The sequence below is a fragment of the Homo sapiens genome, chromosome 5, assembly GCF_000001405.40.
Source record: "Homo sapiens chromosome 5, GRCh38.p14 Primary Assembly".
Lineage (NCBI taxonomy): Eukaryota > Metazoa > Chordata > Mammalia > Primates > Hominidae > Homo > Homo sapiens.
This window is the reverse complement of record NC_000005.10, coordinates 92,262,758-92,549,336: the sequence shown is the minus strand read 5'-3', so window position 1 is coordinate 92,549,336 and position 286,579 is coordinate 92,262,758. Positions and strand designations below refer to the sequence as shown.

General features: G+C 34.5%; 1 long non-coding RNA gene across 7 annotated transcripts, besides 2 other annotated features; it reads right to left on the bottom strand.

Annotated features, from left to right (window-relative positions):
• Positions 1-58,381: 58,381 nt before the first annotated feature.
• Positions 58,382-225,212, bottom strand: LOC105379080 (uncharacterized). Of its 7 annotated transcripts, XR_001742806.2 has the most exons (5): positions 219,966-225,212; positions 216,770-216,888; positions 148,276-148,422; positions 133,653-133,876; positions 58,382-62,579 (listed from the first exon to the last, which is right to left on the bottom strand). It is a non-coding gene; the product is annotated as an uncharacterized LOC105379080 (long non-coding RNA). The 7 variants fall into 7 exon arrangements; XR_007058867.1 differs by lacking the exon at positions 148,276-148,422; XR_007058865.1 differs by lacking the exon at positions 58,382-62,579 and having other exon boundaries at positions 132,208-133,876.
• Positions 246,158-246,667: an enhancer, noted in NCBI's record as "H3K27ac-H3K4me1 hESC enhancer chr5:91598487-91598996 (GRCh37/hg19 assembly coordinates)". NCBI's record gives its function as "activates a minimal SCP1, AML or CMV promoter by ChIP-STARR-seq in primed H9 embryonic stem cells {active_cell/tissue: H9 hESC(primed)}" and the evidence as "EXISTENCE:reporter gene assay evidence [ECO:0000049][PMID:30033119]".
• Positions 246,668-247,179: an enhancer, noted in NCBI's record as "H3K27ac-H3K4me1 hESC enhancer chr5:91597975-91598486 (GRCh37/hg19 assembly coordinates)". NCBI's record gives its function as "activates a minimal SCP1, AML or CMV promoter by ChIP-STARR-seq in primed H9 embryonic stem cells {active_cell/tissue: H9 hESC(primed)}" and the evidence as "EXISTENCE:reporter gene assay evidence [ECO:0000049][PMID:30033119]".

The following is a 286,579-nucleotide window of genomic DNA, read 5'->3' as shown; positions in this document are numbered from 1 at the left end:
CATGATGAATACTAATATCTACCATAGAGTACATACCTCTGTATGCCAAGTGCTTTGTATATGTGGATGTCATGATCCCTCTCTTCTATTATAATGAAATGAAGGCTCAGAATGTTTATTCCAAAAGCCTCAAACCACCCTGCTATAAAGTTTCAGAGTCAAAATTCAAACCTAATCTGTCAGATATCAAAGCAGGTTCTCCTCTGAATATGACACACTGACCCCTTTGACATATTTGTCCCGTTATCTCAAATTGTGTGACATGTAAAAAGTTGAACAATTCTAAAAAAAATTAAAATGCCCTCATATTGATGCCCACTGCTTTCTTGTATAGGCTGCTTAGAAGTGTTTCTTGAAATTCAAATGTATTTTCTTTTGCGTTGATGATCTTCCATTTTGTAGAAACTATTAAGGGTTAACTGAGTCATTCTAAAATAATAAGTTCCCCCATACCACAACACAAAACGAAACAAAAATGAACAACTCAGCTTCTTTAAATATTAACTTTGTTCTATAATGTTAAATATTATTTTTAATATAGGGGATTTTGTAAGGGTGTTAAAATGTAAGTAAAGAGATAACATTCTTATTTTTTGCATTGTATATAACTTTCAAAGCGACTGGGTGAATAAAATAATTTTAGAAGTGAAATTTGTATTAATCATAGAACTTCTAGGAATGGCTGGCAATGGGGAAAAAAATGATTTTCAGTCTAATTTCCCTAGGATACAACTTAACTTCCTTCAGGGATAGCTAAGCCAAGTGATCATGGATACAAACTGGCTGTGGTTGGGCAGGCAGCCACTTAACGTATCCCTTAGCTGATAATAAAGTGTATGGTCTGCAGCTGTTTTTAAAAAAGACAGAAAGAATAAAGAGGGAATGGAAGAAAGGAGTAACAAAAGCACCACTAGAAGATACTATGAGGGTGATAAAAACAGGGATACAATCTAATTTGCCTCAACATTGGATGTCAAAACATTTAAATAAAACAATTATACTTGTATAATACATCTTTATTATAAATAAATTCTTTAAAAGTTGTCCAAAATAGAGCAGATACTATTAAGAAAACTTTAATTATCTGCTGTAGTATATGCTGCTCAATAATATAAATCTGTCTATTTTCTTCACTGATGTGTGTAAAGTATCTGTATCAGGCCTGGATCTTAGTAGGTATTCAATAAATATTTTATGCTTGTCTTAATTATTTCATAATATTCTAATATTGTATTCTGATGTGAATAAAGAAATTCAGGAGAAACTTAAGTTTTACTTTTGAATATTTAAGCATTTTATGTGGAATTCTAATTTCATTTGAATAAATGTTTAATATTATGGATATTAAAGCTACTCTACCATATGGGATCTTGTGCCATTTTAGAGTGAGGACCCTGTAGTCAGACTGCCCACATTAGCATCCTGGCATTACCTTATAGTAACTTTGTGACCAAGAGAAAATGGCAGTTTACTTGGGACTTGGTTTCTTGTCTACACAAGATAGGTGTTATTCAGGTATCTATCTCATAAAGTTGAAAAACTACATATTCAAGAGGCGTTTAGGTTCTGGAATTGCATTCTATTTGATATATAAAATAGATACTCATTCACTGATGTATAAATGTGGTACCCATATATAGACAGTCCTACAAAAAACTTACTGAATTAAAGGATCTGAAGGATTTTTAAAGGGTTGGCCATCTTAAGAACATTCTCAATATCTTTGTTTTGGGGATTGAAATGTACATATTGGTACCTCTTTCAGGATATTCAGCTGATAAAAGTACACATTAAGCCATTGCCAGTTCAAACAATACTTCACATGCATTTGAAAGAATACCTAGACAAGAAGCAGAATTCGAAGAGAATAATAAAAGCTAAGGTTTATTGAGCACTTTCTAATGCTCTAAGCTGTCAAATGTCAGGTTAAGTTTTAATGTGATTTCAATGGGTCATAAAAAGGACATTGCTGGGGAAGAGAAAAGTCTCCAGAGAAGTAGGTCCAAGTATAAAACCACAGACAAGTTTTTTTTTTTTTTTTAATACTTTAAGTTCTAGGGTACATGTGCACAACGTGCAGGTTTGTTACATATGTATACATGTGCCATGTTGGTGTGCTGCACCCATTAACTTGTCATTTACATTAGGTATATCTCCTAATGCTATCCCTCCCCCCTCCCCCAACCCTATGACAGGCCCCGGTTTGTGATGTTCCCCACTCTGCGTCCAAGTGTTCTCATTGTTCACTTCCCACCGATGAGTGAGAACATGCGGTGTTTGGTTTTCTGTCCTTGCGATAGTTTGCTCAGAATGAGGTTTCCAGCTTCATCCATGTCCCTACAAGACAGGTATTAAAGCGATTATACCATATGAGATGTTGAGCTGGTTTAGAATGAAGAGCCTGGGAGTCAGACTGCCTGTAGTATTAATAGAATCTTGGCATCACCACATACTGATTTCATGAACTTGGAAAAAATTACTTTATGTTTGTGACTTAGTTTCCTCTCTGCACAATATGTTTTCATATGTGAGAATTAGGTATACTGTAAATTGATTAGAAGAGTTTGCTGATAGAACTTCAATAAATGTTAGCCACTAGTGCAGTCAAGAAGGCCCCATTCTCACAAAGGCCTGATGCTTAGGGTCACTATTTAGAAATTCTTAATAATTTTATCTTTTGTTTTTTGTAAGGGTAGTCAAATGGACAATGGAAAAAGTGCTGAGAGACTTGGAGTCCCTGAAGCCTCCCCACCTCCCCAGAACAGATTCTCAGACATCCAACCAGCATTCCAAAGCTGTCCTCCACCCACTGCAAGGCCTGGGCACAGAGATGAGGCAGGATGGTGTTGGCCACATGTACTCTGTGGCATCTAGGTGGGGCCTGGAGGCAGCCAACCCTATTCCCCAGGATGGCAAGTTCATTGGGCACCCTGATCCAGGAGCTGAGTGCATCTCAAATGTGGAGGTTGCAATCCTTCAGGGATCTCACCTGCTGCAGATTCTGCTAGCAGGCCCATGGGAAGGGGGTATTGACTTTCCCTCCCTTGCCAGCAACACAGTGTGTCAATCCAGCAACTAATGCCACTAACAGTATGGACCCCTGAGAGGCTGTAATCTGCACTCGCCCCCTAACTATCCCATTCCATGGGAGCATGACAAACAGCACAGAGAAGTTGAGAAAAAATAAATTCTGAAAGAAAAGAAGTTTCGTGCCTTAGTACCTTTAATGGTACTCTTTCCTGCTCTTTGAACTATACACCCTATGTTTTTACTTTTCAATGAGTTTTGAAAATTATGTAGTTGTTTATCTTAACTCCTAATTACTGAGTCTGATAAACAAGTTTGTTTATAGAATAGTTCTTGAGCATGTAACATATGCCAAGAACTGACAAAAAGGGAAACTGACAGGAAACCTGTGCTTATCTAGGCTTTGATAGGTGGTGGTGCACCTTGCTTTTGGCTTGCAAGGCATGTTAAAAACAGTAAAAACTGCTGATCACTTTGTAAATTACTTGACTGATCTCTCTGTCTCTCTCTCTCTCTTAACGAGGGTTTAGCTGGAAATAGTTCTATTACTAGAAACACTTAGAACAAGAATACAGTTGCTGAGAACTTACATTTGATTTATTCAGCAAACGTCATATAGAAAGCTTCCTGGCTTTGCTGGCCTAACACCATCTCCTCTCTTTGTTTCCAGCAAGGGCTATAATTTCTAATACTTCCAATAGTGTCTCAGGAATCAGAACTAATACAGAAAGAATATCAAATGTAAATGCAGAGCGGCAAATAATCGCTTATATGAGAGACAGTGTAGAAGGCTTGATGGAAAACCTTAAACAGTGAGACCATGGTTACATAATGAAATATTCAACTCAGTAAAATTATGCCATCCATTGATGGCTAAGGGACCAGGGTTTCTTCCAAATTCAGGGCAATCTTAGTAAACGTGTTCATTTCATATTTAAAACAAAGGACATGAATAGTATTTTTTGCATGTCAAATACATAACGTAATAAAGCTTTCATTTCATATAATGGGTTCGCTTAGTAGTTAGAACTTGAATCTTTCAAGTGAGTTTGGAATTTTTGAATTGCAACTCAACACCAACTGCTTCAGTGAGTTAGGATTCTTTTGATCTAAGAATTATGACACATTTTAAGAGATAATTAGGAAAAACAAATCCAAGTGGAACTAAATATCTAATAAGAAGCATAAAAGTTTATGTTAAGAGATACGTTTTCTTATTTTTCATCACTGTATGTGATTGTATTCTATTCATGGGTGGGCAAACTCTAGTCCATGGGCCAAATCCAGCCTGCCGTCTGTTTTTATACAGCCTACAAGCTAAGAATCATTGTATTTTATGTGGTTGATAAAAAGAATATTATGTGACATGCAAAAAATTCAAATTTTATTGTCTATAGATACTCATTTGTTTATGTATAGTCTATGTCTGCTTTCTCATGACAAGACAGAGTTGAGTAGCTGTGACAAAGTCCATATGGCCCACCAAGCCTAAAATATTTACCGTCTGATCCTTTGCAGGAAAAGTTTGCTGACTCTGTTCAAGCTCACCTACTGATCTTTCTGTGAAACAAAATACCACAGAAAATGAATGCTTGCACAATAGTCTGAGTCCAGGCAACTTAAGCAAAATAACTGTTTTCATTCCCTCTAGTACCTTAATTTTAATCAATGAGTAATAAAAATTTCCAAAGTAGTTATTGCACCAGTAGAAAAGTAACGCTAAAAGTGAAATAGATTTTTGCAGCTTGCAAGAGAAATATAGCCACTTCTGCCCAAAAAAAGTTTTTGGACTTTATGCTCAGCTTCAATCTAGACATGCCATGATTCCAACAGTGACAGCATATCATAAGAGAGGACAGAGTTGGCAAAAATCTGACTTCAGACCAGCTGCATGAATTTGCTCCAGTATTCCAGCGGGGCCCTGGATCAGTAGATCTCTGGTGAGAACGCAGATTAACTAGATGTCTCCTCAGTAGAGATCTGCTTTCTATTCTCCAAGCTACTTGACTTCACATAATTTAGAAGGTCATTTTTTTCCTGTTTCTTTCAGAGCCAGTACAACCATCCATTCTCAAGTATGTACCAATCCGTCACTGGAATGTAAAATATTTAGTTTCATGCAAATGTGGGCATATATCTGGAAACTTCTGGTTCCAACCTAATGGGCCAGGCTTTGAAAATAACTTTCTCAATGTGTTGAAGAATGTGTTCTCCATTTTTATGGCATTGCTTTACTTACTGTTATAGTGATTGTTGTACACCATTACACTTTAAATATATATTTATATCTTCACACACTTTGCTCATCATATGCACTTTAAAAAGATGCTTCTAAGTAGAATAAAAAGATATTTTCATTTATGACAATTCCACTCTGTGAGGCAGAGATGAGAGTTTGAATTCTTACATTAAGAGTCTTAAACAAACTTTTTAACTTGCACTTATTTCACTTATTTTTCTTTAAAATAATTACTTTGTAGGCAGAAGTTAATATCTTTTACTTGTAACTTAAAGAAGTAAGACTTTCACTAGCACTATAAAGTTGCGGCATTGCTTTTAATTATAGCTTGTAGATTTACTAGAGTGTTGGTTGAAATGCCAATGTAAATTTAGAGTGCCACTTAGAAAAATCATTGTCTTTGAAAAACAAATAGATCCTTAAAATCCTTATTATATGATCAGCTTAAAAAGAAATGGGGGTTAAAAATCAGATATTTTTAAAAAGATGTTTAGCTCTGAACCTACTGAAATACTTAAACTCTAAGTCAAGTGCTTAGATCATAGGAAAATAGTTCCAGGCCAATAGGTCTCAAGCTGTTCAAACACTTCCTAGTATGTAAAGAGAAACAATTTTAAAAAGAAAGTTTAAGCAACAAGTTTCTACAGTACATAGCAAGCCTTATATGTATAAAACCTGCAATGATTTGAGGCCTGCTGAATTCCAATCTCACATATACTTTTAGATTGGATCTAATTTATAAACATAAAACAAGTTTACCAGATTGCCAAGCAAATTAAAATCAGAAAAACAAAACCAGATGCTTTTTTGCTCACAAGGAGACACAGGATGAGAATCTCATTCTTGCTGTGTTACTAATAGAAATTCTGAGTTTATGGCCTTAATGTTCAAGTTTGGCCATATTTATTCTATTTTTAATGTATATATGTTTTCCAGAAAAATTAACTTGATAAGTAATTCCCTTTCTTTCCCAACTGATTGGTCTAAATTTCTGTTATAAAACCGAACAGGCGGCCGGGCACGGTGGCTCACGCCTATAATCCCAGCACTTTGGGAGGCCAAGGTGGGCAGATCGCCTGAGATCAGGAGTTTGAGACCAGCCTGGCCAACATGGTGAAACTCCATCTCTACTAAACATGCAAAAAAATTAGCCGGCCATGGTGGCAGGCACCTGTAATTCCAGTTACTCAGGAGGCTGAGGCAGGAAAATCACTTGAACCTGGGAGGCGGAGGTTGCAGTGAGCTGAGTTTGCACCATTGCACTCCAGCCTGGGTGATAAGAGCAAGACTTCATCTCAAAAAACAAACAAACAAACAAACAAACAAAAAAACCAGGCATTTCTTATACCATTGTTGAGTTGGGAATACCAGTGAATTTGTACGTATTAATGATATCTCTTATCAGTTGGCTCTCTCACCCTAAAATGAGAACTTTGGCCACTTGGTGAACATCTGTTCATTCCATCATTAGTTATTAGCTTTGCACTGAGAATCAATTTTTCTTTTTTTAAATTATACTTTAAGTTCTAGGGTACATGTGCACAATGTGCAGGTTTGTTACATAAGTATACATGTGCCATGTTGGTTTTCTGCATCCATCAACTCATCATTTACGTTACGTATTTCTCCTAATGCTATCCCTCCCCTAGCCCCCCAACCCCAACAGGCCCTGGTGTGTGATATTCCCCGCCCTGTGTCCATGTGTTCTCATTGTTCAACTCCCACCTATGAGTGAGAACATGCAGCATTTGGTTTTCTGTCCTTGTGATAGTTTGCTTAGAATGATGGCTTTCAGCTTCATCCATGTCCCTGGAAAGGACATGAATGCATCCTTGTTTATGGCTGCATAGTATTCCATGGTGTATATGTGCCACATTTTCTTAATCCAGTCTATCATTGTTGGACATTTGGGTTAGTTCCAAGTATTTGCTATTGTGAATAGTGCCACAATAAACATACATGTGCATGTGTCTTTATAGTAGCATGATTTATAATCCATTGAGTATATGCCCAGTAATGGGATCACTGGGTCAAATAGTATTTTTAGTTCTAGATCCTTGAGGAAACACCATACTGTTTTCCACGATGGTTGAACTAATTTACACTCCCACCAACACTGTAAAAGTGTTCCCATTTCTCCACATCCTCTCCAGCATCTGTTGTTTCCTGACTTTTTAATGATCCTCATTCTAAGTGGCATGAGATGGTATCTCATTGCGGTTTTGATTTGCATTTCTCTGATGAGCAATGATGATGAGCATTTTTTTCATATGTCTGTTGGCTGCATAAATGACTTTGAGCCTCAATTTTTCTAAATATAGTGCTGGGCATTTTTCAGTTTTCTTATTGGGATCATCCTTTAGTGCCTTTGACTTTGCATGTGCTGCCCTGGTCTTTCCATTTCAAGCCCATTCCCTACATGTAAAAGGGGGGAAGAAAACCAATTTTTTTTAAGGTACAGAAGTTATGCTCTGTATGAGAGAATGGAGAATTATTCTCTCATGAATTCAGCCACATTTTTGTTACCTCTCGCCAAAGCTTCTTTTCATATACCTGGTGTCTCAGAAAACTTCTCATGAAAATAGTTCCTCTGACTTTGTTTATTGTGGGTTTTTTTAACTTTTATTTTTGGCTCGGGAATGTGCAGGTTTGATATACAGGTAAATTGTGTGTCTCAGGGGTTTGGTATATATATTATTTTGTCACCTAGGTGATAAACATAGTACCCAATAGGTAGCTCCTCCCACTTTGAATGAACCATCCATCAATCAGCCCTCCTCTGCCATGCTTGCGTTCCTGCCACCAATCTAGAAAATAAAAGTTGTTGATCGGCAGTCTTCTGTCATAGAATTATTATTTTTTTTTTTAATTTTTGAGACAGGGTCTCACTCTGTCAGCCAGGCTGGAATACAGTGGTGCAATCTCAGCTCACTGCAGCCTCCGCCTCCCATATTCAAGCGATTCTTCTGCCTCAGGTTCCTGAGTAGCTGAGATTACAGGCCTGCACCACCATGCCCAACTAATTTTTGTATTTTTAGTAGAGACGGGGTTTCACCATGTTGGCCAGGCTGGTCTCAAACTCCTGACTTCAGGTGATCTGCCCGCCTTGGCCTCCCAAACTGCTGGGATTACAGGCATGAGCCACTTAGCCCTGCCTGTCAGAGAATCTTTTTTAAAGGAAAAAATTGCAAATCTTTATTACTGTAGAATAAGTGTATTGGTTACGTTTTTATTTTCTGTTTAGCTATTTATTTGAGAAATGCAGAAACTGGTAAAGATAATTAGAAGAAAAATAATGTACTATTTTTGTGAAAATGTAGCTTAAAATGAAATTAAAGCACCATATTTGTGATTTGTAACAGAACATTGGATAACTTTCAAAATCACTCAATTCAAGAAGTAACATTCTAAACTGGATTTGAACTAATGACCTAGATATAAAGACTATGTGAGTCACTAATTGTAGCCCTTAGACACCAAGTCCACTAAGGATAAATAGTGTTAATTTATGTGATCTTTAGGACAAGAACACTTAGATAAGGCAATACATTTACCAGTTTAAATTGATACAATCAATTGATTGTATTGATTTTCCAACACATCACATACATTCATTGAAGCTCAGCATGTGTGAGTGTTATATCCACATACATGTATAGTGTATATAATTTTATAAATTCTAATAAATTTTATAAATATAGTCTTTTCAGAAAGAATATAAATTTATTTTTATTAATAAATAATAAATAGTCTACTGTCACAATAACCGTTTTAACAGGATTGTTTAGTTCGAAGCATAAGGTGACGTTAGTAAAGGGCTGGTTTTCTGTAAATATTGGATTTTAGGACTGAATGTGAATAGAATTTGTTGGTATCCAATGACAGTTACAATTATGAGGCATTGCTACAACATGTGGTATGTGAAGTTAGAAAACCTGGCTTTTTAAATACTTGTTAGTTAGAGCAAATCAATTCACTTTATTTAAGTTGCTTTGATGGTAACATTTTTATCAGTTTTAAGGCAGAGGGCTAGACAAAGGACTTTTGAAAGTATATTTCATTTCTAAGATACAAAAGCATATGGTTTCAAATGACATTTCAAAATTAAAATTTGTATCAATCAAGAATTTAACAAAACCAGTTCCAAATAAAATTATATTTGTTTACCATTTTTTCTGAAGTTTAATTTGTATGCTAAAATATATGATGATCAACATTTATTTTATTTTTGACTTCTTTTGTTTAAAGTAAAGGAAACTTTTGCTAGCAGACATTTTATAAAACCATGTACAAATACAGTTTTGAGAACTGGATCAAAACCGATGTCATTAAATTGAAAAATTATTGGTTATTTATGACAGTGCAGAACAGATGCAAAGAGTTAAAACAGGGCTAGAATAAGTGAACATTTCTCAGCCCAGGAAATTTTTAATATTAAAGTCCATTGAAAAAATGGTTTTAAAATGTTTTAAATGATTTAAGTGAAATTCATCCTAGTGGTATGCTGAACTGAGGAGAATATTTTATACAATTGTTGTGCATAGAACTCTAGCCAATAATTTTGAATGTGAACAAATGTTCAGTAAGAGAGAAATAATCCAAACAGTTAAAATAAGAAAAGGGAAAGTGAAGAAATTGATTTACAGATTCAGTTCCTTTCAATAATAGAAAAGTTCAGTTTCTTTCAGTGTCTCAAGAGGGTGGCATGGAGGAAAGGGATAGTAAAGAAGAATCAAGTTTGTATTCATTCTCTTTTGAATTGCATTTGATTTGTTACTATCAATATGAATTTCTTATAATTAATAAAAGGCATATGCTGAGTGATCCAAATGAAACAATGTTCATAATCTAGGGGATTATTCTCTAGGAGAGAGACAGAACTATATGTAAAGGAGATATCTACTATACACCTGGATCAGGATATTCCAGAATGGTTAATTTGATTCAATGAGGCCATTGCATTAGTCAGCTTTGACTGCCATAACAAAATACTGTAGGCTGGGTGGCTTAAACACCAGAAATTTGTTTCTCATAGATCTGGAGGCTGAAAAGTCCAAGATCAAGGTACCATCCAGTTTGGTTCCTGGTGAAGGCCCTCTTCTTGGCTTGCTGTATGCTTAAATGAATATACACACAGACACACACACACGCGCACACACACACAGAGCACTCTTTCTCTTCTTATAAGACCACTAAGCCTATTGAATTAAGATCCCATCCTTATGACTGCATTTAATTCCTCTTCTTATAAGACCGCTGAGCCTATTGAACTAGGATCCCACTCCTATGATTGCATTTAACCTTAATTACCTCCTAAAAGCCCTATATCCAAATATAGACACATTGGGGATTAGGGATGAAACATGAATGTGGGGAGGATACAACTTAGTTCATGAATGGAGATTCTCTTAGACATGAATGGAGATTTTCTTTAGCTTTAGCTTTGTTCTGAAAGTTGTGCACATAGGGCTTCCATCCTCATGGGTCTAATTAATGTTGTCAGAGAATATTCATAACCTAGGAGTTACTGCTTCTGCTGCTCAATGCTAAGGCAGCTGGGTACTTGATGAAGTTGGTGTGACATTCTCTACAGGTAAGAACCAATGTTGTAAATAATTAAAGTTTCTAATCCAGCAAGCATGATTTGGGTTACAGAAAAAAATAAAACACCTTGATTCAGAAATTCAAATACTAAGAAGAGAAAAAAAAATCCAAAACAACAACAACAAAACTGAAAGAAATAAAATATTATTAATGGACTCGGGAGAAAAAAAAACAGAAAAATAATATAGGAAATGAAAGCTAAATTACATGGGGCCCAAGGATGAAGAAATACAAACAAGAAGTTAGTAAGATGCTTAGAGGAAAAGAGGAGAAACAACAGATAGAATGACAATGAGATGAAGAATAAAGAAGGCACCAAAATGAAAGGAAGACCCTAAAGAAGAAAAAAAAAGTAACTAATTTAATATTTAAACCATAATCCAAGAAAACTTTCAGGGAATTAAAGATAGGACATTACATATTGAAAAGGCCCAGATATTTCCTGAGAACACAGTCACACAGTTATCAATTCTGGGCTACACTCTAGTACATTTTTTAGATTTTAAAGATGAAGTAGAAAATCCTCAGGGCCTCCATACAAAGAAGCAAATAATTTACAAGGACCAAAAATCAGACTGGCAGCACCATTCTATTCAAAAGCAGCATACAAATCAATATAAAAATGAATCAGCATTGAAACACAAATCAAAATAAGGATAAATCAGTATAGAGGAAGCAGAGGAGAAGGAGGAGGAAGAAGAGAAAGCAGAGGAGGAAGGGGAGAGTGGGAAGGAAAGAAACAAAAAATCAGTGTCAACTAAGAATTTTATTTTTATTCAAGCTGTCCCTCTATGAACAAGATTTTAGACAGACAATCATTTTTAAGCATGCATGAACTCAGGAAATATTGTTCCAAAGATTCATCGTGGGAAATTTGTGGGTGTGTGTGTCTGTATCTTAAAGTTAATTTATAATCTTTATTCAATCTTACTATAAACATCAAGTTTTTTTAGCTAGTCAGGATATTAAAATTCACATGGAAAATAAACTTGTAAGACTATCTAGGAAAACACTATCCAATTGAAGCTGTGAGACAGACTGTCTTACAATATATTAAAACATGCTATAAAGCCTCTATAATCAAAATTGTATAATTGTATAGCTCTGCCTTTGAATTCACTGATCCTATTTTCTTTGCCATATCTAATCTTCTGTTATGAAAAGCAAGTAAGTTTTCCCCTCCACTTCAGTTATTATACTTTTTAATTCATTCTAGAATTTTTAGTTTTTCTTTTATAGTTTTGATTTCTCAGAGGAGATTCCTTATTTATTCAGTCATTAATACCATATTTTTCTTTATATACTGTGTGTATATCTATGTATGTATGTATGTATCTATCTATCTATCGATCTATCGTAGCTCTGTGTGTGTGTGTGTGCGTGTGTGTATGAAATAGCTGCTTCGAAGTAATTATCTGTGAAATCTAGTATCTAAACTACCTTGGGTTACTTTCTGTTAAACTTTTTAACTAGAGGTTACATTTTCCTATTTACTTAGATGTTGAATACTTTCAGATTGTATGTTGAACCTTTGGGGTGATACGTGGGATGATGTCTTCAAAGAGTTTTGCTTTGTTGTTTGTTTTCTGATTGACATCTTGCACAGAGATCCAAATTAGTGTGGATCTGTAGAAAGCCCAATGTTTTTCCAGGTTCCTCTCTTGGTGGAGTTCTACTTCCAAATTCTCTCTCCCTTGATGATTTTGTTAAGGCTTAGATTTGGGCTTTGTCAGGGCTAATCTAGTGTAACGTGATATTACTATGAGTGTGGTTCTTATTCCTAATTTAGAGCCTTTTTGGGGAGTCAGATGATTTCTTCTTTTCTGGCTGGGTCTGGAATTCTCATGTCTGTAAGTACTATCTAACTTCTATGGTCTGTGTTCATCCCGTAGCAGCGATTCTATGGTAAGCTCATGTCAGCGTCCCACTCTGATCTTTGCTTGATCTCCATCTTGCTGTAGAGATTCAGAACAATCATGGAGCTCATTTCATGAGTCATGCTTTTCTCAGGAATGGCAGTCTGCCCTGCCTGCTGTTTAATGTCTGAAATGGTTGCCTCATACATTTCCCCCCAATGTCGTGATTGGTTAGCATGCCAGGGTGAGTTTCGTTCCAGGTATTTTCTCAGAAGTAGAAGTCCCTTGTGTAGTTCTTAATTGTCTTACTTATTGGTATTTTGTAGATCTTATTCAATAAATTGAAATAGTTTTTCTGCTGGAAGATTCTTGCATTTTTAGGATTAAATCAAAATTGGTCAGGTTATGTTTCTCTTCTTATATGCTATTGGGTCAAATGTCTTAGTATTTTAACTGGTGTTTTATATAATATTCACAAGTGAAATTAATGTCTAGATCAATTTTTAGTGACTTTTTTTCTTTGGTGACAGAAAAGTGATATCTTCAAGAATAAACCAGAAAACTTGTTATGTGTTTTTGCATTTTAAAATCATTTATACAAAAGTTATTTCTTCTTTGAATAGTTGATAAAATTTTGCATATCATTTTAGATATAATCTTACTTCAGGGGTACATATTTACAATTCTTTGTTATTACAAATACTACTGTAATAATAATTCTTTTATGTTTTCTTATACAAGAGTTTCCTTTGAATACATAATTGGATTTGGAATTGTGATTTTATAGGACATAGACATATTACCAAAGTTTTCTCCAAAATGATAATAGCAATTTACATGTCTACCAGTAGAGTATAAGCCTCTTTATCCATGATGCTCACTCATATTTGTTATAGTCACTATTATAATTTAGAGAAATTTGACAGACAAGAAATATTTTATTCTGGTTTTAATATACATTTTCCTGATCTAGATGAAATTGAGGATCTTTTTATATTTTCATTTTCCATTGTTCATTCTAAACCTTTACATAATTTTCTATTAGGTGTTTAAAATATTTCTTCCTAATTATTAGGCGTTCTATATAAAATCTGAATGCCAAGCCAATGTCAAACTTTTCCCTTGCAAATATCCTTTACCACTGTGGCTAGTTTTTTACTTTGTCTCTTTTACTGGAGGTTGTTTTAATTTCAATGTAGTCGTTTTTATAAATTATCACTTTCCCATTTCTGGCTTTGTTTTCAGCATTTCTAAGAAATCCTTTCTTATTCAAAGGCCATAGAGACATTTTCTTAAATTTTCTTTTAAGATTCGTAAATTTTTATTTATAAATTTATTTCTTTACATGTTATCTTTTTATGTTATAGGTTTTGATTAAATTTTTATATGCATAATCAATTTTTTACCCCTAGTTATTAAATTGTTCACTGTAATCTCTTTAGGTTGGTAACATCTCTGATACAATTTCTATACCATATGGTATATTTCGGCACTCTCAAGTCTCTTATATTTGCCTTTTCTCTGAAAATATTACAGTGTTTAAGTACTAATGTTTTACAATAATTTGGATATTTGGATGACTAAGTATTCCCACTTCATTTTCCTATGAAATTTTCTTGCCTGTTCTTGGTCCTTTGCTCTTTCTTGGGCATTTATGGAATTTGTCAGGTTTCTATAAATGATTATTGTAATTGCACTAAACGTATTGATCATTTCATAGAAACTTGGTATCTTATTGAGTCTTAGGTTGTATGAAAATACTGTCTGTTGAAACTTATTTGGGATACTGTCTTATGTCACCATATTATATTATATAATTTTATCCATAAAGTTCTCACACATTTTTATTGGATTTAATCCTAACTTTGTCATGGCTTTTGTTGTAGTGGTAAATAGGATCATTTCTTTGTAACATTTTGTAGTTGGTTTTAATCAGTACATAAGATGATTCTAATTTTTGAATATTAATTTTTCAATTTAGATACCCAGTTTATCTTATTAAGATATAATATTTTGTTCAGAGATTGGCTTGATATCCTACAGTATTATATTAGCTGCCATTCAAGATACTTTTTTCCCTTGTTTTCCATCTTATAAGTAGCATTGTTTGCTGCAAGAAGAGACATAGTACCTTACAAAAGTAAGGAAGACTGGGAAATGTAGCCTTCCTGTATACTCAAGAACAGTAAATGGGAGTGGTAAGCATTCAGCCAGTGTCTCCTACTATCTGCACTTTGGTAACCAAATATGCATCTCTCTCTGCCCTCCCAATTATATACTCACACAAAATAAACTGCCTAACATGTCATCCAGGCGTTGCATTAAGTTCAAAGTCCAAGATACCTCTTTTGTGCCAGTGTTTGACACTATAAAAAAAGATACATATCACCACACCAAGTATATAGTGGTGGAATGGGGACAGGATCATTATACTAAATGCTTCTGAACATAAGGGAGTAAACTGAAGAGTAATTGAAATAGAGTAATTTGAAGCCATCACTGGACCAGCATTGTGAAGGCTCTAATTGTGCTTTCTAGGAGGAACTTATTTGCCCATTGTTTTCTGTAGCTTTAGTTTCTCTTATTTTGGAGGCATCTCCTTGCCCTCATCAGAGATGGATATTGGGAGCCTGGCTTCTTTGAAGACTATACAGAATTCAAAGTCTTCCTCCTGTTCATGGAAGTTTGAGGGCATAAGCATTGTTTTTAAGTCTCAAAAAGTCAAAGGCTTTTAAAAAATCTGAGCTTGTTTCTTTGGCACAGTATTCATTCAATGGTGTAGCAGGCAGCCAGGCGCGGTAGCTCAAGCCTGTAATCCTAGCATTTTGGGAGGCTGAGGCAGGCGGATTACAAGGTCAAGAGATAGAGATCATCTTGGCCAACATGTTGAAACCCCGTCTCTACTAAAAATAGAAAAATTAGCTGGGCGTGGTGGCGTGTGCCTGTAATCCCAGCTACTCAGGAGGCTGAGGCAGGAGAATCACTTGAACCCGGGAGACAGAGGTTGCAGTGAGCAGAGATTGCACGACTACACTCCAGCCTGGCAACAGAGCAAGACTCCGTCTCAAAAAAAAAAAAAAAAAAAAAAGTGTAACAGCCATCTCATCAATTTACTTTAGGATATCAAGTGCATTAACCACATCCACATCCATTGTCTTACTTCATGTTCTCTCATGCTGTCTCTCACGTGTTCTCTGTCTTCTCTCTCTCTCTCTATATATATATCTATCTCTAGACTCGTGGTGGCTACCATGAGGCTATCTGGAACAATAATAAGAAGGTCACAAACTTGGATCTGATTTTTGCCTTTGGTCTTTTAACTGAATTTTACTTGGCACCACACTTTTAATGCACTATTTTCCACATCACTTTATTCAACTGAAATATTTAGTAGAGCTGTGTCACTTTTGAATTTGTCACCTGCCATTTGGACTCCAGAAGCAGCTAGCCTGTTGGTGAACTCCACAAGGCCATAGCCTTGTCTCTGTTCTCTTTTATATCTACTGGAAAATGAGCCGATTCTTCACTGAGCTCAACTTCCTCTTGTGCATTGCCAATTTCAGGCAAAAATAGTCAACACATATAGTCTTCTAACTTCTTCTTTTAATGCTACAATTTCCTTAGCAATGTCATCTGCCTCCCAATTTATCTCAGGAAGTAATTTTATCTTAAGTATTCCAACTGCAAAACAAAGATCACTGGACTGCTGTATTAAGTATAGGCTATTAGGGTAAGTGGACTAGTAGGGAGAGGCGAAGGCAGGCAAAAGTGGAATCATGCAGTAAAAGTCAGGAAGCAATTGCAATAATTCAGGAAATAAATAATAGTGACTTTGACCAGTATGATGATAGTAGAGATAGTATGAGGCCATCAAATTATCATTATATATCTAAAATGGAGTCTACATTTTTTGATGATAGATTGAATAATAGATTGGAGAAAGAGAGTGAGGTATGAAAGGTGACTACAAGGTGTATAGTCAGAAAAACTGGAAGGATGTTTTTGTCATTATTTCAGATGAGGAAGATAATGGAAAGATTAGAATTGAGGGTAGGTAAATGTTAAGAGCTCAATTAGGGACAAGTAAGATGAATATACCTGTTAGATAGTAAAGTGGGTATTGAATGGAAAATTACATATACAAATATGGAGTTCAGTGAAGAATCCTAAACTGTAGAATTACATTTATAAATAAGAGCATCATTGGTATTAGATGGAATTTGAAATCATGAAATTACAATCTAGAGAATGAATGTAGATGAAGGGAAAAAGACACATATGTGTTACTATCAGTAGGGCTTATCTCCACTCTGAACCCTTTTCCTATTCAAAAAGACAGATATTTTCTACCGTTTTTTAATTAAAAAAATCTAAGGTAGTATTTTTATTGGAATAAGTTTAAGTTTGTGGTTAACTTAGGGATAACTTATATCTGTAAGACATCTTTCTAAAACTCAGTATGCCTTTGCATTTGTTCTCTTTGTCTTCACAGTCATTCTAACAGTTTGAAGAATTTTTATATAGATTTCTATGTATTTTAATTAGGTCCCTTCATAAGTATTCTTTTTCATATTTTAAAGTGAGATCTTTTATTCCATTTTATCTTTCAACTGGCTATTGCTTGTATGTAAGAAAATTATTGATTTCTATTAATTTTATATCCAGAAATGTTAAGTTTTCTTATTGGTTTTAATAGTTTTCCATCTCTAGTCTTGTGTTTTTCCTTTTCAATGTTAATACCTTTTTTCCTTTGTCAACTTATATTGGCTAGTTGCTCCAGAAAAAAAAAATGAGAGTGGAAGCAAAGAACATTCTTACCTTACTCCTGCTTTTAATTTTAATAGGAATGCTTCTAGCGTTTCTTCATTAAGCATGAAGCTGACTTTTAGAATGATAAAAGTACTCATCTATTTCTATTTTTAAAATAGGTGCTGAAATTACATCAGATATATTTTTAACATTTATGAAGGTAATCACATCAGTAACTCAAAACTAGTTTGAGCACTTACGATGCCAGGTTTTGTTCTAAATGCTGGTGATATAGCAATGATTAAGAGTCCTAGTCCCTGCTCTTAGGCACCTACCATTTCAGTAGAGGAGATAGATAATGAAGAAGTTATAAAAAGATAAATAAAATAGGGTTAGGTTGCAATTACTAGTAGGTAGGTAAATAAACAGGATAAGGGGTTAGAGAAAGATGCTAAGTGCTCCTTTAGAAAGGGAAGTCCATTAAGGCCTCTCTGCAGAGGGGACATGAGAACAAATACCTGAGGGCGAGCTTGAGCCTTCAAAATATATGAGGGTGAGGAGGGTGTTCTCAGAAAAGGACACAGCAAGGGCTTGATGTACTTATATAATTATCTTAACAGATTTCCTAATCTTGAACCATTCTTGCATTTCTGGATGAAACTCCACATAATCACAGTGTATCCATTTTTTGTTTTCCTGGAAATTGTTTCTTCTTACTCTTTCCCAGTTTCATTGCCTTGGTGCAGGCATTCTTTATTCAGACTCTTCTAGTTTGTTTTCATATAGTTGGCTCTAGACTGTTTTAATAGACTCTTATCAAGTTTCTTATTTCTATTCTTTGTTTTTCATCTCTTATACAATTAAGATTTTCTTTCTAAAACACAAACTTTGTTTGCATATCTACTTAAACAACTTTTTGCAGCTTCCCATTGCCTCACAAAAAATCCAAATGCACCAATGAAGGCATTTGGAGCTCTAATGTATCTTTTTTGACACATCTGCCTCCTCTCCTTCATGCAACATCCCTTCACACACGTGACACCTTGTATTTCTGTGATGTTACATGCATTAAGCTCCATAGATGTTGTGCTACTTCTTTTGATAAAATAGTTAATGAAGCATAGACCTTTCCTTCAGGAATAAACAGTATGGAAGCAGAGACAATATAGTAGGTAATCTGTATATAATATGATCAGCAGTTATATAAAATTATTCACTAGGTGGCTCAGTGAATTCTATATTATAAAAAAAATCATGCACAAAGTAGGCTTAGTGTTTTATGGATTTTTTAACATAACTAAAAAATCTTTTAATAAATACAAAAGATCAGATATTTAAAAAAAATTGCTGTAACCAGAAACCTACTTTATTCTTAAAGCAAATGGAAAGCTAATGACATTTTATTTTTTAAGTTTTTTAAAAATAAAGAGTATATATTAGGCTTTAAAATAAAAAAATACATTTTTTCTTGTTTAATTATTTGCATACCTGTATTTTCTATATTTTAGATATGAATTGTCTTTAATTTAATATGAGAAAAATTTAGTAACTGAGGTCTATACTTTTGTGCATGCCTGTAAACCCGTCAGCTTAAAGGACACCTCTGGGAAATTAAACGAATGAAGAATAAGCAAAACTTATTAAAAGTCACCAATAGAATGGGACAACTGAGTGAATCTACTTAACTGTAGCAGAGGTGACCTTTAATTTTTCCATATTTACAGTTTCTTTCCAAAAGTTTCTTACAGTTTCTTACAGCTATCTTACAGTTTCTTTCCAAAAGTTCTATCTAGAGGAATAGAAGTACTTGGATGGCCAGAGAAGGATCCACAGTCCCCGAACTTTCAGTGTAAGATTATGTATTACTGTGAATATGTTATTTTTCACAAAATCAAAATCTCAAAGGAGTTGGTGGCCATACAATATTAAGATACATTTGAAAGCATTTAGAATCTCTTTTTTCCTTCCTTATCTCACTAGTCCCCAGATTCTGGCTTTCAGGTGGTAGGGCTGGCTATGATGGGAGACTAAAAATGCATTCATAAAGATTAGCTTCTTAGAAAATCCTTATATTACACAACATTTCCAGTTCATGCGACTGACTCTTGTTTTCTGGAGGTGTTAATCTATTTCATTTACGGATTCTGCTTTCAAGAGAAACATCTGCTTTGTAGTATGGGTTTTAGCCAAGGATTCCATCACCTGGAGGACTGGTTTTGGCCTTAATCCTGTGACTAAATTCCTTGGTTGTGATTTAAGTTGTCTAATTTCCTCCTCATCTGTTCTGATCTCAGTCACTCACTAGACCCCTCACATATCTCAATCTTGTAGAATTATTTTGTGTTTTTCCTTAACCCTGCTTTGCTGCCATAACCTGGTGATGTTGCTTCCACAGACTCCTCTTACAGATCTTATCTTTTATTTACAGCCTATAATTTTTTACACATAATCTTTCTAGAATTCTTACACTAATTTATAGACTTAAACTCCATTTCATTCAGCAAACCCTTATTAAATACTAAATAATGTACCAAATATTAGGAAAACAAATATGAATAAGTCTCAGTGCCTTTCCTTCCAGAATTCATTTTTTATTCAAGAAAATAGATATACAACTAGATAATCACAGCACATGTAAGTGTGATTATATAATTATTAACAAGTACCCTGGGAGTATGCGGGAGGGAGTAGGTAACTTTACCTGGGCAGAAGAGGAAGAAGATAAGACTTTGCAGAGATGGTGACAGAGTGTAATTTTGAGAGATGACAAGGAATGTGTATAAGAGGTGGCCAGCATGGTGGCTCATGTCTGTAATCCCAGCACTTTGGGAGGCTGAGGCGGGTGGATCAAGAGGTCAAGAGTTTGAGACCAGCATGACCAAGGTGGTGAAAGCCCGTCCCTACTAAAAAATACAAAAATTAGCCAGGTGTGGTGGCGAGCACCTGTAATCCCAGCTACTCAGGAGGCTGAGGCAGGAGAATCTCTTGAATCTGGGAGGCAGAGGTTGCAGTGAGCCAAGATCATGCCATTGCACTCTAGCCTGGGTGACAGAGCGAGACTCCATCTCAAAAAAAAAAGAAAGAAAAACTAGAGGTATCAAACACTTCGTAAATGGAAAATTCTATCTCTTATCTTGGAGATCTCTATTGCCCATATTAGTAGTCTTCCAACAGACATAAGTGCCACCTCTATTGGTAGCAACTGTCAACATTGCAATCTTATAAGTTGGTTTTTCCTTCATGTTAATCTCTGGGATCAGAAGAGTCCTAGTTGGCTACTAGCTAGCTCTATGAATGTGGACAAAAAACAAAACAAAACAAAAAATCCTCCATAAAGTCTCAGTTTCTTTGGTACAAATCAAGGTGTGAACTCCACTATTGCCTAGGTGGATTTTTACCCCCAGATCTATGATTTGAGGAGAAAAAAAAATCAAAGATAAGTTGAAAATATAATTATTCGTAGATAAAATTTATGCATTGATAAATTTTGTCATGAGTAAAATTGTATTAAACAGTATCAGAATTTCTAATAAACAGATAGTTCATGACATATTTTCATTTCCTTGAACAGATTTCAGTAGCATAAAATGGTGAAAAATATTGACAAGCTTTATGAAAAAATTATCAAATTAATATTTACTATATTATTGTATTGAAATTAAAATACTATCATATTTAATAATTTAAACAAATTTTATATTTCTGATTATACTAATTTGTTGCTAGAGATAAAATGACACTTTCTTTATATTGTGCCTTAAGAACGGCTCAATTGTAATTTATGTATGTTTTAAAGATATTCATATAAGAAAAGATTGGGCATAGACAAAATCTAAAGCATATCTCACCCCAAATTTTGGAGTTGATTTGCTATGTGAGATCATCCATAATAAAAAGCAACAGTGAAATGATCTGGTTTGAAAGTATCATAAAACTCAAAGGCAAATCTATTTTTGGAAAATTCTAGTGATGTTTTGAAAACAACTGAGATGACTCATCTAGTGAGTGAGATAGTGTGGCTTCCTCAGAATTCTGAGCATTTGAGTATCTTCTTCACCTCACCCTCCCAACCCACCCACCCCTTTTTCCCCCTTTTTCCGTGCTTTTGCATCCTCATTGCCAGTGAATGGATAGAGGCTCAGGCACTTTTGTACCCTACCCTTTTAACTTTCATATTTCCATCCCTCTTCAGTTTTTACTCTCCTTGGGTTGTGTATTTACCACTTTGGAATTAAAGCCATAGTTGTAGAAGAGCTTTCTGTAGAGGCTGAAATGGATAGAGATGGAAGTTACGGGATTACAACATGGCTTCACATCCCGGTTTCATGTGATCATTGATAAATCATCTAACTTTACTGGGACTAACTTCCTTCCTTCAGCCTATTTAAAATTCCTTATTTATGACTCCTTCAGTGATATCAATTTAAAAAAAGTTTACCAGACATGAGTTAAGTGCCTACCAAGTACCCTGTATTGTACAAGGACACTGATACAGTCCTTGGCCTCCAATAGCAAAGATCTCTCATCAAACTGTGTGGTCCAGACGTATTCTGTTTCTTTCTTTCACCTATTGCAAGAGGGTAGATAACAAGAGAAAGATAATATGGCAGGAGAACATCATGTATCGCTCCTTTCTGTGTATATAAAATAGGAAAATGTCTTATTTGTGTAATAATAACTTACATTATTAACTTACATAAAATAGTTACTTGAGCCAAACCAGAGAGCCTTCTAAAACAGAACAAAATTCAAATTATTTTAATGAACTTATGTTTTATTTAGTTTTAATTACAAAGCAGTTTCTGTTTTTTTCTCCTAGAGTTTCTGAAATGTATTAATCCATTTTTAAGTGTTTTGGTTTAGAATGACCCATTTTGCTAGATACTTTCTCAATAACGTTTAAACTCCTGTATATTTTAAAAGAATGTATTCTATGTGTTTCTGATTCCTTTTACTTAATTTCTCCAAATATTGTTGTCTATGAATGTGCTAAAGAAAAAGGAACTTCTTTTATTTGGTGTTTGAAATGCCTTAAGATACCAACAATTTGTCAAGAAGTAAAGTAGCATCTAAAAGTTTGAAATTCTTGCTGTCTATGAAACACATATCGCTAAATTTATTCAAGAACTTAGTTTGAGAATCCTCACAAAAATAAGAACCACAAACTTAGCTAAATCATGACCTTGCATTCCCTTTCCTTCCCTAACTATATGGATCTAATTTCCAGATATTCATAATCAGACTTAACAACTTTCTTCATATTCATTTCTCTGTGTTTCAGACAATAAAAAGAAATCTAATGCATTCCTAAAAAGAAACTGACTTCAGTTGAGAATAACTGGGAAGCTGAATATGACTAGAATGGAAATGCTATTATTTCCATATGCCAGAGAATATTATTCAATTAACATAAAAATAACAAGGAGATAACAATATGCCTTCTTGAAGTAAGCGCGAACTTTCCCATGCTTTATTTGATCTATATGCTGAATATGAGCAACTGTGGCCTTCTCCTGTTTTTTTTTTTCGTTTCTCTAAAAAAACCCTTTTCTTCAGTTATGCACATAGATTCAAACAATAACAACACACCAGCAAGAGCAAAAAACCTTCATTAGGAGTCGGCTAACATGATGTAAGAACATGAAGAGACACAACTCTGTCCAAATCCAGCCTCCATCATTTACAAGCTGCTTGATATTAGAGGAGTCTTTCTAAACTTCCTGACATCCTCAGTCTCTCTCTCTCTTTTGTTAAAATCAGTAGAGATAATAATGCATATGATTGTTTTAAAAATTGGGAAAACTACCTAAAATATTATATTCCCCTCACTTCCTTTAAAAAACAGACCTTATTTAGTTCTAGGTGTTGATAGGCTACCAGATATTAGCTAATTCTTTTAAACTGTGTGTCTATAATAGATTTAATTTAATTATATATATATATACACACACAGACACACATATACATTAAATAAAACATTAAAGTTGCTGTTGTACTTTTATTAGTTTGTATGCTATATTCTCTAGCTAGATCACAGGACACATTATTATCTTAGTTACAAGTTTTTCATTGCAACTAAGACAGAATTTCTAAAGTTAAAAGATTGCTATTTTTGTGAGTATATGGATTGAGTTTCAATCAAATCAATTGGTAGCTAGCTGTCTTCTTTCAAACTGTCCAATTTTTGATCAAAATCAATTTAACTTATATTTATAGATCTGAAATAGCTGCTCAAAATTCGGATTGTAGGCAACGCTAAAAAAATTGTACATGATTTCTGATGAGAAAAAGTCCTTCAAACAATATTTGAGTAATTAAAAGTTAAAAGAATAACAAAAGGTGACAAAAAACATGTGCTAGCTGTCTTTTTTTAAGAAAGATTCTTGCAAGTTGCCATCAAATCTTTAACTTACATCTCATTGGTCAGAACGTAATTACATGGTCGCACAAAGATGTTTTGAATGAACTTGAAAATGTAATTTGAGTGTTCATGTGCCCTGCTGTCTTATACATTAAACATGGAAGAAGTTCAGAACAGATATTGTGAAATAATGTGCCTCTTGCCACATGACCCAAGCTTGATTCTTTTAAAAAGTCTCTTCCTAAAGTATTTCCTACTCATTTTAGTATAAGGCAATGCAGAAAAACTCTCTTGTTTTAAGAATATAACACTTCACTGTATGCTGAATCTCCATTAAAACATACAGAGGACACATATATTTAGTAAAAAAAAAAAAGGGGGGGGAAGCAAATATATTCTTCTACTTATTATATATATTACTAATTGTTACTCTTTTATAAAAGAACAAATATACGACTAATTTTTCCTTAAAATTTGCTATCATCTCTCTTTGGCCTCCCTAGTCAGGCTGATTATTTTTTTTCCTACATTTTCTCATTCTTTTTTTCAATTTTCCTCCCCTTTTTTCTGCTTTGATATTATAACATTTAAAAATATTTATCACTAATATCTGCATTTGTTTTCCAACAGAATAGCTTTTTTCTGCTTTGATATTATAATATTAAAAAATATTTATTACTAAAATATGTGTTTATTTTCCAACAGAATAGCATAGTGGAAAATTTATTTTCATAGTGGAAAATGTTTATCTGCCTGTTCACATTATAAAATTAATAAAATATTACTTATTTATCTAGAATAAATAGTTTGATTTACTTGCTATGGAGAATGTTGAAACATACATGCACAAAACACATAATGAACAATGCATGATCTTGAATATGACCATGCTGAATTTGGGGGTAAAGATTAAAATTCCTTCATTTAATCTTGAATAGGGAAATACAAAATAAATACAGAAAGACCCCTAGAAGTAGGATTTCAAGAGTTCTTCGAAGAAGGGCCAGATAGTCAAAAAGGAAAAGCAAGGACATTTTTGGAGATATGAATGAAATGAACAAAATAATAGGGGTGAGAGTGACCTAGTCAAGAAGCAGGTTACTCAAGGTTCTATCCAGACTAACGGAGAAGGCCGGGGGGAAAGAACGTAAGTTTTATAGGTGGTTTGGATAGAAAGCCTTCAAAGATTCTGAGTTTATCATTCATTCTGCATAAAACTAAAGTTAATTTTTTAAAACTTTTAAATTTTAGATTGGTGTTTGATTTACAAGAAAGTTATAAAGATAGTACAGAGAGTTCCCATATACCCATACCCAGTTTCCTCTATTATTAATGTTTTATAATAGTATGATACATTTCTCACAATTATGGCTCTCATATTGATACTTCAGTACTATATAAAATCTATATTTATTCAGATTTCCTTAGTTGTTACCTAAAGTCCTTTTCTGTTCCAAGATCCCTCCAGGATGCCCTATGACATTTAGCAATAAGGTATTCTGAAGGATACCTTATTACATTTAGTAATCCCTATTAAATGTAGTACCCATATTCTTTAGGCTGTGACAGTTTCTCAAACTTTCCTTTCTTCTGATGACCTTGAAATTTGGAAGAATATTGGTAAGCTATTTTGCGGAATGTCTCTCAATTGAGATTTGTCAGATTCTCTTTTCTCATGATTATACTAGAGTTTTGTGATTTGGGACGAAATACCCCAGAAATAAAGTGCTGTTCTCATCACATCATATCAAGGACACATACTATCAACATGACTTATCACCACTGAAGTTAATGGAAATCACCTGGCTGAGGGGCTGCTCCGCTGTCAAATTACTTTTTCCCACTTTCCCTACTCTGCTCCTTGGAATGAAGTCATTTTCTACAGCCCACACATAAAGAGCAGGGAGCAACATTCCACTTACTTGAAAGTAAAGAAACTGTATAAATTATTCAGAGTTATTTTGCATAGGAGATTTAGCTATTGTTTCTCATTTATTTAAATAAATCATTCTGTCATTCATTTATAATATTTTATATAATTACAAAATCAGGTATATTTATTTTATTATTTGGGATACAATCCAGTATTTCCTTATTTATTTTGTTGCTCAAACTCTTCTAGCTTTGGCAATAGAGAACTATTTCAGTTGGCTCCTGTGTCCATTTAACTTAGACCCTATCGTTTTGGGCTTTGATTTTGTTTTTATTGTGAACATTTTCTTATTTTCTGTACTACAATATACTCCAGCTTCACCCTGTGCATTCCTGGCCCTAGACCTAGAATCAGTCATTCTCCAAGGAGCCTTGATTCCTTTTATTGGAGAATAGTAAGAGAAACCGAGGTCTGGATGCTAGTTGTGTATTATGGGGCTGAATTGTGTCCCCTACCAATTCATGTTGAAGTCATTTCATTTTTATTTAATATATCTTGAGATATGTGTCTCTTTCACATTTCCTCTCTCCAAACACACAAACAATCAAACATATCATCACCATCACATATAAGGTTTACTTGTCCAAAACCAGATTTGGACACTAAGAAATAGTATTTTCACCCAGTATGTTATATGGGTTACTAACACATTGCCATGTTTCTATGTTTCATAAATTCTTGGTAAGAAACAAATAGATTAATAAGAAGAAAAATCAGGGCTCTAAGTGTTTTTTACACAAATGTGACAAAGATTTTTCCTTTCTAAAATAGGAGTGTGGTGGGGGGTTGGAGGGGTAGCAAGCACATAAAGTTTGAGTGGGAGAGCAGCAGGTAAATGGGCTACAAATTCCTCTTTAAAAATCCTTCATTTCTCTTCCAAATAAGGTCCTCTATATAATCGCAGCACAGTGGTAGATGTTGCAGAGCACAAGAGCTGCAGGTGCTCTGCACCAGAGACCAAAGTGTCATTACTTGAAGAACTGTTTGCTATTGGAGAACAAATAGTCGGGCATGCAAACTAAGAAGCTGTTACGACCTTCTACTCTCTGGTCCCCAGGGAGGCCATTTTATTAAAAAGAGGGAAACCATTGATTTTTTACATCAGACAGATACATATCACAACTAGTAGTAAATTGCCCATGATTCCCTGTATTATCTTCCCCAGGGAGTCTTCTGTAAGGAGAAACCAATGATTTCAACTTTTCAGGTGTGAAGTTGCCCTTAAATTATCTCCTTTATACTCTTAGTCCATACTGTGTCAATAACAGGAAAACAAAAAGCGAAGGTAGTTCAAACATATGAAGAATGGATATTTGATAAAAAAGAACAGGACAAAAAAATTACTTGGATGTGTTTAAGGCTACATTTCAACATAACTCAAAATTATTTTTCTCCATAAATATATGAATAGTTTTTGTCCCAGTGAATACATATATTCGTAATAAGACAGGATTAACCATAAATTGGGTTCCTACTCATCATCATCATCATCATCAAAGCATAATCCAAAGCTGGAATATTAAAATTGACCAAACATTTTAAAATTCTCATTTCTCATGAAATTATTTGAGTTCTTAAGTACCCCATTCTGTGGCATCTTAGAATAATTCTTATTCAGAAGAATTCTTAATTATATGTTCAGCTTAAAATGCAATGTGGATAGATAAAAAGATCAAGGAAGCTGAATCCAAAGACATATATATCTTTATTTACTACCTTATTTTTAAAATGATAATGTTTAGAGTATTGATCTAATATGTAAATAATGTAGAATCTGATTATTGCAATGGAGTCCAAAAATATGCAACTAATTAAGAACTATGCAGCACTAATATTTCTTAGAACTCTTAAAATTTGGCACCTCTTGAAAGACAGTGCTCCTCTCTTATTTCTTTCTGTATATTTTCATGAATTCTGTCTTTCATAGGATAGCTCACATTATCAGGTGCTTTTCCTCTTTTTCACATGATGGTTTCCAGCAGTAATGCATCTATAATCTGTCCTGTTCACAGCCACAACACTAAGAGATCTCCTGCATTAGGGATGCATCTGCAAAAGTCCTGCAGTTATTTCAGATTGGTTTGTTCCAGCGGTGGTGGCATGGCATAATCATGGTGGCTCAGGTGATATGACATTTTTATTGGACTGGCCTGACTCTAACGAAATTGTGAATGTGATCAGCCCTAAGTGAAATGCGTGGGTAGGGATTTTATTTAAGATAAATCAAGGTACAGACATGAAAAGATGGGGAAATAGTTGCTTGTCAGACAGACAAGTTTTCTACAAGTTCTGATATTTTGAGAAACGGGAACTGTTGGGATTTGATGTAAGTATGGATTCAGCTGTGCTTATTTAAAAACAATTTTCCCATCACCTATTTCTCATTATATTGTGAACTGGAGGCAAAAGTGTTATAAGAAGAAAAGTACCGACTGAGCTTAGAAATAGAAGAACTAAACACTAATTTCAGTTTTACCAGTGAACTGGGTCAAGACCGAGCAATCGAAAAGAAGAGGAACTGCCATACGATCCAGCAATCCTACTTCTGGTTATATATTTAAAGGAATTGAAACCAATACATAAAAGAGATATCTGCATTCCCATGTTCATTTCAATAGTATTTACGATGCCAATATTAATAATCAACATAAGTACTCATGAAGGGATAAAATAATAAAATGTGATATATATACATATATATACACACAATGGAATACTATAAAGCCTTAGAAATGAAGGAAAGTCTGTCATCTGTGACAACATGGATGAACCTGGAGAACATTATACAAAGGGAAATAAGCCAGCTATAGAAAGAAAAATGCCACATGATCTCACTTATATGTTGGAGCTAAAAAAGTCTAAGTCATAAAAACAGAGTGGTGGTTACCAGAGGCTGGAGAGCAGAGGGGGATGGAGAGCTGCTGATCAAAGGGTACAAAGTTTGTTAGAGGGAATAAATGTCCTATATCGATTGCACAGCATTGTTACTATAGTTAATAATAATGTATTTTATATTTCAAAATTGCTAAGATAGTAAATTCCAAGCATTCCCACCATAAAAACTGATAGCATGTGAGGTGATGGATTCACTAATAAGTTTAACTCAATCATTCCACTATGTATACGTTTATCATGACATCATATTTCACTGTATATACAATTATTATTTGTCAATTAAAAACAAAAATAAAATAAACCTATGTTATGAAAAAGAAAAGAAAAAAGGATTAGATTATTTCTAGATCTCTCTCCATCCCTGAGGCTCTGTAATCCATGAATATTGTCAATGATCTATTACAATGAATGTTGGAAGAAGGTGAAACCAGATGGGTGGCCTCAGATGAACAAAAAGGATGATGTCATGTAATCTCAATAGTTGAGAAAGAAAGACTTATTGTATTTGGGAGAATTCCAAAATTCATGTGTTATTCCAAGGCCTTGAATTTTTATTCATATATTCTTTATAATTTGTTGTAATTACTCAACAATTTCAAACACCACCCAAAATAGGCATTATAAGATTGCATTTTCATTTTAGTCTGCCGTGCTGTTGCATACCTAAAGGAAAATAAATAAAAACTCTGAAAAGCAGCCAATTCAAATATTGCACACCTGGCTCCCATTTGTTATAAGATTATCACTGAAAACAAAGATTCTTGACTTTTACAACTCTCAATTGTGTGGCCTCCTCAGCAATACTCCCCAGTCTAACCTGGCAGAAACTGAACCAAGAACAAAAGAAACCCCTCAAAAAGATCCACATTATGATCTCCCTCTCCTGGCCCTTGAACTCAATGACAGTATTTAAAACAAAAGTATATAAAAAAAGAAACTATGACAGCAAGAAACATGTTGGGGTTCTTCCATCCTCCCACCCACATGCAACAACAATAAAATTAAAATACGTCAAAAACATTTTCCTTTAGCAAGAGAAGTTTGCTTTTCTTTTGGAGATACCAAGGCCCCATAAAAGAAAAACATTTCCCTCTTGAGTTTTTTCAGTTTTAAAAATGTTTGAGTTTCTTAAATATGCAATTGGATTAGCAAATCCTGAAGAAAAACACAATAGAACTGAGTGCCAGAAGGGCTGCCTACTGCCTAGGTGTGTCTACATTTAACCATTCCGTTTTACTCCTACTCTAAATTGTAATTTCTAATTACAATAGGCTTGCCAGGTTCATTGGGTCTGTGAAAAAAGTAAACACAGAGAAGAGAATTCTAAGTATAGAATTCTGTTCAAAAATACTTCAAGATCCCTAAGACCAGCCCTCTGGCTCTAAATCTGACTGCTTCTCAAATATTTCAGATATTGAGCAGTATGCCATTTATTCCCTTTTTCTTGATTGATTGAAGGTCTAGATGCATATATTTGAATAATAACCTCATCTCATTTAAAAGCATCCACATGTCTGAAATCTTTACTGAAAGGAAATTGTACATTGTAGTTCATGTACAGCTATTACGTCTTTTTAAAGCTTTTTTTAAAAAAATCAACCCCACCGTATAAGGAGAACTACAATATTGTGTCTTTCTATGCTGTATACATTGTGAAAATATATTCAGGTATTACTTGTCTAATTGAAAACTGATCACCCCACACTTGGGCAAGCCTTTGGTAATCTGTCAGATGCATCTAGCCCAGACATAGGATAACGTTTTCTTTTTCTTCTCTCTGAGTATTCTAGATACACTGTTCTTGAACTCCCTACCTCCAATCTCCAATATAAGCAAGAATTGATGTTAGATATTATGAGTAGTTTAATCAGGACACAGGGAGTGCTAAGTGAATAGTGTGTTTAAGAACTGTAAGTGACTGTTATGTAAAGACAGCAGGCAATATGGAAAACTTTCAGCACTGTGCAAACGGGGAACTAGAAACATGAGAATAAACAGATGTAGAGGGGTTTGCTATGGGAGTTAGCCATTGAGGAAAGGCTGGAGGTTAGTGTGAATGGATATGATGCAGCATGACTTTTAAAGTACCTAGTTTTGCATGAGTAAGAAAGTGAGCAATAGTCTTTCAGGAATAGAAAGTGAAAAGTGAAGCTCAGTGTGGGAGTAGTGGCAGGTGAGGAGCCCCTTGTGGTGAATTGGAGTATATGCTTATAGTCGACAGAAGATAACAAAAGCTGAGCACAGGTCGGGTGGGAGTAGAATCTCTTCTATGAATTTACATTACCTCCTCTCAGTAAACCACCAACGCAGGTTGATAATCACAGTTTCTTCTCTTCTTCCTGCAACAGTAAGGAGCTTAATTACTGTACAATATCAATAAGACTTCCTTGATTGAATCCAGGGATGGGAACACTTGGTCAATTATCATTTGTGAAATCTAAAATGGAGAGTAGTTCTAAGGGCAGCTGTATTTCCAAAAGGTCTTCATCTATGATGTTTTCAATAATTGTTTTTAAAAATATGAAACCAAAATAAAGTTTTATTGAATAAATGAATTTACATTTTATTAAAAATTCTAGTACCCAATGTTGCCAAAAGTGAAAGACACATTATTTAACTTGAACAACATTGTAAGACCTAATGTCTTAAAAAAAAATTAGCCAGGCTTGATGGTGCATGCCTGTAGTTCCAGCTTCTTGGGAGGTTGAGATGGTAGGATGGCCTGAGCCCATGAGGCTGAGGTTGCAGTAAGGCGTGATCATGCCCCTGCACTCCAGCCTGTGCTACAGAGCAATACTGTGTCTCAAAAAGAAAAAGAAAATACAAATCCAACAACATATTGTCATTTACTATTTAGTTGGCATATAATATCTGGATGACAACTTGTTAATATGCGCAAACAGTTCTAAAAATACTGTAGCATTAATTCTTATAAAATTATCTTAAGAATTACAGATACAATTTAAAAATTGTGAATGTGACTTTTTAATTATTATAATAATTTGTATCTGTAATAACAGTTACAGATACAATTTTAAAATTGTGTATATGACTTTTTAAATTATTACAATAATAATTTAGAAACAGTCTATACGACCAATTATTAGAAATTAGATATTAAAAGTGGTTTATTCATGTTTCAGAATATTATCCAAAAAAGAATGTTTCTTGTATAATAAAAAGCAGGATATATAAATATATATGACTTATACTCTTTTAAGTTTGTAAAACAAATTGTAAAATATAAGACATAAACCAAATCAATAATATTATTTATTTACTCATTGATGTACTCAATAGTTATTAAACAACTGGAACTGAGTATATAAACTTCTGCTTTTAAGAAGTTTACACTCTTGGTTGGGCACGGTAGCTCACGCCTGTAATCCCAGCACTTTGGGAGGCCCAGGCGGGCAGATCATGAGGTCAGGAGATCGAGATAATCCTGGTTAACACGGTGAAACCTCTCTCTACTAAAAATAGAAAAAATTATCCGGGCGTGGTGGTGGGTGCCCTGTAGTCCCAGCTACTAGGGAGGCTGAGGCAGGAGAATGGTGTGAACCCGGGAGGCAGAGCTTGCATTGAGCAGAGATCTCGCCGCTGCACTCCAACCTGGGTGACAGAGCGAGACTCAGTCTCAAAAAAAAAAAGAAGTTTACACTCTCATAGTAGGTAGGAGATGTAAAATACAGTAACTTAAGAGAGGGGGATAGATACATAGATATGTATAATAAATTTTACATATGTGCATGTGTGACATACAATACTTTATCTCACTGAGTCTCCCTAATAGATGTAACATGGAAAATTATAGGTATCAACCTCATAGTAATGTGAATATTAAATAAATATCTGAAAAGTACCTAAAATAGTGAAGGTGCATTAAATGTTATGTGTTATTAGAAGTTTTCCCTTTTCTCTACCTACAGGTGAACTTTATTTATTTACTTATTTTTTGAGACTGAGTCTCGCTCTGTCACCCAGGCTGGAGTGCAGTGGCACAATCTCAGCTCACTGCAAGCTCCGCCTCCCGGGTTCACGCCATTCTCCTGCCTCAGCCTCCCGAGTAGCTGAGACTACAGGCGCCCGCCACTACGCCCGGCTAATTTTTTGTATTTTTAGTAGAGAAGGGGTTACACCGTGTTAGCCGGGATGGTCTCGATCTGCTGACCTCGTGATCCGCCTGCCTCGGCCTCCCAAAGTGCTGGAATTACAGGCGTGAGCCACCGCACCTGGCCCAGGTGAACTTTATAAATTAGGTCTTCTAGGCTTTGACTGTGGTAAGGCAAATTTGAGAAATTTCCACTTTCCATAAAAACTGGCTTTCAAACTTATTGTCTTGTTAATGTACTAAAATCAACCTTCTTGTCACCTATGGATATGGACTTCATGAATGAGTCAGAGAAGGTTAGGCTACAGTCAATCTATTTAAAAGGGGAATTGAAATAAATGAGCTTGATATTTGACAATTATTATACCTGGTACATCCTATTAAAGTGGATTGATATGTGGGTGATGGGTGAGAAAATAAGGAGAGAGATTTTTTTTTAAAGTTAAAATTGGGCTATAAAGAGAAAGAAAGACGTAGGTAGAGATGGGAAACGTTTGCTTGTGCACTTGATGTTTGATGATGAGTTTTTACAGGTGGAATACTGTAGTAGATCTCTGTTAAATATAACAACAACTTTCTTCCTCTTTTTATGTTTCCGCTTCTCATGCTTTCCATGAATTGGCAGAGTCTAGTTCCTTTCACCTTAAATCTGGGCTGGCCTTGTGACTTGCTTTGATCAACAGAGTGTGGTAGAAATGACACTATGGAATTCCTAACATAGGCTTGCAGAGACCTATAGCTTTCACTTTCACTGTCTTGGGATCAAGTCTTCATGAACAGAAACTCAGGCTTAACTCATGAAGGTGTACATGGAGAAAGAGGCTCAATCTGCCCTTATCTGTGCGGCCACCACAGATGAAGCACCACATATGAAGCACCACATATGTGAGTGAAGCTGTCTTGGCTTCTTCTTTTTCTTTTTTTAACAATTGAGCTTCCACTTGAAGACAATGGTATGAGTGACCCTGATTTATACCACACTGAAGAGAGACTAACTGTCCACGATATATTCTCACCAAATTTTGGAATTGAAAGCAATTAATCACTTGTTGTTTTAAATGATCTTATTTAGATTTAATTCACATACAATACAATTCACCTATTTAAAGTGTACCACTCAATGTATATTCACAGATAAGTGCGACCTTCATTACAGTCAATTTTAGAACATTTAGTCACCGCAAAAAGAAACTCCATACCCTTTAGCTATCATTTCCATATCCCTCATCTCTCTCCAGCCCTATGCAACCACTACTCTACTTTTTATCTCTATAGATCTCCTTATTTTAGACCTCCTTATGAAAAGAATTATGTAATACATGGATTTTTGTGCCTGGTTTCTTTTATTTAACATATTGTTTTAAAGGTTTATTCAAGTTGTAACATGTGAGGAAAGAAAGAATAGCTCAGAAAAGTTTGAGCTATGTGAGGAATGCAAAATTTATTAGGCCCAGACAAACATGATTATGGGACTTTAGTTATGCTCCCCACCCTCACACCCATGCTTGAGGCAATTGTTCAAAGTCATTTTGTTCCTTACTAGTTGCCTCACCCATTATCTTCCATGTTCCTAGAATTTGTAATGCAAAGAACAATATATAGTCAATCAATAGCTTATGTTATTTTATTGTAAATTCTTGGTAAACAACTTAGGAACTAACTGCTCCTTTTTTTTGCCTTTAAAAATCTAGTGGTAACTGCTGCTAATTGTAGTGTATATTCAGGGCAACTCAAATCTATGCTCCCAGGTTGCAATCCTCAAGGTTGGCCCAAATAAACTCTCTACTTATGTTAATTTAGCTCCTTTCATTTAAGTTGATACATGTATCAGTTCTAACAATATTTCATTTTATGTATGTAAAACCTTTTGTTTATCCATTAGTCTGTTGAGGGATATTGGGTTGTTTTGTTGAATAGTTTTCACTTTTTGGCTACTATGAATAACACAGCAATGAACATACATGTAAAAGTTTTTATCTGGATGTATGTTTTCAATACTTTTGTATGCATAAGGTAGAAGTGGAACATCATATGGTAACTCTATGTTTGATCATTTGAGGAACTGTCAGACTGTTTTTCTTTTCTTGTTTTTATGTTGAGACAGGATCTCACTATGTTGCCCAGGCTAGTCTTGAACTCTTGAGCTCAAGCAATTCTCCCACCTCAGCCTCCCAAGTAGCTAGGATTATAGGCCTGTGCTACTATATCTTTAGAAAGACTGTCTTACAAAGCAGCTGTACAATTTTTCATTTCTTCCAACAGTGTATGAGGGTTAAAATTTCTTCATATTTTCACCAATACTTCTTCTTATTTGTCTTTTATTTTAGCCATAATGGTGAGTGTGAGGTGGTATCTCATTGTGGTTTTGATTTACATTTTCCTCATGGATAATGATGTTGAGCATCTTTTCATATTCTTGATGGCCATTTGTATATCTTCTTTGAAGAAATGAAACTGTCTTTGCAAAAATTATAACAGTGAGATAAATCTTACTTAACTGACCCCATCTTGCTTCTAACATCACAAGTTAACTGCCCATGCTCACTCCTGGGCATAGACCAAGCTCACTTTGTGTGGGATTTAGTTTACAGTTTAACTTTGAGACAAGGATGAGAATAATCCCTCCCAAAACTGACCTCCTCTGGAGACTGTAACTGTCTTCATAAGACTAATGAAAGGCCACAAGGGTAAGATTATGGGAGGGGCCTAAATTCTGCTAAAACATAGGTATAGTTAAATGATACCCAGCCATTGTTCCCTACTTTTCTTTTGTTTTCTCTTTTTTTTTTTTTTGAGACAGAGTCTTGCTCTGTCACCCAGGCTGGAGTGCAGTGGTACAATCTCGGCTCACTGCAACCTCTGCCTCTTGGGTTCAAGTAATTCTCATACCAAAGCTCCCTGAGTAGCTGGGACTACAGTGCCCACAATCATGCCCAGCTAATTTTTTGTATTTTAGTAGATACAGGGTCTCACTGTGTTGCCCAAGGTAGTCTTGAACTCCGGAGCTCAGGCTATTTTCCCACCTTGGCCTCCCAAAGTGCTAGGATTACAGGCACTTTGCTTTTATATAATCGCTTACTGATCAAGAGTCATGTAGCCAGAATTCACAAGATTTGTAACTTCCCCAGTTGGTCCTACAGATAACATCACTATTTTCAAACCTAAGATTAGTCTTTGAGATGTTTTTCAAACTTTTACATTCAGGTGAACCAACTGATGCCACCCACACCTGTGACTCACACCAAAGAAATGACTCAAAGAAATTACAGTCCTGTGAGCCTCACCTAGAAACTGACTCAGCCTGCAAAGACAATTTGCATACTCATATGATTTCATCCTAACCAATCATCGATACCCATTGCCCAGAAACTGACTCAGCCTCCAAAGACAGTTTGGATACTCATATGACTTCATCTTAGCCAATCATCAGTACCCATTCCCTAGCCTCCTATCTGCCAAATATCCTTAAAAACCCTAGCCTCCAAGCTCTCAGGGAGGCAAATTTGAGAAAAATCTCCCATCCTTCTACTAGTCTGCCTTGTGACAATTAAAATCTTTCTCTGCTGCAATACCACTGTCTTAATGAATTAGCTTTATTTGTGTTGTAGGCAAGAAGAACCTGTTGGGCTATAACAGAAATGTCTATTCAGATCATTTATCCATTTTTAAATTTGGTTATTTTATTTTTATTTTCATTTGTAGGAGTTCTCTATACTTAAAATTCCTTATCAGATATATCACTGGTGAATATTTTCTCTCATTCTGTAGGCTGGTTTTTTCACTATTTTGATATTGTCCATTGAAGCACAAAAGTTTTTTGGTTTTGATAAGGTTATCTATATTTTCTTTGTTGCTTGTGATTTTGGATGTCACCTCTAAAAATTATTTGCAAAATCCAAGGTCATATAGAATTACCCCTATGTTCTCTGCTAAGAATTTTACAGTTTACCCCTCCATTTTCTTCTAATAGTGTTAGTGTACTAGTTCTTATATTTATGTATTTGATTCACTTCGATTCAACATATTAAATATTTGCTAATTTTTATATATAGTTTGAGAAAAGGGTCCAACATCATTATATTGCATGCAGCTAGCCAGTTTTCCCAGGAACATTTTTTCTTAAAGACTATTCTTTCCTCAATAAATGTTCATGGCACACTTACAAAAATCAGTTGGCCACAGGTGTTTGATTTTATTCTGGACTCTCAATATTATTCCATTTTATGACTATCTTTGTACCAGTACAACACTGTCTTATTATTATTTCTTTGTAAAACATTTTGAAATTAGGGAGTATGAGTCCTCCTACATTTTTTTTTTCAGAATTGTCTTGGGTATTCTGGGTCACTGACAATTCCATATGGATTTCAGAATCAGTCTTGTCAATTTCTACAAGGAAGTCAGCCAAAATTCTAATATAGATTGCATTGCATCTATAGATCAGTTTGGAAATTATTGCCATCAAAATTTTAAAACTTTCAACCTGTGAACATAAGATTCTTTTGAAAATGTAAGTAAATTTCTAACATTTCTTTTTGCAGTGTTTTATAGTTTTTAGAGTATAAGTTTTGAACTTCTTTTGTTAAATTTATTCTTAGATATTTTATTCTTTGTGATGCTATTATAAATATAATTGTATTTTAGATTTAATTTTCATATTGATCATTGCAAGTGTATACAAATTTGATTAATTTGTTTATATTGATCATGTATCCTGAAACTTGCTGAACTTATTTATTAATTCTAATAGTTCTGTAGGGAATTCCTTAAGATTTCCTGTATATTAGATTATGTAATCTGTAAATAGAGTTAGCATACTCCTTCCTTTATAATGTGGATGCTTTTTACTTCTTTTCTTGCAAAATTGCCCTGGACTTAAATTCCAGTACAATGTCAAATAGATGTGGTGAAAACACAACATCCATGTCTTGTTCCTGATCTCATGGAGAAAGCATCCAATCCTTCAGCATTAAGTACATTGATAGCTGTAGATTTTTTCATAGGTGCTGATATGGTTTGCATTTTTTTGTCCTTGGACAGAAACTCCAGTACAATTTAGAATACATGTGGTGAAAGCAGACATCCTTGTCTTCTTCCTGATCTTATGGAGAAATCATCTAATCCTTCAGCATTAAGTACAATGATAGCTATGGATTTTTCATACATGCTGATATAGTTTGGATGTTTGTTTGTCCTTTCCAAATCTCATGTTAAAATGTGATTCCAATGTTGGAGATTGGGCCTGGTGGGATTAGGTCATGGGAGCAGATCCCTCATGAATGGTTTAGTACCATCTCCTTGATGATAGGTAAGTTCTTGCTCAGTTAGTTCACGCTAGAGCTGATTGTTTAAAAGTCTAGGCCCTACTACCCACTTGCTCCTGCTCTTGCCATTTGGCATTCCTATTCCCCCTTCAATGTCCACCATAATTGGAAGCTTCCTGGAGTCTAACTAAAATCCAGGCAGATTCTGGCACCATGCTTCTTGTGCAGCCTGCAGATACATGAGCTAATTAAAACTATTTTCTTTATAAATTACCCAGTCTCAGCTATTTCTTTATAGCAACACAAAAACTGCCAAGCACAGAAAATTGCTACCAGGAGGGGACTTTTTCTATGAAGATACCTGAGGATGTGGAAACAGCTTTGGAACTGGGTAATGGGAAGAGTTTGGAAGAGTTTGGAGGGCTCAGAAGAGGATAGAAAGATGAAAGAATGTTTGGAATGTCTTAGAGACTTGTTAAGTGATTGTGACCAAAATGCTGTTAGAAATATAGATTGCAATGGTTAGGCTGATGAAGTCTCAGATGGAAATGAGAAACTTACTGGGAACTAGAGTAAAGGCTACCCTTGTTACACATTAGCAAAGAGCATGGCTGCATTGTGTCCATGGACCAGGGTTCTGTGGAAGGTTGAACCTAACAGTGATGACCTAGATTATTTGGCAGAAGACATTTCTAAGCAGGAAAGCATTCAAGATGTGGAATGGCTGCTTCTAATGGCCTACAATCAGATTCAAGTGAAAAGGAATGACTTAAAGTAGAAACGTAAATTTAAAAGTGTAACAGAGAATAAAAGTTTGGAAAATTTGCAGTCTGGCCATGTGGCAGAGAAACAAAAAGGATTTCCAGGAGAGGATACAGTCTTTGAAGCAACCACTTGCTAGAGTGATTAGTATGACTAAAAGAGTCAAGTGCTAATAGCCAAGATGATGTGAAAAAGACCTCAAAGGCCCTTCAGAGATTTTGGAGACTGCACCTCCCATCACAGGCCCAAAGGCTTAGGGGAAATAATGGTTTCAGGGGCCAGGCCATGGGCCCACTGCCCTGCTCAGCTTTGCATCAAGGCTGTTCCAGCTTCAGCTGAGTTCATGTCTCACATCCAGGGGACACTGGTACAAATGGCAGACTCCTAAGGCCTTGGACAGATCTGCTTCTGTGGCTATGCAGGATTCAGCTGATAGAGCTGATCTCACAGGCTGGAATTGAGTGCTTATGGCTCATGGCTTTTCCATGCAGAGGGTGCAGGCTGCCAGTGACTCTACCATTCTGGGATCTGGAGGACTGTGACCCTCTCCTCACAGCTCCACTAGGCAGTACATCAGTGCAGACTCTGTGTGGGGGCTCCAACCCCACATTTTCCCTCTGTACTGTCCTAGTAGAGGTTCTCTGTGAGGGTACTCCCCCTGCAGCAGGCATCTACTTGGACACAGGTTTTTCCATACATCCTCTGAAATCTAGACAGAGGCTCCCAAGCCTTAACTCTTGGACTCCAGATACCTTCAGGCTTAAACACCATGTGGAAGCCAGGGCTTATAGCTCTCAGCCTCTGAAGCAGTGGCCTATGCTGTACCTGGACCCCTTTGAGCCACAGCTAGAGCTAGAGTGGCTAGGATGCATGAAACAGTGTCTGAAGACTTCACAGGGCAGCAGGGGCACTGGGCCTGGCCCATGTAACCATTCAGTTCCCCTAGGCCTTTAGGCCTGCAATAGAAAGGGCTGCCACAAACGTCTCTGAAATGCCTTCAAGGCTTTTTTCTCATTGTCTTGGATATTAGTATTTGGCTCCTTTTTACTTATGTAAATTTCTGCAACCTGCTTGCATTCTTTCCTTGAAAGTGGGCTTTTCTTCTCTACCTCATGACCACAATGCAAAATTTCCTAATTTCTCTGCTTCCCCTTTAAATATAAGTTCCAACCTGAGGTTATTTCTTTCCTCACACATCTGAGCTAGGGTGTTAGAAGCAGCCATGCCACATCTTGAACACTTTACCGCTTAGAAATGTCTTCTGCCAGATACCCCAAATTATCACTTTCAAGTTAAAAGTTCCACAACATCCTAGGGCATGAACACAATCCAGCCAAGCTCTTTGCTAAGGCATAACAGGAGGTTTTTGCTCCAGCTTCAGTTCCCAATAAGTTCCTCATTTCCACCTGAGACCTCATTAGCCTGGCCTTCACTGTTCATATCACTATCAGCATTTTGGTCCCAACCATTTAACTAGTCTGTAGGAAATTTCAAACTTTCACTTTTGGTCCCATCCATTTAACCAGTCTGTAGGAAGTTTCAAACTTTCACTCATCTTCTTATCTTATTCTGAGCCCCCCAAACTCTTCTAACCTCTGCCTGTTACCAGTTCCAAAGCTGCTTCCACTTTTTCAGGTATTTTTATAGCAATGCACCACTCTCAGTACCAATTTTCTGTATTAGACCATTCTTACACTGCCATAAAGAAATACATGAAACTGGGTAATTAATAAAGAAAAGAGGTTTAATTGGCCACCATTCTGCAGGCTGTACAGGAGGCATGATGCTAGCATCTGCTTGGCTTCTGGAGAAGGCTTGGGAAACTTACAATCATGGTGGAAGGTGAAGGGGGAATAGGCATTTCAAATGTTGAAAGCAGGAGCAAGAGCATGAGGAGGGAGATGCCACACACTTTTAAATGATCAGATCTCACAATAACTCATGATCATGAGAACAATGTCAAAGGATTGGTACTAAATCATTGATGAGAAACCTGCCCCATGATTCAGTCACCTCTCACTAGGTTCCACCTCCAACACTGGGGATTACAATTTAACATGAGACTTGGGTGGAGACTCAGACTCAAACCACATTGATGATGAATCACATTTACTGAATTGCATCTGTTGAACCAGCCTTGCATGTCAGAAATGAAGCCTACTTGATTGTGGTGTTATCAGCTTTTTGATTTGTTCCTGGATTTGGTTTGCTAGTATTTTGTTGAGGATTTTTTGTGACTATGTTCATAGGAGATATTGGCATAAAGTTTTCATTATTCATTGTGTCTCTGCTAGATTCTGTTATTAGGCTGATGATGGCTTCATAGAATGAGTTAGAGAGCAGCCTCTACCCAAATTTTTGGAATACTTTCAATATGATTGATATAAGTTCTTCTTTGCACATCTGGTAGAATTCATCTGGTCCAGGGCTTTTTGTGGTTGGTAGGTTTTTCATTACTGATTCAATTTCAGAGCTTGATATTGGTCTATTCAGGGTTCAGTTTCTTCGTTATTCAATTTTGGGGGATTATGTGTTTCCCAGAATGTATCCATTTCCTTTAGATTTGCTAATTTGTGTGCATAGAGGTGTTCATAGCATTCTCTGAGGAGTTTGTATTTCTGTGTGACTAGTTGTAATGTCATCTTTGTCATTTCTGATTGTACTCATTTAGATCTTCTTTTTAAAGATAGCTAGCAGTCTATCAATGTTGTTTATATTTCTGAAGAACAAACTATTTCATTGATTTTTTTTGGTATGGATTTTTGCATCTCAATTTTATTCAGTTATCTAATTTTAATTATTTCTTCATCTAGCTTTCAGGTTGGTTTTAAAACTCTTTTCTTTTTAAATTATCTGGCCTCAGATATTTCCTTATAGCAATGAAAAAATGGCATAACACAGATACTCTTCATTAGTTTTATAAATTTTTCTTTTATTTCAAGTTTCTTGAGGGTTTTAATCATGAACACATGCTGGATTGTGTCAAATGGAGTTTGCTCATTTATTGAGATGATTATGTGACTTTGTTTGTTTGCTTGTTTTTGAGACAGTATCTCACTTTTTCACCCAGGCTATAGTGCAGTAATATCATCATGGCTCACTGCAATCTCGACTTCTCCAGCTCAAACAATCCTCCCACCTCAGCCTCCCAAGCAGTTGGGACTACAGGCACGTGTCATTACACCCAGGTAAGTTTTTGTATGTTTTGTAGATATGGGGTTTCATCATGTTGCACAGGCTGGTCTCAAACTTCTTGTTTCAATCAATCTGTGTGCTTTGGCTTCCAAAAGTGCTAGGATTGCAGGCACAAGCCACTGTACCTGACTGATTTTTTATTTTATTCAAGTGATACAATGCATCCCATTAATATAGTTTCAGATTTTGAACCAACCTTGCTTTATCCTGGCCTAAATCCCACTTGATCCTGTTGTGTAATTTTTAAAATATGTTGTTGAAGTCAGTTTTCTAGTATTTTTAATTGTGGTAAAATATATATAACATAAATATTTACATTTTTACCTTTTGTAAGTGTTTGCTCTTTGCATAATATATATTTTCCATATTTTTATTTTAGGTCTATTCTCAATCAAAAGTCTGTCACCTTTAGATAGTATATAATTGAATTTTTTTTATCCAACTTGAAAAGCTCTGCCTCTTCATTACATTGTTTAATATTTTCACATTTAATGTTATAGATATAACTGGACTTATGCCAATTACTCTTTGTTTTCTATATGCTCCAGGGTCCTTTTTGTTCTTTTATTTCTCTTTTATAGCTTTCTTTTGCATTAAGTAAACATTCTTTAAGTAGCATTTAATTTTTTTAAATTTTTTTATGGTTTATATGCTTTTAGCACTTGCTCTAGGGTTTACCATATACATTGAAATTTATCCAAATTAGCTTTAGATTTATCTCAGTTTGATTCTAGTGAGATACAGAATTGTTACTCCTATACAGCTCTATTCCCTGCCTCACTTTTTGTAGTATCCTTTTTACACATATTGCACCTGTTAATGTTACAAACTTAACAATACATTATTTTAAGTATTATTTTACCTCTTTTGTAATTTTAGGCCATTAAAACTTTACTCCCTTCCACCTTATTTGTGCTGTTATTGACAAATATAGCACACATGTTATATTTCTATATGCAATAGGCTCAATGTTATGTTGCATTATATACATATCATTTTATACCACTGCTTTTAAAATCAGGTATGAGAAGAAAGGAGGAAAATATGCCACTTTTTAAATAATTACATGATTTTTCTACAATATTCTTTATTTTTTCAAGTTGGACTGAAAATTCCATCTGGTGTAACTTGCTTTCATACTGAAGAACTTCCTTAAGTATTTCATATATGGCTGGTCTGCTAGCAACACATTCTCTAAGATTTTGTTTATCTGTAAAGGTCTTTCTTTCACTTTCACTTTTTGAACAAAAGCTTTCCTGAATAGAGGAGTCCAGGTTGAAACTTTCTTTGAGCATTTTAAATATATCATCCCAATGTCTCTGGTTTCTGTTATTTCTGCCAATAAGTCAGGTGTGTTAATCTTTTTGGAGTTTTCTTGTAAGTGAAGGGACATATTTCCCTTGTTGCTTTCAAATGTAGTCCTTGTCAGAGAGTTTCATTCTTTTTAATATGATTTGTTCATGGGTTACTTTGTGTTTATACTACCTGGAGTTCACTGAGCTTCCTGGATGCCTAGGTTATTGTTTTTCAATAACTTCGAGTAGTTTCAGTAATTTTTTTGAATATTCTTTTTCTTCTGTCTCCTCTCCATGTACGCTTCGTACATGTATGTTTGTGTGATTAATAATGCCTCACATTTCTCTGAGGCTGTATTCATTTTTCTCCATGCTTTTTTTTCTTTTTCTTTTTCAAGTTCCATAATCTATATCCATTTATCTTTGTTTGCTAGTTTTTATTTTGCCTGTTCAATTCTCTGAGGAGCCCCCCAAGTAAATTTTGTATTTCGATTATTATACTTTTTAACTTTGGTATTTTCATTTAGTTCTTTTTATTAATTTCTACTTTTTTGTCGATTTTTTTATTTGGTATAACATTCCAACATACCTTCCTTTACTTCTTTAATTATTTCCACTAGTTTTTGTTTTTTACTGTTAAATATGACATCTGTGTATTATTCCAGGCAGTTTCTGTTTCCTGCTGTTTATCCCAGCGTATGAGTCATGTTTCTCCATTTCTTTGAAGGTTTCATAATTTTTTATTGAAATTGGTCCTTTTAGACACTATATTATAGCAACTCTGAGTACTGGTCCTCCTGTTCCAGTGTTTCTTTGCTTGTATGTTTAATGACTGGATGAATTGTTTTACTGAAGTCTACCCCGTCTCCTTAACTGTGGTAAACCTTTGATGCTGTGACTCAGGGAAGTATAGTTTTGGGCATGCCCACAGTTATCTTGGGATGTCAGTTGTATTGGTAGGGTGCTCTTCCACTCTTTTCTGACCACATCCAGCTATTAAACTCCACTAGTAGCACCTACTGATTGCTCTATTGTTTTCATCAATATCCCGAGGCTTAAATGCCTCCATTAATTCAATCAAACCAATCCAATCAAATTGTGGTCCCTTTGAGTGACTACTTTCTGAGGTTAGTGTTTCATATTTGTTCTGGCCCCAGGAGTGCTCCTCCCAGCTGTCTTATCCTTGGGTTATTTTCTGCAAATTACCACCTTACATTCCAGGCTATATCTTTATTAGATCCATGAATCTTCAAATTGCCTTTCACCACAATGTCCAATATTTTTTAGAGTAGCTTTAGGTTAAAACTTCTCCATACTTTGTTGCAAATAAAGTCAGTTAATTTGGGGACAGATTAGGAGCTATTGTTTTTTTGTTATGCTTCTCCCCCAGGCAAAATCTCTGAGCCCAAGCTCTGAAGCTAGGGGTGGAGACAAAGGCAAGCTTTTTTCTGAGTGACACATCAACTCTGGGAGCTGAGCACCTGGTGGAAGGGGAGGAAATAGTAATGATGTCGTCTTTGCTTGCATTTCCTAACTTGGAAACACATGCTTATGAACAGGAAGAAGAGCTGTCAGAACCCCATTATTCTTAGCATACTGCACCTGCTTAGAACCTACCTTTCATAAATGGTGGGTGGGCACTAGGAGGAAGTCCCCACCTGTGACCACACTCAGCCGCAACAATAGGCAGCTGAGGACAGAATGAAACTGAGAATCCTTTATCCTCCTAGGAAGAGAGCCCTATACTGGGAGCTGATGTTAGAGTAAGTCCTGTGTTCTAATCTGCAACAATCTTCATTCAAATACTGTGGACTGTTATCTCTCTCACTGAATTTTTGTAGATTTTTTTTCACTAGATATTTATTTGCTGTTGCCTTTAGGACTATTTCCAGAAGCTTCATACAATTGCATTGTCTGCATAATTTCCATCAGTTTTATTGAGAAGTGGGTCAGGAGAGCTCTCATGTTGTTAAACCAGAAGTCAGTCCGTTGTTGTTTTAAACTATTCAGTTTGGGGTAGTTTACAGAGACACTGTAGATATTTAACATGGGAAATAACACAATTGGAGGAATAACTTGGTGTCATATGAACAGTGGGGGAAAGTGAGATTACAGAGAGTGGGCAGGTTTTGAGATCCAAAACATAGTTGACAGATTGCGTTATAATATGTGGATGAATAACTATTTTTTCCAGGAACAAATATTGGAAAAATTTGTGACATAGACTTTAAGAATAGGCATATTTTAATTTTTTTATTATGAAATAGGTCCACTGAGAAGAACAGTGGATAAAGTAAGTATCTGAAGTATTTTCTTTGACTAGGGAAACAGAGTTGAAGGGCCTATAAAATTTGGTAACTGAATTTATGGGTGTAGTAACAGTATTCCAAGTGATGTTATTTTCTTCAAAGCAGAAGTATGGGAAATATTTTGGGTTATTCCTGGAATGGGATTTCTCCAAATAGTTATGGTGCAAACATATGAGCACGAGAATTTAGGATATTAATTTAAAAAAACTTAAATCATGAAGTTTGGGATACGATTTTAAAATAAAAATGTGTATTTACAAACAAGAAGAAAGTTGAGGATTGTTGCACTCAGGGTTCCAAGGAAGTCAAAAGAATAGCTGTTGGGGAAGAATGTGAACAAGTGATCTGAAATAAGCAGTTGTTAGATAATTGTTTATTTGGTTGGGTAACAAACTAAGGCTTGATCACAAGAGTGTGTAGATAAGAGAGTGAACAAGCTCATTGGAAATGAGAGAAAAATCTATTTTAGGTATCGTCACATTGAAACCATTTTGGATAATGGGTGGTGTTGGGGTAGAGTACAGACCAATGATCTGGGTTACAATATGTTAAAAAAGAATAAAGAGAAGGAGCAAGGTGTCAGCAGATGGCAGCAACAAGGGATAGACTGTAAATTTCTAGTAGCACACACTACAAAAGAAGAGCTTTAAGTCTAAATATTCAGTGATGTGGAGATGGTTTAGTAGGTTAAGATTTTTCAAACATTAAGATAAGAAGGTCCCTTATTTTTAACATAGAAAATTTCCTATTACCACTTATCTGAATGAAAAACACAATATGACTTATTTTTTATAAAACTATAAATCAAACCAGAATAATGTTGACAGATATGCTTATAGTGATAATCTCTCTGTAGTAAGACTTTGGCTGATCTTTCTCCTTCTATTTTAATATCTTGTTTAAAATACTTATAATGAACACATTATTGTAAAGTTTAGCAAGGAAATAAAGCTATTTTTATTATGGAAAATAAAATATAATTGACCCTAATCTTTCATTAAACTATTTATTTATTTTTTCCATTGGAAATGAAAGTTGTAATCAGAAGTCATCTATATAGCTGTATATAAATTAGAATATAGGCGGGGATCACTAGGTCGGGAGATCAATACCATCCTGGCTAACAAAGTGAAACCCCTGTCTCTACTAAAAATACAAAAAAAAAAAAAAAAATTAGCTGGACGTGGAGGCGGGCGCCTGTAGTCCCAGGTACTCTGGAGGCTGAGGCAGGAGAATGGTGTGAACCCAGGAGGCAGAGCTTGCAGTGAGTGGAGATCACGCCACTGTACTCTAGCCTGGGCAACAGAGCAAGACTCCGTCTCAAAAAAAAAAAAAAAAAAAAAAAAAAAAGAAGGAAAGTAGAAAAAGTAGTTTCAGGAAGATTATATGCCACAATAGCAAGAAACTTCATGTGCATATTACTCAAAAACAAGTAAATTTAAAAGATTTGCACATAAATTACCATTTATGTACATATCTTTTGCTTTTGAGACAACTTGAACAAGCAAATGTATAGACTTCCTACTTTATCTAATTTGTAGCTAAATATCTATTTTCTCAACTGCAGATACATAATGATAAATCTCTCAATAAAAATGGCAAAAAAATCAATAGAATAAAATCAACTGGGTTGTTTTGTATCTGTTAATGAACATGTAGGAAACTAATCTTAAAAAATATTGGTTATATCTCAGGTTCAGGTAAAAGAAATTTAGTGACATGCTCAGGTAAGGAATTATACAAAAATGAGATTACATATTCCAACAATACTGCAAAGTATTGTTGAACTGGGAATGTAAGCCCTGAACTTCTTTCTCTAAGTTATTTCTTTCTCTAACATTTTCTTTCTTGAAGTTCTCTGGTGCACTTAAAAGAAACCAACCACCATCAGCATATGCCTTACTTTCTGTATTATATTTTATATGAGTAACTAAAGTTTTGGCCACCCAAAGCTTTGCCTTCTACAGGTACTTTATTATAGGTATCTACAGGTGGTAATTAAGTATCTGATTTACCAGTGCTTCCCACGGACTATGAGAGTTCCCTTCACAAATGGAAAAAGGATCATTAACACCTTTAATCTAGTCAGACCAGAGACCAATTCCAGAAATGTTGGAGCCAATTCTAATAACTCATTTCTAAGGTTCTATTCCTCTTGAATATTAGCGTCTAATAAAAATTCAAGGTGAGCTACAAATGCAAGCCACTGATGTATTGTTAAAATATTTAGTAGCCATATTAACAATGTAAAAATCAGCAAAATTAATATTTACTTAAACCAATATATCAAAAATATTATTTTAATATGTAGTCAATATATGGCCTATTAATGAGATATTTTCATTTTTTTCTTACTGTATTTGAAATCTGGCATGGATTTTATAGATATAGCCATTCTCAAACCTTACTAATAATATTTCAAGTGGTCAATAGCCACAGTGGCTAGTGGCTACTGATCTAGAACCCCTTCCATTAGCTGTTTCTGCCTCAGTCAAGGTTCAATCAGAGAAGCAGAACAATATTAATGATATAGAATAAGGGATTTTATATGTAGACTAGGCCTCACACAATTATGAAAATTGGAATAAGCATCTCTGCAATGCAGTTGTCTGGTATTGAGAGTGAAGCTATTAACCATCAGCCAGATTAGCAGTCAGAAAGGAAAACTAGATATGAAACACTCATGATAAGGGACCTACTACCTTAACTGGAACCCACATCATTCTCTCTCTGCCTTAAACTGCTGCAGGGTTGATATGCGGTGAACCTGCAGCTCTTTACCACAAACCTGCACACTCACTTGGTTCAGGACTTTAAAAAGCTGTAAGGAGGCTTTCTGATGGGGCCCATGTCAACCAAGTGAGACTACAGATCAGTGACAAGTGTGAGATGATGCAATGGATGACACTCTATACTAATCTACTGAGCATAAAAATATGGCTGCTACTTCATTTCTGCCTCTCGCATTTATGCAAATGTCTTTGGTAGCCAGTATGAACCCAGAACCTTATAGGAAAGGAAATTTTGGAAAATATTTGCAGCCTGGTGGCATAAAACTGGGGTAAATTAAACAAATAAGGAAAATATACTCATAAAATACATTTAAAATTATGTTAAGTGATAAAAGCTAGATACATTATTAGGTACATAGTTACAGTATAATCCCAATTAAACATTATAATGGCATATTCCTCCACATAAAAAAATTCTTGGAAGAAATATTTTAAAATGTTAACAGATATTGCTAGGTGATTTTTAATTATTTAATTATACTTTCTTTTCTAACATTTTTTAAATTTACATGTGATAGTCACTGAATTCTAAAACTAATCAACATTATTAAAAAATTTACATTTAATGGCATTTTTTTCTCAAACTGTTTGGTATACACCATATATTGTTATAACCACTTCTGACATGTAATGGACCAATCCTTTAGCTCCATTGTAAACTTTTCATGGAAATCTGATGATTTGTCCATCTCCCGCATTACTTCAATGAGTACTAATTTTTTCCTTATGTGTAAAACTCCTTTTGGAATATATGTAAAAATTGCATAGAGATTCCATATTTCACAATATGCGATCAGGAGTATATATCATTTAACTTTTACCTGGAAACTGGGAGGGAAGGAAAGAATTATTTTCACTAAATAAATACATAAATAAGTCTGAAGTCTGTAAGTAAATGTCTTAATTACAACTCAAAAATAAATTGTGTGATTTTAAGCAATACAAAAAGCACACAGAAATGCAAAGTTATGAGTACAGATAAATATGCTAGACTATTTTGACCTCCTACACCAAATTGTTCACACCCTTGCCTCTATAGTTTATTACTCTGCCATGCCTTTCCATCATGGTCCAAATGTGAGGTTTATCTTTTTCACAAGATAATCTTGCTACAGACAATCTAGTTATTGAATATCTTCAGCAAACAACAATCTTGTTAATAGCTTCTTTGTATCCCTTCAAACCATCTTATATCTGGAAAGCAGCTATATATATATGCACTTATACATAAACTTTCCTTCTTCAAGCTGATGATTACTATTTTGTCTGAAGTCATAATGTTTCACAAAAACACTTGCTCAGCTGGTATAGCTTTCTGAAGTCTTTGTTGTTATTTTTCCTTGAAAAGGAGATTGACAGAGGATTTATTCCAACAGCCAATGTCTTTCTCACTCAGAAGCACAGAGACCATTTTTATAGCATTTTTTGAACAATGTAATTCTTTATATCAGACTGATATGAAAAAATAAGGATTTTCAAAGCATCTCCTACATGTGTAAACTTAAATGCTACTTACTATCATCACTCTCATGTGTTTTCTACCTGAAATGGAAAGGTACATTTTAAGGCTTGCTCAAGGAAGGAAAAGACCAATGTTTGGTATCAAAGGAGAAGTTAAAATTTGATCTTTCAGATAATCCAAAAGACAAACTACAGTTCCACAAGGAATACTTCCCGAGATAAGTTTACTTACTGTCAAGATAAATGGTGTATTTGAAGGAGAGGGTAATAGCAGGTGTGAGTGTGGAAACTGTGAGCTTGATTCTGTGTCAGGGGACCAGTGGGAAGGTCTACAGTTAGTACGCAGCAGAGGCAATCAGTTCAAGTTCCAGAGAGTGGGAGTGAGAAACACAAAAGAAAACACTCTAATAAGTAGAGAGTTTCAAAAAAGCATGGTGCATGACATGACCAATGCATGCTGCCGAGACTATTCTTTTTGGAGTAAGAGTCCATGTTACTGACATTCACAGGGGCTTCCTACTTTGTGCTCTTGAAGCACTTTGAACACGTGTGTTGCCCCATTGATCTTAGTGCTTTGTTAATGGTCAGTTAAAAAAGTCAGACATGAAAATAATTTCAGTGAAATTATCTTGTCCTTCTCTATATTCTTAACTCCTAATCAGTAGTATATTAAACAGCTTAATCCTTAATATTTCTTTGTTTCAATTTGATTTTCTTTATTTTAAAGAATATGTGTGACTTGAAACTCTTGAGATTTTCTCTGTTCTTCTAGATTAGGTTGGAGGGATGGGGTTGGGCATATCTAAGAAGACAGGAAGATTATTTTAATTAAGGCTACCAGACTTTCCATTACCCAAGTAATAGATACTTGGTGAGAATGAGATGTTAATTGTTTAGGCAAGAGAAGGGATTTTGGAGGCTGATTGGGGGAAAATCAGATATTATAACATGGAATTTAATTAAGTTTCTGTTGTGTGGTGTATAATATAAATTCTCTTGTCCATTGCATTAGGGAACATTCAGTAAGATATTATTTTTATTGAGATATTTTGAAACTAGAATTGCTTTAGGAGCTGTATCCAAGTGCAAATCTTGAGTCAAGATAGGTGTTGGGTAAGAACAGAAGCAGTTCACAGGAACATTGTTAAAAACCAGTTTATAGTAAGCAAAATAGTTTCTCAGTAAGACTGACAGTTTTATAAATATATAATCATGAATGCCATTACTAATTTTTAAATAGTAGCTAACATTTACTGACTGCATATTATGTACTAGGCATATGCTAAGAACTTTCTGTGCATTGCAATTCTTCAGGGATCTAGAACTAGAAATACCATTTGACCCAGTCATCCCATTACTGGGTATATACCCAAAGGACTATAAATCATGCTGCTATAAAGACACATGCACACGTATGTTTATTGCGGCACTATTCACAAAAGCAAAGACTTGGAACCAACCCAAATGTCCAACAATGATAGACTGGATTAAGAAAATGTGGCACATATACACCATGGAATACTATACAGCCATAAAATGATGAGTTCATATCCTTTGTAGGGACATGGATGAAATTGGAAATCATCATTCTCAGTAAACTATCACAAGGACAAAAAACCAAACACCGCATGTTCTCACCCATAGATGGGAATTGAACAATGAGAACACATGGACACAGGAAGGGGAACATCACACTCTGGGGACTGTTGTGGGGTCGGGGGAGGGATAGCATTAGGAGATATACCTAATGCTAAATGACGAGTTAATGGGTGCAGCACACCAGCATGGCACATGTATACATATGTAACTAACCTGCACATTGTGCACATGTACCCTAAAACTTAAAGTATAATAATAATAAAAAAATAACTTTCTGTGCATTGATTTAATCCACACAAAAGGTCATCATAGTATTTTGCTACAGTAATGTCCTCTAGTGAATTATATCACTGTCTTTTCTAGTCCCTTCTAACAGTGACTCTAGCTTTGATAGTGTAACTTATTTGAACAATATGACATCAGCATACAGGATGAAAACAGAGACTTCATAAGCACTGGGACATTGGACCTTGCCAGCTTGAAATGCCGCTGTTATCACAAGGTGAAGAAGTCTTGCCTAGCCTCCCTAAGGATGAAAGACCCCAGAGAGATTGAGGCCCAGCCACCCTAGCTGAGTCCTCATCCAATCCATCATTTGAAAGTAGCTACATGAATGAGCCCAGACAAGATTAGCAGAATTTAATCTACAGAACTGTGAGAAATAATAAATTCATGGTGCATTAAGTCATTAAGTTTTGAAATGATTTGTTACTTGGCAATAAAAAACTGATACAGAAATGTGTACCATAAATGAGTGCCCTCTTAAAAAATCTAAATCATGTAGTATCGGCCTTGGAATGAGGTGGGAATAAAGGCTGGAAAGGAAAAAGGAGATTGTTATTGGAGGTGGTAAAATCAGTGGAGTAAACTACTGTTGGAAGGTAGAAAGATGATGGCCCATGTTTTGTAGTAGTGAAACAATTGGCAAAATTATCAGCTCCTATTAAGTGGAAGATAGTGGTCTGACAAAGGAGATTGCCAAGCACTGTGTTGAAAATGCAATTGACTTTCATAGCTGCATAGTTATAAATATTTGATACAATCCTATAGATAAATACCACTATTGTCTCCAATTTACAGTTGAAGAAATTAGGCTTAAAGAGGTAAACTTACTCAAGGGAACTGCAATGTTATCTCTTATATTGCAGATTCAGCTCTTTTTGTTTGTGGATTACTGTTATAGTGTCTATTATAGTGAGGATTTATTTATAAAATTATATGAAGTAGTTATATGTGGTTAAAATGTTGTGAGTCATAAGCCAAAAGGATGGCATAGTAGCAAAATTTGAATATAAATAAAAAGGTTGAATATTTCTTAGGTATTGTGAAATATTTTATGTGTTATATCCAATGGCGTATGTTTGCTTTGTCAAGTTCTTATAAGAAATATTAAAAAATACGTTCCTGGCATGTACAAGTCAATAAGATTTAGTCTTACATTTACTCATACTGTCTTATATTGTCTCTATTCTTTCATTAAATTAATACAGAGCCACTCAGCCACCTATAGTCTTATCTATAGCAATAACTACTTAAGAATCTTCCTTCTACTCAAGTCTTCCCATGCTAGTTCTTGTTGAATGTCTTTAGAAGAACATCTGAAAATACCATTTCTTAAAAGTCATATTTATGCTGAAATATTTTCAGCATTGACCAAATTTATTTATTCTAGCATTATGTAGCTCCTTAACCTGTCCTTGTCTCTCACTGTCCCTTAAGTAAGCTCTGCTTGTTTGCCAAATTGGCCTAATCATAGTTCCTTGGACCCATTTCTCATTTCCATGCATTTGTATATTGTGTTCTCTTATCTAGAATGCCCCTCCACATCCTTTGTTAATCCTTACTAGTCATTATTACCTGCTAGTATTCGTAAGAACATAAGAGCTACCAAACTGGTTTTAATTAGAACACTTCCTACGATCAACTGGTGTCTCTTCTTGGACTAATGCTTTGAAATTATTTGCTATTATCATACCCATGGTGAAGACAGATTTGCAAGAGACTCTGAAATTTGCTAAAAGCCCTGGGGAGAATAAAAACTATTGTCTTCATAGTGGTTAGTCTATTGACCAGTTCTGCTACAATATGATTTGTGAAGTAATTCAGAGAAAAGAGAGTAAATTTTTATGAGTAAAAGGCTTGCTTCAAACCTTCTCTGATTATATTACTACAGATATATGGATGCAAATTAAAATTTTTACCTTCTTAGCATTTGGATGTTTAAAGTTACAAAGACCAAACATTCAAGATTTTAAAAAGATTGACATTGATGAGATGCAGTCAGACATTATTTAAAACATTAGTATATGTTAAATAATTATTGCTTGTTCAATGGTTAGGTAGAATTAGTTGACAATGCTAGAAAGAGCTATAGGGAAATTTAACTTTACATTGTTATAAATATAGCTCAACCAAAAAGGAAGTTTGCTCAAGAGAAAATATAAAAAATTAATACTCTTAAAACATTTCCACATTAAAAAATAGTTACTGAAATATTCAAAACAACAGAGATTTAAAATGGTACCAGTTTGTTTTTATAACAAAATATTAAATTGAAATTAAATCAAATTTTAGACTCTAGAAACTTCACCTTTCAGTTACCCTGACAATTTAACATAACATAATTGTGAGGAATAAAATCTTTTTTTCACATAAAAGATAATTTTCATAATAGATTTCTATTCTAACTATTCATTTATTTTATATCAAAGCAACGGTAATGGTAAAAGTATAATGGTAATGATAGTAATGAATTTCCTTGTTTAATTACTGTCACAGGTATAAAATGAATTAAAATTAGCAAATATATTCTTTGATATTTTTTAATGGTTGAAGAGAAAAAGGCAAGAAAGGGAGAAAGTAATGGGAGAGGAGGGAGCTCAAGAGAGAGGAAGAAAGTCAATTTAAAATATATCATAGCCAAATATTGCCTCCTGAGGGTTATGTTTTAGAAATGGAAATAAACCATTGGCCAACTTTTTGAGTCAGGTGCTGTAAGCAATAGAACCTACCGAGATGACATTTAAAATATTGATTGGTGTTAAGCAGTTCATAGGTCTTTTGGAGAAAACGCGGTCATTGTGTTCCACATAAAGGCAAGGACTCTGCCTCTTACTTCCACATCCTTGGCCCAAGCACAATGCTCAACTCAGATGTGTATGTGCTCCACATATTTTGTGAATGAATAAATGGTATTTCTGATATTGCATTCACATCCAGTCCAAACAAAAATGAATATTTCTGTTCAAATACTTAGCATAATTCAGGAACTTTTTATGCTACAAAATGATTGACAAATATTTGCCTTCATTACTCACCAATATAGGAAGCCACAATGCTCATTTAAATATATATACACAAGTATATGCGTGTGTCCGTGTTAAAAATGCATGGATTAATCTTCAGAGAACTCTTTATTACTCAGATCAATCTGGCGTATGTACACCTTTCCCAGATTATCTGTTGCTCTCTTTTTTCTTACTTTCATCTCCCTCTGCAAATAACCAATAAATATCATCTAGAAAGAATTATAATTTAGTATGTAGTTGCAAGCACTGCCTGAAAACTTGGATGCTTTTCTAATGTTAAAGGTTTTTTTTTTTTGAAGTGCTAACATAGATGCAGAAAAGTTCACAAATAATAAGTGCACATATTGATTAACCCAGCAAATAAACAAACCCAACATGTGACTGGCACCCATATGAAGACATAAAGCAGTGCCAGAATCCCAGGGCTCTCTTCATGCCCAAATCACCCCAAGAATCACCTCTGTTCTGATTAGGTAGATATGGGTCTGAATTTTATGTAAACAGAATCATTCAATGTATATGTTTGGCTTCTTTGGCTCAACATTATGTTTGTGAGATTCGTCTATGTAACATGTATAGCTGCAATTTCTTCATTTTCATTGTGATATGGTACTCCATTGGATGAATGTATAATACAATTTATCCATTCTAGTGTTGATCAATGCTTAGTTGTTTTATTTTATCTATATTAAAAATAGTATGCATACATGCAGTTGTTCGTATTTTATGGGCACTTTTCTTGCCTTTTACAACTAGTTGTTTAGGTTCTTTTATGTCTTTTGGAGAATGCATACCTGTGTATCTTTGGGAGAGGAGTTGTTGGTTCATAAAGTTTGTGTATAATCATCTTTAGTAGGTTTAGCCACGGGTTTTCCAAAGTGGTTGTCTCAAATTGTACACCTGCTAGCAGTGTGGGAGGGTTTGGGTTGCTGCAGAACTTGGACATTTTTCATAAACTCTAATCTTGATCCTTAAGTCTGCTGAGCTACAATTGTCTTCTTTCCTTTGGTCATAAATTAGAAAAGTGAAACTGGGCAGATGTGCATAAAGGAGAGATATTTAAACTTCACTAAATTCCTGAAGTCAATTAATAGAAGTGTGCTATTTGCTCTGAAATTGGCTGCCTTTTAATTTTAACTATTTGATTAAAACAGATCAGATCTAATTAATTATTCAAAACAATAACAAAATGATTATATTAATTACTTCTATTTATTTTTTCTCTGTGAAATATCACACACATATCTTTATCTAGATCCTGAGCATTCACCAAGTAAATAAGAGTCATTTTTAGTATTGTAAAAGCCCCCACAAGATAAATAATACATATTCATAAACAAACAAAATTAGAAGTCAGTGTTCTGAAAAAAGGAGTGCTTGAAAAACACCATGATTTTAAGCTTTACAGAACATATCATTGTACTCAGTGTAGGAGGTGAAGACAAGAGGCAATTTATTCTGCAGCTGGTTTCGAAATAAACACAGCAAAGAAAGATAAGGAGTGAAAGAGGGATAAATCCGCTGGTAGCAAACTTGATGGACAGACAGGCTGCCATTAACAATGCTGTTGCCTTTGTAAGTACAGAGTGATGTGGAGATACCCTGGCATTTATACTGTAGACGTGGTCCTTAAAGATTTTACACCTCCAATTCCTTAGAATTATCAGCTATCTCCAGCCTGTCAGTCATCCAAGCAATCTTAGATTTTTAGCTTGCAGGCCAGGCAGATTATTGACATAGCAATCCTGGGTGATATAACACACCCTGACAAACAACAGTGAGGGGATTGTGTTTACCCCTTTCACTGCACCAATTCAGCTAAATTAATTCTTAACACTGAAAGTAAACTTTCTCTTGATAACCATTCACTCCCTACCAGTGTTGTTTTGCTACACAGTGCTAGCTCAAGTGGAGGCGTAATAGAGACCTGATGCAAGTAATTTAGTCTGGTGGGGACTAATAGAACCAGAAGGTATCTGTCTTGACAGCAAAAGGGTTAATGAGGGCATCTGTAAATATAAAACTCTGTGTTAGAATAGAGCTAAGGATTTGACTTAAGTATCAAAAAAATAGGAGATTTCTAAATTAAGTCTGCCACTCTGTTCTTAGTTCACTCCAGGATCTATAGAAATTGAGCACACATAACTCCCAGATTATGTTCCAAGTCTAATAATCAAAGGTAACATAACAAACAGCACAAAACAAACAGATATACAAACAAAAAAGATCAAACAAAATGTATCCTAAGCAACTTTAAAACAACAACAACTATATATATATATATGTGTATATATATATATATATATATATGTATGTATTTGCCCATAGGCAGTGTTAGCATTTGAGTAATAAACTCTTAAAGTAGGAGCAAGCAGAGGTTGGAGGGGGCAAAAAATAATATTTGAAGGCAAAGCATTGACACACCCTTAATTTTAGTTGTTGTTTGGGGCACTGCTAACATTTGGAGCTAATTTTTTGGACTATGTTAATTTTTAAAAGTATGTTACATGTTAAATCACTTATACAACGTAACTGCCATGTGTAATTGTTATGTTGAAATTACTTCTCTGGTCTCATAGAGTTTTTTAAGTGAATTTTAAGAGCATTAGACTAAAATTCACATGTTTTTAATGGATAATTCTAATGCTGTCATAATTATATGAAAATATGTCTTTCAAATGCTTTTGAAATATCTTGAGATATATATTTATGTACAGATGTTCCTCAGTTTTATAAAGCTAACATGAACATTGCCTCCTTTGAATCTAGAACTTGAACATAACTTTCATAAATGGTGAATTTTTATAGAATACATGAATACATTTGGTTAAAATTTATATTTTATACACAATCCCAACACAATGCATAATTAAGTTTTAGAGTCAGCTAAAATCAAGGTAATTAAAAATATGAAAATCAGAGAAATCAAGTGACTTGCTAAAATTTTATCACTTTAGATCCGTCTCATGCTCATTACATTTTTGGTGACATCTAGGATTTTTATTTGTGTATCTATACCTGGTTCCACTTTCCCTTTAAATGTAACCTAGACAAACACCCACATGTTGAGTAACCTTCAATACTATAACCTCACTGCTCTTTCTCATAAGTGCTAAGTATATTACCAACTTAAAGCTGTTATGCCTGCCCCCTGCCATTCCCAGATCTTTGCATGGTTAGGTTCTTCACAGAAAGGAGCTGGAATTTTGCCTTGCCTAAGACATCTTTACCAATACACTAATTAAAATGCCATCTTTTATTCATCTTCTATCCCCTTACTCTGCTTTATTTTCTTCATGCATATATCACTACTCAAAAATATACAATTTATTAATCTGTTTACTTGTTGATTACCTATTTCCCCCACTAAAATATAAGGCCCATGATGACTCTGTCTTATTGTCACTGGAGTGTGTCTATGATTGAGTGAATGTCAGCAAAACTCTGTTGAAAGAATGAGGAACTGATTCTGGTAATGTCAGTGAGAATGCACAAGGGATAAATGGTGAGAAAATTGGGATTGCATATTCAACACAATTTACTAGACTAATTGTAGAAAGCAAGAGCAAGGAAAGTCAAGATTACTATGTGTTTTCCATTATGACTACTTAGGAAAGTAGATAAAACAGTATACAAAACGTATTTATTGAGAATATGATACATTTACCTTTGCCCATATGTTGAGGCATCAAAGAGGCATCCATATAAGCATATCCTTAAAAAAGATTAGAAGGATGGTTCTCAACCAGGGGTGCTTTTGGACCTCAGAGGACATTAGGTGATATTTGGAGACAGTTTTCATTGTCGCAACTGGGGGTTGCTACTGGCATCTGGGGGATAAAGGCTAGAAATATTGCCAAACATTTCACAATGCACAGGACAGCTCCCCACAACAAAGAATTATCCGGTTCCAGTTGTCATCTAGAAACTGAGTTATAAAGCAAGATAATGTGATATCAAGAAACTGGGTTGGAAATACAGGTAAAGATTATATAAAGATAAAATGAGATCAGACAAGCTATCCAAAAGAATGACTGCAGATATGTAATAGTAATAACTGACAATTTATCTAACATTACTGACAGGCACAGGTCTAGACATTTTGCATATATTATCTCATTCAGTTCATAAAGCAGAAATGTGACATAATGGTCATTATTATCATTGTTTTTGAGATAAAAATATTAGAGCTCATAAAGTGAAGCAAACTTGCTCAAAATCATAAAGCTAGAAAATAGTAGCACTAAGACTTAAAACCAGAGAGTTAGACCTCTGATTTCAAACACAAGTTTACAAATTACTTTTACAGTAACTTTTTTTAAAGGTAGCAAGGGAGATACAAATAATTAGTTAGAAGCTCAGAAAACCTATGAGAACAATCTGAAATTGAAGAAGCTCCCAAATACTTCTAAAAGCAGCTATCTTACTTGTGATGTGCAGTAGTTTGAGGCAATATCAGGATGGGGGAAAGATATTTTGAGTTCCAGAATCTCAATCTTGAGAAGCAGAAAATAAGATCAAGTGATAAATGTTTTGGAATAAAATATGACCTCTGAGAGAGCAGAAAGCTTGGAACAATCCTGTGGAAAATGTACTAAGGGTCAATATGAAGTACATTTTTAAAATGTGAGTAGGCAGGTAAGAGCCCAGATGAAATACAAAAGCATAGGTTTTTACAAAACCAAAACATCAATTTTCTTCCCTTTTCCTGGAAAGATGTAATTGATAGTGCATACTACCTGATGCTCGGCTTGACATGGAGTATGATAAAGTATAATTGGTAGAAGAACATCTCAGTTGGGTCCAAATTCATTGATGAAATGGCTGGTTATAGAATGACATGATGAGAGGATAGTCTAGATAGAGGACGTGGCTGAGTAAGGTCTGGTTCTGGAGGTTGTTATAATAAATACGAGTTAGATTAAGGGGACTGAAGGATGAGGTATGGATAGAAGTGTAGTTTAAAAAACTCAGTTTTCATAATTTTTTCCAACTCACTAACTGAGAAGGATTTTGATGTGTTGCTATTGAAGTCATAAAACCCATTAAACATAACAGCAAACTTTCCTCTATGAAACGTACTGACATGAGAAGAGTTTAACATTTGAGCTAGATCCTTCCTACTTACAGTGTTTTTCTCTGACGAGCAACATCTTCATCTCCTAGGGTAGACATTACTCATCATAAATGCAGAATTTCAGGCTCCACCCCAGAACTACTGAATCAATATTGGCCTTTAAAGATCTTCTGTGATGTGTATACCCGTTGACGTTTAATAAGCACCTCTCTAGGTTACTGATTTTTTCATACTGATTTTCTTGTATTTTTTCTAAGCCATGGATTCTTCTTGTGAAATAAAATATTATGTTAAATTGGGGATAGGTGCATGGCTAATGTCATGTCTTCTCACTCATCCATACTGCTGTCTGAGACGCTCCTAGTGCTCTGCGAAAAAGAGTTTGCAAACCACTGGCCAAAGATGTTTCAAGATCCTTAATTGTAGGTTCACATGTTGTGATCTGTGACACAATACTTATGTGACATTAGCCTGGCTATTGGAGTGCTAAATTTCCTTCATTCTTGACAACTGGATAGTTTTTAGTTGATCTGCTGTTTGATAAAACTACAGTTTATCTTTTCTAATGTAACAGACCTAATTGTTAGACTTTAAAGTTATATATAAATTGTTTTATTTTTCAACTGAACTCCAGACTTTGTTTGCATTTCACCAGTTAGTCCTTAATGTTCTCTTTATGTTCCATGTCTAATTTGGGGTACTACCTTGCACTGGGTTATCTTGGCTTCCCAAGCTCCAATGGCCTGTGAAAGATTCTTAGGCTTTCTTTGTTTTTTATAACCTTGACAGTCTTGAGGATTACTGGCTAGGTATCCTGTAGAATCGTCACCCAATCTGGGTTGGTCTAATTTTTTTTTTCTCAGATTAGTCAGGATATAAATTTTTGGAAAGAATACCAGAGAGGTGAAAATTTCTTCTCATCACATTATAGCGGCAGAAAATGATATTTACATTAACATGACTGATAAGATTAACCTTCATCACTTGGTAAATGTAGGTTTATCAGGTTTCCCTACTAATAAAAAACTCCTTTCCCTACCCTATTATTTGGGAATTACTCATACTTCAAAGGAGGTAACATTAAGCTCCACTTCTTAGAAGGTGAACTATCATGTATGTACATTTTTAATTTGGTTGCTCACAACAGTTTAATATTAGGAAGTGAGCTCTGTAGTTGATAGGTGGCCTCTTGAATGTAGGGACCTCCCCGTAATCTCTGCATCCCTAGCTTTAGGCAAAATGCTAAGAATGCAGTACATATTTCATAATTCTTTGCTATTTGAATAAAAAAGTTATTTTTTATAAAGTAAAAGTGTCACAGATTACACAGCATTTCAATTTCCAAAAGAATAGTTCTCCTCAGGTGGCAAATTTAAAAGGTTCATTGTGTGCCAGAAATGTTTAGAGTCCATGCTGAACATATCAACCAAAGGATTGTGTTGAAACCTGAAAACTTGTCTATGTTAGCTTATTTATCACATCTATAGTTTCGTACTTACTGTTTTATAAAATATACAACATTGGAAAAATGGTCTAATGGTGTGTTACTATAGCAACTAAAAATCTAAAATGTTTTTCAAATTATTTAGTATAAATAAACACAGAAGAGTGACACTAATTTCAACAAAATAATGCATCTCACTATATCTACATTATATATAAATTTACATGTATACATACAGAGATCTATGCGATTAACTTTTTGAATAGTATATTGCCATTGATTTATTCTTAGGTATAATGGTAATTTAGTTTACAGAATAGCTCAAAGGTTATTAAAACATATTTTAGTGGTGGTAGGTGTTGGAGTTCTAACTAATATTTTCCTTACCTTCACTATATTTTGAAAAATAGAATCATAGTGTGTGTATGTACATATATAAAAACATTTATACACATATAGTAATGCAGACAATGACATATTTCTTTATCAATTAGTATGATAGATGCAAATATATATGCTCATAAAGACATATAAGCCATTGTACAAATAAAACTGAAAGACATTATGCCTTTCCTTATGATACATTAGAATAAAGAAAATCTGTCTGTGTGGCACAAGGTTAATCTAGGGGAAAGTTTTCTATTATTTCTGACCTGTGAAAAATTTTCTAGTATTACTAGGAGCAATGAAAAATGCTATAAATTTCCTTAAATCAATATATTTTTGAATCGATCACCAGTGCTCACAGAAAAGGAAACTGGCTGTATTGTAACAATGATGATTTGTACATTTAATTATTTATAAGAATACAACAGTCAAGTCTCTAAAAATCTTTCCATAAATATTTCTCAATATGAATCTCTGTTATACACAGTAATGCTACTTCATCCTTGTTTCCAGCCATGTAGCATAAACCTTTTCATTAGTACATGCCTTCACTTATGGGAATTGCTTTAACAAAGGGATCTAGCACATCATAATGACTTTTAGAGTTAAGAGAGGACTGTGGCAAAACAATAAATACCCCATCTTATTAAGACACGTCAGTTATGGCAGTACTGAGCTGTTTTATATTTGGTTTCCCCACAACACATTTCAGTTCAGGCAGAAACCCAGGGATGCACTCCAGAGAAACACATAATGAGGTCAGATGGAAAATCTTGTCTTGTTTCAGATATGAATTCAATCCATCCTTCCTTTCATGTGAGACAATATTCACAGAAGCAACTGCCGCTGACATGTTTTAACTTCACTGACACTGAAAATCTTTTCTCCTCAGTTGGTGCTTTAGTCTTCACCTGAAAAAAAAAAACTACACAGAATATTATTAGAAATAGCCACAGATTTTAAAAAATCAGGTTGTGCCGGTTTATTCTTTTTTTATATTCATACACAATAACCTTGACTACCATGCCAGTTAATTTTTGCCTTATAAAATATAAATAATGTAAATGGATGCTAGTTAAGGCCATTGTTGTTGTTGTACTGTGTCTTTCGAAGTCGAGATTCTTGTAAATTGGGCAGGAGAAGCAGAAGATATAATGGTGTGGAAAGGGATAAAGAATAAAATAATAATGGCTTTATGTTTTCAAAACCACAACCTTGGCATTTAGCTGTCACAAGGAGGCTGTTCATTTTAAAACCAGCACCCAGATGCATGCCGTGTGATTGTATGAAGTCAGCGCAATGTGTCAAGACCTGCTTCTCTGGTCTTTTCTGTAACTATTTGAAAAAGAGCTAAAGAAATAACTTAGCATTGTTTGAATTGAAATTATTTATATTAACATTCTAATAAGTGTTCTCTTGCACACTATATGTAATTTTGTCCTTACTAGTAAGGAAAACTAGAGCAACCTGAATCCAGTAATCAAGTTGCCCATAAGAAAACAGAGGAGATACTTGATGCAAACATGGCCTTTGTTAGAAATTACATAGCATGGTATGGAAGGATGGTCTAAAAGGCAAAAAATGTTAATGTTCCTTTGAATGCACATTCCATGGTTCAGAAGAGATCTGTGTATGAAGATTTTTCCCTGTAAAAAAAAAAATACCAAATTGTAGATTTCTTTTGTGATATTCCTGCCTCAGATTTACTGTGTCTTTCCTACTTTGTGGGCAACATGTTCACAGGGATGGAATAGAAATAAGAAAAGGCTGGAATATTAGCATGGTTCCTACATTCCTACATTGAGCCTTAGAGTCCTAATTTAGCCTTCAGGAGGCAGCTGTTCAAGTCCCACCACAAGGAGCCAGTCCTTGCCCTCTTGAAGTTTTCACTTCTTCATTTGAAAAAACATTCTTTGTAGTGTTCTTTCTAGAATTAATACTCCTTTTTTTTTTTTATTTTAAAAGCATCCTAACTCTAGTGATAGAGTTTATTCTGTGAATGGAAAACTAAAGTAGAAATCATTTTTCCCCAAACTCTATTCTGTATGTGTAAGTATTGATGGTGACTTACTTAATCTCTGTATTAAAAACCAGTACAAGACCTATTTTAAAGGGCAGTGCTATAGTTTCAATATTCCCACCAAAACTTACATTGAGATTGAATTGCCATTTTACCAGTATTGGGAGTGGGGTCTTAAGAGGTGATTAGTTCATGAGAGCTCAGCCTTCATGAATGGATGAATGCTATTATCACCAGAGTGGGCTCTTGATAAAAGGATATATTTGACCCCATTTCTCTCTCTGTCTCATGCCCTGGCTTGCCCTTCCATCATGGGGTGAGGCCCTTGGCAGGTGCTGGATTCATTCTCTTGAACTTCCCAGCCTCCAGATATGTAAGCCAAATAAATCTCTTTTCTTTATAAATTATCACTGCTGTGGTATTTGTTATAGCAGCAGAAAATGGACTAAGACAGAGAGATTTACTATCTCCTGAACAGTATGCCTTGAGTTTCATAGAGAATGTTGCAAATCATTTCAAGTTAATATCAAGTTATCTTGTCATTCCGAATATAATTTTGAAGATGTAAGTTTTATCTAACATTCATAGTGAATGTTTCTGACCAAATGGTTCAATTCTAATACTTCAGTAAAATTAGTAGCATTTGAATCTGTCTACCTTAGTAGAGACTGAGACAAAATAAAAATATAGCCAATAAATGGCAAAGGAATGGAAGAGTCTACTGATGTTGGGTAAAAAATCTAGCTTTAAGTATATATCCAACTCTTTCTACTTAATGAGTGACCAGATGAGAAAGTTGCCAGTACAAAAGTTGGCCTTAAGTTAGTACTCAGTCAGCATGAGATGAATGAATACATGCTGAATACAATAAAGAACATGTATTAGTAAATAGAAAAGTACAATAAAACTAGGAAATATACTTTTGTAGAAAATAGAGGACACCCATTATCTATGATGTCATCACAAAAATGTCAAGTTAAGCTGCAATCAATCTTTACAAATTTTATTTATACTTTTAACTCCATATTTTTATCATTAAATTTATGGTATGAGACCATTAAATAATCCATGTCATGATTCACAAAATTATGAAATAGTCTAGTTTGTTCTTAAATTAAAAAAGTAGCATTTTCTTTATAAAAATTCAAATAGTTAAAAAATCAGAAAGCAAAAATATACATCCACTTGACACCCTAATTACTTCTGGCTCACTTCCTAGAAGTTTCTTCTCTAGTCATTAAGATTTGTTTTATAGGTATATAAGCATATTTTAAATGATATTACCTTACATATTTTATTGTGGTAAAATATATACAACAAAAATTTGTATTTTAATTATATTAAGTATGCAATTCAGTAACACTAAATTGATTCAATTTGTGCAACTGTTGCCACTGTCTGTCTCCAAATCTTTCATCACCCCAAACAGAAACTCTGTACCCATTACTCAACACCTTCTCTTTCTTCTTTACTCCCAACCCATGCTAACTTCTCATCTACTTTCTGTGTGTCTATGAATTTGCCTATTTTATATAATTTATGTAAGAAGAATCATATTATAATTATCCTTTTGTTTCTGGCCTATTTCATTTAGCATAATGTTTTCAATGTTCATCTATATTGCAGCATGCATTATGAACTTCATTTTTTATGGCTAAATAATATTCCACTGTGTGTATACGTCACATTTCTTGTTGCTCATGCTTTTGCTCATGCATCTTTGTTGCTCATCCTTTTGGTGTCATACCTAAGAATTTGTTGCCAAATCCAGGATCATGAACATTTGCCTATGTGATTTTCTCTAACAGCTTTATGTTTTTCAGCTCTTATGTTTAGGTAACTGATCCATATTGAGTTAATTTTGTATATACTATGAGGTAGGAGTCCAACTTTTTTCTTTTGCATGTGGAAATCCAGTTGTGCTTGCACCAACTGTCAGAGACTATTCTTTACTTATCGAATAGGCTTAGTATCTTTGTCAAAAATAAATTGGCTGTAGATTAATGGTTTATTTATGAACTCTCAATTCTAGTCTATTGGTTTGCATGTTTTGCCTTATGCCAGTACCTCGATGTTTTGATTTCTGTAGTTTTATAGTAAATTTTGAAACTGGGAAGTACAAGTCCCTCAACTTTGTTCTTTCATAAAACTCTTTTGTCTATTTGGTGTACCTTGATACTTTATATAAATTTGAGGATAGGATTTTCTATTTCTGCAAAGAAGGCTGTTATCATTTTTTCAGCTTTATGAAAGTGTAATTGACAAAAATCATACATATTCGAGGAATACAATGTGATATTTTGATACACGTATACACTGTGAAATGATAAATACAACCAAGCTAATTAACACATTTATCACCTCACATAGTTACATTTTTGGTATGATGTAAATACTTAAGAAGTACTTAGATGTATTTCTTAACAAATTTCAAGTATACTGTACATTATGATTAACTGTAGTTACCATGCTGTATGTTAGATCTCTGGAACTTATTCATTTAATAACTAAAAGCTGGTACCCTTTGACTAACATCTCTTCATTGCCCCAACCCCTTTATCCCTGGTAACCAACCTTCTACTCTGTTTCTATGAGTTTTACTATTTAAGATTTACTATTTAAGATCCGATATTTAGATCAGGCAGTATTTGTCTTTCTGCACCTAACTTATTTCACTTAGCATAATGTCTTCCAGGTTCAGCCATATTGTTACAAGTGACAGAATTTCTTTTTTTAAAGGCTAAACAATGTTCCTGCGTGTGTGTGTGCACACGCATGTGTATACACACACAATGGAACAATAGTGTAATTTATATAATTACACACACACACAGAAACACACCACATTATCTTTTCTCATTCATCTGTCAACAAACAGATTGTTTCTATATTTTGGTTATTGTGAATAATGCTGCAATGAACATGAGTGTGCAGATATCTCTTCAAGAAACTGGTTTCGTTTTCTCTGAATACATACTGAGATGTAAAATTACTGGATCATAAGATAGTTCTATTTTTAATATTTTGAGAAACCGCCATACTGTTTTCTATAATGACTTTACTAAATTATAATCCCATCAATAGTGTACAGAGTTCTCTTTTCTCTAGCTCCTTGCCAACAATTGTTTTTTGACTTTTGAAAATAGCCATTATAACAGGAATGAGGTGATATCTCATTATGGTTTCAATTTGCATTTCTCTGATGATTAGTGATTTTGAGCACCTTTCCATATACCTGTTGGCCATTTGTATGTTTTCACTGGAAAAAATGTCTATTTAGGGTTTTGCTCAGTTTTTAATAAGGTTGTTTTTTGCTATTGTTATTTTTAATATATTTTGTATATTAATCCCTTTTTATAGACGTGGTTTGCAAATATTTTCTCTCATTCTGTGGGTTGCCTTTTCAAATTGTTTATTGTTTCTCTTGCTGTGCCAAAACTTCAGTTTGATGTAATTCTGTTTATTTCTGCTTTTATTGTCTGTGCTTTTGGTGTTACACTAAAAAAATTATTGCCAAGAGCAGTGTCAAGGACCTTTCCCCCGTATTTTCTTCCAGAAGTTTTACAGTATCAGAATTTATGTTTAAAACTTCAGTCCATTTTGAGTTGATTTTTGTGTGTAGGATAAGGAATACAATAAGAGTCCAATCTTAGTGTTTTTCATGTGAATAGCCAGCTTTCCCAAGGTCATTTATTAAAGACAATGTCCTTCCGTCATTGTGCATTCCTGGCACCTTTAACAAAGATTAGTTGACTTTATATGTGTGGGTATATTTCTGGGCTTTCTATCTTGTTCCATTTGTTTATGTGTTTTTATGCCATTTTCAACACTGTTTCAATAACTATAGTTTTGTATCAATAATATAATTTTGTAATCAGGAAGTATGATGTTTCCAGCTTTGTACTTTATGCCCAAGGTTGCTTTAGCTATATGATGTCTTTCATGGATCCATACAAATATTAGAATTGTGTGTTAGTCCATTCTCACGCTGCTGTAAAGAACTGCTTGAAACTGTGTAATTTATAAAGAAAAGAGATGTAATTTACTCACAGTTCCGCAGAGTTGGAGAGGCCTCAGGAAACTTAGAATCATGGCAGAAGGCACCTCTTCACAGGGCAGCAAGAGAGATAATGAGTGCTAAGCAAAGGGGGAACCCCCTTATGAAACTATCAGATCTGGTGAGAACTCACCCACTATTCATTCTATTAATGTGACTAGAATTTTAATAGAATTTACATTAAAGTCAGGAGACTTTTTGGGTTGTATCAATATCCTAATAACATCCAATCATAGAACATATTTTCCAATCATAGAACATGGATGTCTTCCCTTTTGTTATGTCTTCTTTAATTTTTTTTACTAATGTTTGTGAAGTTTTCTGTGTACATGTCTTTCATCTCTTTGGATAAATTTATTTCTGTGTATTTTAATCTTTTAGATATTATTCTAAATGAGATTTCTTTCTTAATTTTCCTTTTGGACTGCTTTTTGGTAACATATAGACACACAACTGATTTTTGTGTCTTGGTCTTGAAACCTGTAACTTTGCTAAATTTATTTATTAGTTTTAGGGTATTTCTTGATTTTTTTTCATTCCTCCTTTCTATAGGATAATATCATATGTGAACAGAAATAGCTTAACTTCTTCCTTTTCAGTGTGTGACTATGTATTTTTCTTGACTAAATCATTCTGACTAGAATCTCTAGAGCAATACTGAATAGCAGTGGAGAAAATAGGCATCCTTGTCTTGTTCTTGACCTAAAAGGGAAAGCCCTTATTCTTTCAGCATTAAGTGTCATGTTATCTGTGGATTTTTCATAAATGCCCTGTATAATGTTGAGATGGTGTCTTCTATTCCTAGTTTATGGAGTGTTTTTTGTTTATCACAACATGGTGTTGAATTTCTTACATGACTTTTTTGCATCAATTAAAATGATCATATGTTTTCTTGTCCTATTAATGTGCTGTATTAAATTAATTGATTGTCATATGTTGATCTAGTCTTCCATTCTTGAATAAATCTCACTTAGTCCTGGTTTATAATTCTTTTAGCATGCTTTTGAAATTGAATTGCTAGTATTTTATTGAGAATTTTTGTGTCTATATTAATAAGGATTTTTTTTTGGTAAATTTTTTTCTTCTGTTGTCTTTATGTGGTTTTAGTATCAGGGTAATGCTGGCCTCACAGAATGAGTTAGGAAGTGTTTTCTCCTCTTCCATTTACTGGAAGAGTTTGAGAAGAATTGCTATTAATTCTTCTTTAAATGCTAGATATAACGTACCAGAGAAGTTATCTGGTCCTGGGCTTTTCTTTGTTGAGAGTTTTTTGATTACTGATTCAATCACTTTGCTCGTTCTAGATCTGTTAAGATTTCCTGCTTTTTCTTGAGTTAGTTTAGGTAATTTGTGTATTCCTAGGAATCTGTGTATTTTATCTTGGTTACCTAACTTTTTGGCATATAGTTGTTCATAGTATTCTATTATAACTCCTTTTGTTTCTCTAAGATCAGTAGTAATGTCACCACTTTCATTTCTGATTTTAGTTATTATCATCTTCTATCTGGTTTTGTTGGTCTAGTTAGATGTTTGTCAGTATTTTGTACCTTTTCAAAAAAATATCTTTTGATTTCACTGCTATTTTGTGATCAAAGAAAATACTTTCCATGAGTTTAGTGTTTTTAAATTTATTAAGATTCATTTTGTGGTCTAATGTATTGTCATTTCTGGAGAGTGTTACATGTACACTTGAGGAAAAATCATGCCCTACTATTGCTAGTTGGAGTACTGTATATGTGTCTGCTATGTCTTGTTGGTTTATCATGTTGTTCAAGTACTCTATTTTCTTATTGATTTCCTGTCTACAGTTTTCCATTATTAAGAGTGATGTATTCAAGTCTCCAAATATTAGTGTAGACTGTCTGTTTCAGTCTTCGATTCTATTAATTTTTGTTTCATTTATTTTGAGGTCTTGTTTGGTACATATGTTTGCAGCTTTTGTATCTTTTTGATGAATTGACTTTTTTATCAGTATATGTATTTTACCCTTACGCAACAGAGGTTTGAACTGCACAGATACACTTACACATTTTTTTTTGCCTCTGTCACAACTGAGACAGCAAGATCAACCCCTCCTCTTTCTTCTCTTCAGCCTACCCAATGTGAAGACAGTGAGGATGAAGACATTTATGATGATCCACTTCAACTTAATGAAGAGCAAATATATTTTCTCCTTCTTATGAGTTTCTTATAACATTCTTTTCTCTAGCATACTGTATTGTAAGAAAGCAACATAGAATAAGTTAACATATAAAGTAAGTGTTACCAACAGTAGGCTGTAGTAGTTTAATTACTGGGGAGTCAAAAGTTATATTTAAATTTACAACTGTATAAGGATTAATTCCTCCATCTCCAGTGTTGTTTGAGGGCCAATTATAATGTCCTTCTTTGTTTCCTGTAACAGGTTTTACGTTAAAATATATCTTGTCTGATTTTAATATAGTCACTCAAACTCTCTTATGGCTACCATTTGCATCCAACATTTTTTTCCATCCTTTTGGTTTCAACCTGTTTGTGTCTTGGATTGAAAGTGAGTTGCTTGTGGACATCATATAGTTCAATCATATTTAAAAACTTCATGCTGTCAATCTCTGCTTTTTGACTGGACAGTTTAATCCATGTACATTTAATTTAATTTAATTACTAATAAAGACTTACTTAGCTGAAGTCAGGGAAAGAAAACAAAATTACAAAAACAAATAAGCAAATAATTTAACTGGTAGATGAAGATCAGAATCTGTTTTCTAAAAATAAATTTGAGCAAATCAGTTTCTACAATATGTGTGAATACATTTAATATTCCAATTTTTAAAAATTGAACTTCTCAGATGAGATATAAAATACACAATAAACAGCAATCATGTTGGTTTCCCATTACTGCTATAATGAATTACCACAAACATAGTGTCTTAAGACAATACAAATTTATTAGCTTATAATCCTACAGGTCATAAGGCTAACACGAGTCGCATGGCTCATCATACAGCCTTGTTTCTTTTGGAGGCTCCAGAGGTGAAGTTATTTTCTTGCCTTTTCTGGCTTATAGAGGCTTTCAATATTCCTTGGCTTATGGCCCATTCATTCATCTCAAAAGTCAAAAATGGTGAGTTAAGTCCTTCTCATGTTGCATCTCTCTGATCCTTCTTCTACCACTCTATACCACTCTCTGGCCACAGCCAGGAAAGTTTCTCTGCTTTTAAGAAATTGTGTGTTTAACTTGGACCTAACCTGATAATACATATTAATCATCCTATCTCAAGATCCATAATCTCAACCGTATATTGTTTTGCCAGGTATGGTAGTACATTCATAGGTTTTGGAGATTAGAATATAGAAATATTTGGAGCCATTATTCTGCCTACAACAGTCATATGCTGTATATGAGAGGGTAACTAAAATATATTGACAGAAAATTTGAAGGTAAAGGAATAAAAAAACTCATAGTGTCCCAATACTGGCCAAAATAATATTGGTGTCGATATGACATTATTAGATAAAATATTCTTTCATCTTAAAGCATTATTAAGGAAAAACATATATTTTCTTCATTTGATTGAGGGTACAGTTTAAATAGAAGTCAGTTTCCTCTGCTCACCTGCCTGAGAATGTCCAAGGCCTTACTTCCCATTTTTATATAAATATAAAAGCTCAAATACAAGTCATTGGTGCCATTTTAAGGACCTTATGCTTTTCTGATCAAATTAAAGCTTTACTACACTAGTTTCACTGCTTGGCCTACACATTTGGCCTAAGGAATGCCTAGTTATTGAGATTGTTTTGTTTCTAAAGTGATTTAGGTGTCATTTGCACTGTAATATCAAAATCCTTCAGCATAGGGCCTAGAGAATGCCAATTGCAAATGCGATCAGTGCTACCTCAGAAGGTCATACAACGCAAGGTGAAAAATCTGGGATTTGTTTCAAAACACTAGTTTCATTTAGTAAAGTAATCTTGTGAAAGTTAGTTAATTTCTTTGGAAACTCGCCTTATTTTTCAGTATGGTTAAAATTTGTAATGCAAATCAAGTAACCATCATCAATATTAAAGATGTTAAAGGAAGAGACTATAATGTTAATAATACATGAGATATATCACCTAGTATGGGAATATATGTGGCGCATATTTTAATGGTTAAGAGCATGGCGTCTGGAGCTAGACAGCCTGACTTTTAATCCTTATTCTTCTCCTTAAGCAGTGTGACCTTGGGTAAGTTACTTAACTCTTCTAAACCTCAGTTCCAAACCTATAAAGTGGAGTTAATAGAACATAACTCATAGGATTCTTATAACAATAAGGTATGTTACTATTTGCACAGCACTACTTGCAAAATAAGTACAATATAAATCAATACACTTTTGTACTTTGATCAAAATGCCAGGCAAACAATAAGTCTTTTTTGAGTCCAGTACCTATTACTGCTAAGAACTGTGCTGGCTAAAGTGAATTTTATATATATATATATATATGATATTTCATATAAAACGTGTCCTGAAAATGACATATATACTTTAAGTAGATTAGAAATATTCAGTTTATGCACTGTATAGCCCTAGATAAAATAGAATTCATAAATTTAGAGATTAGCTTAAATTTTATTATTTTATAAGGAGAGAACAATTTAACAGTATGTGGGGTCAGGGGGATGCCAAAGGAAGGATAGATCACTGTAATAAATCTATGGTACATTCCTTTGCTCTTTTAATGTTTCTCAGGTGCTGTAACTGCACAGGTAAAAGGCAAAAAAAAAAAGGGGGGTGCTGTCAGACCCACAATGTATTAATAAGCCACATGTACTTAAAGTAATAGCTGAGGCCTTTTTAGTGTAGGCAGCAATGTATCCTCCAGACTACAAGCAGAAAGTTGAACCTCTTACATTTAGCATACACTTGTAGGCCCAGTACTCTGTACTCAAGAATTTGAGGGATTATATAATAATGAGGGAAAACACATGGTTATTAAAGCTGAGAAAGGATAACAAAATGGCTAGAAGGAATTTTTAGGGGTATACCAACGATGTGTTTGAAACAATACAATGGCAATATTAAGTGCTTAGAAATGATGGTCCAGATAGACATCAATGATATCTGACTATTTCATCAAAGCAACATGAACACCCAAAGCATCCAACAAGTACAATGTCAGCAACATTCAGCAGCTGAAGTGTCCTAGTGTTAGTCCCTATAGATGATCATTCTTACGTAATCCAATTTAATTATTAAAGTTCTATATATTCACAGATAAAACAATACAAGTTTTCTTGAATTTCTCATTGATATCACTATCATCTATGCATGTAATTAGCATATCAACATATTTACCCCAAGATCCTCGGGGATATGCATTCTTTCATTAGGTTTCCTAATTGGAAAACCTCCCTAACCTTAAGATTTAGTCACTTGCAAAATAATGAGGGCAAGAGAAACTATTTGGTGAAAGCTTAACAAAGTTCTCTTCTTTACCATTTTAGATTTTTTTTTTTGCATCGCTGAAATGCAATTTTAAAATAAAATCAAACTCCTCAAGAGCAACACACAATTACAAAGCCTGTGTGAAATGGAAGATCAAGATGGCTACCCTGTGCTTCCCTTGTGGAAGTAAATCCTATTATCTATTGTTTTCTATCAGAAACCCACAGAGGGATTTCCTCAAGGCCCAAATACTGCTAGTATTAAAAGCTCTTCTAATTCACTGAAAATATAAGCATCTTTATAGTTTTATCAGTCCATCTCTTTTTCCCCTTTCTGTCTACTCATTGCAGAAAGCTTTTCCTCTCCTCTCTTCTCCTCTCCTTTTCTCCTCTTCTCGTTTCTCTGTATGTATGCATGTATGTATGTATATATATTTACATACATTTACATACTTTCTGTACATATAGATACTATATCTACACATTTGAAAATATCTCTGCTAAATTTATGTAATGAAAAAATCTAAGGTTTAAAGACCAATTTTTTAGATCTTTTATAAAGTTAAGGATGATATCAGAATATTGAAGTCAACTTGATGCTTTAAATTTTTAAAAATGGAATACTTAAATTTCTTTCACCTTACCCCTGTTTTAACTTTAAAAAGATATTTTACTATATTCTTGGAAACTATTTGAGCATGAACAACATTTACAATATAATTAAATTCTAAACTATCTTAGTCCATTTAATGCTGCCATAACATAATACTTGAGACTTGGCAATTTATAAAGAAAAGAGGTTAATTAACTCACAGTTCCAGAGGCTGGAAAGTTTAAGGGCATGCTGCTTCAACTCATGGCAGAAAGCAGAAGATGAAGATGGGTACAAGACGGATACATGCAAAGAGATCATGTGGCAAGAAAGGAAGCAAGAGAGACAAACCAAAGAAGCCAGAGTTTTCAGACTTTTTTTTAAACAACCCACTCTTTCAAGAACTAATCCATTCCTGTGAGATCACTAATTTGCATACCTCCAAGAGAAGACATTAATCTATTTGTGAGGAATCCACCCCCAAGATCAATCATCTTTCATTAGGCCCCACTTCCCAATACTGCCACATTGTGGATCAAATTTCAACATGAGTTTTGGTGAGACAAACCACATGCAAACCATAGCATTCTGTCTCTGGTCCCCTCAAAACTCATGTCCTTTCACATACAAAATACTATCATTTCAATCCCAATAGTTCCAAAAGTCTTAACTTGTTTCAATATCAAGTTAAATGTCTAAAGTCCAGCTATGAGCCTATATATATATATATATATATATATATATATATATAGTTTATTTCCTTCCATGTTACAATATGGAACATACATAGGATAGGCATTTCTATTCCAAAAGGAAGGAATAGGCCAAAAAAGAAAGAAGTTATAGGCTTCAAGCAAGTCCTTTACCAAGCAGGCAGAATGTTAAATCTTAAACTTATAGAATAATCTCTTTTGATTTCATGTTCCACACGCTATGTACACTGATGCCAAGGATGGGCTCCCAAGGCCACAGGCAGCTCTGCCCCCATAGCTTTGCTGGGCATAGTTCTCATGGCTGCTCTCATGGGTTGAAGTTCAATGCCAGCTGCCTTTACATGCTGAGTTTGCATGCTGCAGTGACTCTACAATTCTAGGGTCCCAGTAATGGTTTTTCCTCTGTGTTCATTGGCCATTGTCCCGGTGGAGGCTCTCTGGCAGCTCTGCCCCACATTTCCACTTGGCATTGCTCATTAAGGGCTTTCTGAAATGGTTCCACCCCTGCAACAAGTCTCTGCCTGGGCCTACAGGCTTTTCCATACATTTTTTTGAAATCTGGATGGAGGAATTCACACCTCCACAGCTTTTGCATTCTGTGGGCTTGTAAAGTTAATACCGCACATGGAAGCCATCAAGGCTTACTTCCTGTGTTCTCTGTAGCAGCAGCATGAGCCACACCTGGGGCTGCTTGAGCTATGGCTGCTGCAGCTACTGATCAGGATAGGGTGAGTAGCAGCACTCTGGGCCTGTCCCTGCAAACCATGCTGCCTTCCTAGGCTGCTAGGCCTGCAAAAGGAGAGAAAATCTCAAAGATTTCTGAAATGCCTTTAAGGCTTTTTCCCATTATTTTAACTATAAGAACTTGGCTTCCTTTTTGCCGTGCTAATCTTTTTAGCAAGTGGTCTCTCAGCCAAACCCTTGGATTCCTTTCTTGAAAATGCCCTTTTATTTTCTACCACATGGCCAGGTTATGAATTTTCCAATTCCTTATGCTCTGCTTCCCCTTTAGTTATAAATTATGCTTTTAGGTCATCCTTTTGTTGCCATAACTTAGCATAAGATATTAAAGGTGACCATGTAGCTTCTTGAGCATTTTGCTGCTTAGAAATTTCTCCTGTCAGATATACTAGAAAATCACTCTTAAGTTTTACATTCCATAAAGCCCTAAGGCATAGACACATGCAGGCAAATTCTTTGCTATAGTGTAACAAGAATGGCCTTTTCTCTAGTTCGCAACATCCTCTTCCTCATTTCCATCAAATCCCTCATTAGAATGGCCTTACTACATGTATTTCTATAAAAATTTTGGTTATGACAATTTAGTCAATCTGTAAGAAGTTCTGAACTTTTCCTTGTCTTTTTATCTTCTTCTGAGCCCTCATTAGAACACCCTTAATGTTCCATTTATGGCAATGCAGACTTTTTCTAGTTTGCTCCTCTAAATTCTTTCAACCACTGCTTATTGCCCACTTCCAAAGCTGCTCCTACTTTTCAGGTATCTGTATAGCAACACCCCACTTCTGGTACTAATTTTCTGTCTTATTCCATTTAGTGTTGCTATAACAGGACATCTGAGACTGGGTAATTTACAAATAAAAGAGGTTTGTTTAGCTTACAATTTTGCAGACTGAGAAGTTTATGGTGAAAGTGAAAGGAGAATACAGGTGCATGCAAAGAGATCACATAGTAAGAGAGGAAGCAAGAGAGAAACCAAGGAAAGCAACTCTTCTAACAACCTACCCTTATGGGAACTAATCTATTCCCGTGAGAAGAAGAATTTACTCACAGCCATGGGTCATTAATCTATTCATACTGGGTTCACCCACATGATCAAAATGCCTCTCACTTGGCTCCCATATTTCCCAACACTGCTGCATTGGGGATCTAATTACAACATGAGTTTTGAGGGGAACAAACTACATCCAAAACCATGGCTATCTTCTGAGAATTTTTGCTATAAAGTGAAATTGGAGTGACAAGATGCAGAACTAAGACATAAAAAGAAATACTGAAACAATAAGTTAATGTATAATACACATTATTACATAAAATTAAGTTTACTTTTATTCTGTGTAGCTTATTCATTCAAATTACTTAATGTAATTACTTATTTTACCACTGTTTATTAAGCTTTGACTTGCGCTAGACACAATGCTCATTCCAAGAACACAAAGTGAACAATACGTTGTCCCTTCAAGGAATGTAAAGTCTAGTAGAGAGAACACAGACAATAAACCAATTATAAAATTTTAAGTTGTTAAAATGAAAGAGATGCTTAACACAAAAGGGGAGTGGGAGAATGTAGTCTAAGAAAAGGTGACACCTAATTGACCTTAATATTGAGGGATAAGCTAGTGAAAGAGGTGATCATGCACCAAGTGCAGATAAAGGAAACATTTTATATGGGAAACTGCAAATAGATGATCATAGTTGAAAGAGTAATATTGAGGACTGAGTGATATAATTAAAGATGATGCTGGTGATAAGTGCAAGATATAATCTTCCAAGAAATATATGATCTCAAAGGCATTGCTAAGGAGTTTTGGTTGTATCCTGTTGGTAATGATAATGGGGAGTTGTATCTGGAAAATAAAGTCCAGGAGAAACAAAGAAGACACAATGGCAAGGCATACAATTAAAGTGCCTAAGGCTGCAAAAGGCCTAATGTAAATAATACCACATGGAAATATATAATTTTTTCTGAACTGGAAAAGTATATTTGTTTCAGTCACTTACAGAAATATATCTTGCATTATAAGGAGGCTATAGTTATGGAGATAGAATGATATTATGCATTCAAAATGACCCTAAAGTTTTTCTAATCCCATGAAAAACAAAGATGAGAGTGAATCATAGTTTCCAGACAACTCGGTATGTATAGAGATTACCTAATGAGCATAGTAATGTAAATCTAGGCAATAAAACAGCTCTTTGTATGGGTCTTTTTTATACTCGTAAACTATTAATCTCAAGAGTATCTTTGCTTTAGAGATTTATGTAAAGGCATGTTTTATCTACATTTATGAAGTTTAAGTTATGAAGACTGAGTTTAGCACAAATAACCCTGTTCCCACCACTTGTAAATACCTGTACCTGTCAACATCTTTTCAAGCCCATTTCCAGGAGGCCTCTCCTGATTTCCCCAACTGGATGTCATCTCTCCTACCACCCCTAAGTCCTAGAACTTTAATGTTAGCGCTCTTAAAAGTATGTATTTTACTACTCTTAAAAATATGTATTTTACTTCACTTAAAAAATATATTTTCACATAAGATTTTAAATTTATACCCAGGTCGCAAGATGCAATAGATATAAAATACCAAAGTGAGATACCAGGCAGAAATATGGATTCTTCAAACAAAATGACCTAGAACTATTTAGTGTTTCTCTGTTGGTGGCGCCTTTTTAGGTGTAATAGAATTATCCCATGTCTTTTCAGAGCATTTAGACTCAGATTCCTAGGGAAATGAGTAACTGTAACACCATTAACTCTTTGTAATAACTAAAATACGCTCCTGTCCATTTACTGTCACTTCTTCAGAACCATTGTGTAGGGTGACTCTGATATCCACAAGAAAGATTTAAAAGGGTTGGGAGAAAATTTGTGAGTAACATTTTTATAGAGAACTACTGAAGTGGCGTGAGTCTCATCCTTTCAAGTACGAAGGGGTAAGGGGTAACTGCCCCTTTTAACAAGAATACATTGAGAGCTTAATCAATGATATCTGTGGGGTGGCATAGTGGACTGGGCTCTGACTGCCCTCCTCCTTAAGACATCTAGAGATTGAATGATGGGCTGCTTTGGGGTGAAAGCAGGCATCAGGAGAGTTATGATATGGGTATGTCAGGCCTCAGGAGAAGGTGTTAGGAAACAGAAGCTCTCTGTGTTCCCCTGCCCCACTTCTACCTGCCCCTAGGTGGGGCTCTAATCTTCCCCCTCTTTTCTGATTGTGGATTTTAAGACCCTCTGGAGAGAGGGTTCCATCCTGTGCCCTGAGGGAAGGAATTCTTATGTCTTGAAGCTTCCATAAAAACCCAAGAGGACCAGATTCATGGAGTTTTCAAACAGGTGAACATGTGGAAGTTCCTGGAGGGTGGCATGAGCAGGGAAGGCAGGAAAGCTCCATGCCCCTTCTCCATACCTCCATACCTCCATACCTACACGTCTCTTCATCTGTATCTTTTGCAATATTCTTTATCATAAACTGGTAAATGTGAATGCTGGATTCTGAGAGCCACCCTGAGTTCTGGGAGTTGCCCCAGCAAATTAATCAAACCCAAAGAGGAGGTCATGAGAACCCCAACTTGAAGTTGGTCGGTCAGAAATTCTGGATACCCAAACTTGTGACTGGTGTCTGGGGCTGGGAGTGCAGTATTGGGGACTGAGCCCTCACCCTTTGGGATCTGATGCTATCTCCAGGTAGATTGTGTTGGAATTGAATTGGAGGACACCCAACTGGTATCTGCTGCTTGAATAGTGTGGGGAAAAAACCCTCACACTTGGTCACAGAAGTCTTCTTCTGAGTTGATAACTGTTGTGGTGGTGGTATGAGAGTAGAGGAAAAACACAGTTTGAGTGTTTTTTCCCCAAACAGTAGAAGACAAACAGCCTCTGGTCATCTGGGATTCTGTATGATAGCACTACCTAGAGGAACAGAATGACCCCAAGAGCAATTTTTAGACTGTGGAAAGAGGTACAAACAACATCTGGAAAAGTGAGGTACACCGTAAGTAATCAGAACTCCAAATAGAACTTTTTGAGGAACAGCTGAAAGCCTCCACAAGGGTCAGCTTTAATTTGCCACCTACTTTGTTCAGAACAAGTACTTCCCTTATGTCCCATATTTTATAAGCTTAACACTGGGGAGTCAGAAACCTAAATTATCAGCTCATAATAAGTATGGAATGAAAGAAGGACTATATTCTATCCCATTGCTAGCGGCTTGAGGAGAGAGGATTAGTAAATCAACTGCTAAATCATGTTGTGAATTTGCATTATTATTCAGGACTGGATTTCCAATTTTTGAAATAGATGTATATTGTATTTGAAAATTGCAGCTACCAAAAAAAAGAGATTATAACCTAACTATGAGAAAAGACTGTATGGGACTTGACCAAGGTTTTATTTAGGAACAGGGAAAGTTTACCCAGAGTGTATATATTTTACTTTTTAAGTAATCAAGTAAGATTGCTTTTTGATTGAGTCCAGTGCTATACTTCTATAATGTGCCTGTTACACATTCATCATATTCTGATTTGGATTACAATTTTTTTGTGCTCATATCTTATATCACCTAGTAGACTCACAGTTCTCAGGCTATTTTTTTCTTGCTTTTAAAAATGCTTTTTAAAAAGTATAATAAAGAGATGTGTAAATCACACATCACTATTGTACTCCGTTATAAATATTTTTGCCAAAAACAGCCCATCAATTGCATGTTTTTATCCTGCAAAGGAGTGTGAGATAGTACTCAGTGTGAAAATGTGTTATAATATTCTGGGTGCCAAAATAGAGAAGAGATAATACAAAGAGTTCATCCAAATCAACTTTAATAAATTTATATTCCCCATAGTCTAGTGCTATTAACTCTTTGGAAAATAAATAAATAAAAGCTTTACCTCTTTATGACAAAAAGTAGACATTAAAAGCAGAATGAGACACATATGCAAATACGATACTCATCCAGCCACTTTTACCTTGCTTTTACCAACGATTTCTGCCATCAAACTTGATATTTAAAAATCCGCATAAAATCAATGGGTGTTTCTATATTCATTTGAAAATTAGATGCACTATATTTTAGAACTTGTCTTTTTGCCCCCAACTAATGTAACGTAGTTTCAGAAAGCAGGCAGGCCATTTTTCATTGGTTTATAGCTCATCCTACGGAAAACTCTACTCTGTACAAAGCTTCCATATTATTAAAAAAATGTACATGCTTTTTCCTGGTAGAGGGATTAAATCACTCAGTGAGGTACACCATCCAAAATATTCGCCAGAGTAGATTTACAATAAACTAAACACATTTGGACAGAAATCATAGCCCAAGAGCACAGAGCATTTTCTGTGCTTGAATTCCATTCTTGATAATAATAGACAATCCCTCACAATTCAAAGACAGTTCTGTACTTTCTCAGGCTGACAACTGTTGTCCTTGTTGGGGTAGTACTCTCAAGATAAATTATGAATGCAATGTGAAAGCTGTAAAATTTGTTGTATCTTCTATTATCTCCATGTTAAAGGCCACAAAAGCTCTTCAGTGAAGTCAGCCATTAAGAAATGACAGGTATTGCTATCAGGCTTCTTTATTGCCTATTACCTGCAATGACAGCAGCTGCTACACCACCACTCTACAGCCTATCACATTATTTGCAGCTAAAGCCAGCTACTGTGTCATTTTGGCTCATTTTCTTGACAGTGCCATCATAAATCCATGCAGCTGCGGGGTAACTGTCGACTGTCTCGATTATCTTCATAGCCAGAATGAATCTTGAAATGTGTGTAACAGGCAATGACTGTTATGGATCAGGCACAAGGGCCATTCCCTATCCATCCTGTCAGGTCCGTGAAGCAATGCCTCCCACAAAGAGAGTTCCTAAACTACTGTCATGTAACCGAGTAAAGTACCTGAACTTGGAAAAATCTTGAGGCTCAGCTGGGGAACCAAGAGCTTTGCCTGGCCTCCCACTGAAGCCCTGGTCTAGGATCATGTGGCTTTCTAAAGGAACGTTTAAAAATGTAAAGTTTTTCTTCCTGTGAGTTTCTGAGGCCAGTATTTTGATAATAAGATAACTAAGATTATTTAAGGAAATAGGAAACATCAATTATTATTTTGGGGGAAAGCAAATATTTGCTGATGCTTATAGGATTCCTGCAAACTAAGAATGACAAATAAAACATTTTTCTCAGGGTCATGTAAATCCTTGATATTCTCTTTCAGCGGTTTTTAAATTGGATTCTGGTGAGTCCTTGGCCCCTGCAGAGCCGCCTAAGGGCACTGAGGGAGGTGAATCTGGAAAGCCTCTAGAGACTGACTTCTCTGCTTCACCCAGAACAGCTTCCCTTTCATCTTTCATATACTGAACTTCTGCATAATATTACTTTTCCTCAGTAAAAATGGTAGGCTATCTAAAAAAATAAAAATAAAACAAAAACTTTGGAATCTTGGAATGTAATCGTACCCAGTCATACTCTAATGACCAAATGAATGAATTTGAAGTCCTATGTGCATAGTTTTTCATCAATTGTGAAACCACCAACAGTTTTCAGACTTGGGTTTTCTGCTACAGCTTCTAGACGGCCTACTGTTACAATTTCATTTCTTTAAGTCTGATGAATGTGTCCAAAAATACCTTCATCTTGGTTGTTAGGTTCAAAATTTTACTATTCTCAAAAAAGTGAGAATTATTGGATACATGCTATGTACAAAGTTACTATGCTGCCCAAGGCTTCATTTATTGAAAGTCACATTTGTGCTAAAAAAATGCTTTTCTAAACAAAGATTTTTCCCTATTAAAATAGATTAGAAAACTATAAGTGTTATGGCAAAACGTATTGTAGAAGTGATGAGACAAAAACAAGTGTATAACATTATACAAATATTTTCCTTACTTTTAAAAATTATAACCATCACTGTTTAATCTAATGCTCCATTTTCCCACTCATGGTGAAAGAGAATGCATTCTTCTAAGGCAGTCTGAATTTTACTTGAACTAGATCTCATCTTTTTCTCGCCTCAGTTCTGAAACGTTTTATCGTTTTGCCATACAAAGCCTTGAATGGCTTCCTTATAGCATTTAATCATCAATCTAGTTACACAGTCCTGTTTCCTTGTTAGCATTGGTAATTACCATGACAACAGCCAAGAAACCATTATACTTTTCTATCATTATTATAATTATTATCACTATTCTAATTTAATTATTAAATAATTGAGAGTGGCTGTGATTCTCAAACTGTAGTGTGCTCATGTGCTTAAGAGTGCAGATGTAGGTGTATGGAAGCCACATCTGAGAAATGCTGCTATGAGGTCCCAATCATTTGCTAGAATGTAGTTTTTTTTTTTTTTTGTAACCTGATTGGAAAATCAACCATTTTGCCAATTCAGTTTAAACATTTCTGTTCCCCTGAAGTACTCAATTATGTACAATATAATTATGTATACAATGTATTTAGTATTTAATAAATTTTGAGGCAATAATAACATATAAAACATAGTGCCTTGTCTTTACCTTTAAGGAAATAATTTATTCTACACATACTTCTACACTATGAGCAGGAGCTTGTGTGCTACACTCGGGATCCCACAATAAATAATACAGACTTTCTAGTGTCAAGCCATTTGTAGATTAGTTGATGAAGAGAAATATAAACAACTAATGTCCATAAATTAAGTATAGGAAATATTCTGTATTATACAATATATAAGTTTTTCTAGAACATAGAATCTATATCTATCTAAATCAATAATGTGGAACTTCCCTTGTGAAGGCCACAATTATATGAGTATTTTTCACCCTTTGTCTCTAGCAGGTAACTATACATAAAAGAAATCCATAAATTTTTGTGAAATGTGTATTAGGGCATGCGAATAGAAACGAAATGGATTTTTTCAGAAGGAAAGTAGTTTATATGCACAACTAATGAAAACCTAGTAAGATATATTCTTAAGTCAAAATAAGAAAGAATTCTTTGGGGATAGGAAGAGTATATTTCTGCTGATGCACTCATATCTCCATTAAGTCACATCTGCTTTTAGAAACTGGCAATATTAATACCATATTCAGTTAACCTAACTTTCATGAGGTCTTCAAGTCCCTTCTGGGGACCAAGTGAGAAAGACTTAGTTGCTCATGCTCAGGTTCTTGAATACTGTGTTGACAACTTAAAAAGGTTACAATGGTTACATCCTGGTAAGTATAGCCTGGGGAAGTGGGATAGTCTGCAAAGCTTCCCATCTGAGAGGAAGGTGACACCACCTGAGGAAAGGGATAAATATTCTGTGAAGTGTCACAGAACAAATGAAGCCAAAGGGAGGCAGATCAATAGTTGCAAAGAGGAACTCACTGAGAAGAACTCAGTTTCTCTAAAACTCATAGCTCATTGATTGTAGTAATCATTGCCCTATGTACATATCAAAACGTGTTGTACACCTTAGATATATACAGTAAAAATTATAAAAGACAATAAATACACATGTATAAAAGAAAATTCTAAAAGTGCTACTTGTTTGCCATTTTGAGAACAGTGTTATTTCAGTGAATGGATGCTGTGACCACAAGGTAATATATATAGTGAGGTGTTTACACACATGTATCAAAAACAACATAAACAAAAATTCATAGCCAACATTATGACAGACAGATCAATACCTGGTGCCTGAAAGCAGAAAGGACAAATTCCAATTTGTGTAGCTCCTGACCATACATTTGTTAGGACTTTTTGTAGAATGTATATGTTTCCTATAACTCAGGCAACTATTTAGGTGGCAAATGTGTCTGGAAATTATAAAAGTTAGGAGGAGCTACAATATTTCCATAGTTCTAACACAGGAAGTCTATTTTACATTCTAGAGTCTCTAGTCAGGATGCTCCATTGACTAATTTCATAGGACACAATTCATTTCTACTTTAATGTAGGTCTTATAGCTTTATTTAGACAGATGTGATAAGGGGAAAGCTCCAAATGACTCAGTAATATAGAGATCCCACCAACACCCCTGTGTCTATTTATACGTATATTAACTTTCAGTACAGAGAAAAGTGCTAAAGAGCAGAGATTGTAATCACCAGGGCATGATCATGTAGTCACTTGTTTCTAAGGGTTTATTAAAATATATGGGTTATCTCCCCCAAAATCAAGTCAGTGTTTGTGATCTGTATAACCTTTTATACATAGGCTGCAATGACTTCATGTTGCCCAGTCTTGGACCTCTAAAACCACTCCCAAGCAGACTTATAGGAGAATAAATCTTGAGACAAATCTAAATACCCATTCATTTAAAAGGCTAAGGATATAATGGGATTCTAGATCACTATGAAAGGGGCGGGGGCTTGGCAACAGATAGTATCCTCAAACTAAGCAGTTGAAGAAATTTTAATAAAAGGACTATTTAAAACGTGTGGATAAAATTTTGAAAAACCAACAAGCAATAGTTCAGTAACCTGAGGCTTGAAAAGGAGGGATGGGAGCCAGGCGCAGTGGCTCACGCCTGTAGTTTCAGCACTTTTGGGAGGCCGAGGCGGGAGGGACACTTGAGGCCAGGCATTTAAGACCAGCCTGGCCAACATGGTGAAACTCCGTCTCTACTAAAAATACAAAAAATTAGCCAGGCCTGGTGGTGCCTGCCCGTAGTCCCGACTGCTTGGGAGGCTGAGACATGAGAATCGCTTGAACCCGGGAGGCAGAGGTTGCAGTCAGCTTAGATTGCTCCAGTGCACACCAGCCTGGGTAACACAGTGAAACTGTGTCAAAAAAAAAAAGAAAAGAAAGGAAAAGGAGGCACGAGGACCTAGGAGGCCTTTACCAAAAGCTACTCTGATGGGATAAGGGGAAGGGAACTTTACCTATATAGAGAGAGGATAGCTTGGAGGGGGTAACTCCATGGTAGCTGTGGCCTTCAGCAGAGATGCAGCCAAACCACAATGCCCAGAGAGGAGGGACCTGGGGAGTAAATGTCTCCACGCACCCATCCTCCTCCTTTCCTCTAGATCTCCTGTTATTGCCTCTGTGTGACTGAATCCAACCAGCAGAGGGAAAGGGAGCTTTTCAAGGCAGTCTGTACAGATCAGCATCCTGGGGCACCATTGTGAGAAGAAAAGGATGGAAAGTAGACCTTGAGGAAAGATTCAGCACAAAGTGTTTTCCAAAGTATGTTCCAAAGAATACTACTTCAGCAAAATGAGTCCCCATGCAAAAGGCCTAAGAGCACATGAGTTTAGGGAAATGCCACATAATGTAACCCCTATGTGTCCATATACTTTGTGCCGGGCAGTTTTTGAAAGACAGCAGATACAGCACTAAGAAAAATAATGACTGTCTATACCTTGATGAAACTTACAGTTTACTGGGAGACACATGTGGATTATTTCATGACTGAATAACACAAACTTAAAGACCAGTGCTATGAAGAATTTTAAAAGCTTATTTTTACATTTACATTTATTTGTTTATTTATTTTAGAGACAAGGTCTTGCTCTGTGACCCAGGCTGGAGTGCAGTGGTGCTATGATGGCTTACTGCAGCCTTAACCTCCTGGCTTTAAGCTATCTTCCTGCCTCAGCCTCCTGAGTAGGTGGGAATACAGGTGTGCACCACCACACCCAGCTAAATGTTTCTGGAGAGACAGAGTCTCACTATGTGTACCAGGCTGGTCTTGAATTCCCGGCATCAAGAGATTTTTTTCCACTTTGGCCTCCTGGTAAGGTTTGGCTGTGTCCCTACCCAAATCTCATCTTGAATTGAAATTCCCATAATCCGCACATATCCTGGGAGGGACCCAGTGGGAGGTAATTGAATCACAGAGGCAGTTTCCCCCATGCTGTGCTTGCGATAGTGAGTGCGTTCTCACAAGATCTGATGGTTTTATAAGGGGCTTTTCCCCTTTTGCTTGGCACTTCTTCTTGCTGGATGTGAAGAAGGATGTGTTTGCCCCACCTTCCCCCATGATTGTAAGTTCCCTGAGGCCTCCCCAGCCCTGAGGAACTTTGAGTCAATTAAACCTCTTTCCTTTATAAATTACCCATTCTCAGGTATTTCTTTATAGCAGCATGAGAAAATACTTGGATTACAGGTGTGAATCACAAAAATTTATTCTTGATATATTAATGTTCCAGAATCCACTATTCTATTAAATATAATTTGGGAAAAATTGATTTAATAAAAATATGATTTTGTAATAGGGAAATTATGACCCTGTCATAATTAATTGAGACATTTAAAAATTTTAATTATATATGGTTTCATTTCAATGTGAAAATAGATAAACCAGATATCATATTAAATAATTTGAGCAATTAATAGGACCTATATTAAGAATAAGCTATAAACTCAAGCCCAAAATTAATTACAATGTGAAAATCCACAAAATAAAAAAGTGAAAAATGTAAATTAAAATTTTAAATTACGAGTGACAGAAAATTAAAGAATACGATATTCCATGAAATTTGGGCCAGAGTTCAAATTTTGGTTATTGCTCTAATCTTACAAACCTGGTGTCCTTGGATTCGAACATAAAGCTAAACTGGAATAGTTTAAAGCATTTTTTTTTACATTTGTCTCATCCCTTTATTAGATTATTATATATTATTCTCTAGGGTTTCTTGCTTTTCCTCAAAAGTGGCCATACATTAGTCACTTTCATAACTGCAGTGTCTGGGCCCATATTTTGTCTTGTGAGTTTTTCAAAATATATTTTTCAAATTTAATTAGTTTAATAATTATAATAATAATTTGCAGTAATAATGATTATAACAACAACAACAACAATATATTTAACTTTATTACATGCGTGCTTTGTGCCAGATATTGGTCTAAGCGCTTACGTGGATGATTTCATTAGCCTTCACAACAACCCAATGACATGGATACCATTATTTTCCCTACTCTATAGATTAGAATACTAAGCCATTAAGAGTTTAAATAACTTGCCCACTGGCACACAGGTAAGAAATAGTGGAACTAGGAAATCTAAACCCAGAGCCTAAACAGTTAATCATTTGTGTTATAATTCAAATAATTTTCAGACTAAATCTAATTAATTTAGGCCTATCTAACTAGGTAACAATTTTTGACACCTTCAACCTTAGAAAGCTGGATTATAAAAATATACTAGAGTTCAGTATGTTAGAAAAATGAGGGGATATATGTTAAAGTAATAGAAATAAAGAAGCAGTTGAAATTCAGAAGAGAAAAATTAAATACAAGTGAAGTAAATATCTTTGCAGTTCATAAGAAGAGGAAGGTATGGATATTATATTCAATAGAATTTAGAGGCAATTGTGGGATAAATTACACTGGAGCATTATAAGTGAAGGCAATGCTTTTTTTATATCTTATGCTATGACATTTACAGAAAAATAAAAATTTTAGTGGCATACTAGTATTTTTACATAAAATAAATACAAAAGCCTAGTTAAGACATAAAAATTCCATGTACCACCAGAGATGAGGGAAGCATATTTAATTCATGTACTTTCAAATGTGAGTACCATGGGGACATTTTTATCTGAGAGTATTTTTCTTCTACGATGCATAAGTTTATACATACTCTATCGTGGCTATATCAGCCATTTTAAAAAATAATTATCCAACCTTAAAGTTTAAACACTTTTATTCACTTAATTATGCCATTAAAATTAAAAGGTTTATGTAGAATTAAAATAAATCTTAAATAATCCTCTGAAGAGCTTTCACCAAATGTAGGTAGCTTCTACCAGCTTAAATATATTTACCACTGACTATTCTAAAAAGTAAAAAAGGTAACACAATAAAATGCCAGAGAATAATTGAAGCTATATGATAAACTTAAAGCAATATACTATTTAGCTCCATGTACACTGCCACCACAGAGCAAGGCTCACTAGAGGGTCTTTGTTGATGACTATGGTGATTATGATGGTGTTGACTCTTCCCTTCAACCTTGCACAATCTGGTTGTTACACAAATCACTAAGAAAGTATTACTAGTGTAATCTATTTCATTATCTGTATATGCAGAATGAATTAAAATTAATATTCTTCTTTTTTCCTGAAGACACTATTATGTATAGAAAACTATGTACTGTCAAATATTTTCAGTTAAAAATATATAGCATAAAGAGTAGAGACCGTAATGAAAGTGGATTACATAGATACAGAGATGAAATATCATGATAGTGACAGAATGGTGATAGTTTTCATGTTACTATAACCATGGTAGAAGCATAATTAGCAAGCAGAGTTGTCTTTATTATAAAACTGGAGCACTTATTGGTTAAAAATTATTTTACAAAAATTCTTTGTTTGGTCTAGATTAACATAAAAAAGACTAATTTCAATAAATAGACGACTGAAAATCTCCTGAATGGGCCCACTCACTGCCCTACCAAAGCATTGCATGTCTCTGAATTGTGTTTACTTGACGCCAGTAGAAGTTCACCTGTTAAAAATTTCACTTGGTTCTTCTCACTGTGACTCATAAGGACACTGGCTTGGCTAAAACTGGGGGAAGCTACATAGACTGGCTAGGGTGATAGAATGCATGAAATTTTTCTCTGAGGCTTTAGACACATAGAACTAACCAAAGAAAATTGGATTCATCTAGAAAATCAATTGGATAATTCAATCTCAATTGCCCTTTTCCTTAACAGAAATAATTTACCTGTGAACTATCTGGTTATGCAACCTTCTTTATCTTTACAAAATATTTCTATGGTCTCTGTATATCATACTATCTTCTCTGAAAACTAATAACCCTTTTCTTGAATCTCTCTTAAGCACAGAACACTTTGTACACAAGGCCAAGCCATAATGGGTGGTTTGGAGCCATGTTGGAGGCTGAATACTATCTCTGCCATTTAGCTGTCTGGTCTTGTGTAAATACTTAACCTCTCTAAGATTCAGTTTCTTCATCTGAAATTAGGTTACTTATGCCTACTTTCAAGGTTACTGAGAAGATTAAATGAAGTAATGTAAATTACCATTATGTATTAATAATCCATAACAGTCAGTAAAATATTAATTTGTGTACAAAATACTATGACTTTTGTCTATGACATCTTTTCTACCAGAATAAAATCTGAGGACACATCCACATTTTATTTTTCTTTGCGATTCTCACAGCTGCTGGCTCAATGCTGTATACAAAGGTACTCAATAAATGCAAGCTGCCTGAGCATATGAATGGATGAATAATGCAGTATTGGTGTCATTGTTCTGTCTGACTTTGCCTTTCGATACTCAGAGATTTTTGCTGCAGGCCTGGGTGTCATCAGGATCAAGAAGGCAGAGGCAGGCAGAGCACTGCAATTTTTCCTGGGTTGTGTTGGATATTCATGTGCCTCACTGCACAGCAGTCCTGTGCAAAAGACATCTGCTTTGAATAATCTCATTGGATTTTTTAAAAGATATATCACTTAGTAGTATACTGCCAATATAAAACACAAAGCTATATGCATAAAATTTCTAACACTGGTTTTAGCAAACATTTGTTAGAAGAAATAAAGTTTATTTAACTATTCTTCAAATTCTAAGAAGAATCTTATAGAATATTCATTTGTTTTTAAAATTATGATTATATTGAATACTTTTTATAATCTTAGGTAAAAATAGTTAGAAGACATATTATGAATTCAAATAATGTAACATGTGTGCATCTGGGAAAAAACTCAAAGGGAATATTCAAAAATGAATATGCTAGTAGTGAGACTACAGATATTTTTCATACTCTTGTTAAAGAACATTATCAATTATTATAGGAGTCACAGGGGAAGGAGGAGAGGAAGGGCAGAAGAATTTTCAAGTAGAAGCACTTGTGACACCCCCAGAGTGACCTTTATGAAACCCGATGTTTAAATGAAAGTTTTTAGCTCAACTACATTGCAAAGTGAGGTGATAGCCCAAAATGTCAATAATTTCAAAGACTAAAATGTAAATAATTTCAAAGAATTCCAGAGTTAATAGAAAACATGTAGATCTCTCACCCATTCCAGAGTGTAAACATAGGCAATTGGGGACAGAATCTAAAAAAGAGACTTAGGTTCTTTAGAGTTATTCTGAGTCTCAACCTACCCTTTGCAGAAACACAGTAGACTGGTTTCTGCAAAATCATGCCAAAGGAACCTAATGGGTTAGATGCTGGCTGCCTTGAACTGTGGTAGCTGAGTCAAAAACTGTGTTTTGAGAAATAACTGGATCCTTAGAGCTTCTGGGGAAAAGGAAGATTGGTTTTTCCCTCTGACAAAAGGGCCATTCTTGAAAGGGAGCTGTCTAAGAGCACAACCAAGAGGGGCTAGGCACTTCAGGGGAAGAAAGCTGGAGGTAGACTTCCAGATAGCACAGGGCTTCTAGTGAGGACGGTCAGAGTGGAGTTACATTTCTTTACTTAAGGGAACTGTGGATGAAGCAACGGCGAAGGAACTCCACTGATGCCCCATGAGAGTCAGCTTTAAAATCCTGCCCAATTCAGAAAGGGCAGAGTACCAATGGAGTAAGAACTTTCACACTGTCTTTTATTTTTATTTTTTAATTTAATTTTAATTTTTCGAGAGGGAGTCTTGATCTGTCTCCCAGGCTGGAGAGCAGTGTCACAATCTTGGCTCACTACAAACTCCGCCTACTGGATTCAAGAAATTCTCCCTCCTCAGCCTCTGGAGTAGCAGAGATTACAGGCGCCTGCCACCACGCCCAGCTAATTTTTGTATTTTAGTAGAGACGGGTTTCACCATCTTGGTCAGGCTGGTCTTGAACTCCTGACCTCAAATGCTCTGCCCGCCTCAGCCTCCCAAAGTGCTGGGATTACAGGCTTGAGCCACCACACCCGGCCTGTCCTTTATTTTTATTTGCTGCCCTTGCCACGCCTCCAACCCTGAAAGGATTAACTGAATGAGAGAGGAGGATCAGTCCATAGATGAGGAAAGAGAGAAGCAACTAAACCAGCCATCTTCTTCCCTGAGTGTTGCTGGCAGCAGGCCTGAGTTTGGGGGTAGGAAAGGAGGAGAAAGCCACAACTGACAGGTGGGTACAGAGGTTTGATTTGTACAGAATGCTGGAAATTGTAAATACTGAACTGTGTTTTGGTTTAATTAATAAACTGTGACTATAGAACTTTAATTACATAAGCATGATAAGAAAAGTCATGGGGCCTACCTAGGATTCTATCCAGCCAAGGTGGGAGGACCACCCTTAATGAGAAAATGTGAAAGTATGGTGGAAACAAAATTAGTGTCGCTTTATGGTTACATCCTAGAATCATTCTGTCAGTGTAATAATTGTGCTACTTAACATACTTGGGTTGGATGTAAATATAAGTATTTATATCACAAATAAGGGTTTTGATCATACACCATTTTTGTTACATAAATTTTTAAAAATTATTTATTCTTATTTTTATTTTTGAGACGGGATCTCACTTAGTCACACAGATTGGAGTGCAGTGGTGTGATCTCAGCTCACTGCAACTTCTGTCTCCCATGTTCATGCGATCCTTTCACCTCAGCCTCCCGAGTAGCTGGTATACCACAGGTGCAGACCACCATGCCCAGCTAACTTTTTTGTAGTTTTGGTAGAGATGGGGTTTCACTATGTTTCCCAGTTTGGTCCCAAACTCCCAAGCTCAGGTGATTCAACTGCCTCGGCCTCCCAAAGTGCTGGTATTACAGGCAAGAGCCACCATGCCCAGCGTATGAACATTTTATTTATTCTGAATTAGGTTAATAGTAAATTCAAAGATATGCTTATTTAGTTTTAGAAATGTGTAACTGAATGGAATGTGATATAAAAGCAAAACTGTGCTATTACTTGAGCTCTTTGTCCTAGCGATGGACTGATAAAATGTCCTTATGGATGATAGTATAAAATTAGTTAATGAATAAGATGCTATTTTATGTTTTTTTCTTATATTTTTAAAATTAAGCCTTTTCGATGGAAGTATAATCTACTCTTAGATTTGAATATCTTTTTATAGAGGACAATCTATCTCCTTTACACGTGACATCATTTTATAACGCAAAGAGTTATATTTTCCTTGTCTTTCCATCTTACAGTCATATTATGTTTGCCTCACTTATATGAATTCAATATCTTCAACATTCACTGATTCTTTTTTTTTTTTTTGAGACGGAGTCTTGCTCTGTCGCCCTGGCTGGAGTGCAGTGGTGCAATCTCTGCTCGCTGCAAGCTCCGCCTCCCGGGTTCACGCCATTCTCCTGCCTCAGCCTCCCCAGTAGCTGGGACTACAGGTGCCCGCCACCACGCCTGGCTAATTTTTTTTGTATTTTTAGTAGAGACAGGGTTTCACCGTGTTAGCCAGGATGGTCTTGATCTCCTGACCTCGTGATCTACCTGCCTCGTCCAGGCCTCCCAAAGTGCTGGGATTACAGGCATGAGCCACTGCACCCAGCCAACATTCACTAATTCTTACACTTGTTGCATTGACATACAATTTATCAACTACTATTGAACAGTGATACTTGGACTTCGGATTATTGAATTTTTCTCTTTGATATACTATATATTTCATAAATTTCAAGTATATGATCAGTGAAATGATATATTAATGTGTGACACCTCAAAGAATTAAGGAACTCACATTGAAAATGTGTACAGCCCTTCAATAAATAAATACATACATACATAACATTGGGGGCTTTAGGAAGCTATATGTTCAACTAAGAGGGGGCATTTCTAATCTAGCTAGGAAACTGAGGAACCATAAATGAAACGATAGACTTCTTGTATCTGTGGGCATGTATAACTGGCAGAGCTCAGAACAATTGTTTGCATACTAGTTTCAAGGGAGGCTGTGCTTTGTAAGCTGGAGAGGCAGATACACTCACCTGAGACTATATCAGAATTGAGAAATATGAAGAAACTGTTCTTTCGAGGAGGTTCCTATGTTTTTGGTAGTGTCCTCTTTTCAGCGGTGTTAGTAGATGCATGGTGGAGTTCCTGGGGCAGAAATGGCATGGATGGCAGTGGCTGTTGCAGTCATGTGAGGACTGTGACTTTTCAAACTTGGTGTTGAGTGTACCAGCGGTAGCAGCCTCATCATCAGGCCAGTTCTGCGGAATGGTTTTGGGTGTTGTTCCTAGAAGCTCAAATATCTTCTGTTCCTAGAAGCTTCTGTTCCTAGAAACTTCTGTTCCTAGAAGGCTCAAATATCTTTTTCAAGCTCCCTGATTATTGTGTGAGCCATTAACTAGATGACTATATCATCCACCAGGACTGTTTCAAGAGTGAAAATAGGATGGCATTGTGCATTATCCTCAAGACAACAACCTTAAAAACAGGAATGACCCAACTGTATAATCACTTTACCTACTGACTTTTAGTAAATTCAGTTTCTGCTTAAATATACCAGCATGTATTCATTTATATAACAAAGAACCTTTAGCAGAACCAAAATGAATTGTGGTATATCCATGGTATAAAATGTTGTATAGACATTACCTAGAATTAATAAGGCTAAAAAGATTTTCTTTGGAGGGATGTCCATGTTGCACTATTCAGTGATAAATGAGCAGAAGTTTATAAGCTCAGGTAGAATAACATAGTGGCTTTTTAGATTCTAACATCCCCCAATTTTCCTCTAAGTTATTTGTAAATAAGGGACATACACACTCAAGACCAGAAAAATTAGCTCCAGATGCCGGTCAGAAGTAGAGGGCTTGGGAAATGCATGGGACCAGAGATAGTGGCCCTGAAAAGTCAGTGCTTCCATGGAATAAAGACACCTATGAAAATGAAGGGGTCCTTAGTGTCTTGAAGGGTGAAAGAAAATAAAAGGACAACTGAAGAGGATAGTTCTATTGAGACAAGACAAAAACAAAGAATTAGAAGATGTTAAACAAAATAAAGTGTCACGTATTTAAAACAAACAAACGAATACACACACACAAAGCTGTCATTTATAGACATAGTAGAGGAAGGAGTCCTTTAAATCAACCACCAAGAAAACCACCTCCTCAGTGTCAGTTCCTCAAAAGTATATGCTGCAATTGCTGGTACAGGAAAATCCACACCAAACAAATCTGACAAAGAAAAGTAAAACCCATCAAAGCAAAACCCAGACGCCACATAAAGATACTCTGAAAATAAATTTAAAAAAAGCTCTTTGCCAGGTGAAACACATCAGTTAAGGCAGGTCAAGAAGCAGAGGAAAAGCAAAACAGAAAACTAAGGTTGAAATTAAGGAAAATTAAACAAAAAATTGCAAATGTGACATAACCAGGTGAATCAGAAATTTTAAAAGTGAAAGCAAATGAACAAAGTGAAATGATATAAAATGTAACTAACTGATCTAAAAGAATATCTCAGAATGTAGCTCAGAAATGACAGAATTATTAGTTACCTACAAAAGAATAATACAAATGAAAATACAGTGAGAAATACACAGAGAATAAATGAGAAACCACAAGAAAATAAAATAGTAGCACTAATAATAATAATACTACTAAACAGAATCAGTGAGAAGGTAATAGATGTAGAAGATAGCAAAGAAGATCCAGCATAAGATTTGTTGTATCTGAAGCAGAAAAACAACCAATGGAACCAAATTAATATTTCAAATTAGAGTTAAAACATGTATTAAATAAGAATACAATATGAAGATTCAAATTTTCCCACTATGTACCTGAGAATATTAAAATAATTTTTTTTTTTTTGAGACAGGGTCTTCCTTTGTCATCCAGGCTGAAATGCAGTGGCAGGTGCATAGCTCAATTGAGGGATTGAGGCTGCAGTGAGCCATGAGCCTGCCACTGCACTCCAGCCTGGGTGGCACATCAGCCTCCCAAAGTGCTGGGATTATAAGTGTGAGCCGCCGCGTTTGGTGACTGAAACAGAATTTTTTACTCTGAGACATGTCATTACTAAGCTTTCATCCCTTCCTTCAGGATAAAGACTAAATCACTTATTTTACATTCCAATTGCTCACTGCTGATATATACAATAGCAATTTAATTACGTATATTAACCTTGTATCCTGTGATCTTGCTATACTCACTTATTAGTTACAAGAGGGATTTTTGGGTCAATTCTTTGGAATTTTCTACATATACATGATGTCATCTATGAATAAAGACTGTTTCATTCTTTATTCCTAATCTTTAAAATGTTTATTTCCTTTACTTATCTATCTTACTAGCTAAGACTTCCTATACAATATTGCTTAAAGGTGATGAGAGATAACATCCCTGTATTTCTCCCAGTCCTGGAAAGAAAGTGTCCTGTGTGGCAACCAGGAGGCACAGTTGAACAGTTGATATGGGGTTAAATTGAGATATACTGAAAGTAGAAAATACATACCAAATTTCAAAGACTTGGTATGAAAAAAAGAAAATAAAAAATATCATGTATAACTTTTTATAACGATTACACGTTGAAATTATATATTAACATAATTTTAGTTGTTAGTTTTTAATGTAGGCTAGTTAACACTTAACATTATATATGTATAACATTATATAATGGCCAGGCACAGTGGTTCATACCTGTAATTCTGGCACTTTGGGAGGCCGAGGTGGGCGGATCACTTGAGACTAGGAGTCTGAGACCAGCCTGGGCAACATGGGAAAACCCCATCTCTACTAAAATTACAAAAATTAGCTGGATGTGGTGGTGCATGCCTGTGGTCCCAGCTACTCGGGAGGCTGGGGCAGGAGGATCACTTGAGCCCAGGAGTTCAAGGCTGCAGTGAGCTGTGATTACACCACCCCACTCCAGTCTGGGCAAAAGAGCAAGACCCTGTCTCAAAGAGAAAAGAAAAGAAAAGGAAATCAAACCAAAAACATAGAGATGTGGCTCTCATTTTATTTTTAGTGGTCAGTGCTGCATCCTACTTCCTGGAAAGTTGATGTGATAGCTCATTTTGGCCTATGAGGACAAAAGTCATATCTTAAGCTTGGATGAACGATGAGCTAGAAGGACATTTGTGCTAACACTTTGAGGAATGGTGCCTTACTGGACTTGCATGAATAAAACTAAAATTCAATTCTATTTGTGTCACATTTATTTTCAACTTTCTGTCATAGAAATATCTCATTTTTATAATTGTGTGTGAATGAATGTATGTGTATATAGGTAGGTAAGTAAAATATATTCACCAAAATCCCATGTTGGTGAAGTGAGCTTTCCTTTTGGGTATTCATGCTTTTTAAAAAAATATGAGCATCAATTCATTTGTTAAAAATGAAGGTCTGAATAGCAATACAAAATCTTAAAAGTTTTGTAAATAACCTCAAAACAATGGGCTCTCCAATTTATTTTAAAACTGAGAACTGTTTAATTACCCGTGATTTAAATGTCATCCTTGACAAACTGAGAGCAGTGTTGATAGCAGGATGGAATGAAATAACAGAACTGTGAAGGTATTTTCGGTATTTATTATAATTCTGACTCAGTTTTCGTTGAACGGATTCCTTTTTAAAAGATTCGAAATCACTTAAAACACTATAATGCTATTTTAACAGTGTTTTCTTAAAGTAGTCTGATAGACAGAAGAGGTCACTATCAAAACTCTACACTGAAACTCATAATGTTAAAAATAAAGGATCTATTATATTTTTTTTCTTAGGGAGAAAAGCCTCTAAAAAGTCACATCAGTATTAATAAAATGTCTAGCATTCAAAAGCCATGCTATATTGAACAATTAATGGGTGTTTATAAAATTTCATGTTTGGAGAAAGTTTGCTTTTTCTGCATGGTAAAATTTATGACCAGATATGTTCAGCACTATAATAAACCTGCTTTAAAATTCCTGCAGAAAATTGACATTCAACCATGTTCTAACAGTTCAGATACTGGCAAGGTCTACAAAGATGCCACTGAAAAATATATATAGTGCATAATTTTCATTTCTTTGCTGTCAGGGTAACATGTGTGCTTCATATGCTTTAGTGAAGTCTAGCAGTACAAATGTGTCAAAAAATCATAAAAATTTGTCTTCTATGACTAACATATAGGATTTAGGACCCTAGTCTTTTGGATATTTATCTCTAAGTAGGAAAAGAAGAATTTATTCTTGGACAAACATATATACTTTATGTTTAACACATTTTCCCTGTGGGATTTAATGAAACAACTTTAGCAGAAGTCACCATGCTCCTTGTCGAGTTTCTTCCCCCATTGCTGTAATAGCCTAAAAAATAGCATAGGACTTTATGTTCAAGGATTTCAAAAATGGTATCCAACAAAAATAAAAAAGGTATTAATTAAACTTATGACCCAGGAAAGGAAATTATCTTCTACTAAATTTGCTTTATAACTCTATTAAGTTGTTTGCCATAGAAGATAAATAAGATGAATTATTGTATTAGTCTGAATTCTTTTACTGCAAGTGGCAGAAACCAAACCCCATTTAGTTGAAGTAAAAATTTAGTAACTCCCATAAATGGGAAGTTGCAGATGGAGGTTGGTATGAGATAGAGCAGATAGGACAAGAGTTCTGTCATTTATTCCTGTGGTTGCTCTGCTTATTTTTTCTTGTCTGTGCTGGACTTTATTTTTCCGGCTCATTTTCTCCACATGGTAGGCAAAATGACCATGGCCATGAAGTGCCACCAGCCTCGAAAGTCCAGTAGAAAGAGTCTATAACTAATAAAATATATGGTCTCATTTGTTCGCTGAAATATGAAGGAATCTGCTATCTCGGTTTGTGATGTTTTAGAGCATGATACCTCTGCAATTAGGCCTTTGCTCTAAAACTGTGATGGAAAAAACAGCAAAGCTCTAATGCCACAGCTTACAGGACAGACTTTCTCAGGAAAAATAGGCAATGTTTTTCAGTTCTTCCCTCTTGGTCTAATGAGCTTCTGCTGAGGCTCATACTTCTTATCAAATTTCTCATATCTTTTGCTTGTGTTATTAAATGTATGATTAGTAAGAAACTACAATATACAAACATATTTGTAGTTATATATTTCTTCTTCTTGGGAAATATATTTACCTAGGTTATCTTCATACAAAAATATATGAGTTATTAAGGGATCCTTCTCTTTCCTTTCTCTTTATTTTGTTCCTACTTTTTCATAATTTTTGTACCCATTCTTGTCTTTTGCCACTTTCTTTTTTCTTTCTCTTTCAAGATTTATTAAAACTAGTCCAGATCATTTATCATTTTTAAAATAGATATTTTCTAGCAAATAGATTGTAAAACATACTTCTATAAAATGAATACTATTTTATACTCTTGTTTTGTTTTTATGTACTATATATATTTTATGATTAAGGATGTGTTAATCTGGAAAAAGCATCACTTGTAGTTAACATTAAATTGCATTTAAGAATGTAACAAATACTTTCATTCATACTTTTTTAAAGTAACTGAAAAAGTCAAATACAGTTTCCAGTCCTTTGTGTTTGGATATCTAAATGTTCATTTTGCATCACTGAATTAGTTCTTATCTTGAGCTCAGTGTGGGAATATTTAACACTCTTGTGGTATGAGATTTTTATATTTTTAAAGCAATATACAATTTAGGTATGGAGGGTAGAGGAGAATAGATATGATAAAATAAATGAATATAAGAAAGAAAATCTTAATTTTTATTCAACTATTTATTTAGAGTAATATTTCCAAAAGCAAAATTCCCATGACCTTTACAGGGGTCTTCAAGGTCAAAACTATTTTCATAGTATTACTAAGATGTTATTTGTCTTCTTCATGCTCATTCTCACATGACTGTATGGTGAAGTGTTTCAGAGGCTGATATATGATAACATCATTGCTCTGATGGCATAGAATGTGTGCTCATACGCTCTCATGTCTTCAAAATTTTTCTAAGGTGGTAGGTAAGGTAGGTAAGGTATAACGTGTATTTTCAGAGATTAACTTGGTTTGTTCTTGGTACTTATACTTTGATCTTCTAGTTAGCCTTAGTTATACTTTTTCTAATCTCTGTATTCTTATATAATCCCCTCAAAAATCATAATTTTGAAATCCTGAAGTTTTCCTTATGCCTATGTTGAAACACAATAATTAATTATTAATTGTATTTTATCTTGTTTTGCAGTATATTTAAATTTTTTCTAAATTTATCTAAAACAGTTATTTTAGAACTTTGAAATATTTTATTTAAATAAAATATTGCCATATATTTGTCTTATGTTGAATAATAGATCATTTACTTAACACAAGGGAGATTAGAAGACTCACTTTATCAACATGTAACTGCGCCAGCTACCTCTAAAGATGCTGAAAAAGGCAAAACTTTAACATCAGAGAGATATCAAACTCATAGGAGGGAGAAAATGATTCAAAAGAAACTAGTGAAACTATAAATAAGAAATAAAAATATGATGAAATTTTTATTTCATTTGGGATTATAGATACTAATACTTCATCTTATTGTGTTTTATGCAACAGAATATTTTTGAATAGTGTTATAGTGTCAGTTATGATGTGATGCAATATTGAAATCAAACATTTATAATTTAAGGAAAAAAATTTAATATTTTAAACAGACATGATAAGCTCCTGCTACAGCATTTCAAACTAGAAAAGAACAACTAAAGACTCTTAGAGACTAAGTTATTGTAATGTGTTGGCTGGAGACCTGTACACAATAGTTAAAAGACTAAAAAAAAAAAAAGCTTCGTACAGTTGACATTAATGAATACCTTCTTGATGAAGAGTCAGTAAAAAGAATTACAAAGTTCCACTTTCTGATGATTCAGTAACTCATTGAATTAAAGATTCATCTATGAACATGAAGACTGTCTCACTTGCAGAATTGTAACTACAAATGAGTAAATCTCCAAATGTGGCTGGACTCTATTCAACACCAGCTAATCACTGAATATGATTCTTTATGTAAATGTTTGATAACAAACATAAAAGGAGCAAATAGCTAAAGTGTTAAATAACCTTTTTGACTTTCATGGCTTATCCTGCAACAACTATGTTGACATGTGCACTGATAGTACAAATGCAATGGTAGGTGAACTGCAGGTGCTTCAGTGTAATTCAAGGCATTAGCCAAACACTATACTCACTATACTGTTTTCTTTATCACCATACATTCACAGAAAAATAAGAATTCATTTCCTTTAAGGATGTCCCTGATGATGCAATTAAACCATATTAATTTTGCTACATCTCAAACCTTGAGTATAGACTTTTTAATATACTGTTTGAAAAAACGGGAACCATGTAAAACACTTTGCCGCATACCAAAATACAATAGATGTCTCAAAGAAAAACCTTTGTTTAATTGAGGTGTGAGCAATAGTAGTAGATACTTTTTTTGTGGAACACATTTTTATACCTAAATGAATGGATGACAGAAAACTATGATTATTCAAATTTGAGCATTTGGCAGACATTTCTTCAAGAACTATGTCACTTTATTAAGCGTGTAAAGAGTTCCTCACACCGAAAAGCCTGAGTGTATCGATATTACATTTACCAGTGACTCCTCAGAATTTCTTTGCATGGTTCATAAATTTGCCACATACAAATGAAACTTCTAATCTTTCCATATAAGACTCCTTCATGCACCATCGGTCCTCACACTCACCTCTGCTCATCATATTACCACTTTCTCAAGTTCATGTAGATTTCAAACTAAGTAAAATAAGATACACACAATCAATAACTTGATCTTTTAGCTTTAATAAATAGCCAACAGCACAAAACTATTTTGTTCATGATGATTTATAGACATGAAATGAGAAAACAGCATCAGTGCTCCAACTGATAAACAAGTAAGTGGACCAATATTTGTTTACACAGGATCTTATACTTTCTCAAACAACTCTCTAGAGCCTAACAGCAAAAAGAACAACAATAATTATATGTGGTTGTTAAAGCATTTACTTTAAGAAGAAGGTACAAACAGGGAAAATGACTTCTGTTAGTCATGCCTTTGTTAGTTCTTCAATATCACTGACTCCCTAAAAAGACCTCAGGTGACAGCTGTCTAACTGGTATGTGAGCGGAGTTCCTTTTACAGATCCCCCTCTCATTCCAGTTGGGCTACAGCAGTCTCAAAAGATGTGGAAGTCAGAAAATGATCACTATGTGAAGTTTCGAGTGGTCTTTGTAGAAAAAAATGAATATATTCAATATGATAAAATAAATATTGAAACATGGCAAAATTCACATGACGTTGATCTAGCTTTTAGTATTGTTCTGATAAGGCTATTATCAAACCCGCAAATTGCAATTAAATTTAAACTAGATCCAGCTATGTTTTTTTGCAGCAGAAGCAACTCTAATAATTCTATGGATATGGATGGCAGAAAGTTCTTTTTAAAAAATGTTATTCTATAACAATGCCTCATTAAAATCACATCTAAAAATGATTTGTTGCAATTTTAGAAATCTGGAAGAGAGTAAAATTTTTTGCAGGGGAAGTTTTAGTTTATGAACATCTATTCAAGGGACTGAGATAGAGGCATAGTATATGTCTTCAATGATAATAGTAGGCAAGGATTGCAGGAAGATTGTTCTAACTGTTCACTTAGAATATTCTTATTAACTTGAATAATCCCCTATTTCCTAGAAAACATCATTTTTAGCTGTGTAGTCTGTAACCTGTATGAGAAAAGACCTATGAGGTCTTCAGAGATAAAATGAAGTTATGTAATTAATTGCATATTAACATAGTCATCATTTTACAGTAAAGCAAAATGATGTTTGTGATTGAGAGGAATGGTAGGATGTAGAGGCCACCATCCAACAATTATGGACATGCACTATGTGTCAGAAACTTTTTATGCATTATCTCATTAAATCATCACACAATTGAGGCAATTTGACCATCTGCACCTTTCTTAACTTATCCATGTATTCACTGTGTGACATTTAACAAATTATTAAACTTCTTTGAACCATTGTTTATTTGTTTGAAAATTTGGGAGTAATTTAGAATCACCAGGATGATCAACACTAGTCAACCAGACTACCTAAAAATTAGTAATAATTGAGCAATCTGAAAATAACTTTAAAAAAAGTATATTTAGAATTCTCTACAAGATAAAGCAGAATCTAGGCCCCCTAAATGAGAATAGGATATTATTAAGCAAGATTATTAAAATAAAATTTGAAAATTTTGAGACAAAGTAAACAAATAACTATTAATTTCACAAAAACATTATAAAAATAGGAAGGAAGAACTCTAACTTCGTAGAAAAGGCCACAGAAAATATCAAAAGTATGTTAGGATATGGAAGGCAGATTAAAAGCCCAATTACATCAATAGCATTTAAAGAAAAGTGAATAGTCCAAGATTAATAAGAATACTGAAAATGATGAAGCCTGAAATGTTTCCAGACCTAAAGAAAGTTATGTGACATCATACTGACAGAACAGAATAAATAAAACTGTAAAATCTACATCAAAATAGTTCTTTAAAGTTAATGAGGATGAGAGTACCAACTGAAAAATGAGCAAAGTACATGAACCAAAAGAAGAATAAGTATATGTAATAAACCACTGTCAATCTCACCAGTTTTTAATAAAAAGAGATTAAAACATTATTGAAATAATTTTTAAACTAATTGATAGATTAAAAATATAATTGTGATATCCAATATTTGTGAATGTGTTGGGAAGTTGGTTACTCTCATAGATGTTATTTAGGATGTTATTTCATTCTATCTAATAAAATCTTTGTAAATAATCACATAAGAAAAGAATCTGAAAAGTGTAATATATATGTTCATTGTATTTCCATAATAGGGAATCATTACAAACAATCAAAGTATAACTATGAAGAAATGAATTAAATAAATTACGGCATATCTACATAATTGAAAATAAATTAACATTGAAAACAATCCAAAAGAATATTCACTGACATGATAAAATCATCAGGATACACTACTTAAAAGCAGTTTACAACATCTAATGTATGTATGATACTAATTTGTAATTTATTTAAATACATATGTGTGTATGTGAATCTGTGTGCATGTGGTATGTTCATATATGTATAGCTCTATGTATGTACATTTAAGAATGGGTACCCTATTTTTCAGGAAAATATACTGAGATGGGAAAGGTCAAATTGTTCATACCCTCCTAGAATTGCTTTCATAAAGGACTAGATTTAATAAATAACAATTATTTCTTCCAATGCTCTTATAACTGATGTTATAACTGAGATATTAGCAAATGAACAATTCAAATGTGAACAATTAAAAGATGATACTTGAACATATGTTCTTACTCAGCTATTTTGGATTCTCTATCAACAAGAAATATATTCTCTGGATTAAAAATATTACAGCAGAATGCTTTTAATAAACTCAGAATGGTCTGTGCTTAATCATTTTGCTCAGTCTTCACATATTCAGGATTTATTTCCATTTCTGATTACAAAAAAGGCACTTCTTTTCCCTGATTAAAGGAATAAGAAAGAAAAAGGGAAAAACAGAGGAGGAGGGGATGAGTGGTGAGTTAAAGGACAGATTGAGTGTATGTATTTTAATCTGGCAGTTGTCTTGTGTAATTTTTTTTGCCAAAAGACTGCTAATTTCATACAAAAATTTAAATATTGTAGCAGTCACCCAACTTAAACATTTGGCAAATAGTTATCCTATTTTAAAAATGGAAAATATTTCTCAAGTGCTTCTGTTTTCAAAATACTGTCTCACGCTATTCTTTATGTTTGTTTAATCATTTTTTTGGAGGAAATTCTCCTCTAAATTTGGGATAAGAGTGATATATATATAAATGTATATATATTTATATATATTCACACATACATACACACGTACATTTTTTTCCTATCACATTCAATCAAGACTATCTCAGTTTAATCAATTAGTTAAAGGTGAAAGAGTCTTTTTTTCCTTCCTCCCTCCCTTCCTCCCTTCCTTCCTCTCTCTTTCTCTCTCTTTCTCTCTTTGTCTTTCTCTCTTTCTCTTTGTTTTCTTTTCTTTTCTTTTCTGTCTTTCTTTCCTTCTTTTTTTTCTCTCTCTCTCTCTCTTTTATTTTTTTCTGATGGATTATATCCACAATCTTTTAAAACACATAGGAGTTATACAGAAAGGAACATCGCATTCCTGGGGTGTGAAATACATTTTTAGCAGGAAGACTTGAGAAAAATTGTACAAGTTCTTTTATATTTGCCTAAATTTGAAAAACAAACCAACCAACTAACAAAATAAAAAAAACCACAAAACCCACTTGTCACAGATATAGATGTGAATCGTCCCAAGGGAATATTTGCTAGATTCACAGGGCTTCAGGCACCATATTCTCAATCCCATGAGTGTCTTTTGTTATATCTTCTGTTCTCAAGCTGACATTTGCAGGAGCATTTTTTTTTAATGAAAAATGAAGTTGGAGTGTAAAAGTTACACAATCTGCTCTGCTCCATTTGACCATGTTATTGTCGAATCTAAAATAGTTTCTAGAATTCCTAAGAAAAAGTCTTCTAAAATTCTGACTTTATATACTTAATATGGAATGGTGGACCTGTTTGTTATTTTTCATTTAAACAAATGGACATAGCACTTAGTTTAAGAATAAGGAAAATATTATGTAAAAGTTTACTAAAACTTGGATTCATTATAACTTATGATGTTAGTAAGAGGAAATGATATTATAGATCTGTAAAAAAAAGGCAGTTCGATTTTTTTTTCTACTCAGAATCTCATGCCCTCAACAAAAGATGTAATTTTGAGAAATATCCAAGTAATTTCTCCCAGCACTAAAATATACTATTGTTGATCAATTAGCTCATTTAGAAAGAGCACTAAATTAAGGTAGTATGTTCTCAGACTGTGCTAATAATCTCAAATAGCTATTTCACCAATACTAGTCAGAAGGATGGTTTAGTTCTCATTTATCCCCGCACTAGAATGACAGCTCATCAAAAATATGAACTGACCATAAATCTTTGAAAGAAGAATGATTGCATTCTAATGTAGTAAGGAGCAAATACTCCTCATTTAAGCTTCAGGGATCTTAATTTGCATTGACCATTCCAAGGCTATGGGAGGAATTCCATAATATAGTCCTTTGGTCATGTACTTCTGTAATATTTAGAAAAGCAGACAATTTAACTGCAATCAATTAAGACTGCTGTCTCCTTTCACTCTGACCTTCCCTCTGTCATAGTTGACATTACAGTATGGGCATTTCGGGTGTCTTGCTAGGGAAAAGTTGAGTTGGATACATTCTTTTTTTGTTTAATGGGCATGTTTAAGTAGTTTTCAGTTATTTCTATGTATGGTTAAATTATTGCTAGTTTTTCCAATTTCATGACCCAAAGACATAGAGACCAGAGTTCCATTATATGATGATATAAACATGTTCTAGGCACCCAGTACCAAAATTATGTGGGTAATAGAAGACAGAAAAAATGTTTTATATGCATGGGAGACTCTAGTCTCTAGAAAAATCTTTTAAATTGTATACAAAAGACTCATATACAAGAAGCAGTTGATAAAGTTTTTCTGTAATGTGACAGGAATCCTAAAAAGTCATATAATGATACCAATAATGTTAACTGAATTATAATTTTCTATGATATTAATAATAATAAACAATCTATCAGACATTCTAAGGAAAGTAGTATCTTTCCGTCTCTCTATAGTAAATATTATAAAATTCTATTTATGTGAAGAAACAAAGAGCTTACATCTTAACAATTTTTAAAATGCATTACAGAGGTAGATTCAGAAATTATTTAATAAAAATAACTATGTTATTTATCGGAATATTTTGTTGTAGGGATATTTTTCAGCTTTTTGACTTTTGTGATTTCACTTTAAATTAATATTTTCTTTTACACCTGATATGGTTTGGCCCTGTGTCCCCACCCAAAGCTCATCTTGAATTGTAATCCCCATGTGTTGAGGGAGGGACCTGGTGGAAGGTGACTAGATCATGGCGGCTGTTTTCCTCATGCTGTTCTCATGATAATGAGAGAGTTCTTACAAGATTTGACGGTTTAAAAGTGGCAATTTCTCTTGCGCACCCTCTCTCCCTCCTCTGACACCTGTGAAGAAGGGACTTGATTCTCCTTCACCTTCTGCCATGATTGTGAGCTTCCTGAAGCCTCCCCAGCCATGCACAACTGTGAGTCAGTTAAATCTCTTTTATTTATAAATTACTCAGTCTCGGTTAGTAACTTTATAGCAGTGTGAGACCAAACTAACACAACATCTAATTTTGTAATTATAATTTTGTATTCATTTTCCTAAAAAGGATTGTAAAATGTTATGATCTTTGGATCACACAGAAACTAGATTCTTCTTGAACATTTTAAGGCAGTATTGACTACTAGATCTGGAAGATAATCTAATAAACTCCAATTTAATGGTTGCAGTTTTCCAGAGGTGCCTCAGATATCACATACAAGGAAGAAACAAATTTAGTGCAACACTCTCTGTTTGTTTACTTTGATTGAATTACAACTCAAGTTTTCTTTTGAAGAAATGCTTTCATGGCTTAAGTAAAGTATGGAAGTACTTGTTCAACAGTCAGCACATGATCAGAAAAAATATGAAAGTACTTGTATTAGTTTTCAATTGCAGCTATAAAAAATTTCCGCAAATAGGAACCAAAACCAATAACCACTTGTTATCACATGGTTTCTGTAGGTTACGAGATACAGTGTGGATTAATTGGTGGCAAAAGACAAATCAAGGTTTAAGTGGCCTACGCTCTTATTTGAAGGTTTTTGAGGGGAATCTGCTTCCAAGGTCATTACATTTATTGGCAGGGTTCAGTTCCATAAGATTGTAAGACTCAAATTCCCATTACTTTGGATGCTGTTGACTAGATGTTGTTCTCAGCTTTTAGAGGCAGCCCACATTCCTTGACTCCTAACTATATCTTCCATGTTCAAAACTAGCAATTGTGGCTAGACTCCATATTTTAAATCTTTTTAACCTCTTCTTCCATCTCATCTCTCTGCTTTTCTCTTCCACCACAGCTCACTGACTGACCCTTCTGTCTTATTTTTCTATATTTAAGTGCTCATGCAATTACACTGGCTCCTTGTGAGTGATCCAGAATAAACTGCATATTCAAAGGTCAGATGAGTATTAACTTTAATTGCATCTGCCAAATCCCTTTGCAGTAATACGTAGATAGGTGTTTAACTGTACAAAGACTTTGAAGTCTTTGGGGAGGAACATTTTTAGAATTCTGCTTACCATAGTACTGATTTAGTCCAAACATTTGATTTTAAAATTTGGGTAGTTTAGGTTAAAGTGGTTTATCGAGGGTTCTATCCACAGTTTTTAAATAATATTAATAGATAAATGAGACTACATTTCCTTTTTTAAGTTTTCTTCTAAAAAAAGGGATACATGTGCAGAACGTGCAGGTTTGTTACGTAGGTATACATGTGCCATAGTGGTTTGCTGCACCTATTGACCTGTCCTCTAAGTTCCCTCCCCTCATCCCCCACCCGCCAACAGGCCCTGGTATGTATTGTTCTCCTCTCTGTGTCCATGTGTTCTCATTGTTCAACTCCTACTTTCCTACTTATGAGTGAGAACATGCAGTGTTTGGTTTTCTGTTTCTGTGTTAGTTTGCTGAGGATGATGGCTTCCAGCTTCATCCATGTCTCTGCAAATGACGTTATCTCATTCCTTTTTATGGCTACATAGTATTCCATGGCATATATGAACCACATTTTCTTTATACAGCCTATCATTGATGGGCATTTGGGTTGGTTCCATGTCTTTGCTATTGTAAATAGTGCTGCAATAAGCATAGGTGTATATGTGTCTTTATAGAAGAATGATTAATATTCTTTTGGGTATATACCCAGGAATGAGATTACTGGGTCAAATGGTATTTCTGGTTCTAGATCCTGGAGGAATTGCCACACTGTCTTCCACAATGGTTCAACTAATTTACATTCCCACCAACAGTGTAAAAGTGTTCCTATTTCTCCACAGACTCACCAGCATCTATTGTTTCCTGACTTTTTAATAATCCCCATTCTGACTGGTGTGAGACGGTATTTCATTGTGGTTTTGATTTGCATTTTTCTGATGATCAGTGATGTTGAGCTCTTTTTCATATGTTTATTGGCTGCATAAATGTCTTCTTTTGAGAAGTGTCTGTTCATATCCTTTGCCCACTTTTTGATGGGGTTGTTTGTTTTTTTCTTTTAAATTTGCTTAAGTTCCTTGTAAATCTGGATGTTAGACACTTGTCAGATGGGTAGGTTGCAAAAATTTTCTCCCATTCTGTAGGTTACCTGTTCACTCTGATGATAGTTTCTCTTGCTTTGCAGAAGCTCTTTAGTTTAGTTAGATCCCATTTGTCAATTTTGGCTTTTGTTGCAATTGCTTTTGGTGTTTTAGTCGTGAAATTTTTGCCCATGTCTATGTCCTGAATGGTATTGCCTAGGTTTTCTTCTAGGGTTTTCATGGTTTTAGGTTTTAGATTTAAATCTTTAATTCATGCTGAGTTATTTTTTGTATAAGGTGTAAGGAAGGGGTCCAGTTTCAGTTTTCCACATATGGTTAAACAGTTTTCCCAGCACCATTTACTGAATAGGAGATCCTTTCCCCATTGCTTGTTTTCGTCAGGTTTGTTGAAGATCAGATGGTTGTAGATGTGTGGTGTTATTTCTGCTCCACTGGGCTGTCTTTTTAGGTACCAGTACCATACTGTTTGGTTACTGTAGCCTAGTAGTATAGTTTGAAGTCAGGTAGTATGATGCCTCTAACTTTGTTCTTTTTGCTTAGGAATGTCTTGGGTATACAGGTCTTCTTTGATTCCATATGAAATTCAAAATAGTTTTTTTCTAATTCTGTGAAGAAGGTCAATGGTTCTTTGATGGGAATAGCATTGAATCTATAAATTACTTTGGCGGTATGGCCATTTTTATGATATTGACTCTTCCTATTCGTGAGAATGGAATATATTCCCGTTTGTTTGTATCTTCTCTTATTTCCTTGAGCTGTGGTTTATAGTTCTTCTTGAAGAGGTCCTTCACATCCCTTGTTAGCTGTTAGCTGTATTCCTAGGTATTTTATTCTCTTTGTAGTGATTGTGAATGGGAGTTCATTCATGATTTGGCTCTCTGCTTGTCTATTGTTGGTTTAAAGGAATGTTTGTGATTTTTGCACATTGATTTTTGTATACTGATACTTTGCTGAAGTTGCTTATCAGTTTAAGGAGTTTTTGGGCTGAGATGATGGGGTTTTCTAAATATAGAGTCATCTTGTCTGCAAACAGACACATTTTGACTTCCTCTCTTCCTATTTGAATACCCTGTATTTCTTTTTTCTTGCCTGATTGCCCTGGCCAGAACTTCAATACCATGTTGAATAGGAATGGTGAGATAGGGCATCCTTGTCTTATGCCGGTTTTCAAAGGGAATGCTTCCAAGTTTTGCCCATTCAATATAATATTGCCTGTGGGTTTGTCATAAATAGCTCTTATTATTTTGAGATATGTTCCATCAATATCTAGTTTATTGAGAGTTGTTAACATGAAGGGATATTAAATTTTATCAAAGGCCTTTTCTGCATCTATTGAGATAATCATGTGGTTTTTGTCATTGGTTCTGTTTATGTGATGGGTTACATTTGTTGATTTGCATATGTTGAACCAGTCTTGCATCCCAGGGATGAAGCTGACTTAATCCAGGTGGATAAGGTTTTTGATGTGCTGCTTGATTTGGTTTGCTAGTATTTTATTGAGGATGTTCACATCAATGTTCATCAGGGATATTGGCCTGACGTTTTTTTGTTGTGTCTCCTCCTGGTTTTGGTATCAAGATGACGCTGGCTTCATAAAATGAGTTAGGGAGGAGTCCCTCCTTTGCAATTGTTTGGAATAGTTTCAGAAGGAATGGTACCAACTCCTCTTTGTATTTCTGGTAGAATTTGTCTGTAAATCTGTCTGGTCCTGAGCTTATTTTGGTTGGTAAGCTATTAATTACTGCCTCAATTTCAGAACTTGTTATTGGTCTACTCAGGGATTTGACTTCTTCCTGGTTTAGTCTTGGGAGGGTGTATGTGTCCAGGAATTTATCAATTTCTTCGAGATTTTCTAGTTTATTTGCATAGAGGTGTTTATAGTATTTTCTAACAGTAGTTTGTGTTTCTGTGGGGTCAGTGGGGATATCCCCTTTATCATTTTGTATTGTGTCTATTTGATTCTTCTCTTTTCTTCTTTATTAGTCTGGCTAGCGGTCTATTTTGTTATTTTTTTAAAAAAAAAAAAAACACCTCCTGGATTCATTGATTTTTTGGAGGGTTTTTTTGTGTCTCTATCTCTTCAATTCTTCTCTGATCTTAGTTATTTCCTGTCTTCTGTTGGATTTTGGATTAGTTTCCTCTTGCCTCTGTTTATCTTTTAATTGTGATGTTAGGGTGTTGAGATCTTTCTAGCTTTCAGATGTGGGCATTTAGTGCTATAAATTTCCCTCTTAACACTGCTTTAGCTCTGTCCCAGAGATTCTAGTACATTGTCTCTTTGTTCTCATTGGTTTCAAATAACTTCTTGATGTCTGCCTTACTTTCATTATTTACCCAGGAGTCATTCAGTATCAGATTGTTCATTTTCCATGAAATTGTGTGGTTTTGAGTGAGTTTCTTAATCCTGAGTTACAAATTGATTTCACTGTGGTTTGAGATACTGTTTGTTATGATTTCTGTTCTTGATTGCATTTGCTGAGGAGTGTTTTACTTTCAATTATGAGGTTGATTATATAATATGTGCCACGTGGCACTGGGAAGAATTTATATTCTGTTGATTTGGGGTAGAGAGCTCTGTAGATCTCTACTAGGTCCACTTGATCCAGAGCTGAGTTCAAGTCGTGAATGTTCTTGTTAATTTTCTATCTCATTGACCTAATACTGGCAGTGGGGTGTTAAAGTCTCCCACTATTATTGCATGGGAGACTAAGTCTCTTTGTCGGTCTCTAAGAACTCGTTTTCTGAATCTGGGTGCTCCTGTGTTGGATGTATATATATTTAGATTAGTTATCTCTTCTTATTGAATTGTTCTGTTTACCAGTATGTAATGTACTTCTTTGTCTTTTTTGACATTTGTTGGTTTAAAGTCTATTTTGTCAGAGACTAAGATTGCAACTTCTGCTTTTTTTTGCTTTCCATTTGCTTGGTAAATTTTCCTCCATCCCTTTATTTTGAGCCTATGTGTGTCTTTGCAAGTGAGATGGCTCTCCTGAATACAGCACACTGATGGGTCTTGACTCTTCATCCAATTTGCCAGTCTGAGTCTTTTAACTGGGGCATTTAGCCCATTTGCATTTAAGGTTAGTATTGTTATATGTGAATTGATCCTGTCATCATGCTGCTATTTGGTTACTTTGCACCCTAGTTGATGCAATTTCTTCATCGTATCATTGGTCTTTATATTTTGGTGTGTTTTTACAGTGGCTGGTACTGGCTTTTCCTTTCCATACTTAGTGCTTCTTTCAGGAGCCCTCATAGGGCAGGCCTGGTGGTAACAAAATCCCTCAGCATTTGCTTGTCTGGAAAAGATTTTATTTCTCCATCACTTATGAAGCTTAGATTGGCTGGATATGAAATTCTGGGTTGAAAATTCTTTTCTTTAAGGTTGTTGAATATTGGTCCCCACTCTCTTCTCACTTGTAGAGTTTCTGCTGAGAAGTCCACTGTTAGTTTGATGGGCTTCCCTTTGTAGGTGACATGGCCTTTCTTTCTGGCTGCCCTTAACAGTTTTTCCTTCATTTTGACCTTGGAGAATATGATGACTATGTGTCTTGGGGTTGATCTTTTCATGGAATAGCTTAATGGTGTTCTCTGTATTTCCTGAATTTACATGTTGGCCTGTCTTGCTAGGTTGGGGAAGTTCTCCTGGATAATGTTTTGAAGTGTGTTTTCCAGCTTGTTTCCATTCTCCCCATCTTTTTCTGGTACTCCAGTCAATCATATGTTCAGTCTTTTTATGAATTCCCATATTTCTTGGAGGCTTTGTTCATTTTTTTTCACTCTTTTTTCTCTAGTCTTGTCTGCATGCCTTATTTCAGCAAGGTGGTGTTGAAACTCTGATATACGTTCTTCTGCTTCATCGAATTGGCTATTGATAGTTGTGTATGCTTTATGAAGTTCTCATGCTGTGTTTTTCAGCTCCATCACATTGCTTATGTTTTTCTCTAAACTGATTATTCTAGTTAGCAATTCCTCTAACCTTTTATCAGGGTTCTTATCTTCTTTGCATTGGGTTAGAACATGTTCCTTTAGCTTAGCGTAGTTTTTATTACCCATCTTCTGAGCCTATTTCTGTCATTTCGTTCATCTGATCCTCCGTGCAGTTCTGTACCCTTAATGTAGAGATGTTGCGATCATTTGAAAAAGAAGAAGCACTCTGGCCTTTTGGATTTTCAGGAGTTTTTTTGTTGATTCTTTCTCATCTTCTTGAGTTTATCTGGTTTTGTTCTTTGAGGATGCTGACTCTCGGATGGGGTTTCTGTGGGGGCTTTTTGTTGTTGTCGTTGATGCTGTTGTTGTTGCTTTCTGCTTGTGTTTTTTACTTTGAATAGTCAGGTCCCTCTTCTGTAGGGCTGCTGAAGTTTGCTAGGGGTTCACTTCAGGCCCTATTCATCTATTAGCTCCTGCAACTGGAGATGTCACTCAAGGAAGCTGGAGAACCACAAAGATGGGTGTCTGCTCCTTCTTCTAAGACCTCTGACCTCGAGGGGCACCAAACTGATGCCAGTAAAATCGCTCCTGTATAGAGTGTCTGACAACCCCTGTTGGAGGGTCTTACCCAGTTGAGTGGCACGAGGAACAGAACCGATTTAACAAAGCACTTTGTACTTTGGTGAAGGGGATATGCCTCACTGGGGGGAAACCCACTTGTCTGGGCTGCCTGGATTCCTCAGAACTAGCAGGAGGAAAGGTTAAGTCTGCTGGTCTGCAGAGACTGTGGCCACCCCTCCCCCAGGGGCTTAGGCCCAGGGAGATCCAGATTCTGTCCCTGAGCCTCTGGCTGGAGTTGGAGATCCTGCAAGAAAGACCCACCCAGTGAGGAAGGATGGGTCAGGGTCAGGCCTGAAGAGGCACTCTGACAGCAGACTGCCACAGCAAGTGTGTTGGGTGGTGGGGGACAAGTCTTGGGACCAAGCCGTCCAGCCTCCCTGGTTCCACCAGGGGAAAAGTGCAGCCTAGAGCTATAGAGATGGATGCCACCCTTCCCCCACCCAAGTAGCTTAGTGTGTTGTTGGGTAGTTGCTAGTCCCACTGCTGGCTGCTGCCCCTCCCACAAGGAGCTTAAACAGCTTAGACAGCAGATGGCCCGAGCTGTGGTGCTGGTCGCCCCTCCACCTGGGAGTTTAGTGGGCTTAAGCAGATCCCAGCTGAGAGGCTGTTGAGAACCTGCTCTTGAGGAAGGTTGTCTTTTGCTTTGTGGTATGCTTAGCATTCCTAGGCTCTGCTCACTACATGCTAATAGCACATCCAACAACTTGTGACAACCAAAAATGTCTCCAGAGATTATAAAATATCCTGTGGAAGGGGTGGGGGCTAGAAGAGAACCACTGATTTATACAGAAAAATGCACAAGCTATAAATTAACAGCATTGATTAATTTTCATGATGTCAGTACAACAGTGTAATGGATACACAGATCAAGAAATAAAACATTGTGAGCATCCCACCAAGTCCTTTCTTGCCCCGTTCACCTTACTACCTCCCATAAAGATAAACACTTTTATGGATTTTAAGACTATAGATTGGTTTTCTGTTTTTGAACTATATATATAAATGGAATTACACAAAATGTGCTTGTGTTGTTTTCAATCAACATTATTCTTTTGAGATCTATTCATGTTGAGCATAATGATAATTCTATTTTTATTGCCATATGTCATAATTTATTTATCTATTTTTCTGTTGAGGGACATTTTGTCTTTCTTAGGTCCATTTGTGGGAATATTTTAACTGAATTCAATTTCCTCTATTCAGATTTTTCACTTCTTGTGTCACTTTTCTTAGATTGATTTTTGAGGAATTTGTATGTTTTATTTAATTTTCCAAGAGTATTGGCAGAACATTTTTCAAAATATTATCTTAGTGGCTTTTAGTTATTGTAGAATCTATAATTATTTTACCCCCTTTCATTTCTGGTATCAGTAAATTGTGCTTTTTCATCTCCCTTGAATAATTATGGGTTATCATTTTACTATTCTTTTCGAAAATCACCATCAGGCAATATATATTTGTTATCTATAACTTCATTTTTTCTCTTATTTTCTCTTCTTATTTATCTTTTTGCTTATTTTGCTGTTCTTTTCCTAACTTTATGATATTATATAATGTATATGAAATCTATACATCACTGAATTTCAACCTTTTTTTAAAAAAAGTTTCTATTATATACTTTTATTGGTTACAGAATTCTCTGTAGGCCAACCTTTAGCTTTATCTTACAAATTTGTTATTTCATATTCATTATAATTAAGCTCAGAGTATTTTTAATTTTCCTCGTAATATATTCTTTAACCATATGACCATTAAATAAAGTGTATTTCCAAATATTTGGGAATATTCTAATTTTTGCCATTTATTATTAACCTTAATTTTGCTGAAATAAGGCAGTATATCTTAATGAATTTGCTAGAATTTTCATTAGATTTTCTTTATATTCTGGCATATATTGGATTTTGGGAAAATTTTGATGTGCAATTGTAAAATGTATGTTCTGTTGTGGTTGGCTGCATTATTTTACAAATATCAGTTACTTAAGATTGATTAATTCTGTTGCTCAGATCTTTTTTCTTATTGACATTTTTTGCCTGGTTTTATCAATATTGAAAGCAATATGGAAGTATTTCACCTAGATTATGAACTTGTCTATTATTCCTTTTAGTTCTGACATGTTTAGCATTATATAATTTTTAGCTATGTTTTTAACTACATATACATTTACAATGGTTATATTTGCTGGGCAAACTGACCTTCTAGTCATTATGAAATTATCATCTTTATATCTGGCAATACTTTTTAAGTCTATTTTTTTCTGACATTAACACATCAGCAAGAGTTTTATTTTGATTTGTGATTCATTTTTTCTCTGTACTTTTATTTCAATGTTTCCTCATTCTTATATTTGTTATAGATCTCTTGGAACATTGTATAATTAGACTTTCTATTTTAATTGAGTCTGAAGTTTTTGTGTTTTAATTTGAATATTTAACCTGTTTACATTTAGTGTAATTATTGACATATTTGGTTTTATATCTCGAACTCACTATTTATTTTACATTTATCCATCTATTTATAGTCTCTTTTCTTGTTTTATAATTTTTTATTTTCTTTCCCTTTAGCATGTTAAATTATTTCACTACAGATTATAATGCATCAATTATACATTATTGTCCATTTTACATTGGAACTTATACTGTGTATCAAAAAATATAACAAAATTTATAACAGAAAAATAACAAAAACATTAATTACATTAATGTCCATTTTACATTAGAACTTATACTATGTATCAAAAAAATAACAAAATTAGAATATATTAATTCTAATTTCAGTGTTTGTGTTCTTGTTATATGAATTTTAATTCTTCACATAATTTGGACCCAATACATTATTAAAAGTATTATTTTGTATAGTCAATTTCTATGCATATTTACTCATTTACTAACTTTATACATTGCTTTTCATTTTTTTGTGTATTTCCATGCTTCTTTCCAGCACTATTTCTCTTATGCTTACAGATCTTCACTAAGCTTATTTTTGTGTATGTGTGTGTGTGGTGGTGGTGGGTGGGTGGGTGGGGGTTCTGGTGACAAATTTTCTAAATTTTTGTTTGTCTGGCGAAGTCTTTACCTTGATTTCATGTTTAAATGACAGTTTCACTAGGTATAGAATTGTACGTTGGCAGCTATTTTCTCTCAGCACTTTAAAGATGGCATTCCTTTGTCTTCTAGTCTCCATTATTTCTATTAGAATTGAGCTGGCTGTTAGTCTTACTGCAGCTGTTTTGAAGATAATATGTCTTTTTCTCTCCAAGATCTTTGGCTCTTCTACTTTCTTATATCTGCAAATCCTGATTGCCTAAGCAGCTGTGAACTACAATATTGTCTTTCTAGCTTCTTGAGATTCCCAAATATACACTAATTTTTCTGCGTTTTAGTTTTAGTCACCTGAATAGATTATCTGTTTCTTATCCATCACCAAAAAGATTAGCAAATACTGCAGGGGAAAAGATTCTCTTAAAAGATCAGTTTCTTATATTGTAATTCCTTTGTCTTTGAATTAATGGACTCTCAAGTATAGGTTGCCTCTGTAGTTTTCAGGTATCTTTCAATATCTTTTATCTGGACTTTTAGTTGTACTAATTGGAGTGTCTGTTTCTTCAATATTCCTAATACTTAAACTTTTGAATTAAAGAAAGTTTTGTTAATTGAAAAAAATTACTTCTCTTTTTGTTTTTGTTTTGTCTCTGAGACAGAGTTTCACTCTTGTTGCCCAGGCTGGAGTACAATGGTGCGATCTTGGCTCACCGCAACCTCTGCCTCCCGGGTTCAAGTGATTCTCCTACCTCAGCCTCCTGAGTAGCTGGGATTACAGGCATGCGCCACCATGCCTGGCTAATTTTTTGTATTTTTAGTAGAGATGGGGTTTCTCCGTGTAGGTTAGGCTGGTCTTGAACTCCCGACCGCAGGTGATCCGTCTGCCTTAGCCTCCCAAAGTGCTGGGATTACAGGCGTAAGCCACCACACCAAGCCTACTTCTCTTTTTAATTTCCTGAAGCATTTCCAAATTTAGGAGCTTAAGATGTCAGTTGGAGATAATGTAAGTTAGTTGTGAATTATAATGTCTTGTTACATCAAAACTTTAGGGCCTGTAGTACTCATTTGAGGCCAGGCTTTAGAGTGGTTACAAATGCATAATCAAAAGTCTTAAGACAACAAAGATTTATTTCTCAACATGTAAAGTGCAGTGTGTGTTTGTATACCCTCCAGGCTATCTGCAATACATGACTCTGGAAGCTAGGGTGCTCTATGCTGTGATGCTATCAAATCTTCATGGATTTTTCCAGGATCCTCAAAGTATGTGATGATAAAAGGTGAACCACTCACATTTTCTCTTAACTTCTCTGGCAGTGTCATGTAAAACTTGCACTTTCAGCACATTAGCATGAACTACACACATGGTCACAGGCTAACTGCAAGGGAGGTTGGAAAATATAAGGAAGCACATAAAATATTTAGCATTAGTATCTGTGCCAAAGTAATCATCTATTATACGTTGGCAGTAAAATGTTAGTGATAATTCTAATAGATCAGATAAAACAATAATAAATCTATGTGGTCATTTATTTTTAGAGGGAATATTTTTATCAAACAAAGGGACCTGAGAAGACATTTAAATCTTTATTCCCCAAAATGTTGTTTCTCAGATTGCAGATGGAGCATTTATAATCTGATAGATCCATAGCAATTGAATTTCTATAGCAGTAACTTATTCTTAGGCAGGTAGTAAATGTAATACCTGGCTATTCCACTTTCTTAACCTTTTTTTTTTTTTCTTTTAATTTTGGAGAGACAGGGTCTTGCTTTGTTGCCCAGGCTGGTCTCAAACTCTTGGCTTCAAGTGATCCTCTGGCCTCAGCCTCCCAAAGTGCTGGCATTACAGGCATGAGCCACTGTGTCCGGCCCCTTAATTCTTTAATAAGCTAGGGAGAAAAACAATTTGGCATTTTTGATGTTGCTTTTGTATGGAGAACATTGAAGGTGAGTAGAAGTGCAAATTGAGGAAATGACATAAAATTATTTGTAGTCTCCTAAGTAATTTTGAGAAGAATAATTTGAAAACTACTAGTCTAATGAAACACAAATAAATATTTGAAAAGGCAGTGTAGAAACAAATTCTTTTTTATTCAGTTTTATGTGTCATGAGCTTCAGGAGTTGCTAAGTAGCCAAAAACATGCCATTCATAAGTCACCCTTGTGTCTGCAGAAAATTTGAAAAATTAATAAAACAAACAAAAAAACCCACAGAAAAACACACAATAACATGCCATTCATTGAAACATACTAGTGTTTCAAAGATAAGGAAAATGAGAAAAATTAATGTAATCATTCTTATGCTGCAGTAACTTTATGCATAAATAAAGACAATGCTTCATCAAGAGCAGATAGGGCTTGTGACTTTTTTGAAATTGTTTTTCAAATGTTGGTAATAAATTTTTATTAATTTATTCATGCATATATTGATACCACATGACTCCCCTTATGAAGAGAAGAATACTTTTCTAACCCATCTCTTGGTTTAGAGAAGTTTATTTTGAATTATGAGAGAAAAATTATCTAATGTATATATGGATAAAAGGTATGACCTTTGCAATATTAATATCATATTTTAGCCTAAATCTGTTGGACCCATCCAATGCTTCTATTTATATATTGCAATTACGAATATTGTCACCTTTCAGCAAAGGAATGGGGACTATAATATTCTGGAACTTTTCCCAAAGTCCTTTAATGAGTAAATATTTAAGACATACATAGGTGTTTTCTGGGTAACTCAAATTACAGAGCTCATTTGATTTAAAATTTTTCAACCAGTGCATTTCACTTTGTATTAAGTGGATAAAAACACTAATTGCAATCACCTAAATTGGTTAGATAAATATTACTTATTAGAAAAGACTGTTGAAAATGATGCTGTTAGAAAATCTTTGAAAGACTCTATACAAATTATTTACCAAACATGTGTATGTATATGTCTGTGAATGTATATATGTACATATTCATATAAAAGCAAGAGTAAGCATACATACTTTTAAAATAGAGGTATCAGATATAAATAGGTGAGAAATCTAGGAGTTCAAGTTTGCTAACAGAGTTGCAGTTGAATAATTATTTATTTGCAAAGTCTGTATTATGCTCCTCCTCATGTGTGTGCATACAAGTATGTGTTTCCAACTCCCAAAACAAATCTACAAATGTTAAAGATAAGATGATATAAAAACTTTATACATTATTTTATGAAAACTGTGAAAATCTTTTAAGACTCATGAGAATAAATCTCCTGTTAAGATGAGATTGGCACTATAAAATGTAAGGGGATGATCAGGGCTATAATTGAAAAAGTGTAATAAAAGTGACACATCATTTTTTATGCCATAATATAGGATTCTTATATACCCCTACTCCCACAAAAACATAAAACCCACTTAGTTCAGAATATTCTACCATTTCTTAATTGTTACTCTGGTCACATTTCCCACCCTTAATCCTATTCTTTGAATCTTAAAAAAAAATCTGCCGAACACTAATTATTTAACCTTGCCTCCTACCTACTTTCCCTCTTTATTCTGAGGTTTCTTAAGGGCTATAATGAGCTGTCCCCACACAAACAGGCCAAATTAGTGGATAATTACTGCTGGGCCCGTGAATGTTCTCACTCCTCCTTTCTTATAGTTTCACAACATTACCAGAATGGTCTGTCGCCTCCCTACCAATTAGGAACAATTACTACTTTATAACATTAGTGGTGGGAGGCTTATTATGTTCAAGGATATGTAAAAGTAAGGTAAGAGTAGGAGAGAACTGCAAGGCCAAAAGGGGTCACTGTCACATGAGGGATATCAAAAGTTTGATAGTTTTAATTTCATTTTTTTAGGAATACAGCTGCAAAGATTTATATTAACTCTATTAAATGAAAGTGAACATCATATATTGCCGAGGTTGTGTTTTTCTCCTTTTGTTCAGGATATCTCATTTTGATGGCTTGAGTTTTCAAAATCATGGAAATGACTCTACATCCTTCTATGGGAGCAAAAAGGGTTATTTATTTTTTTGGTTTCCTAGTAAACATGTCAACATATCTGTGTGTGTGTGTGTGTGTGTGCATGCTCACACACATGTGGAGAGTATGGTCTTGGCATCTGAATTTAGTTTCTTAAGCTACGTCAAGGATGCCATTGAAAAGTAAGGTACTGTGATTCAGAAGTGTAGGTAACAAACATTCCTTTTCAATCTGTATTTAAATAGGAAATTGTAGATCAAGATAAACCTGCATCGAATCTTCAGAATGAAGTGTTTTGAAAGTTTTTCAAGACTGCTCAATGGGTACTAAATTACAGTTGGATAGGAAGTATAAGTTCCAGTGTTCTATTTCACAGTAGGATGACTATGGTTAACAATATCATATTGTATATTTCAAAATAGCTATAAGAGAAGACTTTGAATGTTCTCACCACAAATAAATGACAAATGCATGAGACTATGAGTATGCTAAATACCTTGGTTTGAATTGTATACAATGTATACATGTATTGAGACATCACACTCTACCCATAAATATGTACAATTATATGCCAATTATAAACAAAAGTTTAAAAATGTTTACTATATATGCAGTTGACTTTTCTCTTTCTGGAGAGATGGAGCATAAAAAACCTGTTCATAAATTCTTTATTTTTTGATGCAATATTCTTATTACTTCTGTAAAACATTTTTTGAGGTTGTGAGTGATATTTATTTGGCAGTAAGAGGAATAGAAATGAAGTCAGGGTTCACCCTGCAGCAAAAATAAATTAATAAAATAAAAGGCTCACGTGGTGTTGTGTATGGGTGCTCTCTTTCATTCAGGGTATATGCCAGAAATTCACTGAAATGTGATGCATGTTAATGCATCTGGCCTTACCATCCCTTTTGACACTTGGTTCCTGTTAAGGCGTCCGCTCCATGGTCAGAGAACACAATCCTAAATCTTTCTTTCGATGGCATCTTAATTAGTCTAGCTGATTCATGCTTCAAAAAAAGGAGCAACATGGAAACCCTCACAGGATGGAGAAGAAACCATCTAACTTGAATATTTATTTCAAGTAAAACAAGAAACTATTCTAGATACCCCTGACAGGAGAAAATTTTTAGATGAAATCGGTAACCAACTTTGACAGTAGTGTCAGAAAGCATGACAATAGAGAGACTGTTATTATTATTATTATTATTATTATGGAATAAAAAGACTACTGTTGTCAAAATTGGAATTGTCATTTTAGCTGAGTGGTAAGAATGAAAAATGCATTTCAGAGAGTTAATAAAGGATTAGCTTGAAAGAAAGTGAAACCTGAGGTTATGAACCACACATATGAAAAGTTTGATAATTAAAAGGAAAAAAAACTTCAAGAGTACTAAATAAAATAATTTTGCAGAATGAGGTTTTGTATATTTGAAGGGAGAAAAGGAGAAACTAAATGAAGAAGGAGAGTAAAGAATTATAAAGGTATGGAATCTAAGGTGTGTATTACCTTCCACAATTGGAACGTGTTTACATACACACATTCTTTTATGCTGGTTAAGAAGTAATAAAAAATGAGAACAATAACAGAAGTATCCTGAGATAAGAGGACATATATTGAGTGGGCTCTTTCTTTTCAGTGAATTAGAAAGCAAAGACTGTGTCTCATTTAGAAAATTGAAGCACATTCTGGAGAAAAAAATGTTGCATAAAGGATGTAGCCTTGACTGACAAGCAACTTAAAAAAACATCAAGATCAATAGTTAACTCTCTGGTTGTCTGGAACTAATAGATAATTCAATTGTTCAATAAAAACATCAAACAGTATGTTCTTTGTAATGCATTGCAAATAATTAGTAGATCGACTGCATTTTTTGATTGTGTGTGTGTGCGTCAAATACCCATGATCACAATATTGTCTCTCTAGATAGAACCAAAGTTGACCGAATCAAATGTTCATTATGTTGTAGTTATTAAACAAGTTCTATACATTACCTAACAATACAATACTTATCTTTTATGGAAACTCAGTTTCATAGAGACTCCAAGTTTCCATTTCCGCCAACATTTAATCTTTTAATAGTTCCTCAATATTAAAATGTTTTTATGGTGTTTGTCTCAAAGAAATAAAAACTTATGTTCACACAAAAGCCTAATCATTAATGTTCAGAACAGCTTTATTCATAATAGCCTCAAATGGGAAACAACCCAAACGTCCTCCCATGTGTGAATAAACAGACACATTCATGCCATGGAATACTATTGAGCAATAAAAAGGAGCCACTATTGCTACACCCAATAACTTGGATGGATCTCAAGAGTATTACACTGAATTTAAAAAAAAGTCAATCTCAAATGGTTACGTAGCATGTGATTTCATTTATAATACATTTTTAAATGACATAAAATGCAGAATAGATTAGTGGTTGCTGGGGATTAAGGAGTTAAGGGGGAAAAGATATGGCTATGGCAAAAAATAGTAGCACACGGAGTACTTAGGATGGAACTGTTCTGTATCTTTATTATGGTAATAATCATAGAAATCTACAAATGTGATAATATTATAAAGAACCAAATGCACACACAAACACAAATGAGTGCAGCCAGGCGCAGTGGCACATACCTATAATCCTAGCAATTTGGGAGGCTGAGGCAGGAGGATCACTTGAGCCCAGGAATTAGAGACCAGCCAGAGCAATGGTGAAACTGGTCTCTACAAAAAATTAGCTGGGCATGGTGGTGTGTGCCTTTGGTCTCAGCTAGTGGAGAGGCTGAGGTGGGAGGATTGCTTGAACCCAGGAGGTTGAGGCTGCAGTGAGCCATGATTGCACCACTGAACTCCAGCCTGGGCGGCAGAGTGAGACCCTGTCTCAAAAATAGATAAATAAATAAAAGTGTATGTAAATGTGGTGAGATCTGAATAGGGTTAATGGATTTCATTGACATCAATTTTCAAGTTGTAATACTGTGCTATAGGTATACAAAATATTACCATACAATGATTCACAGACTTTTTCTGTCATATTTCTTACAATATATATAAATCTACAATTATCTCAAATTTAAAAATATTAAAAATAAATATACTGTTCATGTTCAAGAGCAAAAGAGGTAAATTCTAGCTAACAGACTAGACCAAGACTAATGGAGAGAGTGTTATTTGAGCTAGCATTAGAAGTTGAATATGATCTTTGTAAGTGGAGAATCGTGTAGAGCAAAATATTTCAGTAATGAGAACAGGCCAAAGTACTGCATTAGCAATAGTTGTTCATTATTTTAATAATTATTTATTGAGAATTACTAGACGTCATGCATTTTGTGCAGGATATTGAGAATATAAAGTAAGCAAAACTGTATTTCCATGAAAATTGTATATTCCTAGAGTGTATATTCATGGAAATTTCAAATTGTTAGTTTAATATAATCCAGTATTGTACAAATGTATGTAAAATTTTCACTCCAAGTATTATGGAGAACAATATGGAAGAGAACAATTTTCAAAGATGTGCAGTCATGTAGCCAGAGGAACTGGTAATGAATTTAATTTTAATGAAAAAAAGGCATGTAGAATAATAAATACAATTAAATGTCAGAAGTTTATGTTATTGACACATGTTGCCTAGACTGGAGTGCAGTGGCACGATCTCGGTTCACTGCAACCTCTGCCTCCTGGGTTCAGGAAATTCTCGTGCCTTAGCCGGCTGAGTATTGGGGATTACAGGTGTGTGTCACCACACCTGGCTGATTTTTGTATATTTTAGTAGAAATGGGGTTTCACCATGTTGGCCAGGCTGGTCTCAAACTCCTGGCCTCAAGTGATCCGCCTGCCTCAGCTTCCCAAAGGGCTGGGATTAAAGGTGTGAGCCACCATATCTGGCTGAATTCCTGGAACTTCAGTGAAAAGACTGACTGATTTGCCAATCTGCTAACCCAAGTAGAACAGAAACTAATTAAATACCAAGAAGATACTTTGCCACTTTTCATGCTAAAACAGCCAATACTGAAATTGTTTAGATATACAATTTGAATGAACTCTGTGGTCTAAGTTAAATTATCTATGATAAGCCATCAGTTGTCAGTGCTATGCACCTAAATTGGGGAAACAACTGGTATTCAAAAGGACATAAGTCCAATGTCAAGCATGGAGAACCAGGACGGCTGCCTTATCCTTCCTGAGTCCTGCATTCCATGACTCATCATGAAAATGATAAAAATGACCCAAATTAAATACATATTGCTGTGGTAGCTTATAAACTGCTAAAATAGTGTATGACCAATGTTTGGTTTGTCAAACCAATATTCCTGGGAACACAAAGCTTCAGGTACATTCCACAACATGATAGGCCACTTAAACATTTATAGAGGGATATCATTCAGTTGTCATTTTCAACACATGTTTTCTGGTTCTATAAAAGATTTTCCATTCAAGAGAGCTGATGTTATAACAGTAGCTTATTATGCCACTGTGTATTTTCACCAGTTACAGAAAGCTTTTCATGGTTCACTGACTGAGGACAATCAACCCCTTCATAATCCATAACCCAAAGATTGAACTGTCTGAGAACACCAGAGAAAGACTGCTCCTGCCATCCACATTGCAGCAAACCTTCAGGACCTTGAACCTTGGGTTCATAGTCTTACAACTCAGAAGCATCCCTCCACACTCTCAAAACTGGACATCCTTGGGAACCCTTAAGGTAAAGCTAACCAGGGAAGATTTTCTGCCCAGAAGATGGCATCCTTTTCCCCAAGATCACAGAAGCTTTTTCCCAAGATCACAGATCAAGACTTCTCTAGTACCATGAGACTCTTATCTTTGAATTTTTCCCCTTGCTATGCCTCTATAAACAATAGAAGTAAAAATGGAATCTGTTGTGTGCACTCATGGGGTATACTTTTATTTGTGAAGGATGCTGCAGCCATGCAGACTTATACATGGATAACAGATATGGTTTGGCTCTGTGTCCCCACCCAAAACTCATGTTGAATTGTAATCCCCAGTGTTTGTGAGGACTGGTGGGAGGTGATTGGATCATGGTTGTGGTTTCTAATGGTTTAACGTGATCCCTTTAGTACTGTCTTGTGATAGAGTTCTCATGAGGTCTGGTTGTTTAAAAGTGTGTGGAACCTTCCTGTTCACTCTTTCTCCTGCTCTGACAAGTGAAGATGTGACTGCTTTTCCTTCAACTTCTGCCATGATTGTAAATTTCCTGAGGCCTCTTCAGCCATGCTTCCTGTACAACCTGCAGAACTGTGAGTCAATTAAACCACTTTTTTTTTATAAAGTACCCAGTCTCAGGTACTTCTTTATAGCAATACAAGAACGGACTAATACAATAAACTTATGCCTTGATAGATGGAAGATGAAGGCCCAATGTAGGTGAGAAATTTTAATGGTATGTACATTGCTCCATAATCAGTCAGAAAGAACTCCTCTCAACCTACAGTGTGGGTTAAAAGAACATTGCCAGAAGGTCGTCATTCTTCTAGAAGGGCATCATTTGTTAGGTACTTTTTTCCATAGTTAGTAAAGGAGGCAATGATTAGAAATTCATTCCTCACCATAGGCTTCATAGCAGATTCTCCTGTAAGAGCTGTGATTACACAACAGACTTTAAATTATCTCATGAAAGTGATGCTGAATAATAGAATTTCTCTAGATTACTTCCTGGCTAAACAGAGAAGTAACCGTGCAGTTGCTGGCACTTGTTGCCCATGGAGAAATATATCACATTGGGTATTACAGAGATTAAATAGTAGGGGATTAACGAAGAGACTGCTTAGTTAAAGCAAGTAGACTCTTTATCTAGCTCATTCTTTGATCTATTGATTTTAGTTTGTTTGCTTTATGGAGACCCTGGGTAAGAAGCATACTCAAAACTCTTGGTATTATCCTCCTGATAGTCATAATAGTAGTCTCCCTGGTGCACTGTGGTCTCTGAAAAGCTTTACAAGTTTGCATGCAGCCATCTCTAGAGTATCAAGTGGTCTCTCTTCAACTGTAATGACAAGAATGAAAAAATGTGTGACCATGAGGGCACCATAACCATAAATGACATTCTGAGACTGGAAACCCAAAATGATGGTAACTGAGAGTGACACTAAGGCCATAAGTGTTGGTCACACTCTTACCTAAGGAGCATTTGACTAAATGGGGGATATTTTTTAAAGACAATTATTGGAGGCCATTTTTTTGGAACTGAGCTCATGCAGTAGGCCCCAAAAGACCAGATCAAACCAAAATGGAGTCACTTATGCTAAATGTGACATAATCAAACTAAGACTTTAAGGAAACACATAGATCCTAGAAAAGACAGGTTTAGGTTTTTTTTTTTTTTTTTTTTCTGTAAACAGGATGTTCCGGCATAAGGAGATACCCTCTACTGGAACCCTTTTAAAACAATGACCTGAAGTCCTTGTTCCCATCTTACAAAACCCGTAGTTCTATTTTCCAGTGGGTTTCAAGAGCAAATAAGTACAGTTACAATGATGATAGTGCCATCAATCACTGAACTTTTGGTCATCCTCTCAAAATTGAGAGGATGACCAAAAGGAGGGGATTGTTAAATCAAGTTTAGTCTAAAACTGCCTCCTTACATATTTTAAGTTTGGCCTAAAAGTTTCTCTGTACATCATGAATCATAGCCTAAATAGAAGTGTAAACAGACTATACTGTACTCTTGTGCCAATCACTGAATTTTGGTCAATCAAATGTGGCCAACTGTTTAAATTGTGTTCAACTAAGACAAACACCGAGCTATAACCAATACAGCAGTTTCTGTCCCTCGCTTCTGATTTGTGTACATCACTTTCCTTTTTCTGTCCATAAATCTTCTACCACATGGCTGCACCAGAGTCTCTGAGCCTACTCTGGTGTGGGAGGCTGCCTGATTTGCAAATCGTTCTTTGCTCAATTAAACTCTTTAATTGGGCTGAAGTTTTTCTTTTACCATAAGGAAACTTTTTGTATAATTTAAAAATCTTAAAATTATTTTTAATGTTCCTTTGATGTTTGGGTCATTTCCAATTACTAGAGGGTTATGATATGGGAACACATGTTTTAAAAAATTATGGAATGTTTTCAGCTATCAAATGCTAACATCTGATAGTTGTTCAGGATTTATTGCTTCCTAGACTTTCACTAAAATTTAAGGTTATAATTCTGTATATAAAATGTGCTAAAGAAGATGTGTTTTTATTGAGGAAAGGAGTAATTTTATCTAATTCAGAAATTATCTGTTTATTCAAATTATGAATTATGAAAATTTTTGTAATAAAATAAAATGACTGGTTATCAAAAAGAAAAGAATTTAGGACAAAATAGAAAGTCAAAGCATGTCATAGATGGTCCGTGTAAGTCATATGTACATTTATTCCTGTTTCTCTCTGTGTTTATCTTCATGTACATTCAGAGAAAATAGGAACTTGAAAAAGTTTAGTTAATAAAACATTCTTTAAGACAAGATGGAAAATTGGAAAAATTCAACTAATTAACATTGCTCATAATCAAAGCTCCTAATCTTGATAAAGGTAAAATATGAAATAATGTAAAGAAATATGCTGGTGTTTGAAAATTTCTTTTTAGTATAGGTAAGCACAAAGCCAGATTTACCGTGGAAACAAATTTCATAAAGATGCTTTCATTGTTTTGTTTCATACTGTATTTGCTATTCTGCATAGATAGTACTAGCACTAAAATGTTTACTGGTTATGTGCTTGAAGTAAACTTCTTAATTGCACAAAATGTATGTGGTGTTGGAAGACTTAAAGACGTTAATTTATGTATCAGGAACAAAATATTCATCTTTTTTTGTATTTTCTTTTTTAGACTCTGGGTAACACTGTAGCCTCTAAGGTAAACTGAGTAGGAGAAAAATTTGGGGTTAGTTTTCTGTTTAGTTGATTTTGCTTTTAATTTCCATTTGTTTACTCTTTGATCTCCTTTGGGTTTCACTTATATACACATATATAAAACAACTATTTTATTTTTTACTTTCTGCTGGAAGGCTTGTATTTGGTTCCATGAATTGTCATTTGTTTCCTATGCATTTCCAACAACTCATCATTTGCTCTATTTATATAAAATTCCCAAGCTACCTTTGTCAAGCCTCCAAAAAATGATACTACACACCAGCTATTTAAAACTGGATTGGTTTTGCTTACTTCTGATGATCTAGAGAGCTATAAATGCTTTAAGTTTCCTGGAAAAGAAAATAGGCTTATCTTCATAAGTTCTGAACAGAAATAGTACATATATTTTACAGAACAGAAATAGCACACATATTTTATTATTTGGAAAAGTAGGTGAGAGTAGAAATGTTTAAATGCTGTTTATTTCCAAGGTAATTAAATTAAATCAGTAATTTGAATTGGATTCAGATCTTCTCCTTTAGGTAATGAGGAAAAACTGTGTTATGGTTACACTGTTGTAATAATCAGGAAAGATAGGCCTTATCCTAAAGAATATTGTATTCCTATGTGACTGAAGAGAGAGATTGTGTTGCAGAAGAAAACTATAGAATTAGATTAACCATTAATTCATGGGTGGCCACGTTTGGAGCTGTCCACAACACCTCTCTTCATCATAAAGCAGCCAGAGAAATTGATACCAGATTCTTAATAAATAGAAAAGGGGAGACTGAAACCAGCCCAATTGTCCTGTAGAACTGATCTTTACAATTCCTTCTGAATAAACATAGAAATTGACCTTCCCAATATTAAAAATTGAGAAAGTTTCATTTGTGTAATCTGAGTTCCTTTCTCAGGAAAATAGCCATCAGTCCTCCCAGATGGTATCAAAGAACTGAAACTTAGCAAATCACTGAAACTAGACAATAAGTCACCAGGCCCTTCACCTGTCATAATCTTCAACTGATTATCTGCTTCCTGTTGACCAACATGTCTTCCTTATCCCTCCCTAACTGCTGTTTTCCTGCACATAGTTACATTTCTTCACTGCATTATAAACCCCTAATTTCATTCAGTTGAGGAGATATGAGATTGTTCCCCCATCTCATCTGTAGCACCTGATTAAAGCCTTCTTCCCAGGCAATACTCATTGTCTCAGTGATTGGCTTTCTGTGTGGCAAGCAGCAGGGCCTGGAACAAACCCCTGGTGTTTCAGTAATGATGCTACTTCAAAGTGCCTCAGAATATAAACACAATCAAAGTATGGGAAATGTGTGATTGGTTGATATTATGTTTTTGTTACCTGAAGAAATAAATGGCAATGTTATGTAGATACTGGATTTGAAAATTTTAAAAAATTAAAGAAATATATATATATATATATATTTGCACCAGAGTAGGACTAAGAGGGGGAGTTGAGATGGTATCCAATCTCAATTCTCTCTCTTTATGTATATATAAATTTATAATTTAAATAGTTCTTCATAAAATTAATATAATTGATAATTAAAGTAAATAATTATAAAATATGATTTATAAAATTATCTAAATATAATTTCATATTTATATAAATATTTCTCTCTTGCATAAATATAAAATTATATATTTTTTATTTTTGTACACTTCAGTTGAGATTTTGGGATGTCCTTGAAGAACAGGTCATTTTAGAACTAAAATCTACAAGGGATGGAGACCAGCTGTACTTCACTGCTGGTGTAAGAACAGAGGGTGAGGTGAAGGCTCTCGCATGACACAAACTCTAATTGCAGAACTTGGACTCCAGCTCCTGATAGAACAAAGGCCAGTGCTCCTGTTGTCATGCAGCACATAAATTTTATAGTTTCAGGACAAGGGCCTTTTTCCTAAAGTCTAATACCTAGCCCAGTTAGATCCCTGTGCACTATCCAGAATATAATGGGTCTGGTTATACTCTCTCATTTATTTGACAGGTTTTTACCTTTTACTTTAATTATTGATGATTGCCTGAAGTATGCCTGGAATTGTTAAGTACTTTGGAAGCTAAAGTTAGAAAAGCCCCAGTGTCCTCTTTTATAGCCATTTGTTTCCCCAACATAGGCTATACACTGTAGTGAGTGGTTCTTGGTTCAGTCTCAAAATCCTCTAGTTTCCTGCTCTGTGCATATTGATTTGTTTCCAGTTTGTCCCTTGACTGTTCCAAGGATAGTCTATATGCAAAATCCTGCACATAAAACTCATGTATAAGAAAGTGTATTTTTCCCTGAAAAAATTTTCACTTGTTCTGGAAATGGGAAAGGACTTGGGACTGAGAGAAGGGCAGAATTTCCTCCATTCTGGGGGCAGGAAAATGTGAAAGAGGACTCTAGAAGCAAATGTAGCTGAGAGTGGATGCCGCCTCAATTTCCCTTCCTAATCCTACTCTGGTGCTAAAGGCTTAATTTGGGAAAAATAGTTCAGCAGGGCTCACTCCTGCTGCCAGTACTGAGATCCTGGGATCCCTGAGCAGAGGGCAACAGAGGAAAGTGAATGGCTGGGGACTTCACTCACTTTGTCTTGTGACTTTAAGTGGGTAATTATAGAAAAATTTAAAGCAGTAATGGAGGAGAAAAAAATGATTGCTACCATAAATTGTATGTTGCGAACATCATCTGTCTCATAAGAAATTGATCAGTTTGTAATTATATTATTTGGCATTATTATTCTAAGTTCACATGGGAAGAAATTGAAACCTAGGGCTATTAAGCTACTTGCTCAAATTTGCCCAGTAGATATGGGCCAGGGTCAGGGCACGGATTTAGTTTCTTCAATTCCAATCCATGTTCTTAATTCTCCTATTATGCTGCCACCCGAGGAAAGTGGCAACAGGCCTCAATTTCCACAACTGTCAAAGGGGGTGATCGGACTTTAAGTGCTTTAGTGTCTCTAGCACTAATATGCTATCATTTTTCTGGAGACTTACAGCAACATTATTCCCATATAAAACACCTGCAAAAGCTCTATTTGTGAGCTTGCCATCTGTTTTCAGCAGAAAGCTTACATTTATTTCCCCATGGAGTAATGTACTAAGAAATTTTTTTGTAGGTTGGTGTTTATGATAAAGTATTTCATATGATTTTATGTTTTTAATATGTCACATTAAATCTTAAGAAAGTAATGGATAAAAAGAGAACAAATATCTCGTAAGGAGACTAAATTGAATTGCCTTCTGTTCTAGGTTATGCACATGACTAAAAAGAAAACTATGATTGTTATTACAAAACACACGAGAGTCCAAGAATATTTTCAAGCATCTAAATGATGCATGTTAGTGATTACTATAAGACTTAAAAATGGAATAAAGTTTACAAAAGTTTGAATAAATAAGTTGATAAGTAATTTTCAAATTTTCAACCCCACAAATTTTTTACAATATTTATAACACTTCGGTGGTGTTTTTATTTTTACATTCATTTTTAAAATCTAGAATCCACATTTAGAGTATCACAAGTGTTATCATTTTATTTGGTTTAAATGACTTCCTTGGATTTTTTTTATATTCTTCCCTCACTCTACCCGAAATTTTCCAAGAAAAGAAAAAGTTGAATATGGAGCCCAATAGATGCCCAGGCACTACATTTGATGTGTATTATTTTCAATAATAATCAATACTTTTGCTTAGGCAACGAGTTTTACCTGGGTGTAGAAACAGAGCACTGAAGAGCTGCGACTCATCAAGTGAAATCAGATCAACCACTCTGTTCTTCTTTGGGCCATTTAATCCTACTCTGTGCAATCATGTTATCTGCCAACTCTCAGGTAATAACAAAAGCCCTCTGATAGGCCAGGTGCCGTGGCTCACGCCTGTAATCCCAGCACTTCAGGAGGCTGAGGCAGGTGGATCATGAGGTCAGGAGATCAAGACCATCCTGGCTAACATGGTGAAACCCCCTCTCTACTAAAAAATACAAAAAATTAGCTGGGCATGATGGCGGGCACCTGTAGTCCCAGCTACATGGGAGGCTGAGGCAGGAGAATTGTCTGAACCCAGGAGGCAGAGCTTGCAGTAAGCCAAGACAGTGCCATTGCACTCCAGCCTGGGCGACAGAGCCAGACTCCATCTCAAAAAAAAAAAAAAAGTCTTCTGATAACTTTTAGTGACAAATAACCAAACTCTCAGTTCACTGATTAATATATATGGCACCAGTGCTGTCTAATAGAAAATTTTAATATCTGCACTGTCCAATAAAGTAGCTGCAAGTAGTTATTGAGTATTTGAAATCTGGCTAGTGTGACTGATAAACTGGATTTTTAACCTTGTTTAATTTTAATTATTTTAAATTTAAATTTAAGTGGTTGCATGCTGCTAGTGGTTACTGAATTGGCTAGTTTATGTTTAGACCAGAGTGATCTTTAAAACCTCCAAAATTTCAAAAGTCAAACTCATAGAGGCAAACAGCAGAATAGTGGTTGACAGGCGTGGTGGGGAGCACAGAGCAGCTCAGGAAATTTGGTCAAAGGGTACAAACTTTATTATAAGATGAATAATTTCTGGGCATCTAATGTATAGAATAGTGACCTTAGTTACTAATACTGTATTGTTTACTTGAACTTTGTTAAGATAGCAGATTATAAGTGTCCTCAACTCTCACCACACTCCACAATGGTAACTATGGGTGGTGAAGGATATGTTAATTACACTGTGATAGACAATATATAATGTACAAGCATATTAAATCATCATGTGTGTACCTTGATTATATATAATTTTCATTTGTCAATTAAATATTTTAAAATTTAAAAAGAGCCTCTCAGCTGGGTGCAGTGGCTCACGCCTGTATTCCCAGAACTTTGGGAGGCCAAGGTGGGCTGATCACCTGAGGTCAGGAGTTTGAAATCAGCCTGGCCAACATGGCAAAGCCCCATTTCTGCTGTCTCTACTAAAAATACAAAAATTAGCCGGGTGTGGTGACGGGCACCTGTAATCCCAGCTACTCAGGGATGCTGAGGCACGAGAATTGCTTGAACCCAGGAAGCAGAGGTTGCAGTGAGCTGAGATTACGCCACTGCACTCCAGCCTGGACAACAGAGGGAGACTCCATCTTAAAACAAAACAAAACAAAACAAAACAAAAAAAAACAAAGAGCCACTCCTCTCTCACTACAGGACCCTTTGAGCTTGGAAGCCTGTGGCAAGTATGGAGAGTGTGGTCAGATTCTCTTTCATCCTGTCACTTGGCTGGATTCGATCTCCTTTGCACACCACCCAAGAGACTCAGCTTCAGTGATTGGAGTGGTGGGGAGACAAGTACATGAACAAGGACAGACACCAATAGAGTATTGGTTACTTCCAGCTGTGACCAGTATTTATGATGGATTCCTTTGGGATTGATTATGATTCATGTGGCCTCCTATTTTTTTGGAGTGCTATTGGAAACCTTCTGCAGTGGTCCCCAAATTTAAGCAATACTTTTCCTTCAGCTAGCCACTTGTGTTCCTTCTCTCTCCTTTTGCAATCCTGTAGTCTTCCTCTGTCTTTTGTGTGTGTGTTGGCAGGTGTGTGCGTAGGAGGGGTGTTCACCTTGACTCTCCAGGCAATCTTTGTATAGAGGATTTGAGTTGGTTCTGAGCCTATGCTCTCAAACTTCACTGTGGTTCATGAGAAACAGTTATGCACTCTCTTTCCTCTCTCAGGTAAAATGTAGATTTCTGTTCCATTTGTTCACTTCTTCAAGAAAAACATTCAAGCATCCTTGTCCTTATCTCAAATGGAAATGTAGAAAGCTTCTGGAGCTTCCTGACTTTTTTCTTTCTTTTTCATCTCCGCACTGGCGAGTTCATGCAGTTCTCACATATACATATTTTAAAGCATGGAGCCAGCCCTAAGCTCTCAGTACCACAGATGCCCAGGACCAAAAGTCAAACTCATTTATTGTGAGACAGAGGACATCTTACCTCTCCTGGAGGGTAAGGTTGAGATGAAACTGACAGCTCTTTGATGAAACTCTCCCGCTGATATCCAACACCTATTCTTGGCCCCTCCACTTCTTTATAGGTTTGAGGTAAGTGATCAGCTCAGCTAAGGATCTAGGCCACTTTCTTTGCAAGTCCTACTTAAATGATCCAGACCTTCTCTTCAGAATGTTGGAGCAGTTCATATAGTATCTCAAAGGCCTCAGCTGAAACAGAAAGAGAAAAGATCCAATTTAAAATTTTGTTACCTATATATGCAGTTACATCATACATTCTTTATCCTAAGAATTTTCTATGTATTATTTCATAACAACACTATATGGAATATTATTAATATAACCTATTCACAAATGAGGAATCTAGGTAAGATAAACTAGGTAACCTGCCAAGGCCATATAGTTTAGAAAGAAGTGGCAGATCTGGGATTAAAATCTGCAACCCTAATTTTTCTTTTCTTTCTCGAAATTCAATCTGTTGAACTACCTTTCCTAGGTTAGTTATTTTAAGCATCAAATGCTAAAACTTCAAAGAAGTAAGTTGTGTCTGAAGCTGTTAACATGGTGTAATATATGTGTGTGTGTATATATATATGCATTTACATACAGATGGAAAATATGTACATATTTGTACAATTAAATATGCATATATATATTTCCTTTTTTCTAAGTCACAGTCTTTCCTCCTATATTTCCACATATTATAAATGTGAGTCCTTCTTAGAATCAGTGTACACTCTTCCTTAAAAAAATTAGTGCCTCTTTTCTCCAAAAATGTCATAAACACATTAATGTTGTATTTGATAATTTCTTATCTTAGAATCCAAAACATATCAGGATCAATGAATCACTCAAAGAGAGACTCTATGAATACAAGTGTGCATTGACCCATTCTTGATGCAGAAAAAATATCAAGGATCAAGAGGAGATAATTAACATTTAAACACACTCTTACGAGTGTCAGTGGCCAATTGAATGCATTCTTAGGGTTAGATCAATTTAAAAAACAAAAAAACTCTTAAAGGTTTCTTTTGAGATATGTTATCTTTGAACATATAGTTTTGCAGAGTTTGAAAGAGAAAAAATGTAAAACTAGTTCTTGTTAGTGTAAAAGTAGTGTATTCTGCTCATTATCCATTGATTAATTCAACAAATACTGCAGTTAAATGTATGATATTATGCAAGTCAGAACCAATAATCTTAAAGACTGGGCAAGGAAAAAAAAATTCAAGCTTTTCAGTAGGCCTGTCTGAAAATTGATATGCTTAACCAGAAAAGAGACATGTGAACAACTCCTTATAATTTTATATTTATTTTAATATTACCCAAATACAGTTAAAAGTTCATTAATTTTATCTTAACTAGTTGGCTTTAAGAATATAACAATGCAAGACCCCCTTTATTTTAAAGGTGCGGGTACTGTACTATTGCTACAAGCAAAAATAAATCTACATACAACACTTAAAAGTTGATACTATAAACATGTCACGATGTATGAAGCTGATTTCACATCTCTATCATGAGCACATCTTGTTCTATGAGCGTGATAAATTTATTAGGTGTGTGCACATAGAACTTTATAAGTGAAATAATGAAGTGCCTCATTTTACATATAAGATCTAAGGAAGTTACATGATTCTCCTGAGTGCTAGTGCCAGTGGGTAGCAGAACAAAACAGATGCATTTAGGATTCTTTTTACATACACAGAGAGAGCATTTTAAGATACACAGGGAGAGAAATGATTCTTAGTTTCTGGAATATTCTAGATCTATAACCTTATATCACTTATATTATACTTCTGTTGGCAGAATATAACTTAAGTACTTAACATAGCCAAACACATACAAATGCATTTAGATAGTGAACAAAAGGTTGTATTGTGGGAGTGAATATGATTAATGGGTATTTGTAAAGAATCATCTATGCATCAGATGCTTTTACATATGAGAGATACATACATGCTCATCAGCACAAGACAATTATAACTCTCCTCCTCACATTCTTACTTCCCTCCTTCTAGGTCAACTGATACTTATACTAAAATCATTGTTTTTAATCTCCTGATCTAACCAAGCCCCAGCCTTCATTCAGTGTTCTAACCTCTTAGAACACCCAATTAAGGGAGAATTGATTTTCTTCTCCAAGATGGTTCTCTCTGTTTCTCCCATACACAAAATTTACTGTGGGTACATGGGATGTGAGCGTTTTCCTGACATATCTCTTTACTTCCTGAGGTTTGCAGCAGAGAGAGATTTCAGTCTGTTTAGTGAATAGCAGTTGGGGATATAGGGCAATTGGGAGGTAATCACAACTTTTTCTACCACTTTTACTCTGCTGAATATTCTAATTTTCTTTCTAGTCAAAGAAATGGGTAAAATGTAGGCTCTGCAGCAATACTCAAAAATTGTCTTCTGAGATTTGGAGACTTTCTCTAATAAGATGGTGAAGGAGATAAGAGGTTTGTGAGAATTGCACTTGCTTCATATCACATGCTTTCAAAAATTATTTATTCAAAATTGCTAAAAATATAATATCCTTGAATCTAGTTTATATAATTTAGATGTTTTGTCCCCTCCAAAGCTAATGTTAAAAAGTGACCTCCAATATTGGCAGTGGCTCTAGTGGGAGGTGTTTGCATTGTGGGAACAGATTTCTCATAAATGGCTTGGTGGTGTTCTTACAGTAATGAATGAGTTCTCACTCTATGTTCATGTGAGATCTGTTTGTTCTAAAGAGTCTGGTACCTCCCCTCTCTCTCCCTCTTGCTCCGTCTCTTGACATGCTATACACTGGCTACCTCTTGCCTTCTATAGATATAGAAGACCCCAGAAGCAAAGAGAACATTGGGTTGAAGGAACTGAGACACTTTCCTTATTGCTAGATAGCAGAGCTGGTGTCTGAGATGTGGTAGAGAGATTAGCAGTGCTCATACTGTTCAGGGCAATGAAGAACTATCAAAGGGTTCTATGCAAGAGGTGACATGTTCATATTTTCCTTTCAAAATATTACTCTATCTTCATAAAGTGGATGGAGTAATGATAACATTAAGGGAATAGAGACCTACTGTAGTTGCAGTCATCCAAGTGAACTATGATGGGGCCCTGAACAAAATTAGTGATAGCGAGGACGGGGGCCTACAGAATGGATTTGAAAGATCCTTCGGGGTGGAATTAGAAGTATCTTGTAGTTGAAGGGAAGTAAAGTATGTGGGCAAAGGAGCGAAGGATAAAATCAGATGTATGGCTTGTTCAGGAGTTTAGCAGGGAGAAATGCAGGTTTCGGAAAAATGGGAGGTAGTCAGTTAAATTATAGTATATTAAATTTAATGAAACTATGGAACATCTAAGAAGCATGGAGGAGGCAATTCAGTAAATGGGTCTGAACCTTAGGAGAAATATGGGTGACCTTTGTCTAGAATACCCATCTCAGATCTCACTAATTAAAATTCAAATCTTGTATTATCTCTTTAATGCCTGGGTTAACTCCATTTTATGTTTTCCATAGGAGGGATGTTTGTCACAGCTCTTACTATCTTTTTCAATTATTTGTTTTTTCTTATCATAAAGTTAACATCCTCCAGGAAAAGAGAAATATTTGTTTCTCCATCCTGCTCAGTTTCTTGAAGACAGTAACAGTGCCTTCTTTCTTGGGCCATCCTTAATGTTGGGAACAATTCTAGACACATAGTAGGCAACCATAATAAATGTTTATTGAACTGAAAATTTACTGATTAGAGCAAAGATTTGTTTAGTTATATAAGCAATAGAAATTAGGTTGGAGCCAGATTGTTCAGGGTCTTATATGCTAAGTCAAGACTTTGAATTTATCGTTTTCATTTTGACTACCACTCTAATTGTTAATGTGTGAAGGAGTTATTTTATAATGATTTATGTGCAGTTTACTGGACATTTATTCCTATAGTCATGAATGTCAGATATGAATTATGTGTAACCTTGGGAATTACCAAGTTCCATATACTAATGGCTAATGATAAGACAATGCACTGGATTTCTTTTTTCCTTTTTTCTTTCTTTCTTTTTCTTTTCTTTCTTTCTTTTTTTTTTTTTCTAAGCTAATATCACCTTTCTCAGCCTCTTTGAAAAGGGTACAGAAATAAAAGAACCTTGCTATTGCCTTGGTACTCTGGAAAACTAGGCTGTATTTTGGGTTAGCCAATTAATTTATACAAACATATTCTCTCTCTCTCTCTCTCACACACACACACACACACATACACACACACACACATCATACATCTTAATCACTTCATCTATAAAATTGGGTGGTTGGGTTAAATTATACCTAAAATGTAATAGGATTAAACTACTGACTATATCCTTCTGAATCAAATCCTGTTATCTTTTGGTCATATATTAAATTCCCTATGTTTAAACTTGCCTAATAGTAACATACCTGTTCGATAGGCTTTTAAATCAAAAACAAACTGAACTCCTCCAGTAAAATCTTCAGTAAAAGCACTAATTATAATGATTACTTATCAAACTTATAACAGATGTGTTTTAAATGACCTGCTTTGTACTTTTGTTTTAAAAATTCTGTTAATATTATTCTGAGTAAGACAAGGGTTTATAGTTCTAATTGAGAAATTCACAATGATTATGAGGTAATTTGATAGAATGCCAAATGAATATTAATTTTGATGCTTGTGAAATGTATTATTTCCATGTTTAATTGAAAGAATGATAACAGACCATTGTAGCAATCCCATTATTTTAAGTGGCATGCATTATGAATTAATCAAATGGATGATAATAATTTGTTACTATCTACAGCACCACTCTCATATGTAAAACCATAAAATGGTTTCATTTCAGCATTCCTACAATAAAAAGAACTTTAGTAGTCTTTTTGATTATTGAAATAGTTATTGTTTATGTAAACCATACAAAAATGTAAACATAGACAATAATATCAAGTATTTTATTATCACAAGTTCCCAAATTATTTTCAGATTTAGTTTAGAAATGAATATTAGTCTATACTAATACTATGGTATGATATAGCTGTCCAAACAGTAGCACCTGGCCACACTTGAAATGTGGCAAGCATTACTGAAGAACTAAATTTTTAATTTTATTAAATTTAGGCTCTTTTAATTGATTAATTTATCTGGAAATGTAATTAGCTACATATGTCTGGTGGTTACTGTATTGGCCAGCACAGATCCATAGATTTAGAACCATACTGCAAAAATATGTGATCACTATTTTCACAGCATTTGTTTTATATACAATTCTAAAATTCTTAATTTTTAAAAGGAAACTTCAAAAAATAATTTTTTTTCAAGACAGGGTATCACTCTGTTGCCCAGGTTGGATTCCAGTGGCATGATCATGGCTCAGTGCAGTCTCGACTTCTGGGGTTCAAGCGATTCCCCCATCTCAGCCTCCTCAGTGGCTAGGATCACAGGTATACACCACCATACCCAGGTAATTATCATTATTTTTTGTTAGAGATGGGGTCTCCTATGTTGCCCAGGCTAGTCTTTAACTCCTGAGCTCAAACAGTCTCTCTGCCTTGGCCTCCTAAAGTGCTGGGATTATAGGCGTGAGCCACTATGCCCAGCCTTACATATTTTTTCAAGTAATAGAAATGCTTATAAACGGAAATATACATTTTTTAGCTTTTAATTCCATCATGCATTCTTAAAATCCTATGTCTTAACTGGAGTCAGCATCTGAAAGAGGAAGGATATCTTTGATTTATGGTTTTTGTGTTCATTCTCTTTTAGCAGCATTAAGATGTAAATGTACTACATGTTTAGCATGGTCATTTCTTGATATTTAAATACTTTCTCAAGCTTGCTAATTGTTAAAATTAAATACCAGGCCCTCCTCACTCTGGCAAAGTAACTTTAATTCACTTAGAAACACACACACACACACACACACACACAAACACACACACACACTGCTGTTATACTGAGAGTAGTTTACACATTATAGTCAACCGAAGCAGGCTGAAATCCCCTCCAAAACAGAAAGCTGAGTAAATTCCTTCCATGCCATGCCGTTAGATAGCATTCTCAGAAGCTAAAGAACATTGCCAGCTTCCTCCCCACCTAGAATAAAGCACACAATGTATTTTGGTAGTTTATTCCACAAGCAAATGCCTGATTATCCTTTGCAGTTCTGAGAGCCTGAATATCAATGCTGCATAAAGGGTGAAAATGTCTGCTCTTCATATTTTGTTCTTATAAAATAACATTTCAAATTATTACCCTTTAAAATTTCCCTAAATGACCACTCAGTACAGCCTCTTCCTTTTGCACCAATAGAGGCAAGAAAGGCTGTGACAGCCTGGGTGTGGCGAAAGAGGATGAAACGTCTAAAGATTGAATCATTCTAATTCCCTAAAGTAGTGAAACTGGGAACAACTCCACAAACAAAAAATGGAAGAGTTCCTAAATCATTGCTTTGATCCTGTTATTCCTTTGCTCAAGAAGTTTCAGTTGCCCCTTCCTTCTTTGCTTAGGACTATGATGTCAAGAATTTTTGATCATGCAATTCCAGTTGAGAAAAAAATATGTATATATTAAACATACATCCAGATGTATAATTCTCTCTAAATTATATATGTGTAGCTACTGGGTGTGTATAGTTAATACTAAGTTTTATTTGTTTATCATATGATTGTTATATTTAGGAAAATAAATGTTAAAAATTTGTTTTTATGATTGCTTCCTCAATGGTTCATCATTTGCAAATAGAAAATAACTCATTTTTTGGAGATGACTGACTCAGAGAATAAACTTTAAACCCCACATCCTTGCTTTCTAGGACCAGAATGAGGGTTCATCTTTTTCTTTCCTGCTAATTTTCCATACTACTTCTCTCCATAATCTCTTTCTACTACACCAACTAGTTTCAGATTCTTTTAGTTTGAATTGAATTTCTTTTGTATAGTTTTTCAACATTTTAATGATTATTATAGCTTTAAGAAAAAAGTATATAGAAAAATTATTGAATATCTTTAATGAATTAATTGTGTTGCAAAGATAATTCAGAGCTCTCCATGAAGTTTACTTGGCTACATTTATGGATATATTTAATGTTCTTCTAAATATGCTCTCTCTTGAGAATTTTGCCTCTGTCCTTCAAAAAATATTGTTTCTTCTTCAGCGATCGTCTTTTTCTCTGTCCTCTCTTTTTCTTCCATTCTTTATTCCTTAATTGAAACATATGCACATCCGTGCAGTTAAAATTTAAAGGTAAACATTCTATTGGTACTTACATAAGCCAGGAGCAATTAAATGCCAACTAGATTGGCTTGGCATAGTCCACATAATAGGATCACAAAAATGTATGCAATAGAAAAAGTAATGTGTGGTATTTTGAAAATATTATCCAATAAACACTATACTGTAAGTTTTGTTTGCTTAACATGTGACATTTACGTTTAGGAAAAGAAATATGAGCTGTTTTTAGATATTTTAGTGATTTAACTTTGAAACAAAAGATTTCCTACTAGAAATAATTTCAATGTTCTTAGGAATCTCTGCAGTCAGCAGTCTGTTGTCCATTGCCTGAAAAACACTGTTTTATATATTTTGCTCAGATTTCTAGTTATTTAAGGTAGGACGGTAAATCTCATTACTGTTTTTCAATCATGGCTGGTAGCAGAAGTCCCTGATTTATTTCTGCATTTATTTTAGTTTAAAAAAAAATGAAGAGAGTAAATCCCAATTCACAAAGAACTGTAGTTATAGAATTATTGTATTAGTCCATTCTCGCACTGCTATAAAGAACTACCTGAGGCTGCGTAATTTATAAAGACAAGAGGTTTAATTGGTGCATGGTTCCACAGGCTGTACATGAAGCATGGCTGGGGAGGCCTCAGGAAACTTAGAATCATGGCTGAGGGTGAGGGAAAAGCAAGCACGTCTTACATGGCTGGAGTGGGAGGAAGACAGCACAGGGGGAGGTGCTACACACTTTTAATCAGCCAGATCTCCTGAGAACTCACTCAATATCACAAGAACAGCAAGGGGGCAATCCTCCCCCATGATCCAATCACCTCCCACCAGGCCCCTTCTCCAACACTGGGGATTACAATTCTACATGAGATTTGGGCAGGGACGCAAATCCAAACCATATCATTTCAGCCCTGGCCCCTCCCACATCTCATGTCCTTCTCATATTGCAAAATACAATCATCCCTTCTCAACAGTCCCCCAAGTCTTAACTCATTTCAGCATTAACTCAAAAGTCCACAGTCCAAAGTCTCATGAGACGAGGCAACTCCCTTTCACCTATTAGAGAGTCAGCCTGTCCTTTGAAGCTTTGAGGCCAGTCATTGACCTCTCTTTTCTGTGAAAGTTCTTGATGGCATTATCTTCTAATTGAAGGCTGTTTTGTCTACATAGAAAATATATTGTTTAATGTAGCTACACTCATCAAAGGTCTTAGCTGGATCTTCTGGATAGGTTGCTGCAATTTCTGTATCAGCACTTGCTTCTTCACTTTGCACTTTCGTGTTTTGGAGATGGCTTCTTTCTTTAAGCCTCATGAACCAACCTCTGCTGGCTTCAAATTTTTCTTCATCAGCTTCCTCATCTCTTTCTTTCAGCATTCATAGAATTGAAGAGAGTTAGAGTCTTATTCTGGATTAGGCTTTGGATTAAGGAAATCTGGCTTGTTTGACCTTCTATCTAGACCATTCAACCTTTCTCCACATCAACAATAGGAGTTTCTCACTTTCTTATCATTGTGTGTTTGCTGGAGGAGCACTTTTAGTTTTCTTCAATAACTTTTCCTTTGCATTCACGAATTGGCTGTTTGGCACAAGGGACCTAGCTTTCGGCCTATCTTGGCTTTTGATATGCCCTCCTCACTAAGCTTAATCATTCATAGCTTTTGCTTTAAAGTGAGAGAGATGAGATTCTTCCTTCCATTTGAATGTTTAGAGGTTACTGTAGGGTTATTAATTAACCCAATTTCCATAATATTGTGTCTCAGGTAATAGGGAGATCTAAGGAGATGGAGAGAAATGGGAATGACCCGTTGGTGGAGCAGTCAGAATACACAGAACATTTATTGATTAAGTTTGCCATCTTATTTGTCCTGTGGGCACAGTTCAGGTGCCCCAGTACAATTACAATACAATTACAAAAATAACATGCAAGATCACTGATGACAGATAACAGTAACAGATATATTAATAATAAAAAAGTTTGAAGTACTGTGGGAATTACCAAAATGTGACACAGAGACAGAAAGTGAGGACATGCTATTAGAAAAAGAGCACTGATAGACTTGCTGGATGCAGAATTTCTATAAACCTTCAATTTGTAAAAAACATAATACAAAGTACAATAAAATAAAGTGCAATAAAATGAGGTATGTCTATATTTTTATATTACATACTAAGCACTTGGTGGGGTGCATGTCACACAGGAAATAGTCATATAGTATTGGGGAATAAATGATCAAAATAATCACATAAAATATACTTATGCTGTTTATTATGGTTTATATTACCTTTACTTTTTCAATATTAGAACTATCACAGACAGAAATTTTGGCCATTTTTCTAAACTGAAAGTACTTGGAAGGGAAAAACATTCCTATTGTATTTTTGAATCATTGAATTTCTGTCTTCACCAGTATATAGAAAGTATTTAGATTGGTGCAAAAGTAATTGTAGTTTTTGCCAATGAAAGTAAGGCCAAAAATTACAATTACTTTTGCACCAACCTAATACATATAAAATATGTTACAATCGAACAGTATCCACGCATCTCACTCTGCAGATGAGGTAACTAGGGCCAGGGAATACAAACTAGTTGTAATTACACTAGGTTGCCTGAGTCCTGTTCCAGCTCCCATTCACTCATTCAGCAAATAATTATGAACTCCCATTTTCTGTCTACTATTTTCAAAGTTAAAATTATTGACGATTCTGTAATGGGTAATTGCTGGTCATGGGTTGATAGTCTGGATTGACCTTTCAAATTTAAAGAAAACACTGTACAGAACTACATTCAGTATCATATTCAGCATGCTGAGTAATTTTGTTTGGGTTGATTAGGTTTAATATTTTAGAATAAAAGAGATTTCTAATGAAGCTTACATTAAGTAAACCCTCCCTAGGTCAAATTTTATTAAGTTTATGTTAATTATGACCTTTATTGGAATACCACCTTATTCTTAAAATAATTATTTTTTAAAAGCATGAGAAAACGGTTTCCAGCAACTTTTTAATATGAAAAGTCTCCATTAATGAAACTTATCTCTTTCTAGATCTTTTTGAGAAAATATGTTTCTTAGAACAAAGATTAACTTAAGTAGTGACAATTAATAAACTAGATGTTAAAAGTGGTGGCCAGAGGCCTTAGAAATGTAAAGAAAACAGTAGAAAAGCTTGTATACCAAAGAAATTAGGAAGCTGCATTGCTCACAGAGGCAACAGCTGGATAGGAATCCAAAGGGAAAGAGGCTTGGTCCTATTATTGGCTACTATTGATCTAATGACTTAATATTTGCTTGGAAATCGATGTCTGGGACTGACCATTGATCTTTTCACTTCACAGTGTATTCTTGAGAGTAATATATGGTTCTTAATCATCTGAGTATTCATAATATCTGGCTCTGCATTAATAAATACACAATTTAATGAATGAATAAATGAATGGATGGACAATAATATGAAAATGCATAGTTTTTTTTCTTATAGGAGCAGTTAAATTTTGAGTCAGCTTCCATTATGTACATACTCAACCTGAATAGTAGTTTCAGTAACACGTTAAAAGTAAATGTTGGCCAGACGCAGTGGCTCATGCCTGTAATCCCAGCACTTTGGGAGGCCAAAGTGATTATTGTATCACTTATTTGTGATTATTGTATCACAGCCTTACAAATATTCAATTATTTGTGTAGATCAAAATGAGAATCAAAGGGGTAACAGCCTTATTTGTAACATTTTAGATTTTTATCAGGAGGAAATATTACTGTATTCCTTATGCAATTAACATCAATTTGAATGCTTTAAAATGAGAATCATTAGCAGAATGGAAAATTATAACAAACCTTCGATGTACAAGAGGAAAAGAGATAGGTTTTAGGTAAATTCTTTATTTTTTCGTAATGAGAGCAAAATTAATTGTTTTAACAATGATTATATCAGGATACAGATGAATAGCACTAAATTCTAAATAGAATTGGGGTGAGACTAACAATGTTATTCTTGGGAACGGACCTAGAGGTAGGCCGGAGATTTCAGTTTCTGTTACTCTGTTACTGTTAATTGTCATTTGAATGCCCCTTCCTCCCCAAATAGGCACATACTTATGTATTCAATTGTGAAACTATTAGTAGTTTTTACATAATCTTAATGAAATACATACTCCTAGAGGTGGCCAAAGAGTTTTGAATTATATGTCTTAACTAATAAACGAAATGAAAACATTTGACACGGCAAAATCCTTTCGTAACATGCAAGTCATCCATGTTTGGGCAAATCTCAGAAAACTGGCATCCAGCTACTTCCACCTACAAAAAGAGACAGAATGAAAAAAAAAAAAAGCTCTGCTGGGCACTGCATTAGCCCGACTCATCCTGAAATAAATATTTATTATCACTGTCCCAAATAATTCTTAAAACTCTGATTCTTAATATATAACTCTTATTAAAAGGCAATCAAAATGAAGTAAAATGATTTAACTCCACCAGCAATGATCCTCTATCTTGTGGTCACTGGTTATTATTCTGGATGTACTATTTATCCAATAGCAGTTTTTAAATCGACTATTATATGCACAGCTTGGGGGCTTGTATGTTTGAGGCTTGAGGGGATGTGGATACTGATGTGTGTGTGTGTGTGTGTGTGTGTGTGTGTGTGTAGCATGGAATTCTACGTATATAGTTCATTAATCTATTTTCTTCAACTTTCTGTTAACAATTCTATCAATCATAATTTAATGCAGATACAAATAATTCCTTTAAAAAATGAGGATCCCAATTTTGAGCGCATGCAATACCAGGGATCCGGCATCTGAACAGGAGGCTTTCTACCATCAGTTTGTTGCTCTCCTGTAATCACTCTACCTCCATCAGCAAGTCTTTTTAGAGAGTCAGTGACCCATTGATAGGTGCACTCATGGTGTACACAGCACTATTGTTTAACACTGTGAAATTCTGCCTGCCAGACGGTGCCACAGGGAAACAGCATCACTGGCAGGTGGCTGGTTTGCCTTGATGTTTCGATACCTATTTCTGGCGAAGATTCTTTCCCCTTTCTATTTTGCTATTTTCTCTCTTACAAAAAGCTGTCTTCCCAAGAGCCTTCCACCAATGTCATGAACCAGAGTTCATTTCTGTCAGTTCTCAGGTTGATTGCCCATCACAGAGTAATGTCCAAACATGAGAAATTGTGATAATTAAACTTCTTTTTTTTTTCTTTGCACAGAATAACTAATTGTAAAAATTGGCAGTCAGCCTGCCATTTGAAAGTGAAGAAAACATCTTGTTTTAACATCTGAGCAGGGATTTTTTTTGTAATCTGTAAACAATTGGACCATATGTAGTGTGATGGGAAACATGAAGGCTGTGATAGAACATCATTGAAGGAACCTTGTGTTTAATCGCTGTTCTTTGATTCACTGAAATAGAAATTAGCTTTTTAAGTTCTGTGTTTTACCACGATTTTAAAGAGACAGTTTTTCTTAAAAGATCAGACCATACTGACAATTTACCAAGTGACGACCGAGAGAGGAAAGGGAATTTCAATTTTTTAAATGTAAATATGTTTTAAAGACACCTAAACAGGTAACAGATGTAGCCATGGGCTTTTACAGCCTTTGTTTTGGCCAGTAATTCACTTCAGGGATACAAAGAATCTTCACACAATATGGTTCAACTCTTAGAAGGTGAATTTTTTTCCTAAATAACTTCTGTTGATGAAACTGAAGTTAAGTAAAATTACCACCACTGATTAAGTTAAAACTTAAAAAAATAAGGTATGCCCTCTCCTAATTTTGCTATATTTTCCAGCTCATTATGTATATAGCAGGACAAATTAACTATGGTGTTAAAAAAAAAGGTGGCTGTTGAAATTCAGAATAACTGTTGAAATCCTTGTATCTTATGATACATAATTATATGTATCATTACCTTATGATACATAATTATATGTATCATTACCTTATGATACATATGGTATATATGGTATTATAGGTACCATGGTTACACTTCTTTACATTCAGTTGATGATACTAAAGAAAAATTACATGACCAAGTGAATTTTGAAATAATTACAAGGGAAACCGTCTGTACCATTGTATAAAAAGGAAAATGTTTGAAGCAGAAACAGAGCTAGATTCTCTGCCTGACTCACCATTAGCTGGACTTCAAGTTTTCTATGACTAACTTTATCTTTCTTTCCGTGCCTTGGTGTCCTTTTCCCTAAAATTAGCTGATTAGATCAGGTCAGTGATTTTTTTTAAAAGAAGAGGAATTGAGACCAATCAGAATCACCTGAAGAACTTTTGCAAAACATTGCTGGGGGAGAATGTCTCATTTCACTTCTATTTTTTCCTTATGTCTCCCCAGAGTCATGCAGGGTGAGCCATTCTTGCCACTGAGAAGTATGTCATATCTGAGAACAACTGACCCAGATAATTGCTCAGTAAGAGTATATTTGAGATTATTGAAGACTTAAAAGCATCTCATTATTAAATGTGCTATATCATGTTTTTCACTTTAGGCTCCAAGTGTTTTTGACTTGATAAAGTTTTGTTGTGTTAATTTTGATCACTTTAATCTTTTATTGGATCATTTTCCCACATTAAATTTAAATAGGAAGAACATATGTACTGCTGTTTTGCCATAAACTCTGATGTGCCTCAACTGGCTTCCAACTTCAGTCTGTTCTGGAAGGCTGTACTTACAGGTCTCAGCCAGCAAGCTGAAACTGACAAAGGAGCGTTCCACTTCTCTGCTGTAAAAGTTGTACTTACCTTGTTTTCATGAAACCAATCTCCGTTTCCAAGGAAACAAGAACAAAAAGGCAGTTGGCAGCTAGCATCTGGGACTTAGAAGAACTCTCACATGTCAATTTCAACTGCTGGCTGCCGGCTCAAACGTAAAGATGTGGGGTATTAAAATCACCTTCAGACTTGTAACGTACAAAAGAATATTAAGGTTTTTTCCTTAGTGTTTAAATAATCAAGTTTAATAGCAAACCATTTAAAATATCCTTTGAAATACTATAACAAATATTATAATTGTTAAAAATTATCTAATACAAAAACTTGTTTTATTTAAAAACAGTAGGCACATATATTGCAGATATTTTCTCAGTTTTACACCATAAATTTTTGCCACTTTTCCCCTTTTACTTAATCATTTCACTTTCTCCTTTTTAAATAATGATTCATATGGTCCCAACTACTTACTCCTTTCTCTTTTCTTTTTTTTTTTTTTTTTTTTTTGATTCATGCAAAATATCCAGATAGTGTCTGTTTTATCCGTAAAGCTTTGTGGCCATGTTTAGTGTTTTAATAAAGTGTTTTAATGATGAAACATGAAAATGCACATTGTCATTTTTCTCTTAAAAATATAATTTCATGATTCTAGGCTTGGACACCTACATTAACACAACCTGCTTCTTCCGAATAGCACTTGTTCGTTTCACATGGGTAGGCACTTCAGAGTTCACTGCAGTCCTCATCATTCCATGCAGTCTCCAGGCCTTCTGTGTCATGGCTTTTAGATACGTTTGAGTTTTTAGACTCCTGCTAAAAGACAAACCTGGTTGGTAGGCAAGATTTGCACAGGAATGGGAAAGATACTTTTTGCCTGGAAAACAGAAACTTGTGGAAATTCTTTAGGCATTTAGATATTCCTATGAAAAGATGAATAATTTTTTTAATACATATATATTATTATACTTTAAGTTCTAGGGTACATGTGCACAACATGCAGGTTTGTTACATATGTATACACGTGCCATGTTGGTGTGCTGCACCCATTAACTCGTCATTTACATTAGGTATATCTCCTAATGCTATCGATGAATAATTTTTAAGAAAATGGAATTTCAAACTGATACTTACACTCTGCCTTGGGTTATATTATTTTATATTATCCTACTATTTAATTACTAGCTTTAAGTTAAAAATGTAGGTCTTTTAGAATTTCCCTCTTTTGAATGTTTTGTCACTTTACAGTATACTAATGTCCTTTGAAATCCAGGATGCCAGTGAATAGATATTAGTAGGTGAAATATTATGAAAAATTATACAGAAAGTAATTTATCAGATTTGTGATGTGGACTTATTTTATTACATTTTATTGGTACCGCATTTGTAATGGGCTCTAAGGATAAATTTGTATAATTTTGGAAACTGTCATGTTAGACTTCTGCAATTAAATATGCTTACTTTTCTACAAAATAGAAATATGATCAATAGTAAGATAATAAACTTAGGAAGGAACATTTTTATTGTAACTTCACCTAATTTCTGTGTTCCCAAATCTGTACTTGTAAAAATCTTTTATTGTATTTTCTTTTCTTGGCACAACATTCCAGTAATTTACATTTCTCACTTGTAAATTCAGATAATGTTTAATATTTTCACATTTTCTGGACTAGGCATATGAGATGCTCATGATCAACATCTTTTGCTACTGTTGGAAAGTCAGCTTAGGGGGACAGGTGCAGTGGCTTATGCCTGTAATCCCAGCACTTTGGGAGGCCGAGGTGGGGGATCATGAGGTCAGGAGATCGAGACCATCCTGGCCACCATGGTGAAACCCTGTCTCTACTAAAAATACAAAAATTAGCTGGGCATGGTGGCTCGCCCCTGTAGTCCCAGCTACTTGGGATGCTGAGGCAGGAGAATCGCTTGAACCTGGGAGGCAGAGGTTGTAATAAGCCGAGATTGCTCCACTGCACTCCAGCCTGGGCAACAAGAGAGAAACTCCGTCTCAAAAAAAAAAAAAAAAAAAGTCAACTTAGGGGAAAAACCATGAGCACTTGCTTGAAAGCCATAATAAAGACTACTCAAGAAGTAGTTGCAAAGAATTGATAATGTTATAAGTGATAAAAATTTATCTCCTAAGTTTGAGAAACCTCCAAAGTTGGAAAATATTGCAAACTTTACTCCAAAATACAGTCAAATTAAAAAATAAAACCAAACCCCAGTATTACCGTTTTTAGATTTTTTAGTTAATATATAAGTCACTTATCATAAAATTCACCACTTAAAAATGTACAATTTATGGTTTCAGTATATTCACAATGTTGTACCACCATCACCTCTAGCTGAAGGAATTTTTTTTTGTCACCCTAAAAAGAAACCCCTCACTCATTATCAGCCACTCTCCATTCCCTTCCTCCATTCTCTGGCAACAGATTTATTTTCTTCCTCTATGTATTTGCCTATTCTGGATGTTTCATGTAAATAAAATTACATAATATGTGACCTTTTGCATTTGGCTTCTTTCCTTAAGCATGATATTTTCAAGGTTCATCCATGTTGCAGCATATAGTATATCAGTACTTTGTTCCTTTTTATGTTACATAAAATTCCATTGCATGAATATAATAAATTATATTTATCCTTTCATCAGTTGATAGCATTTTCTGTTGTTTCTAATTTTTGGCTCTTATGAATAATGTTGATATGAACATTCACGTACATTTTGGTGTGAACATATGTTTTTGATTCTCTTGGGCATACACATAGGATTGGATTGCTGGGCCATATGGTAATTCCAAAATATTATTTTAATTGAAATAATACAAACAAGTTTTTGTAATGTTGGAAATGGGACTGAAGGTAGAAGAGTATACAGTTTTACCCAAAAATTGCTCTTAAAAGCTTATCAATAACAACAAAACACAAGCAAACACCTGTCAAGTATAGTTGTTTGTAGAGTGATGCTTCTCTTTGTTTGTTTCTGTTTGGGTTTTTGTTCCTATTTATATAATAAGATTTTAGTAACAAAGGATTTAGCATCATATATTACTCAGAAATCAGATGTGCTAATTTCAAGTTTTGAAAATATAAAAATATAGGCTCAAAATATTTAGATAAATTAGAAGCAGAGATATTATGAAGCCTAGTAGTCATTATACATTACTATCTAAAGTCAAAGGTCATAATTAACATCTAACATAAGAAGAAAATTAGTTTGTTTAAAATACAGAAACCAAAGGTACAATGTGTTCAGTAAGAAAACACTTCTCATTTTCTTCTGCTACTTATTGTCAACATACACGGTTACTGTGAAAATGCTTCAAATCTGCTATTTCATTGAAATAGAAAATTTAGCCTAGTAATTTTACTGATTTGTTTATTTTTCTGTAATAATAATATGTACCTGAGATTGGAGTTTCAGACTTCTCTCTCTCTCTCTCCCTCTCCCTCTCTCTCTCTCTCTCTCTCTGTGTGTGTGTGTGTGTGTGTGTGTGTGTGTACGGGTATGTTTTAAAGTATGAGTTTATACTTTAGAGCATATATATACACACACATATATGTATGTATATGTGTGCATGTACTCTCTTTTTATAATTAGGAAAAATTTCTTACGTGAATATCTCTGTTCTGTGGTGACATTTACCTGTGCTCAGCAATTTGCTTCCTTTTATATAAAGTTCATTTTTTACAAAAATCTTATTTAATTTAATATTCCCCTCTTGAAAAGGGATGACAATAAAGTCACATACAAAAAAATTAATCCAACTGGCCTTTCTTGTTTTTCTAAAAACTTTTCATTCAAACATTTCTTATTATCATTTATTGCACATAGCATGGATTAATCAAATAAGTTTAAAATAAAATAATAGACTAGAGAAAGGTGCTTTATTTTAAAAACAGAAACAAAAAGAAGGTACGTGGATTATCTGATGCTACATCACACTCTGGGAGAGACTTCCCTTCTTTCAGAGAGCCTCTCATTTCTTAATGTGGATCATTTTGCTCTTTCCCCCTGATAATGCTCACTTACTCTCTTTCATAATCTCCCCCTCTTTCACTTGTTCTTTTCTTTCCAATCATCCAATGATCCATCAAGGTACTTTGGTGTTCAGTGCTTTCTCATATGGTTCAACTCAGATCATGTAGTCTTTCTCACCCAACCAATTCAACTACTGTTTCCTGAGACCCCACTATGTCCTTGACTCTGTAAGGAGTTCCTGAATACAAAAAAAAAAAAAAAAAAAAAAAGAGAGTACTCCAGAAGTGCAAAATAGGATATCATTTTTGCTTTCCCATAAATATAATTTGCTTGTATACCAAAAATGCGGAAAGGTAAGGATATGAGATAATGTCTATTTATAAAGACAAGAAAGTGAGATACACAAACTGGACTAGGGCAAGACACTTTCAAGGGAGATAAAATAGGATAAGTAAGTAACAGAGGGGTAACTATCTTACCATGTCTTAAAGTAAGAGTGGTCCCATTTTACAAAATTTTATAAATTAATACCATAGTAAGGGGATAAGGCACCAAAACTCCCCAAACTTAGACAGATTAAAGAAGGTTACTGCAATGGAAAGTAAGAAAACATCTAATTTGAATTACACCATTATGGAATGTAAGACACTCTGATGGGAAAAAACTGGTCCAGTAAGATCAGAGATAAGTTGGTAGCAAAATGTTTGAGCAGTGGATACAGCAAATGATGATATATGTTCAGCCTTGGCCATTATATAAGTCAAGTTTTGGAGGTCTGAAAAGTCAAATGTCTTACTCAGAGTCACACAGTATATTAAAACACAGTAAAACTAGAACTCAGTTATTAACTTTTGCCTTTTTAATGTGGATGTTTACCCACTCTGTAGTGCATGGGTGAGGCTTGTACATGGTATAAATGGAATACACCCCTTGGGAGATTGTTAGAGAGACATACATGCCAACAGTAAAAGTAGCACTGAGGTCAGGATTTCTTACCCTGAAACCATAAACAAAGACAACAGTTATATAAATACATATGTACTTATATAAGCTTAATAATATATAATGCTATTTGTTGATCATTTCGTAAGCTCCAGGCATTAAATCAATGCATAATATATATTTTCTCATTTAAATCTCACATTAAATTTGTTGGAAATGGAGCTTAAATGAGTGAAGGCACTTGTTCTTTTTATATATCTGTTTTCTTAATTTTAATACATAAATATTTCTCGATAGATTTTTCTAAAGAAACTATACCAAAACTGTGTATCTATTCATTTTAAATCACAATAGATACATGAAAAAATATGAATCTTAGACAAAATATGATAACAACATATACAGTTATACCGCACAGTATTTTTATAGAAGTATTACATTTGTTTATTAGATTATTCATTTACTTTGAGAGAAAGCCATTAAGAAGATAAGGGATTATTGGTGATGTGTAGTCAATATTAAATTTAATGCAATGTGTTCTTTCCATAGTTTTAATCCAGCCTCCTTCTATGTCTGTAATTTCTCTACATTATACAGTGAACTACTGAACCCTTAGTAATTATATAAGAGAGAACAGAGGAAATTTCTACCAAAAAACCAATTCTTAAAAAATGCTTAGTTATATTATCTCAGTGTAATCAACTTTTGAGTGAAAATAATTATTTGAAGTTCAGAAATACCTCTGTAATTCCATTTTATGTGTTAGTTTCAATTGCAAATCTCACCGAATCTGTAGTCCCAGTAATGCAAAACTGTAAAATTGACTGATTTGAGCCATACCTATATTCTTCTCCTGCCCATCAGATGTTAAAGGTGCTAATGAACTGTGAAATGGCCAAAGGCAGACAGCCAGAGGGAAAAAAGAAGAGAAGCCACAGACCTGGGTCATCACAAAATGAGTAATTAGCCATTGAATAATGAAGAATTTAAATACGTTAAGGCTCTGCCTGCTACATGCATTTTTTATTAAAATTTTCTAGAGATGTAGCTCAAAATCTATTTTCAGAAGTTCTAAAGACTTTGTTCATTTCATTGACTATAGCTGAAAAGACCCACACACTCAGAATCCTCAATATGGGTTTAGAATGGAATATATATCCATTCCTTTCATGAAAGGAAGATCCTTAGATGATATAAGAAATATAAATATTTTGCAAGTAATCATATTCCGAATTGTAGAATATATTATTTACACAGATATGTATCTAATCTACACTGAAGTTATAGATACTGTATTTAAACTCTTCACATCAGCACAAGATTTTTATTATACTAATCTTTATTACTTTGTGTGATCCTATCAATATAAGTAGCAATTTTAGTTGTAGATCTATTAGTCCACAATTAATTTCAAATTTTATCAGTCTTATGTTTAGAAAATAATAAAATTTATAATTTATTGCTTTGTGTTTATGTGTGAGTGAGCACATGGATGAGCACACATGTATGTGTGTGAATAGATTTTATTTTGTGGTACCAAGAACCACTGAGGCCAAAAGAAGAGAATGTGGCAGATGGCTTAAAATATATTTGCTCTCCATAATGAATGTAAATATAAATATAAAATAGGACTCCTTAGAAATGAGTTATTTATTTCTATTTTGCTGAGTCAGGAATCACTTGCAAAAAACTAATACTTATAATTTTTGGATATAATTTTGACCCTGAAAAAGTACTCTACAAACATTCGAGTTCTTAATTGTTTTCCACTCTGAGATTTTTTTCTGGTTTTCAAGCTGAATCACTATTTTTTTTTCTTTTTTGCTTGTGGAAAAGGTGTGCTTTGCATCTCTATCATCTTGGATCTCATTTAAAAGAAAATGAAAAGCAATATATAGATATATCCCTCTCTTTCCATCTTGTTTATAAATTTTCAGTATTATTTTTTCCCGGACACTTGACAGAGTGACTGGTAACTACATGTATACCATTGATTTTTAAATTAAGATCTTTAGGATAAATGAGATATGCAATTTTAATTGTAGATGATCTAAATATTCTAGTCCAATATCACTGACATATGTCATTATAGAAATATAAACAAATGATTTCATCAACTATTGCAGGCAATCTCTAAAATTTAGTGTAATGAACATAAGTTTTATGGTATAGAACTCACTTTTATGCATTAATGTTTTATTTGTATTGTCAGTGTCTTAAATTAAAATGGTGTTTATTAACGTGTTCAGGTTAAACTATTAACCAATTGACTGTAATACAAGTATATGTATTAATATTATTCAAATATTTATCTCCAAATCATCTTCAGGGAATATGTTTTGAGAACATCCCTTGTTTGATAACCAAGATTCTAAACATTGGCTGAGTTATTTTAGTGCTGATCACTATTACTGGAACTTTTTTTCTCACTTAGTTATTTTAGTATTACCTTAATAGAGACTCTCACTTTTCCTAGATCTGATAGTTCCTCCTTTGTTTGAGATATTATCTTATTGCACTTTAATAATAGCTATACTCTAGACAATCTCTTTAAAATAAAATATGCTCTCCACCTTGGTATTTTTGATTTACCATTGTTGTTACTATTATAATTTCTACTACGACTACAGTTACTACTACTCTTGCTGAGGCGTCATTGCAGTGAAGCAGGAGGCTGCCAATCCCACCTATGGATGCTAAGATGTGTAATTCTGTATGCAACCTGATTTCCTTCCCTGGCCACATTTATTCTTTTTATTGGAATTTGGGACCTGAATTCAGGCATACATTTATTCCATGTGAGTACAGATTTTGTAAGATAACAGGGACTCATGGCTTGGGGATGCCTTTTTGGAACAGCCATCACTACCAAGTGGACAGTTTCTCAGAGAACTACAAAGATAAACAATTATGCTGACCACAAAAAGAAGATCAAGTGAGTAGTGGACTAAACAAATCTAAAGTTCCAGTGAGTACTGACATTTCATTTCATCTATGAAAGATGCTGCTGTCTTCACTAACAAAGACTGTATCCTGTGTTTTTTCCTTGTTTTAACTTAAATTACTTTGCACTGGTTTCTGTTTCTTGAGGTTAAATATGCCTTAAGACTACACTTAATGGAGCTTAATTATACTTTTATAATTTCTGAGTTAATTGGTTGACTCGGTTAAATTTCTATTTTCTTTAAAAATTTTCAAATCTTTATCAATAATTTGTTTTCACAAGGTACTTTTGGGGTTCATTAAACTGTTCTATATCTTGATTACAGTAGTGGTTATGTAATTCTATGCATTTGTCTAAATTTATAGAACTGTATGCTAAAAAGAGTTAATTTTACTGTATGTAAATTTTTTTTTTTTTTTTTTTTTGAGGTGGAGTATCACTCTTTTGCCTAGGCTGGAGTGCAGTGATGCAATCTCGGCTCACCACAACCTTCCGTCTCCCGGGTTCAAGCAATTCTCTTGCCTCAGTCTCCCAAGTAGCTGGGACTACAGGCGCGCACACCATGCCAGGCTAATTTTTGTATTTTTAGTAGAGACTGGGTTTCACTATTTGGCCAAACTAGTCTCGAACTCCTAACCTCATGATCTGCCTGCTTCCGCCTCCCAAAGTTGTAAATCCCAAAGGAATTAGAGGCGTGAGCCATCGTGAAAGTATTCTTAAAGTATGCTTTTTAAAAGGATATTGAATATACTATCATATAATTTTGATGTCTCTATCAGATATCTGATAAATCAAGGAAATATGAAATCAGAATTATCAATATAATTATCACTTTTTTGTTTTAGAATATGAGCTTCATGAAAACAGGGCATTGTCTTGCTTTATGCTTTGCCCTGATACTTAGCTCATTATAGGCACTCAAGAAATGTCATTGACTTAATAAATTAATTAATTCTTGAACATTATAGGATATGTAATAATGGCTATCATATATTAAAGGCCCAATTTCGTCAATCAAAATACCAAATACACTTTTGAAGAATATATACAATTTTTTGTACCACATATTTTAAACTATAAAGACACACAGTAGGTACCAATATCAGTTTCCATTTATTTATTTTTGGACCTTTAAGATTCTGACTATATCGTCTCTCTCAAAACCCTGGCCTCAGACGATCCACCGGCCTTGGCCTCCCAGAGTGTTGGGACTGCAGGTGTGAGCAACCGTGCCTGGCTGTCATGTAAAACTAAAAAAAAAAAAAAAAAAAAAAAAAAAGATTCTGTCCACAATTCTTCACAATGTGGCTTAGAAAATCACTCTTATCCAGTATGTACTTTCTTGTCAGCATACTTTCCTTGTTATTCATTCAGCACATGCTAACTAGTTTCTAACTTTGCATCAGGTAATGCACTGGTCCCATAGGATATGGAATACAATGGAATGTCAAGTTCATGCTTCAGAAATCTCGATACAGTGAGTTAATTTTCGTCTAAGTACTACTTCCAGTTATACTCATTTGAATGATATCCATGTACCACCTTGTTTATTCCTAACCATAAAGCTATAAAGTAAATATTATACATATAGACCTTATAAATGAAAAGGTAGAATAATTCATGTTCAGATAACACATGTCCTGACTCCCAAACCCATTCTAATATGAAGGTACTCATTCAAAATGTCTCTGGCTATGATCTGTTGTTGTTGTCATTTCTTTTTAAGATTACCCCTGCCAAAATGATTTCATCTTTCCTTGGTCTAAGTTCTCATTTTACTTATTCTTTAGCTTGATCAAATATTACATTATATTTACTAAATGTCTACCATGTGCAGGAACATAGTATTCTCCATGGTACACAGATTGACTTGTCATCATTAACTTATTTAGTAATAGATCATATGTTCACAACAAAATTAAGTGGAAAATAGAGATTTTCCATACACTCCCTTCCCCACACTTGCATAACCTCCCTTATTAACAGTATCTCCCACCAGAGTGACACATTTGTTACAAATGATGATGAAGCCACACTGACACTTCATTATCACCCATAGTCCATAGTTTACATTAGGTTTCACTCTTGGTGTTATACGTTCTATGGGTTTGGACAAATGTATAATAACATATATCTACCGTGAGAGTATTATACAGAGTAGTTTCACTGTCTTAAAAAGCCTCTGTGCTCCTCCTGTTCATCCATCACTCTCCACCAACCTCTGGCAAATACTGATTTTTTTACTGCCTTCATAGTTTTGTCTTTTCCAGAATATCATGTATTTGGAATCATACAGTACATCACCTTTTTAGATTCACTTTTTAAATTTAATAATATGCATTTAAGTTTACTCCATGTCTTTTCATGGCTTGATAGCTCATTTCTTTTTAGTGTTGAATAAGGTTCCATTGTCTGGACGTGCCACAGTTTATGTATCTATTCTCTTACTGAGGGACTCCTTGATTGCTTCCAAGTTTTGGCAATTATGAATAAAGCTGCATCTTTAAAGTAAGTACTTTCTCCTATTGTCTTAAGCAAATGGTTACATATATTGTTTGAAATATTTCAATATATAGACTGAAATATTACTTCAACCTCCAATCTGTAATAAATAGGTGTGTTACAGAACACAAAGAAAGAGAATACCAGCCAGAGTGTTTACAATATGAGCTCCTTAAAGCACAATTGTACCCGATCATCGACCACTTTGCCTTTGAACTGATATCAGGTAAATGCATATGAAGATGCGTGGATACACACTCTTCTAGGTACACATTGTTATGTCAACCAGCATTCCCAACCTGGTAACTTCTTGGCATCCACATAAGTTACTAAGATCACTTATTTTAGTATATGAAGTGAAAAAAGAAAAAAGACAGTCTTTCAGCAAAGAAGCTTCAATTAATTTAAAACACACAATAATGGGCTCTAAAATAACAACTGCATTTTAACCAGTAAGTTCATTAAACATTTTCCCAAACTCATAACCATTATTTTGCTTAGTCAGATGTTTTCTCAAAGGAGAGTTCATTCATTTTAACTGCTTAAAATACATGATGAATGAAGCAATTTACTTTTTTATTTACATTTTACCACTGATAATATTTTATTAAAAACACCACCACAAAAGAGCACGTTGTGACTTTAATCAGTGCTTATTTTCTAGGGCAAGGCTTTGTTTTATATTTAAAACTGTAGAGTTATGTTTGTGAATTACACATAATAAGATGTTCCTAGAAATTATGAGAATATCCTATGTTAAAATTAATATATGTCCATTGTTTAATATAAACATAAGAATAAATACAGATTAGTGATGTCTGTCATGCAATATTTTTTAAGAGGCAACTGAAAATTGCAATATTTGGAATAAAGATAAATTATATTGTATTCAAATGAGATGGTATAGCAATGAATTTTTTCTTATTTTTTCAAGTTTGAGAACAGATAAATAAAAACAGATCATCTGAGATTTCTAAAGCACCATTATCAATATCATTCTTATTTTCCCAAAAATAACAGTAATCCTACATTTTTTTTTTGGTTTTGTTCAGGAGAGCGTAAAAAACACATTCATATTGGCCATTATTGCCTAATTAGTTCATATGCACATGCAATTTCCTGTTACCACCCAAAACACTTACAAAATCTGAAAAATACATATTTTATTATTACTTGTAAATTATTGAAGAAAGATAGATGAGTGAATAACTAAACAAAGACAAACCAGGGTATTGTGAATGTAAGATTTTTAAAATCACATTTTGAGTGTAGCTCATATTCATTGTTTTTATGTTAACCTTAATTTCCTATTAATTGGAAATTTCTTGGATGATTTTCTTGAATTTTCCAAGTAGATAAATGTATTATCTGTAATGATGAAAGTCACGTTATTTTAAATATCGTACCTCTTATTTCTTTAACTTGTCTTGCCGAATGAGGTAAGCCCTTAGTACAATCCTGAATAGCAGTTTTGAAGGGGGCAGCCCTATCTTGTTCCTGAATTTAATGGTAATGCTTATAATGTATCTTAATTAAAGTGACACATGCTGATAATTTCTGGTGAATAGCTTTAAAGTCAAGGAAATTTTATTTTTATTCCTAGTTAGCTAGGAGTTTTTTAAAAAATAAAGAATAAGTATTGAGTTTTATCAACTTCTTTGTAAGATTTATTAAGGTGATCATAGTTGTTCTTTAAGATGTTTATGTGAGTAATTATATTAATACATTTTCTGATATTAAACTGAGATTATGCTATGATAATGGTCATAATGTATGATTCTTTTTAATAAACAAGAGTATCATTTTAATAACACTATTTTACTAGATAATGTTGTGCTAAGGATTTTTACATCCATCTTCACATAAAATTAACTTTCCTTGAGTATTTTTCTCGCCCAACTTTTAAATTAGCATTATGATAGTTTCAGAAAATTTGCAGAATAACCTCTCCTATCTAGGTCTCTCTCCCTTTCTATTTCTCTCTCTCATTTATTCTCTGTTCTAGAAAATTTACTTAACAGAAAATTATTTGTTCATTGACATTTTGTTAGAGCTAAGCCATTGGGCTTGGTGTTGTTGATAAGGATATACCCCTGTCTTCTATTTATTGTTGGCTATAATTGTTGGCCTATTTGGAATTTGTATAGATATATTGAATTGGTGATTTCAGTTTTCCTAGAAAATAATTCATTTTAACTGTATTCATATTAGCGTAGAAATACATTTATATAAAGCTGTCTATATTAATCTTACACTTTTTGAAATATCTGAAACTATACTTATGTATCCCTTTTTTCCACAGACTACTTGGTCAGACTTTCCAAAGGTTTATCTTGTTTAGTGGTCTTTTAGGGAGAGCATCTTTTTGTTTTATTAATAAATTCTAATGTGTATTCTGTTTTCTATTTTATGTACTTCTAATTTATTTTTTACTTTTGAGTTTTTCTTTGTTAAACTTTTAGTTCATTTTATTTTATTTATTTATTTAATTTTATTATTATTATACTTTACATTTTCGGGTACATGTGCACAACGTGCAGGTTTGTTACATATGTATACATGTGCCATGTTGGTGTGCTGCACCCATTAACTCGTCATTTAGCATTAGGTATATCTCCTAATGCTATCCCTCCCCCATTCCCCCACCCCACAACAGTCTCCAGTGTGTGATGTTTCCCTTCCTGTGTCCATGTGTTCTCATTGTTCAATTCCCACCTATGAGTGAGAACATGCGGTATTTGATTTTTTGTCCTTGCGATAGTTTGCTGAGAATGATGGTTTCCAGTTTCATCCATGTCCCTACAAAGGACATGAACTCATCCTTTTTTATGGCTGCATAGCATTCCATGGTGTATATGTGCCACATTTTCTTAATCCAGTCTATCGTTGTCGGAGATTTGGGTTGGTTCCAAGTCTTCGCTATTGTGAATAGTGCTGCAATAAACATACATGTGCATGTGTCTTTATAGCAGCATGATTTATAATCCTTTGGGTATATATCCAGTAATGGGATGGCTGGGTCAAATGGTATTTCTAGTTCTAGATCCCTGAGGAATTGCCACACTGACTTCCACAATGCTTGAACTAGTTTACAGTCCCACCAACAGTGTAAAAGTATTCCTATTTCTCCACATCCTCTCCAGCACCTGTTGTTTCCTGACTTTTTAATGATCGCCATTCTTACTGGTGTGAGATGGTATCTCATTGTGGTTTTGATTTGCATTTCTCTGATGGCCAGTGATGATGAGCATTTTTTCACGTGTTTTTTGGCTGCATAAATGTCTCCTTTTGAGAAGTGTCTGTTCATATCCTTCACCCACTTTTTCATGGGGTTGTTTGTTTTTTTCTTGTAAATTTGTTGGAGTTCACTGTAGATTCTGGATATTAGCCCACTGTCAGATGAGTAGATTGCAAAAATTTTCTCCCATTCTGTAGGTTGCCTGTTCACTCTGATGGTAGTTTCTTTTGCTGTGCAGAAGCTCTTTAGTTAATTAGATCCCATTTGTCAATTTTGGCTTTTGTTGCCATTGCTTTTGGTGTTTTAGACATGAAGTCCTTGCCCAGGCCTATGTCCTGAATGGTATTGCCTAGGTGATTTTCTTCTAGGGTTTTTATGGTTTTAGGTCTAACATGTAAGTCTTTAATCCATCTTGAATTAATTTTTGTATAAGGTGTAAGGAAGGGATCCAGTTTCAGCTTTCTACATATGGCTAGCCAGTTTTCCCAGCAACATTTATTAAATAGGGAATCCTTTTAATAAGAATACAGATTTTAAGATTTATATTGTCATAACTTTCTAAGATGTTTATAACTAGAAAGTGTCTAAGTTGAACAGATGTTACAACACCCCTCTTTGACACACACAATCTCTATACACACACTGTTGTTTAAAGAGGTTTACATTTACTATTTTTTTTTTTTTTTTTGAGATGGAGTCTCACTCTGTTGCCTAGGCTGGAGCGCAGTGGCACGATCTCGGCTCACTGCAACCTCTTACCTCCCAGGTTCAAGCGATTCTCATGCCTCAGCCTCCTGAGTAGCTGGGACTACAGGCACCTGCCACCACACCTGGCTAATTTTTTGTATTTTTAGTAGAGACGGGGTTTCACTGTGTTAGCCAGGATGGTCTCGATCTTCTGGCCTCGTGATCCACCTGCCTCGGCCTCCTAAAGTGTTGGGATTACAGGCATGAGCCATCGCGCCCAGCCTATGTTTGCTTTCGAAACCTCTCAACATTCTTGCTGTATTTACATAGGCCCCAAATTAATCTCATGGGGTTCTTTATATCATATACTACCACTCAACGTCACAGAAATATATCACTTGCCTCAAGATTAAAAACCATAGGAATTCATACAGGGGATATATTGGATTAAGAAAAGTATTTGAGATACAGCAAAGGTATAGAATTACATACATGAATTTATACCAATTTTATAGATGAGAGGGCAATTTGAACTAGTTATGTATAAGGACAAAATATGTGGATGAGAATATGTTCACCCTTTAAAAAATTCCTCAAACCTACACAAATTTTGTCTTTGCCCTCAAGTTACACATAGTTTAGGGAGTGATGTGTTTCCATGTATAAGGCAGTTTTGAATTGTGAAATTTATGTTTCTTGAATGATATGCTACTGATAGCACTATTTCATCAGACATTAATCTCCTATTATTGTGCTTTCAATGGTTAAATTCAGTTGAAAATTAAAAATTAAATATCTTTGGGATTTCTAATGAAATGGTAGCTACCAGTCGGTGATAGTATCTTCCAGACTTGGGGAACAGAACTCTGATGAGAAGAGATAGAATTATACAGATATTTCCGGGTACTAATAACTTAATTCTTATCTTTCTTCAGAAATATATGAAGTATTTTTAGTGTTCTAAACAATTATCAAAGTTGCCTTTGAATTCTATGACTCTCATCTTTACTTAACACTGGGAGTCATTATATAACGATTAACTATATGGCTAAACTCTGGATTTTGAGAAGGAAGAAACAACTCTACATGAGACTCACTGTCTTAATATACACTTATCTTAGAAGAAAGAAGGCAAGATTAACTGGAGTAAAATACCAGCATATCTTTGTGCAGTTATCAAGTAGAGACGTGGAAAGGCAAAAATCAATTCCTCTCTTAGGATGGAGTAAGAGTGCTTCCCAGGGAACACTTGTGTCTTCTATATCCAGATTATTACCTTCTCCAAGACATCACCTGCAGTCCCTCATCCTACAGTGCAAATAAACACCGAAGCCTCCTCACCCTCTCCAATCCTGATTCCTGATGGGAGGGAGAAGAGAACCACATCACCTGAGTCAGTGGTTACAGTTTAGATTACTTTGCCTCAGGATTTGGATTTTTTTTCATACTTCCTTGTCACTATCTATAGGTTACATAGTGTTCAGAAGGTAGAGAAGAGCGCCTTTATATTTTAGTGTTTGCAAATCATAATGAATGCTACATGAAAAATGAAAGTAATCTGTTTGTGTTTATGGTTACCTCTATTCAGCATTTCTTGCATTTGTTGGTATGCCAATAACACTTCATGATTCCAGTGTTCATCCAGTTGATGTTATTGGAATCTGTGCTAAGGATACTTATTTACTGTTGCTCATACATACAGTGATTTCTACTTATTTTTATAAGTGAGCAATATAAACTCAGAAATGCATTGTTTTATTTACCTAGTAATTTATTCACTCAGCCAGTTTCTCACAGTGTTAGTTAAGGTTATGTGTGCTCCCTTAATAGAAAAACTATGAAATCCCTATGGCATAGCACAACAGAAGTCTCTTATTCAATAAGTCTAGTGTAGGGCTTCAGAACAAAGTGTTTCTTCTGATGTTAATTTCCTTGTCACTTGCCAGCTGACTGCTAAAACAACGCAACCTATTTTAGGCTTTTTGTTATAACCTAAGGTATCATTTTCAATAATAATAACAATAAGAATGCTAGCTGCTGTAATAGATAAACTCAAGGCCCTATGGCTTAATATAATGCCAGAAGCATGTAGAAATTAATAGAAAATATATATATTGTTCACTCACACAACTGTCTCACACTTATTCTTCATGGCTTGACTTCTACATTGTGATTTTGTTATCTTTCATCTTTTAGAGTCAAGATTATTGACTTTTGGAATATCTGGAGTCAAGATTATTATAGAAAGGAAAAAGTGGAGAGACAGCAGACTCACTTTTTAAACCCATTAGATCAGAATGAACACACATTGATAATGTTAATTTTCCACTGGCAAAAATTACATACATATCCCAGGTGTTCTATGCAAAATTCTGCCCCCAACCATAAGATGGTCAGATCCTCTGAATTAGTGTACATGGTCAAAGGACCTTTGCAGATGTGATTAAGAGACTAAATATAAAGAAGATTAGTCTGGCTTATCCAGGTGAACCCAATATAATCATTTCTTTATATAGGAGAACCCTCCTGGCATGGTCAGAGGGAGGTATGACTATAGAAGAATGGCCAGAAAGATGCAATGTCGCTGGCTTGGAAGCTGGAGGAAGGAGGCCACAAGCTTAAGAAATGCAGGAAGCCTCTAGCAGCTAAAAAAAAGGATGGATATGGGCCGGGTGTGGTGGCTCATGCCTGTAATCCCAGCACTTTGGGAGGCCAAGGTGGGTGGCCTGAGGTCAGGAGTTTGAAACTAGCCTGGCCAATATGGTGAAACCCCGTCTCTACTAAAAAAAATACAAAAATTAGCCAAGCGTGGTTGTGCACGCCTATAGTCCCAGCTACTCGGGAGGCCGAGGCAGAAGAATCACTTGAACCCAGGAGGTAGAGGTAGCAGTGAGACGAGATCATGCCACTGCACTCCAGCCTGGGTGACAAAGTGAGACTCCATCTCAAAAAAAAAAGGAGGGTTATGGATTCTCCTTAAGTTTCAAGAAAGGAATAGAATTCAATCAGACTCTTTGATTTTTAGCTCTGTGAACCCATAAAAGAACTGTAAAGATAATAAATTTGTGTTGTTTTATAACAGTGAGTGTATGATAATTATTAAAGCAGGAATAGAAAACTAAAACACAGATGTTCTAAACCTTGCTACTGCTGGTATTTTGGGCAAGAAAATTCTTTGTTGTAGGAAGCTATTGTGTGTACTATAGAATGTTTAGCAGTATCACTGGTCTATACTCACTAGATGCAGATGCCAGTAGCAACCCACCTTCTTCCAAGTTGTGACAACTAAAAATGTTTCCAGAGATTGCCATATATCCCTGGGGTTAAAATTATTCATGATTAGGAACCACTACAGGCAGTGGATGGGGCAAGGGAAGTAGTCCATGGCCACACAGTTACCCATCACTCTACAATAACTCTATACTACGGAAGGGTCAGGAACTTTTGGTGATCATCTCTACCATACTCCTACAGCAGATATTTAAAGAGAGCCTGCATTAGGGCTAACAGCCTATGTTCTTCATGATTTTGGGTTTACACTGGTGAACAACATAGCTTCTGTTCCCATAGAGGTTAAGATCTATAGAGGGGATAGGAAAAAAAACAACAACAACACAATTTTATAGAGAAAATTGCAAAAAGTGGTAAGTGCTATGACTGAAATGGAAAGAGTACAGTTACAGAGATTTTTCAGGGGGAGCCGCATTAGCCAGAATGATAAACCTGAGATGAAACATTTTGTCAGGGGTCTTATATAAGAAACAAATCAGGAGAATTACTGGTGAGGAGAAGGAAAGAATAGCATTTCAGAAAGATATAACAGTATGGGGAAAACTTTGTACTGAAAAAAGGAAAAAGCTTGGCTTGTGTACAGCAATGTGTGGGTAAGTGGATCTTATTTAGCAAAAGGGAGAATTACATGTTTGAGATATGAAAATCAGGTCAACTCCAGATAATACAAGTCTTTGAAAATTTTAAGTTGGGTGTGGTGGACATGCAGATGTCCACTCAAATCCCCTTCAAGGAAGGACTTGCTCCAGCTATTGCGAGTGGTGTCCACAGAGAGCTTTCAGCTGCCAGCCCCTTCTTCAGGGATTGCCTCAGCTGCAGAGCAACACCGCACCGGAGAGCATGCCTATCTGCGCCCCCTTCATCCAATAACTGAACAAAGCAGATGTTAAAGGCCAATCATTTGGACTTTTTTCTCTTCCTTTTTTTTTTTTAACGTTTACAAGGTGATCCTGAAAGAACTTTGACATGGCATATTTTCATATGCGTTCATTGCTAAACAAATTCACCTGAAACATTTTGTTCTAGAACATGATTCTCAAAGTGTAGTCACTGGATTAGTAACATTATTATCAGATGTAAACTTATACAACTAGTGAGCGCTAGTCTACACTTACTGAGTCAACATCTCTGGTGGTAGGGTCTAGCAATTTGCCTTAACATACCCATCAGGTATTTCCAGTGTTGTTAAAAGTTCGAGAACCACTGGGACAACCTTGAATTACTATTGTATCTTCATCTATTTCTGAAACAACTAGTGAACCATATAAATTTTTCTAAAACTGAGGCCTATGGGACTCTTGTTAATAAGAATAATATGGATCAAACATTCTGATAAATGAATTCCTTACTCTCCTTCTCGAAAGTGGTATAATGTAAAAGATTGAACAATAGTTGCGTGTTAGTGGCAAAACTACAAATAACCAAAAAGTGCCATTACCCAAATACATTCCCAGGTAAGTGCATTGAATTGGGAAATGTTCAAATGCTTCATAGATACTCTGATTTCTAGAAATACAGGATCTGTATTTTCTAAATATCAGTTTTGGCAGCAAGAGAGGATGAATAGATAGATATCAGAAAATTCAAATAATGTAAGTATATAAGTAAGCTTAGTAGAAAAAAAGGCAGATGAAAAACTGAATTATTAGTAGTATCAACAGCATCAGCACTTACCCAACTGGTTTTATAAAGCCCAATAATATGTCTTTCATAACATAAACAATGTTTTTAAGCCTTCCTGGGGATTTTTAGTTTTATTCATCTTCTATAAAGCCAATTGACACTAAAATAATTTATCATCTTACAAAGAAAGGTATACCTTGCTTTCATCCCATTCACTTGAAGGTATTTTCAGATTGTGGAGCAGCAGTTCTTAACTTCCAATCTGTCATTATATTATAAAGAACATACAACCATACTCTTCACCACTAATGCATACATATCACGTCAAATTAATATAAATATAAGGATTTTAAAAGTAGACCATTGAAGAAGTATGCTGGAAACAGTATAAATTTAGGTCTCAAACAGGAAGCTCAAATTCTAATGCTGTTGTTGTATTGAACAAGTCAATCAAATATACCAAGTCTCAGAAGCCTCTACTACAAAATAGATTTCATAATATCTATTTTGTAAAGATTTTGTGAGGATTGAATGAATGTACACAAGAGGAAATAAATGTTAATTAATATCTGTAATAGGGAGGTGGTAGTTGAAACAAACTGCCCAACTACAGTAGGTAAACCATTAAATATATATTTCTCATGTCTTTCTGATATGTTTAGAGCTTGCCTCCTAAGAAGTAACTCAGAAATCCAAATTACTCTTATACTATGGCCCCACTTTTATTTATCTGGCAGAAATGGAGAGAGTCTTTAGTGGTAGTCTCTATCTACATAAGTATCTACCTCAACCCAGAAGTGACACACATCAATTCATTTCATATTAATTTGGTAAGAACTAGTCACATGGTTAAGTTTAAATGCAGAGTATACAGAATGTCTCTGGCTTGACAGCTAAGCATGAATGAGTAGGAGTCAGCTAGCTATCACTGAAACAATTTAGCACTTACTTTTTCCTTTTACTTCATTTTCTTGGCCATGAAAAGAGAATGTTGCATTGAATAGTGACAAAATTAAAATTATATGTTTTTTTTCCCTAAAAAAAGAAAGTTTACAATTTGCTCCAATTCTTTCATTATATTTCTTTCATTTTCTAATTTTCGTTCTTTCCAGTTCCTAGGGCCAGGCCGCATTCTATTTTCTCTCTTTAACCTTGGAAGCTAATTATCAATTAACCCATACAAATATCAGAAGTAGGTAAAGTGTTCACATAGTACAACTGAACATATTTTATTAGACTCTACAAGAACTAAAGTTATGTTAGAATAAAAAACATGTATTTTTAAAGATGTTTTATTAATGTAACAAGTACTAGTATTTACTGAGAGATTATTCACAGGCAGCAGAGTGTATCTGAAGAGTCTTAATTCAAACCAGGTAAGCGATTGCCTGCCTCCAAAAACGAATCCTAAAAAAAATGTTCATCTCCAAGCAGAATATGGAAGGGAAATTTAACTACAAAATGATATCATAAAAATATTTTTGAGTAACATACATTATGCAATGTGGGGGCACTTTACATTTTTTTCTAAAATAAATACAGCATTTAAATATTATTATTTATTTGGAAGGAAACTATTCTGAAGGACACTAAAGAGCACAGAACCTGGATACTTTGACATTTTAAATTGAAAACCTCAAAAATCTGTTTTTATGTAATGGTGTCCCAAAAATGTTAGGTAATACAGACTAGAAAAAAATACTCAAACAAGCCCAATAAATTAAAATTATGCAATTTTAAAAGTCAATATCTAGATATGCTTCTTTTTCTGGTGATTAATTACAGATTTTGTCAAATACAAAACAAAAAGTTAACATGACAAGTTTTGAAGAAATTAAGATTCAAACACTGTTATAAAAACTATTTCTGGAATCTCAGTCCCAGTAATTAACTGCTGGAAAACACACACACACACACACACACACACACACGCAGCACCCTACAACCACATAAATCACATAGGGTGAATCATGCCAAACACAGATGAAGACTGATTTAAACAAGAATAAGAACATTAAATGGAAACTGCATGTTGTGTTGATATTTAAAAGGTCTTAGCAGTCCCACATGCAGGTTAAATCCTCATCTGTGGCATGAAGGAGCACAATTATTTACTTATAAACTGTCTGCTTACATACAAAGATCACATAAGTAAATTTCTGCATTATGCTGCAAATGTCATGCAAGAAATAACAACTGTCTGATTGATATGCAAAATGTTTGCCAGGATGGTGACAGCCAAAGTAAGTTCAAAGTCACAGGAAATGTTGTCATCAGCCTAGTGTAAAAATGTACAATTACTTGCTATTCTCTTTCTGTTTAAAGGTGACTACTACTGTCTTTTCCCTAGGCTACTTGTTCACTGTAGCTTATTATCATTACAAAGTATTAAAATGGATTAGCTTTTCCATATTGTGTTCATATTGGGAAGGGCATTTTTAGACAGCTCACTGACAAGATTTTTGAAAAAAGCATTTATTTCTCCACTAAAAATTACCAACCAGTTTGTTTTTGAGAATAAAAATCTCTAAACTGCATGCTTGCAAATTCCTCTTTCCTGAAAATTCACTTAATATAAAGAAATCAGAGAGAAGTGAGCAGTATCTAATTAATATCTTCTAATGCCCAACTAATGTCAAGCATGACTCCAATTTATAACTGAACTATATTTTTACATTGAAAAATTCAATTACATTTACTGACAGACTTTGAAATGCCACATTATTTATATTGGCAAACTTTGCAGGCTCTCAGTGTATTTATCAACATTCTTTCCACAGAATAAAGCATATATGCAATACAGATCACTGCATTCTTCATTTTTTAATCTTTCAAAGTGATATGTATATCTACCAGAGCAGCAAGGGGCTGCTTCAGCCTAAGAGAGCCAAAAGACCAAATAGAGGCAGACGTAATAATGTGCCCTTCCTTTTAATTCTCCAGGCAAAACAAGGTAACCTTGACATTTCAGTATCCTCTCTGTCTCCTGCTTCCCTTTCTCATCCTCTTTCTCGGGTGCTTGCCCCCCAGTCCCTCTGCAGTTCATCCCTGTTCATACATGCGTTCAGTACAACCACAGGGCCCTCCGTGCACACATCAACAATTCTGAGCTGTGAAGAGGTTCAATTGCCACATTGGTGACTCAGTTGCAATGCACAAATCATTTACTGGGATAGCTTGAGGACATGACAATGACAGAGAGACATCTGTTGGGTAGATAGGAGGGGAAAAGGGGGTTATTCACAGCTGGTGCATTAGTCCTGCTAGCCACTAGGCCACCACAGTGTCCTCGGTCGTCCGCTTCCTTCTCCGACTTGCTGCCTGCGCCCTGCTGTCAGCTGCCAAAAGATATCTGTTCTCACCCTTTGCTGAATGAAAAGGTGCTAATGCATGACTTCAGGATATGTCAGAACATACAGTACTTACAAGTGTTTGGAGATGCAGGCAACCTGACCATGGGGAAAGGAAATGAGTAACTAAAGAGTGATTTTCTTGTAAAGGAGAGGAAAAAAATAGTCAAGAATAGTCAAGGGTTTTTCTTTTTTTTTTTTTTTAACTATACACTGGGGGCTGGGATGATTGGGAAGTAATCTTCTTTAGCTTCAAGTCATATCTCCACTTCTCTCTCCCTCTTCAAGATATCCAATATATTTTGCAATCCATACTGACCAAAGAAAAAACATTTTCTGCAAAGCGGTCTTGGTTTATATTTTTGTAATCTGATCTTGGCAAATATACCAATTCGCATAAAAGATAAATAATTCAAAATTATTATGGAATTACTTTAGGAATACTAGTTGACAATTTTTTCTTCCTTTAATATTCTAAAGAGGAAGAGATAAAATTAGAAAGAGATTGAAACAGATATTCTACTTTCCCCGTGGTAATAGCTGTAATCAGATGACTCATTGCCATGTATTAATCAAATGTTTCTCTCTCCTCATATAACACCTAGAATGTAGAATTCATTCATTCACCTCTAAGAAAAAGGAATTCCCTTTGGTACTGATGAAACCTGAACAACTCCTTTAACATCCAGAATTCGCATCCAAATCTTCAGCTGGTTTTTGAAATCTGATAGTCCAGATGAGATTGGAGGTTTATCAAAAAACAAACAAACAAACAAACAGAAAACTAAGTTACAATGCTGGATAAACGCTACAAACAATGACACATATGCTACTAGGAGAGCAACATTTCCCACAAAAAAGTCACAGATCTAAAATGCAAAACACAATTTTAAAAAACCATATGTAGCATAAGTAAGAAAATTTTATGTTGAGCAACAATGCCTGCCAAATATAGCACCACACAAAGGGTTATCCTCAAGAGTCTGCTCTCAGGCCTTGAAACACAATTGTCAAATATCATCTCAATTTACTGATTAGTTTTTACCAATTTTCATAGCATTCTTACAGCTTAGTTGGTAGAAAGAAAAAAAACAAGTTTGAAGAGTTTAATTAAGAAGTCATATTATCAAGTAAACTGAGGTCAAATGATCCCTTTTAAATTAAATAATATGGTCATCTGCACACCTTCAATTTTACAGGGAAAAAACATAAGATTTGCTTCTTCTGAAATGATAAACAACTAAAATCAAAGGAGTCTTTGTGCAAGAGTTTAATCCACTAGTTTTGAACCTTAAAAAGAAGTGTAATTTTCATGTATAGAAAGCCACATTTTAGTCCTATTTTTGAAAGTTTAGCAAAGCCATCAAATGTATTCAATTTTTTATTTTGATTATTTTATCTATGTATTTCTAATTTATTGAGTATTTTTAATTTTGTATATCTTTTAACAGAAAAATTGAAAAGTGATAGTAAATATGAGACTAGTGTGCATCTATCTGTACATTATGCAAAGATGGGATTAAGCTATGCAAAGAAATGTTAATCTGCTAGGAGGACTTATAAAAAACAACAAAATAGCTGTTTTAACAGTTTCAATATAGTAGGAAATTGGCTAAATTGCTGTTGTTATTGTAGTTGTTAGAAATGCCTTTGAAACGCATTATCCAAGACTCTTGTAACCGAAATAATGAATTCACTTTCACCATATACCTCTGTTTATTAAGAAAACTTCTAATAGAAAAATAAGTTCTTTGTAGAAAACTGAAAATTATTTATATCAGCAACACATTCTGTGATGCTGCAAACAGAAGAAAAATTTAAATTGTTTTGTTACATTAATGTTATTGTATTACAAATTAACTATATTTGGATGAATAAATGCAATAAAACATGTTCTTTCCTTTTTAGTTTTTTTGAGACAGGGTCTCACTCAGTCACCCAGACTGGAGTGCAGTGGCTAGATCATGGCTTGCTGCAGCCTCCTTGACCTCCCAGGCTCAGGACAGCCTCCCACCTTACCCTTCCAAGTAGCTGGGACCACAGGTGAGAGGATAATTATACACCAGGCTTGGATAATTTTTTTAAAAAACTTTTTGTAGAGATGGTATATCCCTATGTAGTTCAGGTTGGTCTCCACTCCTGGGCTCAAGTGATTCTCCCATCTCAGCCTCTTGAAATGCTGGGATTACAGGAGTGAGCCACCGTACCCAGCCAAGAAATTTTATCTAGAGAAATGTGAAATACAAAAGCGGAGCCTTATCTAAAATATGCAGTATTGTTATATATAAATCTATTATATGTTATATAAAAATTCAGTTTTATTAGTGCTCTTTATTATGCTTATTAAAATGACTGACAGCTTTTATATGTAGAAATTTGATTTAATGTAATTATTAACCTTTTATTAGCTTCAGCTTTCTATCTGTACATTTTGTGTTATTTGGAATTAATGATTCCTTTGATGATGAATATTGATCAATTCTTTTCCAGTTTTGCTTGCTATATGAAAAATAATAAAATCATTATTGATGTGATAAAATCTTAGTTTGCAAATACTTCAATGTCAGATAACTTTGTGGAATAAATACTTCGTATTTATTTTTTATTATAAATTATAAATTATTTATTTATAAGTATATCACAATATACTTTATATTTTTGTTGTATTTATACTTTCCTAAAAAATGAAGATTATTTTCTTATTATATCTAGTATACAACATAATTTCATTAAATAGAATGTTAATTGCTTTTAGAAGAAAATCATCTCTGGGTTAAAATTATACCTGGCTGTGACACATACTTGTACCTAAAAGATTGGTAAGTAATAATATTTTCTTACTCAATTATTGGATATTACCACAACGAGGCATGATAAACCAAAGAAGATAGTTAAGGGAATTAGTAGAGATAACTTAATCTCCTTCCAAAAGCTACTTTAAAGCAAAAGGATATCAGTACTATATTAATAAAATATGCGAATTTCGGAACTGTCCACTTCTTGTTTGCCTACCATAATTCTTTGGTTTTATCATTCCTGTCCATTCTTAAAAGCAAACTAGGAGAAAATATAGATAACTTAACATAGGTATCTTGTAGGACATTGAAACACACACCAATTTGAATATATAAAAGAACACTGATAAGCTTAAATGAGGGAAAGAAACTCCTTTGCAATAATTCAGAAAAAACGCATGTTGGGCACTGTTCTTGGCTCTATGTATGTTCATTAAAACCCAGGCTTAGATAAAAGTTAAGACATAAAAAAAATGAATCATACAATTTTCTTATTACACTATTTCCTTATGGTTGATGACTATGTCTATATAACGGGTATTAGTTTCGTGTCCACAAATTGTACATTCAAATTTTGACAACATGATCTTCTATAATTGAAATAATCATAAATGCTTTTCTTTTATGTCATTGCTTTCTGAATGGCGAATGGTGAAGCGCCACATCAAGACATTTCTATCCCATATGTAGAGCATGACTCCTCATATGTGGCAACTAAGGGGTCAAAATTTCAGCCTGCCTTTCTTCTTACTGAATATAGAGCTTGCAGGCTAAAAAGTCTTACTGTTGGGTAAATTAATTTTTTTCATGCGTTTAGATTCTAGCTACATTGTTTATAGTTATTTGTAGTCTCCATAATACATTTCCTCTGCCTTGAATAGAATAGGTTTTGAATAAATATTTGCCAAAGAAGCCTATTGAGAGGTGACAGCGTCCTGACAGCATGCTGGCAGCCCTCGCAGCCCTCGCTCACTCTCGGTGCCTTCTTGGCCTTGGTGCCCATTCTGGCCACGCTTGAGGAGCCCTTCAGCCCGCCGCTGCACCCTGGGAGCCCTTCTCTGGGCTGGCCGAGGCCGGAGCTGGCTCCCTCGGCTTGCCGCGAGGTGTGGAGGGAGATGCACAGGCGGGAAACGGGGCTGCAAGTGGCACTTCCAGGCCAGCTAGAATTCTGGGTGGGCTCCGCAGGCTCCGCACTCCCAGCGGCTGGCCAGCCCACAAGCCCCAGGCAGTGAGGGGCTTAGCACCTGGGCTGCAGGTGGAGCTGCCTGGCAGTCCCACGCCGTGCACCCGCACTCCTCAGCCCTTCTCGCTGGGCCTTAGCTGCCTCCCCGCAGGGCAGGGCTTGGGACCTGCAGCCCGCCATGCCTGAGCCTCCCCCCTCATCCCCCTGCGGTGGGCTCCTGCACAGCCCCAGCCTCCCGGACAAGAGCGGCTCCCTGCTCCACAACGCCCATTCCCATCCACCGCCCAAGGGCTGAGGGGTGCGGGCGCACGGCGGGGGACTGGCAGGCAGCTCCACCTGCAGCCCCAGTGTGGAATCCACTGGGTGAAGCCAGCTGGGCTCCTGAGTCTGGTGGGGACTTGGAGAACCTTTATGCCTAGCTAAGGGATTGTAAATACACCAATCAGCACTCTGCATCTAGCTCAAGGTTTGTAAATACACCAATCAGGACCCTGTGTCTAGCTCAGGGTTTGTGAATGCAGCAATCAACACTGTATCTAGCTAATCTAGTGGGGATGTGGAGAACTTTTGTGTCTAGCTCAGGGATTATAAATGCACCAGTCTGCACCCTGTCAAAACGGACCAATCAGCTCTCTGTAAAACAGATCAATCGGCTCTCTGTAAAATGGACCAATCAGCAGGATGTGGGTGGGGCCAGAAAAGGGAATAAAAGCAGGCTGCAGGAGCCCCAGTGGCAACCTGCTCTGGTTGCCTTCCACAGCGTGGAGGCTTCGTTCTTTTGCTTTTGGCAGTAAAACCTGCTGCTGCTCACTTTTTGGGTTTGCACTGCTTTTATGAGCTGTAACAATCACGGTGAAAGTCTGCAGCTTCACTCCTGAAGCCAATGAGACTACGAACCCACGGGGAGGAAAAAACTCCAAACACATCCGAACATTAGAAGTAACAAACTCCGGACACGCTGCCTTTAAGAACCGTAACACTCACCGCGAGAGCTCGTGGCTTCATTCTTGAAGTCAGTGAGACCAAGAACCCACCAATTCCGGACACACTATGACAAATATTTATTCAAAATATTTGAAGCCTATGCAAGGAGGCCTGTTTTTCCAAAGTTAAAACTTAAAGAGACAGTTATAACCCTCAACTGAATTCAATTATTCCTTCACACTATTTACTCTAATGTCAGGTTTTTTTTCAAGTTAAACGTTAAGCTCAAACATTACACAGGTAGATTTACGATGTGACAGACTTAATCTCATTTCAAAAAAAGCAACAGATCACATCTCTATGTTATTTTATTGAGATTGCATATGCTGTTGATTTTGTGTTTGTTTGAAACAACAGTGGAGAGAGAGGACAGCAAAGCCCTTGCTATTACTCGCTCATAATACTTCATGGCTACATCTGCGGTTGACAATTTTCTGAAAAAAAAAAAAAAAAAACATGGGATACACTAGCATTTAAATGACATACTAATGTTCCTATGGCACAAAGAATCTCTGGCTTCATATATTTAACAAAAGGAACAAATAATCTTGAACTTATTTCTAACTCTTGCCTTGACTCATTACAAGAAACAGAGTTATGTGGCAATATGCTTTGGGAGAATGAAAAGCATCTTGATTTTCCTATCAATAGATGCAAAAAGTGTGTTTTTTCAAATGGCATGAAACATGAATAGAAACTTTTGTAATCGTCAAGTGGCACCATTCTTTAGTTTGGGTATGGCATATGTACTGCAATCATCATTCAAGTTAATGTAATTCATCCTACTAAAAATTTCATGAATTATGTGATTTATATTATTTTCTAAATGCTAGTATCTTCTGAAAATCTATTCTTTAAAATTTCCACAAATTTTAATTCCAATCAATAATCACTTAGTTAATAAATTTCCTTGATTAGTAAAACTTAGATTGATTTTATCATGACAGAATCTTTACCATAAGGCAGAACTCAGAATATCTTATAAAGAAAATGTAAACTGCTAGACACAAATTTCCACTTCAGAGTAGCAGCTTTTAAATACAAAAGTCTGGTTTCCTTGCAATATTTGTATATATTTTTAAAATTTTAAGATCTGAATTATATCTTAGAAATTTTAAGATAGGAATTATCTCCTGTCAACTCCACAAAATTATTGAAAATTTTAGCGTGTACTCCAATAAGTACACTATGTTAATACCTCACCTCTCATTGGAAAGCATGCAAGACATCATGACTAACTTTGTGGTTTAATGTGACTCAATGAAATGATGATTAAGCCACCTGCCATAAAATCTCATACAATTTTGCTACTAATAAGACATTAAAAATGCATGTAAACTGTACCTATAGATTTCTAATATTGTCATTACTAATAAGAAGAAAAAACAATCTTATTTATGTAAGTTATTCAGGAAGTTACAGACAAGATTAAAATGTAGTAAAACAATTTTTCACCAACTTTTAAAAAGTTCTCTTGGTGTAGTAGAGGTACACAGCTCTAACTATCTATAAGAATTTGAGTTGATATAAAATTCATAGTTAACTATATCAGTATTTTTATCAATGCAATTTTGATAATATTTAAATGGCCAAAACTAATCACTGAAACCAAAGAATTAGAACATAGGCATTGAAACTAGAAAGAAAGGTTTGCTAATTAACTTCAGTAAGTTATACGGGAGAAATGATAACAGAATATCCAAGAAAAGAAATACATGATGTATAATTTTGAGTGTTTTGAAATAGTAACCATATAAAGTCAGACATTTGAAGTAAAATGATTAATGCCAAGCACTATTATCATCCAATCTACTGGAAAAAATTGTGGAAAAAATCTATTCATTCATCCATACATTAATTCATCTTATGTAGATTTTTTCTTGATGCAAACAAAAACATAATGCTTCCTAGTCTTTGAGATGAAAAGAGTTTTAGGTGGAAATATAAAGCTGAGAACCATACCATAAGAGCAGAAGTTCAGATATCACAGGTGACTAAGAAAACCAACAAAGCGTTTTCAGGGATGAATGTTTTTCTTGATCTATTCATCATAAAATGTGCTACTCCAATAGCCCTTTCTAAAGAAAACTGTCCTACACAAAGCCCTTGCTAGAGGGGCAGGCCAGCCTGTGACTTCAGCCTTTCTCCTGAGTCATAGGCCAGCCTCCTTAGGCCAGCAGGTTGTATGAGCTGATTGAAGAGAAGTTAGGAAGTATAAGGATAATTGGACAGTTTGTGAGAGACAGGCGAATTGCTTTCCACAAATACAGAGTACAGGCCATGGTAGTTTATAAATAAGCTAAAACTGAGAGGCAACTGAAGCCATGAGCTAGAGAAAACATGTAGACTACAGGGAAAAGAAATCACTTGGCACAGGGAAGAGTAGACACATAGAAGTAAACACCAACAGAGTTAGCTAAATTTCATCAAAGATTAACCATTAGTGTGATGATTCACGAACTCCTGTGCTCAGGCCCAGCAGAGAGTCCTGGATCCAGTCTTAGATGTAGTAATGCCTGGTCCTGCTGTATTTTTGTCCTTCCCATGGGATCTCTGGTCCTTTTGTGACAATATCTGTATCCTCCCTTCTTGAAAAACCTGGTAAGCCCTATCTCTACATATCCAAAAGAATCTCACTAAAATGCCTGTTCAATGCCATCCAGAACATTATCTTTGAATATACTTCTAACTTTTCTTTTCTTCTCTATCTTACTAGATACTCACTTTTTTTCTATGAAAGTTTATATGCAGATCCTGCAGCCTCCATATATATAATGGATTCTGCCCTCTAACTTTCCCTGTGTTCAGTGACGGGATAGGGGGAAATTGTTCCACTTTGAGTCATTAAAGGAGACCTTTTATTCTGCTAAGTGTGCTGACATTCTTTCCCTTTCTTTCCTGTATACCTTCTCCTCTTGATCTTTTTATCTGAACTATTCATTCTCCTTGCTCACAGTCAACCTGATTTCCTTTTTATATGCAACCTTCAAGTTAACTGAGAATGAAACTAATTAATTAGCATGCTTGATTTTCGATCTTTAGTGTCTTCCAACAAAATATAAGTGGCGTTGATATATGAAGAGATAGATATATTAACCACCTTTATGTGCCGTTGAATCCTTTTATATTAATTACTACTCCACCTTATGTTTTATTCATGTATGAAAATTGTTTGCATTAGCACATATTTCCCAATAAAATTATAAATAATGAAGGATAGAAATGCTTTATTATGCCAAATGAAACCTACTGCTGCATTAACTTATTTTTGTTCCAAATTTAGTAGTTAATATTAATAGATATATACTCTATCTCTTTTCAAAGCGAAAACATACAAATATGTACTAAAAATGTTCAAAATGTTTTTGCAATGGTATAGAAATTATGAATTTAATTTATAATTCTGAAAGCCAATCAATAGTCTTATCAGGAACACTTTTAGAATTTGTGACTCTGTGATGTGCCAATATTGTTAAGATAATATAATTGATTAAGGAGGTAATGTACAGACAAGGGCTCTATAAACTTTATAGTGCTATCAAAATATAAAAGATCAAACTATGTCTCTTTTTCTGAATATATGACTATAAAAGCACAAAATAAACAACCTGTAGTAGCTTGCTATACCCAAGACTTCAGAAACAAAGATAATATCTTGAATGTTCTTTTTTAGAGAAAAAGAATGACTAGTATTCTCACAATCCTGTAATCTTCATATTTTTAACATTCAGACTTGTAACACACACTGTGTGTTTCTTCACAAATTCTAATTAACAACTTAATCGAACAGTGCCTTTCTAGATATGTGTAAATTGTGTGGTGATCCGAAGGTAATACCCTAACATTAGTGGGTCTTCCCATAGTCTTTCGCAGCATTGAAAGTAAGATTGATATATTTACTTGCATGAATGCTTGCCAGGGAACTCAGCCTAGGTATTTGGAAATATTTACCTATGATTTGGAGACTTTACTGAAGATACACCTTGTCACTACAGTGTTCCATGACAAATATCAGGGATGTATAGTAGTGAGGATCCTCATGTTGGAAGGGAAGAGCAGTAGTTGCTGTTCTGTGCTACATTAATCTTGAAATTTGTTTTAATCAACTGACCTTACTCTAGATTTCTGAGGGTTAGTTTTCCTTGGGCTTGGACAACAATCTGACTTCCTGTTGTTGGAAAAGAGAGGTGAGAAATGATCAAAAGAAAACAGTAACAGACTAGTTTGACCAAGCTATACCCAGATTATGATGGAAGACTAGCAGTCCTCTTTGGGTTAAAGACAAACATCTGTTTTGGGGAAACTTTATAAATGTTGTAAGATATTATAAAATGATAAGGGATATTTATATAGAAGACAACACATGTTATGTGAAGGGAAATGGACCTTGATCTGTGTTCATAATCTGGATTCTGGCATGCACAGATAAAACTGATGAGTACTGCACAAGGGAGTAGCAGAGGAAACTTAACTGTAGGGAGGGAGAAAACCCCTGCCGATATGGAGGGTGGGCATGACTGAGAAAGTCAGAGGTCCTTAAAAGTACTGTGAGAGTTGTGTTGGATCAGTCCCACACCTAGAACCCTTCTCCCTGATAAGGAGAGACTGAGTTAAGAATTTAAAATTTTTGTCATAAAGGCTGGAGCTGTGAAGCAGAGGCAGTGTCCTATAAGAAAAAGACTAGTCATTGGGAGAGAGGAATCCCAGAGAGCTGTTCTTTACAGTTTTGTTTCTTGTTTAAATTCGAGAACTAAAAATCCAGTCCCAGAGTGCGTACATAGTCAAAGCAAACATGGAAAGTTCAGAAGTTATGCAGTGAACCATCAGAGCCTATTAAGAATCTAATCTTTCTCCAAGTAATGTTGGGGTCAGGCAGCTAACTGCAACCTAGCCTTTGGTTTAGTTACATTTTGATGTCTCAGGACCTCTCAAAAAATTTTGATCTGCCATGTTTTCTCCATATCCCTTTATGTCTCTCCAAGATTACTAAACTATGCATAATAAAATGTCATTATACTTGAATTGCAAAAATTGGAAAGATTCATAATACCAAGTGTTGGCAAAGATATAAAACAACTAGAAATTGAATACTTTTCTGGGAGATTGCAAAGTGGGTCAGTTATCTTGAAAAACAGTTTGATAGTTTTGTTTTAATAAAGTTAACCATATACTTACCATACAATCTATCCATCCTAATTCTAGACATTTCCCAAGATAAGTGAAAACATGTTTACACAAATACCTGTAAGCAAATATTCATAATAACATTATTCTAAAACTGGAAGAAACGAAAATGTTTATGAACTGATGACTGAATAGACAAGTAATGGAGTATTTGTACAGTGGAATACTACTCAAAATAAAAAGAACACATTAAAACAATGTGTACAAAAACATGGATGAGCCTCATAAACAGGGTGCTGTATAAAAGAAGTACTCCATAATTCCTTACACATTAAGGTATACCATCTTAGAAACAGTACAGCTGTAAAGGCCAATTCTTACATGTCCTTAAACTACCCTTTGAACATTATACCTTCCTCTGACACCAGAGTCTAAGCTTTTCCATTTATTCTGCTTTTGCCAATCTTTCTCTCCTGGATCAATATCTATCATCTTTTAAAATCAAGCCCAAATGCAAGATCCAGCCTTTCCTCAGTCGCCCACATGTTTCTTTACTCTCGTTATTAACCTCTACAGCACCATTATAGCGTCAGCACTGGATAGGCAGGCTCAATTCTTGGCAACAAACATTTAGCTCACTTCATTGTGATAATTTGCTCTCTCCAAGAAAGGACTCCTCAAGATTAAGATCTTCATTTGCTTTTTCTCTGTATCTCCTGGTTCAGAGTGTCCTGCATAGAGTGAGCATCCAATTAATCTTGAATGTGTTATGTTTAATCCGTTTTGTGCCTTTGTGATTACTCAAAAAGATGACAATATGAACCACATACATATAAAACAATAAAGTTTTATAGTGATGATTATTTTTGTTTTTCTGTATTGATCCTAGTATGTAGCAGGGCTATATTATGAAAGGTGAGTTAACATGAATTTTTCTTTTAATGTTAAGAATGGTGCCCTTCACATTACAAGCTATTCCAAAGTTGCAGAGAAAAAATAGGTCTTTGAAACTTTCTAGAAAATAGCAGATAGTTTATTTAATTACTTTAGTTTTCCTTTAGCTATTATTTCTTAAATATAATTGAAAAATGAGTTAGCTCTTATACTTTTAAGAATATATACAAGCTATTGTACTAAAATGTTACTGTATTAAGTAACAAGAGAAAAATAAGTAAAAACAAATGAACTTAATTCTAATACTGACAGAAATATTGGAAAGTGGAAATAAACAGTTTTTCTGTCTAAACTCTTATAAAAACCTTAGTTTAACTTATATTTAACAAATCTAAATAGATTTAACAAATTTAACAAATCTAACTTAGATTTTTAGCAAGGTACAGCTCCCCTGTAGAAGCCATGCTCTTTCTGAAGAGGTCTGAAGCACAGCATATTAATAAAGGGATTCTACGAGTTCTTAGCTCCTTTGCTGTCCTCTCCTCTTCAGCCTATATATAGTTAGGTTTGTTAAATGTATTTTTACTGAAAAATACATTCAGTAAGACTGATTGATGTAATCGACTCTAGCATGTAGATAGGGAGAAGAAATGGATTTATCATTAGTTTAGAAGGCTGTCTGGTATTATAGATTTACTAACAAAAAGTACAAACGATGCCTATAAAAATACTTAGATGTTTGATGTTTGAATAGTTGCTCAAAATTTAAGATTCAGTAATAAAGTCAGCTCAGAAGACTCACTAAAATATGAAGAGTAAACAGTCTGACCTGAGAGCAGTAGACTTGGATGATTTTATGAATAGTTTTGATGCCAAGGTAGGATGCACCTTTTATATTCAACGTTAAAATGTGAGAGAAAAAGTAATTAACAAAATAATGTTCACTGAAGCCTGAATCAGAATAATACCCTTAATAAGTACAAATTCTAGAACTGCAAAAAAGGATAATGCTTGAGAATGTGACGGGTGGGATCCAGCACTTCGAATACACATAGAATTAAAATCTTTAGTATAAATTTGTCTTAAGATATCAAATGTGTCTGATACTAACTAATATCTATTATATCCAAACTATTCAGACATTAATTACAAGTTCTTAAGACCAAGGTCTTATGTAGTTCTGTCTTAAAGAGTCTCGCAGAGTATTTTGCTGGTAATAATCACTTGATAAGTGTTTGCTAAATAAATTATTCAGTTGTACTGAAATTTGGTTGTTTGAATCATGCTAGAAATAAATGGGTTATCTCACAGATTGAAAATATTTTGTTGTAGAAAATTATCTATTATAATATGGCCTATGGCATTTTGTTTCAATAAGTCTTCTGAAAACATTATTTTAAAGGTCTACGTTTATGTAGGCAACAACTAGAGTAATTCTCTGCATGAGTGTTTCCATGTGAGAAGTTAGAAGATTAATTATATGTAATAACAGATTGGTGAAGAGTAAAAGGAAATTGGAGTAATTTAAATGAAGACTGAAACCCTAAAACCATCCTTAACAGTACTTTACAATATATAAAGGTAGAAAATGGTGATTTTATTAATTTTACTGTGAAAAAGTAACATGACTAACTTAGAATATACTGGATGTAAGAAATATATTTCTTATTATAAGTCACAAGTTGCCAACAAAATGAATTCTGAAATTAATCTCTGAATTATTCATAATAAAGATTTGTATGTTTTGTTATTATGGAAGCAGTATCTTTTCATGTTATATTTCATGAACATTGCAACTTCTATCTAAAACCATGAGGCCAAGCTATCCAGTCTATCCTGTATTGACTCAGCAAGCCACTATCAGCAAAAAGACACGTCTTTTGCCCGTCTGGCCCTCAGTTATTGTGGCTCAGCATGAGGGTCCTGCTGCCTGCACTGAGAAGCTCCAGATAGACCCTGAGAAGTTCCAGCTACACCCTCTTCCCACCTGTAGCTACTTCCAGGTATGGTCCTCCCACATCCTTGAACAACAGTACACTACTTCTATGGACCAGAGCCAACCACACCCTATGAAACATACGTAGCCCGTAGCAAGGTACAGCTCCCTGTGGAAGTCATGCTCTTTCTGAAGAGGTCTGAAGCACAGCATATAAATAAAGGGATTCTACCAGTTCTTAGCTCCTTTGTTGTCCTCTCCTCTTCAGCCTAGATATAGTAATTGCCCTTTGGAATCTGCTATGTCTCTGGACCTCCAGTGTCCTTTTCCCTCCTCTCATCAATTAACCAACTTCTACCAGTACACAATCCTTTCTATTAATTTTTTTTTCTATTTCAGTAACCAGTGTGGTTTGAGTCACCTGACTGAACTCTGACTGATACAAATATTTAATAGTTGGCTCCAGTTTGCTAAAAAACTTTCTGCAATGTAATTCAATTTGTTGATGGAGTGTCACCCTATATCGACCTGTATCCTCCATTGACGTATCTGAATTGATGAGTTACATGGCAATGCTTAATTACCAATACTCATCTCTATAAGAATCACAAAAACAGGAAACATCAGAGCTTAAAAAAAATGACTCTTTTCTAACTTCATTGCATTATATCATCCTGAAGATATAAGAACCGAGAAAACACTTTGTACTTTTTAAAATGTGGCTATCATTTCTATAGCACCCTTTCTTACACGCCCACTTACCAACTATTGGTCAAATTCTTTCTTTGGAACCAACATTTGGAGTCTCTTATTCACAGTATACATAGAAAATGATTACTTTCTGCTTGCTACCTTAGCAGAATAATTGGAACAAATACATTTTAAGACTCACTCCAAGTGGTTCATTTGCAAGTATAAGTAAGTTGCTCGATGGATTTGGAAGTGTATCTTTTGTATGGCCAACTGTTCTTTTCTTAAAGTTAGTAAAGTTTCACAACTTTGAGGTTTGTGAAAAGGGAAAACTGTAATTTTAGCAGACAGTGTTGTTCTTAGGCGTGGACAAACTTGGGTTCTTGCCCAGCTTCCCAACTGTAGGATTGTGCTGCTCTGGAGCTTGCCAGGGCCTCTGTTTTCTGCTAATAGACCACAAGTTTTCTTGTGGGTTTTCTATTGTAAAGGATGATAAAAACAGATTCTTACAGAAAACTCAGTTGAAATGTACAGTGCTTATACCAGAAACACTGAAAAAAATGTCTTATTTTAGTATTCATGGCATTTCTCTTTTTTTTCATTTTTGGCAGAAAACAGAGGCACAGGCTGGCTCGGCTGGCACCTCAGCTCAAAAAAAAAAAAAAATAGACAAAAAAGAAAAAAAATAAAAAGAAAAATCAGAAGAAAGGAAAATCGAGGCACAGATGGCGCCAAACATTCTCAAAGACTCCATCATGAAAAGTTCTGAGAATACTCAGGGATTGGGCAGTCATCCTTTTAATGAAAGGTTTTTCAAAGATCTCTTCCTCCATTTAGGTTAGGGAAAGGAGACAGGTTGGGAAAGACTATTTAAAAAAGAAGATTAAATCATTCAAAATGAAAAGAGGAAAAGGACTTCATAGAAAATATTGTTGGCAACCTGAAATTCCCTGGATAATTACTCTAAGTGAAGAGTGAAAAATAGTCCTGGCCTCGGCCCATTTTTACTTCTTTTAGGTAGAACGTCACCAAAGTATGTATGAAAATGATAGATATATCAAGCACTTTCATTAGATACTCTAGATACATGAAGTCCAAAAAGGAATATATTAATCATTCTTGATGCCCGATCTAAGAAGCAATGATGCCATGATACTCTGATAGTTATATGAACGGCTCCCTTGCCCTACTCGACAGCATTGAATAGTGTAGAATAAAAGGTTTTAGTCATGATTCTGAAAAAACTTACATTCCAATTTCAAATAATTGCAAGCAGCCAAGGAAATAGAGTATATCTACTTATAAGCTTTTACTAAATTATTACACAATGGTAAGATTAAGGCTTACTTCCTAGTAATTTAGTAACTATATCACCTTCAAAAAAATAAATAACAGCAAGTAATATTTAATTGATGTAGAGTATCTATTCTCAACTTTAAGAGCCCCCTGAAATCCATTGATTCTGAAAGTCAGAATGAATTTGTGATTTTCCACAAGAGATAGCTTTCTTATTAAGAAAACAGTTTTAAAAGGCTGATTAGCAAATATCAAAGAGCTGCTGGGACAGATCATATTTAATGCAAGTGAATCAGGCTCAGTGAATACATTCTATTTCTTTAAAATATCATCCATCTAGATACCTTTCTACTCTCTGCCTAAATCTTTCGTCTGACTCCAGCACCCCAAAGGAATGTTTATTTCTTTCACACATCATCTCCAAGATCCAGCCCTCAGAAAGTGCAATAATACCTGTGATACAAGCCTCCCTGACTAAATACATCCTGCTGATTAGATACTGCTCATTTTCACGTTCTCAAAGGCACACTGGAGATACTTTATCTACAAACGTGTTTTTACAGGGGGAATCTCAAGCACTGTGGAGGATGATATGGGAGATTTGGGGAAAGGTAGGACCTTGTATCAATCTCAGATTATATCATTTTGCATCATAATCTAAATATACATATATGATGACCACATAGGTCCCAGAAATAAATTATGAAGTGTGGGATAAGAAGAATGTAGTCAATGATAAAATTAACACTGTGTCAAAGAATGCAGCTTCTGTTCCATTGAGATTATCATTACCATACAGAATATGGAGAAAGTGTTAACAGAGATTTCTATTTATCAAAATAAAGTAGAAATCTAGATTTGTATATGAATCCCCAGTTTTTAATTTGACTTTCAAAAAATTAATTGTGTAAAGAATGGTCAAAAAATGACTAAAAACTGAACACAACTTTTGACCATCGTTCTTTTAGGGGAAGCTGCCAACATGAAAGGCATTTCTCTGATAAAAGATTAAGGATCTGAATATTTCATGGCAGGAGGGGTGACTGGTTGGTAGGCACAAAGAAAGAGCTCCTAAACTTCAAAGTCAAGGAAATTCGATGAAGTCTGTGTGCTAGTCTGTATAGTTGATAACATTTAGTAAATGTAACAGCTCTCCAAATAATTTAGGAGCAAATGATTAATTACAAATTAAAACATTTTGATATAAATAATGATCAAGTAGATTAAGATTTTTCTTAAAGCTAAAAAACTTCTCTGCAAGTGATCCTTTCTTTTACTTGTTCCTGAATGATCATATCCGCCCATTGGCAGAGACAGAAAAACTAGCAAAAAAGAATAAAAGTTTATTGGTTGTTGTTGCTTGTTTGTTGCAGCATCACAGTGAAAAGCCTAACAGGCCAAATTTGCCATTTTCAAGTATTTGTGTGGCTTACCAAGGTGCACAGTGAAGATGTCTGTGGTACAGCGTTGCTTTTTATCTTAATGCTTTCTTTTTCATATCAAATTAAATTTTAACATTTGCTATTCTAGTTTCTATTCTAGTAGTAGTATCAAATAAGGAGGCAATAAGTGGAAAGACTGAGGTAAAATAAAACGGGTTAAATACAGAGATCATCAGAAAATAGCATGAACACATTATCCAACATTAGGCAAGAAAATTAATTATTTAATGTCATTGTCTATTAACCTAACAGTTAAAATAGGACCAAAATATACATAAAAATGAAATAAAACAATTAGGTAACACTTTAAATGGTTCATTATTATTAATTCATTTAGTATTCATTGTAACTGTGCTGGTCATAATGAATTCATTTGATATTAATGGGAATGTTCAGCAGCAATTTCATTATAATGCAGTTTTAATTCATGTGCTGTTAAAGTAAAGCAATACCAAAATTTTATTTATTTTTTGAATACTGTACATGATTTTTAACTTTTAGAAACATTATGACACTGATTGCATTTTTTAAATTGGGGTGAATAGCCCAGATTTAGGACAAATTACAATGTCTGCCTTGAGCAATACCAATGATACTGAAGTTGATAGAGGTTTCTGTAATTAAAATGTTCTATGACATTTGGAAAATGTAAAGGTTAATGGATACTATGAAATTTGTCATACATCAATATTTACTAATATTTAACTGTTTCGTGCAACAAAAACTATTCAGCATTTTGATATTTATATGGCAATAGCAAAGATCTTTTGGACTTTGCATCCTCTGCTTTTGTGAAAAGTTGGGAATAAATTATACATGTTGGGCATTTCATTGGAAGAGATTGTGATTTTAACCACCTCCAAAACTATTATCCAAACTTAAAAAGTATAGTTGATCTTGTGAGAAAAAAAGTCATCCTTTTTAGTGAAGGGTACTAAATTATTTATGAAAAATATTGAGTTTCTTATGTAAAATGTATTTATAGAATTGCAACCAAAAGGTTTGAATTAAAAACTTCAAAATGGCAGCAGAAATGTATTCAGTAGCATGTTTACTATTACTTTCTATACTATTATTTCATTCAGGGTGCAGCCTGTAAACCATTTTGCTAAACCATGTGGGAACTAATGACAACAGACAAACAACCAAAATCCACAGTCCAATTAACAGGCCCACTAAAAGAGCATTTAACCCCTTGGGCAATTATTCAGCAAGGCATCAGAAAGTAGCTGACCTTGAAATTTCTTAGTTGAAATGTTATGCTTTAATGCATTGTTCACAGACTGGGTGGCCTAGAGGTATAGTATATATAATTTTTGTATTCATCGTTATGGAAATAATTAGTTAGAATAAGGTTATCTTAAACAGCAATAGAGACTGCTTTCTGTCTCTCCAGCCTTGACTAGGAACTAAAAATTATTTAGAAGCAGATTTTATAAATTTAATCCATGTTGCTAATTTTCTTGCTATTTAAAATAATTCAGAAAGTAAATTAATAAAAATATCATGAAAGGAATAAAATAATTCATTTGAATATTATGAATTAATATTATTTAAGAAATAGACTTACCCTACTGTGTGGAACAGTTAAAATACTGGGCAAAATATGTGAAATAACAGTTTCATATCAAAGCAGACTTCAGTTTAGGGCTATTTTGCCTGATTCCTGAGGCTATAATAGACTTCTGAGTATTCCACCTGATGCCTGTCAATAATTTGTTTTCTTTCTTTTAGAGACCATAGTCCTGGTTGCCTATCAAAACTTTTCTACCATGGCTGGTATGGACAAAATGCATTCTTAGCACTTTACCCTAGACAGTTGTTCCCTCTCATTATTATGCAGTTATTTTCCCAGCCTTTGTAGTTTATTTGCACACATACACCGATTAGTACTTAGATGAAGGCTGATGGGGACACTGTAGATTCGTAAGGTTCTCTCTCTCTCTTTCTGTGCACTCCTCTCCTCTCTAGTACTTTGCTCTGTGAACTCTAGCTACATTGGTGTTTCCAAACTTTTTGTCCTCAGGAATCAAGCAAAATAGCCCTAAACTAAAGTCTGCTTTGATATGAATTAATGAAGCCTAAAAGCAAGTTTTAAAGGATAAACCTATTTCCAAGAAACTTAACTGTGACTAAGAAAAAAGTTTAGTGATATTTATAGAAATGCTTATAAAGTATCTAAGAAGATAGAATTTATAATGTATAAACTATAAATGATAAAATTAGTAGACAAAACCATTAAAACAGCTACTATAACCATGTTTCATATGTTTAAGAAGATAGAGAAAAGATTGAATATGTTAAGTAGAATTATGGAAAATTAAAGAGAGATACAAATCAAATGTCTAGAAATGAATATTACAATTCCTAAGGTGAAAAATACACTAAGGTTAGCAGAAAATTAGTTATTGCAGAAGAAAATAATAGCTTGAGAAAATAGCAATGTCAATTATTCAAAATTAAAAGAACCAAAAAGAAAAATAATGTCTCAGTGAGCTGTAGGATACTTTAAATCTGTCTAATATGCATGGAATTGGATTCCCAGAGGACAGTAGAAAGGGAAGGAAAAAAAATGTTTAAATACTTTTCCAAATTAGAAGAATAGTATAGCCACACAAATATAAGAAATTCAATGAACTCCACAAAATCACGAAAAAAGACACACTAAGGCACATCCTAATGAAATTCATTAAAACCGGTGATAAAGAGTAAATCTTAAAAGTAGATAGAGAACAAAGACATTATGTACAACGTAACAGATTTTTTGTCAGAAACAGTGCAAGCTAGAAGGTAGTGGAGAAATATTTTAAAATTCTGAAGCAAAACACACCCTGTTATCTGTACCCACCAAAAGCATCTTTCAGAAACAAAAGTAAAATAAAGGTTCACATATACAAAATATTTAAAAATTAGAGAAAGTAGATTGACTTCCACCATGTAAAATCTTAAAAAAGTATTTTACCAAATGGAATATAATACTAGATTGTAAGCTGGATCCATACAAATTAAAGAGCCCTGGAAATGGCATGCATGTTAGTAAATATGAAATATTTCATCTTATTTTTCATCTGTATAAAAATAATAGACTTCTCATCCAATTGTCTAAGTTTCTTGTAGATTCTGGATATTAGACCTTTGTCAGATGCATATTTTTTGGAAATTTTCACTCATTCTGTAGGTTGCCTGTTTACACTCTTCAGTTTCTTTCGCTGTGCAGAAGCTCTTTAGTTTAATTAGGTCCCATTCATCAATTTGCGTTTTTGTTGCAGCTGCTTTTAAGGATTTAGTCATAAATTCTTTACCAAGGCTGATGTCCAGAACAGTGTTTCTTATGATTTTGTTTCCCTAGGATTCTTATAGTTTATGGTCTTGCATTTAAATATTTAATCCATCTTGAGTTAAGTTTTGAGTCTAGTGAAAGATAGTGGTCCAGTGTTATTCTTCCACACGTGGATAGCTAACTGTCCCAGCACCATTTATTAAATAGGAAGTCCTTTCTCCAGTGCTTATTTTTGTTGACGTTGTCAAAGATCAAATGGCTGTAGGTGTGTGGTATTATTTCTGGGCTCTCTATTCTGCTCCGTTGGTCTTTGCGTCTGTTTTTGTACCCATACCATCCAGTTTTGGTTACTGTAGCCTTATAGCATAGTTTGAACTCAGGTAATGAGATGCCTCTGGCTTTGTTCTTTTTGCTTAGGATTGCTTTGGCTATTTGGGCTCTTTTCTGATTTCATATAAATTTTAGAATTTTTTTCCAATACTGTGAAAAATGATGTTGGTAGTTAGATAGGAATATTGTTGAATCTGTATATTGCTTTGAGTAGTATGGCCATTTTAATGATATTGATTCTTCCAATCCATAAATATGTAATGTTCTTCCATTCGTTCTTGTCATCTATGATTTCTTTCAACCGTGTTTTGTAGTTCTCCTTGCAGATATCTTTCACCTCTCTTTGGTTAGATGTATTCCTAGGTATTTTATCTTGTTGGGTGATTGTAAATGAGACTGTGTTCTTGATTGAACGCTCAACTAATAAATAACCCCATTAAAAAATGGGCAAAAGACAAGAACAGACACTTCTCAAAGGAAGACATACAAAAGGCCAACAAACATGACAAACATGCTCTACATCACTAATCATCAGAGAAATATAAATCAAAGCCGTAATGAATAGCATCTCACACCAGTCAGAATGGCTATTATTAAAAGGTGAAAAAGACAACAGATGTTGGGTAAAGCTGCAGAGAAAAGGGAATGCTTATACACAGTTGGTGAGAAGGTAAATTAGTTCAGCTGCTGTGGAAAGCAGTTTGGAGATTTCTTAAAGAACTTAAAATAGAACTGTGTCTGGAGTTGGTTCCTGTCAGTGGGTTCATGGTCTTGCTGACTTCAAGAATGGAGCCGCAGACCCTCGTGGTGAGTGTTACAGCTCTTAAATATGGCATGGACCCAGAGTGAGTGGTAGCAAGGTTTATTGTGAAGAGCGAAAGAACAAAGCTTCCACAGTATGGAAGGAGACCGGAGCAGTTTGCCACTGCTGGTGGGAGTGGCCAGCTTTTATTCCCTTATTTGCCCCCTCCCATGTTCCATTTTTGTCCCATCAGAGTGCCCTTTTTTCAATCCTCCCTGCAATTGGCTATCTCTAGGATCCTGCTGATTGGTGCGTTTTACAGAGCACTGATTGGTGCGTTTTACAGAGCACTGTTAGGTGCATTTTACAGAGTGCTGATTGGTACATTTTTACAGAGCTCTGATTGGTGCATTTTACAATCCCCTTGTAAGATAGAAAAGTTCTCCAGGTCCCCACTGGACCCAGGAAGTCCAACTGGCTTCACCTCTCAGAACTACCATTTGACCCAGCCATCCCATTACTGGGTATATATCCAAAGAAAAACTGCCAAGTAATATTACCACAGTAACACAGGCATGTTCATCACAGCACTATAAACAATGGCAAACCATGGTCAACCTAGGTGACCATCAGTGGTGGATTGGATTTTAAAAACTGTGGTGCTTATATACCATGAACTACTATGCAGGCATAAAAAGAACAAAATCCTGTTCAAGCAATTCTCCTGTCTCAGCCTCCCGAGTAGCTGGGACTACAAGCGTGTGCCACCACATCCACGAAATTAATTTTTTTATTTTTAGTGGAGATGAGGTTTCTCTGTGTTAGCCAGGATGGTCTCAATCTCCTGACTTGTGATCCGCCTGCCTTGGCCTCCCAAAGTGAAAAATAGATTTCTTAAAGCAAAATAATAACAATTAATTTTGCAAACAATAGCAAGTGTAGAAATAAATGTTTGACAATAACAACATTAAAGATGGGGGTAGTAAATAGGAAGTACAGTATTTTCAATATCTTACATATAAAATAGTGAAATATCAATTAAAGCTATAAAGTGATAAACTAAGAATCTACACCCTGAAGAATCCGCTTTAAAAGAAAACAAAAGAGTTATAGCTGATAAAAAAGATTTAAAACAAAACTTAAAAAATGATTGGAAAGAATATTGAAAAAGGGGAAAAGGTAACAAAGAACAGACGGGAAAAATAAACAAATATGTTGGTAGGTTCAATCTCAATTATATCAATAATCACGTTAAATGCAAATTGCCTAATCACCCCAACTAAAAGGCAGAGATTGTCAGACTTGATTTTTTTTTTTTTTTTTTTTTTTTTTTTTGAGACGGAGTCTCGCTCTGTCGCCCAGGCCGGACTGCGGACTGCAGTGGTGCAATCTCAGCTCACTGCAAGCTCCGCTTCCCGGGTTCACGCCATTCTCCTGCCTCAGCCTCCCGAGTAGCTGGGACTACAGGCGCCCGCCACCGCGCCCGGCTAATTTTTTGTATTTTTAGTAGAGACAGGGTTTCACCTTGTTAGCCAGGATGGTCTCGATCTCCTGACCTCATGATCCACCCGCCTCGGCCTCCCAAAGTGCTGGGATTACAGGCGTGAGCCACCGCGCCCGGCCCAGACTTGATTTTTTAAAAAGACCCAACCATGTTACTAAATAGATTAAATGCAAATGATGTTAAAATGATACTCCATGCTAACACTAATAATCAAAAAGAAGCTGGAATGACAATATAACTATTAGAAAAGGCAGATTGTGGAACAAACTATATTACAATAATGATAAAGGGGTCAATTTATCAAAATGACAAGAAAAATCCTATACATTCATATAGTTAATACAGATTTCAAATACATAAAATATAAACCTATAAATCTTTAATATATCTGGGAAACTCCAAATATTTAAAAACTATGTCATATATAATTATTTGTAAATATTTCAAAATAAGTATTTGGAAAGTATATAATGTTAAACTAAGTTTAATCGGTGGGCCAAAGAAGAAATAAAAAGTGATAGTCAAAAGTATTTTCAACTGAATGAAAATAAAAACACAATATATGAAATCTGTTAGATACTGCTAAAGCAATGATTAGAGGGCAGTTTTTGCTCTAGATGCTTATATTGAAAAGGAAAAGGGTCTCAAATCAATTACCTCAGCTTCCACTTTAAGAATAAAATAAAAGAGAGAAAAAATTAAATCCAAAGTCTGTAGAAGAAAATAAATGTAAAGATAAAGGTGGAAATCAGAAAAACAACAGAAAAAAAAAAACAGTGAAAACTACTAAATCTTGTTCTTTGATAAATTTAGTAAAATTTACAAATCTCTCTTTGGACTTATCAAGACAAAAAAAAAAAAACAAATTACCAATATTATGACGGAAAGATGTAACATAACTAGAGATCTTAGCGATATTTAAAGCCAAGGAGGTATTATAAGCAACCCAATACTATGGTGTCTTAGTAAAGGTGTCAATTCCACATAAACTCTTTGAGAAAACTAAAAAGAAAGTTAGCATTACCCTGATACCAAAACCAAGCAAAGACAACCAAAGGGAAAACTGTAAGCAAATATATTCAATGAATACAGATATAAAAATTATTAATAAAATGTAAGCACATTAAATTCAGCATTTTATAAAAAGACTAGTACTTTATGATCGTCAGGTTTGAGAAATGCAAAATTGATTTAACATTAAAAAATCAGTCAATACAATATACTCTATTTAAAGGCTAAAAAAGAAAAATTATATGATTCTATCAATATATGCAAAAAATTCAACAAAACCAAAATTCATTCCTGTGAAAAACTCTCCTCTGAGAAAACTAGGACCACAAAGTAACATTTTTAAGCAGATGAACCTTGAAACCTACAGCTAATATCACGGTTAATGGTAAAAGGGTGAATGCTTCTCCTGTAAGATCATGAACAAGGCAAAGATAGATGCTTGCACCACTTATATTAAACATTCGGTTCTTTATAAATCTATTTTCCCATTTAATGTTAATTAAATAATACATTTTAAGCACCAGTGATGAAAAAATTGTATTAGCTAATCTAGAGGTCATTTTACAAGAGTAAAACTAGTGTAAACTATTATTATTATTTTTGAGGCAAGAGTCCTCAAAAACCAAAAAATTCAGATATGCTTAGGTATTTAATTGCAGGACTTAACACAAGGAGGGCTTATGAGAACAAAAGCAGGATGGAGCAAGTAGAGCTGCTGTTATATAATTCTCAATGTTTTTGCATCATCAGCAGGATGCTAATGGTAGGAAGTATCCTTCTGTTTCTCCCTTGTTACAGCCCATACTGCAAATACTCCCCCTGACTTAACAGCCAAAACAGGACAATTTATTCCATCCTCCTTAAATTCACTAAGTTTCCCTACTCATAAAACGGCACCACTATCTGTCCAATTAGTTCCTTACACCAAAACCCATTGTGATCCTTTCATTTTAAACTTTTCTTCACATCTAATATTTTGTTCAATAGTTAAGTACTATCTACAAGAAAAATTAATCCTGAATCCATTAGTTATTATCTTCAATATAATCTTAGTCCTAGATATTATTACCTCTTGCCTGAACTACTGCGGCAGCCTTCTCTCCGTTTTCACTGTGATGCATTCTCAATTTACAATAACCCTCCCTAGAAGCATGCTCGAGTGATTTTCTAAATTACAAGTTGGATAATATCATGCACCTACTTAAAAACCCATCAATGCTCCCCATCTCCACCAGAATAAACTTTAAACTCCTTACCATGGGCTACAAGGCTGTACAAGATTCAGACTTGTTCCTGTTCCTTAGACTTCAGACTTCATCTTTCTTTTCTTTTCTCTTCTCTTTTCCCATTGCTCATCCACACAGGCTTTCCTTCTGTCTTATTAACACATATGCTCTTGCCCATCTCATAGCTTTTGCATTTTGTGTCTCTTCTGCTTGGAAAGTTCTTCTCTACATCTTCACATGACTACACCCAGTCTTACCTAACCACTTCTTCTATGAGACCTTTCTTGATTACCCTAACTCAAGCACAGTCTCTCACTCCAGCTGTCACTTGCTATCACATTATCATCTATTTAATATTACTTAGAGGGCAAGGTCTTAATCTCACTTGCCCCACAGCACCTACAACAGTGACTGGCAATTGGTAAACCCTCAATAAAATGTATTCAGTGAGTGACCAAGTAACAGTGACTCAGGAAAATGCAGGAACTCTATGAGGTATAAAATAAGCTATGTTCTCGGTAAACAACAGTAAACAACTGGCAGAAGTAAGAAAAATGAATTTCAAGTATTCAGTTTCTTTATTCTTAAATAAAAAGCAGAGTAAACTTATTGGTAATGACATACTATATGAGGGTCTTGCTCTCTAAAAACGGCCTTCCTCCTTCCTGACTTACAGATTGTAAGTCTGTGTTTTTAAAGTTATAATTCTCTGTGAGAAGATGAATTATATGCATGACTATTTTACTGTTGTTCACTTTTGCATCTATCAACCTGAGGAGAAATGTCTTAGAGACAAAATAAACTGGTTTTAATCTCTTATTGATTGTTTCTTGTGTTTTTGACTCCACGGACAGTATTCTGCAATGGATTAACGTGAATGAGGTCAGTATTGGCTTCTGGTTGTTGTTTTTCATTCAGGTTCAAGAATAAGGGTCAGTGAGAATGTTCTGTAGGGAAATCAAATAAAGTAGATTTGTATCTTCCATCCTCCTCCTATTAGCATATTTTAATGACTTAATATCTTATGGACACAGCCAGGTCATTCATTAAGTGAAGCTGCTACTATATAACTTAAAAAAATTGGAAGCCAAAAACATCATTTATGTGAAATGTCTTTGTGCTCCCTTTACATAGATAACAAAGTACCTTGCAGGAAGGTGAGTTAGCCTCCTTCTCCTCTCCCCCAACACTTCGGAAACTGGTGAAGTGAGGTCATAAGTGAGTTAGCAAACAGCCAAAACTTCAATTAAGGACATCTACATGTAATCTCCCATACAGGTCTGCAATATAATGGTAATTTATTATGAGAAAATCTAAATAATTGCATTGTGCCTCCTCTTATCGGAATAGTATTTCAAAGTGGTGAACAGCCTAGAGCTGCATTTCCCAATATGCAAACATTAATAGGTATGACTAAAGTATGGAGTTCAAAGTCCATACTCTAAAACTGACCACATAATTGGACATAAAACAATCCTCAACAAATGCGAAAGAACTGAAATCATACCAAGCATACTTTCAGACCACAGTGAAATAAAAATAGAAGTCAAGACCAAGAGCATTGCTCAAAACCATGCAATTAAATAAAAATTAAACAACATGCTTCTGAATTATTTGGGGGTAAATAAGAAATTAACATAGAAATCAAAAATTTCTTTGAAACTAATGAGAAAAAAGAATCTCTGGGACACTGCTAAGGCAGTGTTAAGAGGGAAATTCACAGCACTCAATGCCCACATCAAAAAGTTAGAAAGATCTCAAATTAACAACCTAACATCATAACTGAAAGAATTTGAGAAACAAGAACAAATCAACCCCAAAGCTAGCAGAAGACAAGAAATAACCAAAATCAGAGCTGAGCCAAAGGAAATTGAGACATAAAGAACCATTCAAAAGATTAATGAATCAGACAGATAGGCAAAGAGCTACAGTAATAAAGAAGAAAAGAGAGAAAATCCAAATAAACGTGATTAGAAATGATGAAGGGAATGTTACCACTGACCCCACAAAAATAAAAATAACCATCAGAAACTACTCTGAACACCTCTATGCACACAAACTAGAAAACCTATGTTTTAGTCCATTTTCACACTGTTGATAAGGACATACCCAAAACAGGGCAATTTATGAAAGAAAGAGGTTTAATGGACTTACAGTTCCACATGGCTGGGGAGGCCTCAAAACTATGATGAAAGGCAAGAAGGAGCAAGTTACACCTTACTTGGATGGCGGCAGGCAAGAAAAGCTTGTACAGAGAAACTCCGCCTTATAAGGCCATCAGATCTCATGAGACTAATTCACTATCATGAAAACAGCACGGGAAAGACCTGCCCCCATGATTCCATTACCTCCCACCAGGTCCCTCCCACAACACATGGGAATTCAAGATGGGATTTGGGTAAGAACAGAGCCAAACCATATCATTTCATGCCTGGCCTCTCCCAAATCTCATGTCCTCATATTTCAAAACCAATCATGCCTTCCCAACAATTCCCCCAAAGTCTTAACTCATTTCAGCATTAACTCAAAAGTCCACAGTCCAAAGTCTCATCCTAGACAAGGCAAGTTCCTTCCACCTATGAGCCTGTAAAATCAAAAGCAGGTTCATTGCTTCCTAGATATAGTAGGGGTCCAGGCACTGGGTAAATACAGCCATTCCAAATGGAAGAAATTGGCCAAAACAAAGGGGCTATAGTCCCCATGCAAGTCCAAAATCCAGTGGGGCAGTCAAATCTTAAAGCTCCAAAATGATTTCCTTTGACTCCAGGTCTAACATCTAGGTCATGCTGATGCAAGAGGTGGGTTCCCATGGTCTTGGGCAGCTACACCCTTGGGGCTTTGCATGGGACAGCCTCCCTCCTGACTGCTTTCACAGGCTGGCATTGAATGTCTGCAGCTTTTCCAGGCGCATGGTGCAAGCTGTCAATGGATTTACCATTCTGAGGTCTGGAGGATGGTGGCCCTCTTCTCACAGCTCCACACGGTGGTACCCCAGTACAGACTCTGTGTGGGATATCTGACCCCACATTTCCCTTCTGCACTGCCCTAGCAGAGGTTCTCCATTTGAGCCCCACCCCTGCAGCAAACTTCTGCCTAGACATCCAGGCAATTCCATATATCCTCTGAAATCTAGGCAGAATTTCCCAAACCCCAATTCTTGACTTCTGTGCACTGGCAGGCTCAGCGTCATGTGGAAGCTGCCAAGGCTTCAGGCTTTCACCCTCCTTAGCCACAGCCCAAATTCTATGTTGGCCCCTTTCAGCCATGGCTGGAGCAGCTGGGATGCAGGGCACCAAGTCAAGAGGCTGCAGACAGCATGGGGACCCTGGGCCTAGCCCAAAAAACCACCTTTTCCTCCTATGCTTCTGTGCCTGTGATGGAGGGGCTGCTGTGAAAATCTCTGAAAATTCCTGGAGACATTTTCCCCATTATCTTGGTGATTAACATTTGTTTCCTTGTTTCTTATGCAAATTTCTGCATTTGGCTTGACTTTCTTCTCAGAAAATGGGATTTTCTTTCCTATTACATTGTCAGGCTGCACATTTTCCAAACTTTTATGCTCTCTTTCCGTTATAAAACTAAATAGCTTTAACAGCACCCAAGTCACCTCTTGAATGCACTGCTGCTCAGAAATTTCTCCTGCCAGATACCCTAAATCATCTCTCTCAAGTTTGAAGTTCCACAGATCTCTAGGGCAAGGGCAAAATGCTGCATTCCCTTTGCTAAAACATAACATGAATCACTTTTGCTCCAGTTCCCAACAAGTTCCTCATCTTCATCTGAGACTACCTCAGCCTGGATTTCATTGTCCACATCATTATCAGCATTTTGGTCAAAGCCATTCAGGAAGTCTCTAGGGAGTTCCAAACTTTCCCCCATTTTCCTATCTTCTTATAGGCCCTCTAAACTGTTCCAACCTGTTCCTGTTATTCAGTTCCAAAGTCACTTCCACATTTTTGGGTATGTTTTCAGCGGTGCCCCACTCTCTTGGTACCAATTTACTGTAGTTATTTTCATGCTGCTGATAAAGACACACCCAAGCCTGGACAATTTACAAAAGCAACGGGTTTAATGGACTTACTGTTCTACATGGCTGCGGAGGCCTCACAATCATGGTGGAAGGCAAGGAGGAGCAAGTTACATCTTACGTGGATGGCAGCAGGCAAAGAGAGAGCTTGTGCAGAGAAACTCCATCTTATAAGGCCATCAGATCTTGTGAGACTTATTCACTATCATGAGAACAGCACAGGAAAGACCTGCCCCCATGATTCAGTTACCTACCACTGGGTCCCTCCTACAACATGTGGGAATTCAAGATGAGATTTGGGTGGGGACACAGCCAAACCATATCAATCTAGAAGAGATGGATAAATTCCTAGACATGTACACCCTCCCAAGACAGAACCAGGAAAAAATTGATTTCCTGAACAGACCAATAAGGAGCTCTGAAATTGAATCAGTAATAAATAGCCTACCAACAGGGAAAAAAAAATCCCAGGACCTGATGGATTCACAGCTGAATTCTACCAATTATGTACAACGAGCAGCTGGTACTTTTCCTACAAAAACTATTCCACAAAAATAAGGAGTAGTAACTTTTTCCCAACTCATTCTATGAGGCCAGCATCATCCTGATACCAAAACCTATGAGACACAACAAAAAAGAACACTTCAGGTCAATATCCTTAGTGTACTTTGATACAAAAATCCTCAACAAAATACTAGCAAACTGAATCCAGCAGCAAACCAAAAACTTAATCCACCATGATCAAGCAGGCTTCATCCTTGGGCTGCAAGATTGGTTCAACATGCAATTCAACAAGTGTTATTAATCACATAAACAAAACTAAACGCAAACACCACCATATCTCAATCAATCCAGAAAAGACTTTTGATGCATTTCAACACCCCTTCAAGTTAAAACCTCTCAATAAACTAGGTATTGAAGAAACATAACTCAAGTAATAAAAGTCATCTGTTTCAAACCCGCAACCAACATCATACTGATTGGGCAAAAGCTGAAAGCATTCCCCTTGAAGACCTGAACAAGGTAAGGATGTCCTCTCTCACCACTCCTATTCAACACAGTAGTGGAAGTCCTAGCCAGAGCAATCAGGCAATAGAAAGAAATAAAGGGCATCCAAATAGGAAGAGAGGAAGTCAACTATCTCTATTTGCAGACAATATGATTCTTTATCTCGAAAATCCCATAGTCTCTGCCCAAAAGCTCCTTGATCTGATAAACAACTTCAGCTAAGTTTCAGGATACAAAATCAACGTACAAAACTCACGAGCATTTTTATACAACAATAACAGCCCAGGCAAAAGCCAAATCAGAAAGGCAATCCCATTTATAATTGCCACAAAATGAACAAAATACCTAGAAATACAGCTAACCAGGGAGGTGAAAGATCTCTACAATGAGAATTATAAAACACTGCTCAAAGAAGTCAGAGATGACACAAGTGGAAAAACATTCCGTGCTCATGGATAGGAAGAATCAATATCATTAAAATGGCCATACTGCTCAAAATAATTTACATATTCAATACTATTCCTATGAAACTACCAATGACATTTTTCACAGAACAAGTAAAAAGCTAATTTAAAATTCATATGGAACCATAAAAGTGCCCAAATAGCCAAAGCAACTGTAAGCAAAAAGAACAAAGCTGGAGGCGTCATGCTACCTGACTTAAAACTACACTACTATATTATACTACCAATGACATTTTTCACAGAACAAGAAAAAAGCTATTTTAAAATTCATATGGAACCAAAAAAGTGCCTGAATAGCAAAAGCAATTCTAAGCAAAAAGAGCAAAGCTGGAGACGTCATGTTACCTGACTTAAAACTGTACTACAGGGGCACAGTAAGCAAAACGGCATAGAACTGGTATAAAACCAGACACACAGACAAATGGAAGAGAATAGAGAGCCCAGAAATAAGACCACATACCTACAATCCCTGATTTTTTTTGACAAGCTGACAAAAATAATCAATGGGGAAAAGACGTTCTGTTCAATAAATGGTGCTGGGATAACTGGCTAGCTATATGTAGAAGACTGAAGCTGGACCCCTTCTTTACTCCATATGCAAAAATCAACTCAATATGGATTAAAACTTAAATGTAAAACCGAAAACTATAAAAACTCTGGAAGAAAACCTAGGGAATACTATCTTGGACACAAGAAGGGACAAAGATTTCATGACAAACACACCAATCGCAACAAAAGCAAAAATTGACAAGTGGGATCTCATTAAACTTACGAGATTCTGCATAGCAAAAGAAACTATCAATGGAGTAAATAAACAACCTACAGAATGGGAGAAAATATTTGCAAACTGTGCATCTGAGAAAGGTTTAATATCCAGCATCTGTAAAGAACTTAAACAAATTTACAGGAGAAAAACAATCCCATTAAAACATGGGCAAAGGACATGAACAGACACTTCTCAAAAGAAGACATACATGCAGGCAACAAGCATATGAAAGAAGCTCAATATCACTAATCATTAGGGAAATGCAAATCAAAACCATATTGAGATACCAGCTCACACCAGTCAGAATAGCTATTATTAAAAAGTCAAAAAGTAACAGATGCTACAAAAATTACAGAGAAAAGGGAAGACTAACACACTGTTGGTTGGAGTGTAAATTACTTCAACCATTGTGGAAAGCAGTATAGTGATTCCTTAAAGAGCTAAAAGCAGAACTACCATTCAACCCAGCAATCCCATTACTGGGTATGTACCCAGAGAAATATAAATCATTCTACCACAAAGACACATGCACAAGAATGTTCATTACTGTACTAACACAATATCAAAGACATAGAATCATCCTAAATGTCCATCAATGGTAGATTCGATTAAGAAAATGTGGTACATATACACTATGAAATACTATGCAGCCATAATAAAGAAGGAGATCATGTATTTTGCAAGAACATGGATGGAGCTAAAGGCTCTTATCCTTAGCAAAATAACACAGGAACGGAAAACCAAATACTGCATGTACTCCCTTATAAGTGGAAGCTAAACAATGAAAACTTATGAACACAAAGAAGAAAACAACAGACACTGGGATCTACTTGAGGGTGGAGGGTGGGAGGAGCGAGAAGAGCAGAAAAGATAACTACTGATGCTCGGCTTAATAACTTGGTGATAAAAAAGAAAATCTGTACAACAAATCCCCATGACATGACTTTACCTGTGTAACAAACCTTCACATGTACACCAAAACCTAAAGTAAAAGTTAAAATGACAATAACAAAAAGAAATAATGGCAAAACCTTCCTTACTGTGTTGCAGGAAATGTACATCTAGATTCAAGAACTCCAAATTTCCCAAGTAAAATAAGTCTAAAGAAGATCTCACCAAGATAGATAATAATCAACTTGTCAAAACTCAAAGACAAACAGAATTTCAGGAGCAGTAAGATAAAAGCAACTAATCACATACAAGAGAGCTTTTGTAAGAATACAAATAAATTTCTCAGCAGACATCTTATAAGGATTGTGATTATCTTTTTGAGGTGTTAAAAGTAAAAAATAAGCCTGCCAACTAAGAATACTACACTCATCAAAACTTACCTTGGAAAATAGTAGTGAGAAAAACTATTTCTTATAAACATAAGCTAAGGGAGTCTACCACTAGATCTACATTATAAGAAATGTCAAAGGGAGTCTTTCAAGTTGAAACAAAAAGACAGTAAACATAAAACAAAAACATAAACATAAAAACAAAACAAAAACATAAAAACAAAAGCACACAATAATATAAAGCCCACGGACAAAGATATATATATATCTTTGTATATATTATGTATATTATATATTGTATATATTATGTATATTATATATTATATACATAATATATATTATATATTATATACATAATATACAATATAATATATTATGTATATAATATATATTATGTATATAATATATGATATATATTATGTATATTATATATTTTATATATAATATACACTATGTATAATATATGTTATATAATAAATAATATATATTATACCTAATATATATTGTATACATAATATATATTATACATAATATATAATACACATATATATTACACTAATATATATTATATATAATATATATTATGCATAATATATATTATATATAATATATATTATGTATAATATATATTATATATAATATATATTATACATAATATATATTATATATAATATATATTATACATAATATATATTAAATACATAATATATTATATATAATATATCATATATATTACATAATATATATTATACATCATATATATTACATAATATATATTATACATATTATGTATAATACATATGTATATGTATATGTATATGTATAATACATATACATAAAATTATGTATAATATATTATGTACATAATATATTATATATATTATATATGTATGTAATACATAATATATAATATATTATATACATATTATATTATATATTATTATTATTAATTATTAATATATACAAATATATATTTTATATATATTTATATGTAATATATGTTTATATATTATATATAATATATAATATATGTTTATACTTTATATATAATATATAATATATGTTTATACGTTATATATAATATAAAACATATGTTTATATGTTATATATATTATATAATATATGTTTATAAGTTATATATATTGTATAATATATGTTTATATGTTATATATTATATAATATATGTTTATATGTTATATATATTATATAATATATGTTTATATGTTATATATATTATATATAATATATTTATATATATTATAGATATTATATATAACATATTTATATAGATTTTATATATTATATATATGTTTATATATATCTTATATATTATATATAATATATGTTTATATATAATATATATTTTTATATATTATATATATTTTATATATAATATATATATTTATATATTATATATATTTTATATATATTATATATGTTTATATTATATATATATTTTATATATAATATATATGTTTATATATTATATATATTTTATATATAATATATATGTTTATATATTATGTATATTTTATATATAATATATATTTTTATATATTATATATTTTATATAATATATATATAATATATATAATATATATAAAATACATATATATTATATAAAATATATAATATATATAATATAAATATTTTATATATATAATATATATATTTCATATATATAATATATATAAAATACATATATATTATATAAAATATATAATATATATAAAATACATATATATTATATAAAATATATAATATATATAATATAAATATTTTATATATATAATATATATATTTCATATATATAATATATATTATATAATATATGTAAAATATATATAATGTATAGTTTATATTATATATGTATTTTTATATATAATATATATTTATATAAAATATATTATATATATTATATATATTATATAATATATAAAATATATTATATATATTTATTATATATATAATATATATTTTATGTATATAATATATTTATTTTATATATTATATATTTTATACATAGTATATATATTTTATCTATATATTTTATATATAATATATATATTTTATATATATTATATGTAATATATATTTTGCATATAATATATTTTATATATAATATATATTTTATCTATTATATATTATATATAATATATACTTTATATAATATATGTTATATATAATATATGTATTTTATAAATAATATATGTGTTATATATAACATATATATTATATAATATATGTTATATTTAATATATATATTATATATAATATATATGTTATATTTAACATATATTATATAATATATATGTTATACATAATATATATATTATATAATATATGTTATACATGATATATATATTATATAATATATGTTATACATGATATATATATTATATATCATATATATGTTATACATGATATATATATTATATATCATATATATGTTATACATGATATATATATTATATATCATATATATGTTATACATGATATATATATTATATATCATATATATGTTATACATGATATATATATTATATATCATATATATGTTATACATGATATATATATTATATATCATATATATGTTATACATGATATATATATTATATATCATATATATGTTATACATGATATATATATTATATATCATATATAGGTTATATATGATATATATATTATATATCATATATAGGTTATATATGATATATATATTATATGACATATGTTATATATAAAATATATATTTTTATATATGACATATATGTTATATATAAAATATACATTTTATATATGACATATATGTTATATATTATATATATTTTATATATGACATATATGTTATATATAATATATATTTTATATAACATATATGTTATATATAATATATATTATATATAATATATATGTTATACATGCTATATATATTTTATATATAATATATATGTTATACGTAATATATATGTTATACCTAATATATATGTTATATGTAATATATATGTTATACGTAATATATATGTTATATATTATATATGTTATACGTAATATATATGTTATATATTATATATGTTATACATATTATATATGTTATATATAATATAGATGTTATACATATTATATATGTTATATATATGTTATACATATAATATATGTTATATATATTATATATGTTATACATATAATATGTTATATATATTATATATGTTATACATATAATATGTTATATATATTATATATGTTATACATATAATATGTTATATATATTATATATGTTATACATATAATATGTTATATATATTATATATGTTATACATATAATATGTTATATATATTATATATGTTATACATAATATATATGTTATACATAATATATATGTTATACATAATATATATGTTATACATAATACATATGTTATACATAATATATATGTTATACATATTATATACATTACATATATAGTATATACGTTACATATATAATATATACGTTATATATAATATATACGTTATATATAATATATACGTTATATATAATATATACGTTATATATATAATATATACGTTATATATAATATATACGTTATATATAATATATACGTTATATATATAATATATACGTTATATATATAATATATACGTTATATATATAATATATACGTTATATATATAATATATGTTATATATATTATATATACGTTATATATAATATATATGTTATATATGTTATATACGTTATATATAATATATATGTTATATATGTTATATATATTATATATAATATATATAATATATAATATATGTTATATATGTTATATATATTATATATATTATATATGTTATATATGTTATATATATTATATATATTATATATGTTATATATGTTATATATATTATATATATTATATATGTTATATATGTTATATATATTATATATTATATATATTATATATTATATATAACATATATTGTTATATATATAATACATATTATATATATATACACACACACGTATACATACAAATAAGGAGATATGTAATACTAAAACAGTGGTGCATAATTCACTTTAAATTCTGGTATAAAAGTTAACAGAAAAAAGTATTAAACATTATAACTATATAAATTATTAATGAATACACAACATAAAAAGATGTAACTGTGACATCAGTAATACATAGTGTGGATACAAAAGAGGTGAAAGTATAGAGGTTTCCTATGCAGTTGAAGTTAAGTTTTGATCAGATTAAATATATTATAATAAGTATAAGTTGTTTTATGTGACTCCACGTAACCATTTCATAAATGTCTATAGAAAATCACAAAAAATAAGAAAGATATCAAAGCATGTCACTCCAAAAAAAAACCCCAATGAAATACAAAAAAAGACACAATGAAATACAAAAAAAGATAGCAATAGAGGAAAATAGAGATGGATTAAACTTTGCACCCAAGAAACATAGAGTGGCTGAGTGGGTTATTTTATTAAAGATAGCCAACTCTATTCTGTCTAAAAGAGACTCACTTTAGCTGTAAAGTCACACATAGGCTGAAAGTGAAATAATGGAAGAGAGATATTCTATGCAAATGATTACCAAAAGAAAGCAGAGGTGGCCATATTTATATAAGACAAAAGAGACTTTAAGTAAAAAATGTGCACAAGAGACAAAAAAAGACACTACATAATAAGAGCATAGTCAATTCTCCAGGATAATATGACAATTATAAATATATGTGCATGCAGCATCAGAGCACTTGAATATGTAAAACAAACATTGACCTAACTGGAGGAAAAAATAGAAATCCACACCATAATAGTAGGAGATTTCAATACCCCACTTTCAATAATATGTACAATATTAATATGGAAGATCAAGAAAGAAACAGGAGACTTGAACAATGCTATAGACAAAACGGACATAACAGACATACACAGAATATTCTACCCAATAGCAACGGATGACACGTTCTTCTCAAGTACATAAAGAATATTCTGCAGAATAGATTACATGTTAGGTCACAACAAGTCTTAACAAATTGAAAAAGATTTTATCCTTTTTCTGTTTTGAAACAGGATCTCATACTATTATACAGACTGGAGTACAGGGGCACTATCATGGCTCACTGCAACCTCGACCTACCATACTCAACTGATCCACCTGCTTCAGCCTCTGGAGTAGCTGGGACTACAGGTGCGCACCACCATGGCCTGGGAATTTTTTATGTGTGTATTTCATGTAGAGACAGGATATCTCCACGTTGCCCTGGATGGTCTCAAAGTCCTGGGCTCAAACGATCCACCCGCCTCAGCTTCCCAAAGTGCTTCAGTTACAGGTGTGAGCCACCACACCCACCCAGGGGATTGAAACTATAACAGGTATCTTTTCCAAACATAATGGAATGCAACTAGGAATCAATAGCAGATGGAAAATGTACAATTCACAAATATGTGGAAATTGAACATACTCTTAATAACAAATGGGTCAAAGAAAAAATAAAAGAGGAAGTAAGAAAACATCTTGAGACAAATGGAAATGAAAACACATTATATCAAGCATATTCAATTCAGTAAAAGTAGTACCAAGGGAGAAGTTCACAATGATTAAATGCCTACATTTAGATAATAGGAAGATCTTAAAGAAGCAACCAAATTCTATACCTCAAAGAATTAGAGAAAGAAGAACAAACTAATTCCAAAGATAGCAGAGGAAAGAAAATGATAAATGTTAGAGCAGAAATAAAATAGAGACTAGAAAAACAATAGAAAAAAATAAACTAAGAGTTTATAAATCTTTGGTTAAACTTAAAAAAAAGAGAAACTATTCAAATAAATAAATTATCAGTAATGAAAGAGGAAACATTTCAAATGATGACCAGAGGAAAAAATAAAAGAATTATGAAACTGCTAGAGAGTGAATCAGTAATCAAAAACCTCCCAAGAAACCTCCAGAACCAGATGGCTTCATTGGTGATTTCCACCAAACATTTAAAGAATAACTAACGCCAAACTTTTCTAAACTTGTCCAAAATTTGAAGAGGAAAGGACACTTTTGTACTCATTTAATGAGGCCAGCTTCATCTGATACCAAAGCCATACAAAGACACTGCAAGAAAAGAAAACTGTAGGCCAATATTCCTAATGAATACAACTTTAAAAATTTTCACAAAATATAGCAAACTGAATCTAACAGTACGTAAAAGGATAATACACCATGGACAGGTCGGATTTATTCTTGGGGGTCAAGGGTAGTTCAAGATACCAAAATCAATTAATGTGATACACCATATTAACAGACTAAAGGGTAAAAATCACATGATCATCTCCTTAGACACAAAAATAAAGTTTGACAAATTTCAGCACCTTTTCAATATAAAAATGCTCAATGAACTAAGAGTAGAAGGAAAGTACCTCAACATAATAAAGGCCACATATGAAAATCCCTCAGTTACCATCATGCTCAATGGTTAAAGAAATTGTAAGAGAAGAAATAAAATTATTGGTTTGCAGATGACATGATCTTTTATGTATAAAGTTCCTAAAAACTTAACGACAACAAAAAGCCTCTTAGAAATAACAAACAAATTCAATAGCGTTGCAGAATACAAAATAAATATATAAAAACAAATTGTGTTTTCATACACTAAAAATGAGTTTAAGAAGGAAATCAAGAAGAAAATCTTATTTACAATAGCATCCAAAAGAATAAAATGTTTAGAAATAATCAAGAGGCAAAAGATCTGCATGCTGAAAACTACAAAACATTGTTGAACAAAATTAAAGACAATATATATTGGAAAGACAATACATGCAGTGGAGGGACATCATCGTATGTTTATTAATTTAAAGACATTATTGAGATGTCTATACTACCCAATGTGATCTACAAATTAAATAGACTTCCTATCAAAGTCTCAATGGTGTTTTTTACAAAAACAGAGAAAACAATCACAAAACTCATATGGAATCCCAGCAGACTCTGAATAGCAGAAACAATCTAGAAAAAGAGCAAAGTTAAAGGCTTTATAATTCCTGGTTTCAAAACACATTAAAAATCTACTGTAGTCAAACTATATGATGCTGCCATAGAGACAGACATATCAATAGAATAGCATAGAGAGTCCAGAAATAAATTCATTTGTACACAGTCAACTGATCTTTGGCAAGGGTGCCAAGAATACACAATTGGGAAAGGATAGTCTCTTCAATAAATGGTGTTAGGAAAACTGGATCTCCACATGCAAAAGAATGAAATTGGACCTTTATCTTATACCATACACAAAAATAAACTCAAGATGGATTAAAGACTTAAATGTAACACCAAAAATTGAAAAATTTCTAGAACACAGGGGAGAAGATCCTTAATAGTGGTCTTACCAATGATTTCTTAGATATAATGCTTAAAAATGTAGAAAATAAAAGCAAAAATAGAAAAGTCTGACTATGTCAAATTAAAAAGCGTCTGCATAGCTGAATATCTGTATGAATTCAAGTATGGACCTAGGCTACACATTTCATAGAGCAAATCAATACAGTGCAGGTGGGAACAAAACTATCTCTATTACCCAAATGGATTATTGATATTAATTCTATTTTATTATAAGGGTTTGATGCATTCCATATTGAGAGCAGTTCCAAAACATTTTTTGACAGGTGATCATCCATAAGTGTCAACCTAGCCAATTAAAAAACCATTTGCTAAACTAAACTGTGTCATCATTCAGAAGTTTTTTTGGACCATGGACTATAAGCTTAACTCTTCTGATCTAAGTTATGAATTTTATATGAGCATTTAACTGCTTAATACCTCTCATGAGCTTCAGGCTCATATTCTCCAAAGATTTCTCAATATCATTTATTGATTGTCTATAGATATCTTAAATTCTATATTTTCTATATTAAATTCTATATACCAAATATCGTATTGCTTTTATTTCTACTAATATTAATTGCTTCTCTCCAATTCCCTTCTCTACACCCTTGTTGTTATTGCCAGAGTGGTCCTTCTTTAATTTTACCTGAATTATTCCAATAATCTTGCAACAAAATAACAGAAATCATTTCTGAGCCTTTTTCCTCTATTTCTTTACAACTGAAAGATATACATGCTGCCATAAATGCTAGTGGATCACTAAAACAATAATTCTCAATAAAGTAGCACTTTGATCTCCAGAAACATCCCCTATTATCTTCAAGGAACAAAAAAATTCAACATGCAATGGCTTAAATAAATGGCAGTTTATTTTTAATTAGTTTTTTAACAAGAATTCTGGAGTAGGGCTGCCGTAGACAACTAAAATATGTCAGCTGACTATAATTTTCTTGGATATTCTGGACACAAAGTGGCTGTGCAATTCTAGGAATCACCTCTTTATTCAAGACAGAAAGAAGGATTAAGGAGAAGTACCAACAGTATGCCCCTTTAATCAGGAAAGTTCTCCCAGAACTTCTGGGCAGACTAATGCTTACATCTTATTAGCCTGAGTAGCCACATACACAATCCTCCTTGCAAGAGAGACAAGTTAAGTATCATTTTTTCACCCACCACAGTGGAGAAAAAGAAAAAGAAAAGGTGATTGAGCTAGCCAATTCCTGGAGTCTGCCATGTCACCCCAGAAAACTGTGTCCCATCTATGTTGAGAATTACTGTATGAAGGTCCTCACTGTAATCCCTCTATTCTCCATCTCTGCCACCAGTATCCCCTTTTCTTAAAAAAATGTGACCATGCACAATTTTGTCTAAAATATTTAGTGGACTCTTCCCTTCTACACTAACAGCAGCTTGGTCCACTATTGTGTTAATAGTACAATGATGTGAGATAATTGTATCAACAATTTTGTGAATAACTTACTAAATCAATTTGGGGAAAATAAAAGTTGTAATAATCCCATTTTCATTGCTTATTTTTATATTATTTCTTAATTTATATAAGAAAAAGACAGCAAAGATGGAGTGCAAGGAATTACACTGTTCTTTGGCTCTGCTTGTGTAGTGTGTCATGTACGTAGCTGTCATCTGTCCTATGTGCTACAGAGAAACACATGTTGAAAACTGCTGACTTGCATGATAAGATCCAAAACTATTCTCGTGAACCAAAAGATTATTTGAGGTCTGAGCATTACAAATATTTTGAACAACTCTGCTCCTGCAATTAATCACCAGGTTTTTAAATTATGCAATGCATCCTGGTCTTTATGGCTTTATTTTCTGTTTTTATACATTTTTCCTTCTCTGGCATGGCATTTTCAAAATCTTGTTTAGTCATTTTGAAGAATGCCTCTGAGACATTCTTAAACCTCAGGTCAAACATAATTTCTTTCAGAAAGTTCTTGACCTCCCAGTCATAGGTAAATTCTTTTCTCCCTGTAGCTCCCAGGGTGTCTTATTCATACTGCTATAAAGGTTGTGATTGTTTTATTTCATGTCTCTCCTCTTTTCACTCTGAAACCTTGTGAAAGTCACAAGTTGTGCTCTATTAATCTTCATATTTTTAACCACTGATATTTTTGGCACATAATAATAGACATTCATTCATTTATTCATGCAGGAAACATTTATTAAGTCAAAATAGACAGACTTCATTGGGCATGAACAACTTGCACAAGTACTCAGCCCTAGTAAGCAGTAGGCACAGCTAAATTATGCTTATGCTTATTTTTAAATTCCTATTATATTTCTATTTAAAACGACCAGAATTTGAAATGGTCAGAATCAGAAGCAGCAAAAGTCCCTCTAACTATTAGCTGCCAATGTAAATCAGAAAACAATATTCAGAGTGTAATCATTGAAAAGAAAGGCCTGTTTGTAACCAGTTTTTTTTCAAACACTTCCTCCCAAATTAAAGCTATGGTTTATATCTATCTTATTATTTTAATACTGAAAGATTGGCTGTTTGAAGAAGGAATCTTTGAAATATGATTTTAAAAGAACACTTTGTTTTGAAACTAAGGTTTTCAGATGAGTGTATCATAATGATGACAATTGCCTTAAAAACATACAACATACATTCCGAATTTGCCAAGAGAGCTCGAAAGCTGCAGAAGCTAGGCAATCTCAAGCTATCTTCACAAAATCAAATGAAATATAGCTAGTTATCATTTGGCTGACATCCAAGACGTTAACAAGTAAAATGTACAAATACTGAGTTTGGGTGGAAAGTTTCAACACCTGAAGGAAATTCTGACATGACCAAGGGATTCAAGGAGAATCTTGTGGAAAGTCTGAACTGCTCAAATTTTAACAGTCCTAACCTCACTGAACACACACACACACACACACACACACAGACGCATGCATGCACACACACACACGCACGCACACGCACACACACACACACTTCTGCTTTCTAACCCTTGTTCTCTTTGCTCCTGTGTTTGTTTGTTTGTTTGTTTGTTTTTTCATCTTATAGCCCTGTATGTCCAGGTCATTTCTAGACCTCATAAAAGAAGAAGACAGGGTAATCTCTTATTCCGTTCCCACAACAAGGGAGTAGTTACTAGAGATCAGCATTATTCTCTGTTAAAATTCTAATGAGGCAGCAGTGATAACTAGCTAACTTGCCTCAATTTCCTACCGCAATGATGTGAAGTCAGTAGCTCAACTGAGAGAATATTTTGTGCAGTTATTCTGTTTATTGTTCATCAAAATATATGAGGTTTGGTTGAGAGGTTCATGTAACTGAGGAACCAGTTTGTTTCAATGACAAGCCACTATATTAATCACACTTAAAGTTGAATATATTCTGTAGTTTAACTCTTAGGAGGTCAGTTTGCAGGTCAGTTTATTTTGTGGCTAAATTTGTTTTGTATTTTATTTCTTGGCCTCAGCATCTGCTAAGTAGCTCTAAACCTTTAAGTGTCTTATGAAGTTTTCTAAAGTATTTTTTAGAGACTTAGAGTTTGCTTAGAAATTTAATTAAAATATTGTCCTCTGGATCAAAACATGGGTGAATTTATATTTTATTAATAAAGGAATGAAATGTAGAACTAGTTGTACCAGATTAATTATACAATATAACATTACTATGAATAGAATTAATTTAGAAGACTTTAAAAAATAGGGCACTATTATATGCTCATAATCCAGCATACTATGTAATTTACAAGGCTGCTTCAGACTTTAGAACATACAAAACTACATTAAGGTCATAGTTCTCTGAAATATTTATTAAAAGCCATACACTCTAGTGCACAAGTTAATAAAAATAATTATGTGATATTTCTTATTAAAATGGTCAATAGATATATGAGATATTGTATTTGTTCACATAGCTATCCTGCTCTCCATTTCCCAAACTATGCTGCTAAAATGTTTTGATTGGGCAGAAAAAGAGTTCTATCAGTAGAGAATATCCATCAAACAAATGCTGGTAAATGGGGAATAAGAAGCAGGGAAGATATGGAATATAAGTAATTTTGAAATTTATCACACTTGTGATTTGTCCTTGTATATGTATCACCTATCCAAGATTTGCTGCAAGGCCTATCAACCTGCTTTGTCTCTTTATTAGCTTGTGAAGTAGTGCTCAAATAAAAAACCCATAACCTTTTATTTTCATTCAGCTTCTGGATGCTTTCCACCAACTTTCATTGCCTTGGGATTATACTTCCCACAAAAGCATTAACGCTTAAATTTTGCTTCATGCTTATTTTCTAGGAAATGCAAGCTAAAACAATTAGTACCAGAAATGGCATGACTTTTTTTTTTTAAATAATGCTAGATGCTTTGGGGAAAAAGAAGAAGAAACAGAAAGCTAAAAATTCTTATCTTAATACATAATCTGAAAAGCAAAGGGCTCCTCTAGCAGTGTTTTCCTAAAGCTGTCATCTCACAGCCACAGAAAAGAATGTGTTGAAAATCAAGCCCAGAATCTGTTTTTGAGTGTAACTGAATTGCATATGAAACTAATTGCTTACCATAAGACATTCACATGCGATGCACCCTAACAGTTAAATCTAATATTAAATAAATGAACTGAGCAAAGTTTCAGGATATAAGATCATTGTACAAAGTATTTTTTCTATACATACCCATGAACAATACAAAAATTTAAATTAAGGAAACCATAACATTTATAATATTATCAAAAATAAAATTCTTAGGTATAAATAAACAAAAGAAGTATAAGACTTGTACACTGCAAGTACCAAATATCATTAAAATAAAATAAAGAAATCCTAAATAAATAGAAAGGAATTCCATGTTCATGGATTAAAGACTTGTTAAGATGTAATACTCTAAAACTTCATCCACATATTTAACAAAATCTTGTCAAGTCCCAAATGCATTTTTTGCATAAATTAACATACTGATGCAAAAATTTAAATACAAAAGAACTGAGAATTATCTAAACAATCTTGGAAAGTAATAAGTTTGAAAACATATACTCGCCAATTCCAAAGCTTACTATAAAACTGCTGTAATCAAGACTTTGTGGTACTTGCATAGGATAGATGTATAAATCAATGAAATAGAAATATAAGTACTGTAATAAACCCATACATTTATGGTCAATTGAATTTTAACAAGAGTGTCAAGAAAATTTTATGAGGAAAGAAGAGATTTTTTTGACATATGGTGCTGCAAACATCTGCATATCTACATGAAAAAGAAGGAAGTTGTAATCCTTCCTCACATTATATGTAAAAATAGACCCCAAATAAATCAAATAACTAAAAATAAGCATTAAAACTATAAAACTCTTAGAAGAAATCATCAGTATAATTATTCATGACATTTATTCTAGAAATGCAATATTTAAACATAATACCAAAAGCACAAGAAATCAAAGAAAAAATAGATAAATTGGACTTCATCGAATTTAAAAGCATTTTCACCTCAAAGTAGAGTATCAAGATAGTGAAAAGGTAACAAACAAATGGGAAAAAATATTTGTAAATCACATATCTGATGAAGGTCTAATATCCAGAATATATGAAGAACCCTTAGCTAGAGCTCAACAGGAAGATCAAATAATTCTGTAAAAAAAAAAATGGGCAAAAGATTAGAATAGAGATTTTTCTAAAGAAGATGTACAAATGGACAATATATTCCACATCATTGGCCAACAGGAAAGTGAAATGCATTAGGAAAAGCCACAGTGAGATAACCACTTCACATACACTAGGAGGTTTCTAAGCAAAAGAGCAGACAATAAGAAGTGCTGGCAAAGATTTGGAAAAATATGAGCCCTCATACTTTTGCTGGTCAGAATATAAAATAATGCAGCTACTTTGAAAAACAGTTTGGCAGTTCCTTAAAAAGTTAAGCATAAAGTTCCATATGATCCACAGATTATACTGCTATGTATATATCCAAGATAACTGAGACCACATGTCCACACACAAACTTGTTTGAAAGTTAATAGCAGCACTATTCATAAAAGCCAAAAAGTGTAAACAATCTAAATGTTTATCACAGCACTATTCAAAAGAGCCAAAAAGTGCAAACAATCTAAATGTTCATTATCTGATGAAGGAATAAATAAAAGGTAGCATATACATGCAATAAAACATTATTCAGCCAAAAGAGAAGGAAAGAAAGCAGGGCCGGGTGTGGAGGCTCATGCCTGTAATCCCAGCACTTTGGGAGGCCGAGGAGGGAAGATCACAAGGTCAGGAGTTTGAGACCAGCCTGACCAATATGGTGAAACCCTGTCTCTACAAAAAAAAAAAAATTAGCTGGGTGTGGTGGCAGATGCCTGTAATCCCAGCTACTCAGGAGGCTGAGGCAGAGAATTACTTGAACCCAGGAGGCGGAGGTTGCGGTGAGCTGAGAGCCTGCCACTGCACTCCTGCCTGGGCAAAGAGTGAGATTCTGTCTCAGAAAAAAAAAAAACAAAGAAGAAAGAAAGTAGTGATTTACGCTACAATGTAGATAACCCTTTAAAATATTACACTAAGTGAAAATGTCAGATACAAAAAGCTACATATTGCATGATATTTTTATATGAAATGTTTAGAAAAGGCAAGTGCACAGATACAGAAAGTAGATTATCTCTTCAAAGGTTTGGAAGGGAGAGGAGTGATTGCTAAAAGGTATGAGTTTTTTACTGGGCTGAGAATATCCTGAAACTTGATAGTTGTGACAACCATACCACCTTGCAAATATACAAAAAAATACTGAATTCTTTACTTCAAACAGGTGAATATTTTAGTAGGTAAATTACATCTAGAAAAAAAACCCACACACACACAACACACATACTGTAGCAATTAGAGCTAGTATTAAAGAAGTCAACAAGAACAGTACTATGAGAGTTTTGGGGAAAATGCACCTAACCAGCAAATTACTAAAGCTCTGGACCGTTTTGAATTAACCCTACAAGGAGGAAGCAAATAATGCCAAGTTGGAGGGAAATTTATAGATTAAAATCACTCACTTCTCTTTGCTAACCTAACTGAGTCATTCTTAAATGAAGAAGGAGTTAATCCGCTTCAGCTAATCTATAAAACTATTTGGCATTGATACATGTAAATATTTAATAAAACAAAATATCCATGTATTAAATACTGAGTGACAAGAGATGAATACAACTTAGCTCTATTTTTCAATGACCATATAGCCTAGAAGTTAAGGTAGATATTATTTAAGGCATGAATATTCTATGCCTTTGCAAACTTACTTGTGTGTTTGTCACCATACTCCAACTTACAGCAAAAGCCGTAAACAGTCAACGAGTAGTTAAAGTTGTAGCAGGTATCAACTAAGTGTTGAGTTTCAGTAACAGAATCTTTTCAGCCTCTAAGAATGAAAGAGAAACAGGCTATCAAAGGAATCTGGTAATAACCAACATTCAGATGCTTAATGATGGCTTAGCTGAAAATGTGGAGAACAGGATAGTGGAGGAATGATATGCCATGAATTCTGAGGATCTGAAGCAGAATTCCAGTGTTTAGGAGTGCCTAAGAGCAAACACGTACAAAATGATCCCCAAAATAAGGAAGTAAGGCCAAGAAGTAAGGCAATGACTCAGAGATGAGAAGTCAAGAGGGTTACACAGCTACTTGAGTCTGCATGCAAGGTCAAATAAGGCTAGTATTAATCTGATTCTTCTAAGTTACCAGTGTTCAGCTGCATAAGGAATCACATCTCATTCACTCCTTGTCACTTCTACACCAAGTGGGAAGCTTGGCATATAGCGGGCACTCAATAAATATTTATTTAATAAATGAAAGAATGAATGTAATGACCCCAGCTGTGATAGTTAGAGGGACACAGGAGCAAAAAGCTAAGTCAACCATGATACTTGACTGTCTTTGTGCAGCCAGGCCTTTTAACGACATTAATAGCTTTCATGAGGTCAATAAACATAGTGTGGGAAATTATTCTTTAATTTCTGCAATTTACTACCAAGAATCAAGTCATTCAATTACCCTTCAATGTGGCCTCAGGCTTCTCTGTAATTCTAGAAGTATAGTTAACAAAGAGCATCCAAAGTTAATGCAAGTAATCTGGCCCGGATTCCTTCTTCAATGCAGCATTCTAAATATGGCTTACATACATGCATAGGCTATCAAAACATCAAAAGACTGGCATTGAAAAGTATTTGATCTGCAAAGGCAAAATTCATCCTATTTTGTTATGTCAAATTCCTTACATTTCAAAATTATAGCAATTGTGAGTTTCCATATATTTACTTGGGTGTTTATTAAAGTTCTTCTATCATATAGACGATGTCATCTATATTCTAAAATCATAAGACCCACATATGCTGCCTTAGTTGTGGAAGCTATCCAAAGAAGATGAGATGACCTGTGTTGTTTTGGACTGCAGTTTGCAGTTCATCTAGGTTTTATTATCACAACCTAAGCTACTTAGTATGTAGGGTCTTGGACACAGTTAAAAGGCACTATCCGATTATTGGTAAGGCATTCTTTGATGTTTTGACCAAACTTCTTTGGTAAATTGGCTATACTGATGTAACAAAATCCATTGCAGTTATGACTACTGAGGAAATGATATATTGGTGCCCACTTGCTGTGTAATACCTGTAATAAATAGGAGATAATAAAGTTTAGTTATTATCATTTTCAGTTAGAATTTATTCCTCTAATAAGCTATTTAAAGACCAAGAAATTGAATAATTTTTTTGATATTTTAAAATTGTTCCTACATTGAAAATCAACACATATTCATGTATTCATTCAACAAATTTGTGTTAAGTGTCCACTAAGTGGCAGGCACTTAGTGGCATATATAGGAATGGAAAAACAGCAATATTATTGAAAATGGTATATTTTCAACAATGTTTAAGATCTGTTAAACATCATGGATGTTAAGAACATGTTGAAAAGATTTGGAAGAAAAACTATGTAAGAAAAACTCAGATTTTATCATATATTGTATAGCAGCGATATTTTATAAGGCATGTAGATAATCAAAATTTTAAAAAGATTTTCTTTATTAATGTCTTATTTCCTGACTAACTAACAGTGCCAGATACTTCTATACATTTATTCCCCATTTCCCAGTACTCTCCTAGGTTTGTTCCTCCTTATATTAAAACCTGGATGATAGCTTTTGAGAGGTTTTCCCATATCCCTACTCAAAAGTAAGTACCATAAATATTAAAATAACTATTTATGACATGGCATTTTAGTTGAGGTATAGTCATAGTATCATCTGTTGCCAGGGCTTTAATCAAGTTTTCTCTCTGCATTATCTGTCCATTAACAAATTCAGAATTCTCAGAACAGAAATCACTCCAATAACTCAAAGACAGTTTATGAGTAGGTATATTTTATGTAATACATGTATAGTGCTATCAATATAGTACAAACAAATAAAAGTCTTGAAAAAACATAGTTTACCACTTAACAGAAGCTTTCAGTGAATCCTTTTGTAAAGATAAAAATCGCTGACATTTAGTCATGTGTGTAAATATAGATTTTCTTTTATTAGGTTTGCTTTATTATGATTTGTTCTTTCAACTCACAAGTTCCCCAAACTTTTGAATCTGTATTTACTGTTATTTTTATATAACAAAGCAGCAAAATACATGTGTAAGAGCACTGAATATAAGAGTCAGAATTGTATATTTCTGTGAACTTGAGTGTGTCTTTTATTTCTCGGACCTAGTCCAAAGGAATTATATTAGATGCATGTTCAATTTCTTCCAATTCTAAAATGTGATGATATGTTGTGATGCAACAGCTACTTCCGTTATGTTAGAAGCTTTTTATCAGTACCTACAGTACAAAAATAGAATTGACTAAAAGTAATCATCTGGTGCTTTTCTTCTTGATGTGATGTAAGCTATTCTTAGAACACATTCTAGTCTCTGTCATATGCATAATTCTAAATAGAGTTTTCTGACTGTTCAGATATTCAAAGAGCTTCAGTAATTTGTGCACTATGGAATTCTACCTGGGCCACAAGGTAGTGACCGATATTCTGATCTGCTCTTTTGAGGACTTTACAATGAACCTAATTAAGCTTATTTTCTCTTATATCATTAAAACAGATTGTAAGACCAAAGTTTAACTTGAAAGGTGACTATATGCTCTTTTAAACAGAAAGCAATATTTTATTTTAATTGTTGAAACATTTGTCATGTTTCCATTCCTATTGATTTTTTACATCATTACCATTGAATAATTTTTCCAAAAATTATACTATAAGTTTAAACATAAAACTTGAAGTTCATAGCTATATCAAAGATGCCATAGCACTGATCTTGATATAGAATTACAGCCATTGACAATTGTAAGGGCATTTACATGAGAGAGTTTATAAATAATTCTTAGCAGATCAATTACGTTAGAAGCTATTGCAAGAAACAAACAAATAAACAACTCGACAAGGCTCAGGACAATTACCTGATTCTTACCAATGGGCGGTACAATCGTATCAGAGAACATGGTGAGCCCCTGCCTCCATTTGCAACTGAGATTGCATACTTTTCTTCCTCTCTATGTTTCCTCCCATTTAGGAGAAATAAAACCACAGAGCTTGTTGTACCTCACTGCCCTTGTTTAGTGCCTTCTTGCATCTTTAAAATGTAAACTTCCTAATCCAGAAAAGGGATTGTCTTTTCTAGCATCCCAAGTTTAGCTCAATAGCTGGCACATTGCGGGCACTCAGCCAATGTCTGTGAATGTCTTTAATCCATAAACGGGAAAACTGAGGCCCAGAGATAAGTAAAGTGGCTTGTCTGAAGCCACTCAGCTTATTTGCTGGCAGAACTGTGAGTCCTCACTCTTGTAAGTCTAATAATCTTTCCACAGAACCACACCACATAAAGCAATGCAGTTAGCCTATGTACATTCCGGTTATTTCAATTATGCTTTTGTCCTCTATCTGCTTTATAACAATATTCTGAACAGACTTGCTCCTTGAACTCCTGAAAACCAAAACTTGCACTCATCCATGAATATATCACCTTTGCCCCTACTCTATGCTCTGCTTGTTTTGCACATTTTGGAATCTTGCCTGTGCTTTCAGAGCTAAGAAATCTCCCCATTGTAATTGCCTGAGTGTCTGCCTGATGGTCATTAGCCACATAATCCCAAAGCAGCCAGAAAGCAAAATTTCACTTATCACGTATTTTATCTTTATTGATACACAGTGTGATTATACCTCTGAAGAGTTAATGCTCCAGAAATATTAGGTATGTTCATATGAGATCCATGAGCCATTTCAGATGATAAAAAAGTACCACTTTATGGAATTCAAACCAGTCCATTAACTTTGCATTGCCTAAAACTATCAGGTTAGGATTTTTACTTGAATGGGCTTGAACTTTCTTAGTGGCTATTTCTTCCTTTCTATATTAAAATCTCACCCTTATTGCTGCTGAGTATATAAACAAGCATATACATATACAAACACTCCACTTAATTAAAACCAGAAAGCTCATTCACTTAATTAGTTAGTGTGAATAAAGCACCCTTTGGAAAAGATGCTACTTTTCCCACTTTAGAAAAGCAATTTAACAAATATTAGTGACTCTCTTTGGCTCGGTGTAAATTGTGTTCAGAAATGTGCCAATATTTACATGCACACACACTTCAGATGCCTCAACAAGACATTAAACAAATTCATAGCATATATAATCAGAAACATTTTATCATTTGTAGAAAAATTAAACTAGTGAAGAACTTCTTGATTTTTCTTTTTAATTTTTCTCTACAGTTTAATAAGCAAACCTGTTGGCTGTTAAACATAAGTATTCTTCTAAAATGCTCCACATGAGCTATCTTCTGACAATGCTAACAAAAACATTATAAGAGAGTGTAACTATTGCCTCCACATATAGATGAGGGAACTGAGGCACATGTAGGTTAAATAATTTGCCAATGGTGGAGCTTGAATTTGAATCCAGGAAATCTTGATTCCAAAGTTGGTGCATTTAATCATTGGCCTGTACAACCGTGTTAGGCAAAACAAGTGTAAACTTTGTATTTTATTTGAAAACATATTTGCCTAACTATTCGCAGGTATCTATGAATACTGCAGGTATCTTTCACTGTTCAAATGTAAACCTTTCTGTGATTTAAATTCTGCTGGACATTGCACAACACATCTAAAATAATTATTTAGTCTCTCATGCATTGATTTACCATGCTCCTCTGTAATAAGGGAAACTTTTCCCTAAAATGACTTAAATCATCTCTCTGATTGCTCATTACTTTGATTTTAATGACTCAAATATTATTTTTGATTTCCTCAATATTTTAATACTACCTCAGTTTGGGAACCTCCCCTAAATTATTAGAAAATTCATGGACTAGGTATCTGAAATACTTTACAGCTTTAGTATGAGCTAAAGCTACATAATACACTTGTTGGAACCACGTTTAGGAATTTATAAACTACTGTATCACTCAAAGCTTAAGCTGAATAGTGTTCTGATTTTCAAGCCCATCCGGAATTAGAAACTGAAATCCACAAGAAATGGACGAGTAAAGTGGAAGCGACCACTTGGTACTAAAGAAGGAAGCTTGGACACACAAAAATTCACACAGATTTGTGTTATTACAATGTTTAATGATAAATATTCAAAATAAGAACACACATTATCAATAAAGAGCAAAATGTGTTTAATTATAGTAGTCTGAAAAATTATAAATAATATGTATTACAAAAATGATGATTAAAAAACAAGAAATAAAAATTGTTGGCAAGGGTGTGGAGAAGAGACAACCCTTGCACACTGTTGGTGGAATGTAAATTGGTACAACCATTATAGAAAGCAGTATGGAGGTCCATCAGAATAGAGCTGTCATACAATCCAGCAATTCCACTTGTTGGTAAAGATCAAAAGGAAATGCATCACTCCTACTTATAAGCTGGTTGTTTGGAACTCTTTTTTTATTCAGTTATTAAATGGCATGTTCTGTTTTGCTCATTTTTCTGACCAGTTTTAATTACTCTGTTAATTTCTGAATCTCCTCTGGAATTTTGTCAAAAATGCTAGGAGTAAAGTGAAAAAAACCTATAGCCAAATTCTAATGAATAAGAATTAAGTATCTACCATGATAAAACCTTTCTAGGCATTGTTGGGGATTTACAAATTGTGATAAAATAGGTATTATACATACATTAAAGCAGTGCAAGCAACGAGGAAAGGCATCATCTTCCTCTATAATTAATTAATTTCTATTGGATATGGATCTGATTCTATTATTACCAAAGACAGAATTAAAGTAAGCATTCAATCTTTGGAAATAGGCTAGTCATTATATTAATTTTCAGCATGCTATTAAAATATACACACATGATTAAATATTTCAAGTCAATTTAACTTCTAATAACAGAAATGTTATAAAAGTAGAATAATGCTTCCCAAATGTCTGGGTAATACAAATATACTCAGAATGATGAAAAAACAAAAAGCAAAGAAATGATAAAAGGCAAGATGAAGAGTAAAGGGAATCAAATAAGATAATTTAATGAAAAAATCTAGGAAAGGAGAAGTAGAAGAGAATACAATAAGTCAAAGATAATGAGAATGGAGAAGAGAAATTAGCTGTAGAAAAAGGTAAATTCTGAGATATGAATTTAGACTATTTACAGTTCCATTTTGGGTGGATTTAAACAAATGGCAAATGTCCACTAAGTAACCTTGAGTATTATGATATTTCAGATATAATAAGGTCAGGAAAATAGTGAGCCTGTCTGAATTTGTGTCTGTCTTAAAAATTTATGTTAATGTACAAACATCACAGGCATATATTAATGAGGTTTTCTCCTACACATTTTAAGTGTTCATAACTCTCTTGTTACCTTGAGCTACCTATGTGTTTGAGGAGGATTTAAATTTTTTAAACTGTCATGTAAATAATAGTAAAAATAAATAATAGCAATAAGTAAATACCAAACAAGATATTTTAAATATATTAAAATCACTCTATGCTAATGCAGTACCTTTAATGCTTTGCATTAATGGATACCATAGATTAGCTCATTTAGTATCTATGTCAACTTCTTTCTATTGTACTTTCTTGAAGTACAGATTCTGATAAAGATTATATTTTTATATTTTCTTATAACTGGGATTCAAGATTTTATTTAGCTCCCATCCATTATATGTTCTCATGCATTCTCTGAATTTGGAATTGTACAAAGTGGAAAAAGTCAAGGTGTGATGCATCCATTCTATTGAAGCATGTCACCAGCAATATGACTCTACAGTTAATGACCACTTGATTTAGAGAATTTCCTTAGTAATAGCAGCAGTTTCCTGAATGTGGCATCATTCTGAAGTAAGCAACTTCACGATTTTGAACCATGGAACTGCATCTTGCAGTGTGATTCTGGAGATTAAGAGTTGTTCCTGGAATTTTGGCCTGAAGCAAGTTCTATTGACGATATTTTCAGCCATTAAATATCTGGCAATGAATCATTTTCTTTGTAGGTTTGGAAGAGTTGTCTGTGTTCTCTATAACAAACATCTAACTGATAAACTATATGAAAAAGAAAGGATTAATACATATCCTCTGACAACCAAAGTAGGATTTCCAAGTTCATAGCTAAAAAATGGGCTTGAAAGACAGGTCTTCCAAAGACAGAAAATAATATTCTAATTGATTTAGCACTGAAATTTAACAAGAAGCATACTAGACCACTTCTAAACAGGATGCTGAAGAAGGGAAGGATCCAGTATCCAGATAGGATGTTGAAGAAGGGAGGAGTCCAATGCCTATTTCCACCATTATGATTGATGGCACAAAAAAGTTGATTCAGGTAAGAAAGACAGAAGTTAAAACATATGTGTTTTGATATTCTTTCTCCATGTTTGGTCCCAGAATGGAGAGGTGTATAACATCATGAAATGTCAAGGCAAGGTGTTGCAACACTTCACATTTAAAATATTTGAAGGAGATTCCCTTGAAACTTGCCCTATAACAGAATCTTGAGAGTGGCCATGTCAAATGGCGTTTCTAGGAAAAACTGATTAAGCTAGAAGGCAGGCAGGAATGCTGCTTTCCTGAGCACCTCTTGAGTCCTGCATGGTATGATTGAGACTCAAATGCTCCTTAATGTCATACAGTTGAACTATGTAAAGGAGCTGAGCAGATAGTTAGAATGCCTACTGTTTGGACCACCACAGCAACGCAAGAGATGGTACTGGAGCAGAAGCTTTGGTATAGACTGGCTGACCTGTGAGCCAGGTAAAAACAAAACAAAAAAAAAAACAAAAAAAAACAGTGAATGCTGAGAGGAATTTCACATCCAATAAAATCCAAAGTGAAACCAACCAGCCTACAGGCATGTATCCTAGCCAAATAAACAAATTAAAAATCCAAGGTTAGGTCATGAGCACAATCCATTCAGCATCAGATACCAGTATGATGATCAGGGATGGTAAGTTCAGATCTCAGTTACCAGTCCAGGGAGAAGCCCAAATTAGTTATTCCATTAGAGAAACCCTGATGATCTGGAGAACACAAGGTGGATTTAAGGAGTATATTTCCCTCCTGCCCCACAAGGTCATGAAAACTATACACCATCCCCATATCTCCAGGCACTACTGGAGAGGGGCAGAGAACCTGAAAATACTCAGCATTTCATGTAAAGAGAATGAGAAGTTTCTCTAAGGGATTACTGAAATATTTAACCAGATTGAACTATAAATTCATTTTTGATTTTTGTTACTTTTTCTTGCTTCCCAGTGGGGTAGGCTACTTGAGGAAAATGTCATTTATAGAAAAAATTAAAAAACTGTTTTCTTTTACTATTAATTTGTAGCATAGGTTTATAACTATGTTCTATTTGGATACCAAAAATTTACTGACATATGACTAAATAAGATTGATTTTACTAGTGTAATGACTACAAGTGAAACACTAAAATTATAAAGAAGCTAGAATTCTAAATTACAGGATCTTTTCAAGAAGCATGAATTGAGTGTAGGCATAGTTACACTTTTATAGGTTCCTGTTTATGCCAACAAACAAAAAAAAGCTAGATAAAATGTAAACAACTTATCAAATTTTATTACCAGTGTTTTTGTGCACTTTTTTCTTTTCTTTTTAAAATTAATTTTAATTTTTAACCATAAATTTTACCATAATTGACTATTGTTATTGGTATCTATTGGTAATAGATTCTATCATAAATTGAATATTGTTATTGGTATAGAGTTTCATGAATATTAACATGTATAGAATTAAACATCACCAAAATTACAATTCAGAGAAGATTCATCACCTTTAAAAAAAATTCCTTGTTTTATTCCTTTATACTCCCTGCCAACCCCCACACATCCATGCACCTAACCCACATCAACCACTGATATGTTCACTAACAGTGTACATCTGTCTTTTAGAGAATGTATTATAAATGGAATCTCACAGCGTGTAATGATTTGAGTTCTTTAACTCAGCATAATGCATTCAAGATACATTCAAGTTGTTAGATGTATCAAAAGTTGACTTTTTAAAAAAATTGCTTAAATGAACTACATTATAGGAATACAGATGCTGTAAACATTCTTGTTACAGATTTTTGTGTGAACATAATTTTTTTTCTAATTACATAAGAGTAATAGTCTTTGGTCATATGATGAAAGTATGTATAATTTTATAAGAAACTTCCAAACTGTTTTTCAGAATGGCTCTATTAATTTGCATTTTCACCAAAAATGTGTGCAAGTTACAGATGCTCCACCAACTTGTTAGTGCTTGACATTATCAGCATTTTGATTTTAACTACTCTGAAGGGTATGTAGTAGTAATTCATTCTGGTTTTAATTTACATTTTCTTAATGGCTAATTATGATGAACATTTTTCTATATGCTTATTTGCCATTTTTATATCCTCCTTGGTGAAATGCCTGTTCAAACGTTTTGCCCACTTTTAATTGGATCACAGGCTTTTTAATTTTTAACTTAGTTCTTTATATACATCTACATGTGTGTGTATACATTTATGTGTATATATATATGTGTGTGTGTGTGTATATCTTTGTATTCCTTATACATTTTGTTATTTATATGTTCCTTTACCAGATTTGTGATTTGTATTCTCTTACCCATTTTTTGTAAAAGGAAAAATTATCAACTTTGATGAATCTAATTGATCTTTTTTTCTTTTTACTCTTCTTCTAAGAACAATTTGCCTAACCCTGGTCACTAAGTTTTTTTCTAAATATTTTATATCTTTATATCTTGGATGTATATCTATGTTTATTTTGTATATTTTTGTATAAAGCATGAAGATTAGGTTGAGGGTTTTTTCTTGCTTATTTGTTTTTTTGGTGCATGTATATCCAACTGTTCCAGAAACAGTTGTTGAAAAATCTAATATTTCTCCATTTGCAGTTTTGTTGACAATCAATTGGCCATAATTGCATTGATCTATATCTGGTTTCTCTCTGCTACTTCATTGATCTGTAATTCTGTCTCATCGCTGATACCACATTCTGTTGATGGCTGTAGCTTTATAGCAAGTCTTAATGTGAGATTTGCTATAAAGGATAAAGTAATTCTTACAAGGATAGAGTCTTCCTATCTTATATTTCATTGAAATTGTTTTAGCTATCCTAATTCATTTGCTCTCCTTATACAGCTTAGAATTATATAAAATTTAGAAAGAAAATTTTAGATTTACTATAATTTTATTGAAATTCCAGTAAATCCAGAATCAATCTGGATGAGAGTGAGATCTTTACTTTGTGGAGTCCACAAATCTCTGGGCATTTTTTGTCTACCCAATTATTTGGACTCTTTTCTTTCATTAATATTTTGTATTTTTCCATATACCTGTGCATGTTTTGTTAGATTTATATCTAAGCATTTATGAGCTATTATATTCTTTTTTAAAATACTTTATTTTCCAATTATCCATTTCCACTATTAAAAAACTATGGTTGAATTTTGCATAGATCCTGTGACCTTGTAAAACTCACTTATTAGTTTTAGGGGTTTTTTGAATATTCCTTGGCATTTTCTTTTCTTTCTTTTTATAACAGTTTTATTGAGGAGTAAGTGATAGGCAAAGAACTTTACATATATAATGTGTACAGTTTGATTAATTTGAACATATTCAAACAACCTTGATAGCATCACCACAATCAAGGTAATAGACACATCCAACACCTCTCAATGTTTTCTTCTGTACTTTTGTTTTGTTTTTGTTTCGAATGGGTGCAGCACACCAACATGGCACATGTATACACATGTAACTAACCTGCAAGTTGTGCACATGTACCCTAAAACTTAAAGTATAATAAAAAAAAAGAACACTTAACATGTAACCCCTTTCAACAAATTTTGAGGTGTACAGTACTGTATTGTTAATCACAGGCACTGTCTATATTTCTAGAACTTATCTAACATCACTGAAATGTTATACCCATTGAACAATTCTCCATTTTTCTTACCCTGTAGACCCTGAAAATCATTATTGTCTTTTTTCCTCCTAAGAATTGACTAGTATAGATACCTCCAATAAGTGGAATTTTACAATATCTGTCCTTCTGTGAATGGCTTATTTCACTTAGTGTAATATCCTCCAGGTTCATCCATAATGTCAAATGGCAGAATTTCTTTTTTATAAGGATGGAAAATATTCCTTTGTTTGTGTATGCCACATTTTAAATCATTAATCTCTTAATGGACACGAGATTTTTTCATATATTGGCTATTGTAAATAATGCTGCAATCAACATGGGCATGCAGATATCTCCTTGAGATTCTGATTTCAATATTTTTGGATATATAATCCAGAAAGGAATTTCAACCCAATAATAATAATAAAATAACCCGATTAAAAAGTGGGCAAAGGATTTGTACAGATATTCTTTACAGAAGACACACTAATAGCCAACAGATAGATGAAAACATGCTCAATATCATCAATTATCAGGAACATGTGAATAAAAACTACAATACGGTATCACCTCACACCTATTACAATGACTATTATTTAAAAAAAATAACAAGTGTTTCCAATGATGTGGTAAACTTGAAACCCTCATATACTGTTGTTGGGAATGTAAAATGAAGCAACTACTGTATTAGTCCATCCTCCCATTGCTATAATGATACCACCTGAGACCGCGTAATTTGTAAACAAAAGAGGTTTAATTGACTCACTGTTCCACATGGCTAGAGAGGCCTCAGGAAATGCAATCATGCTGGAAGCAGAAGGAGAAGCAAGTACTGTTATCACAAAGCTGTAGGAGGGAGAGAGAGCGAGCAACGGGAAGTGCCACACTTTAAAACCATCTGATCTTGTGAGAACTCACTATCACCAGACCAGCATGGGGGAAACCGTCCTCATAATCCAGTCACCTCCCACCAGGTCCCTCCCTCAATACATGAAGAATACAATTCCAGATGAGATTTGAGTGGAGACACAGAGCCAAACCATATCATTCCACTTCTGGCCTTTCCCAAATTTCAGGTCCTTTTCACATTTTAAAACCAATCATGCCTTCCTAACAGTCCCCCAAAGTCTTAACTCATTTCAGCATTAACCCAAAAGTCCAAGTCCAAAGTCTCATCTGAGACATGGCAACTCCCTTTCACCTATGAGCCTGTATAATCAAAAGCAAGTTAATTATTTCCAAGAACAATATGGATACAGGCAGTGGGTAAATGTTCCCATTCTAAATTGAAGAAATTGACCAAAACAAAGGGCCACGGGCCACAAAAGTTCAAAACCCAGCCGATCAGTCATTAAATCTTAAAGCTGCAAAATCTTTGTTGACACCATGTCTCACATCCAGATCATGCTGATGCCAGGGGCGGGCTCCCACAGCCTTTAGTAGCTCTGCCACTGTGGCTCTGAAGAGTTCAGCCCTTGAAGTTATTTTCACCGATTGGCCTTGAGTGCTTGCAGCTTTTCCAGGTGAATGGTGCAGCCTGTCAGTAGATCTACCATTCTGGGGTCTGAAGGATGGTGGCCCTCTTCTCACAGCTTTACTAGACGATGCCCCAGTGGGGACTCTGTATGGGGGTTCCAACCCCACATTTCCCCTCTGCATTGCTCTAGTAGAGGTTCTCCATGAGGGCTCTGCCCCTGCAGCAGACTTCTTCCTGAACATCCAGATGTTTCCCTACATCCTCTGAAATCTAGATGAAGGTTCCCAAAGTTCAACTCTTGTCTTCTGTGCATCCCCTCAGTACCAACACCATGTGGAAGCTGCCAAGGCTTGGATTTTGTACTGTCTAATGCAACGGCTTGAGATGTATGTACCTTGGCCCCTTTTAGCCATGGCTGGAGCTGAAGCAGCTGGGATGCAGGGCATCAAGTACAGAGGCTGCATAGAGAAGTAGGTCCCTGGGCCCCACCCAGGAAACCATTTTTCCCTCCTAGGTCTCAGGGCCTGTGATGGGAGGAGCTGCCATGAAGATCTCTGAAATGCACTGGAGACATTTTTTCCCATTGTCTTGGCAATTAATATTCGGTTCCTCATTACTTACACAAATTTCTGCAGCCGGCATGAATTTCTCCCCAGAAAATCAGTTTTCCTTTTCTACTACATAGTCAAGTTACACATTTTTCAAACTTTTATACTATGCTTACCTTTTAAACATAAGTTCCAATTTCAAATCATCTCTTTGTGGACACATATAACTGTACATTTTCAGGAAAATCCAGGAAGCCTCTTGAATGTTTTGCGGCTTAGAAATTTATTCTGCCAGATACCCTAAATCATCTCTCTCAAGTTCAAAGTTCCACAGACCTCTAGGGCAGGAGAAAAATGCCACCAGTCTCTTTGCTAAAGCATAGCAAGAGTAACCTTTGCTCCAGTTCCCAATAGGTTCTGCATCTCCATCTGAGATCACCTCAGCCTGGACTTCATTGTCCATATCACTATCAGCATGTTGGTCAAAATCATTCCGCAAGTCTCCAGGAAGTTGCAGACTTTCCCACATCTTTCTGTCTTCTTCTGAACCCTCCAAATTGTTTCAACCTCTGCCTATTACCCAGTTCCAAAGTCGCTTCCAGATTTCTGGGTTATCTTTATAGCAGTGCCCCATTCTCGGTATCAATTCTCTGTATTAGTCTGTTTTCACACTGCTGTAAAGATACTACCTGAGACTGGTTAATTTATTTTTAAAAAAGAGGTTTAATTGACTCACAGTTCCACATGGCTGGAGATGCCTCAGGAAACTTACCTTCAGGAAGGAAAGAAAAAGAAAAGCAAGTATCTGCTTCACAATGTGGCAGGAGAGAGAGAGAGAGAGACAATGAGCAAGAAGAAGTGTCACATTTTAAAACCATCAGCTCTCACGAGAACTCACTCACAACCACCAGACCAGCATGGGGAAACTGCTCACCTCCCACCAGGTTTCTTCCTTGACACATGGGGATTAAAATTCAAGATGAGATTTGGGTGGGGACACAGAGACAAACCATATCAACTATGAAAAGTAGAATGAAAGTTCTTCAAAAATTAAAAATAGAACTATCATACACCTTAAATCTTATATAAAGTCAGCACAAAAGTCACTCTAATTGAGAATATTTTGCTTTATTAAGATAAAAGTAACTTTTCTCCTAATTTACCTGTGCTTATTTGGAAGTTGGTGTGTTTCCCAAAGTGAAACAGTTGTATAAACACTGAAAACTAAATAGGAAAACAAATTACCATTAATAAGCAGCCTGAATATTGATAACTATCCACAGATATGAGGAAAATACAAGCTAAAATCTGTACTCTCCTAAATATTAGACACTTGGTAGGTAATAAGCCTACTTTTTCAAATATTTGCATGCTTAATAACCATAACAAATAGATATTTGGAAGTAAAGCATGCTCTTTGTGTTATATGAAGGGGAGAGAAAAATGACAGAATATTGACCTACTATATTACAGTCATGTAAAAAAAATCACTGAGTTCCTGAGCTCCCCCTTTTCTCCCTTTTAAATTGGAGATGAAACAGTTGATCTTTTTGCTCATCTCACATATTTATTCATTAAAATGTGATGAAATTGGATAACATCAGAAAGTCATTTTGCAACCTTCAAGCCTTCATATATAAAGTATTATTCCTTTTAAATATTTGTTGTAATTTAGCCCAAATAGTAATTTTTAAATATAACAGAGTAAATTTGATTATTTACAACTCAGCTACATAAAGCATTTTATTTTCCTTTAAATTTGATTACTGCTCTAATATTCACCAAAGATATAGACAAAGTACTTTGTATTTAATTATTTAATTTTTCTATTTACATTAAAAGGTAACACAAACTAATTCCATTTAACCTCCCCCTGCTCAATCTCCTTAATGATAAAATATTCTCTCAAATTACAAGTGACATGAGTATTTGTATAGTAACTAATCTCAGTAGTTTAATCCTAGATCTTATTAAATTTAATCTTCCTGAGTATTCGGCACAGGGAATCAAACCTTCTTTTTAAAGTGTCCCCATTCAGGTCTCAATGTACTAATCGGGTTTATCTTTCTATTGCAAACTGACTCAAACTAGCAGAAAAGGAAGGAAGAAAGGAAGGAAGGGAGGAAGGGAGGAAGGCAGGAAGGGAGGAGGGAGGGATGGAAGGAAGGAAGGAAGGAAGGAAGGAAGGAAGGAAGGAAGGAAGGGAAATTTATATGATATTACCAGAGGATGCTTGCAAAAACAAGAGATGTCAACCTAACTACATCAGGCTTTCTCCACAATTCTTTGATTTTCTTGCCATATTTTTGGTTTCCTGCTTCAGGTCATCTTTCTTTGCACTCCATCTCCCCATATTTGATCAAACTTTATGTTCTTATGCCCTCTCTTAACTGTATTCTATCTCCCTAGATCATCCCGTTCATTCTCTTTGATTGAGCTTTCATGTTGACGTTTTGACTCAAACTTTATTACTTGTCTCGATACTCCTGGTTTGATGCTTGTACTTCTACATTTTTTTTCTGTAATTGTTTACCTTTCTCACATCCCACATCTTGATTATTGAGTATATTTATGCACATACTTGAGTTAGAAACCCCAATTATCAAAAATAATTCATCTTTCATGATATTATATTTTAAATCTGTCATTAATTCCTTTTAATTATATTCTTTTAGCATCTCAAGAATCCATTCCCCTTTCTCCATTTGCACAAAAATTTCCATAGCTATATCCCTGAATATGAGTTGCTTGCCTTATCATCATGGCTTTGTTAAAGTTCCCTCTGTCTTTCTGCTTCCTCATCCCAAACCATATTGCTATGATGTTCTTCCTAAATTACTGATTTCATTATGCTATTCTCATATTTATAAACCTCTGTAAGATATAGTAAAATCCCTTTGTATAGCAACAAAACCTGACACATTGGAATATACTTAAATACATTTATGATATTTGAGCTTTGATTGAGGTTGTTTACATAACTTATGGGCTTTATAATGGCCTTCAATACATCAAACATTATACCACTGTCTTACTAGTAGAGTGGGACCTAGTTTTGAATCCAAATTTGGGTAAAGGAATTAGGCAAGGAATCTCGATGCTTAGATGCAGCAATTCATAGATTGGCTAAAAAAAGAACATAAAAAGTATACATATAATTTATATATATACATATATTTGAGAAGTTATGCATGAATAATGGGACACTTTGTAAAATGCAAGAATAGTAAATGGCGTCTGCCATGTAAGAGAATGCACTTTAAAGGAAAGGAGATCTTTAGGCTGTAGGAGATGATAGATGATAGAGTATGTGTTGGAGTGGAGTTTTATGGAGAGTAAAAAAAGCAAATGAAGAAAAAGAGAATGGAGAAACACAAGAAAATGTTTAACAAAGAATAAAGGCTACTTTGATTTAGTGTTAGGTTTAATAATTGGTAAAATTCTCAAATTTAGAAGTCATAAGAAAAATAAAACATTTGAAATGTTCTCTCCAGATTTAAAAATAAGAAAGTAAAAGAATCACCTACAATTTCTTAAAATCAATAAATTTTATTACAATGTCGTGTTTAAAAAATGTCATGTTATTTTGTTTCACCATGAAATAAGGCTTAACTCTCTCTTTGTCTGTATATAATATATTTCTCAAGCACATCAAAACATTAGATTACTTACCACTTTTCTTGCCGAGGGATGTATCTGCTTCTTAATATGGTGCTCACGGTTTTATACTGGCAATTTTAGCATTAGGAAATGTTAATAACAAGAGTAATATGGTACATGTGGATTAGTTACCTTCTTAAACTGACCTGTCAATATTTTGCATGTCATTGTCATCAAATCTTCCAAAGAATGAACATGTTCTTTCCCTGAATTGAGATGCACCATTTATAATGGAATGGAGAGAGATGTATACATAAATCTAGGTAGGAACTATGAGTTGCACTTACATGTGGAATATTCTGAGTATGTTACTGAAACAGGAAAACTATTGATGTTTTTCATATATTAAAAATTGTTTCTATTCCAGAGTCATCCTTGAAAGGGAACGTCTTAAAAAGAGAAAGCCTCAACCAGGCACTAACCACCTCTCCCCACCCTATCCCTCCTACACCTCCCGCTTTTTTGTGCATATGCATGTTTTAGTTAAATCACTGACAAGGACTACCAGCCTTATGTTTCTACTAATGTTAGGAACAGCACATAGAATTTGTAATGTTAAGCATAACAGCTGATCATAGTATAGAGGAGTAGAAAAGGACAAAAAATGATGCCATTAACCATGCAAATGTGTGCCACATCTGTACTAAATTGTCATTTGCATGAATACAGCTAAGGCAAGCAGGATTACTGTCATTAGAGCAATGCTGTTTGCACTGCTATATTGTACTTAAGGTTGTGTGGGTGTTTCCATTTATAATGCCACCCTTCTCTTTAGGGGTTTGTAATTTGGTTGTAATAATCTGCTTTTGGATGAAACATTACTACAAGTTCACAGAGGGGGAGAAATTTTTAATTACAAAATTGGATTCAAATTGGTACAGCCATATTTTATCTGGAGAAAAGCATTTAAGAACACTAACAAAAAAAAAATGATGTTTCCTTCCAAAATACAATTCTTTAGAATAGAGTGTGTAAGGATGTGGTTTTTTAAGCCTAAGATAGAAAACTGTCTTTATTTTCACATTTTCTATTTGTTGATTTTGCATAGTCTTCCAACAGGAGACCAATACTATATAATTTGTCAATTTTACTTCTTGACAAACTTCTGAAAAATATTATTTTAAGTAGACATTTTATTAATGGTTTTATCATCCAAGCTTTTAATAAACTACATATTGTGTATTAATATAGGGTGTCTTTAGAATCTAACAAGACACGAGGTAGTGCATAGATATTTAAGAAAAACTTTAAGTTTTGCCTACTTATAAAAATAACAAATTACTTCAGCTTTCGGAAAGGTTGGCAAGCAGTTTAAGTGCTATCATAGGATTTTTTTTAAAAATCAAAGATGTAATTATGACTCACAATTATCAATTAGAATAACTGGTATATTGACTTTATATAGACATTAGTTGGCAAGAGATGTTGTCTGTGCATAGGTCTTGAACACTTCAATAACTTTATATTCTGAAAAGAAGGACTTAGGAATACATGTGTGTATATACATGTGTCTATCTATCTATCTATCTATCTATCTATCTATCCATCTATCTATCTATATCTATCTGTCTATGTTCTCTGTTGTATAGTAATGGCTAAAAGCAGAACTGAAGTTAATGCTCACTCATTGAATAGAATTATTGGTGATCAAATTAATTAAGATTGTTACTATAATACTCTAAGGAAAAGATAGTCATTTGTTAGTTTTAGTAATTCCCCATGGCTGTTGACAATTGTCATTTTGTAGATACACAAAGTATATGCACCATAAATCCATACACATTTATAGATGTTTCAGTCAGGCTCCTGTCAGAAAATAGATGACACCATCAGATAGAAAAATTGGAACAGAGTTTACTAAAGGGACTAATTATAATGGCATGAGTGGGACAGAGAAATGCTGCAAGAAACAGTGCAGCCTCTTGGGAGTAGTGACAGAAGGGCTTAAATAACATACCTCAGCTTGAAGGGCAAGAGGAAGAGGCAGTTATCAGAACATGGAGAGAGAGAGCTTGGGAGAACCTTACTTCTGAAAGGAGCCAGGACCTTTGGTCAAAAGAAACTATCCCAATGTAATCTCTGAGAGAAGGCACAGGGGGAGTAGACCTCTGCGCATTCATTTTCTCACTGTTGCAACCTTCTTGTAATGTTCTTTTTTGGCCATTGGAGGGACAAACAGAAGGCCACTGGCACAGTAAGTCACTAAAAGTTCTGAATTTAAATGGCTTTAAATCCTAAAAATCGCTATTTAATAGCAACTAATAGCTATTAAAGACAGCTTTTTTTGCAATATTAACTGAAGCCCTCAGTCCAGTGACAGCAGGTGAATATTTTGGCATATTTTAAAGTTATTTTTGCTAATATTCATGTTCATGCAATCTACTATGTTTTAAAATTTCAATTAATTCATCAATTCTCAAATAACTTATGTAGAGCCTATTATGTAGCAAACAGACAGTCTTGCACGATAAAGTTGGATATGACATGGTCTATGCCATAGAGGGGAGCAAAATGTGATGGGGCAATAGCACCTACAAACAAATAATTATAATTTCAGCATAGGTGTTGTTGTTAGTGGTACAAATTGACTGCTATCAAGAGATGAGCAGTAAGGGATCTATTCATAACAGAGACGAAGAAAGACTTATAGTGTACATCTTAATTGATCTGGGCCTTAAAAGGTAGCTAGATTTCAACAGGCAAAGGGTAGGCTTTCCTGCCTGAGGGAATCCATAGTATGAGTCTGAAAGGACACAGTAGTTCAAGGAACGTTTCACATGGGAACAGTGTTCATTAAAAACAACAAGAACAACAATAAAACAAGTTGATATCTTCTAGGAGGAAACTTTAAATGTTATTACATGAAATTTGTTTTGTACTGAATATGAAAGAGCAAGTTTCAGCATAAGGAAGTAACACAATCACAGCAGCCCACTAGAAAGATTGTTCTGGCTTTTGCAATTAGTTTGCACTACTTTGGAGAGGTACTGTGTGTAGGACAATCGCAAAGGAAAGAATATCAGTAAACTGATATTCACTAAGATGACAAGGTTTGAAATAGAATGGAGACAGTGGAATGCAAAAAGGAGAGGCTAATACAAGAGAGATTTCACGATGTGTTCTCTGACGTCTAAGAATTTCAATACTATATTTAAATGTGAAATAGCTGTCTCAGATCAACTTAAAAGAAAAAAAAGAAATATTTAGATTATCAGATGTATCACTGCCTAGTATCATGTTCTCCTGAATATAAGTTTCTTTTCAATATGCTTTTACAAAGCCAAGGGAGGCCGATCGCTTTCTCCTCTGCCTCCCTGTGGCTCCAACAAGTATCATTATCTCTAATCCCAGCCTTACTCATCCTGCTGAGCAACCAATAGCTATTAAAGATAGCTTTTTGCAGTATTAACTGAAGCCCTCAGTCCAGTGGCGGCATGTGGATATTTTGGCATATTTTAAGCTACATTTTTTGAATGGCTTATTAGAATTTATCGAAGTCATTTTGCGACTGAAAAACTCACTCATCTTACCTGACTTGGAACACACTGCTAGGAAGTTGTATGCTCTTCTTATTTGGTAATTTATACTGATGAATAAAATTTGCTTACTACATTTGCATGTAAATTGGTTTTGTGGAATTATAATTTATTAATGTCATAATCATCATAACAAAAGCATTAATAGCACCAATAATATTTAAAATATATCAGTCAAGTAAAACACCAAGACATTACTAAAAATAATAAAATACATGATCCCTTTTTAAAGTTCAAATAAACATGAATTTCTTAGTGAAACTCTTAAGGCTACAATTCTTTTCCCTTTCAGGTTTTTTTCCTATCATGTATGGATGCTACTTGTTATGATATGAAAACAGTATTCCTGGATTGGGAAGTTAGGACTGGGAGTTTTGTCCCAACTTTGAAAGAGTTGGAAATGTCCCTATGAGCAAGTAACTCTGAGCGTCTCTGGTTCTTTATGGCCAACTATGTTAAATTAAAGAGTTGGACTTGATATTTAATCTCCTTTGCAGATAGTTAGCATGATGTCTTATTTCAATTTCAAATATCCATACATTGATAGTGTGAGAGATTTGCTAAAATAAAATGTTAATAATGTATGTTATAAGTTTATAAGGTGGATTTTGGAAATCACTATGTTTCATAATGACAATATGTGGAGTTCAAGGTTTTGTCTTCATGACACCAGTGAAGCAAAAGACTATACACACACACATATATATATATATATATGCACACAAACTCACGTGCTCACACACACATATACAAATCAGTCAGTAAGCATATTTCCAAACATCTGGATTTTTTACATCATGGAAACCAAAACTTCCAGATGTTTTCACTAAGGCTTAGTGTTAGGCATATTTTTAATACAACTGTTAAGAATCTTAATATAATTAACCCCAAAGAAAAGTACATGTATCGTTTCTGTGTGTGTGTCTGTGCGAGCGCGTGTGTGTGTGCATCTGAGAGAAACAGAGAGAGAGAGGAGGTAAGGAAGGAAGGAAAATTAACCACTTTCCTACTCCATAAAAGATTGCACAGTATACCTGCAACAACTTGCTGAAAAAATAAGATAAATCTTCATTTCTCCATGTTATTGTCAGCTTGACTTTGGTTCCAGACTAAAATGAATGATTTATCATTTCTCAACTTTACACCAACAAAGGATATTTATTTCAAACTTATTTCTGTCTATAATTTCGTGCATGTGTTTTCACAGTGTCTTGTGACTTTCCCTGCATTTTATTGTATTTGAATTCTTATTGTTGAATATATATAAGCACGTGCTGTCCTTGTATTCCTCACCATGTCTGTCTTAGAAACAGGTTGGGGAGAAGCCTTTCAGTGAGCTGCAGAACTGCCGGGGTCACCAAAGAATTCTGCTTTCCTTACTTGTCAGTTTAAGTTACTGTAAAGAGATCAGCTCTTAAAAATGCATGACTTCATGGGGCAAAATGTGTCAAAAAAGGTTTAAAATAATACAATCCTAAGAACCACAGGGGGTGGGAGGTAACAGTAAAAAGAATTACTGGTATTTTCTTCTCCTATATCCTGTATTATAGCCAGTGCGACACATGTGAGATACAGTCATTTTCTCCAAATAAGTTTTGCCAAAATTACTGCATTTACTACTGTTACACTTATTAATTATCTCGATAGGTGTGGCTGGAGTGCCTATCTCTAAATGCCCCTGTGCTTTGCCATGGAGAATTCTTGCTCTCATCTTACGGTGAGGAAGATGCTGCTGAGTATCACTTCAGGAGGCTATGGTATAAAACTTTAGGAATAACCACAACAGAAATCAAATTCTTGGGGGAATAATATGCAAGTTTTAAAACAATCCTACTTTTTTTTTTCTTTAATTAAAAAGAAGCACACATGGAATATTGCATAAAGTATTTCCTAATTATGCTGTTACTTTTTCAGAGTTGTGTCAGAACACACTTTACTGGGATGCTCTGGATTACATGTAATTTTAAGGCAAATCATTATGAGGTAGGAAATATTTTTAGTTTTCTAATATATGATTGAGATACTGGGTATATTACATACCTAATCATGAGGAAAATAGCCTTGATTTGTATGCCAAGGAGTCCACTAGTTGAAGGATTAACTTTTTTTCTTCAAACATGCTAATTTAGTTTTGTACCTTCAAAGTCACATTCCACATCCTATACTGTATTCACTGATGATACCAAATTCGGCAAAAATATGTGTGTCAGTTTATGTAGACAAAGCTATCTTTCTTTATGCAAATTAAGTAAGTTGGTGTACAGTGGCACAATCTATGGCCTCAAAGGGTCTTTGGTATATCAGTGTGGGTTTTGTTCACAAACTGGTGCACTGCAAATTTGCAGGTGCAAATTTTGAAACCTCTTTCAAAAACATGGCACATCATTTCATTCCTAAAAAATGATTGGTATGCTAACCTAAGAATTTCATAGTGCAAATTATATTTCATTCTGAAAATTCATGAAGACCTAAATTTAAATAGATTGTCATCATTTTCTCAATCTAAAAGCACTGAAGAAACTAAATATATTTGAAGGTATTTTTCTGTGTAAATTCTGGCCCATCATATCTGCTGAGGCTAAGTAAACAGTTGGCAAGGAACTCCCTCTTGTGGTCAAACATTCTTAATTAGAAAAAGAGATTTTGTACTCAACTGATGTTCTGGATTATTAAAACATGGGTCACTTGTAACCATTAAGATTAACAGTACTGATATAAGTGCTTTTACTGAAGCAATTCATTGCAAATTAGGGCTGAATTCTGGAACATATGCTCTTAATTTTTCCTAAAACAGGGCTTTGCACTGCTGTTCAGGATAAAACCACTTTGATTACAATTTCTAAGATTTCTTATTTCTTTAAAAATATCATGGCACTCATTAACAATTATACACACACCAAAAAAACAGACACATCGAGTGTAAGACATTTATGAATTGAGTATTGTAAGAAGTGCAAATTCTCTTTATTTTGATCTCAGCACTTTATTTCTAATAGTCTCTAAAACTGTAGGACCGTTCAATATTTTTATAAGCAGTGAGAGAAAGAGTTCCCATATGCTGTTAACCAGTGCTCTCCCAGACTACATGTGGCAACAGATTCTACTGTCAGAGGTAATGCATGCCTGACACCCAATCAAAAATGTCCTAAATACTTATTATGAATGAGACAAATTACTAGACACATAATGAAACTGACAAATTATCATTTTTTTTTCTGATCATTTGACTTAAGCAGCACTTCCAACTACTTCCCAAGATTGGTAATAGACAGAAACTGTCTGCCATAGTACTGAATATGCAATTCATTTTCATGATAGCAAATTAAAACCTGATGCCAAGAATCCCAGGATTTGTCCTGACAGCACATCAAAGCTTGTGAAAAAGGCTGTGCTCTTAGATCAGGTCACTGCTGCCAGTTCAAATACTAACTGTACAATCTGAAAACTTCTTTTCTGGATGACTTTCAATATGAGCAAAGGAAAGATCTAAAGTTAGAGTCATTATTTAAGAAAAAAAAAGAGAGAGAGAGAGGTGCTGATTGTATAGGTTCTACAGTTTGTGCAAGCAATATCTACATGTGAGAGAGCTATTTCTGTATGTGTGCTGGTTCCAACATACCTTTGCCTGTCTAAAGTTAAACACTCAATTAATCATCACCCAAATGATGCACTTATGCTTCCTTTACATAAACTAGGTAAGAATACACATAGAAGGACAAAATTGTTTGTCTTTAAGTTTTTGTTCACATTTCCTAGCTGCTCTTATCATTAAGTTTTATTGACTCTTGGTGTATTCTGTCTTAATTGTTTTTCTTATCTTTTAAACATACAAAACTCAGTATGTTCACTATAGAAAAATCAGAAGTATACACATTTTTATATTGGAAATGTAATAAGCATTTGTGTTTCCCAATATATGAGTAAATTTGTAATCATTTTAGTAGCATTATTTCACAGACATTGACTCTTTTTCATGTTTGTTTTTTTTAGCAATCTCACTTTTAATAGCAAGCATACTCTTTATTACATGAGTGAATTGTTATGTATTTACTCAATCCATCATAGGTGGAAATGTTTAAAATCTTTTTAACTTTTCCAGTATTAATAGAAAGGGATATTTACTTAGTTATATCTTTATATGCATAGTTATTTAATAATTTAAACTAGTTTCAAATTAGTGAGTTATGCCAGATGAAAGGTGACAATATTTTGATTAATGTATTTTTACTTTTATTTAAAAATCATATATATTTTAGTATGTTTTAAATATATTTCATGGATTCATTTTCAATTAAATCAAATATGGAATGCATAAATATTATTAAAATAATATTTATGTAATATTTTTCCCCAAATAAAAATAGCTTTCTATCACCAGAAAATAATTAATTAAACTCTGAGCACAAACTCAGGTTCTTTGCAAAGGAAATAATGTTAATAATCAATAAATATATAATCCAGGCTATGAGCACCATTTATATTCCTTTACTCTATAATTTTACTCCACTCCATCATATTAATATTAAGACCCTATAATACTTTGGAAATTAAAAGAATGTCTTCAAAATACTGAGTTCCTTGCACACTTAGAAGAAATTTCGAGTAAATTAGCTTCTCTTAAAAGTAATTATTGGTTTGTAATATATTTTCCTGCAATATATTTTCCAGAATAATAATTTATGTCATGAGGGAAAAAAGAGTAGGGTAGTATCTATGTACAAAATTTATCTTTTTTAGCTCTCTTTATATGTATCTTTCTATTCCACGTTTAATCTAAGATTCCATTGATTGTAAAGTGTACAATTCATTTTGGTGCCATTAAGAAAAAAAAACCTCTACCAATTATAATTATATCATGGACTATAAGACAAGATTCTCTCTTAGAGAGGTTAAAAGTTTAGAATCAATGTCTTAGAATTAATGCACCATATAGTTAGAGGCATACAATATATAAAGAAATGTAAATAATTATCTAAAATTATAATTATATTTACCAATAAGAATATATAACTACAGGGATATACCGTAGAACTCTGGCCATGGTATTTACGATGGTACCATGTACATTTAAGACTGTATTTATGATTCTTTAAAAAAATTAATTTAATTAAACATTTTAATTTAACATGACAACATTTAACACCTTAACATATTTTTTTTCTGGAGTATACATTATGAATGTATGTTTTAGCCATCTGTAGGTAATAAACTATTATATAAAAAGTATATATAGGTAAAAAAATAACACATTTCTCTAGAGTAAATGCATTGTCTCTGCAAATATTTTGAAATGCTGGGTAAGGTTTTGTTCAAATACTGAATGAATATAGACAGTTTTCACATACCATTAATAAACTTAGAGTCATAAAAAAGTAGAAAATACATTTATATCTCTTTACTTTTATATGCATATAAGTATATCTGATGCTAAGTAATCTGGTTTTAGAGAATTACAAAATAGCTCTTGATAAAACAGTGACTCAACTAATTTTACGCAATATAAATTTTAAGGTAAATAAAATTTGCTAAGTCTAAGATGGCTGGCCTACATTGTCTCTTCTGTGCCTATGTCAGACACTGCTACCATGTTTCTTTAACTCTAAGATGTCATCAATCATGAGACACACCATTATTTTATGTTCAATTTAAAAACAGAAAAATACGGTTGCCAACTAGACTTTAACATGCCATTGAGTGCAAGACACACCCCAATTTCAGAGAGGGAAAATGATCTACTCTAGAATATATGGAACATTATAGTCAACCATGACACCTTTTTCTAGTAAGTTTGAATACAGTCTCAGAGAATTTTGCAATGCAACATTCTCTATAGACAGACCAATTGAGAGGTGAGAAATTGTGACATGGGAATCACTAAATGTTGAGAACTCCCTGTGACAGCAAAGGGAAATTTGAAATAGTCTAGTAAGGAAAGAGGTAGAGGTCCAGAATATTCAGTGCCTCTCTGATACTGTAGTTTTAATAAGTTCATTTACTGAAGGAATTTCCCCAAAACACATCTTTCTACTTTCATTTACCTATTGACAAGTGACTGGAATTGATACAGGAAGAAGGAAAGAAAAACCAGGAAGAGAGAGAAAGAAAAAAAGATTGCATTAACCAAGTCTTATGTTTTAGGGCTGATTCATAGGTATTTCATGTGTATTTTTTAATGTGACATTGCTCCATCTTTACAGATAGAAGGCCTGAGGCTTTGGTAAGTGAATAATCTCTCTAAATTAACACAGCCTTCAGGAGCAGTTGTTGGAATTAATATTGAAATCTGTCTGATTCCAAATCTTATGTCTTCTTCACTACCTTAAAACACCACTCTGAAATTTATTTGCAGAAAATTTTGTTTCACAAATCTATTCAGCAAATGAAGACATACCTGTACACAATCAAAACCAGAATTTCCTGATGTGGTCTAGATATTAGATTTATAATTTATTTTTTCTGGTATATTATGGTTATTTGCCTACTGTTTGACAACCTCCAGAAATACTTGCTACTAACATCTGATTACCACTCTAACTCCCAGTAATATTCTCACTTACTCTTCTTTACCTTTGGCTGTAGACTTCTGTATCTTGTCATTCATTTCAAGATGCTGGGGCTAGAGTTTCTCAAGTTCTTCTGTTATCTCCTTTGGTCTCATTCAACAATCACAAAAACTTAGAAAGATGGAACTGCTCCTGAATTGCTGGACTAGCCTATAATATAATTTTCAGTAAGACTATGTATTTTATTTGTTGTGTAATCATATCTTTTTAAAACAGAATATGACTTAGCCTAATTAATAAAATGTTTCATTTTAAAATTACTGAAATTCCTCAAACAAGGTCACTGCATGTCAAAGGAGAGATGATTTATGGTAAGAAAGTGAAATAAGATCAGTTAGCCACAATATTTTTGGAGGAAATTGACTGTACCTTTTAGCAAACTAACTTACTTGTTCATTCTAAGGAGACGTTTTGTTCTTTGTGGAACATGCTACTTCACTTTAAGGCATTCTCTGCGAAGAAGTTGTTCCCTCTGGTACCTGAAACTACTGCATAAACCTATAATGATTTTTTTTTTGTGGTCACCATAACTCTCTTGAGTGTATTACTCCAGTTTAAAGTGGCCCCTCAATTGTAAATGGTCAAATTGTTACATGGAACATTTATACATGGTACTTCTTGAAGCAAGAGTGAAATTGAGTGTTTTTGTGCCACACCAGGGACCCAACGTGTTCCAATAGATAAGCCACTGGCCTCAGGATGTAAAATCCTTCATACTTTCATTTTGCTCATATGTTTTGCCATCTATTTTGAGCCATAATAAGATTTTAAAATCTTGTTCATTTGAATTCAAAGACATTAAAAACACCAAAAGAAATAATTTTAGAAATTAGATATTTTACTTCAACTGAAATCAAGCAAGTACTTAAGCCACTTCTTTGGTGAAAAAAATTACTAAAAATATTGTATGTTTTTCAAGGAGAAGGGTGTCATGAGAACAAAAAAATAAAACTTTGTTTATTACAGTGGTGTTACTCTACTTCTAGGCTGTCTATGAATGGTTAAATGGTGGTCTCTAAGTTCTTGGCAAGATTTTAAAAACATTTCATGGAAAGTCAATATAAGATTACAAGTAAAATGTTCACATCCTTGCTTCTGACTGAAATTATATGACCTAACTATTTTGACACTATTTTTAAAGCCTTCAAAAATGTTACTGGTGATTATTTAATGTTTAATTTTAAAATAGAAAAATAGTTACAGCTATTGGTAGGGATTCTAAATTCATCAAGGAAAATAAAAGAGATAATTTACGCTAAAAATGTTTGAGCTTAGAAGATTTGTAATTCATCTTCTTTAATGTTAAGCTTCTAAACAAAGAAGACACTTTTAAGAATACAAAATTCCTTTGCAAAACATTGAGTATCAATAATTTCATGATTTAAAGAACTACTTATATAATTGTCATTTTAATGTATAAATATTAAAATTTTCCCAGTCACAAAATACAAAACATACGTTCTTCCTTGTTATCCTGCTTTCTTTAATGAATATAGTTTCTTCCCCTTGAACATTTTATAGTGAATGGGTATAATATTAACTGGCAATTGATTCAAGTGACCCTCATGTACTACTAGATGTGAAATGATGGAACAAGTTTCTCCGTTACTGTTACCATTTGGGATAAAGAAATGGAGAGACAGCTTCCATGAAAACATGAAAATGCCAGGAGCAATTCTTAAGTCATTCTCATCTAGCACCCTAATAAGAAAGTGGTTCTTCCCATCTAAGAGAGTAAATTCTGATTCTCTCCATTGCTACAGCCTGAGAGTATGCAGTGTAACCGAGAGAGGACACAGTGGCCAAGATCTGTGAGCCAAACCAAACCAATCCTGTATTAATAAAAAATAAATTATGATTTTTTTAGATGGGAGAACTACCAGTCACCAGGTAACATAAAAACCCTAGTTAAAGATCTCTTTCAGCAATTGTCATTTATATATTCCTGGGCTGGATGCAACTCACCAGAGTTTTATTTTTAAAAATGATTCCTAGTTAGAAGGTAAAAAATGTAACCAACATTCCATTCAAAAAGTTGGTTTACTTTTATTTTGTTTTTCTACTTTACTGATGAGATATAAGAGAGCCAGAGAAAGATCACTTGAATATAAATTTAAAGATAAGAATTTTACATATTGTTTAGACCACAGAATTCAGAGACAGATTATGTAGGTTCAAGTCTCTCATTCACCAATGGCCAGTGATGTAACTTTAGATAAATTACTTAAGTCAGTTGAATCAATATTCATATATGTAAATTGAGGATAATACTACAAGTGAATGTAATACATGTTAACAATAGTGCAAATATTTTGTTAGTAAAATGATGTAGCTTTGAGCCTCAATTTTTTCATAAATAAATAGGAATTGGAACAAATAATCTCCATTTGTCAACTCCATTTCAGATATTTTATATTAATTTTTAATAGTAAAAATATTATAAAAATCATTTTCCATGCCCTCTCCAAGATAGATGACACTAATGGGAAAATACATAATTTTGCCCTAGCATGATGTTAACTTTGGTGTAATGGCCCTTCCTATACATAAATAAGGTCTTTATTAAGTTTAAGAGCATATAAACAACAAATCTGGGAATCAATTATTACCTTCTGTGTAAGAAGGTATGAAATATAGGGAAATGGGGGGAGGAGCCAAGATGGCCGAATAGCAACAGCTCCGGTCTACAGCTCCCAGCGTGAGCGACGCAGAAGACGGGTGATTTCTGCATTTCCATCTGAGGTACCAGGTTCATCTCACTAGGGAGTGCCAGACAGTGGGCGCAGGTCAGTGGGTGTGCGCACCGTGCGCGAGCTGAAGCAGGGCGAGGCATTGCCTCACTTGGGAAGTGCAAGGGGTCAGGGAGTTCCCTTTCTGAGTCAAAGAAAGGGGTGATGGACGCACCTGGAAAATCGGGACACTCCCACCCGAGTACTGCGCTTTTCCGACGGGCTTAAAACATGGCACACCACGAGATTATATCCCGCACCTGGCTTGGAGGGTCCTACGCCCACGGAGTCTCACTGATTGCTAGCACAGCAGTCTGAGATCAAACTGCAAGGCGGCAGCAAGGCTGGCGGAGGGGCGCCCGCCATTGCCCAGGCTTGATTAGGTAAACAAAGCAGCCTGGAAGCTCGAACTGGGTGGAGCCCACTACAGCTCAAGGAGGCCTGCCTGCCTCTGTAGGCTCCACCTCTGGGGGCAGGGCACAGACAAACAAAAAGACAGCAGTAACCTCTGCAGACTTAAATGTCCCTGTCTGACAGCTTTGAAAAGAGCAGTGGTTCTCCCACCACGCAGCTGGAGATCTGAGAACGGGCAGACTGACTCCTCAAGTGCCTGACCCCCAAGCAGCCTAACTGGGAGACACCCCCCAGGAGGGGCATACTAACACCTCACACAGCAGGGTACTCCAACAGACCTGCAGCTGAGGGTCCTCTCTGTTAGAAGGAAAACTAACAAACAGAAAGGACATCCACACCAAAAACCCATCTGTACATCACCATCATCAAAGACCAAAAGTAGATGAAACCACAAAGATGGGGAAAAAACAGAACAGAAAAACTGGAAACTCTAAAAAGCAGAGCGCCTCTCCTCCTCCAAAGGAACACACTTCCTCACCAGCAACGGAACAAAGCTGGATGGAGAATGACTTTGATGAGCTGAGAGAAGAAGGCTTCAGACGATCAAATTACTCTGAGCTATGGGAGGACATTCAAACCAAAGGCAAAGAAGTTGAAAACTTTGAAAAAAATTTAGAAGAATGTATAACTAGAATAACCAATACAGAGAAGTGCTTAAAGGAGCTGATGGAGCTGAAAACCAAGGCTCGAGAACTACGTGAAGAATACAGAAGCCTCAGGAGCCGATGCGATCAACTGGAAGAAAGGGTATCAGCAATGGAAGATGAAATGAATGAAATGAAGTGAGAAGGGAAGTTTAGAGAAAAAAGAATAAAAAGAAATGAGCAAAGCCTCCAAGAAATATGGGACTATGTGAAAAGACCAAATCTACGTCTGATTGGTGTACCTGAAAGTGATGGGGAGAATAGAACCAAGTTGGAAAACACTCTGCAGGATATTATCCAGGAGAACTTCCCCAATCTAGCAAGGCAGGCCAACGTTCAGATTCAGGAAATACAGAGAACGCCACAAAGATACTCCACGAGAAGAGCAACTCCAAGACACATAATTGTCAGATACACCAAAGTTGAAATGAAGGAAAAAATGTTAAGGGCAGCCAGAGAGAAAGTTCGGGTTACCCTCAAAGGGAAGCCCATCAGACTAACAGCGGATCTCTCGGCAGAAACCCTACAAGCGAGAAGAGAGTGGGGGCCAATATTCAACATTCTTAAAGAAAAGAATTTTCAACCCAGAATTTCATATCCAGCCAAACTAAGCTTCATAAGTGAAGGAGAAATAAAATACTTTACAGACAAGCAAATGCTGAGAGATTTTGTCACCACCAGGCCTGCCCTAAAAGAGCTCCTGAAGGAACCGCTAAACATGGAAAGGAACAACCGGTACCAGCCGCTGCAAAATCATGCCAAAATGTAAAGACCATCGAGACTAGGAAGAAACTGCATCAACTAACGAGCAAAATCACCAGCTAACATCATAATGACAGGATCAAATTCACACATAACAATATTAACTTTAAATGTAAATGGACTAAATGCTCCAATTAAAAGACACAGACTGGCAAATTGGATAAAGAGTCAAGACCCATCAGTGTGCTGTATTCAGGAAACCCATCTCACATGCAGAGACACACATAGGCTCAAAATAAAAGGATGGAGGAAGATCTACTGAGCCAATGGAAAACAAAAAAAGGCAAGGGTTGCAATCCTAGTCTCTGATAAAACAGACTTTAAACCAACAAAGATCAAAAGAGACAAAGAAGGCCATTACATAATGGTAAAGGGATCAATTCAGCAAGAAGAGCTAACTATCCTAAATATATATGCACCCAATACAGGAGCACCAAGATTCATAAAGCAAGTCCTGAGTGACCTACAAAGAGACTTAGACTCCCACACATTAATAATGGGAGACTTTAACACCCCACTGTCAACATTAGACAGATCAATGAGACAGAAAGTCAACAAGGATACCCAGGAATTGAACTCAGCTCTGCACCAAGCGGACCTAATAGACATCTACAGAACTCTCCACCCCAAATCAACAGAATATACATTTTTTTCAGCACCACACCACACCTATTCCAAAATTGACCACATACTGGGAAGTAAAGCTCTCCTCAGCAAATGTAAAAGAACAGAAATTATAACAAACTATCTCTCAGACCACAGTGCAATCAAACTAGAACTCAGGATTAAGAATCTCACTCAAAACGGCTCAACTACCTGGAAACTGAACAACCTGCTCCTGAATGACTACTGGGTACATAACGAAATGAAGGCAGAAATAAAGATGTTCTTTGAAACCAATGAGAACAAAGACACAACATACCAGAATCTCTGGGATGCATTGAAAGCAGTATGTAGAGGGAAATTTATAGCACTAAATGCTCACAAGAGAAAGCAGGGAAGATCCAAAACTGACACCCTAACATCACAATTAAAAGAAGTAGAAAAGCAAGAGGAAACACTTTCAAAAGCTAGCAGAAGGCAAGAAATAACTAAAATCAGAGCAGAACTGAAGGAAATAGAGACACAAAAAACCCTTCAAAAAATTAATGAATCCAGGAGCTGGTTTTTTGAAAGGATCAACAAAATTGATAGACCACTAGCAAGACTAATAAAGAAAAAAAGAGAGAAGAATCAAATAGATGCAATAAAAAATGATAAAGGGGATATCACCACCGATCCCACAGAAATACAAACTACCATCAGAGAATACTACAAACACCTCTACGCAAATAAACTAGAAAATCTAGAAGAAATGGATAAATTCCTCAACACATACACTCTCCCAAGACTAAACCAGGAAGAAGTTGAATCTCTGAATAGACCAATAACAGGCTCTGAAATTGTGGCAATAATCAATAGCTTACCAGCCAAGAAGAGTCCAGGACCAGATGGATTCACAGCCGAATTCAACCAGAGGTACAGGGAGGAACTGGTACCATTCCTTCTGAAACTATTCCAATCAATAGAAAAAGAGGGAATCCTCCCTAACTCATTTTATGAGGACAGCATCATTCTGATACCAAAGCCAGGCAGAGACACAACAAAAAAAGAGAATTTTAGACCAATATCCTTGATGAACATTGATGCAAAAATCCTCAATAAAATACTGGCAAACCGAATCCAGCAGCACATCAAAAAGCTTATCCACCATGATCAAGTGGGCTTCATCCCTGGGATGCAAGGCTGGTTCAATATACGCAAATCAATACATGTAATCCAGCATATAAACAGAGCCAAAGACAAAAACCACATGATTATCTCAATAGATGCAGAAAAAGCCTTTGACAAAATTCAACAACCCTTCATGCTAAAAACTCTCAATAAATTAGGTATTGATGGGATGTATATCAAAATAATAAGAGCTATCTATGACAAACCCACAGCCAATATCATACTGAATGGGCAAAAACTGGAAGCATTCCCTTTGAAAACTGGCACAAGACAGGGATGCCCTCTCTCACCACTCCTATTCAACATAGTGTTGGAAGTTCTGGCCAGGGCAATTAGGCAGGAGAAGGAAATAAAGAGTATTCAATTAGGAAAAGAGGAAGTCAAATTGTCCCTGTTTGCAGATGACATGATTGTATATCTAGAAAACCCCATTGTCTCAGCCCAAAATCTCCTTAGGCTGATAAGCAATTTCAGCAAAGTCTCAGGATACAAAATCAATGTACAAAAATCACAAGCATTCTTATACAACAACAACAGACAAACAGAGAGCCAAATCATGAGTGAACACCAATTCACAATTGCTTCAAAGAGAATAAAATACCTAGGAATCCAACTTACAAGGGATGTGAAGGACCTCTTCAAGGAGAACTACAAACCACTGCTCAAGGAAATAAAAGAGGATACAAAGAAATGGAAGAACATTCCATGCTCATGGGTAGGAAGAATCAATATCGTGAAAATGGCCATACTGCCCAAGGTAATTTACAGATTCAATGCCATCCCCATCAAGCTACCAATGACTTTCTTCACAGAATTGGAAAAAACTACTTTAAAGTTCATATGGAACCAAAAAAGAGTCCGCATCACCAAGTCAATCCTAAGCCAAAAGAACAAAGCTGGAGGCATCACACTACCTGACTTCAAACTATACTACAAGGCTACAGTAACCAAAACAGCATGGTACTGGTACCAAAACAGAGATCTAGATCAATGGAACAGAACAGAGCCCTCAGAAATAACGACGCATATCTACAACTATCTGATCTTTGACAAACCTGACAAAAACAAGCAATGGGGAAAGGATTCCCTATTTAATAAATGGTGCTGGGAAAACTGGCTAGCCATATGTAGAAAGCTGAAACTGGATCCCTTCCTTACACCTTATACAAAAATTAATTCAAGATGGATTAAAGACTTAAACGTTAGACCTAAAACCATAAAAACCCTAGAAGAAAACCTAGGCATTACCATTCAGGACATAGGCATGGGCAAGGACTTCATGTCTAAAACACGAAAAGCAATGGCAACAAAAGCCAAAATTGACAAATGGGATCTCATTAAACTCAAGAGCTTCTGCACAGCAAAAGAAACTACCATCAGAGTGAACAGGCAACCTACAAAATGGGAGAAAAGTTTCGCAACCTACTCATCTGACAAAGGGCTAATATCCAGAATCTACAATGAACTCAAACAAATTTACAAGAAAAAAAAAAAAACCCCATCAAAAAGTGGGCGAAGGACATGAACAGACACTTCTCAAAAGAAGACATTTGTGCAGCCAAAAAACACATGAAAAAATGCTCATCATCACTGGCCATCAGAGAAATGCAAATCAAAACCACAATGAGATGCCATCTCACACCAGTTAGAATGGCAGTCATTAAAAAGTCAAGAAACAACAGGTGCTGGAGAGGATGTGGAGAAATAGGAACACTTTTACACTGTTGGTGGGACTGTAAACTAGTTCAACCAATGTGGAAGTCAGTGTGGCGATTCCTCAGGGATCTAGAACTGGAAATACCATTTCACCCAGCCATCCCATTACTGGGTATATACCCAAAGGACTATAAATCATGCTGCTATAAAGACACATGCACACGCATGTTTATTGCGGCATTATTCACAATAGCAAAGACTTGGAACCAACCCAAATGTCCAACAGTGATAGACTGGATTAAGAAAATGTGGCACATATACACCATGGAATACTGTGCAGCCATAAAAAATGATGAGTTCACGTCCTTTGTAGGGACATGGATGAAATTGGAAATCATCATTCTCAGTAAACTATCGCAAGAACAAAAAACCAAACACTGCATATTCTCACTCATAGGTGGGAATTGAACAATGAGATCACATGGACACAGGAAGGGGAACATCACACTCTGGGGACTGTTGTGGGGTGGGGGGAGGGGGGAGGGATAGCATTGGGAGATATACCTAATGCTAGATGACGAGTTAGTGGGTGCAGCGCACCAGCATGGCACATGTATACATATGTAACTAACCTGCACAATGTGCACATGTACCCTAAAACTTAAAGTATAATTAAAAAAAAATAAAATAAAAAATAAAGTACATTTCATGCTTAGGTCAAAAAAAAAAAAGAAATATAGGGAAATGAGTGTGGTATATTTAGAAGATAAAATATTTGAAGAAGAATTATGGGAAAAGATAGAAAAATGAAGAAAGAATAAAACAGAGGGAAACTATGTAGCTGGTAGAGGTAAGAGTGACTGGGGGAAAGTGTTTGTGAAATACTCTTCTATAAATGTTCATCAAGATATCCACAACTGGTATATCTAAAAATCCCAATATACTTTAAATAGACATATACATAAATAAAAAGAAGAAAAAATAATACTTGTGCTCTCATTATACGTAGAAGACAAAGACAAAAAAAGATTAACTGAAAGTAAGAATATAAATTAAACACCCAATTTAGTGAGTTATCTCTTGTATTTCACTGCAAGTCAACATGGAGAGCAAGAATAGTCTGGGAATATCTGTGTGAAAATAAAAAAAAATGGCTGATGGCAGGTCTAAAATTAGTCTAAAGCCACCATCGGAAAGAGGAAATTCACCTTTCCTGTTAAATTAAAGTACTTATATGAGAAAGATATTTAAAAGTTCATGTAAGATGAAGAGCCAATCTTGGAAAGGTAGCATTTTGGAGGAAAGAAGGTTAAAAGTAAGGGAGAGATGGCCTCTGGGAAACTTCATAATGAAGGAGAAAGAAAAAATAAGGAAAGGAGTGAAATTTAAGATCTCCCTTATGAAAGAAAATAAACAAATTCAAGTATGCACTGCCTCTCACCTACCACCTTGCTACAGAAAAAAAAGAAAGAGAGAAGGAGGGAGAGAGAGAGAGAGACAGGAAGAAAGGGAAGGAAGGAAAGAAAGAAAGAAGAAAGACTTTAATGATAATGGAGAAAAAATCCTCATGGTCCCCAGGCAAAAAAAAAAAAAGATAAAAACTTCACATGAATTAGAATGGCAAAACTTCACATGAATTAGAATGGCAAAACTTCACATGAATTAGAATGGCATACAGAGTTAGAGTGGCATAAAACTTATTAGACATTGCTAAACCACATTCAAAGTAAGAAATCAATGAAGCAGAAAATTTAAAATATCTCACAGAGAAAAAGTGGGAAACAAAGCTTTTCTGTCTGCTCAAGACATTCAAGATATCCTTCACTTATTAATGTTATAAACAGCTTTAATCATACATGAGCTCAGGGAATTTTGTACACAAGAGTCCGTCTTGAGGGATCTATTAAAATGTGTGCATCCTCAAACTAAGTGGTGACTGGAAAAACTTCAGTAAATAGAGAGATGGTTAAGATTTAATATTTTAATTGCAGATCTAAGGCTAAATCACAAGTGGAGTGTTCATTTACTTGGGAAACAAATACCAAGATGAAACTACACATGTCAGAGATTTATTAGGGCTAAACACCCCTGAAGGATAAAATGGAGACCTTTAGAAAAGACAGTGATACTCTTTACACAAAATTCAGGTTTATGAATCACAAGATAAAGAAATGAGGGTTGAGTAGACTCAAATTTCTGCATGCTTCTCAAAAAGTTATGGCTAAGCCAACACGTTCTCAAACAAATTTCCTCATTAAAAGTTTCTCACATTCCTCATATCGTAGGAGCATGCAGAAAGCCTTGATATAATGTAAATTTGTGGTATATTCAGAAGGACAGTTGTTGAGACTATCAGTTAATAATGCTTCCTACTACAGGAGATCTGAGCTATGCAATTTTATGGCTTCCACTGTCCACTCTTTTCAGTATTGTTGTAGGACGTAGGATGAATGGCCCCACAAAGATGTCCCCAGAACCTACAAATGTGTTATATTACATGATAAAGAGACTTTGCGGCTGTAATTAATCAATCAGTTACCATAAAATAGAAAGATTCTCCTGGGCTATCTTCATTGTCTTAAACTAACGTTGCAAGGCCTTAACAGCAGAAAACTTTCTTTAACTGGAGGCAGAAGAGCTGTGGCAGAAGATGAAGTCAGAGCGATCTGAAGAATGAAAAGGACTGATATACCATTGTCAGTTTGAAGACAGAAGGAGCTACGTGATGAATAATGAAGATGGGCTTATGTAGCTGGGAAGGGCTCCTGTCTAAAATGAAAAGCATTTTAAAATGGTAAATTTCAAAGCAAATACATCAGTGATTATGTTAGCTTTAAGTGAACTAAAACTTCTAATTAAAAGACAAAATTAGTAAAAATTGACAGAAAACAATAGATTAATTAAAAGGTGTAGTAAAAGTAAATGAATAGAAAAAGATATGCAATGCAAACACTAACTAAAAGCAAGCTGTATTCATATTTGTGTAAGTAGCTTTTAAAGAAAAGAAGCATAAAATGACCTTAAAAGAAACATAATTACTTTAAAAATATAACTGAAGTAGTAACATGAACAATTTGTATGTGAGTAATACAAAAATGAGAAAATAAAAAGAAAAACATTTCAGAAGCAAAATGAAAAGTAGGCAAATCCATAATCACAAAAGAAAACATTAACACACATCGCTGAGAAAGTTATAAAACATGCAGACAAAAGTTTGAAATGATATATTTATAGAGTAATACCAATATAATTAAAAATTTGACATTATTGACATATATAAAACACTCTAACCACTGTAGATATATATTATTTATAAATATAAATAGAATATTTATCAAAATTGAATATTTGGGGGCAGAAAACAAATTTCAACAAAATTTATATAGAAAGAGTTATTTAGAGTATGTTCTCTGAATACATTGAAATTAACCTAAAATCATTAACAATAGTATAAACATACAATATGAAAATATATGGAAATTTAGTCTGAGGAACATAGAGAGGAAAAAAGAATAAAAAGCTAAACCATCTAAGATACTTGATTAGTTTGCTAGGACTGCCATAGCAAAGTGGCACAAACATAGAGGCTTAGCCTATAGAAAGGTATTGTCTCATTTCTGGAGACTAGAAATCTAAGATCAAGTTGTCATCAGTGCCATCCTCCCTCTAAAGGCACTCAGGAAGGATCTTTTCCAGGCCTCTTTTAGCTTCTGTTTGTTTTTTGGCTTGTGGTAGCATAACTCCAATCTTTGCATGGTGTTCTCCCTGTGTGCTTGTTTCTGTGTCCGGCTTTTATAAGGACACTTATCATATTGGATTGGGGGCCCACCTACTCAAGTATAATCTCATCTTAACAAGTAACATCTGCTAAGGCTGTATTTCCAAGTAAGTTCATAGGTATAGGTACTGCGGGTTAGGATTGCACCATTTCTCTTCAAGGACACAATTCAACCTACAGCAGGCCTCTGGTGGAAAAAGTGAACATACAATAATAGGATAATCATGCCAATCAAGGAGATGAAAACTCTAAACAAGAATCTAAAGGAAATACCAGAAATCAGTAACACTGTAACAGTAATAAAGACTCTTTGGTGGACTCAGTAGTAGACTGGATATGAGAAAGTATAAGTGAGCTTGTAGATATGTCGATGGAAACATCCTAAACAAAAATGCAAAGAGAAAAATGAGAAAATAATCCAATATCCAAAAGCTGTAGGACAATTATAAAAATTGGAAATACAAGGAAGACAACAAAGAGAGAAAAAAACAGAAAATGTTGGAGGTAATAATATCTAAGAATTTTCCAAAATTAGTAACAGATATCAAACCATATGTCCAGGAGGCTTAGAAAACAGAAAGCAGGATAAATACCAAAAACAAAACCAAGTAAAATAAAATAAAATTACACCCCCCAAAAAAAATAAAAAAAAAAACGAAGAGAATATACAAAGAGAAGCCAGAGAAAAATAAAATACTTACCTGTAGAAGAAACAGGATAAAATTATCACTGGACTGCTCTGCCAAAACAATGTAAGCAAGACGTGAGTGTAATGACATATTTAAAACGTTAAAAGGAAAAAAACAAACACCAACTGATAATTCCGTACTCAGTGACTAAAAGTGAAAGAGAAATACTTTCTTAGACACACAAAAACTAGAGAATATGTTGCTAATAGACTTGCCTTGAAAGAAATTCTGAAAGTAGTTTTTCAGAAAGAAAAAAATAATATCAGATCCATAAAATGAAAGGAAAAATACTAGAGATGGAATAAATGAAGGCAACATAAATTTTTTTTCTTATTTTTAATTGATCTAACATAACTGTTTTTCTCAAGATAAAAGTGGAACAATGTATTGGGCAAATATAGCTTCTGGACAAGTAACATGAATGACAACAATGAGAGATGGGTGGGTTGAATTGGGAATACTCTGGTTTAAGTTACAGAAAATATACAGGAAACAATCGAGTTGTATTTGAAAATGGACTTAGATTAATTTCAAATGTACATTGTAAACTCAAATGCAGCTACTGAAAACCTTTTTAAAAAATAAGTATGCTAAAAGAGGAGAGAAAATGGAATAATATAAAATAACCAATTGAAACCAAAGGAAGCAACAATTAGAGGAAATTTTTTAAAAAGAAACAAAGCGCAAGTGCAACAAACCAAACAGTTACAAGTATGGTAGATTTTAATCCAACTATATCAATAATAACTGTGAATGTGAATGATTCAAACACACAAAATAAAAACCAGGGACTGAGAGAGTACATTCAAAAAAGCAAGCTCCAGCTATTTGTTGTCTATAAGAGACCACATGAAATATCAAGACATAGATAAATTAAAAGTGTAGAGAAGCATATACAATGCTAACACTAATCAAAAGAATACTGAAGAAGCTATATTAACTTTAGAATTTAAAATTTCATAAAAAGCAGTATTTTCAGAGACAAAAAAATAATTACATAATGATATAAGGGCTAATTCTATAAGAAGTCATAACAATTCCTAATGTATATTTGCATATGAACAGAGCATCAAAATACATAAAGAAAAATGATTAGAATTGCAAGGAGAAACAGACAAATTTACTATTATAGTTGGATACTTCGTCATACTCCTATTAATAATTCATATATTCCATAGGCAGAAGATTATTAAGAGCATAGTCGAATTAAAAAGTATCATCAATAACCCTCCAAAATTTATGTTGAAACAACTACCAATGTGGCAGTATTAAGAGGTAGAGATTTGAGAAGTCACTGAGTCATGAGGGCTCCACTCTCATGAATGGATTAATCCATTAAGTGATTAATGTATTCATTGGTTATCATGGAAGAGATTGGGACTGGTGGTTATATAAGAACAGGAAGAAAGACCTAACCTTGGTGCCCTGCAAAGTCCAAACCAGCAAGAAGGTCCTAACCAGATGTAGATCCTTGATCTTGGACTTCTTATCCTCCATAACTGGAAGAAATAAATTTCTTGTCTTTGTATATTACCCAGTTTTAAGTATTCTGTTACATAAGGAACAGAAAACAGCTAAGACATCAATTATATTGATTTATTTAATTAACTTTATAGAATACTTCATCAAACAAAGCAGGAAACATATTCTTCTTAAACTCACATGGCATATTCACCAAGACAGGCCAAATTCTGGGCCATAAAATCAGCTTTCCAATTTTAAGATAATATGAATCTTATAAAGTCTTCTCTCAGACCACAATGAAATTAAACTAGAAATCATTAACAGAAAGTTAGCTAGAAAATTACAAATTTAGATGTGAAACAACACAATTTTAAATAACACATAAATCACAGGAGAACACTCGAAAGAAATTTTAAAATATTTTAACAAAATGAAATAAAAGTATAAAAATGTGTGAGATGCCGTGAAGGTAGTACTTACAGGGGAATTTATAACATTAAATGTATATATTTTTAAAAAGACATAAAAATCAATGATTTAAGTTTCTACCTTAAAGAACTAGAATAAGAAAAACATGATCCTTAAGGAAGCAAAAAAAAGATTACCAAAGTTAAAGCCAAAATTAATAAACTGAATACAGGGAACAATAGAGACACCTAAGAAAACCAATTGCTAATATGATAATTGAAACAGGGGCCGTCACTGCTGATTCTATACACATTAAAGGTTAATAAGGGAAGACTGTGAAAAACTTTGTGCCCATAAATTCGATAACTTGGGTGAAATGAATGAACTCCTGGAAAAACATGATCTAGGAAACCTCCAGGGATAAATTAATAATTTGAATAGGTTGACATCTATTAAATTGAATCAAAAATTAATAATCTTCCCATACTGAAAGTAATAGGAAAAGCTGGTTTAACTGGTGAATTTGACCATGCAGTTGAGGAACAAATAACACCAATTCTCTACAATCTCTTCCTGGAAACAGAAGCAGAGGAGAAACTTTATAACTCATTCTACAAGGCCAGCACTACCCAAAGGCCAAAAGCAAATGAAGACATCACAAGAAATAAATTATTACAACTAATTCATCTTCTGAACATAATTCAAAAATCCTCAATGAATATGAGAAAACGTAATCCAACAATGTATAAAAAATATACACTGCAGGCACATCAGATTTACTTTAGGTTTGGAAAGCTGGTTCAACATTAGAAAACTGGTTAATGTAATTCATCACATCAATAGAAGGTTAATGTAATTCATCACATCAATAGAATACAAAAGAAAAATTATATAATAATGTCAATTGACACAGAAAAGGTATTTGACAAAATTCAAAACTCATACATGATAAAACTCACAGTGAACTAGGAATAAAAGGGAATTTTCTCAACTTGATAAAGAATATTTACAAAAATCTACAACTAACTTCATACTTAGTGATAAGAAACTAGATGATCAGGAACAAGGCAAGAATATCCCCTCTCACCACTCCTATTTAACAAGGTACTAGAAGTCCCAGCTAATGCAATAAGAAAAAGAAAAAAAGAAAATACATGTGTTGGGAAAGAAAAAATAAAGTTGTTTTTGTTCACATATGAATCAATATCTATGTCAAATAATTAGCCAAATAATTAACAAAAAAGAATGCTAGAATTAATAAGTAATTTTAAAAGTTGGCAGAATATGAGGTTAATATAGAAAAGTCAATTTCTTCCTTCTATATCATCAGCGAGCAATTGTAGTATAAAATTAAACACACACCATTTACATTAGCACCATAAAAAGACATGTTTAGTTATAAATCTAATAAAAATATTTAAAAGATCTCTATGAGGAAAACTACAAAACTGATTAAATATATTCAGAAAAATGTAAATAAATGGAAAGACACTCCATGTTCAAGTATAGGAAGACTCAATACTTTTAAGATGTCATCTCTCACCAACTTGATCTATAGATCTATAGATACAGTAAATTCCCAATCAAACATAAAGCAAATTATTTTGTGAATATTGATAAAATAATAGATGGAAAGTCAAATGCTCAGGGTAGCCAATACAGTACTCCAGAAAAAGGCCAAATTTAGAGAACTTACACTACTCAACTTCATGATTTACTATAAGCTCCAGTAACCAAAAGAACATGGTTCTGAAAATAATGACAAACAGATCAATGGAAGGTAATAACAAGCCCGCAAATAACCCAAACAAATTTAGTCAACTGATTATTGACCAAGGCATAAAGACAATTCAACAGAGAAAAGATAGTCATTTTCAACCAGTGGGCCTGAAACAACTGAACATCCACAAGCAACAAATGAACTTAGAAACAAATCTTAACACTTTTCACAAAAATTGATGTAAAGTGTAATATAGATTTAAATGTAAAATGCAAAACAGTAAAATTTCTAAAAGACAATATTAAAATTAACAACTTTTGCTCTGTAAAAGACACTGTTAAAGAATGAAAACATAAGCCACAAACTGGGGAAAAAATAGTTGCAAAACATATCTGATAAAGGAAATATTTAAAAATTATGTATACTCTTTAAAAAACCGAACAATAAGTCAAAATGCTAATTAAAAAGTGGGCAAAATTTCTGGACTGATAACTCACTAAAGAAGATAAACATGGCAAATAAACATATGAAAAAATATGTCATTAGGAAATTGCAAATTAAAACAACAATAAAATACCACTACCCATCTCTTAGAATGGCTAAAATCCAAAGCACTGACTAATACCAAATGGTGGCTAGTATGTGGAGCAACAGAAACTCTCATTTGTTGCTAATGAAAATGCAAAATATTACACCCACTTTGGAAGACAGATTGGCAGTTTCTTACAAAGATATTTATAGGCTTACCATATGATTCCGGAATTAAATTCCTAAGGTATTTTTTTTCTATTGAGTTAAAAGCTTAATGTCCACACAAAAACCTGTGCACAAATGTTTATAGCAGTTTTTTTCATAATTGCCAACAACCAGAAGCAATCAAAATGTCCTAAAAGATTAACAGATAAATTGATTACATTATATTTATATAATGAAACATTATTAAGTTATAAAAAGAAATGATCAAAGTGCAACACGATATGGAGGACCTTTAAATACATATTTCTAAATGAAAGAAGGCAGCCTGAAAAAGCTACACAGTGTATAGTTTTAACAATATGACATTCTGGAGTAGGCAAAACTATAGAGACAAAAAAAAAATCAGTGGTTTTCATGGGTTTGAGGTAGGGGATGATCAGTGTTTATAAGGGTTTGAAACAGGTATGAATAGGTGAAAAACAGAGGATTTTTAAGAGAGTGAAACTATTATACATGATACTGTAATGGTGGACACATGAGATGCATTTGTCAAAATCCATAAAACTGTACAACACGATGAGTAAATCCTTATGTAAACTATGAACTTGAGTTAATAAAAAGAAGAAACTTTATATTTGATTTGCATCAATGGATTTTGGTGAATGTAAAATAAATTGCATCTTCACTTTCAAGATGCCTAATATAAATTATTAATTGCACATTACATCAGCTAAATTATGTAGGACTCCAAAAGAAACTAAAAACTAAAAATTTTGAAAAACCAATCAATATTAATGTTTCTAAGATATAGGCTACAAATTTTTTATATTTGTATTCAATTGATTAAGATTATATCTATCTAAAATATTGATTTCATTATCTCGGAACCATATGTGTTGTGGGCTGAATTGTGATCCATGCTCAGATTTCAATATCCAGATGTTAAAAACCCTAACCACCAGTACATAAGACTATGTCTGTATTCTGACATAGAATATTTAAAGGGGTGATTAAATTAAACCGAGGTGACTAGGTTGGGCCCCAATCCAATATGACTGGTACCTTCATAAGAAGTGGAGATTAGGATGCACAGAGGGAACACCACCCGAAGATTATGAACTATGCTAAAAGAATATTTACTTCGATTTTCGTTTGCTCCATTGACAGGACTTAATCTAAATTGTGATTTTGTGTGTGCACTATGTCTGTTTGTATATGTTTGTGTAGGTGAGCTTATGTGTGTCTGCATGAGTGTATGTACGTAGATATATGTGTGCATATATAGATAGTGTGTGCATATATGTCTATATGCATGCACATGTGTATGAATGCCAACATATGGCTATACACATTTCTGTCTACATGTGGGCAAATATGTGTGTAAATGTTTTCATGCATGCACTTTTGTTTGCAGGTGTATGTGTGTGTATGAAAATATATGAATATATATGTGTGTGTACAGATGTATGCGTGTGAGGTGGCCTCCTCAGTTCTAAGCATAGTTTTTAGCATGCAAAAATTTTTTGATTGAATGAAATAATGAGTATATGGTTTTCAATTTATTTTATTTTAGTCTCAAATTTATTTTATTTTAGTCTCAATATATTTTCTATGTAATTCTGAAATATGTTTACATTGCTTTCATTAAAATAATAATTTTATTGTTTTATTCATACAAGAAATATGACTTTATTTGGAAGAAGTGAACAGGGTTTAAAGTCATATTTTTTCCTGTCCTCTGTTTTCTGTAATTTTTATACATAATATATTACATTTAGCCTAAGATAATACTATGTATTCCAAACATAATGTATGTTATATGACCTCTAACTGGTATTCAAGGTTAAAAAATTAAAACTTAGACTCCAATGAATGGTAGTACTGATGAAAGATCATAATTTTGTAAAGTTTTAGTGTTTGTACATAAACAATGATTGCAAAGCTTACAACCATTGTTCTTTCACTAAAATATGTAAAATAAATATTTTAATATATACTTTAAACATGTTTGCTTCATTTTTTCATGAGTTAAAAACTGATTGCTATTTTTTTTCATTTTTATTTTAAGTTCATGGGTACATGTGCAGATTTGTTATATAGGTAAACTTGTATCATGAAGGATTGTTGTACAGATTGCTTTGTCACACAGGTATTAAGCCTAGTGCCCATTAGTTATTTTTCCTGATCTTCTTCTTCCTCTCACCCTCCACCATCAGGTAGGTCCCAGTGTCTGTTGTTCCCCTCTATGTGTCTGTGTGTTTTCATCATTTAGCTCCCTCTTATAAGTGAGAACATGTGGTATTTGGTTTTCTGTTTCTGTGTTAGTTTGCTAAGGATAATGGACTCCAGCTCCACCCATGTTCTTGCAAAGGACATAATATTGTTCTTTTTTGTGGCTGCATAGTATTCCACGGTGTATATGCACCACATTTTCTCATCCAGTCTACTATTGATGGGCATTTAGGTTGATTCCATGTCTTTGCTATTGTGAATAGTGCTGCAGTGAACATAAGCATGCATGTGTCTTTATGATAGAGCAATTTATATTCCTTTGGGTATACACCCAGTAATGAGATTGCTGGGTTGAAGGGTAGTTCTGTGTTTAGCTCTTTGAGGAACCAACTCACTGATTTCCACAATGGTTGAACTAATATACACTCCAACAGTGTACAAGCATTCCTTTAACTCTGCAACCTCTTTAGGATCTGTTATTTTTTTTTTTACTTTTTTTTTCTTACTTTTTCTTTCTTTTTTTCTTTTTCTTTTTTTAGATGGAGTCTCACTCTTTCACCCAGGTTGGAGTGCAATGGCATGGTCTCGGCTTACTGAAACCTCTGCCTCCTGGGTTCAAGCGATTCTCCTGCCTCAGCCTCCTGAGTAGCTGGGACTACAGGCACCTGCCATCACATCTGGCTAATTTTTGTATTTTTTATAGAGACGGGGTTTCACTATGTTGGCCAGGCTGTCTCTAACTCCTGAACTCATGATCCACCCGCCTCAGCCTCCCAAAGTGCTGGGATTACAGGTGTGAACCAACATGCCTGGCCATTCTGACTGGTGTGAGATGGTATCTCATTGTCGTTTGGATTTGCATTTCTCTAATGATCAGTGATGTTGAGCTTTCTTTTCATATTTTTGTTGACCACATATATGTCTTCTTTTGAAAAGTGTCTGTTTATGTTTCTTGCCCACTTTGTAAGGGAGTTGTTTGTTTGTGTGTGTGGTTTTTTTTTTTTTTGTAAATTTGTTTAAGTTCCTTACAGATGCTAGATAGTAAACCTCTGTCAGATACATAGTTTGCAGAAATTTTCTCCCATTCTGTAGGTTGTCTGTTTACTCTGTTGATAGTTTCTTTTGTTGTGCAGAACTTAGTTAGTTTAGTTAGATCTCATTTGTCAATGTTTGCTTTTGTTGCAATTGCTTTTGGCATCTTCATTATAAAATTTTTTCCTGTTCCTATGTCCAGAGTGGTATTGCCTAGTTGTCTTCCAAGGTTTTTAGAATTTTGGGTTTCACATTTTTCTTAATACACCTTAGGTTGGTTTTTGTATATGTGGCAAGAAAGGGGTCCAGTTTGAATCTTCTGCATATGGGTAGCCAGTTATCCCAGCAACATTTATTGAATAAGGATTCCTTTCCCCATTGCTTGTTTTTGTCAGCCTTGTTGAAAATCAGATGGTTGTACGTGTGCGGCATTATTTCTGGCCTGTCTATTCTGTTCTGTTGGTCTATGTGCCTGGTTTTGTATCACTACCATTGCTGTAGCCCTGTAGTACAGTTTGAAGTCAGGTAGCATAATGTCTCCAGCTTTGTTCTTTGTGCTTAGGATTGCCTTGAATTTTATTTGAGCTCTTTTTGGTTCAATATAAATTTTAAAATAGTTTTCTCTAGTTCTGTGAAGGATGTCATTGGCAGTTTGATAGGAATAGCATTGAACCTATAAATTCCTTTGGGCAATATGGCCATTTTGATGATACTGATTCTTATCCATGCTCTTATCCATGAGCATGCTTTTCAGTTTGTGGTGTCATCTCTGATTTCTTTGAGCAGGGTTTTGTAGTTCTCTTGGTAGAGATCTTTCACCTTGGTTAGCCGTATTCCTGGATATTTTATTCTTTTTGTGGCAATTGTAAATGAGATTGTGTTCCTGATTTGGCTATTGGCTTGACTGTTGTTGGTGTATAGAACTACTAGTGATTTTTGTATCTTGATTTTGTATCCTGGGGTTTTCCTGAAGTTGTTTATCAGATCAAGGAGCCTTTGGACAGAGACTATGGGTTTTTCTGGATACAGAATCAAGCATGTAATCTGCAAACAAAGAAAATTTGACTTCCTCTCTTCTTATTTAGATGCCTTTTATTTCTTTCTCTTGCGTGATTGCTCTGGCTGGGACTTCCAGTACTGTGTTGAATAGGAGAGGTGACAGAGGGTGATATGGTTTGGCTCTGTGTCACCACCCAAATCTCATCTCAAATTGTAACCCTCAAGTGTTGAGAGAGGGACCTGTAATCCCCATGTTTTGAGAGAGGGAGGTGATTGGATCATGGGAGTGTTCTTGTGACAGTGAGTGAGTTCTCATGAGATCTAAAGGTTTTATAAGTGTTTGGAAGTTCCTCCTTCATCCTAATTTGCTCTCCTGCCACCTTGTGAAGAAGGTGACTGCTTCCCCTTCCTCCACAATTGTAAGTTTCCTGAGGCATCCCCAGCCATGCATAATTGTGAGTCAATTAAGCCTCTTTTCTTTATAAATTACCCAGTCTCATGGAAGTTCTTTATAGCAGTGTGAAAATAGACCAATACAGAGGGCATCCTTCACTTGCTCTGGTTTTCAAGGGGAATGCTTCCATCTTTTGCCCACTCATTTTGATGTTGGCGAGGGTTCATCATAAATGGCTCTTATTATTTTGAGGTATGTTCCTTTAATACCTGGTTTATTCAGAGTTTTCAACATGAAGGGGTATTGAATTGTATGAAAAGCCTTTTCTGGGTCAATTGAGATAATTATGTGGCCTTTGCCTTAATTCTGTTTATAATATGTTCAACCAACCTCAAATTCCAGGGATAAAGCCTACTTGATCATAGCGGACAAGCTTTTTGATGTGCTGCTGGATTTGGTTTACCAGTATTTTGTTGAGGATTTTTGCCTGGATATTCATCAAGGATATTAGTCTGAAGTTCTCTTTTTTGTATTGTGTCTCTGCCAGGTTTTGGTATCAGGATGATGCTAGTCTCAAAGAATGAGTTAGGGAGGAGTCCCTCCTCCTCAGTTTTTTTGGAATAATTTTAGTAGGAGTAGTACCAGCTCTTCTTTGTACATCTGGTATGATTCGACTGTGACTCCATCTGGTCCTAGGCTTTTCTTTGTTGGTAGGCTGTTCATTATTGATTCAATTTTGGAGTTTGCTATTAGTCTCTTTAGGGATTCAATGTCTTCCTTGTTCAGACTTGGGAGGGTGTTTGTGTCCAGGAATTTATCCATTTCTTCTAGATTTTGTAGTTTGTATGCATGGAGGTTTTCCTAATATTTTCTGATGGTTATTAGTATTTCTGTGTGGTGAATTTCTTTGTCATTATCATCTCTGTTTTCTTTATTATTCTAGCTAGAAGTCTATCATTTTATTAACTTTTTCAAAAAAAGACAATTCCTGGATGCGTTAATCTTTTTGAAAATTTCAGTAGTTATTGGGGTACAGGTGGTTTTTGGTTTCTGGTTACATGGATAACTTCTTTAGTAGTGATTTTTTTTATTATTATACTTTAAGTTCTAGGGCACACGTCCACAACATACAGGTTTGTTACATATGTATACATGTGCCATGTTGGTGTGCTGCACCCATTAACTCGCCATTTACATTAGGTATATCTACTAATGCTATCCCTCCCCCCTCCCCCCACCCCACGACAGGCCCCAGTGTGTGATGTTCCCCTTCCTGTGTCCAAGTGTTCTCATTGTTCAATTCCCACCTATAAGTGAGAACATGCGGTGTTTGGGTTTTTGTCCTTGTGATAGTTTGCTGAGAATGAGGGTTTCCAGCTTCATCCATGTCCCTACAAAGGACATGAACTCATCATTTTTTATGGCTGCATGGTATTCCATGGTGTATATGTGCCACATTTTCTTAATCCAGTCTATCACTGATGGACATTTGGGTTGGTTCCAAGTCTTTGCTATTGTGAATAGTGCTGCAATAAACATACGTGTGCATGTGGCTTTATAGCAGCATGATTTATAATCCTTTGGGTATATACCCAGTAATGGGATGGCTGGGTCAAATGGTATTTCTAGTTCTAGATCCTTGTGGAATCACCACTGTCTTCCACAATGGTTGAACTAGTTTACAGTCCCACCAACAGTGTAAAAGTGTTCCTATTTCTCCACATCCTCTCCAGCACCTGTTGTTTCCTGACTTGTTAATGATTGCCATTCTTACTGGTGTGAGATGGTATCTCATTGTGGTTTTGATTTGCATTTCTCTGATGGCCAGTGATGATGAGCATTTTTTCATGTGTCTGTTGGCTGCATAAATGTCTTCTTTTGAGAAGTGTCTGTTCATATCCTTCGCCCACTTTGTGATGGGTTTTTTTTTTTTTTCTTGTATATGTGTTTGAGTTCTTCGTAGATTCTGGATATTAGCCCTTTGTCAGATGAGTAGATTGCAAAATTTTTTTCCCATTCTGTAGGTTGCCTGTTCACTCTGATGGTAGTTTCTTTTGCTGTGCAGAAGCTCTTTAGTTTAATCAGATCCCATTTGTCAATTTTGGCTTTCGTTGCCATTGCTTTTGATGTTTTAGACATGAAGTCCTTACCATGCCTATGTCCTGAATGGTATTACCTAGGTTTTCTTCTAGGATTTTTATGGTTTTAGGTCTAACATTTAAGTCTTTAATCCATCTTGAATTAACTTTTTATAAGGTGTATGGAAGGGATCCAGTTTCAGCTTTCCACATATGGCTAGCCAGTTTTCCCAGCATCATTTATTAAATAGGGAATCCTTTCCCCATTTCTTGTTTTTGTTCGGTTTGTCAAAGATCAGATGGTTGTCAATATGTGGTATTATTTCTGAGGGCTCTGTTATGTTCCATTGGTCTATATCTCTGTTTTGGTACCAGTACCATGCTGTTTTGGTTACTGTAGCCTTGTAGTATAGTTTGAAATCAGGTAGCATGATGCTTCCAGCTTTGTTCTTTTGGCTTAGGATTGACTTGGCAATGCGGGCTCCTTTTTGGTTCCATATGAACTTTAAAGTAGTTTTTTCCAATTCTGTGAAGAAAGTTATTGGTAGCTTGATGGGTATGGCATTTAATCTATAAATTACCTTGGGCAGTATGGCCATTTTCACGATATTGATCCTTCCTATCCATGAGCATGGAATGTTCTTCCATTTGTTTGTGATTCACCCAAGCAATATATATGCTACCCAATATGTAGTCATTTATCCTGTACCCCACTTCCGCCCCTTCCTCTGAGTCCCCAGAGTCCATTATATTATTCTTATGCCTTTCCATCTTCATAGCATAGGTTCCACTTATAAGTGAAAACATACAATATTTGGTTTTCCATTCCTGAGTTACTTCACTTAGAATAATGGGCATCCAAGTTGCTGCAAAGGCCATTATTTTGTTCCATTTTATGGCTGAATAATATTCCATGGTATATTTGTGTATATGGATACACACATTCACAACACATTTTCTTTATCCACTCCTTGGTTGATGGGCATTTAGAGTGGTTCCATATCTTTGCAACTGTGCATGCAACTGCTACAAAAATGCGGGTACATGTGTCTTTTTCGTATAATAACTTCCTTTCCTTTGAGTAGATACCCAGTAGTGAGATTGCTGGATGAAATGGTAGCTTTACTTTTAGTTCTTTAAGGAATCTCCATACTGTTTTCCAGAGTGGTTGCACCAGTTTACATTCCCACCAGCAGTGTAAAAGGGTTCTCTTTTCACCACATCTATGCCAACATCTGTAATTTTTTTGATTTTTAAATTATGGCCATGCTCACAGGAATAGGTTGGTTACTCAATGTGGTTTTAATTTGCATTTCCCTGATAATTAGTGATATTAAGCATTTTTTCAGGTTTGTTGTCTGTTTGTATTTCTTCTTTAGAGAATTGTTGATTCATATTCTTTGTGCACTTTTTGATGGAATCTTTTTTTTTCTTGAGGATTTGTTTGAATTCCTTGTGGATTCTGAATATTAGTCCTTTGTCAGGTGCATAGTTTGCGAAGATTTTTTCCCACTTGGTGGGTTGTCGGTTTACTCTGCTGATTATTTCTTTTGCTATACAGAAGATTTTTAGTTTAATTAGGTCCCATTTATTTATTTTGGATTTTGTTGCATTTGCTTTTGGGTTCTTAGTCATAAATTCTTTGCCTAAGCCAATGTCTGGAAGAGTCTTTCTGATATTATAGTCTACAATTTTTATGGTTTCAGGTCATAAATTTAAGTCTTTGATCCATCTTGAGCTGATTTTTTAATAAGGTGAAAGTTGCAGATCCAGTTTTATTCCTCTGTATGTGGCTTGTCAGTTTTCCCAACAACATTTCCTGAATAGGATGTACTTTCCGCACTTTATGTTTTTCTATACTTTGTTGAAGATCAGTTGGCTTTAAGTATTTCATTATATTTATCGGTTCTCTATTGTGTTCCATTGGTTTACATGCCTATTTTTATACACAGTACCATGCTGTTTTGTTAACTATAGCCTTGTAGTATAACTTACAATTGGGTAGTGTGATACATCCAGCTTTGTTCTTTTTGCTTATTATTGCTTTGGCTATGCGGTCCATTTTTTGGTTTCATATATATTATAGGATTGTTTTTTCTAATTCTGTGGCAAATTACAATGCTATATTGATGGTAATTGCATTAAATCTGTAGATTGCTTTGGGCAGTATGGTCATTTTCACAATATTAATTCTACCCATCCATGAACATGGGATGTGTTTTCATTTGTTTGTGTCATCTATGATTTCATTCAGCAGTGTTTTCTGGTTTTCCTTGTAGAGATCTTTCACCTCCTTGGTTAAGTATATTCCAAAGAATTTTAATTTTTTGCAGCTGTTGTAAAAGGGATTGAGTTCTTTATTTAATTCTCAGCTTGGTCATTGTTGGTTATTGCAGTGCTACTGATTTGTGTACATTGATTTTGTATCTTGAGACTTTACTGAATTCATTTATCAGATCTAGGGGCTTTTTCGATGAGTCTTTAGGGTTTTCTAGGTGGATGATCATGTCATTGATGAACAGCTACAGTGTGACTTCCTCTCTTTCCAATCTGAATGTCCTTTATTTCTTTCTCTTGTCTTATTACTCTGGCTGGGACTTCCAGTATTATGTTGAATAGAAGTGCTGAAAGTGGGCATCTTTGTCTTGTTCCAGTTCTCAGGGGGAATGCTTTTGACTTTTCTCCATTCAATATGATGTTGGCTGTGGGATTGTCATAGATAACTTTTATTGCTTTGAGGTATGTTCCTTCTATCTCAGTTTTGTCGAGGGTTTTTATCATAAAGAGATGCTGGATCTTGTCAAATGTTTTTGTCTGTGTCTATTGAGATGATCATATGATTTTTCGTTTAAATTCTGTTTATGTGATGTATCACATTTATTGACATGCATATGTTAAACCATTCCTGCATCCCTGGTATGAAACCCACTTGATGATAATGTATTATCTTTTTGATATGCTGTCGGATTTGGTTAGCTAGTATTTTCTTGAGGATTTTTGCATCTATGTTTATCAGTGATATTGGTCTGTAGTTTTCTTTTTTGTTATGTCCTTTCCTGGTTTTGGTATTAGGGTGATACTGGCTTCATAGAATTATTTATGGAGGATTCCTTCTTTCTCTATCCTGTGGAATAGTGTCATTGGATTGGTACCAATTCTTCTTTGAATGTCTGATAGAATTCAGCTGTGAATCCATCTGGTCCTGAACTTTTTTGGTTGGCAATTTTTTATTACTGATTTAATCTCTCTACTTGTTATTGGTCTGCTCAGAGTTTCTATTTCTTCCTGATTTAATCTAGAAAAGTTATATATTTCTAAAAATTCATCCATCTTCTCTAGGTTTTTTAGTTTGTGCATGTAAAGGTATTCATAGTAGCCTCAACTGATCTTTTGTATTTTATGGTATCAGTTGTAATGTCTCCTGTTTCATTTCTAGTTGAGCAAATTTGTATATTCTCTCTTCTTTTCTTGGTTAGTTTTGCTAATGGTCTATCAATTTTGCTTATCTTTTCCAAGAACTAGCTTTTGTTTCATTTATCTTTTGTATATTTTTGTTTCAATTTCATTTAGTTCTGCCCTGATCTTTATTATTTCTTTTCATCTGCTGGGTTTGGGTTCAGTTTGTTCTTGTTTCTCTAGTTCCTTGAGGTATAATGTTAAGTTGTCTATTTGTGCTTTTTCAGACTCTTTGATGTAGGCATTTAATGCTATGAACTTTCCTCTTAGCACCACTTTTGCCATATCCCAGAAGTTTGGATCAGTTTTGTCATTGTTACAGGATATTATTTAATTTTCTTGTATTTTTAAAAGTTTTAAGTATTCCTTTTGGAGTTAACTTCCAGTTTTACTTCACTTTGGTCTGAGAAATTATTTTATATATTTTTGATTTTCTTAAATTTATTGGGACTTGTTTTATGGCCTATCATATGGCCTATCTCAGAGAATTTTTCCAGTGCTGATGAAAAGAATGTATATTCTGCAGTTGTTGGGTAGAATGTTCTGTAAATATCTGTTAAGCTCATTTGTTCTAGAATATAGTTTCTCTGTTGTTTCTTTGTTGACTTTCTGTCTTGATGATCTGTCTAGTGCTATCAGTGGAGTACTGAATTCCCGTAGTATTATTGTGTTGCCATTTATCTCATTTCTTAGGTCTAGTAGTAATTGATTCATAAATATGGGACCTTCAATGTTAGATGCATATGTATTTAGGATTGTAATATCTTCCTGTGGGACTAATCCTTTTATCATCATATAATGTCTTCTTTGTCTGTTTTTACTGTTGTTGCTTTAAAGTCTCTTTTGTCTCATATAAGAATAACCACTCCTGCTTGCTTTTGGTTTCCATTTGAGTGGAATATCTTTCAGTTTATATGAGTCCTTATGTGTTAAGTGAATCTCTTGAAGACAGCGTATACTTGGTTGGTGGTTTTTAATCCATTCTACCATTCTCTATCTTTTAAGTGAAGCATTTAGGCCATTTACCTTCAAAGTTAGGATTGAGATGTGAGGTACTGTTCTATTCACCATGTTAGTTGTTGCCTAAATACCTTTTTTTATCATTCTGTTATTGTTTTATAGGCCCTGTGAGATTTATGCTTTAAGTAGGTTCTACTTTGGTCTATTTCAAGGTTTTGTTTCAAGATTTAGAACTCTTTTTTGGCATTTCTTATAGTGCTGGTTTGGTAGTAGCAAATTCTCTCAGAATTTATTTGTCTGATCCTTTCTGGCTTGTAAGATTTCTGCTGAGAAATCTGCTGTTAATGTCATAGGTTTTTCTTTATAGGTTATCTGATGCCTTTGTCTCACAGCTCTCATGATTCTTTCTTTCATCTTGCCTTTGGATAACCTGATGACTACAGGCCTTGTTAATGATCTTTTTGCAATGAATTTTCCAGGAGTTCTTTGGGGTTCTTGTATTTGGATGTCTAGATCTCTAGCAAGAACAGGGAATTTTTCCTCAATTATTCCCTCAAGTAATTTTTCCAAGCTTCTAGTTTTTTCTTCTTCCCCAGGAATGCCAATTATTCTTAGGTTTGGCCATTTTACATAATCCAATATTTCTTGGAGACTTTGTGTATTTATTTTTATTATTTTTATTTGTTGAGATCTAATTGGGTTAATTCAAATGCTTGGTATTCCTGCTGTGAAATTCTGTCTTCTACTTGTGCTAATCTGTTGTTGAAACTTTTCATTGTATTTTATATTTCCCTAAGTGTGTCTTTCATTTCTTTCATTTCCAAAAGTTCTGATTGTTTGTTCTTTATGATGTCTATTTCTCTGAAAAAGTTTTCATCTATACCCTGGATTTTTTAAAACTTCTTTAAGTTGGTTTTCACCTTTATCTGGTATCTGCTTGAGTAGTTTAATAACCTTCTGAATAATTTATCTGGCAATTCAGAGAATTTTTTTTCTAGATTTAGATCCATTGCTAGGAGCTGGTGTCATATTACCAAAATTACTTTTCTTATTCCTTCTCATTTGGGTAGAGTATTTTTTCAAATTGTTCTTGAATTTATTTTTGATTGGACTGTGTTTTTTAATTTCTTTTTTTCTCCTCTTAAAAATTGGACCTTAATGTTTATTTTAGCCTAATTTGATTCTTGGTGCTTTTGGGGCTGAAGACTCTACATGAATTCCTTATAGAGAGTCGTTGTTTGCTGGGTTTCCCACATCCTGGTTGTAGTAGTTATATTCTTGCTGTTTGGGCAAGTTCACTGTCTCCTATGTGATTAGAATGGGAGCGGTTTCTTGAAGCTTACCTTGTTCTCTTATGGTATACTCTTCATTTATTTATTTTATTTTTCTCCAGTATTTTACTTACTGAGTTGATGATTCGGTTTCAGGTCAATAAAGGAGGTATTCCTGGGTAGGCACCAGTCATAGCCTAACCAGGAGGTGGGTAGATGTAATACCCAAAAGTGGGCTGAGGTCCCAGCCTTGATGAGGGTGGCTGGGTGAGTGCTCAATTAAACATGCTGAGGTTTTACCAGGGTGAAGATCGGAAGCTACCTCAGCTCCCCTGCCAAGCCAGCAGGAAAGCTATTCACCACAGAGCCTCACTCCTGTTCCAGTGTTTCAGCTATTCAGATCATTCAGGCACCTCTTTTCATCTGTAGAAACGTTGATGTTCCAACATCAACATCTGCCTGTCATGCAGGCCTGAATCTAGGTGGTGCTCCTTCTTGGGGCTGTGCTATCCTGGATTATACCAGAAAGGCTGTCTGTAGTTGCATCCAAGCTGTGTTCCTGTGGGTGAAGCCCCAGCTGTGTCTACAGTGAAGTGACAGGGGAAACAAGGACCCCTCTTTTTAAAGCCCTTTCCAATCACAAAGGATGCCTGCTTGTTGGGGTTGAGGTGCAAACTTTCCCTACTACACCCAGCATTGCAATTGTGTCTCCGCTGTGAGAAATTTCCCATGAGTGGAACGGTCTGGGACTCAAGGCCTGCTGTTCAGATTCTTTTGTCCCATGGGGTAAGCCATTGATATGTTGCTCTCCTCCTTCCCCTAGGGATGGGGTTTTCTGAAAGCCAGTCTGCAGTAATTGCTATTGCTGTTCTAGGTCTAGCCACTTAGTGGGGGCTTCCAGTCTAGAATAGTGTTGGGGAATGTCTGCAAAGAGTCCATGGTTTTGACCTGTGTTTGGGTGTCCCAGTAGTAGATACCAGCACCTGCTTTGATGGAGGTGGCAGGGGAGTGACATAGACTCTGTGAAAATCCTTGGTTGTACTGAGACAATGGGGTTTTCTAGATATACAAGCATGTCATCTGCAAACAGGGGCAATTTGACTTCCTCTTTTCCTAATTGAATACTCTTTATTTCCTTCTCCTGCCTAATTGCCCTGGCCAGAACTTCCAACACTATGTTGAATAGGAGTGGTGAGAGAGGGCATCCCTGTCTTGTGCCAGTTTTCAAAGGGAATGCTTCCAGTTTTTGCCCATTCAGTATGATATTGGCTGTGGGTTTGTCATAGATAGCTCTTATTATTTTGAGATACGTCCCATCAATACCTAATTTATTGAGAGATTTTAGCATGAAGGGTTGTTGAATTTTGTCAAAGGCCTTTTCTGCATCTATTGAGATAATCATGTGGTTTTTGTCTTTGGTTCTGTTTATATGCTGGATTACATGTATTGATTTGCGTATATTGAACCAGCCTTGCATCCCAGGGATGAAGCCCACTTGATCATGGTGGATAAGCTTTTTGATGTGCTGCTGGATTCGGTTTGCCAGTATTTTATTGAGGATTTTTGCATCAATGTTCATCAAGGATATTGGTCTAAAATTGTCTTTTTTGGTTGTGTCTCTGCCCGGCTTTGGTATCAGGATGATGTTGGCCTCATAAAATGAGTTAGGGAGGATTCCCTCTTTATCTATTGATTGAAATAGTTTCAGAAGGAATGGTACCAGTACCTCCTTGTACCTCTGGTAGAATTCAGCTGTGAATCCATCTGGTCCTGGACTCTTTCTGGTTGGTAAGCTATTGATTATTGCCACAATTTCAGAGCCTGTTATTGGTCTATTCAGAGATTCAACTTCTTCCTGGTTTAGTCTTGGGAGAGTGTATGTGTTGAGGAATTTATCCATTTCTTCTAGATTTTCTAGTTTATTTGCATAGAGGTGTTTGTAGTATTCTCTGACAGTACTTTGTATTTCTGTGGGATCGGTGGTGATACCCCTTTATCATTTTTTATTGCATCTATTTGATTCTTCTCTCTTTTTTTCTTTATTAGTCTTGCTAGTGGTCTATCAATTTTGTTGATCCTTTCAAAAAACCAGCTCCTGGATTCATTAATTTTTTGAAGGGTTTTTTGTGTCTCTATTTCCTTCAGTTCTGCTCTGATTTTAGTTATTTCTTGCCTTCTGCTAGCTTTTGAATGTGTTTGCTCTAGCTTTTCTAGTTCTTTTAATTGTGATGTTGGGGTGTCAATTTCGGATCTTTCCTGCTTTCTCTTGTGGGCATTTAGTGCTATAAATTTCCCTCTACACACTGCTTCGAATGTGTCCCAGAGATTTTGGTATGTTGTGTCTTTGTTCTCACTGGTTTCAAAGAACATCTTTATTTCCGCCTTCATTTCGTTATGTACCCAGCAGTCATTCAGGAGAAGGTTGTTCAGTTTCCATGTAGTTGAGCGGTTTTGAGTGAGATTCTTAATCCTGAGTGCTAGTTTGATTGCACTGTGGTCTGAGAGACAGTTTGTTATAATTTCTGTTCTTTTACATTTGCTGAGGAGAGCTTTACTTCCAAGTAAGTGGTCAATTTTGGAATAGGTGTGGTGTGGTCCTGAAAAAAATGTATATTATCTCCTTAAGCTGATAAGCAACTTCAGCAAAGTCTCAGGATACAAAATCAATGTGCAAAAATCACAAGCATTCTTATACACCAGTAACAGACAAACAGAGAGCGAAATCATGAGTGAACTCCCATTCACAATTGCTTCAAAGAGAATAAAATACCTAGGAATCCAACTTACAAGGGACGTGAAGGACCTCTTCAAGGAGAACTACAAACCACTGCTCAATGAAATAAAAGAGGATACAAAGAAATGGAAGAACATTCCATGCTCATGGGTAGGAAGAATCAATATCCTGAAAACGGCCATACTGCCCAAGGTAATTTACAGATTCATAGATTCAATGCCATCCCCATCAAGCTACCAATGACTTTCTTCACAGAATTGGAAAAAACTACTTTAAAGTTCATATGGAACCAAAAAAGAGTCTGCATCACCAAGTCAATCCTAAGCCAAAAGAACAAAGCTGGAGGCATCATGCTACCTGACTTCAAACTATACTACAAGGCTACAGTAGCCAAAACAGCATGGTACTGGTACTGAAACAGAGATATAGACCAATGGAACAGAACAGAGCCCTCTGAAATAATGACACATATCTACAACTATCTGATCTTTGACAAACCTGACAAAAACAAGCAATGGGTAAAGGATTCCCTATTTAATAAATGGTGCTGGGAAAACTGGCTAGCCATATGTAGAAAACTGAAACTGGATCCCTTCCTTACACCTTATACAAAAATTAATTCAAGATGGATTAAAGACTTAAATGTTAGACCTCAAACCACAAAAACCCTAGAAGAAAAACTAGGCATTACCATTCAGGACATAGGCATGGGCAAGGACTTCATGTCTAAAACACCAAAAGCAATGGCAACAAAAGCCAAAATTGACAAATGGGATCTAATTAAACTAAAGAGCTTCTGCACAGCAAAAGAAACTACCATCAGAGTGAACAGGCAACCTACAAAATGGGAGAAAATTTTCTCAACCTACTCATCTGACAAAGGGCTAATATCCAGAATCTACAATGAACTCAAACAAATTTACAAGAAAAAAACAAACAACCCCATCAACAAGTGGGCAAAGGATATGAACAGACACTTCTCAAAAGAAGACATTTATGTAGCCAAAAGACACATGAAAAAATGCTCATCATTACTGGCCATCAGAGAAATGGAAATCAAAACCACAATGAGATACCATCTCACAGCAGTTAGAATGGTGATCATTAAAAAGTCAGGAAACAACAGGTGCTGGAGAGGATGTGGAGAAATAGGAACACTTTTACACTGTTGGTGGGACTGTAAACTAGTTCAACCATTGTGGAAGTCAGTGTGGCGATTCCTCAGGGATCTAGAACTAGAAATACCGTTTGACCCAGCCATCTCATTACTGGGTATATACCCAATGGACTATAAATCATGCTGCTATAAAGACACATGCACACGTATGTTTACTGTGGCACTATTCACAATAGCAAAGACTTGGAACCAACCCAAATGTCCAACAATGATAGACTGGATTAAGAAAATGTGGCACATATACACCATGGAATACTATGCAGCCATAAAAAATGAGTTCATGTCCTTTGTAGGGACATGGATGAAACTGGAAATCATCATTTTGAGGAAACTATCACAAGGATAAAAAACCAAACACCGCATGTTCTCACTCATAGGTGGGAATTGAACAATGAGAACACATGGACACAGGAAGGGGAACATCACACTCTGGGGACTGTTGTGGGGTGGGGGGAGGGGGGAAGGATAGCATTAGGAGATATACCTAATGCTAAATGACGAGTTAATGGGTACAGCACACCAGCATGGCACATGTATACATATGTAACTAACCTGCACATTGTGCACATGTACCCTAAAACTTAAAGTATAATAATAATAAAATAAAATAAAATAAATAAGATATTTTAATAGGAAATAAAATCAGAAGAACTGGAAAAGAAAAAAAAAGAAAATCCTTGGTTGTAGACAGGCTTAGAGTGCTGGCTTTCTCAAATGTTGTTTATGCTATTAGTGAGTCTGTCAGGTGGACAAACTCAAGACCTCTGATTAGCCAGTTACAAGCAGTGGTGTTAGCACCCATTTTCTCCTTCCTGGGAGCAGTATTATTCTGCCATGAGTTGCTGTAATGACTTAAGTTGGTTTGCCTCTTGCCAAGATGTGGTGCTAACATAAGAGCTCCTTAACATAGTAATGGAAGTCCCAGTCAGAACAATCAAGCAAGTGAAAGAAATAAAATGCATCAAAATGAGAAGACAGGAAGTCGTATTATTTTTGTTTGCAGATGACATGATTATATGTTAAATAGCAGTGATGACAGAAGGCATCCTTGTCTTGTGCTAGTTTTCAAGGGGAATGCTTCTAGCTTTTGCTCATTCATTATGATGTTGGCTGAGGATTTGCCATAGATGGCTCTTATTATTTCCAGGTATGTTCCTTGAATACCTAGTTTATTGCAAGTTTTGAACATGAAAAGGTGTTGAATTTTATCAAAGGCCTTTTCTGTATTGATTGCAATAATCATGTGTTTTTTATCTTTACTTCTGTTTATGTGATGAATCACATTTAGTGTGCATGTTGAACCAACCTTGTATCCCCAAGGATAAAGACTACGTGATTGTGATGGATAAGTCGTTTGATGTGCTGCTGGATTTGGTTTACCAGTATTTTGTTGAGGATTAATCTTTTTAATAGTTTTTTGTGTCTCAATCTCCTTCAATTCAGCTTTGATTTTAGTTATTTCTTATCTTTGGCTAGCTTTGAGGTTTGTTTTCTCTTGCTTCTCTAATTCTTTCAGTTTTCATGTTGCGTTATTAAATTGAGATCCTTTTAAATTTTTGATGTGCATGTTTAGTGTTACAAATTTTTCTCTTAACAGTTCCTTAGCAGTGTCCCAGAGATTCTGGTATGTTGCATCTTTGTTCTCATCAGTTTTAAAAAACATCTTGATTTCTCCCTTAATTTAATTACTTACCCAAAAGTTGTTCAGGAGCAGGTTACTTAATTTCCATGTAATCGTATGGTTTTGAGCGATTTTTGTAGTCCCAAATTCTAATTTTATTGTTCTGTGGTCTGATAGAGTGGTTGATATAATTCCATTTTTTTGCATTTGCTGAGTATTGTTTGATGTCTAATTATGTGATCGATTTTAGAGTATGTGCTGTGTGGTGATGAGAAAACTGTATATTCTGTTGTTTTTGGGTGGAGAGTTCTGTATATGTCTTTCAGGTTCATTTGATCCAGTGCTGAATTTATGTTTGGGATTTCTATGTTAATTTTCTGCCTCAATTATCTATCTAGTACTGACAGTGTGGTATTGGATGAAGTCTCCCACTATTATTACATGGGAATCTAAGTCTCTTCATAAATCTCTAAAAACTTGCTTTATGAATCTCGGTGCTCCTGTATTAGATGCATATATTTTTAGGATGGTTATTTCTTCCTGTTGAATTGAATGAACTCTTTACTATTATGTAGTATCCTGGTCTTTTTTTATCTTTGCTGGTTTTGTTTGTTTTGTCTCAAATTAGGTTAGCAACCCTTGATTTTTTTCTGATTTCCATTTGCTCAGTAGATTTTTCTCCATCCCTTTATTTCAAGTCTATAGGTGTCATTTCATGTGAGATGGGTTGCTTGAAGATAGCACACCTATGGGTTTGGTGTTTTATCCAGCTTGACACTCTGTGCCTTTTAATTGGGACATTTAGCCAGTTTCCATTCAAGGTTTATATTGATATTTGTGAATTTGATACTGTTGTCATGATGTTAGCTCGTTATTATGCAGATTTGTTTGTGTGGTTGCTTTATAGTGTCAATGGTCTGTGTACTCATGAGTGTTTTTGTAGTGGCTGGTAATGGTCTCTCCTTTCCACATTTTGTGCCTCCTTCAGGAGCTTTTGGAAAACAGGTATGTTGATAACAAATTCCCCTAGCGTTTGCTTGTCTAAAGAGAATCTCATTTCTCCTTTGCTTATGAAGATCAGTTTGGCTACATATAAAATTTTTGGTTGAAATTTCTTGACTTTAAGAATGTTGCATATTGACCCCTAATCTCTTCTGTCTTGTAAGGTTTCTACTGAGAGGTCAACTGTTAATCTGTTGGGCTTGCCTTTGTAGGTGATTGGCCCTTTCCTCTCTAGCTGCCTTTAACATTTTTTCTTTCATTTCAATCTTGGCAAATCTGATGATTATGTGTCTTGGGGATAATCTTTTTGTGAAGTATCTTAATGAGGTTCACTGCATTTTCTGAATGTGAATGTTGGCCTCTCTAGCTAGTTTGGGGAAATTGTCATAAATGACATCCTGAAATATATTTTCCAAGTTGCTTCCATTCTCCCCATCTTTTTCAGGGACACCAATGAATCATAGATTTTGTCTCTACATAATCCCTTATTTCTCAGAGGTTTTGTCAATTCCTTTTTATTGTTTTTTCTCTATTCTTGTCTGACTGTCTTATTTTTGAAAGCCAGACTTCAAACTCTGTGATTCTTTTCTCAGCTTGGTCTGTTCTGTTAATAATACTTGCAATTGCATTATGAAATTCTTGCAGTACCTTTTTCAGCTCTATTAGGTCGGTTATATTCTTTTCTATACTAGCTATTTTGTTTGTCAGCTCCTGTATCATTCTATTGTGATTCTTAGCTTCCTTGGATTAGGTTTAAATGTACTCCTGCATCTCTATAGCCTTTGTTCCTACTCACATTCTGAATATTTTTTTTTCTGTAATTTCAGTCATCTCAGCCCAGTTCAGAACCCTTGCTGGAGAGCTAGTGTGATCCTTTGGAGGAAAGAAGGCACTCTGGCTTTTTGAGTTCTCAGAGTTCTTGCACTGGTTCTTTTGCATCATTGTGGGCTCATGTTTCTTTAATCTGTGAAGCTCCTGTCCTTTCATGGTAGTTTTTTTTTCTTTCATCTTATTTGATGACCTCAAGTGTTTTATTGTGGAATAAGATGGATTCAGTTGACTGGCTTGGTTTCTGGAAGATTTTAGGGAGCCACGGCTCAGCTCACAACTCCTAAACTGCACACTTTAACTCTAGGTCACTGCTATTATGTCCCAACTTTGTTCTCTGGCTCCTCCAGGTTAGAAACTCCCTGTGCTAGTGGGGGCTGAGGTGCTCCCAGACCATTAGTTACAGCATTCCAATGGGTGCAGCCATTCAAAGAGTTTCACAGGGTGGTGACAGCAGGATGCATCCTCTTTCACACGTGTCAGCAGCAGTGGCAGTGCCAGTTCAGTGGGGTGCATGCTAGTTGGCTGCAGCAGGCTGCTAGCAGGTGCCAGTCTCTGTGCACGTGTTCACAGCAGCCATGGAGGCCGCACAGCTTGCAGGGACAGGAGGGTCTCCCACTGGCGATTGCGTGCATGGTTGCCCTGGTAGTGGTGTTAGCATGGGGGGTAGAGTGCCAGCAGGAACAGGACTGTATGTACCCTCTGTGCCCATTCATACAGGCAGAGGTGGCTGCTCCAGGCAAAGGAGGGTCCGCTGTCTTCTGTGCCTAGTTTCACTCCATTGGCAGTTTTAGCTAATGGGTGGGGCACTGGTGGTGGCAGGTCTGACTGCCTCTATGCCCGCCAAGATTCTGACTGCAATGGTGGTAGGGCAGGGGTAGGGGGCACAGAGTGCACTCATGCTGGCAGCAGTGGCAGGGCAGGGTGCACATGCACATACACACTGGTGGGGCAGAGAAGGCAAGATCCACAGGCACAAGTAAAGTAATGCGGGAAGTGGCCGTAGGCAGGGAGGCAGCTGTGTTGGGAGAGAGTGGATGGGCTGGTGCATGTCCATGGGACTGCTCTGGCACAGTCTGTCAGTGCAGGAGCTATGATGCAGCCCCCAGGGCACCCAGGGTGGCACTGCAAACAGAGGCAGCGAGGCTGATGCCCTGGCAGAGGCCAGAAGACCAAGGGTGCTCAGGTCGGAACAGCCCCATCTGATGGGCAAGACCACCCTGCAGAATTGAGGTCTGACAGTTCCCCTAGAGCTAAGGTCTCCTGTGGCAGCAAGTCAAACCTAGGGTAATGGTGTCTTCGGCTGTGCTCCACTATAGGTGCTCCTGCACCAAATCCTCTGGGTTCCACATCACCTGGAGTTCTGCCCCTACAACTTCTCTAAGCAGCTCTCCCTGACAACTTAAGTGTCTGTGGTGGTTGAGGGGTCTCCTTCCAAGATTCCAGAGGCCCATGGCAGGAGTGGGTTGCTCTTTGCCAATTCAACTCACCCATTCATTCCCCCAGAGTCACTGGGGACCAAGAATGTGACCCAGTGCATGGCAGCCCCTTGAAACATTTTCTTTTTCCTCCTTTTTCAGCCCAGCTTCGGTGTCTTTCCTCTAACCACTCAGTGCCTTCAGTCTACTTTTAAAAAACAGTTATTTTCACATTCATTGTTTTCCTTTTATAGCTTTCCACCATTTTATAAAAAGAATGCTGTCATTTTTTTCAAAACTATCATTTACTTTCCATTGTGCAATATTCTAGGGAAGACTAAAAATATTTTCACTCTCCAATATATCTTTCTTATTCAGTCCTATTTTCTGACACTGTTGATTTTCCCCTGTTATTTCTTGAATAATGCTAAAATCATTATGACTATTTATGTTGATCATCCTTTTCACTTGTTTGGAGCAAAATGATCAATCATCATGAACACACTCTCAGTAACCTAGACACTGGTTCTAGGTGTCTAACAAAAAATATTTGTTAATTTTTAATAACTTTTGAAGTTGAATTTTACTCAAAAGAGCAAAAATAGAAAAATTTTAAAATTCACTTTTTGGTATATTAGACTCCATTAAAGTTTGTGCATTTTCACAGACTGTTAAATTATTACATTATAAACATTATTGTGTTTTTAATTTTTTATTAAGAAAGAATTACCCAAAGCTGTTATGAAATGCATTACCTTAACCAGTGTGAATGTTATCTATGCTTTATTACTCATCTCAAGACTCATGATATTTAGAACAGAACTCACTTTATTAAGAACATTGTCTAGCATATCTGAATATATATTGTTTATTTGAATAGGTGTTTGGTTCCTAGAGAAAGATTTCTTCCCTTAAACAGTATATTTATCCATTTATTAATTAATTAGGTTCTACAATTACTAGATTGCTTAATGTTGGGCCTACAAAATTAAATAAAAGAGATAGTACTTTTTTTGAAGCTGTGGTACATGGAATAATTTCCAATTTATTTTTAGAACCATCCGATTTTCCAAGAATATGACATACAGTGAATGGGGGTAGTGAGAGAAAGCCTAGAAAGGTGGAAAAGTATCAGCTCTTAGAACAGCTTTAAAAGTGTATCAAGCTGATTTTTTCTTGGGATACCGATAGACTCCTCTGAGTTTGGGGACAGAAGAGTAACATGATCAGATCTAAATATGTTAGCAGGTTTAAGGATATGCTGAGATTGGACATGGGGAGATGATTAATGAAATCACTGCTAATGTTCAAGCGACAAATGATAAATTCAGAACTAAAGTTAGTGGTGATTAAATTATGGAGAAGCATGTGATGTTGAAACAGATGAAACTCTGAGGCTGTTAAGAATTAAAATCTAGAGGACTTGGCCAGGATAAGGTTAAAGTCAGAATGTTAAAAAAATAAATTACCCCCAAAGACTATTGTAGTCTTGCCTAAAAGACATGGAAGCAGTACCCAAGATGTGGAATTTTACAGAAGGAACAAGTATTAGTGGAGAGATGACTAATTTGTTCATTCAGCAATATAAATATACGGTAATATTTATGTCATCTGTTGCCTCTTTAATTTGGAGCCTAGTGCTTATGTAGTGGTTAATACAGTGGATAAGTATGCAGCATCCCCATAAAGTCAGACATAGGCAAAGGAGTTTGCATCTATATAAATGCATCTTACAATTTTTATATTTCAGGATTAAGAATCTTTGCCTCAACTTTAATATACTGTAAAACACACATGTCGAACAAAGTCTGATTATAGATAAGTTTGTCCTGAAAACATTTTGTTGCTGGCAAATGTATAAAAAACAAACATTTACTCCTTCGCTTTAGTTAAAAGTTAGTACTTCTCTTTTTTAGACCCTCCATCCCTCCCTCCCTTCCTTCCTTCTTTCCTTCCTTCCTTCCTTCCTTCCTTCCTTCCTTCCTTCCTTCCTTCCTTCCCATCCATCTATATACCTATACCACACCCAAATGGTCAAGAGTCCAGGAAAATGTCTCCAAATCACAACAAATCCACCAGAGAAAATACATAACATGTTTTTTTTCTTTAATGGGAGATTAACATAGTTTTGTAATTAAAAATGTGCAAATGGGGTAGTAGATATTCATGTTAATATTTTGTTTAATAGAGTTCAAATAATTCATTACAAACATTATGTGAATACAATGCTGTCATTTCAGTATATTCCTTAAACCATATGAGTATTTGAAAAATAATTTTAAAAATATGTGGTAATACTCCAAGTGTCCTGAAGAGTTTGAATAAAATATTTATTATTTTTTCCCAGATTTAGTTTTCTACATTTAGCAATTCAAAGTTCAAATTGTAATTATGATTCAAAAAAGTAGTAGAATGCAATACATTCATTCACACAAGACACTGATTAAGTCAAAATTCCTAAAGAATTTTATTAATGCCTAAACCCCTGCAAAAATGCCTAAATAAATATTGCTATATTGCAGTTGGAGAGGGCAATCTTTTTATACTCCTGTAATGGAATACAGTTGTCTTCTATTTCTTTATGCATCTATCGATTCTACAGAAAGATGCACTTACGAAAATCAGTGTGTAAAAGACTTCTTTTTTATTCTTTTATTTCCTCACAAGGTTGTTTAATGTTTCATTGGGAAGTCTAAGCATTCCTGATGATCAAAATGTAAACATTGTTTCTAAAATTTTACAAATAAGAAATGACATAATCTTGATGAGAAAAGTTACTACTTCCATCTCCCACATGTAAATATACCATATTCAAGAATTTATCTGTATTAAGAAAAGACTTACTTTTCACGAATTATATCTACCATTTTTACTCAGCAACTCTTATTAATCAATTTGCATTAATTAATTGGAGTATTTAAATCCCCCTCTCCACAAGGTACCATATAAGACACTCATTGAATAATAGTTATGATTGAGCATTTTATAGAAGTTAGTATATTATATTTCTTTAAGAAAATTTTGTTCAAACATATGAGATTTGGGGGAATTTAAAGGGAGATTTTTTCCTTTAAAAATATACTACACTTTTCCAAACATAGATTGAGACAACAGAAAATATCCTAAAAATTAAAATACCCGTGCCAATGACAAAGCATTTTCTTTGCTTATTTAAAAAAAATTATCTGCACAGATGAATTTTAAAACTGAAGTTCAAAACCCTCTCTGCATGTCTCCACTGGAATCACATACCCTTGGACACTCTCTTAGTTAAATGTGTGTTTTGTAGGTATTCGTTTATGTGGCCAATTTGCAGTTCCTACAATCCACATAAAACTGGCTTTTTCAAATGCATAATGAAAGAACTGCAACTGAACTATAATGACAAAAAAGGTTATTTAGCCTTCAAAACATTTAGTTACCTTCAAAAGCGAATTCTGGGGGAGCAGTACAGAGACCCTTTCTGATTAAGCCTTCATTAGTAAGCCTTTATTTCTCCCACTGCTCTTTCCCTATACTTTGTCTTCTTTTCCCTTTGCTCTTCTCTCTTTGTTATTTTGATTTCTCTATGTAAGAAGTGAAAGTTCAATGTAAAATTGTTTGAATTTGCTGGAAAAAAAAAAACCTGTTGAAAGATTGTGATTGCATTTGAATTCAATGGTTCTGAAACTCAAAAAAAAGAAAAGTGGCAGATGGGCAAAGATGGATGATTTCTGACCAGGAAGATCATTGATAGCATAATATAAACCATGGGCTTGAAGGGATTTCTGTAGGTAAAGTGTTTAGATAATAAAACAATTTTTAAATGAGTCAAACTTTTGCCTTCCTTGTTCTAACATATTTATAATTATGTCTTTACAATATCTGATATGAAAGAAGTTATATTTGATTGGTTAAAATGATTCTTACATTATAATTCTAAAAGTAGAAATCTTTTTTTTTTGCTTATTTGGGTTTATTTTTAGCTTATTTTGAAATGATGTTATCCAGATTCTTTAAATTATTTCATTTATTCATTGACTAATATGTATTAATCACACATGAAGAGCAAAGCACAATTTCTTGTCCTAGGAATATAAGCAGTTAAAAAACCAGACAAGGTTGTCAGTCGAAGAACTGAAGATATTACTGGTTTTCTTTTTAATGAAATACACTGTCTACTGGTATCCCTGAAAATTATCTGATTCTATAGAGGTGTGTATTTTAATTGACTTTGACATATGGTATAAAAATTAAAGTCTACAAAACTGATAATGCAAATGATTTCTGTTTATGACAATGCAAATGAACATTGTCCAATAGAGAATATAAATCTAAGTCAAATTCTTAATCCAACAGATTGTAGCTTACTTGTTCCTTCATTAATTAATGAGTTAAATAAAATATTTAAAACATATGCATTTAATATTTGATGACAGTCATGATTTTATCATTTTGAAAATTTTATTTTAACAAAGCGTTTGTCTTTTTGGAACTTATTTTCTACTGATTCTTATGCAAATGCCTGCACAACTTAAAAAAGAAGAATTCTTCCATTGTCATTATAATAACATAGCCTCTCTAGGAAGGTAGAAAGTCTTCATTTATATTGGCAGAAAAATATAAGCATAAAAATATTTATTATATATATCTGAAAATTTATAAAAATATAAATACATTTCAAGGATCTGGGCTTCCAAACAAATATGTATTTTTTGAAAGATCCAAAAGTAAGGGTAGACGGTTTCCTGGGTTTCCCGTGCCTCTTTTAACTTTGGCACAGAGCATAAGATTGTAGTTTTTAGACAATGATTTTTACTAGTTAACCTAAAATGAAAGTATACATATTGTTTATAGAGTTGTTGGTAAATATAGTTGAACACCCACCATGCAGTTTACAGGATCCAGCTGGTTATTATAAGCTTTTGTGAGTAGTCAATAAAACTTAATAGATACCA